Raw genomic sequence first — 255,586 nt, 5'->3', positions numbered from 1 at the left:
AAATGGCCCTATCGTGTAGAATATCTTCTGACATCCACGTCCAGCATCTGGCCAGTATGTTTGGATTAGACGCTTAGGTCTTGTTCAGCGAAACCGCTCTTACTGACTAGTGAATAGGTGAAGGTGAAGATCTGATTCCTTTAAAATATCCTTTTGGGAGGGGGAGGGGGGCAAACAGATCGTGTTAGTCTAAGTCAATGAATTCCTCTTAGAGTCATTAAAAGGGATCATTTTTAATTTCCAAAAGTTCACCGCTTTGATGTTACAAGCTTTAAGAAAATCCTGGTTCAGACGGCCCTGGCGGAGCCCCTTAAAACAGGCGTTGAGATTCTTTTTTTCCGGCACCACATGCAACTAACTTAGTGTCAGTTATAACTGCTAGCTTTCCCATTGAGGGGTGGGTGGCCGAGTGGTTAAGCGCTTGGCTTCCGAACCTGGGGTCCTGAGTTGGAATCTCGGTGAAGACTTGTATTTTGAATTTCGGGATTTTGAGGGCGTCCATGAGTACACCCAACTCTAATGGATACCCGACTTTAGTGGTTGTGCTGGCCACATGAAAGCCTTCTCGTTAATTATTGGCAAAGAACCCGATGACTGTAACATCGTCTGCCCTAAAGAGGTCTGAAAGGGTAACTTTACTTTTTTCTTGTAACCCAATGTATTACGCCAGTGTGGTCAAGAGATGGATGAATGGAAAACACATAGTTACTTTAGGAATGTCGCATCCCGACCAACAAACGATCTCTAGATACACCATAAATATTATAACAAACAACTTCAACATTTATTTTGTTTGGTATCTCGAACAGGGGAAAGAAATTGTTCTTGACTGAAGTAGTGGTATAAGTGGTCCCCTTTATAACAGGCTGCCGTCTCATTCTCAGTGAACACAAACATGAAATAGAAACATTAGATAACTATATAATCTTCCATGTTCATACGCTCTTCGCTAGCAGAGTGGTTAATGTGTTGGCTTGAAAAGCCCGAGAAGGCTTTACTCCACGAGTTCGAATTCTGGTCGTTCACTTTTTGTATGAATACATTTAAAAAGCGATCCCCTTTCTTTCTCCCTAACCCCTTTCCAACTGGTATAGGCAAGTGATACGATCATAGCGTATTGCGCTAATGAAAACAATTGGTAAAAAAAAAAATAGGCAATATTTATAATCGCACAGATTTATTATTGTTAGTCTACATCTATTACCAATTTAATTACATGACTAATCCAAACTAATTGATACAACTAGGCTTAAAATTGAAATTGTAGGCCTATAGTTAAAAGTGTTTTATGAACTTGTACGGTGCTATAAAGAAACAACTCCATGTACTTGCGCTTAACAGATCAAATTAAAATTTGCTATATTACTTCAATGTGTCAACTCGTATTTAAAATTCGAAAATTGTATTGTGAGATTAATTCTTGTTTTAATTATTTTTACGGGCCGGATTAAACCTTTCTTTGGCCCGCGGGCCGTAGTTAGCCAACACTGTCATTATAATAAAAATCTGTATAACGTAAAAGCTTGTTGATATTGAGTATCTTCTCTATTGTGCATTTGTATATGCGTGAACGGGTTGAATACTCCAATATCATTGATAAAATACTTCCAATGTAAGATAAAGGTCTGTGCAGAAAAGGATGCCAGGCATTACTTTAACCATGTTGGCTTAGGAGTTAATACCAACTTCAATTGCATTCTTTTAATCTTTACAATCGTTGTAATTTAAGGTGTTGTTGTTTGTTTGTTGTTTTTTTTTTGTTGTTGTTAAACGTTGTTTGTTTGTTTTTTTTTTCGTTGTTTTTTTTTTTTTTTTGTTAAAGTCTGGAGATTAAGAGTAGTGCAGTATTTCGGTGAATAGGCAGACCAATTTGTGACATGCATATTTTGCTACACTGGTGCAGACAAAGCCGTTGACAGTTTTATGCAGTCAATTATGCTGTCTATTTAAATAATTTTCATCGGAGCAACTTCTGTTGTTTTAATCTACCAAGTAAGGACCTGGCGTAAATGTAAAATTTAATAAAACACACACACACACAAACAAAAATTTCATCAATGGACACCTCATTCACCAATCGTAAACAAACATTTAGCCACGTTATAATATTGATAAAACAATGAAAAAAAAAGTATCACGTGACAGCCTTTATGTATTACGTAATTTGTATAGAAGAGATAGAGAACCACGTGGCTAAATGTTGTTTGTTTACGATTGGTGAATGAGTTCCATTTTAGAGTAGGCCTTTAAGGTTGCTAGTGTCACTCTTGTCAGATTTTTTTCTTTACAGCTTCGAAGGGAATAAAAATGTGGTCTTAAATTTGTTATAGACATTCTGAATTGGTCTTAGCACAATGCACATACCAGTGCTTATTATTGTTTAAGACCTACAGTTGCGTGTATACTGCATAAGGTTTATTGTTTGGGGTGTAAAAATTGAGAGACTATTTTATTAAAGGGCCCCCCACATATGTCTATGTTGGCAGAAAACAACAAGAATATTTCTTTTGTTATGCAAATGAATCTCCGAGATAAGAGAGGGCAAGGGGAACACAAACCTTCACAGAGAGAGAGAGAGAGAGAGAGAGAGAGCGAGAGAGAGAGAGAGAGCGAGAGAGAGAGAGAGAGAGAGAGAGAGAGCATATGGAGTTGATTGAACGAATAGGTGGCGGCCAAAAAAAAAGATTTTTATCTTAAACAAATGTCTACTTAAAAGAAAAGTTATTTAGCAAAGATTCTTAAAACAGATTAATGAGCTCAATAATGAATTTAAAAGATCAGTAGACACTACTACAAACTCAATAACAATAACATGATTACTGAATTTAGAAAAAGGTAAAACTACAACACTACATAACTATGATAATATTTTTCAGACTAGGCCTACATAAAAAAAAACGTGATGCAGCAGCTCATGAACTTTTGCACATCAGACGTTCTCCACGTACCCTACAGGCATGTCTTCCAGATGCTGCTGGCTTTGTTGAACTGTTTAATAACCTGACCTCCTCGGAGCCTCCGGCTAAATTGCAAAGCATTCACCGAGAGAGTCTGCTGAAGCAACGTGTAGAACCAGCGGCCTTGATGACCACCGCCATGACATCCACTGCCTCGCTTCCTGGCATAAGGCTGCCGTCGGTGGTGACTGAGAGAAAGGTCAGACAACGAAAACGACGTCTCCGTAACCAAAGGCAGATCAATAGGAGCAGAAGGAGAAAGAGACATACACAGACTACAACGCAGATGGCTCCATCGAAAGCCCATTGACGCTCCAATCGATAGACCTCCGCCTGCATCAACTAACCTCCACAGCCCATGTCGTGAGGTAGATTTTGTCCGGGACGGACAAATGTTGTAACTCCCCTCCCGAGCCACACTGATGGTGCGCATCATAGCGCCATTCAAACACAACTAGTAGAAGACATGTTTAGACAGGAAGAAGGACTGTTGTGGATCCGGCTAAAGTTATGGAAGTCCGGGCTGTCTTGACTCGAGAGGACGTCCTTTGTGCTATCTATGAACGGTGTTGAGGACCTGGGGCGTGTGATGTTGCTAGTTCAGGCTGTCTTGAAGTCAACCAATTACTCTGCAATCGTTTGGGTGTAATTGTTCGGGTGTATTACGTGTAGTTGACCAACAACACAAACAAGAACTGGCACATCGATTGTAACAGGTGAAGAGATGTAGTCAACGATGATGAACAAGTTAATATATATTTATTATGATAAAAGGCCACAGTAGAAGTCTCTGTCACTAAACACGTCGTTACCCTGGAATGTTCTAACGCTAACTGATTTTCCGGTCTCTAACCCAACATATCCCAAACGTCACTAGTCCCGTTCAATATGCGTCTACTATGGTGCGTCGCTAAATAACTAAAATAACTAACCTATATAAATAAGGTGTCTAACAGATTCCTCCCCCCCTTGAAAAAAAAATATGTCAATATTTTTCCACTACTGTCAAGTCTTACAAGGGCATTTTCAATTTAAGGGGAAGACCACAAACATAAAATCTTGACATCTTCATCTTGACATCTTCATCTTGACAGTTCCTCATATTCACGTCAATGTTCATAACAGTTCATAACATTCCAAAATCATCTTCATTAGTACACAGTTCATCATGGAGGAAAATGTGGCATCATATGGGCACGTCACACGTCACAAATGTTCTTCACTGGCAGTAATCTGATAAAATACAATATTTCAAAAAAACAATTATAAACTTTATTTACACATTCAATAAATTTTTTTTCTTACCACCCTTTTATACGCTTTTGTCCATTTTTCTTTTATACTCACCCTTTTCCATAGAACTAACTTTCGTCAATGATATATGAAATGATTCACATAAAAAAAATATCCATACTTACTTTTAAATGCTTAACATCAAATTTACTTATCTCCCTTTTCCATAACATATAAATGGTGTCAATATATTAATATATATTACATACTCAATATAATCATAGTTTATTTACAAAATTGTTTCACTTCAATGTCATTCTAGACAATAGATCAGCTACAATATTCACAGATCCACTAATAGCTTTCACTTCAAATTTATATTCCTGTAGTGCTAAGAACCATCTATAAACACGACTGTTTTTCATGCTCTTTTGCTGTATATACTGAATAGGTTTATGATCAGTTAATAATATGAATTTCCTTCCTATTAAATAGCTCTCTAGCTTAGTAATTACCCATATTACAGCTAAGGCTTCTCTTTCAATGACACTATATTTTTTCTCTGCCTCTGATAATTTTCTGCTTACATATAATATAGGATGTAAGTTATCATAGTTCTGCATTAAACAACCACCAATAGCATTACCAGATGCATCAGTTGTGACATAAAATATTTTGTCTTTATCAGGTAGTCTTAATATTAGTTCATGACTAAAAACATCTTTAATTCTGTCAATAGCTTTCACACATTCCTCATTACAAACTACTTTTTGAGGTTTTCCTTTTTTAAGTAAGTCATTTAGTGGATTCACTATTTCTGCTAAGTTTTTTATAAACTTTCTGTAATAATTTACTATTCCCAATATGCTTTTAATTTGTCTTTTTGTTGTAGGTATTTCAATATTAAGTACTTTCTTTATGTTATCTTCAATAGGGCTAATCATGTTGTTATTTATTTTATGTCCTAAGAAAATTATTTCCTCCAATCCTATTTCTACTTTTTCTGCTTGAATTGTAAGTCCACTTTCTTTTATTATTTTGAATACTTCTTTTACATCTACCAAATGTTCCTCCCAACTATTATTAAAAATACATATGTCATCCAAATAGCAAATAACATTTTCTTTGTTTCCAATTATCATGTTCATCATTCTATTAAATGTGGCAGGTGCATTTACTAATCCAAAACTCATATAATTCCATTGAAAAATACCATATGGTGTTACAAATGCTGTGTAAGGTTTTGCATTTTCTGTTAAAGGTATTTGCCAATAACCTTTAGTTAAATCCAATTTAGTAAAAAATTTTGCTCCATTTAATTTATGTAAAATATCCTCTATATTTGGCATTGGATATGGGTCAAATTCTGTGATGTTGTTAAGTTTCCTATAATCAATACATAACCTTATATCTCCATTCTTCTTTTTGGCTATCACAATTGGTGAAGCATAAGGAGATGTTGATGGCTCAATTATACCTGATTCTAGTAAATTGTCTATTTCTTTCTTTACTTTGTCTTGTAAATGTAACGGTATTCTATATGGCTTAAGCTTGATAGGTTTTGGATCTGTTACTTTAATGTCATGTTTAATAATATTAGTTTTTCCTGGTATACTGGAAAAAATTTCTTTGTATTCCTGTATTATTTTAGTTATATCTTTTGACATTTCCTTAGTTAAATTATTAAGATTAATCTTTTGCCAAGTTTGATTCTCTTTTGTTTCTATTACAAGTATTTCCTTAATATCATTTTCATTATGATTTTCATTTGTTATTATCATCAAGCATTCTTCTCTTTCTGAAAATTTATTTTCTATTTCCTCCTGAATGTTTTGTATCAACTCATCTTCTCTATCATGATACAGTTTCAAATTATTTATGTGATATGTTTTAATTTTCCCATTTATTTCAATTTGATAATTCACATCACTAATTTGTTTTATCACCTTAAATGGACCTTTCCATTGTTTACCAATTTTATTTTTCAGGTCATTTATCAATATTAATACATTGTTTCCTACTTCTAGTGTTTTCAATTGTCTTTTCTTATTTATATTCTCATGAGCACTTTGTTTGTACTTCTTATTGTTGTTATATGCTTGAGTCCATATTTCTTTCAATTCTGTTGTGATTGTTGTTTCACTGTCATTATTTAATTTATTCTCATTGCCTATTAGATTTTCTTTAAAAACATCTAATTCATCTCTGGGTTTTCTTCCATGTATTATTTCATATGGTGAAAATTGTGTTGCTTCATGGATGTTGTTTCTATGAGCAAATAGTACATAGTTAATGTAATGATCCCACTTGTTCTGATTATTCTGAATTATTTTTGTTAGTGATCTTTTTAATGATCCACCATATCGTTCACATAAACCGTTACTCTCCGGGTGGTAAACCGAAGAGTATATGTGTTGTATATTGTATTGTTTAGTCCATTTCTTAAATTGTTCTGACTTAAACTGAGATCCCTGATCACTCAATATAATTTTAGGTATACCATGTCTTGTAATTACTTTTTGAGTTATGGCATTAATGATATTTTCTGCACTTGTATTTGATAATGGGATTGCCTCTGGATATCTACTAAACATGTCTATTACTGTTAAAATGTATTTGTTATTATTTTCAGTTTGAATTAAAGGACCTATTAAATCAATAGATACTTTCTGAAATGGTGCTGTAGGTTCATCCATTTCTTGAATAGGTGCTTTATTCACTAGGCTTTTGTTAGATCTCTTTTGACATATGTCACATGAGTTTATGTATTTGTTGATTGTTGCTTTCATTTTGGGCCAAAATACTTGTTTTGACAAATTCCTATAACATTTCTTTACTCCCCTATGTGCTGCTAAATTATTATCATGTGTCATGATTAAAACATCTTTCCAATATTTCTGTGGTAAGACAAGTTGTTTTATTTTCTTGTTATCATTACTTGTTTGTCTAAATAATATTTTATTCTCTATACAAAATTTCTCCATTGGGTTATTATTGTTTTTATCTGATATTCTTGAATAAATTTTCCCAATAATATTGTCATTCATTTGTTCTAATGCAAATGTGGGTGTTGTTTCTTTTTCACTTTGAGATATTTGTGTTTCAAGACTATTTTGTGTTTCATTTTCTATCTCTCTTTCCTTAACATCTGTATTTTCTATTTGTATTACATTACTGGTTTCTTTTTCTTTATCATTACTTATTACATTTATTGTATTTTCCTGTTTCTCATCTTGTTTATCCATTGATCTTGTTATTATCATACTTGTTATATTTTGTGTTTCTATGTTTTCATGATTTTGTCTTATGTTTTTGTATTTGTTTTGCCAGTCTTCTAATTCTTTTCTTGAACATTCTTTAACTCCTTTTATGTTTCCTACTAACATATCATATCTCATTTCTGGTATTGCAATGCCATCACAATAACCAGTGAAAAATGGAGTTTCAATGTACACCCTTATAGCTTTAAATTCCCTTACAGTGCCATCTGCTAATTCTACTTTCTTAGTAAACCCTTTATACCAATGAGGTTTGACAAATTTAGTTTTTACTGCCAAAGTGTTACAACCTGAATCCCTGATTAGTTCCACCGGAATTCTATCTACAAACCCTGGGTACACTGCAAAATTGTTCCTATTTCCTTCCATGAAATATACCCTATCTGTACCTTTATTTTTGTATTCCCTACTGTAACTCCTATATCTATAATTTCCCTTGTCATTCCTATCTCTACTCCTATATCTATTGTTATTTTGTTCATTGTATCTATTTCTACTTCCAGACCTACTATTCCCTCTTCTACAGTTAGCTGCTATATGACCTTTTCCTTGACATTTAAAACAGGTTATTTCACTATATTTTCTATTTCCACTATTTGATCTGTTTCTATTTCTACTTCTATCAACATTTTCTTTGGTGTATCCTATTAAATCTACTTTGCTCTTATCCCTATCAGAAAATGGTTTATTTGGATAGGCATTTTTGTATATTCTCATTATTTCTGTTATTTCATCTATAGTTTTTGGGTTTCTTTCTCTAATAAAAGATTGTAACTGAGGATCACATTTATTTACAAAGTTGTCCACTAGAATAAAATTTTTTAATCCTTCATAAGAGTTATTCACTTTTTCTAATTTTACCCACTTATTGAAAAAATCCTTTTCCATATTAATGGTAGTTTGGGGTTCTATTCCTAATGATGGTATATTGTCAAAGTATTTCTTTCTAAAAGTTGTAGCATTATGACCATATGCATTTAATAACTCTCTTTTTAAAACCTGATAGCTATCATCAATATGATGGTCATGATTTTGGCATATTGTTAGAGCTTGACCATGAACAAAGTCTATCAGTATTTCAGACCATTCTTCTTCAGGCATATTAAATGTAGACATTTTTGCCTCATATCTTTTCAGGAAATCACCAATGTCATCCTTCTGTTCATCAAAACTTTGTATTTTTCTCTTTAGCCATGTCTGTGAATTAGGGTTGTCTCTTTGAGTGGTATAATTATTTGAGTTATTTGTGTTATTTCTTTGTTCAGTTTGGGCTCTGGCTTGTGCTGCGTCCAATCTCATCTTCTCCATTTTAGCTTCATGCTCTCTCTGCCTTTCTTGGTCTTCTTTTTGCTTTTCATATTCTTCCTTTCTGATCCTTTCTTGCCTCTCTATCTCTTGTCTTTGATGTTCTTCTTGTCTTTCTATCTCTTCTTTTTCCCTTCTTATTTTATCTTGACGTTCCATTTCTTCCCTCACAACTTGCTGTACATAAGCGGCTAAATCCTTTCCTTTTAACTCCATGGCCTTTCCATCCTGCATAGCGGTTTCCTTAACCTCCTTAAGGTCCACATATGATGATGTAGCCATTGTGTTTTATATTTTATATATATTTTTACTTAGCCTATATTGGTTATGGCTATACTTTAAACTTATTTTATATTTATGTTTTTCCACACTTTTATACAAATTTTAAATGTTATGTCTCTATCTATAGATTTAGTAAATGTGTAAATCTAGTCTGAGTTATTATGGTTATATTCAAATCTGTATATTAGGTCCAGTATTACACACAAATTTAAATCTAGTATATTATAGTATGTATAATAATACTATTTAGATCTATAGTTATCAAGAGCACTATGACTTTTAGATCTAGTATGAATAACTATGATCAATTTTAAAATCTGGTATGACTGAAGTCACAGTGAAGTGTTTAGAGTAAATTCAAAGACTGTCTAGAGTCTAGATCTAGATTAGATTATGGTTCTATTTAACCATACGAAACAAATATGTGTATACAATGTCAAATATATCTTCAACAAGATACATATATCTAGAATGTACTACCTTCATTCATTTTTCAATTAATAATATTTCAAATTAGAGTCTAGATGATTAAATTGTACCAAAGAGATGTACAACAATTTGCAGATCTAAATTTAGCCAGACGATAGTGTTTGACTACATAGCCAGTTTCGGCATTATTCTCATGGCAAAATCATATTTGATTTTAACCGCTCAAACTAAAATTATTTTAGTCTGATTCACAGTAAAAGAATCCTACCCGCACTTTCTATCATTAAGTGAAAAAAATTACAGATCTAATTAAATTAATAAAAATAAATAATTTAAAATAATATAAACAAATGAAATAATTAAATGAGACTATCACTATGGGTTGGGATGTGACAATATGGCACACAATGATAACGTCACGAAGTAACCAGGCAACAACGGATATGACGTTTACACAAACAAAACAAATTACAACTCTAAACGTATAATATAGCTTTTCATCTAAATTACGTCTTCTACCCCGACGGGTTTTAAGGCGCACCACCTGATTTTACTCAGGCTAACGTACCAAATTTAGACAAAATCTATTTCTAAGGGCAATCTAAACATATACTAATAAGAAAAATGGCACTTAGCTTTTGATAAGAAAGATCCCTTTGTTCGGACTCCCGAATATGCTAGATCACAACAAATTCCACTGCCTCTCTTCCAGTTCTGACTCTGTTCTCCGGTGCTACCAGTATCCCACGTAATGCCACAGATGTCCTGATATGCCACAGCAAAATGTTCCAGTTTCTTCGACGACTGTTGATGACCGTATGTGTAGTTCCGACGACTTTGTATACACAGTTACTGACGAATAGGTTAACGGTTCTTCTAGCGATGACTTGACTTGTGTAGATGACTACTGACAAATAACAGTCTCTTGACGGCAACTTGATCTGGACGACTGACGAATAACGAATTTCTTGACGATGACTTGATCTGGGCTGACGAATAACGGCTTTCTTGACGATGACTTGATCTGGGCTGACGAATAACGACTTTCTTGACGATGACTTGATCTGGGCTGACGAATAACGGTTCTCTAAAATAGTTCACTGCTTCTGCTGCTATTCCGGTAGTACGACGAAGTTTGCTGTTGTACTCTGCTTCAATAGACCAAACTGTCCAATGTAGACTAGGTGAAACCAAGGTCACCTCCGACGACGTTCCGTTACACGATTAACGGTTTTCAACGAAATTAAGTGGATGTAGCTGTTTCCACAACTTCACTGCTAACAAGTCTAGGTATGGTCTAGACCGACGAATACTAGATAGATCAATGTTCAGTACTGATAAAGATTACTTCACTAACCTTCCAAAGGTTAAACACAGTGACCGTTATAAACGTGGCAAGCAACCGGTTCAATGAGCAAACTGCTCCACAAGAATCTCTCCAAGGGTAAGACGACAGAGCGATTTCGATTTAGTTAGCTACCAAACTTGTAGTACTCACAATACTTCTGACAGCGGGCAAACTGTCCTTCTCGAACTGGCGAGGTAAAACTTGATACTCAATGTGGCTCCTATGACGAAGAAAAAATATGTCCAACAGGTTCACTAACGATCTCTCACCCGTTATGAATGAACGGTTTCTCTGGTTGTAGGTCGGTTCAGCATATGAAGATCAGGCGTTGCGATGATTACGGTCCTGACGAAGGTCACCCTGAGTTAACGGCTCGTTGAACGTGCGATCAAACAGGCGACGACTGCATGTAGATCTAAAACAAAGTCACTCTGCGATGCTGCTGTGTTCAGCCGTACTCCGATGAAATCTTATAACTTCGAGTGCACGACCCTCACCTGAGTAAACGTTCTGCTTCGAGGTCCGGTTCGATGTTCAGACTTCGGGCGTCGGGGTCGCCACTGTGATGTTGCTAGTTCAGGCTGTCTTGAAGTCAACCAATTACTCTGCAATCGTTTGGGTGTAATTGTTCGGGTGTATTACGTGTAGTTGACCAACAACACAAACAAGAACTGGCACATCGATTGTAACAGGTGAAGAGATGTAGTCAACGATGATGAACAAGTTAATATATATTTATTATGATAAAAGGCCACAGTAGAAGTCTCTGTCACTAAACACGTCGTTACCCTGGAATGTTCTAACGCTAACTGATTTTCCGGTCTCTAACCCAACATATCCCAAACGTCACTAGTCCCGTTCAATATGCGTCTACTATGGTGCGTCGCTAAATAACTAAAATAACTAACCTATATAAATAAGGTGTCTAACAGGCGGCACTGGGAAGTGTGTCGGTGGTCTGTATTGGTATTTAGATAGGAAAGGACTGGTGTCACTTGAGATCGGATATTCTGGGACTTGATGGCTGAACACCTGTTTGTACTGTAAATAAATACCTAGTTTATTGTTACCTCCTGCCTTTCGTTGAGTGCCTACCTTAGAGTTACAACAATATCTTATCTTATATATTACATACGTTATTCAAAGAAAAAATACAAGTAATTCATACGCATCTCATGTGTCAATCTAGTCATGCATGTTAATCAATGACTTAAACTCTGCTAAGTCGTTGTTTTTTTCATGGCTGATTCAGGCAACCTATTCCGTTCTCTAATAGCACTAGTGAAGAAGGAGCACTTGTACGAATTTGTTCTAGCGTAATGGTAAATTGCAACTACAACCAAATGCTGAATCCTGTCAACAATAACTTAAAAGATGTAGGCCTACCATAGTCCATGGTTATTTAAGGGGACGATATTATGTAAATTGTAATAAAAGTATTTTATTCTAGTTATCTCCCTTCAAAATATGTTACCAAATACATATTTTCAGATGATCCCACCAATTAGCATTTTGAAATGAAAGCCCTCTAAAGTTCGGTATTTACTTTTACTGTGATTAACATAACTATAAAAGATCTAGATTGAAATATTTTTTTTGCACCATCATCTACTGATTAACCTCATAAGCAATCTTTTGCAAGTATTTTAGGCATATTAGTCCTGATAAAAATAGATAGTCTTTTTACAACGCTGTCTAGTAAAAAGTTTGTACACGTTTTTTTCTCCAACACCCATTCTCGGATCAAGTTGAAACTTTGCGCAATTATTCATTGGCATAGTCAAGACATGAATCAATTAAAAGTTAGTTAATTAGTCAATTAATTACTGGAATCCGATCCCACCGGTCCTAGGCCCTATATATTTATAACTTCAAAACCCCCCGGAGGGTTGAATTTAAAACGCATCCCTCCTCTGGAGAGGAAGGGGTTCTAAACTAAAAAAAAAAAACACCCTTGGCTACGCTCATGAAATTAGGCGACTGATATTTGCTTTAGAGTGTTTTTTATGGAAGAAGGGATTTCATTAATATCTTCTCTCCAATGAAATAAAAAAAATAAAGCAAAACAACAGAATTCGACCCTACGCCTGCGGATGGAATTTCGTTTTATTGTGGTTTGAACCCCCCACCCCCTTCTCCCCTAATGCACCCATGGTCTTCAACTCTAAAGGAACATTCGAAACATGTAGAATATCTAAAACATAAAACAATCCTCACGAAACTTTTCACAGACCTATATAATATCGATATATAATCTAGGTCGGTGTTCTTATTATAAAAGAAAATTAACGAAGAGGAAGTAGGACAGTCAACATAACAGTCTGACATTGTCACATAGTGAGAGTGTCCACTCATTGGATTCTCGACAGTCGGCGATCATTTGGATAATATCAAAGATCTATCTAGTTGTGAAGTGATAATATGACTTATGACACTTAGAATCTAGAAAAATCTAGATCTATGTACTTCATACTTTAAATAAGATTTATATAGATCTAGAATTCTAGATTTTCAACTTCATTTTTGTATCAATCATTTTCAAGTTTAGATTTTGTGTGCACTGCCTGTGAACTGTGAGGCCTGTGTCTGTGACTGTTAGTCACTGTTAATAGTGTTAACTTCAACTGTAGACTAGACTCTACCTGTTGTCAAGTTTCAAGTTTTAAATTAGGTTTAGAATATCTCAAATTAAACTTATTGAGTCAAATATGATTTAATATCATATTTTTAAAATTATTATTATATTTATATAATATCTGATTTCTGAATCTGTAGACTGTAGCCACTGTACTTGACTGTAGTAGGTAGATCTAGTATCTAATGTAGAGTCTAGGTTAGTCAAATTAGTGATTAGCCGTAGTAGCGACATTGTGACTGTCTCAGATTTTTGTGTTAGAATCTTCAATGGAAAACATAATTAAAATAGTGGTATGCAATTACATTGTTATCATTATTTCATTGATTATTCAAGTGTCAGTGTCACAACAAACAGAAGCTGGTAAGTAATAAGTTTAATTAACTATTTAAAGTTTTAAAGTAGCCTTAAATTTGAAGGGAAACTCAGAATACTCAGATGGTTTTGACAATTTTTGTTATATATAATATATACATATATATATTTTTTATAGACTATATAATATACATATATATACTAATATACTCTAGATCTAGATTCTTAGAATCTATAGTCCACTCTAGAGATTCTAGATCTAGATTATCTAGATTCTAGATCTATCAAATCTATGTGTTTTGATATTTACAGAAAATGAAGAGATATTAACTAGACTAGATTCTTTTTATTTTATTTTCAAAAATACTTTAAATTATTATTTTTCTGTGCATCTAAAACTATTAATAAGATTTTCACTGGGTTTCTATGTGACGTCATACAAACATGAATTTAATTGACCTGTACTCTAATTAATAAAAAAACATACAGTAACGTTTACAATCTCATAAAAAAAAATAGATCTAGATTTATGCAGTTAGATCTAGATCTTGTAAGCAAAGAAAAAAATTTGTTTTAAGAGTAGATCTACAAGTTTGACTAACCATGTCATTGTGTATTTTCTTTCCTGACCACTCACCACACAACAAACACTATTATTGCTTAGTTGTCTTGTCATGACCGACTACACATAGCCTTTAGAAGCTGTAGCCTTACACTGAGTTACACTAACCAGTTTGTTAGATTGTCAGAAAAATAATCTATTTACTTTTTTGGACAGGGAGGGGTGTAGTTGAAAATGTAACTTTTTTTTTCTCCAGTTGCAGCTTTTCCTAATTTATGTATATAATATATATATATATATAAATATATAGCTCCTCTTTCGTGGCAGAAGATGAGCACATTTCTCATTTCCTATGGACTCGAAGATGACTGTAAATGGTATATGTATATATATAATTATATATATGTATGCTTTTTTTAAATTAATGTTTGTGAACTAATCCACATGGTCAGCATAAGAGATTTCAGACAGTATGGCTGAACACCCCCAAGTTCCCATTCCTTTGTGAACCCATAAATCCCTCTCCTCCTTCCCTTTGGAACTTTCAATCTGCATGCACAGAGTGCCAGTAAAATATAATATACCTTTTCACCTTAATATCACAAGTATATTGACACACCATGCACATTTGGCTACCTATTTACCAATCATTTGCCCTTCTTTATATTTATAATAATGTTTTCTCCCCCGCGTTGTGTCTGTGTCAAATGGAGGTAGCTAAATCAAAAACACACTAGGCAAAAGGCCAACAAGATAAATTTGTTGATGCTGATCAAAAAAGAAGTTTAATAATAGCGAAGGGAACTGTCGAATGTCGTCAAGTTTTTATTTTTATGAGTTGCGTCATTGTCTCTAAGTCAAAATTTTCCCTAATTACGAAAGAAAACAAATAGCTAATTTAATTTCTAATTAAATATATATATATATAATATAAAACTGTTCCTCTACAGTTATTCGAGGGGAAATATATATATATAATATATACAAATGCATGTGGGGGGAACGGAGTATGTCACATTAAATTAGAACAGCCCACTTAATAATGAAACTTTGACCTTCTCCCCACATATTATACATTTTGGGCCTGAATTCTAATATTTGAAAAGGTTCTATATACATGCTGCTTTTTAGTTAGAATTCCCCCCCCCCCCTTTTTTTTTTATCCTGCGTATCCCACATCCCAGTAATGCTTTCCTACATAGTATTTTAGATGTATCCCCCCTTGCTCTTTTTGGCATGGTCTGAATTTCAATACTTCTCACACACATACTTTTTAATACTGTAATATACTTCCTTGGCACACGCCATATTCATCAACAAATGAATCTTGCTAGGACAATGTTGATCATGAATCAACAAAAGTTTAATCCAATGAAATAGGTCCAATGTCTATGATGTGTGATGTTGCTAGTTCAGGCTGTCTTGAAGTCAACCAATTACTCTGCAATCGTTTGGGTGTAATTGTTCGGGTGTATTACGTGTAGTTGACCAACAACACAAACAAGAACTGGCACATCGATTGTAACAGGTGAAGAGATGTAGTCAACGATGATGAACAAGTTAATATATATTTATTATGATAAAGGGCCACAGTAGAAGTCTCTGTCACTAAACACGTCGTTACCCTGGAGTGTTCTATCGCTAACTGATTTTCCGGTCTCTAACCCAACATATCCCAATTGAAGTCAACCAATTACTCTGCAATCGTTTGGGTGTAATTGTTCGGGTGTATTACGTGTAGTTGACCAACAACACAAACAAGAACTGGCACATCGATTGTAACAGGTGAAGAGATGTAGTCAACGATGATGAACAAGTTAATATATATTTATTATGATAAAGGGCCACAGTAGAAGTCTCTGTCACTAAACACGTCGTTACCCTGGAGTGTTCTATCGCTAACTGATTTTCCGGTCTCTAACCCAACATATCCCAAACGTCACTAGTCCCGTTCAATATGCGTCTACTATGGTGCGTCGCTAAATAACTAAAATAACTAACCTATATAAATAAGGTGTCTAACAGATGCTATCCTGTAATAATTCCAGATATAATGAAAATACGTCCGTATACTTCAAAGTTCTTAACGTATCTGTCGTTATAAATCACATCACTAAGGATTTTCCTAATAACTTAACATCCAACCAATCTACTACAATACTTTTGACCTGTGAATTCTAGCATCACTTATCTATATTCTCAGAAAACATCCTACATACTATCACAGACTACTCTCCAATCCATGATATTCTTTTTTTTTTGCTTTTTGGGTAGAATGGCCTGCATTTCAATGCTACACCTACACATACTTTTGGCCTGTGAATTCTTGTATATGATATGTTACCTTGAATTGAAACAACCCACTTTATACCCTTCCACACACACTTATAATACATCTTTAATGTCTTCAACTTTTGTAAGATAAAATTTTTATTTAAAAAAAAAAAAGGGTTAATCATGTTTTAAAATGTTTTTATAGTTAGTAGAAACTAGTTCCAGTTGAAGATTATGTGTTATATATATTCTTGTGTAATTTAAAATGTCTCTTTTGAATCAAAATTTAAGCATAGGAAATATGGACTGGTGGGTACTCTTGATTTAAGCACTTAATTGTGTCCTTTTGAGGTATAAATCATTTGGGGATCATGGTGGTCTGTATTGAAGCTGTTTTACAGCATATATGATTCATGATTCAGTTAAATTATTATAACTGAATTTCAGATAAAAACTTAGCTTAAAAAAATAAAAATGACTTTTCACCCCCATTTTAGATTCTTATTATATGTTTTTGTAGTCTTATTCAAATTATTATTTAAAGTCAAGAATAACCCAGCCCCTTTTCTACTACACATACATTTTTCACTCTTAAAGTTAATAAGAAAAGTACCCCTTTCAGACCTTCAGATGGTTAGCGAGGGTGTCATGTGGCCAGCACAGCTACCTTTACTTTCCTTGATGTATGTCAGGTACCCATTATAGTTGGATGGACTTACGAACGCCCTGAAAAGTCAAAATCCTAGTATTTATCGAGATTTGAACCTGAGACCCCTCCAATTGGAAGCCAAGTGCCTTACTTCTCGACCACCACAACCACTTTAAAAGAAAAATTTATTTTAAAAAAAAAATTTTATCCTTTGTGTAGATTTTTTCAGATTTTACAAATACTTGTCAACATTCTTGAAATGTTATTATTTCAATAATATATCACATTTGAAGTACTAAAACAAGTGGCCCTCTGTGTAGTGTGATATATAAATGTATAGACTAAATGGCTATTTCCTAGACAGGCACTTGACCACATCACTTCACATTTAACTCCATCAACAAGGCAACTTCAAGCTTCAATATCTGTGATACACTCTCATCCACTACAATGTTAAACATATTCACATTTGCGTTCATTGAGCTGTAGTTTGAAGTAGAAATACAATTTTTTAAAAATCCATTGAGTTGTGTTTGCCGCTTCCGTTTATGTTTTGACATTCTAATAGCCCAAACTTTTCAAAGAAATAGATATTTGAATTAAAAAAAAAAAAGATTATTTATATAACTTCTTAGCTGTGTTGCTACCCTCCACCAACCCTCACACATATAAATTATATAAATCTTTTTTTTTTCTATTTGTAAATTTTTGTTCATGTTTACTTAAAGGAGAGTCATATTGCTTTTTTTTTTTTTTTTAAATATTTTTACTAGCGCTTGTTGTTTCTTGGAAGTGCCCCCTCTCAAGACGTTTTGTCAAACCTTGACTTTTTTTTTTTCATGCTGCTAAATTATGCGTATCAAACGAAAAAAAAAATGGCGTGGTCTTCTTTCAAGTTCTTTTCTAGAATTAAATGAGAAAATTGTGAACTGTCGCGCCTCTTGTGACTCCTTGAATGGATGCGCCTAGAATGGCCCAGATGAGTCACGTGTTGTCCTATATTGCGACTGTAGACACATCAAATTTTCCAAGGCGGTTTCGGTTTGTACTGTGGTTAGTAACAATTTCATTCATCGAGTTGGGATATCCCCGACTGTGTCTGTCCCTCACAGTCTGTCCCTCGCTTGTTTGTTTCTTTCTATAGGCTCGTCAATCCACTCCTTAGTCATTATTGATTTGTTTTGTTTTCTGCGATGACTCAGTGGCATACATGTGCAGTACTCTAAATAAGATTTGTGTTTTTAGCGTAAGTAAATTGCTAACTGGAGTCCTATGTAAACTACTTTGATATAATCTACGTGTTTATCTTCGTTTGGTGACCATGTCAAAGACATTTTTGAACACGATGGAGAGAGTAGCGGAAAAATTTAGAGACAAAATACCCCCGATTTGACGGACACATTAGGATTGTAAACTATGCCATCTAGATCTATTTTACACTCTAGATTCAATATGTATGATGTCTTAAAGAGCGCAGAGAAATGTTTTATTAAAGGAATCATGGGCGTAGCCACCCGCCCCCTCGAAATGAAGCTCCTAGCGCTCCCCCAGACCCCTTGCTGGCAATGACGGGGACTCTACAATTTTTCCACTTCCATGAAGAAATTCTAGGGCACAATAAACGTCTTCCAAAAGAATGAAGTGTCAGAATGTAATAAAGATTAAAAGATTATGCACCCACACACACATACATACATATAAATATATTTTTTGCGATGGGGGGGGGGGGAGAAAAAATCCTGGCAACGCCCATGATAGGAATGATATAGGTTTACTAGTGCCGACCCCACCCCTCCGTTTTTTTTATGTTCATTTTCTTTCATCACCCAGCTACCTACCAGTTTATGTGGCGGTGAGTTATTTAAAGATGTATTTATTGTCTGGTGTGATTATTCTATTATTCCTTTACTTTACGGACAAGAAGGTGGGGGAAAACAGCTCCATGTTTACATTTGCTTCAACATTAAATAGGGCTAGAACTAATGGCGTAGGTTTGCTGCACTATGGGAGATAAGAAGTAGAATGTAAGATTTATGGATCAGGGCCGGCTTAGATTATTGGAGACCCTAGGCGAAGTGAAAAAGAATAAATAAATAGCGAAAAAGTAAAATTACGCAAAAATTTTTTAAAATAAAAAATAAATAGGGAAAAAAAAATAAAACTAAGCAATATATTTAAAACCTAGTGTACTTCAACAATAACATTGGGCACAAGTTTCGCTATTTCTTCTTTAAATATTAGTTTAAAGTCTTGCGCGATGCCCCCACCAATAAGTATGGATGTGTGGAGGACTTTATAAAAACCGTTTGACTAATCTTAATGAAACTTGACATGAATGTTCCTTAGATAATATCGGTGATCTAAGGATATGTAAAGTTCCCCACAACAAGAAAGTTGTAGAATTACGTCAGTGAGGCGTCTTAACATAGATTTTATCAATTATTATTGCATAGATGCCAAATATAATAAAACAGAAACAGATCGAGAAAAGTACCCGAAGCATAGCCGGGTAAAAACATAGCTACTTTGATATATATAATCTTTGAAATAAATATAGTCTTTACACTATAGAGTCCTTGGTCTTGACCCTTTACAAAATGTACTTCAAGAAAAACAACTGAATGACACGTGGCCCTGAATCTAATTTAGTTGGGAGGTTGGTACAGAGTACTAGATTAGTGTTAACTCATTATCTGCTCTTGACCTACTTGAGCTCAGTAACAACACTCTCGCCACAGGAAGGACTTGCGTATTGTGTACAATTAAGTCTAAATTACTCTCGATCCCTCCCCCTTTCCTCCACAACTTTTTTCCACATGTTATCCGACATTTACATCAGGTCGTAGCTTCTATTATCAACTTGCATTGTTTCAAAAACGCTGTAATATTAATAAAGGGGGCGAACGCCTGTGGCTTAAACTGTGTCATCATTATTTTGTCAACAGCACTTCTCTTGCAGCTTGTTTTCGATGCATTATATTTGTTTTTACCCAACTCTGTCTGTGTTTCTGTCTGTCTATGTGTGTGTCTCGCTGTTTGGCCAAAAGTTTGTACACGTTATTTCTCCGATACCCAATCTCGCATCAAGATGAAATTTTGCCCAATTATTTCTTTTACCTGGCAACACAAGAATCATTTTTTTTTATATTGATCATTTAGTTAATTAACATTAAAGTTATCACCCAGATACCCCGTTCTTTCTCTCCCTTTTCAACTGGTCCAGACAAGTTATTATAACGGATTGAGAACGCTAAAAAAGCATTAAATTGCGCTAAACAAAAACAATTGGTAAAAAAAATATTTCTAATCGCACAGATTTATTATTGTTAGTATAGATGTATTACAAATTTAATTACATGACTGATTTAAACTAATTGATACACATTGATATAAAAAGCTTTTTTTTTTTTTAAAGTATTTTTTAAAATACATAGTTTACGTTTGCTTACGAATGGGGGGGGGGGGGTATAGAAAATAATGTTGCTATTCAAATCAGAAAAAAAAAACAAGACTCTAGCCAGATATGTATCGATTGTTAAACAATATCACCCTCAATGTAACACACTAGCTAGGGCCTTCATGATTATATAAATAGAGTGTTAAAAAGACATTAAAAAGCATCGCATTTATCAAGGGAAAATATTTTTGGTAAATTTATTGTTTTCTCTGACGCGTGAGCTGAGACGAAGCAGCTTTCTCTGTGCACTTTTTGATCTCGTCTATAGATCGGTCGTCTTGGATTGTGAATCCCTGTAGCAGAGCTAATGCACGAATTTACAAAATGATTAAAAAAAAATAATTTTCATTTGAGCAACCACAGTCATGAGAAGCGATGATTTACGCCATCTATTAATCAACTAGGGAGTACAGACCCAGACTATAGCCTTGTTATTCTACTTTCTTAATCAGTTAAAAATAACAACAGAAACCGAAAACAATAATGACCTTAAAACATGACCTTAAACGACTAGGAGACTAACTTCTGTTTGGATGTACTATTTGCTTTGAATGTTTCTTGAAACATTTGGCAGAATAGTAAAAGTAAAGTATTCCATTCAGACCTTCCGATCTTAAAGAAAGATGATGGCCTAAAGCTCATCTGTTTCTATGGCCGACGGTTAATGACCATCCGCATTTACTTTCCCCACCTATTGTCAGGTACTCATTAGAGTTGGGTGAACTAGGCGGCGTCCTAAAATCCCGAGTTTCAGAAATCCTAGCCTTCACCTAGATTCGAACATGAGAACCCTCGGTGCAGAAGCCAAGCGCTTTATTACTCAGCCACTGCCTACTTTATATTTTTCTTGCACCAATTCTTGTGTGTGCTGCCTATTAGAACGCACCCCAGTCACTCTTACACTATGAGGAATGTTGGTTCTTTGGCTTTGTAACGCTTCCTTGTAATGTTCTCCTTTCAGATCTTATGATCTGCAGGGCAGATGATGTAAAAGTCACCTGTTTCTGTGGCCCACGATTAACGAGGGTGTTATGTGGCTAGCACAACGACCAATCGCCTTTACTTTTCCACAACTAATGTTAGGTACCCATTAGAATTGGGTGGTCTCAGAGGCGCCCAAAAGATCCCAGATTAAAAATACCATTCTTCACCAGGATTCGAACCCGGGACCACCTGTTAGAAAGCCAAGCGCTTTACCACTTTTCCTTTTACTGTTGATTTATCCGTGTTTAGGATGGGTATTAAAACATTAAGTACGACTTCGCAGTTGTTTCACTGCGTTAGTTTTGAAGAGCAGCATTGCAAGGACTTTTTTTTTTTTTTTTTTTTCGTCTCTATATGTAACTAGGTCTAGAGCTAAAACTTAGTTGAGGCTTAGACTGCAGTTGTTTGTTAGCTATGGCTGAAGATCAAGAGATGCTCTTGTAGTTAGAGCTGTTAAACTATATTAGCCTATGTCACTGATACATATATATATATTATATATATATATATATATCCTTTATTTTTACATATTGCTGAACTATAATTAGAATGCTATTCATCATATGCAAATGATCACTAAATAAGTGCACGTTTCTACTGCGTATTTACGGACAATTCATCTGTTAGCTCTTGCTATTGTTTACTAATCTGTTATTGGAATGCCAGGGGCCAGGGCAAACGAGCCAAAGCCAAGGTTTAAAAGACAACCCTGACAGCCACCACGTCAGAATAGAACAACAAGAACTGGTTCTATTTCCCTCGCCTCTTCCTCTTTTTCACTCAACACACCTAATAGGCTATAAGTGCTTATGGCTATGCTATTAAAGATTTAGACGTCATGTCAGTACGGTCTACGGTGTAAACTCTCTATCCTGTTCACATTTGGTTTTAATATTTCTCATAGCAAAGTATTTGGTGCTGGATAGGACCGTGATGCGCTGGATATGGCCCCGCGGGCCGTAATTTGGGAATCACTCTCTTAGAGTATTTTGACTTTGTCATAGTATTAATTAATTAATTTTTTTTTATTGTTGTGACAAAAAAAAGGGGGGGGGTTGACCTGAAATACATTCCGCTAAGACTTGATTTAAATAAAATACACGAGAGAAGATTGCTGGGGGAGGGACTATAGAAATACAACTGCTCACAATACACTGCACTAATAAGTCAGAAAGAAATGTTCCAATGGGAAAGAGGATGTGCTCGTGCCGTCAATGTTTACGCCAATCGGTCCAGTGGGCCCATAACAGTTGCTTAACTGCCTGTGTGAAACGTACACATGTAGCATGTGAACACGTTCCGACACAGGTGCACATTTCCACCCACATGAAACAACCACAGCAATGGTGTTTTTTTTTTTTTGGAAGGGGAGGGACGCTGGTAGAACCGTGGGAACACTGTGACATTTAGATACAAAAACATCGGCCTGCCCCCCTCCCACCAGCTTTCCATGTCCCATCACTTGGTCTCTTGACAAGTAAATTGTGACACCGTTTGGACTTGTTTCTGGGTTTGTTATCTACATCTAAGTACTTATGTTGGTGTCAGGCTAACACTATCAGTGATTGTGGCTGATTTAGATGAGTCATTTTTTTCCCTTCTTTCTTTTTCCTCTTCATTGTCTTGCTCAGTAATTTTAATTTTGAATTATCCTCCCTTAATGTTGTTGACGTGAAATGGCTTTTAAACGTCCCCTAATGAGCAGAGTAGTTGTAAATTATTTTGTGTTGTCTATTTGTTTGTCTTTTTTAATTGTAATGAGTCTTTCACTCTTTTTCTTTTTCTACTGGTGACATTGAAATATGAAAAAAAGCAAAAAGAATAAATACCTTCTTTACTAATGAAAATTGGCATTTTAGAAAGTGTTGTATAGCGTAGACCTAATATTTTCAAGCTATATTACCTTTTTTTTTGTGTGTGTGTTGTTTTTAAAACAGAGTAAATAAACACATTTGCAACATGTTTTTATTTTTAATGAAAATTGTATCTATATGTATTGAAAAGTTATTTCACTATTGTCTCAAGATCAGTTTATGGTCCACCAAAAACTTATGTCAAGCTAACACAGCAGCTAGTGCACATCTCATTTTCAAAAACTTAACTGCCAATCTTGAGAATGATTTTAGGTATTCTGATAGAGTCCAGGTACATGAAGTTGATAGGTATCTAGATTATATAAAGCATGTAGTTAAAAGGCGCTCAGAGCTCTATTGGGTTTGGATTTCAGTTGAAGCACATGACGTTCTTTCAATACATAGTGTTTTTTAGCGGCCCCCGAAAGGGGAAAAGATGCTATTAGTTTTGTGCGAAATGTCTGTCCGTCCGTCCCGTTTAGATCTCGTAAACTAGAAAAGATATTTAAAATCCGACATCACAATATTTTAGACCATTGAAAGTTCTGATGCAAAGGCAACTTTTTTTTTTTCTGAAAGCGAAAAATCTAATTTTTAAAATCAGTTATGCAAGCATTTTTTTAAAGAGTAAAAGCTAATTATCATGCATTATAAGTTAGACCTCAATTAAAACGAATACTAATCTTGTAAACTTCATTTTCGTGAACTTTTTTTTTGAAAGTGTAAATGCTTTATTTGAATAAGAGTTTGAGCCTTTTCAAAACAATTACTTCAAATATAAGACTTCAGTTAGGCCAGGAGAGGCGCGGTAGCTGAGCGGTAACGCGTTTGGCTTCCAAACCGGGGGTCCCGGGTTCGAATCCTGATGAAGACTGGGATTTTCAACTTTGGAATCTTTGGGCGCCTCTGAGTCCACCCAGCTCTAATGGGTACCTAACATTGGTTGGGGAAAAGTAAAGGCGGTTGATTGTTGTGCTGGCTACATGACACCCTCCTTAACCGTAGGCCAAAAAAAAAAACAGATGAAATTTACATCATCTGCCCTATAGACCACAAGGTCTGAAAGGGGAACTAGTTAGGCCAGGTTCACATCTAACTTTGCATTCACTTGCACCTATCCTTTGATCTGCTGGACCGTTGGGGCACTACACAAGATCTGTCAACCTTCTTTCTCCATTCTTATCTCTCATTTGTCTTTGATATAATTTCATTTGGATGTTCTTTCTGAAAATATTGAAGCCTGCCTGGGTGGACCACTTCGGGGGCCGATTTTGAGTTTGTGTTTCCACACAAACTGTCTTTGTAACCTTGTTTTAAATATGTTATATACAGAAAAACTATTTTATCCTATATACATTCATATTATTCATTGTGTTTAAAGTGTGTTATAATTTTATGGACAAGTTCCGGTGTCTTCTTTCTCAAAACTGCATTGCATTCCAATGAGGAAACATTAAGTCTTTCTTTGCGGATTTTTTATGAAAGCTTAGTCTTTTGTTACTCATATGTTTCAAAATGAAATGTTCTATTTTATTGAAATGCATAATTTCCAATTTAAATGTAATGTGAAAAAGACAGTCCATGATTCACTCTGTCTATGCGTTGTGTACAAAATAGGATTTCACTATCATCTTCATTGATTGCACTATGTTTTCAAATGTTAACTACATCTACTTATATCTTATGATCTTCTGAAAGCATGTAATTTTTTTTTTTAATAAGCATGCGTAATATATGTAAAGCCCACCTCCCTTACCTCAAAAATATAGGGCATTTATGCGAATAGGTTTTCTTTTACGGTGACTAGAACAAGAATTATTCTTGTTGTTAATGTCATTATTATTTATGCCTTTAACATGCTCTTCACATTCTGGTCCGCTTTAGTGGACATTGTTTCACATGTGGAAGGGGTAGCTCTCTTAGGTACCAAAGAAAACAACCTCAGCTCAAGTTAAATTTTGAATTAAAAAATTTCTGCCACTTAGCTTTTTAATGCCATTATAGAAATCACTTCCCCCTGCCACAGTTATCCCAGTATTACATAAAACTTTGTTTACAGTAAGCCAGATGTGTTTGAGAGTCATGTTATAGTATTAATCTCCCTGCAATCAATATAAGTCTAACGAACTCTTTCATGCATTCTCATGCTTTTAGATGCATTTTTTTTAGCATGAAATTGTTTGAAATTATAGTTGTAGTTTTTCAATATTGTCAACATTTTGTGTGTGTGTGTGTGTGTTGCAGTTTTATCTAATCAAACATACCTTATCTCTTAACAGACTATACATACTTTGCAAGAAAAGTCCTATAATTTTAGATGAAAGGGATGTAGTTGTGTTTTGTTTTTTTGTTGTTTTTTTTCAATTTAGCATTAAGCTAAAAGTGGTTATGGGTGGTGAAGAAGCATAGTATTTCTTAAATAAACATGCATAGCCTCGTCTGTAAATTCCATTACTTTTAAACATCAAAGACTTCTTTTTGTAATTTTAATATGCATTCCCTATTCTCATGTATATAGAATTAATAAATAATATAAATAATGAAACATTTCTTTATGTGATCTTTAGATCTATTGAAGCGCTGTCCTCCTAACTTGCACAAAACATATTTGAGGGCAGCAGAATGGGAAATATGTTATGAATTCCACCTGGAAGAGAGAACATGGCCACAGGCCAACAATGTGTGTCGAAGAAATGGTGGCCACCTTGTTACTATAAGAGAGGAACGGATCCAAGTGAATAAATTTTTTTTTACTTTATTTTTGAAAATTAAAAGCAAAATTTAAAAATATTCTACCAGTATTGTAACAAAATTATTTATAGGCAATCTTCTTTTTCTATCAAAATTATATATATGAGTGCCAAAGTTTGCCTACAAGAACACACTATTTTTTAAGTTTATTGGATTATTAGGGTACTATAAGTGTTCTGTTAAACAGTGTCCTTTATGAGAGAACAATATTTATTTTTATAAAATCTGGAATTTTTATTGAGGCCTAGTAGTCTCTTTCAGTCTTGTTAAAAAAAAAATTTTAAATATAATTTTCTTAAGCATCTCCTCCCATGACTTGAACTTTTCTTTCCTAAACTCAGGCATATAACACTATTTCCACTACTTGGATATTTGTTTTGGGGATTAAATATTTATTATAAATTCTCTTTAGCTTGGTAAGTGCTGTATAATTTCAGCATTATATATCTAAAGCCATTTATTTTCAAAGTTTACAGAATTATATACTTTGTATATTTATTTTTTCAAGTAGAAAAAAAAAAGCTACATCAGAACAAATTGATAATAACTTTCTCTGTAAATAAGATATTTTATTTGTTTCAAAAATAATTAACTTATAGCATTGTTCCATTCACTTTTTATTTTTACTCTTTGTGCTGAAAGAGTTTTCTGTTCAGAGCTCTGGTAGTCTTTCAATGGAAGAGAAATGGAGTATGGATTGGTGCCACAGATAAAGAGAAAGAAATGGATTGGAAATGGATAACAGGTATGTTATGGACTTTATTTTATAACATTAGCCCTGCATTCCATCCAACACTTTATATAATTATACATTTACTTGTAATTCTCAACAACATAAATTCTAGAATTATTCTTGTAATTAAAATAATAATTAAAGAAACACATTAAAAACAGGATTATAGAGAGAGTTTGTCTCATCACACAAACTCAGAGGTGGTCCCCACTATATCCGCCATTGGACAAGGATTATTCAAGCAATAAATTTCAAAGAATCATTTGGCGTTGTGTTTGACAAATCAGATATTATTATGTCTCATGTTTACATGCTCAGAAGAAGAGCAAGAAAATGAGTATGGGACCCATTGTTCCACAGGTGTTGTATATTGTTACGTATTTGTGTATCTTCTGGCTAAATGTATTAGTAGGCACACAAATAAAAACACTGCAAAGAACTTGACGACTCAACTTTCAGTTTCATATAACTTTAATGACTATTAACTCTAACAATTCATCACTGTAACATGTAGCGTAGAAGACTGTACAATATCTCTCAGTTTACAGTTAGCTATACTTCGTTGCAATTCATCTCTTCACTTCGTTGCAATTCATCTGTTCTCAACTTGCATCGAGCCGTATTCCACAGAACAGACCAACGACACACTTCCCAGTGTCGCTCCAGGTCTCCCAAAACTGAACCAAGTCGTACTCAAGTCTATCGAATCAGAGCCGCACACGTCTTACATCGACTGTATCGACTGTAACGGCTCAAGTCCACTGTAGTTCGCTGTATAGACTTTAACGACAGTAGTCCACTCCAGTTAATTCTACCCTAGTTAACTTGCATCGAGTCATACACATTTCTCTTCCACTAGGGCCGCACATGTCTTACATAGTCTGTATCGACTGTAACGGCTCACTTCACGACTCCATACGACTGACTTTCACATTAACTCTCTGGCTTATATAGAGTCCCTAATCGCTCCTCCAAAGTTGCACAAACACTGCTAGTATCATCTGGAACAATACGTGTGGAAACTTTCACATCCTGTCTTTGTTTTTACATGTAGATTACAGAGAACACCTGCTGCAGTGTCATCAAGCCAGGTTCACACGTACTGACCTCTATTTGTCACTGTTCATTAATAACTGCCCCCTTCTTAGATCTGTTTTTCCCCTGGAACAACACTTGAGGACACGTCACATCCTGTCTTTGTTTATATGCGTAGATTCCAGAGAACACTCGCTGCTGTGTCATCTCGCCGGGGTCATACGTTGACCTCTACCTATCACTGTTCATTTGTTTTATATATATATTGTTACAAATGAACAGTGATAGGTAGAGGTCAACGTATGACCCCGGCGAGATGACACAGCAGCTAGTGTTCCCTGGAATCTACATGTACAAACAAAGACAGGATGTGACGTGTCCCCACGTGTTGTTCCAGGGGACGAATAGATCTAAGTAGAGGGACAGTTACTAATGAACAGTGACAGATAAAGGTCACAACTTGTGACCCCGGCAAGATGACACTGCATCGAGTGTTTTCTCGAATCTACGTGTATAAATAGAGACAGGATGTGACGTTTCCTCACGTGTTATTTCAGAGGATACTAGCCCTGTTTGTGCAACTTTGGACAAGCGATTAGGGACTCTATATAAGCCAGAGAGTTAATGTTAAAGTGAGTCGTATGGAGTCGTGAGTGAGCCGTTACAGTCGATACAGTCTATGTAAGACGTGTGCGGCTCTGTGGAAGAGAAATGTGTACGACTCGGTGCAAGTTAACTAGGGTAGAGTTAACTGGAGTGGACTACTGTCGTTAAAGTCTATACAGCGAACTACAGTGGACTTGAGCCGTTACAGTCGATACAGTCGATGTAAGACGTGTGCGGCTCTGATTCGGTAGACTTGAGTGCGACTTGGTTCAGCTTTAGGAGACCTGGAGCGACACTGGGAAGTGTGTCGTTGGTCTGTTCTGTGGAATACGGCTCGATGGAAGTTGAGAAGAGATGAATTGCAACTAAGTGAAGAGATGCAGTGCAACGAAGTATAGCTAACTGTAAACTGACAGATATTGTACAGTCTTCTACGCTACATGTTACAGTAATGTTAGAGTTAATAGTCATTAAAGTCATATGAAACTGAAAGTTTAGTCGTCAAGTTCTTTACAGTGTTTTTATTTGTGTGCCAACTAATACATCTAGCCAGAAGATTCAGAAATACGTAACAATTGGTGTCAGAAGTGGGATCTTTCTGGCTAGAATGTGTTCCATCAAACTTCTTATTGAACTTGACATGAAAGAACTTAGACAAGAGCTTCGAGAAAGAGGTCTACAGCTTAACGGAAATAAGGAAACGCTAACAGCACGTCTCAGACAAGCCCTGTTGGAGGAAGATGAGAATCCGGACACTTGCCAATTTGAAATCAAACCTAATACGATGGAGCTCCTGAGAACTTTGCAATACAAAATGAACTCGGTGAAAGAGAGCATTAAAGAGATAGAATCAGAAATCAACACTAGATTTTCCTCATTTAACCAGTTGATTAAAGTCATGAATGAGAATGAACAAATAGCTACCACGCCCAACAAGACTGAAGAACAAACAGATACAATAAAAGATCAAACGAGAATCATGATGAACGAGCTACTGAACACTCAGCAGTATCAGATTGAGTCAACAGATGAAAGAACTACACCATTGATGAACAGCGAACAATTGTCCAACCAAGAATGTGGCGATACAGACAATTACGATAGGGATGCTGGTGATGGCTGTGCTGTCTGTGACTGTGATAGTAAACCAAACGAATGTGGCTCACAAGAAATGAAAAGAGACGGTAGCTGTTACTATTTTAACGAAAAGCAGAATGAGACCGCTGAAGAAACAATAGAAGAGAACTATAGTTTGACCGAAGCTTTAGCCATAGATAAACTTGATATGAGTACCTCAACCAGCCAAACAGATCAAGACAACGTTAGGTCTGCGTCCAAGCCTGTTGCTGTGGGCCTTAAAGACTTCTGTCTTCTATCTGCCATTGTCTACGAGAGGAACTCGAAGCTGGATTATTGCACCCATGCGTTTGACAAGAACTGTACGTACGTAGCTATGCAAGAAGACTGTGAATGCCAAGAAATACACCAACAAGCTCTAGACTTAACAGAAGCTTGTACAGCTATCAAGGTAGGCGTGAGAAGCCCTGGTGATAGTCAAGGAATTACAATAGAAACTGATGCTGAAGTTGATGGACCTTTGCACGTTGAATGTTATCAACCTGCCCCACAGGCGAGTGCTCCAGACTCGGATGAAGGTGATGACGTGTTTGACACCTTGCCTTCAAGTGGACTTGCAGCTCATTCGCAAATCACCCATCGAAGAATAATGCTGAAGCAACTTGTTAGATCAACAGTCTTGATGACTACAGCTATGAAATGCAATGCCTTCCTATCTGCTAAGTCGCTGCCATCAGCATGGATCGACAAGAAAGCAAGACAACGACAACAACATCAACGCAACCAAAGAAATATCAAATTGAGGAGGCGGAGAAAGCGACATATGCAGAGTGCAACGTGGATGGCTCCAACAAGATCAAGATACAAACCCACCCCTTCTCCCACTGATAGACCCCCACCTGCATTTATGAAACTCCATAGCCCATGTTGTTAGAAAACAAGCCCACCACTTCTCCCACTGATAGACCCCCACCTGCACTGATGAAACTCCACAGCCCATGTTTTTAGAAAGATTCTGTCCGGAACCATCAGACCAAAGAAGAAAGCCTTACGAATCAGTTAAAAGTGTGAAGCCACTAATGAATAATCTAAGAACATTCCTCATGAGAATAGGTTGATGAAGTATAACAGAGGTTTTAGAAGAACGCTAATTAAGTCAGAAGCAAGAAGGACAGAAAAGAAGTAGTTTAAGATGTCAGAACTGTAGTGAGTAACCATCTGTGACAGAACTGTACAAGAAGATCAACCCAACAGGCATCGTACAAACCCAAAGTCAGTTGCTGTTGTAAGAAGAACATGTGAATATTGCTGTACTGTAATGAACCTGGTCATCTCTGAAGAAGCTCTGGAAAAAGCCTAACCCATCTGTAAAAAGATGCTTGAAAATGTAAAACTCAGCCAGTGAAGCACGAACTCGTTAGAATGCTGATGAATTTTCTCGACAAGAGTGCCCAATGTCGTCATCTGAAGGTCGATGTTTCCATACCAAGATTGATGAAAACATTTGTGAGGAACTGCTGAAAAATGAGGATTTGGCTCCCATTCTTCTATGGAAAGAAGATGGACAACTGCCAGATTGAAAGAACATCTCTGAGAAGGGGGCAACCACCAAAGCTTCCTACTTGATCGTCGATCGATTTCATCAGTATCGTGATGAAGTAGAATCTGTTCGGGACGAACAGATCTAAGAAGGGGGCAGTGTTACAAATGAACAGTGATAGGTAGAGGTCAACGTATGACCCCGGCGAGATGACACAGCAGCTAGTGTTCCCTGGAATCTACATGTACAAACAAAGACAGGATGTGACGTGTCCCCACGTGTTGTTCCAGGGGACGAATAGATCTAAGTAGAGGGACAGTTACTAATGAACAGTGACAGATAAAGGTCACAACTTGTGACCCCGGCAAGATGACACTGCATCGAGTGTTTTCTCGAATCTACGTGTATAAATAGAGACAGGATGTGACGTTTCCTCACGTGTTATTTCAGAGGATACTAGCCCTGTTTGTGCAACTTTGGACAAGCGATTAGGGACTCTATATAAGCCAGAGAGTTAATGTTAAAGTGAGTCGTATGGAGTCGTGAGTGAGCCGTTACAGTCGATACAGTCTATGTAAGACGTGTGCGGCTCTGTGGAAGAGAAATGTGTACGACTCGGTGCAAGTTAACTAGGGTAGAGTTAACTGGAGTGGACTACTGTCGTTAAAGTCTATACAGCGAACTACAGTGGACTTGAGCCGTTACAGTCGATACAGTCGATGTAAGACGTGTGCGGCTCTGATTCGGTAGACTTGAGTGCGACTTGGTTCAGCTTTAGGAGACCTGGAGCGACACTGGGAAGTGTGTCGTTGGTCTGTTCTGTGGAATACGGCTCGATGGAAGTTGAGAAGAGATGAATTGCAACTAAGTGAAGAGATGCAGTGCAACGAAGTATAGCTAACTGTAAACTGACAGATATTGTACAGTCTTCTACGCTACATGTTACAGTAATGTTAGAGTTAATAGTCATTAAAGTCATATGAAACTGAAAGTTTAGTCGTCAAGTTCTTTACAGTGTTTTTATTTGTGTGCCAACTAATACATCTAGCCAGAAGATTCAGAAATACGTAACAATATATATTTCTATATTTCGATTTTTTATTTCACCTGCTTTATCAATTATTTTATTTGTTTTGACAGGTCAGCGTGTAAGAGATGGTTATAGCAATTGGGCAAGAGGTCAACCAAACTGTGGGTTTTTTTGTATGGAAGATTGTGCTCTGATGAAATGGAAGGAAAGTGGAAAATGGGAAGACTATCACTGCACTCTTTTAGAAGAGTATTCATTTATTTGTGAATACGGTAAGAAGCTATTTCATATATACAGTAATACTTCTTTCTTTATTGTCATGTTTTCATCAAGAATTTTACAAGTGACATCTTTAATTGAGGATGACAAGTTTCTTATGAAAAAAGATTCAGTTAAAAGTACATATTATTATTGATGCCTAAATTTGTTGCCATAGAAATAGGAAAGATATTAATTATTTATGTTTATTCATGGTTGGTATGTAAAGTTCATCAGTTTATGTGGCCAGTAGTTTATTAGCTTTGTGTGTCAAACAATATTATCAATGAATAATTTTACTATCCTCCAGCTGGGTTTAAACCTTGTAGAGGACTATTTTTGATATTGCCAGGATTAAAAAAATATTGCATTTCCTTTTACTTTAGAAATATAACCTCTTTGTCTATTTCTTATTCAGTTACCATTTTTTATATATTGTTTGAAAAAGTTGTAACTTTGTGAAAAATGGCTTGCACAATACATTAAAAAAAAAATAAAATAAAAATCAAACCACAAAATATGATGATATTGTATTCTCAACATCTTTTCTATTTTTTGAGATCTAAACATGACAGATGGACATACTATTACAAAGGCCACCAAAAACAAAAAAAAAACATAACTTTTTTTAAAAACTGTTATCTCTTTAAAAGTATTCCGGGTCAAAATATTTTTTTTCTTAGCCTTCTTTCAACCAGCCATCAAAACACTTATCAAAATATTCAAATGAAATGTTTTATTTTCAGCAATGCTTCCAAAACCAACTACCACTACAACAACTACCAGCACTACAACAACATTGCCATCCACCACTACTGAGACAACCAGCACAGACACCGCCACTGTCACAGAAACTAGCACATTAGCTACGGAGGTGTCCAGCGCTCTTTCAGCCAACATGAAAGGAGAATATAGAATACATGTTGAAGATATGGACAACAGCTCCTCAGTTTTTCTAAGTTAGTTTTTCTCAAATGTTTACATAAGTCTTTCTGCCAAGATAACTGCTCACCAAACTATGATGTTAAATTATTAATAAATTATCTGAGTCATGTCCCTAACCCAATTAATACTTAGGCCCATACTCGTGCAGTATTCCTAGCTATAAACCGCATGGTCTGAAAGGGGATCTTTACTTTTTTTTTTACTTTATTCCTAGAAATACAAAGCTAAGGAGGATAACTGCAAATCACAAATATAGGGATATTACAAAATATATATATAAAACCTTAAACAACATCTAATTATAACAAAAATACTTTAAAAAAAAAAGATAAATAAATGACCTTAATAACCATATGTAATTTCATTAACTTTTACACAAATAAAATAATAAAAAGCAACACATAAAGAGAAAAATTTGTTCAAGTGCCTGATTTTTTACAAAGTTTGTTCCCTCTAACATTTATCCAAGACTATTAGTAGGAACCCTATAAGTCTATACAACATAAATTAAATATAAAAATATGTATATATCTTAAGCAACTTCTGGCTTGCACTTGGTGTCCTTGAGGCATATCTTCTAATCTCATTTACCATTAGTTCTATCATGGCAAAATAAAAGTAGTCTAGCCGCTTTCCTCACCAATATTATGTACACCCCCAACTAGATTTATTTCATCAAAAATTTCTATTTGGTCAACAAAACTGGTCAAAATATCAATCTATGCAGTTATAGATTCCATGACACAAGGTGTAGATTTAGATCCAGTGTTTACTTCATTATCCCTCTCATAAGCAGACTAGATCTAAGTCTTTACAGAAAAGGTTTTACACAACAAAAAAAATCACCCAACTTTGAACGCACATAGAAACTATAGTGAATGTAAGAAAAACATTCTTTTTTTTTTAAACAAGATGATCAATATATTTACTTTTAAAAAACCTCAACCAGCTCAAAATAAAACTATACGAGGCACAAGAATGTATGCTTACAAAGAAAATGTGTGTGTGTTTTTGAAAGAGAGAGAGATTAAGAAAGAATAAATGAGAGAAAATAGAGATAAAAAGAGAGTTATGGAAGAGTGAGAATGTGAGAGAGAGAGAGAGCAAATGAAAGAAAGGTTCTACACAAAATAAAATCATCCAGTTTTGAAAGCAGAGAAACTATAGCAAAAGTCAGGAAAACATACATTTTTTTACTGAAACAATCTATATTTCTACTTATTAAAATAAAACCATGAGGGGCAGGAAAATGAGGAAAACATTGTGGTGGGCGCCTTTTGGGCAATTTAGGTGCATTAGGTCACAATAGTAGCTATAAGGTTAAAAGAAATTTTACATTAACTTAATTCTATTAGTTGTTTTAAAAAAGTATTATATTTTTTAGGATTCAGTCTTCATATTAGAATTATCAAAACAAACACTTAGCTAAAAGGATGTTTTTTTTACATTCGCTATATTTCTATGCGCGTTCAAAGTTGGGTGATTTTTTTTTTGTGTAGGACCTTTTCTGCAAAGACTTTTCAATTTTTTAAACTCCCTAATGAAGATGAAATTAATATAGACAGTGATCATGAGAATCTAGCACTAGATCTTGACTTAGATCTAGTTTGCTTATGAGAGGGATAATGAAGTAAACACTGGATCTAAATCTACACCTTGTGTCATGGAATCTATAACTGCATAGATTGATGTTTTGACCAGTTTTGTTGACCAAATAGAAATTTTTGAGATAAATCTAGTTGTCTATAGTATTACACCCAAGCTTTAATCTATTTGTTGTTAAGTGTTCCTTTATGCCAGTGATGCCCAAAATACGGCCCGCGGGCCAGATGACGTGGTTCCATCCGGCCCGCCGAAATGTCGACACAAAGTGTAGACAACACCATCGAAAAAAAAAAGCGGACTTATGTATCTTTACCTACGTTAGGGCCCTTAATTTTTCTTTAATTGATTGGTACCATGACCTTTAACATTAGTGTGTTTATGAAATGAGAATCTACCAGAAAAACAGAACGGGTCTTACTTTTTTTTTGTGGATCATGATAATTAGCCTACATATGTGATCTATAAAAAAAAAAGATGGCTGTTTCCAAAAAGAACAAAATATAAACGTCATTATGAAAGAAATATTCTTGGTTTGAGCCGCGAATAAAAAGATTGTTAGACTACGCCTAGATATTGGAGGATTGTTGGAAATATTTACCAAAAAACGACAAGAAAATGAGTCGACGTCAAAGCTAGCTACAATGTTGTTCTTTTTTTAAGTACAGAAATTAAGCCATTTTCTGACGCGTGAAAAAAAATCACTTCAGATATCCAGTTCCTTAATGTAAGTACTAGATCCACAGTTTTTCTAATCTAATAGTTTCAAATTCAGGTAAATTTCATTTTTTTTATGTGTACATTTTCGTTCATGTGGCCCGCAACACGAGTGTCAGAAATTAAAATGGCCCGCAGGTCGAATTAGGTTGGGCATCACTGCTTTATGCGATTTTCTTTCTAAATCTTTTTTTTGTTTTATCTTAGGTTTTATATCAACCTGAATGTCTAAATCTATATATTAATTTTATTTAGTATAATATATAAGTGGAATCCGTCAGAAAACAAAAAAAACGTTCTGAGGTTTTTACATCTTTTTATGACCTGAAATTAGAGGTTTATGATTTCATCAGTATTTTTATATCTTAAAAGCAAAAGGATTATGAATTGAGAAAAGCAACAAATTACATCAAACTTAAGGAAAATATATTTAAGAAAACCTATAACAAGGTGATCTCATTTGGAAAAACACAAGTACATGGCATAGTAAAACTGGGATCATGTGGATTGCAATGTGCAAGAAATACTTGACTGGGATAATGTTTATAAGAAATTGTTTGAATTTATTTTGTAGCCACTTCACTCTCACTTCGGAAAAGTCACTAATTTTTCTTTGTTTCCTTGCAGGTTTCAATAGTGCTCATAGCCATCAGCTGGAGGAGAACTCTGTCAGTGATAACAAAGGTATATTGGATAACACACTGTAAAAAAAAATGTTATAAATGTATAGCTATTATAGTCTTAAGTGTTGTTGTGAGTGATCCTAGCATCATTCACTTTTAAAAAGAAAATGTTCTTCAGTCTCAATTGCTACCTGGTCGTGTTGTATGCATTCTGGGCAGTTGTCTTGAAATTCCTAGGTTCAAACCCCGCCTGCGCCATCCTCCATGTACTGTGGGAGGTTTGGGCTATGCTGTATTAATCTTCAATTTTGAAGAAACTCCTAAAATGTAAAACAAAGGCATTTGGTGGTTATGCTGTCCAAATGACATTGTAACAACTTGGACCTTGGCTTTGAAAAATAATTTTATTTCATTCTCTATGTTTATTTGGTCACTGAAAAAAAAAATCTCACTATATTTGTGAAACAAAGGTTGTTGTTATTTTAATTCATGAATTAAATCTTATGGGCCTTTAGATTACAATCTACAAATTATTTTATTGTGTACCCAGTCGTAAAAATAGGTCAGGGAAGGGGTGAGACCTAGAGGTCCTGATAGAGAGAGAAAGGCAGATTATGTCAAAAGGAATTTTTTGCTGTAAGGGACCCTGTAATAGTTGAATAAATGAATCTATTTTCAAAGATTGTGAAGTGTGGTCATCTTACTTATTTGATTATTTGTAGTAGTTATAAATTTTGAATAGCATCACACAAACTATACTTGATTTCTGCAGGTTTGCTGATAGCCCTTATAATATCAGTCCTTGCTGGAATTGTAATATGTCTCGCCATAATTGTACTCATCAAACGCAGGTAAGTGACGAGATTTATAATAGCCTATGTTTGTGTAGGTTAGTGTTATCTGCCGTCATTGTTATGGTAAAAAGAACAGTTAATGGCAGTTGAAGTAGAAATCTTTTTAAGAAAAAAAGATACACAGATTATTATTTTGTAAGTTGGCATGTTTTGTCAATTTTTGAATTACAAACCAAAATTAAATTCAAAGTATTTTTACAAAAATTTTCTAAAAATTATTTCAAATGAAACAACTTTTTTTGAGTCCTTCTAAATCATGAAAATAATGAAGCTCATGCAAATAGTCAACTCTAGGTTAAACTGAGCCACTTGTAGAACTTCACAACTTGTTCATTATGCACCTTCTTCCTGAGTGCCATTAGAACATGGAATGAGTTACCTTAATCAGCCAAGAAAGGTTATGACTAAAAAGAGTTGAAGTCTAATTTTCATGGATGACTAGATTAACACAAGGATATGCATAGGACCTAACAATCTTATCTTTGTAAGGAATGTCTATAATTTATAGAAACATAAAAATAATATCTTTAGTTATAATCAAACATTTCAATTTTAAATCAGTCGCCTTTTCACAATACATTCATTCATTTTTTTTAAAGCACAAGCAACATAAAATTAAAAATTTAAGATTTTTTAGTTTTATTTTGAATTGCTTTGTTTTCATTTTGTTAGGTGATTTTGGCCTTTAAAATCTTAAAAATATGATTTATTTGATTATCACTTCTTTTTCCCTTTAAGACAAAAGAAAAAGCAGACAGAAGCAGATGATGGTATAAGTTATGCTAATCCATATTATGGTGAGGCTAAACAGCCTCTAACAGCAGAAGCCAGTGGCATAACTAATACAGCCATTGCTAAAGAGGAGGAGGTCAAAAGCTTTGTTGTTGAAGAGCAGTCTGATGATGAACCTGCAGTAACTCTACCTAGAAGAGTGATGAACATCTATGACAAGCCACCAACACGTTCCGTCCCTCTGCAGAATAAGAGCAGACCTGAGAAAAGTGAGGAAGCAGATGCCAGCTTGGCTGAAAACTACTATGATGAAGTACGGAGTGCTGCTGGAAAAAGCCTCCCTAGCTATGATGTCCCTCGCTGTTTGAAGGAGACTGAGGATGCTGCATGTTTAGAGAACCAGTATTATAACTACACAGAAGAAAATATATACGAGTCACTGGAGAGCTTGCAAAGGAAATAAATTTTCCTTATTCCAATGAAAACTTATGAAGCAACGAAATATTTAATAATTTCATTCTTTGAGAAATTTGTAAAAAAAATTGTTGCTTGGTTTTATTGGATTATGACTCTAATTAATAAAAGTACACAAAATACAAAACATATTTCCATACAAATGATTAAAAAAAATATTGTTTGATACCTTGACAAAACATTTAGTTAACTTTTTTTTTTCTCTAATTTATGGAAATGAGCCAGTTTATTAATGAAACTTCTCCTTAAGCTTTTTAACATTATTTTATTTTAAACGTATTGTTATACCATTGAAATAGAATGCTTTTATTCTAATATAAATTAGGTACATAAAAAGAAAATTCTAAACTCTTAGCAATGTTTTCTTTAAATTTAAACATGTATACTTTATTTTTACTTCACCATGTAAAGTCTTGTAACCAATGAGTCTAAGAATCAAATCTTCAAACTATTTTGCAATAGTTTTACAAAAATTAACTTTGTAAAGTGATGTATGTGTTTCAAACATTGTTGTACATAAAACAAAGTGTAAGTAGTCGGTACTTGTCTGAAGTGGAAAACTTTCATTGCGTCTTTGTATGAAATAGCATGCAAACATATTTTATCTCACTTATTTTTACGACATGCAAAGAGCATATCTATTGTTTATATAACTTCATTTTCTAGACATAATATCTCTATATAACTTATTCTTTTTGTTCATATTGCTATATTACATTATGAATGTGAAGTTTTATTGTGGCACTTATTTATTCTACTCCTTAAGTTTCATTTTTTTTTAACATCTCAGTTGTTAAGAAATTTTTAGCACCTATATTTGATTAACATCCAACTTACCTATTGCATTGATATCTTAGGCTAAGGAGCCATACTTACATTGTTCACCTTTTTTTTTGAGTTATTTCTGTTACTTAGAACCCTAAGAGCATAATGAATTCTGTGCTGACACCATGCAATATTTTTACAATCTTTATTTATACTGGTGAGTTCAGTTTCTGCTATTTAAGTCTCATTTTTCATTCCTGCTTTCTGAGTTTCAGATGCTATCAATCATCTTCCAAACAGCATTTCTATATCATTCCGGCTCTACGTGTGATAATAACTTGTAGTTAAAACTTGTTGTTTACCACGAGTTTGCTTTGGTGTTAACCATGTACTTATACTCTTTCTCTTAACAAAAACAATATTGATCACTTGCCTGAATTCTTAGAAATTTGTTATTATGAACTGTTCATTTGTACCAGTACTAGCATTCATATCGTATTATTTTAAAAAAGTTAATAAATATACTATAGTTTGATTTTAAATCTTTTCCTATATACATAATTATATGAGGGCTGGGTGTCGAAGGGCCTGGTCTGCTTCAACACATCTTTCTATTATAATCTCCCTTGGGCTTATCGTCTCATGCCTGAAGTTAGAGTAGATCTGCCTCTCTACATCATCAATCCATCATATTTGTGGTCTGCCTTTGGGTTGCTTACCAGCAAACACACTGACAAAAGTTTGCACATCAGAGTATTTCTCATCACTTTTTGTTTCATATGAATAAAACTCTGTTTTGAAGTATAGAACTCGTTCAACACAGATCACTTTTCAAACTGCTGTTAAAGTGCAGCATTTTTGGTCAACATTTGATTTTATGAAGTATCACTTGTATAATTCATAACTAGATAAAATATTTTTCTTACGAATATACAATGATACAAATAATAATTTGGAATATATACATTTTAAACATTTTTAATAGATGTTATATTTTTTAGAATGTCTTTACAGGAGATGTTATAGGTGAAGTAGATGTAAACAAACTCATTTCTTTACCTAATAATTTAAAAACAACATTGACTCTTCTAAATGTACCATATTTTTAATTAATTGTACCAGTATTTGTTAATAATGTAAATATCTTTTATATGTGCATGTTAATTTTATTTTCTAGTTTGTAATTTGTTCTAAAACATTACACAAATCTTATTTGCTTAAATATGTAGGATCTTTTTGTTGACATTAAACAATGTCTTATCAAATATCATCACAGTGTATGGAGTATCTAAATCAGATTCTTTGTAGACTTTTGTTCATTATGGCTTATTTTTAATGTAGACTATTTGTATTGAACAATTCTTATGTAATCTTATTTTCTAAATTATATTACCCGGCTGTCATTTTAAGACTTCTCTTGCTTGCTTTTTTTAATTTTTGAATTCAGTACATGTAATTGTTAATTCTTTTTTTTTTTCTTTTTTTCTAGTCTCACTTTGATGTGTTTCATAAGTTTTATTTAGAGATATTCCATATTTGATTATGATCAATGAAATTGTGAACCTATAGTTTTGATACAATTTAACTTTCTTTAATTATTGTTTAAAAATCACTATGACTCTTTTACTCTTCTTTCAAATTTATATTCATTCATATCTTTGACTAGTATTTTGTTTATTAAAGGTAAAAGTGTTTTCTAAATTTAATACACAGCCAGACTTAAATTTTAGGTGTTTATATGGGAATTAATGCAATTTGACATCTATTTGTATATATCACTAAGAATGGGCATTACTTATAAACTACTAAATTTAGACCATTCCAAAACACTGAAATATTGTTATATATTTTTATTTTACTTTCAATTTCATTTGATACAATAATTCAAATTTTGTGTAGTGTTGTGATAAAAAAAAAAAAAAGGAAATCGGGTAAAATAGCTTTTTTTACTTTTAAAAGGGATAAGATTACAATATGAGGTTATATTGTCTCTGTTATTAAAATCTTAATTTATTTAAGTCTTCCGTTTTATTAAGCATGGGCAAATGTGAATATATTTGATATTCAAAATACTTTTTTGAAAATTACTTTTATGATTGATGTGGTTCTTATTTTACTAATAAAATATTCGTCAGGGAAGCAGATATATTCCTGATCTAGAAAAAAAAACATAATGCGCCCACGCTTAGCTAAAAATACCTATAAATGGAAGTTCCATGAGTATCCTATGGGCCTGTATGTAAAAAAATTATATAGATTTATATTTTTGGTAGATGTGTGTTATTATTTTTTCTCTTTTTTTTTTTTTTTCAATCCATCAGATTATTTATTTTTTATACATCTGTTTTTCTATCTATATATTGTTTCTATATATTTAAAAATGACATGTATAGAGCTTATCAAAACTGCATGTGATCAGTATAGGGTGAGCCATATAACAATGTATAATAACAATATATATTGGTTTAGAAATCCTTTATTTATTTTAAACATATAATATTTAGTTAGTGAATGAACTGTCTAGTCTGCCAAATAGCCAACACTGCTAATTTTTACATCACATTATTCACTGCAACTTTTTTTTAAACACAGTTCACGATTTGAAATATAATAATGACTTAGTAGAAACATTTATACTCCAATTATTAATGAGGAACAGAATGTGACATAGGCTAATGTCAACTTTGCTGAAATTTTTATTCCAAAGACATGTAGAAATGATGTAATTCTGTAACTACATGGTGTGATCTGTTTCATGTGTTATAATAAACTACTGGAAAAAAAAACTACTGTTTTAATTTGTGAATAAACTGTAATTAACACAATTCTCTCTGGATTGTCTTGGCAGTGGCGTCACTAGGGGGTGCGGGCCGCACCGACTGACACCCATCAGGGGGTGACACCCAAGTGATAAAAATACACTTTTTCATAATGCAATTTTTAAAAATAAAAATTACTGCCATAAATGTTTCTCACAGTTCAGTATCAATATGTCACAAGCTTTCTTAATTTAATTTATATGATTTGTTATCTTCCTACAATGAGAAAAATAATGCGTTGTAGACTCTCCCTTGTCATGTGTTGAATTTAAACATCCTTCAGAGGCAGCGCAAGTGGAATGAATTTAGTTTTCTCTCTTGCTTTGCATAGGTAGTCCATGACTCACTACCGTACAGTAGCGTGCTCAGAAGGCATGCCTTCTAGACCTCCAGTTAGGTCACTGTAGTGAGTACTAGTGAGCTTCTGGTTTTCTCAAACTCTTGGTCTGAGTTTAGCGAAGGCCGATGCAGCCTTCCATATACGGCATCCAGCTTGTTATTGTCAATGAGGATAGTGGTGGTGCTGTAGCGGGTGGTCCCATAACGTTTGTTTTTTTTTCGTGCTAATGGTTAGGCAATATACTCTTTACAGGCTTGAGAGAAGCGGGGCATTAGTGACTGAAGTTCCTCTTGTGAGTGTGCCACTACCGCTGCATCGTCATCGAATAGCATATCTCTTACGAGGGTGGTTCTGATTTTCGTTTTGGCCTTCAGTATGGCCATATTTTCAAAAGTTTGCCATCAAATCTGGAATGGAGATAGATGCCTTCGGTGGATTAGTCAAACTTGTGTCGAATTAGCGATGAAAAGAGTAGGTACTATTCCGAAGAGGGTTGGGTCCGGGCACATTCTTGTTTAACTCCGCTGTTTATGCTGAAACTTTCGGAGCAGGCGCCATTGAACTGCACAGTACCTGGTTAATTATATTTTGGTGGTAGGATTAGCAGCTTGGGTGGATAGCCTATTGTAAAATGTTTGTTTGTAAAATGTTTTACATGTTTCGGATGTTCCTTCAGAGTTGAAGATAGTTTACTTCCTAGTCCAAACCTCCCGCAGGACGACTATTTCAATAACTATTTGTAAAATTTTAAAGAGGCCATCTCTGCTGACTATATCGAAGGCCTTAGTCTATCAATGGATGCAATGTATAGGCTACAGAGGCATCCTTTGTTCTCTGCACTTTTCCCGAAATTGGCGGATGGAGCAAATCATGTCGATTGTCAATCTTCCTAAGCAAAAGCCGCACTGATCTCGACATGTTTCTAAATAGACCCGATCAGCCAGTTTTTGTAGTCTGAGAAGTATCACTCGATCAAAGACTTTGCCTACAATACTTTGGAGAGAAATTGCTGCAGTCGCTCGCTTCTGTCTCCTTTGCTCTTGTACCGGGTGAAGATCTTAGCACCCCGCAGGTCCTGTGGCACAGCACCTCCTTGCAAACATTTGCAAAGCAGCTCGTGTAGAAGTCTGCTTAATAACACACAAACACATTCAGACTATATATATATATATATATATATATATATATATATATATATATATATATATATATATATATGTATGTATAATGTATATATATATCATGGGCGTAGCCAGAATTTTTTTCGGGGAGGGTTTTGGGGGGGGGGGAATCCCCTCGCGAAAAAAAAAATATATATGTGTGTGTACATAATTAATCTTTATTACATTCTGACCCTTTCGGAAGACGTTTATTGTTTATTGTAGACTCCTCGCCCTTGCTAGCAAGGGAGTCTGGGGGAGTTCGCAGCGCTCCTCTAGCGCGGGCGAAGCCCCGCCGCCGAGCACTATTTCTGGTATTGAAAGCCAACAAAAGGCATATTCTGAGGTATCTACAGTGCATTATCTTGCTATTAAAAAGTATTATTTCAAAAACCTAATGTGCTATTCTTACGGACTTAGACCCTCTCGCGCCGTTCGGCGCATTTTCCGGCAAGCTGTTTCCGCAACTCTTATTTTGCGTAATTCATTTTGTCGGAAAACATGTCCCGCAAAACCTCATGCGACGCTCTGTCACAACCTACTAAGGATTCGACTCCCAGTTCGGCATATGATTTCTTTGATTTAGACCCGATCTCTATGGCTGACTCCTAAAATCTGTCTTAGCCATCTTTGTTGAGACACATTTAATGATTTTCAATTTCGGCAGAAGACTATTCACACTCTCCCACAGTTTGGTGTTTTCTACTTTGTCGTACCAGTGTATTTTTAGGATATTTCTCAGGCATCTGTTGATGAAGGTCTGTACTATTTTTGTTGTCGCTTCAGTTGTTCTCCATATTTCCGAACCATTCAATAGGACAGCCTTGACAATAGAGTTAAAGATTCTTAGTTTAGTATTGTTTGAGATGTGAGGAGATTTACAGTCAGGTTGGTTTTAGCTGTGTAAATCAGTAAATGTCTGACGCGCTAGATTTATACGACGTTTAATGTCTTCAGGGTTAGGGTTAGGGTTAGTATTTTTTTTGTTAGATTTATCTGAATTTGACAAATTCATCATTCTGTTCTGCCTTCCCTTCCACAAGCACATCTTAAAGGTAAGGTAGTTGGGGATAAGGCGATTATATTTATCGTCATCATACCCGATCCGACTCTGTATCTATCATCGGAATCTTTTGCTTTATCGTTTAGGGGTGGTGGGGGGGGGGGGCTGAAATGGTAAAATTCAATACTCTACCCTCAAACTTGACTTTGCATTTACTACTAACTTGGCTGAGTGACTGAATTTTACATTAGAGAGAGGTAGCGACATAATATATATTTAAAGAAATAATATTAACATTCAATCTAAAGGGTTGGTGGTGGATGTGAAGCATAAAGCGGGGAATCATCTCTACCTCCCCTCCACAGAATCCTTTGATGTGCAGGCCTAAATTATATAATGTGATTTTCCCCCGCATTCTTGTGATTGTCCTTTTTTTTTCCGTTTGTCAGCTTTTCTTTTGATTCATGAACATTCTGTTGAAAATTAGTTATTGTTGGTATTTTGGGAATAAAACATGCGCTAAAAAAAATCAATTATCTTCTAAATTAAGTCTCTATTGAAGAGTGCCTAATTTTCTGCCTTGTCAAAAAGTGCCCGATTTCCCGGTCCCTGGTACTTAAATTACTGGGAGCTTAAATATTTCCAGACACCAGTCGATTGTGAGTCAGAAAGAATCAAATCATATGTTAATAGCAGAGCTGAGTTTGTCACCCAGTCCATCTACTGTACATACACACACACCGTTTTCCATTCATAGGACCAAGGCAGACTCAGCCTCGGGTCACAGAGGTCGTTTAGCTTCCCTCCCCTTATCACTGTTAAAGCAAAAAGGGACACCCATGAGCCGCTAGCGGCAGTGTTTCTCAAACTGTGTGCCGCGGCACACTAGTGTGCCGCCGAAGATTTGCAGGTGTGCCGCGGGAGTTTTCAGAACGCCACACGTGCAGCGTTACGCAGGTCTGCCTACTATTAAATTTTTATTTTACCTTGCGATGACATCCCCACTTGCAACGACCAGTAATAGTAGTGGGTCGCTCCATATTGACGGAAAGGGGTGTTAGCTCTTTAGGTTATGAAATTGTCCACTATACATAATTATAATGACTCAAATGTAGGCCGCCTTAGCAGACGCAAAGCAGTTCTTGAATTGGTAACGATAATAATAAGCGATGTGTTTCGTGTAAATTGTTTAGGTGTAAGCTAATAATAACAAAACAAAAAAAAGTTACCCATGGAGAAATACGTTAGCAAAAATGAAACTGCGAAAGCATTAAATGAATAGCAAGGAACCAAACGAAGGTATGAAGAAGATTACATCGGATATAGTTTTATATCTTCTGGACCTGAAGATGCTCCATTGCTATTCTGTCTGATCTGCAATGCAACTCTGTCGAATGAGCCGCTTGTTCCAAGCAAATTGAAGAGACACTTGGAAACAAAACATCCAGCTGTAAAAGCGCAACCGAAGGAATACTTCGAAAACATCAGGGCTCAACAAAATAAACAAGCTAAGAAACTTATGATTACCTAACTCTGACAGAAAAGGGATTGATTGCAAGTCATAAGGTTGCTCAGTTATTAGCGAAACGCAAGAGGCTGCATCTGTCATTGCACCAGCTTTAGCAATAGTTGTTGAAACTATCCTTGGACCCGATACTGCCGAAAAAGTTAAGAAATTTCCTTTGTCCAATGATACTATCTCGCGCAGACTTATCGTCAGATTTACAAGATCAAATCTGCGAACACTTCGACTTGATTGACGATAAAGTTTCTCTGCTGTGGTCTCTTTCTTTAAGTTGATGAATCCACAGACGTTAGCGGCAAAGCCCAGCTGCTAGCTTTTATTCGGTTCATAAAGGATGAAAAATGTGTCAACAAATTCTTATTTTGCAAAGACTTACCAACTACGACCAAAGGTGAAGATATTTTCAAAGTGGTGAATGAAAACATTTTGCTATTTAAACTACAGTGGAAAAACTGTGTCAGCGTTTGCACCGATGGCTGTCCTTCAATGCAGGGAAATAGAAAGGGATTCGTCACTCTTTTGCGTCAAGAAAATCCAAATGTATTAGTTGTTCACTGCATGATCCACAGAGACGCTCTTGCCTTCAAGTCTTGGCCGAAAGATTTGATGTCTGTTCTGGATCAAGTGATTCAAGTTGTAAACTTCATCAAATCTAGACCGCTTGCATCCCGACTTTTCTCAGAGCTTTGTGAAGCAATGGATTCAGACTACAAATGTCTCATGTATCACACCAACGTTCGTTGGCTCTCCAGGGGAAATGTGTTAAAGCATGTCGTCCAACTCAAGGCTGAGCTGATTTCATTCTTGGAGGCTGAAAAAAAAAAGACTTTGGATTTTCTTTTCATGACGAGATCTGGTGGGTTAAGGTGACATTTCTCTTTGATTTATTTGACAAATTAAATTCATTGAATTTAAGTCTTAAAGGACCATCGGAAACCATCATCACTTCATCTCAAAACTGAAGTCATTTGGTGAAAAATTGTCGTTGATGCAAAGTAAGATCTCGAAAGGACTGCTTTCCTACTTACAATGAATGTGCTTCAAATAAAGAAATGAGCCCCGAAATTCTGGACACTTTGACACATCTGCAGTCAGCATTGCAGCATTACTTTCCAACAGTTGGAAGTAATGAGTATGGATGGGTCAGCTCTCCACTTGGAAACAATGAAGCTACAAATCTTACAAAATGAAGAAGAAGAGCAACTCATTGATTTAAAAAATGATGCAGTTCTAAAGTCAAATTTTTGGGGAAAACAGCCAGGACATGTTTTGGATTTCAATCAACAAGTTATATCCTGCAATCAGTTTAAAAGCAATCAAAATAATTCTTCCATTTGCATCTTTATGGTTTTGTGAGTTTGAATTTTCAGCACTGACTGAAATCAAGTCTAGGAAAAGAGAGAGACTTCTTACAATAGACGATGAAATGCGAGTTTGTTTGTCGACTCTGGAGACTTGATTAGATCGCATTTGCTCTCAAAAACAGGCATACCCTACACATTAAATGTAATACTTAAAAACAGGTAAAATCTTTTTTTTTCTTTTTATTATAAAACAACTGTTGCTCTTCGTGGTGTGCCGCGAAATTTTTGTAGTTTTTTTACTGTGCCGCCAGACAAAAAAGTTTGAGAAACACTGCCCGCTAGCCGAATACGCCATCGTCTGGATGTTATGTCATCCTGGATGTCTTGCTAACTTCTGCCCCCCCCCCAAAGTAAGACTTAGTTTTCTTTCGCCACTTTCTCTTCCCTCCCCTCTTCTTGACATTCTTTCATTTTCCATATATGACTCCCCTACCCTCTTGTGAATGGTAATTGGTGTGCGTGTGTGGCGTATTGTCTGAGTGTGACTTATATAACGCACCTGTGGTGTATTGCTCCAGTGGTCAAAAATGGGACGTTTAGTAAGTGAGGTATGTCTTTGATGGTTGTGAGATATGAACAATATGGGTATTTGGCGCTGTAAAAGTGGGCGCTGTTTTCTTGTTGAACTTCCAGACCGCCGAGCAGCAACTTTAGAACAGAATTAGAATACGACTAATTTCGTATTTATCACCAACTACAGGATCCACTTGTCCAGGTGCTACGTTATGTTGTAATTATCTTTGTCTCAACTCTTTTGCCACACAAAATAATCAGCTCTGCAAAGTTTATAGTGCTTTGTTAACAGCGCTTAATAAATTTAATTATTATTTTATAGTTATTTGCAGGAGCTTGCATACCTAGATAAACCAAACTCTATCCTAACCCTAACCTTATCGGTACCTAAACAGTTAATATGAACATTAGGCCTATATCTAGAGGGAAAATGTCGATTTTGCACATTAACGTAACCGGTAGCTAATCAATTAATGAGTAGATTAGCTAGCTTAAATATATAGCTCCTCCTTCGTAGCTGAAGATGAGATTATTTCCCATTTTCTATGACTTTGAAGATGGCTTTAAAGTCCATTTTTTCTTTAAAATAGCCGAACACATAGATGGCATGGGTTGCCTGCTTCTTTTCTCACCTTCCTTTTTTTTAAATCTTAGATCTACGTTCTTTGTTGATTACCAATCTCATTGCGTTATATCATGAAACACGACACTCACGGCCTCGGGCAATAAGAAAGGACCCAGAGCTATAGCGTTTCCCTCACACTCCTTGAGAGAACTCTTAAGGGTGTCTTTGTAACGTTTGTGTTGACCCTCCCACGCAATTGTTGCTGTTTATCTGTAACAACTCAAGGAGTTCAACGTCTGTTATGTGGTCAAGCCAATAAACCAAATGGATTATTCTCTAATGCAACTCTAATGTTTACTTATGCGCCAACTATGTCCAACCCAAACCAAAGACTAGCTAAGTAGGGTAACGTGGGGCAAAAAGCCCTTCGGGGTAAAAGGCCTTTCTTAATTTTTGTGCGAATGGCTTATTGGATGATTCAAATTAAGACTTCCTGAGATAGCTTACTTCCGTTCTTTTAATGCACATTGAGCTTGATGTAGTAGCTTTTCAATTTATCGTCACAGATCACTTTGAATTTTTCTACCCATCTCACTATAAGGTAAGGGCTCATTTTATTTGTCTGTATTTTTATTATGTGTTATTTTATCCTTAATTGTAAATATTCTTTGCAAAGGATTTTCAATTGAAATCCTTATAGATGTAGCTATACTCTAAAAGCGACATGGTGAAAGTTAATATATTGATCGTTTCAACATCACCTATGTTGGGGTAAAATGCCCATTAGAGTTGGGGGCAGGAAGCCTTTATCGAAATCTGGTCATAAAAGATCTAGATGTATAATGTATAAAATCTAGAAATCTCTATAAATTTTAGACTTCATTGTCGCTAGATTTAAGATTATTCTAGATTTATATTTAACTAGATCTATAATATAATTATAATAAAATAATAATTATAATCTACAAAATTCTAGACTGGAATCTAAGAATAAATTATATAAATACAAGTTCAATAGGTCTAAAATGTAAATAAGAAAAATATATCAAAATCTAGATCTATTATAAATAAATCTAATAAAATATATCTAGTCTAGATCTAGTAGATCTATTTCTATATATGTCTATATCATTATATTATTATATAAATCTATAATAATAGATTTTTATTCTGTACGCAATAGTGATTTGGGGTATTCTAGTCAATCCAGATGAGACAGCAATTAGTATGCGTATTTGTGATACTTAGATTAGAAAGTAATAGTAAGATCTAGTAGGGCTGTAGATCTAGTCTATAAATTATACCATATTAGTAAGTTTAACTATAGATTTATATTTTCTGTTTGTAAAATGTTTCAGATGTTCCTTCAGAGTTGAAGATTATTACTTATTAGTCCAAACCTCCCGCAGGACGACAGGGGATGGGAGCGGGCATGGTTTAAACCCTGGACCACTGACAAATCTGAACGACAGTCCAGCGCACAAACCGCACGACCAAAATATCTAGTCTAGATCTAGTGGATCTATTTCTATATGTCTGTATCATTATGTAAATCTATAATAATAGATTTTTATTCTGTACGCGATAGGGATTTGGGGTATTATAGTCAATCCAGATGAGACAGCAATTAGTATGCGTATTTGTGATACTTAGATTAGAAAGTAATAGTAAGATCTAGTAGGGCTGTAGATCTAGTCTATAAATACCATATTAGTAAGTTTAACTATAGATTTATATTTTCTGTTTGTAAAATGTTTCAGATGTTCCTTCAGAGTTGAAGATTATTACTTCCTAGTCCAAACCTCCCGCAGGACGACAGGGGATGGGAGCGGGCAGGGTTTAAACCCTGGACCACTGACAAATCTGAACGACAGTCCAGCGCGCAAACCGCACGACCAAGTAGCCATCCATTTTCTAGATCGTTATTATTTATTCTACTTTTGCCTGCTATGTTTGGAATTATATATATTTATCTTTTGAGATCCATAAGCTTTTAAAGTTTAAAATGTGCACAATTTAATTTTAAAAAAATTTTTTTTTTTAATTTTTTTTCATTTCAGAAAATGTTAAGAAATTACCAGAGAAAAACACAAGGCTCGTATGGTCAACATTCTTGACAGGAGATTTAAAAGCTATCGCTGATGGGATGCCACTTAACAATGTCTCCGAAAAAATTACATTTATAATTATTAAATATTTCACTTATACTTTTTAAATTTGTTTGTCAAAATTTATTATTTATGTTTGTGTATACCAAATATCGCAAGCTAAAATTATTTAAAAACAAATTCATGTGTTTATATAATACTGGTACACTAATACATACAACTAAGAGCTGAAAAACATAAAAATAATTTTTAAAGTTTTTAGTTTTCATTAATTTTGCTTCTGCATTTTAATCAATTTTCTTTTTTATCTTGTTTACAAACTAAAATTGAAAACAAAATTACCAGCCTAAATTTATACACAAAAACAAACATCTACGAAGAAAAGAAAATCCTTATTTGCTTGAACATAATTAATAATCAATTATCATTATTATTCTTGTGTGCAAGGATAAAAAAAAATTATTTGCAAACAAAATTACACATACAAATATATATACACAATAATATATGCACCTAAGAGATTTAAAAAGCAATTAAATTCTTTATTTACCACAATTTTTGCTTTGGGGGTAAGTGGCCCTTGGAAGGGCTTTTTGCCCCAAGTGTGGGGTAAAATGTCCCTTAAAATTTTTTTTTAATTTCATGCAATAATTTTTAGATGCATTGAAATAAATTTATTTTAAAAACTAATTTGTAAATTAGACATGTAACACTAAATGAAAACCAAATTTAAGATAAAATTATATTAATAAGCTAGCTTGTATAGGCCATAGAAGCTTAGGGGGGGCTTTTTGCCCCACGTTACCCTAATGTGCACATTGATGGATTTTAAGCTTTAGCGGTACTGTGTCAGCGTGCACTGTCTCCTCTACCGCCTTAAAATCGTTTTCAAAACTAAAATGTACTAAAATGCTGGTACTGGTAAATCTACCTTAGTTTAGTCACCTGTCTGGAATGAGAAAGTAGGGGGTGGTGGAATTAATATGTCTCATTAATTGTTTTGCCATTAATAAGATACCTGGTAAGCTAAGTATTTTTTAACTCTCAATAATTTCATATAAAACACACGCGCAAGCACGCAAGCACACACACACACACACATATATATATAAAAGAAAAACAACAACACTAGAACAGATTTTTAATATTTTAATAAAATTTGTCACATTCAATAGAACACAAAAACATGAATCCTTAACAAACTCAATCTACACCAACACACACAAAAAATAAAATATAATAGTATATTGAGAAATAATATAGATTCACACTAGTGAAAGGTACATCTATTTCCTATTTAAATAGGTCTACATTCCCTAACGCTATCTTAATATTTTAAATTTTATTTATGTAATAGTTGGCAGCACATTATAACTCATTATATTTATTTTAACCAACAAAATCCATCTGGCAACAATTGGCTGCCTAGGAGCTGTTGCTATCATCATTCAAACATGGCGGCCGTATGTAAATCCGCCAGCGAAAACATGATCATACCTAGTTTAGTCTGTAACTAACTGTATCATTAGATCTATTCTGTCATTTAATGACATAAATCTATAGTCTATAACAATATAACATTTTTCTGGGTAATTATGCAGGATTTCAAGGGGCAGCCATCTTTGTTACTATTTTTGTTATTGTTTATGTTCCAAAGAAATCCCAAGATAGTGTTTTAAAAAATACCAAGAATAATATTACTTCTGTGTTTTCAAAGCAATGCTATTGTTTCTTTTAATTTTGACTTGGTGTCAATACAATACGTTTCTTATTATTCTGTCTTCTTTTTAATTGTTAAATATTGTCTATATCTATTCTGAATTATTCTGATATAGAGAATCTAAATTAAACTAGGCCTACAATAAATATCAGCACAGTTTATTACCAAAAATTTATTGACCTTTATTGCCTTTAACTTTAAGAACCTTGTCATATTAATATAATATATTATATAGTAGGCCTTATTAGTCTAGTTCTGGCAGTTAGATTATGAGTCTAATTAATAGACTTATTAGGACTTGATGATACCGGTATAGCTAGATTTAGATCTAGCATATTGTTTAGCTTCAAAGTAAAAACAAACAAAAACCCAAATCGGAGAGAAAACCCAAGATACAAGATTACAGTCTAAACAATAACAAAGATGGCTGCCCCTTGAACTCCTGCAGAATTACCCATTTCTGACTCTATAATTTATAATTATAAGAATATAATAATTAATATATAGAATAGATCTATTACTATATTATATATAGAGAGAGATCTATATATGTATATATATATAAAATTATATAATAGGCCTATATATAATATTAAATTTAAAATTATATTACAGTCAGAGTCATAGCAGACGTTACTAATTTACTTCAAAAAAGAAGATAATTTATCATAATAATTAGATCTCTAGATTTAGACATCTAAATTAATTGTAGATCACTACTGATCTAGTCAGTGTAAGACTAGTGAATCATATTAATTAAATCTAGTCAACTGGCTAGAGTAGATCTAGAAATCTTGAGTAGACCTAGACTCTATGTCCTACATAAAATGTATTTTACATGACACGTGTCAATTTCTTTCTGTAGTTGAGTAGCTTAAAAAAAAAAAAACTACTAAAAAGACTTTAAGACGGAAACTGTATAACATTTTGCTGTGTTATTCAAACTTTTACTACCATCTAAAGGGGAAAATGTAAGTTTGACACTACCTTAGTCATCTATTTGTCTCGAAGAGCGTTTAATGATCATCTATCGAGGTCCGGGGCGAAGCCCCTTGCACCAAGCATTTTTCAGCATTTCTGAGCTTTAGAAACTCATTTTCCTTAAGTCTATCCTGTACAATTTCCAGTAGAAAGAAGTTTGCAGGTCAAATAAAATTCAATTAAGAAGAGGTGAATGGGTTGTTTCTGAAGTGTGAGAGACATTCGAGGCAGTGTTTCTCAAACATTTATGGTTGGGGCCAACGCCCACTAAACTTTTTTTTTCAGAAATATTGCTATATTTACATCATTTTAGACTGTTTTGTATAACCGAAAACATTCTATCTGGAGATAGAGATGCATCAGGTTCTGTATCCATCCATCCGTCTGTTGAAGCACCTTTAGCTTCTCCCAGCATTTTCCTTCATTCTCAGCATGTGTCATCTTCCCGTAGTAAGTAAGAGCCCATGTCAATGTAAAATTATAACGGAGTGGGACATTTGAATAAAGAAATTTTTTTTTGGAATCTGGGCACACTATTTATACTAGTTTTAAAAAAATTGCTAAAATTAAGTCTTTTAAAGAAGGAGGCAGCATTGACCAATATTATTATACGGGGATGTTCAAGGTACATATAGCGCACATATGTCTTAAGATCATCTTCATGATCAGTAAGAAGCCTTTAGTTTTTGTCACACAAAGATAGTCAACACTAGAGAGAATTTTGACCATTTTGACGATTCAAAAAGAACATCAGTGGAGACGTTTTGAAATGTCTTCTTCAAAAAGTTTTTAATCAATATTTTTGTAGACAAAAACACAAAAACGCTAAACATTTTAAAAGATCCTTATTAGTAGAAGATACAAAGACTTTATCTTACAATATTTTAACTTTTTAAACATTGATAATGTCATTTCATTGGGTTAATATTCAAAATTTGATTGATAACTACAATGAACAGACAACTTTTTAAATTATACCCCTGTAAAATAAATTGAATTAATTCACCCTCTCCCCTTTGGCCAGGGAGTCACGCCCTCATGAGAAAACGTCTGCCCCCTTCCCAAGGGGTGCCCCTCACCACAGCTTGAGGAAAGCTGCAGTAGTTCTTTTGATTTTGTAATGGGCTTGTTGTCCTAAGATCATCATCATCTTTAGAAAAGCGTCCTGTAGCGGGCCTGTTCTGTTTACGAAAAAAAAACATCCAAATTACGGAAGTATGTCAGTCAAGATAAATTGGTTTGTACTGTCGTAAAAACGGAGTTGACTCTAGAATCACGTTGTTGAAGAGGCATTAATATGTTTTCTTTAAAAGAATGATTTGAATCGATCTTGCTGCTAAAGTAGAAAAGTTCTACATTGACGATAAAAGGACGCCAAATAATTAACAATTAAATTTGTCTTAAAATTTAGTAATAAAGTCTCTTTCGCCAAATCAATACTAAAATATAAATAACTACAATGCAAATACAAACAATATTTGTTTTAAAAAAAAACATACAACAACCGCCTTTGAGTCTCCCCTTGTTATCATGTATCTTTTCAAACATTTTTACCAAAGTTAAAAATATATACAATAAGGCCTTAAATAAAATATATAGATCTAAATTAGTACAGTAGATATGCTTAGTCATATTGGGTATGTATCTTGAGATTTTTTTTTTTTTTTAATCTGCTAGTTTTTGCTATCAATTTTTCCATTCAGGCTTTTACTCTCTGTTTTTTGCCAATATTCATTTTTTTTTCCATTCGGGTGTCACCCCTAATGGGTTTCACCCGGTGCGGACCGCAAGCCCGCTAGTGACGCCACTGCATGCACCAGCTCCTGTAGCATGCCCAGTATAAGTAGATATCTATAGTCACTATAGACTAGAGTCTATATAGCATATAAGCATTCCAGGCTTAAATAAGCCTCCCCTGCCGTTTACAAAAGTACAGAATATTAATTTTTTACCAAGCCCAAATGTGAAGAGTATTTGTTATAATACAACCTTTTGAGTTGCTGTAAAATAAAATTTAATAATGCTTTTTTTTTTTTTTTTTTTTAGAACTATGGGTCTAGTGAAACTGAACAGGAAAGCAAGACAAGGTTATATTCTTGAATCATAATTTCATTTATGAATTATAATTGGTCATTTTGACAACAGTTTTACTACCCGTACAATGGAATTCGATCTTCCTTTTCCAAAACTGAGTACTGACTCTTCTGATTCATTTTTGCGTTATAAATTATTGAAGCAAAGATTCTTGTGTCATTTTAAGCAAAAAAATCAAGAAGATTATAGATACCTTGCTAAAGAATCAAGTGAAATATCCTTATTGCTTTTTCTCGGTGGTGAAAAAGTTTATCGTTTAGCAAAAAGCTACCTGTCATTGGTGAATCAGGGTGATGAGAACTTGAAAAACTCAGTCAACAAATTGCTGTTTGATCTAGAAAATCTTTGTTTGCCTTTATTTATCTTACTATATGAAAGATTTAAATTTTTTACATATCATCAGAGTGAAAGAGACAATATTATCAAATTCATCTTACTGTTAAACAGTTTTGCAAGTTATTGCGAACTATGTGACAATGCCAATGAGCAGTTTCTGAGTCAACTTCAGAATGGTGTTTTCAATGATGATCTCCGTAGTCAGTTACATCAGCAGAAACCAAAAAGCTTGAAAGAAATGCTCACTATTTGCCTGAAATTTGATGCATTAAAGCAAAGCAACTTAGATGAGTCAGCAAAGAAAAAAATGAAACTTGAGGATACAGTAAAACTGATTTCAGAGATGTGTAAGTTCAATACACTAGATCTCTGTTCAGAACATAATGAAAATGTCAAATCTACTTTAAAATCTAACATGGAACAGGAAAGAAACAAAGTAAGCAAAAGTGATAATAAAATTCCATTGTCATCACCATCTAACTATAATGAAGTGACAACAGGACAAACTAGAATCAAATTTAATCTTTTCAAGGCTGATAAATCATTGTCTGAAACTAACGTTCAGAAAAAAACAGCTAGAATCTCAAGTGAATCCTTTGTGGTTAAGAAAAGGAAAAGAGACAAAAAGAGTTTAGAAATGATAGTCAATAATGATCATAGTTCTCAAAACTTTGGTATTACCCATTCGTTAGCTACTGAGGCTACATCTCTCACAAGAAATATAACAAAGAAACAAGAAACTAATGATTCCAAGTTTTCTTTTATTTCAGTTGAAGAAGTTTTAACTGATATTGCTGATGACAAATATAACCAGAAAGATGAAAATCTAAAATTAAAATCATCAGAAGAAAAAGGTATTGAAATAAATAACAGTATTTGCATAAAAAAAGATGATATATATATGTGCACTGAGTTGTTAAAACATCAAGAAAAGAAGAAATGTTCTGTGAGTAATATGACATTTCAATCCTCTCCTAATCTTAACATTCACAAACACTCCCATCATGATCAGCAGCAATTCAAGTGTGACATTTGCCAAATTGTCTTTATACATTGGGACTCACATTCCATTCACATGCAAAGCACACATCCAGAGTTACTGACATTAAAATGTGAGCAGTGTGATCTGTGGTTTGATGTTCAAACTTCACTAGACTTTCACAAGAAGACGCATACAAAGAGCATCACTTGTACAGAGTGTGGTCAATTTTTTACAAAAACAAGAGAATACCATCAGCATCGCCAAAAAGAACATCCCAATTTTTGCTTCCCCTGCGATAAGTGTGAACTGACTTTTTTATTTCCTTCCAAATTAAAAATTCATCAAATGAGCAAGCACAATGCTTCTAAGCCTTACATTTGTGAGGTATGTGGTTCATCCTTTGCAGAATATAATATGCTAGTAAGTCATAAAAATTATCATTTTGGAAACAGGAAGTTCCAATGTGTGATGTGTGGTCGACGATTTGTTCTCAGGTCAACAATGAAAAGCCACATGCCTACTCATTTGGAAGAAAAACCTCACATTTGCATAATATGTGGTATGGGTTTTAAGGTTCAAAACTATTTAAAAACCCATATAAAAATACACAGCAACAACAGAATAAAAACACACGTTTGTTCCAAGTGTGGTGCTGCTTATTTTAAAGCATCTCATCTAAAAAATCATGAGCGTAAGCATACAGGAGAAAAACCATACAAATGTGATACATGTGGAGTAGCTTTCTTTCAAATGTCTAACTTAAAAAATCATGCTAAGTATGTGCATGAAGGCTATAGACCTAAAGACAAATTTTCTTGTGAGTACTGTGGTTTGTCGTTTTCATTTTCTAGCAAACTAAAACTTCATCTTATGAAGCATACAGGAGAGAAACCTTACTCTTGCAGCAACTGCAACTCAGCATATCGAGAGAAAAGCCAGCTTGTGTATCACATGAAGTCCCACAATGGCCAGAAAGATTATCAATGTCCGATATGTAATCAACTATTTCTACAGAAGGCCTATCTGGAAGGCCATATGAGAAAACATACTGGTGAGAAGCCATTTGCGTGTTTAATCTGTAGTGTTAGTTTCACTCACAAAAGCTATCTTAGAGATCATGAGAAAGTTCACAACCTTAATCGTGAGAGAAAACACAAGTGTCGAGTGTGTGGGAAAGCCTTTACATGTTCCTCTCATTTGAGGAGCCATGAGAGGCTTCATTCTGGTGATAAGCCTCACAGTTGTCCCATATGTGGGGACCAGTTCACAAAGCGCTTTTCTGTTAAAAAGCACTTAAGAAGGATCCATGGCATTCAGAATATTCTTGACGACATAAAGTTTTCACAGTTATCTCATGATAGGGCATCCCTAACACAACTTCATCATCATGATGATACCACTTCACCCATTATTCCTCAAGACATACACACTCCTCATTCAGATCCTCACCAGAAAATACATTTTACATCATGTACACAAGCCACACCATCTGACCCTGTGCTCAATAGAGTATTTTCTGATGACATTGGCACTGAACTACAACCACAACTTCAGCAGCCTAACACTCTACACCCAGCTGCTATCTCTCAAATGCAACAGCATAACATTGCTCGACCAGGTTTACTTCCGGCCCAGATGAGCGTCCAGTCTTAAACTTATACTTAGATTTCTAGTCAGATGTTTATAATTATAAAATGTCATGTTAGTTTACTTGTGTGTCTAACTAAATTTTTTTTTTTTTTTGCGAAAGTTACAAAGTTGCAAATCAAAAATTGAAAATAACCTACTACCAGTATGTTTAATATTATTGTTATAACTTTTGCTCTTGTTCTCCTGTTTATTTAAAAAGAATGCCGTAAATATAAATGATAATTTAAGCTTTTGTAAAACTTGACACAATTAATCTAATGACATTGTTAATTTTTTATAATTGTCAGAATTTGTTTGTTACCGCACCAAAAACATCTTATTAAAATGTTTATCTCTATATCTAACGATGTTTAATTATGTTTTATTTTCCATTTCACGATACATTCTCAGAGTTATCCTACCTTTTTTATTTAAACCTAGCTAAAGTTTTTAAGCAAATATCTAAAGGATACAATGCACGTAATGAAATAGGGGATGGAATTCTTTCATTATGTTTGTGTTCCAAAGTGTGACTCTTGAATACTTAGGAATTCATAACACTGTAGATTTATTATTGAACAGAATTAAGTTTTCTTAGCAAAGAGCTCACACCTTTTCTATTAACTTTGTTAAAAATCGTTACTAGTATTTAGAATCATTCAAATTCACTTTTAACGAAATGGTAACTTACATTTCTGGTCACTGAAATACAATATTCTTTTTATATTATAATATCACATTTAAAGCAATAATCTGTTTTGATTGTGTTCTAATTACCTTATTAAACTTGTGGTTTAGAAGTTTATTAAAAACTTTTATCTATAAAGTGTCTTCATTCATTTTGTTCATGTATTTTTGGTTGAACTGTTTTTATTCCACTGCATGCTATTGAGTGTTCCTGTTTTATCTGCCATTTCAGTTACTGGTACTTGAACTTACATGGCCTGTTATTATCTGAAGCAGTATCCGATTGTAGGAGTAGAGAGTGTTAAGAAATGTGGTAGTGACCAGGAAAGCATCAAGTGTAAGATTCTGTACAGAGTACAGATAATTATTTTTTTTTTTGGGGTGTGAGGAAGAGCATCAAACTTTTCCCCTTTTTTGTTAGTTGTTATGCAGTCTTTTTTTTTTTCCTTACCAGTACTTTGGGTTTTGGTCTGCTGTATTAACTGAAATGTATTCTTCCTTGGATTGAATGTTTCAAGAAATAATCACTGGAATTTAGCTATTTCACGATGTGGCAGAGAAATATGAATTTTAGTTGCCTTTCCAACTAATGAATCTTGAGATCAAATTCAATCTCTATTGACTGAAGCGAAAGGGCCGTCAACGGTTTGTTACAGTTTCCCCTCCATAGGGACGGAAATAAAAAGAAATAGAGTATGTTGAGCAGGTCACCTCGAAAAAATGTCAGAGAACAGGGGAAAGTTCAAAGACTCAAAAAAAAAAAAATTACTGCTGCAGGGGTAAACGACTGTATAGAAAATACGAAAAAACATGCATATATGTAATCCTGCCGGACCAAGTTAAACAAAGGACGTTTGGGCCACGAGGCCTTCGTCAGCTACAAAGCAAACAAATAGATGACAAACAAAATAGTCTTAAGTTTACTTATCTGTCCGATGTTGTTCTCTATCGAGGCAGAAAAGAAATGAGCTAAGCTGGTGTAAAAGCGCGGGAAATCGGAAGGGGGCGGAGATGTCAGGCAAAGATGAAAGGGGGGTAATGTTAGTGCCCATCGCATATTAAATAAAAGTGTGCTGGTTGTAGATCCCGTTAGGTTGGAGGGTGCCTGACATGTAAATAAGTTTGTTTTCTATCTGCAGACGGGTGTTTTTTTTATTGCATTGTTGTATAGCAGTGACGATGAGATAAGTGGTACCCCTAAGATGTGTGTCATGGGCGTAGCCAGGGGGGGGGGGTCTTGGGGTTCAACCCCCCCCCCCGAAATGAAATCCCCCCCCCCCTGGGACGGAATTAAGTGACTGATTTTTGCTTTCATTTTGTTTATTTTAGGTGAGATTTTAATACTAAATCATCACCTACCACAGTCGAGGCAGTTTTGAGTTAAAAACCCTCTACCAGGGGTTTTTGAGTTTAAATCCCCCTACCAGGGGGTTTTGAGATTTAAAAAAAAACCTATCAGGGGGTTTTGAGATACAAATCCCTCTACCAGGGGGCTTTGAGATTAAAACCCCCTGCAGGGGGTTTGAATTTTGAACCCCCTACCAGAGGTTTTTGCAGTTAAATCCCCCTCTTCTATAAAACAAAACCAAAAAAATGCAAACAACAATCCTCAAATTCCAACAGCACAGTTGAGGAAGATTTTGATTTTAAAACCCCCTCCAAAATTTACGATAAACCCCATCTTCAATATAAAAAAAAAGCAAATTACACACTCAAAATTCTATGAGCGTAGCCAAAGGGGTTTTGAGTTTAACCCCCCCCCCCTCCCTCCAGTTGGGGTTTGAAGCTAAAAAGTACCTCTTCAATATAAAAAAAAGCAAATTACACACTATAAAATCTATGAGCGTAGTCAAAGGGGTTTTGAGTTTAAATCCCCCTCCTCCAGATGGCTTTTTCTTTAAAGTTTAAAACCCCTCCAGATGGTTTTGAGTTTAAAATTCCCCTACAGAGCGTTTAGAGTTGAAAACCTCTCTCTTCAATATTATTTTAAAGCAAACTAAAGTCACCAAATTCAAAGATCGAATCCTTAGTAAGGTTGTGACAGAGCGTCGCATGAGGTTTTGCGGGACATGTTCTCACACAAAATGAATTACGCAAAATAAGAGTTGCGGAAACAGCTTGCCGGAAAATGCGCCGAACGGCGCGAGAGGGTCTAAGTCAATAAGAATAGCACATTAGGTTTTTGAAATAAAACTTTTTAATAGCAAGATAATGCACTGTAGATACCTCAGAATATGCATTTTGTTGGCTTTCAATACCAGAAATAGTGCTCGGCGGCGGGGCTGCGAACTCCCCCAGACCCCCTTGCTAGCAAGGGCGGGTAGTCTACAATAAACGTCTTCCGAAAGGGTCAGAATGTAATAAAGATTAATTATGTACACACACAGAGACATATATATATATATATAATTTTTTTTCTGCGGGGGGGGGGGGGGTCGGGAATCCCCCTAAAACCCTCCCCGAAAAAAAATCCTGGCTACGCCCATGATGTGTGTTATTAAAATGGATAGAGACGGGCTTAGTTGCGAAATTACGCATGTCTCTAAGGTGTTCTTGGAGTCGTGTTTGTGTTTTTAAGATCCTGCTTGTGTTTCCAATATAGATCATTTGACACCTTGAACATATTATAGCATATATGACTCCTCTACTATTACAGTTAAATTTGCCACTGATCTTGATGGTCATTTTAGGTGATGGTGGGGGTGGCGAGAGTGTGTTTGCAGGTCTGACAGTTACGCCGCTTAGGCCTACATGGCCAAGTGCCAGGTTCACTCGAGATGTTGTGGAGTTTAGTGTGTACTAATATGTCTTGTATAGGTTTTGGTCTCGCCTGAATACCACAAGAGGTGGGGATGAAAAGATGTCGCGAGTATGTTCATCGGCTAGGAAAATGTTCAGTTTTTTCAAAAAGATGTTTTTTGCTTTCACGTTGTGAGGGTGGTAGCTAGTTAATATCAATTTGGGCCTCTCGACATTGCCAGATTTCGTTTTTAGCGGCCCCCGTAAGGGGAAAAAGCCGCTATTACGTTTGTGCAAAATGTCCGTCTGTCCGTCTGTCCGTCTGTCACACTCAGATCTCGAAAACTAGAAGAGATATGAAAAATATTATTTCATCATTAAATCCGGCTTGAAAAGTTTAGGTGCAACGGCTACTTTTGGTTTTCTAAAAGCAAACCGTTTAATTTATAAAATTAATTATGCAAGCGATGTTTTCATAAAAATACACCAATTCTAAAACAATTACGTAAATGTAAGGGAGGCAATGTTACAATATGCTAACAAAGATGGACAATTTTTGTGTATTTTCAGTATCACTAAGTCAAATATATTTTTAAAATGTACAGGAAATGTTTACAACAAATACAAATAATAGTTAAAGACGTTTTTTCTGGTCAACTAGCTGCTAAAATTAAAAGAAAACATTTCTGTTTGTTTATAAAGGCTAATAATGCACTTTGTATGTAAATATCACGCACATTTTTTTAAATGGACTTTTTATGCAGCGATTTTCTTGCAGTAGCGTAACGTCGCAACATGATCAGGTGCTAAACCAATTCCTTAAACTTTTTTTAAAAATCAGATTTTATTTATTTTTTGTTTAGTGCCCCCATCCGAATAAAAGAAGCTTATTTTTGTGCGTTTTGTCTGTTGGTCGGTCTGTCCGTCACGATTAGATTTAAAAAACTAGAACTCTAAAAGCTATTGAAAATCTGATTTACCCTTTAATGTTCCTCCCATAACATCTCAATAGTTTTAAATATCTAAAATTGATTGTTCCGGATTTTTTGTGCAAAACTAATCAACCCCAACAAATGTTTGTTTGCTCTTCTAACTTATATTACATTCAATTTCCATGCTTAAACGTTGCAAAAACACATTATCAATAATATGTTGTTCCGTTTTTTATGTAAATAGCATATTAATGCTAAATCATAATCTCTATACTGACTTATATTTCATTAAGTGTAAAAATGTTCCGGATATTGTTTTATAAAACATGAATTATGCCTAATGATTGTTTGAAATCGCATAAGGCTTTTAAAAAAAGTAATTTACTAGAACTGATTACTGAAAATTACTTTTTAGACATTTAATTTTCTTGTAAAACATAACATAGAAGTTTTGTAATCGATAAAGAAAGTTCCGGATTTTGTTTCTTACAAATCGTCGCCAGAAATTTCCGAATTTATTTAAAAATCTACTAACGTCAAATAATTGTTTGAACTCCCTCTTCTAATTAATAAACAAATAATCTTCTCATTTACGAAATAATGTTTTTACGGATTTTTATGAAAAATATTTTAACTCACTACTCTCTTACAGTACATTTAACTTTCTACCTAAAACATTAAAAAATCTAATTATCGTTAATATTATGTTCCGATTTTTAAGGAAAACAGAATCCAAACACCAAAGTAAGGTATGAAAATCTCTCCACGTGGCTGTAGTACATCTAATTTTTATACGAGACCATCCAAAAAATTTAATTAACGGTATTACATTTATCTGAAATTCTCTTTTTCTTTTACTATTTATACAAACATCCGGAACAATCTATTATATAAATTTTTCAATTGTGTTCATACCTAAAAATTATTGCGATGTTTTGAAACGTAAAATAAAGGTTAATCAATTTTTAATAACTTTTAGTTGTTTTTTTTATATCAAGATAACGGACAGACCGACTGACAGACAAAACGCAAAAACAATGCGGCTTTGATCCTTTTTAAATAATATCTATTAGAACTCAGTGCACCAATGTCTATGAACCCTCGTTAAATATCTCGTGTAAATAAAGACATTTTTTTTTTATGGTACCGGTACTAGCCTATTGTGAGGTAATGGAATTTTTTTTCTTTGACGTCATATGAATGGACTCTTTAAATGTAATGTTAAAAGAACGCACTCGGTGCACCAATGTCTATTAACCCTCGAAAAAATTGCTTGTATTAATGAAAACATATTTTAGTCTAACTAAGCCGTGTGACGTAGTGTTTTTTTTTCCTTTGACGTCACATGGAATGAATTCTTTAAATGAAATGCTAAAAGAACGCACTCGGTGCACCAATGTCTATGAACACTCGAGAAATGGCTCGTGTTGATAAAGGTGATTTTTAGTCTAGCTAGGCCTTGTGACGTAGTGTTTTTTTTTTCCTTTGACGTCATATGGAATGAATTCTTTAAATGAAATGCTTAAAGAACGCACTCGGTGCACCAAAGTCTATGAACACTCGATAAATGGCTCTTATAGATGAAGGCTATTTTTAGTCTAGCTAGGCCGTGTGACGTAGTGTTTTTTTTTTCCCTCTGACGTGATATGGAATTAATTCTTCAAATGAAATGAAAAAAGAACTCGGTATAGTAATGTTTATTAAGCCTCGTTATGTGACTCGCGTTTAAAAAAGGAATGATATCTTGATTTAGATCTAATCTAGATTTTTTAAACTAGATCTAGATTTTTATTACAGTATATTCTAATTAAAATTATTTTAGAGTCTAGATCTAGAATTTCTAGATCTAGTTTAGACTAAAATAGACTAGATTAAGATGTAGAATTTCAATTTCTAAACTTAAAGTGTAAAAAAAAAAAAGTGTAGATTTTCATTTCCAAACGTTTTGATCAATATTGTAATGTTTTAATATACTAAAACTAATCTACTATTTTTTTTTATTAAATTTCAATTTAAATTTACGGCAAATGAATCTTTGAAACATTATTACTTTTGACCATCGGATGGCTGCCTGGTCGTGCGGTTTGCGCGCTGGACTGTCGTTCAGATTTATGGATTGCCCAGGGTTCAAACCCTGCCCGCTCCCATCCCCCGTCGTCCTGCGGGAGGTTTGGACTAGGAAGTAATTATCTTCAACTCTGAAGGAACATCCGAAACGTGTAAAACATTTTACATCAAAATTAAATCACCTCTTGAATATTATTTGCGAATATGCAGATCCGACAGGGATCCGACTTCGACGGGGGCCGCCTCTGAGTTTGTGTAACACAAACTCTCTTTGTAATCTTGTTTTCTTGAAAGCTTGTTCTCTTTTGAGATTTTCCACTCTCGATAAGGATTTGTCTAAAATAACCTGAGGGTAGACACGACGCAAGAAAAACTCTATCATTTCAGTGGCTTTTTCAGTGAAGTCATTGTCGTCTTGGCACAGGCGGCGGATACACAGAAGTTGTGAGTAGGGGATAGAATCTTTACATGATGGTGGATGGGATGACGAGCATAGAAGATAGCTATGGCTGTCAGTATCTTTGTAACGGGTGGATGTAGACAGAGAATTTTGGGTTATGTCTATTTGTATGTCTAAGAAGTTCACTCTAGTTCTGGAAATAGTATAAGTGAAACGAATGGCGGGATTCAAGTTATTACTGAACTCAATAAATTTGATTAGTTCATCCTCTGTCAGAGATGTTATGCCAAGCCCATCATCAATATATCTTCTATAAAATTCTACACGGGTCCCATGCCCGAATTTCGCCTTTGTTTTTCCTAGCTGATGCAATTAAGCTTCATTGGCACTAATTGGTAGATAGAGCATTTATATAGGAATTTGTCATAGCATATGAAATAAGAACTGTGCTTTTGTTTTTGTGAGAGCATATCATAAAAAAAAAAGAGCTGAGTCTAGGACACTTTATTATGCTCAGCAGTTTTGCAGAAGTTTCGAAGATCCTGATTATAGCCTAAACCTCATACCGGTATTGCACTGCATCATAGGGAACATAGTCTGTGCATCACTGTTATAGAGCAACATATATCAGGTCTTATTTTCATCGTGTCGAAAAAATGGAACCTGTATGAAAATGGCTCTCACAACTTTCTAGAAATTTGATAGTTTATGTATATTTTTGGAAAAAGAATTACTAATTGGCCTCACTGGGAAAATATCTGGTTTGGCCATTATGATTTTTCCAAATAAAATAATCTTTAAAATTAAATTTGGTCTGGAGGTCTAGACATTTGAATAATATCTTTAACACACGCACGTCAGCAGGTACTCCCGCATGTATTCATTAAAGAGTTAAATAGATAGACAGACATTCAGAAACATTTTGTCCACTGGCCGTCTTCTAAGTCTGGATCTAGACTCTATATTATAACCCCATCATTACAACCTTATATAATCTAAGTAGAATTAAGTAGATTTAGATCTATACATTTGCTTAACCAGAATTTATTTCGGGTTGGAAGGGGGGGGGGGATATTAGGTCGGGGTAAAACATTTTTTTTTAAATTCTATCATTCTTTAATTATTTAGAGCAAAATCATAGCTCTTAGAAAAAGTCTTCAAATCTTGAAGGAGGAATTTTTAAAAACAACAACAATTTTTTATGTTCCTTGTTTTTTTAATTAAATTAATTTGGTTCTATTAGAAGATTTAAACATTTCACATATTACATTTAGTGAAACTAATGTGAATGTATATTTTGTTTCTAATTTCCTCATGGAATGATTATTATTATATTATTATAATTATTTCTAAAAAAAATATTATGCCTACTTAGGGAAACTCCGATAGTTTTTTTTTATTTTAGTTATTGACATATTTAAATTCTGCGTAAAAAGTTGTAATAGTAAACATTATATCATTTTTTATTTAAATGCTCAGAAAATTTTATATTTAATAAATCTAAAAAAAAAAACCGGGTTCTGCGAGATGTTTATAGTTTTAAAAGACATGACGTCACAACTAGACCTATATAACCGAAAAAACTCTCTAACTCCAGCAGATCGCATTTATACTTACGCTTCACAGCCAGTCTCCACGTTGATTTATAATCTGTCTTGTTTATAAATAATATTCTAGATCTAGATCTAAACCTCTAGTTCTACTTGAAGACAATGAAATACTGTTCTTCAGCTTGTTGCAGTAGTTCCAATCACAAAGATAAAATCAGCAAGTATGCGGACACAGAAATTAATGTCTCTTTTCATTTGTTTCCAAGAGATGAAGTTTTGAAGGGAAAATGGGAAAAATTTATTCGGCTGAAGAGCAAATATTTTACAAAGGCATATGCAAATTCCTATTTATGCTCAAACCATTTTGAGAGAAGCTGTTTCAGCAACTTCATTGCTGTGGAAATGGGCTTTGAAAAAAAATTGAAGTTAATATCATGTGCAGTACCAACAATACATTGGATTTCCAGGCCAAAGGCAAAGAATTCAATAATTAATGATAGTGATAGATCTACTACTGAGACTTATTCTGGCTCAAAAAGAAAATCTAAGGCATTAGTGAAACGTAATGCACTGAAGGTAATTATTATTAGTTATTCTCTAGACTTATTAGAATGTACTAGATAGAGTGTCAATTAGTGAATTAGAAAATAATAAACTTTACATATCATTATAGCTAATAAAGCGGCAATAAAGCATAATATTCAGACTGAAATTCAGACATTTTTACTTTTAATAATCTTAGATCCACTATAAAAATTATTGCTCTGCCCAAGCCTAGATTAGATAGATCTATAACCAAAGATAAAATAGGATCTGGACTAGTTCACAATGATAATTATGGTCCATGTCAAATCTAGATATCTAGGTCTAGAGATGTAGCTAAGAGGAAAAACTTAACTTTAAATTGTAGTCTTTCTAGAACTTTTGTTGGAACCTTGCCAATTTTTTTTTTTTGTTTTACGTCCGAGTCATTTTAATCAAAATTTATTTCAGCGATTGAAAAGTCTAATCAACGATAATGCAACTGTAGTACTTGTACCTGAGACTACTGAGAGTGATTTAACTAGTGTCTCAGAGGTAGCTACTGTGGCTGATCCAGTGAAACTACCAGTATATCATATGTGTACATCTATACAGACAGACACATTTGAAACCGGAAACAAAAAAGTGCAGTGCAATATACAATCACATAAAAGAAGTAAATGTAAGTTTTTTTTTTCATTTTGTCACCAAAAAGAATTGTAGACTTTATTTAAATTCATTGCTTATATTATAATTGTTTTTAAATTTTACTCTCATTAATTGTTTAGATACACAATGTTGTATGACAATCATGAAAGATACTGGTACCCAGACAGAGATGTAGCTATGGACATTCTATAAAGATTGGTATGAGCCTGGTGAGTATTTTCTTGATCCACTATATTAAATTAAAGTTAAACAGGTTTCCCCAAGATAAGTTAAAATGTTTTCTCACCAACGGAAGGATGATCTTGAAATATTTTGACTTTTTTTTCTACATTAATGCTTTACAGGAATTGAGGATTATGAAAGTGTGTGCAAAATATCTCCAATACACCAAACAGCTGCTCTGGAATCATTCTACAGTCTTGTGATAAAATTTGCACCAAAGCACACTGCTTTTTCTTATTTAGGAATGCAAAGCAGGTAAATAATACTATACTGATACATATAATATTTCATCAACCTGTTTGTAATACTATTTTTGAGTTCCATATTTCTAAATTTCCTTTTCATTTATTTGTTAACTAGACTCCACATTGCAGCCATGCACTACAATGAAAATTATGGAGAGGAAACTGATTACACAGACAAGGAAGGAAATGTATGATATAGTATAATTTTTCCAAAATACAATAAAGAAGACTACAGCATCAAATAACAAAAGAAATCTCCAACACAAGGTTGAAATTTATGTATATCATTTCTTTTGAAACTAACGCAAAAGTCTTTTAACAACAACAAATACTTTTATCTTAATTACATAGCAAATGTCTGACAGCTAGGTTTATGGAACTGAAATTATATTTACACATTATGTTATGTTATGTTACATTGCTCGTACATTTATTTTAGGTATTTCCAAAATTTTTATTTATTTTTCAGTTTATGTTCATAGGCTTATGAACTATTTGTTCGATGTATTTCGCAAGGACCCAAAAGAATTGACAAAGAGCCTCACTGAATATGTGTATCACATACCAGAGCCATTATGTTCAAAATTTGAACGGCCATCTTGGGACAATATAAAGAGATTGACACTGTTTTAAATCTGTATAAATAACACTGTACCATAGACTGTAAATAAGATTTGCAACTTTTATTTAAACTTAAATATATTTTTTGTTCATGCTATATATACACATTTTATTTTCAAAACTTTTGTAGCCATTTTAGCATGGCTTGAAACCTGTTTTGTGTCTTCTGGAAATTCTTTTCTGATCTTGTTCACTACACAGGATGGAAGAGGAACTCTAATGCTTCTTCCCAGACAGTCTAAAATGGAAGTTACGCATGAATAATGTACAAAATTGTATCATTCTTAACATCTCGTCTAACATTGTGATATTTTTTTTTAGGTAGAGAAACATTATTTTAAAAGAATCGACTCTAAACTTATATATTACATTATATAGTTATGAATATAAATTATGTATGTTTAAATCAATATTGCTTTGTGAATGTATATTTTGGTTTTTATAAGTTGTTTTGTTTGGTGTAATGCATATTGTAAGACACATTTCCTTATATTATGGATAATAAAAATTATTATAATTGCTCATGTTTATCATCAAAAAGGTCTCCAAATGGTTCTCTGTAATTGTGATGTGCAGTTTGTAGACTGTCTTTGTCCAAACAAACAGGCCTGAATCCTGGATGATGGCTTATACATGGCAGGTTATTGGAAGACATTTTCAGTGATACTTTGTGAATTTTTGTACAGCATATATTTTCATTTTCTGTATTCATGTACTTACAGCATCCACATTTACAAACATATAAGGCTCAAACTCCTGCCATGTATTATCTAACAATGATTCAATTTAAATTAATTTAAAAAAAAAACAGGATAGAAAGTTGAAACTCAAAAATTAGACATAAATACAAGAAAATTTTTTTTAACTTTCTCTAGATATAACTCACAGATTTTTTTTCATTATAGATATAGTGATATAGATTCAAATATTTTATTATTTATTCTGTAAAGTCTAGATATAAAGATAGAAAATAATATATGACAATATAAGTTATAATACAACTATAACTGTCTAGATAACAAGAAGCTCAACTAGAAAAAATAAATATTACGTACATTGTAAATGATGTAAATTGTTAAGGCCTCCGCGCGGTGTTGATTCTTGGCAATCTGTCTAGACTAGTGTAGATCTGACTGGAAGTAACGCTGAACTCAACTACTTCAGTAACACCGGCGAAAGGCCGAAACAATCAAATATGTAGTCGACGCTGATATGTTGTTCTACAAATATGTTTAATACTCAAGAAGGGAATCGTCCGATGTCAATTATGTCGTACTCAAGTCTACTACTCTACAAGAAGCGTCTTCCTTTTAGCGTCACTTAGAGCGTTCTTATTTTTTAAAGATCTGTCACGTCACTTGTCGCTAATTAAAACTTTCCCCTTATTCCCAAAACAAATAACTAAATCCTAATCATGTCATAACAAAATATAGTTAATAATACTAATTTAAAGCTTAGATCTTTGCCTTGATTACTAAAATTGTTTACAAAGAAAGAAATATCTGATGTTTGGTTCGTAAAACACAATGATGAGAAGACAGTTCTATTACTATATGGCTCTATTATAGATCTGGTAGATGTAGTACTAATCAAGTAAATCTATCGTCAAGTGATGTAACTGCACAAGTCTAGTTCTAAATGATATCTTAACCCACTTAATTAATTTTAGATCTAGTCATTCTAGTAAAATTATTTTAAAAAATGCCTACACTACATCAGTACATCATCACATGATTTAGAGCTAGTCAGCTGCTAGTCTAGACTATAATAGATCTACCTCGGGTGCTTCACTGCTTGTTTTACAATAAATTCGCGGAAGACAAGCACCGGTGCTCGGATTAGTATAGGATTTGAGTAGCATATAATTACTAAGTTATTCTTGCAAATAAAAAAAAGAATAATATATTCATTATCTGTAAATCAAAACACATATATCAAAAAATGGTCAAAACCATCGGAGTTTCCCAGGATGGCTGCCTGGTCGTGAGGTTTGCGCGCTGGACTGTCGTTCGGATTTATCGATGGTCGAGGGTTCAAATCCTGCCCGCTCCCATCCCCCGTCGTCCTGCGGGAGGTTTGGACTAGGAAGTAAACTATCTTCAACTCTGAAGGAACATCCGAAACATGTAAAACATTTTACAAACAAATAAAATATATCTGAAGTATAGTTGACATCTAAAACTATAACCTATATAAATCTATCATTTGTTTTAAAACTGCTAAAGACTAAAGTAATAACAAGAATCACCTTGGCCATATGAAATTGACTAACTTTATGAGTAAAAAGTAGATAGATCTTTCTAGATCTAGATCTATAGACTACATATCTTTTAAGATATAGATCTAGATTTTCTAATTCTAGAATAAATCGAGTCTAGATCATCAAGGACAAGATACACAAATAAACATGGTTTTTCTTACACTTCGATTGTTTGTGCGAAAAACGAAAATGGTCACTAATGCAGACAGGGTTTGGAAACGTCAGATGTACAGGAGGCTGACTTGGGTAATTATTAAATTAATAATTAAATGAATTATAATGACATACAAAAATAATATAAGATTCTAGATCTAGAACGTTTAGTAGCCTACTATATCTACATTCAACTCTTTTGATTTGAATCATGTTGGTGGATGCCTTTATAATTATTATATTTATTATAATTTAAATGTGGTCAGTAGTAATAATATAAAAAAAAAAACTACTAGTATGAGTAGTCAGTCCTGTTTTACTAATAATATATATAGTAGATTCTTATATTAGGCACACCGTATTCGGGAACTAGGTCAAATTTTTATTTTATTTTTTTATTTGGTGACGATTTAACTTACAAAAAAACTGAAAGCAGTTTCTTATTCTGCAACTTATGGACTATAAAAATAGCTGTGTTTCTTTGAATTACCACTCATAGTCAAGATTTTATTTTAAAATAAATCAGGTCACTTCATGCCCCTATAATAAACGGCAATGCAGTTTTTGTGCTTTCTCCTTTAGCGCACATTGAGCACTGTTAAGAAACACCACTGTTATTGCTAATAAATTATATCTGCGTTAATTAAAAATTATTTAGATTGTATTAAAAGAAGTAGATTCACTTCTGCAATATGTATTTATAGTATATTGCCTTTCTCTCTGTCTATATATATATCGTTTATAGATTTATTTATTTATATATGCCTACCTATATTTATCTATGTGTAGAAACAGACAGAAATAAATCTATATAAATTATAGATCTATAAATTAATTATTATAATTTAATAAACATGATAATTTCAACTAGCCTAGATGTATTCTCTGTCTCTTTCTTTTAATTCCCATCCAAGGACCCTCTTTTCATAATTTTGATGTTCATTTTGTTACACCTTAACATCCCATCCCTCCCATAGATGCTTTTCTTTGTCTTTTCATGACTCTCTCCCCCTTCCCTCCACTGCCTGTATGATAGATTGTGACACTACACGTTTAGTGTATACCTCTCATCACCACCAGCGCTCGCCTGGCGTGATCACCTGCAGTGGGCATGTTCTCTGGCTTCAAATTAGCAGCCCGCACTTTTTCTTTCATTCATAAATTATATATTCTAGATATCTCGATCTAGGTCATGTTTATTCATTGAAAAACTCATAGATTTATTAATCCCAATAATATTTCTTATTACGATTTTGCCTTGTGCACTATAGGAGAATGTGTCAAATTCATTATTATCGTTGAAACACCTCCTTTTTTAATTTTATTTAACAGCTAACAGTATGAATGTGATTGGAATGTCTTTCTAAAGATGTTTGGAAGCTTATTTTGATATATCCACCAGCCTACGATCAAACAGGTTAATAATATAGCCTTCATCCCTTATATGAGTATGAATTGGCGGGGGAGGTTAAAACAATAGCTTTACATACTTGGTTATAGAGTATCTAAAAAACTGCCATCTGCTTTGGAAAAGCGGAACAAAAATACAGATTTATTTCTGTCTGTTTCTACACATAGATTACATAGGTATATAAATAAATAAACTATAAACGATATATATATATATTATAGATAGATTCTAGTTAGAAAGAAAGACAGAGAGAGAGTACGGTATATGAGGAAATAGACTATAAATATAAATACATATTGCAAAAGTGAATCTACTTCATTTAATACAATCTAAAAAAAATTTTAAGTAACACTGATATAATTTATTAGTAATTACATAGTGGTGTTCAATGACAGTGCTCACTTTCCAAGTGAGGAGAAAGCCCAAAAACTGTGTTCAATATAGGAGCATGAAGTGACCCAATTTATTTTAAAATAAAATCTTGACTATGGGTGGTAATACAAAGGAACACAGCTATTTTTATTGTCCTTTAGTTGAAGAATAAGAATCTGCTTTCACTTTTTTTTTGTAAGTTAAACCTTCACCAAATAAAAAATAAAATACAAATTTGACCTAGTTCCCGAAAGTCTGTGTTCAGATATAAGAATCTACTATAGAAGATACTTAGACATCTTAGATAGTCACATAAATCTAGAGAGTAGAGTAAATAAAGTTTGAACATTGACCACCCTACCTACATAAACCAATTCCCAGCCATTTTTTACATTTCAATTTTTATAGCTATATAATGGACTGACACAAAAAAAAAAATCAATGACTTTGTCATCCTTTTGTAGATAGATAAAAATGTAATGTACTTTATGAAAGAGGGGTAGGGTGGGTATGGTCATGCATAAAAATCTTTGACATGATTCTTCTTTCTAGAAAAGTGGTCAGCAACATCAAAGATTCATCAGACCCATCAAAGGATCTAAGACATGCTTTTTAAAAAATTCATACTACTTGAAATCATTTTCTTTTTACATCAACACAAGCTGTTTTCCATTTTTTCCTAATTCCACATTTTCTTTCTCGGCTTGCAAATAACCTCATATCAAGGTCATTTAAGTTTTACCTGTAGGGCCTAACCTTGCTCATCATGCTAAGGGAAAAACCTTGCAAGGGAGAAGAGGAGGAGTCATTTCAGTTAGTCTTCTCTCTACCGTATCTTATTGTTGCTACTGGGTCATTTTTCCCCTGTAATGCAACTTCATTAGCTCAGTGTGTGGGTCTGTCACAACTTAGCCATTTTGGTACCAGTACCAGTTCGATCTGTGATTGCTTACTGCTCTCTCTCTTTGACTAGTTTTTTGTTTTTTTTAGCATCTCCGCTCTTCTAGAATGCTTAGTGGACATGGGTGGGGGGGGGGTGGGGGGTGGGGGCTCACTATCCCTTCTGATTTTGACAATCTTGTAGACCATACTTAGTATAGCACATATACACTTCTCACAAGCTCAGTACATGTAAAAACTGTTTCACACCAAGGCCTTAAGCGCACCTGGTCGATCAATAATTGTAGGCTATAGGGCTACATTGTTATTGCTTTGATGACATTTTTTTTTAGCCATTCATCAATTTTTTTATACCATTGTAAATAATTGTTCATTTTAAAAAGTATAAAACATTTGTACTAATTTGATGCAGGCTGCCTATTAAATGGTTTTAAAGAAAATTTAAATACTTTTTGCATATACATACATTTTTATAGCTTTTAAAAAAATATTTTTTAGCATTTTTTTTTCAGTGAAACATGTAATTAACACACAGAAGAACACATGCATAAATATAACTTAATTACATTTAGTACAACATTATTTTGACAAAAAACAAAATTTTATATAAACGTTTAAAATAAAATGTTACAATTAAAAGTGTTATTCTTCAAGGGAACTAGAAATAAAAAATTTTCTATTGTAACCCATTGTATGAATTTTAGAGTTTAAAAAGTATTATTGTGTTATAAACTTCTTTTAAAATATTAACATGCAATTCTTTCTTTATTAAGCCTTTCCGCAATAGATTGTGGAATTGTTATAGAATCGGAAGAAGAGAGGGTCGCCACTATCTTTACTTTGCCACAAAATTCAGATCAGTGAGACGAAAGCAAATTAACTATGTGAGTAAACAGTGCAGTTTTTGACATGTGGTGAAACATAACATTGGCTATGTGTTGCTAATTAAACTAATGAAACATAAATGTAGTTTGATGTTTTTAGTGCTGAAACTAATCATGAAACATATAATAGGAGGCCAGATAACAATTTTTTATATTGACTTATATTGACAAAGTATGTTGGATTTAAATGGTTGCTTGGGAGTCCTAATATGACTTCCATAAAAAATGGGATGCGTGGTGGAGAGGCTAAGTGTGCTTGAACTTGGCTTGTCTTGGCTACCTAGAAGGGGGCTCGAGGTTCGACACCCGACTCGGGCAGAGTTGTGTTTACTGAGCACCTAAAGGCAGCACGGAAAACCAACTCCTATATAACCCCCCCCCCCCCCCCCCACTGGTCCACAAATGAGATTGGACCAAAAGCGCTCTGAGCATGCTATAAGCATGAAAGTAGCGCTATATAAAAGCTATAATAATATAATAATAATAATAAAATGATTAACATTGTTTACTATCAACCTGAAGAGTTTAAATTTGGCATTGTTTTTAATAATCAACACATTTTTACCCATAATTTTCTTATTAGTTTTTAATTAATAGTTTATATGTTTGAGATGTTTCATAAAATGTTTTTGAGCTCATAATTATAATAATGTTAACATCCTGAATATTTTGTACACCATTCAGATATTTACATTTAGAATAGCCGCAGGATGTGCACAACATGGTGTTCAGTATTCTTCATTTATGAAATCACTCTATGAGGTATTCTTTTTAGATGTTCTTTAGGACTCTTTTTACTTTAAATTTTAATGTTTTAACTGGTTTTAAACATTTATGAGTTTTTAAAAGTTTGGTGTTTTAATGCAAATGACTTAATTTTTACTTTGTGTTTTTTGCAGTCCAACATTGCACTAAATCGTAAGATGTTAGCATTCTTGTCACTTTATGAGCCAAGAACCTTCCAGGTAATACTGGTTTAGCTTTAAATAGAAAAAAAATTATGCTGTTTTCAGATTATTAATGAAAAATGTAGTAATGAACTTTGTGTATAAAAAAATAAAAAAAAAAAATTAATCAAGAATAATTATCACAGTACAGTGTACTTTAAATTCAAACCAATTTTTTTTTTTAAAGAAGCCTTTCTGTTTTAACTTCAGAGTTTGTGTGAATTTGTCAAGAAAAAACACAGTGAAGCAGTCAGTCAAGGTTTGGCATCAGCTATGGCTCCAACACCAAGTGGAGTGATCACAAGGGACATGATTCAGAAAGTGTCTAAAACATAAGATTTATTTTGTTTACGTGTGTGTATTTGAAGAAGTAACATGGAGTGAATGCAAAGTGTGATTTAGAAGATAGAGCAAAGTTGCCATTAATCTAAAAATAAACTGGCTAATTCGGAGACTATTTTTTGCTTGTCTTAAGCTAGTTTTTTTTTTCATACATTCTATGGTAATTAAAATTACTTCATTTTAAGTGTTTAATTAAAAGTATTATAACAGTGATCATCTTATCCCTTAAATGTTAAAAGGAATTCTTTTTTCATGCTAACACTTCACAAAGAGTAAGGCAATTGGTATACCTTCAGACCTGACACAGATCACTAGTACTTTTCAAATCTATTAGGTATAAAAATGTACACATGTACTTTTTAACAACAATAATCATACTTTTTTTTTATATCATTGCTGTAATTTATATTCTGACACATTCATTCTTTATGTTGCTGTTGCATAAAGTGACTGGCATTACTATATGTAAAATAATATTTGTTTTCAGATTAAGTTTTGCTGCAGCATTGATTTCTTATGTTGTGAATGTGTTTCCAATTTGCTTTATTTAGGCTTAGAAATGTTTTCTTGAACTATACCATGTCAAGTTTGAATTTGTAAGAAATTATTAAGAATTGTAATATTCAAAATTTTGTCTGAAGTAAATCAACTTCTATTTTAGACCTACGAATCAAAGAGGCTTGCAAATAAAGCTAATGGTTTTATTTGGCTAGCATAATGACAGACTCAACAATTCTGGGGTGGATTTGGGGGTGTTCTTGATAACTAATCTTTCACTGGATTTGCTGCTTTATTTTTCTTTCATTGTTTATGAGGAAAAAACAACAACGCATTTCTACTGCATTATTAGACATTTAAGCCAGGAACATGTCATTTAATTGTTGTAAACCACTGTATTTGATGTCTCATTAAATGATAGGGACATTATGCGCTTGGCAAAGAAGCATCAAAGGCAACTTGGACTTTTTGTAAACCTTCTAGAATGTGATCATTATCTGAAAATTAAAAACATTTCTATTTAATTATGTACTGTAAACATAACACCGTTCGTTTCAAAATATTTTTTAAAGTGATTCTAACGTAATGTATATTGATTGTTTCCTCTTGAAAAAGTACCGTATACTTTTGAATACCAGTTACAGATTTTGATGGTTGCTATAAATCTAGAGAATTCTAATTTGGGCTTTGGGCACTCCAGATCGCATACGTTCCTTCAAAAGTGAAGATATCTACACATATCCGTTAGTATTGCCGTACTTTGAGATTTAAGCTCTTTCTAAGTCATGTCGGGCTAAGGGACCATCAAGGAAACTATGATTTTCATTTTGATGAAACTCATTCAATTAGTTCGATATGTCCGGTTCAAAAGATACATCTGTGTAGGTCTAATCAGAATATGGTACTTTCAACTTGTGCATGCACTTACATATTTGACCTCAGCATAATTGTAGAGCTTCAGAAAACGTAAATGTTTGTCAAATGTTTCAGATGTTCCATCAGAGTTGATAATTTACCTCCTAGTCCAAACCTCCAACAGGACGACGGGGTATGGGAGCGAGCATGATTGAACCCGGGACCATCTATAAGTCCGATCGACAGTCCAGCGCACAAACCACACGACCTGGCAGCCATTAAGCATGTTGGTAACTAAATCTAGGGCAATGTGAAGCCTTCTCATTCACATTTGCTACAAAAATATTAATAGTCGCGTCGTTACAAAATAATCAACATTAACTATTAGATATCATTTAATAAATGAATTTTGCTACCTTGGATCCACATTTCAAGGTGACTTGTCTCTAGAAGAGGAGATACAAAAAAAAAACACATAAGGAAGGTCGCATCAATCTTCGCTAGACTCTGCCCAAGAGTTTGGGAAAACCAGCTCACCACAACGACCAAAATGGAGGTCTACAAGGCATGCGTTCTTAGCACGCTACTGTATGGTAGTGAGTCGTGGACTACCTACACAAAGCAAGAGAGAAAACTAAACTCATTCCACTTGCGCTTCCTTCAAATGATCTTAAAAATAACATGGAAAGAACGAGTGTGTAATAATGAGAACCGGCCCTCCCAGCATCTTAACAGTCCTCAGGCAACGCCGCCTGCGCTGGCTCGGACATGTTCACCAGATGGAGGACAATCGCATCCCGAAAATCATTCTGTAACGGGCAACTTGAGTCAGGCTCGAGAAAAACTGCTCGCCCCCATCTCCGTTACGTGGATGTGATAAAACGGGATTTAAAACCAGTGAAAATTAATACTGACCATTGGGAAGACATAGCTTTAGACCGCACTGGTTGGAGAGAGACGGTGACCAAGAAAGCTATGGATAGCGAGAAAACATGGGCCTCAACTCTTGAAGAAAAGCGTGCCACACGGAAAATGGTCAGCTCCTCTACCACCAAAGCTAAAGCCACTTTGACCTGCAATATATGTGGACGGGAGTGTCTCTCCAAAATAGGGCTCCACAGCCATATGAAAAAGTGTTCGAGATGAACCACAGTCGTTCTACGACTGAAGGGGGCCAATATTTATGCTAGTACAATTCTTTACCAATCTTCAAACAATCTGGCGCTTCAAACCACTTTCTTTTACAGAACAAGATTCGAATCTTTAACACGTCAGTCTATGCGATTCCAAGACACCGAAAATCACCAAAACAAATAGGGAAATGTATGTATGGAATACCGGTATAGAAAAACTCTAGACCCGATCGCTAACTTTTGTCTACGTCATCTATTGAGAAATAAGTGTCCCTAAAATATGTTAGCTATTAACTTATTGGAGAGAATCAATTAAAAAAGTGGTCGGTCAGCGTAGCTGAGGATACTGGAATGACATGGGAGCAGAAGAAGAAAATTGCTCAGAATCGAGTTCGGTGGACAGGTGTGGCTGCGGCTCTATGCTCCCCTGCGGGAGTTCACAGGAATAAGTAAACTATTCTATCTAATTTGACTTTGAAGACATTTTATTGTTCAACTTTAGTCTTTCAAACTGACGATTGTGAATAAGAAAAGCAAGGGAAGGAGGTAGGCCTATCCCTTTTAGGGATGCGCCGTATTTTAGTTTGCTGCTCCTCTTAGAACTCATCAGATATAGGCCTATATGCATTGAAGGGAATCGGGCTATGCACCTATTTAAACTTTGATTAAAAACTGTAACATTATTTTCAATGCACGGGCTCGTATACAGGATGGGTGCCTGGTCGCGCCTTTATATGCGCTTTAATGGACTTGTCAAAATGGTTCGAGCACCGCACACTGTCATCCACCCTCCGTAATGATCAGTATTATTATTTCTGAATAAACGTCCAACCTTTGTTTTTTTAACGTACAGGTTATTATACCACACTGATAGTATAGATATGGCGTAGACTATGTGTGTGCTAGTGTGTAGGCCTATGTATATATGCTTTTTTTTTGTGACGGTACGCACCGGTACGGCGTACCGGCACCTTTTCAATGTGGGTAAAAATATTAGACCTACTTTTCTTGTATTTTAACGTTTATAATTAATTTATTAGTAGTTAAAGGTTAGGCAATCCATCACTGAGAACCGGCACCTATTTTTTTTTTACAACAAAAAAAAAAGCACTGTATATATAAATACATATTGTTATAAACCTGGTGGTGGCACAGATGGGGGTGGTGGTGTGTGTGTGTAGTCAGCCGACGCAAATCGCCCCAGGCCAGCGCTAGATGAGCGGTCAACCGTGACGAGTTACGACGATCGGCCGAGACGAGTATCAACATGATGGTTCGGGAAGGATCGACATCGTGAACCGAGCTCAGGAGTGTCACGAGGGATGTAGTCATCTGACCACCCAGAATGGTCGAGCGACGTTCTGTTCGGTTCTAGAAGGCCAGCAGGGACCCTATATAAAGAGCGAAGGTATCAGAGACCAGTGACAACATCCCGATCTACAGTTCGTTACAACGGCTCAGTACAAGTCCGAGACGAGACAGAGAGACCAGTGCAAGAGTTGATACAGCGGAGAGATATTTGTACAGTCTTGTGTTACGTGCTGCCAATTGTACAGTATTGGCTGTTATTTATTGACATTAAACTATTACGTTATTTTCAAGCCCTGAGTTGTCAAGTTCTTACAGTTGGTGGTGTCGTTTGGTGCCATTTGCAGCGAGCCTGGATAGGGAGATTCGTAACAATATAAATATATGTAAATATAAATTATTTATTTACTTAAGTCTTTTCACCATAGCCTACCTATCCTGGGTATCATATCCTCAAGCACCTGACCATTGGCAGCCGTCATGCGAACTTTGATGGGACCATCGGCTATAGCTCCTCCGCCGCTCAAAAGCCAATAGCCATCGATGCTGTGTGTTAGCGTCTGCCATGCTCCATTTTTTTCAATTTGGACTCCGGTGATGGGTATTCTAATAGAAAATGTTAGATCATGTCATCAGATTGCAAGAGTTGAGAGGTAGAGGGTGGGGAAATTTTTTTTTTCACAATAATATAAAAACGAAAACGTGAGTGTGGAGTGCTATGCAGAGACACCTGGTTGACGTCAGTATAAAGTGTAACTTTGTCACGTGACAAAAAGACATCTTTGTCAGGCCATGTCATGGTGACATTAAGTATTGTTGTTGTTTTGTTTTTGTTGTTGTATATTGCTTACGTCTTTTGTTGTTGTTGTTGTATTTATAATTATGGAATTCTGCATAGCTCATGGCTATAATACAAGTTAGATAACATTAATAATCGGTAATAGAAAGATAATCGGTCAGAGTGTTATAAGATCAGCTGTCTTCATCGAGAAGTAGGCCTACATAGAAGTAAAACTCACAAAGCGCTGGTTGTGAATGTGTATGTGTTTCGTGAGTGAATGTTGTTCGAATTTTTCATCCATATTGTTTTTGTAAAGTAGTTACGCTGAGGTTCTCAATTGTAGTCAAACTGAATTTCCATTTGATTGGATCAATAAAATTATCTTATCTTATGGACACATCTCTCTTTCAACCAATGAAGCCGGGGACATTTCCCAAATGTTTCCTCTGACTCCATACATTGGCGTAACTGTGAAACAATTTGGTAGGACACACCCCGGGCAAATACCCTGCCCCGCCGTGGCGCCCGGTTGGAAACGATCGTGAGAGGGGACGATTATGCCAAAGGGTAGCAGAACCAAACTCCCGCGGGGGTGCCTAAGGGGTGCGAGAGCCTCTCCATTGCACTGTGCGGGGTTGTAAAAGAACTCCCACAGCCTTTGTCAACGTCCAGGCGCCGTCCCTCTTGGCGCCGTTTCTTAAATGGCGAGCCCCACATAGTCAACCTAGTAGGTAAAAGGAAAATAGCGAAGGCCCCGGTGTAGCGGCCTCCGGCCGCGTCTCTAGTCCGTGAGTGTCCGTGTCACTGGAAGTGAACGTCGATTAAAACACGAGTTTAACTCAAGTCTGACCCCCTGCCAGACAGAATGGTGTATACGAGGTGTAGCCTACACCGTTCATTCAGGTCGGTGAAAGGGAGCTCTTGTTCGCACTTGCTGGCCTTAGGGTTCCAGGTGAAATGCACAACTCTACACGACAATTTCAGATGGTAGGAAACACGCCAAATGTAGGCCTACACCGTGCAGGTAGAAAAAAAACTTAATGTTGAAATATTTGAATTCAACTTGCGTTTCTAATCTGCAACTTAATGTTGAAATATTTTAATTCATCTTGCGTTTCTAATCTGCAACTTAATGTTGAAATATTTGAATTCACCTTGCGTTTCTAATCTGCAACTTAATGTTGAAATATTTGAATTCACCTTGCGTTTCTAATCTGCAACTTGATGTACCAAGCATTGCTGCCTTGAAATGCATATTGAATAGTGCTAGATCCAACAGGGCATTGGACGGCTTGCATTGTGATATCCCAGCGGCCATCACCATCTAGAGCGAAGTCAACATCCCCTAGAAAACAAAAACACGTTAATTTAAAATTAAGTAAAAAAAAAAAATACTTCTTTAAAAAGCTCGATCGTTTATATTGAGTCAAATTTCATATTATTTTTAGTCAATCATTTACTTTATTTATATATTTTTTATAAATATAGGCTAACACTAATACATTTGTGCGATTGGAAGTATTTTTATGCTTATAGCATGCTTAGTGCGCTTTAGTCCAATTACTTTTTTAGACAAATATGGGGGGGGGGGGGAATCTGGTAGAAGGCTTCCGTGCTGGCAGATTTCAAAAGCAATTTTTTTTTAAAGTTGCTCGAGTCTGTCGAATTCCAACTCGAGCTTCCATGATGGAAGGCCGACGTGTTTAGCGACTGATCTTTTCAAATACTTTTAAAAATAGGTTTTATTAGTCTATTATAAGTTTAAAACTTTTAACAAACGACCTAATTCTATACTTTATTATGATTATTGTTACGGGTCGCCCGTTTCCAATAAAGTAGGCCTACATTTTCCATATAAAACAAAATTAATTAATTACAAAGTATTGATTAACTAATTTTTTTTCATTGATTCATGTGTTGTCATCGACAATGAGTAATTGTACAAAGTTTCAGCTTGATCCGAGATAGGGAGGTAGCAGAAATAACGTGTAAAAGATTTTGACCAAACAGCTAGGTAAAAAAGTGAACTAGATTTATAAAGTATTAATGTGATGTTTTTTTATTATTATTATTTTTCTTGCATCAACGGAACAATGTCACGTAAGGGCGGAGCTGTAAAGACATTAATAGGCATTTTAGTAGACTATCCTATATAGTTTTTGTTTTTAGATTATTTGAAAAGAAATTGTAATACAAGTCCCATCTCTTTCCCATAACCACGTCATTATGTATTTCCCCCACTATATTTGTAAATGCTAGCTCACACTATTTTTATTTTTAGTATAATTAGGTCTTGAGAAGAATTTCTCATTCTGTTTAGATTTCATATTTGCAAACAATATATGTTTTGAACCAAGAATAAATTACGTAAACAAAAACGAACAGTGTGATCTTAAGGAGACAGACAAGTTAGTTACCTTCATGACAAACTGGACACATATCTTTAACATAAACAATATGTTCCCCAACTATAGGATTGTTTCCAAGACCATGACCTGATCCAACAACCTTCAAATAAATATTTCTTGAACATGTTAGCTCAAATAAGAGAAAGTATTAAAATAGCATGTATAGGCCTACATAATATACCTAAGGCGATATACTTTAAAGTTCCACAATGAGCTCATTAGTATATCCTTTCTGTGTTTTTTGTTGCTTCATGTCTTGAAGGCCTGTCATAACACTACTTTGTAGTTTATAAAATGACGAATAAAATAAATGGTAGTTAAATGTTGTCTTTAAATAAATTGAATAAAATAAAACCTTTATACACATGCCACATGTCATAGAATTTAAAAATTGTGGTCTGTTAAGAGCAACTAGTGCGGAGATTTTCGGATCTGAAGCAGCCATCGGCAGAGGTCTTGCTATTTGGCAAGTTCCGTCCACTGTTTCTCCATAATAGGTGCCCTGTGTATAAAACAAAAGGTATCAGAGGAAACTTTCTAAAGAAAGAGGAAAAATTGTCAATGTTAACATTAACATGTTAGTGCGATGTGCGATTCCGACTGCCGTCACTTAAGTCAGGAGTTCGAACCCTTACCGCTGTCATCCTTTGCTTTCGTGCAGGATGTTTGAACTAGGACGCAATACTCTTCATTGCTGAAGAAACGTTTCTGACAAAACAAGTTGAATACATGACAAATGGGACACCTGAGATGAACTCCTATTGAAAAATCAGAGCAGGAAGGACTAGTCCTCCCGTAGTGCTCTGGCAAGAAACTTAGCCGTCCGGCGTAGTGCCTCATAGCTACCATACAAGTCGAGTGACTGCACAGGCAAGTCCCCCCTTAGCTCGCGGAGCTGGGGACACTCGTACAAGACATGCGACACTGTTTCGACGCTCTCTCCACAGTGACGGCATCGGGAGTCAAAGTTAGTGCGGAACCGGGCAAAGTATGCCCCAATAGGACAGTGTTCCGTCCTGCACTGCGCAACTATTGACTGCTCTGACCTCCTCAGTCGCCACCATGGATCGTCGCGATTTGGGTGACGCATGCGCTGCCAGACACCACGTGCTCTGTCGGATTCCTCCCAGGACTTTAACCACTTCTCATGAATGAGTGCTCGGATTTGTGCCGTTGCTTGTAAGTACGTGCTTGGTGCTTCGAGGTGTGTGGCTGCCATTGCACCCTCCCTTGCGAGGGCGTCTGCCGTTTCATTGCCCTTCACGCCGCAATGTGAAGGCGCCCACTGCATATAAACGACAGCTCCAATAGCTCGGCGGATGTTATCTGCGGCGCCGATTGCCTCTTCTATTACGGGCGACCCTCCCCCGCCGCCACCCATAACTAGGAGACTGGAGCGAGAGTCAGTGACCAACACCACCGTAGTGGCGCTAGTCTCGCGTTCGAGCATTCGGGCCCTAATGGCCTCGAACGCCCTAGTTATCCCTGTCAGTTCGGCATCCATGGAGCATGCAGCGTAGCCGCATGGACCAGAGAGCCTATCAGGTTCAGTCCGGTCGGGGTAGACAATAAGGGCCCCATACCCCGATCTATCGGGGTCCCTCATTACCGACCCATCGGTATAACAGAATATGGCATCTGATGGGTAGGACTTTATTGTAATGGATGCCAAATTTTGGAGAATGGCAGGTGTTAGTCGCCTCTTGGTGGCTCCCTCTTGCCCTAACAGGGACAGGTTTATTTGTGGGGCCGGCAATCTCCTCCACGGAGGGCACGTACTGATTCTCCTAATGGGAATTCTATCAGTGGAGAGTCCAGCTGTATTTGTCAAATTGGCCGCTATGTGTAGGAACGATCGCATTTTGATGCGGTTCCTCTCTCTCCACTGTCGCACTAAAATTGAGGTGGGTAGCCTAGAGTCGCCCCTTTTATAGCGCTCGTAGGCCGTAAGTACTGCCCTCTCCCTCCTAAGATATAAGGGTGCCACGTTTGTAAAAATTTCAGCAGCGTTTGTTGGGCTTGTCCTAAAGGTGCCACAAATGAACCGTAGAGCCTGTGCTTGTACCCGGTCGAGTGATTCGAGGGCAGTTTTACTAGCATATACTTGAACTGTATAGCTGTATTCGATTTGTGATCTGACTGCCCCTAGATACAATGTGCGTAGCATGTCAGCTTTGGCACCCCACTTTGTGCTGGCCAGCTTTCTTAATAACGCTAACTTCTCCGAGGCTTTTCGTTCAACTTCCTGGACGTGCTGGAGCATTGACAGTTTTCTATCCAGGGTCACCCCTAGATATTTTGGCGTATTTTCACGCTGGAGTCGCAGCCCACCGAGTTGAAGCTCGAATGGAGCCTTAAGGATGTCGATTCCTAGGCTGAACAGGGACCAGGTCGTTTTGGCAACGTTTATCTGAATCTGCCATTTGTCGCAATACGAGGAGATGGTATGGAGGTCTGCTTGAAGTGCCGCCTGAATTTGGTCGGCTTTCTTCCCGGTTGACCAGAGGACAATATCGTCAGCATATAGCAGTTTTTTGGACCGTAGTGAGCTGGGCAAATCATTAAGAAAGGCTATGAAAAGTGTACAGGACAGGGCGGAGCCCTGAGGCAGGCCATTAAGTTGTTGTTTTGGCTTGCTAAGGGAGTGCTGGTATTTTGTACGTGTGCTCCTCCCTGACAGAAAGGATTGTATCCAATTGTATATCTTGCCCCGCACACCCATAGCTCTTAGCTTAAGATAGAGGCCTTGCTTCCACACACGATCGTAGGCCTGTTTTAGGTCTATGAACACCGCGTATGTGCTCTCGGACCTCTGGAACCCGTCGGCCACCTCCTGTGCGAATGTCGTGACCTGATCGATCGGGCTCAAGCCTGCCCTAAAGCCGGCCTGTTCTGGCGCCAGGATACCGGCACTCTCAAAGCACCAAACTAGCCGCTCGTTAACCATTCGCTCAGCAACTTTGCCAAGGGTTGAGGTTAGTGAAATGGGTCTGTAGGACTCCACGTTAGTCGCGTCTTTTCCCTTCTTAAGGACTGGCACAATGACAGCACTCTTCCAGGCCCCGGGCAGTCTGGACTCTGCCCAGGTTCGATTCATAAACTCCAGGAGTTTATCTCTCGCAATGCCCCCAAGGTGTTTTACCATCTCGGGGGTAACCTTGTCTGGCCCCGGAGCTTTTCGATTTTTGCACTTAGCAATCGCTCTGTCCAGCTCAGCACGACAGAAGGGCGCGTTGCACGTTGCTTGGCTTTCCGGCTCATCAGGCTCCCTCTCGAGCCTCTTACGTTCTTTGTTGAGGGCTTTGGACGTGGCAGACTTCTTTTCGGGCTTGCTGATTTTAGCAAAATGTCGATTCAACAAGCCGGCCATTTTGGTTACCGTCGAGACCGGCCCTCCGGGTGACAATAGAGGGGCAGCCGTTCGCGCTGTGTCTTTGGCCTCTAGGTTTCGCAGAAGACGCCAGGCTTTCGAGGTATCCCGAAGATCCATCCCGGCGCAGGCAGCGTTCCAATGGTCCGACCGGACGCGTCGGGCCAGTTCACTCGTGGCTCTGCAGAGCCGATTGTACTCCCGCCGGATTTCAGGGGTACCCTTCCGTTCAGCAAGCCTCCGGGCTCGCTTACGTCTCAGGACCAGCTTATTCAATTCCTGAGACCACACGCGTTTCTGCCTTACGCCAGGATAAGTCCGCGGGACAAACCTCTTGGCCGCACCCAACATAGCTGCTGTTATTTCGCCGTATATGATGTCAACGTCCCTATCCTCCACTGCAATATTCATAAGGGCAGTGTTGACTGCTGCCTCGTAGGCTGGCCAGTTCGCCTTGGTGTAACTCCATCTACGCGGGGCTTTTGGGGTTACACCACTGGCCTCTGAGAGGGCAATTGTGACTAATATGGGTCTATGGTCACTTCCAATGTCATCTAGGACTTGAAATTGAGTATGTGATTCTAGGTTAGCTGTAATTAGAGTAAGGTCTGGTCTAGATTGGCTGCCATTTCCGGTATGGTATAGAGTTGGGGGAGTATGTTTATTTTGCAGACAGAACAAATTAGAATTATTTAGCAGTTCATGAATTTTATGTCCCGATGAGTCGGTTGAATCATAGCCCCACTGCTGAGACTTAGCATTAAAGTCTCCTGCGATGACGTTGTGAGTATTGATATTAGTACAGTCATATTCGAGACTAATTTCATGCTTAGGGGGGTTATACAAATTAGTTATCGTGAGTTTGCGCCCTAATTTATGTATCTCGAGGGTGATGGCGTCGGTACGCCCATGCACTCGTGGACCGGGGACTTGTGTAGCAACCAGATTGTTGCGTACATAAGTGATGAGCCCCCGGCAGTCTGTGCATTTGCACTTAAATGCGGTATAACCGGTGATACTGGCATTACGTTTGCCAGTTAGTGTCTCTTGTAGTAAGGCCACATCTATTGCCCTCTCGTGGAGGAGTTTTGAGAGCTCTAACACCTTTGGGATGACCCCGCAGATGTTAATTTGTAAGATCAGGAGGGACCTAGTGTTTATGGGCTTAGTCCCTGGAGTGGGTTGAATCCCACTAGTGTCAATTTGGGTTGTTTGGGGGCCGGAGGCTCCCGTCACTATTTCGCTTCCAGTCATATTTGCCTGCGGTGTATCTAGGTCCGCAGGAGGTTGTGGCAGACTTCCATCAACCTTCTTCGAATCGGACCTCCGAAGGAGGTACGAATGCAGTGTTCGTTGAGAAGAGGACTTAGGTGGAGGAATTTTAGCTGACTTTTCACGACCTGACAAATTCCCCCTCATCGAGGTCGCGGGGCGACTAGTAGCTGACTTTTCGTGTCCAGGCCTGACGCCCACTACCCGGCGCACGGAGCCTGTTCGGGTCTGCTCGTGCCCGCTTTTTACTGTGTCTGTGTCAATCATGGTTGTATGGTTAAGGCCGTTGGCGGCCTTAGTTACTGCTCTAATGCAGCAGCGTGCATGGCCTATACTTGTGTCGCCACTAAGGGCAAGGCAGAGACCTGCCCAAGCAATCACCGCCACAGATTGGCATATAAGTTTCCTGCAGGGCAGGAGTGGGGTGGCACGCGTTTCTCGATATTCCCAGTGTCAGAGTCGCCATTGGTCGCGGCGGATTCCTCCACTAGCGCGCCAGGGAACGGGCTAGATAGAGCCTAGCTCGTGGACGCCAACCGGTCCGCCCGACGCAGCCCGCTAAGGCCGCGCCAGTCAGTCCAGTCTTTGCCCAAAGAGAGACCCGCGAATCAGCCGAGCCCCAGGAGAACCCGACCAACCCTCGAGTTGGTGTCCAGCGCTATCCGCTTTTCGGAGAACCCGTGGTCTCTTACTAACCGTTGCCCCGGGGCCCCACAGGGGGGGGCTGGACATAACCCCTTTGAGTTCCTTTTACACTTGCCGGCTGCTCATTCATCAGCGGCAAGCAACCAGTACCCTTGGCCACTCCCAAAGAGCGGAGTGTTCACGCGGCGACCACGATGAGGTGGTACTGGAACGCCGCGAAAAAATGGGACACCAGGAACGATCTCTTTTCAACATGACATGTGAATACAATTCATTTTAATGGTCTTTTTATGATTGGCATAGTTTGACTGTTTCACATCTTAACCAACTTACAGCACAAATATAAGTATATAATATATACTTATCTTTTTGTTCAATAAAAATTCTACTAGAATGCTATAATAGCTGACATGTAGGCCTAGTATTGTTTCTCTAGTGAACCGTAACATTCACTATTTGATTTTGTTTAAAATTAGGGCCTAATTAAAATAAAAATACCAATAATGAAATAAAAGACCATAGATAAAATATTTACGTCATCTCCTAGATCATTGATGCCCAAAGTACGTGGTTCCATTCGGCCCGCCGAAATGTCGGCACAAAAAGTAGAAAATCGTCCCCCCTTAAAAAAAGATGAAAATGTATCTTTACCTTCGTTAGGGCCCTCACCTTTTCTCTGGTCGATTGGTACCATGACCTTTAACGAGTGTGCGTTTATGAGTTTATGAAATGAAACTTTGAATGTAGAATCTACCCGGAAAAGTTAATGGATTTTTTTTGTGGAACATGAAAATAAACCAACATGTTTGTTTTGTAAAGAAAGTCTCCAGGGCTGTTTCAAAGTCAACAACAACATATACAGCGACATTATAAAACAAATATGAAGGCCTTCTTCATTTAAGCCGCGTATAAAAGATAGGTTAAACAATGCTTAGAGATTGGAGGATCGATTAGAAATTTACCAAAAAGAGACAAGAAAATAAGTTGGTGGTAAATGTATCTACAATGTTGCTCACATTTTAAGTAGAGAAATGAAGCCATTTTTAGACGCGTAAAAATGATAGACTTTAAATAATCCATTAGTTAATGCATGGAACTATGGTTAATGTGACTACTTGATCCAATAATTTTAAATAGTTTCAGGTGAATTTTGATTTCATTTTTTGTGTACCTTGTTGTTGATGTGGCCCGCGACACACGTGTCGAAAGTTAAAATGGCCTGCAGGTCGAATTAGGTTGAGCATCACTGTCCTAGATAAATTGCCTTATTAAGCGACGAGCTCTATCTGCTTGAAGCTCCCGTTTCTAGATTCTAGAGGGGCCAAGTATCTGCCTTCACCATTTCACATCCGTAACAGCTGTTTCGTCGGGCTTAGCATCTATGGCACACGAGCAGACCAGGTGCTATCATTTGGTTGACAACAGAGCTGTTTGAGACTCTTGCTGTTTATGAGTGTTTTTTTACTTTTACTATATTCGAATAGCCAAATTATTTCAATCATAAAAAGGCCATTAAATAATTGTTTATTCTACGTATCACATTAGCAATAGTTGGGATCTTTGCTAATGTCCCATTAGTTATATATATTCTTTTTTTTTTTGGGGGGGGGGGGAAAGGCGTAAATAGGCCTATGTCCAATGGCAACCTGGCTTAACAAAATTTTGAACCTGTATTACTATTACTTTGATAACAACATGAAGGAAATGGGGACCAAGGTTACTTGTGGAAGCTTATAAAAACGGACTCGGTCCAAAAAAAATAAATGACTAACCTCGTTTTAAAATCGAGGTTAGCTTGAATCAATCGGTGGTAGCCTTACATCAAGTGTTAAGTGTAGGCAGGGCCGGCCTTAGCCATAGGCAATAATGGGCAGCCGCATAGGGCCCCCGACTGGTGGGAACCTCGCACAGGAAAAAATAGCAGAACCCTTTGGGTATATGTGGCTGTGCCTACTAGCCTAAATCTAGGTCTCTACTATGATTCAAGGTTTATTCGCAAATGTTTATATCTACTTGTTAGACCTACGTATGTTTGAAGACCATTGTTTCTTCCTTCTGGTGAAATGTTGGATCGTTATTTCTACTCTGGGGATCATGAATCTTACATGAAGCACTTTAGTGCACAGTCGGCGTTATAGGAATTAACTTATTTGTTGATTTGGATACAGGACGGTTTATAATTCATTGGGTATTTTTAGGTCTTTATTTTTGGCTTTTCTATTTCAGTTGGGGCCTCCCTCTTCACTGCGACTATAATAGGGTCTTCAATTACCTGCCTGCACCGTGGACAGGCACACTATAGTTGGTATTTACTCACATCTCCTTTGTAGCTTTTAGTAAACAAATCCAAAATTGCTTGATTTTTAACTCCTGGTTGTGCTGAAACGAATTTAAGATAAAGACTCGACTAAAAGTAAAAATGATAACTTATGTAGTTTACTACACCAATAATCATTATTTTTCAACACTTATTAAAGTGTAAATCCTGGTTTAATTTTCTACAGAGGACATCGAAGGCCTACTCACTAGTGGCCTAAGGATAAAGTAGGAGAGACTTGGATTTTTAGGACTCCCCGAAGTCTACTTAACTCTATTGGATAGGTATCTGATATTTGTTGGGGCAGTCTTAATGCTTGCTCATTGGTTTGTAGCTCCAATTAAACCGCTAGAGGGGAGCGACTTAATATAAAAATAAGATTATACAGATATTCAACTAATTTTGTTTACAAACTATGATTTCTACATAAAAATTGGACCTTCCCCCCCACTCAAATGGTTTGGGTGAGGATATGTAATCGCCCCCCCCCCAACCGAATCGGTCAACATACCAGAAGGGGAACAATATATTATAAAGATTGGTGAAAATATCAATGAGTAGCTTTTATAAACATGTAACTTATTATATTAACAAACTCTGATTTCTGTAAAAAAAATTGCCCCCCCCCCGACTCGAAAGTTTAGAGTTGGGTATTTGTGAAATGTTTTTTATGGTAGGGTTGAACCGCAAATGTCTGTAGTTTTCTTGAGCTTTTTTAATCTGACTGAAGAGGGCCATATAGATATTTAAACAATATTATATAATCTGGCTAAACTAGCCCAGATGATAAATACAATTATCTATCACTAAAATGAATGTCAACAATAATGTGTTTATTTAACGTATGCAGGATATATTAAAAGGCTAAACTTACATTGTGTGAATGTCAAAAATCCAAGTAAATGGGAGACGAAAATGATTTTCAACATTTTAACATTTCAAGTCAGCTGTTTAACCTTACTTTAACTATTTATTTTCTTATCAGCATCTTGATCTATATTTTTTTCATGATTCATTTTGATTTTTTTTTCTATATTTAAAGATTACATTTCACCTTCACCTTCATCTGCCCCTTATGTTGAACCTTTGGGGCGTTACACATGATCTGTTGACCATCTTTCTCCATTCATTTTTGTCTTTTGATTTAAATAAGATCTCTTAGACTGTTAAATTCTAATTGAGGAGTGGCTATAGCCCTTGTGCAACAAATGGCGCATTTTACGGTTACAAGTGGCGCACAATTATGTTTACCCGTAAAAAGAAAAACCCTTTCTCTGACGATATAGAAATGGTTAAGCCATATTTTCAAAAATGTTCGAATGGTGTTGGTGATAAAATAAATAAATAAGGGAAATAAAAATCGCTCTCTTTCACTTCAGATGATTGAAGGATGCATGGAATGACCGTGTCAATGCATGTTTCTTTTATCCTTAGCCTTTGACGAATCTGCTGACATTTGTGATGTTGTCAGGTGAAGCATTTTTATAAGAGTAATTGATGATATTTTAACAGGGTCAATCCTATTTGAGAAAATCATGTCTAGAAAATTTGCAAACAGTTCTAGAAAACACCTCTGAGTCTGTACTGATGAAGCACTGTCCATGACTGGTAGAGTGACATTTTAGAGTTGGTAGAACTGTAACCTTGCCCGTAATGTGTTTAGCTAGTTCTCTTCTAAATAATTCCATATTCTAAGAGCCTCTACAATGAAAACTTTGAATACGCTGCATGATATTAATTGAAAATTGTGTGAACGAAATTAAAGCAAGCGATTTGTAACAATTTAGATAAATTAGAGTACATCGGAACTCTTAGAAATATGGCAATGTTATCCTTCGCTGTAAAGTGTGTTTGCTGTTTAAAAAACAAGTTCTTAGACGATTCAAGAAATTGACAAATATTGTACATGATTTTCAAGAAGAGAAATATTTTCCAGAACAAAGAAACTTTAACCAGAGTTATGCCTGTCACTTCGGCTCAACATACAGATGCGAATTAGCAAAGTCAAAATCACATTAAAGCTATTTACGATGATCGTGTTTGTAAGTAAAATTATGTAAAAAAAAAATTGACAACGAATAAATTGAAGGAAATAGTTTGGTGGTAGGCTACTATAAATTTGAACTTTCCACAGGATTCATACAATTGTCAAACTTGTCTTTTGCATGGTCACAACCAGGAGGAAAACAAAAGGAATCTTCATGTCTATTTCAAACATAACATTCGTAAAGAGGAATTATAATAATACTTTAAGTCTCTAAAAAATGAGAATCGTTACAAAAATATATTTATTTTGTTATTAGAAGTAATTAATCTACCAAAGCGTAGGCCTAATTGTATTTTAAAGCAAAAGGTTATCACCCCCGAATTCTTTCCGCTGTCATTATTATTAATATTTTATTTTAAATGTTATTCTTTAAATACATTGTAGGGCCTATATGGATCAAGCTTAGATAAGATGGGATAGACCATCTGTGTCTGCGTATGTTTATGTTTACGAGAAATAGATATATAAATTAAAGCTTAAAAAAACGTAGAGCGTTCACATTTAACACTTCCTTAGATTATAGCTAGGAGTTTATCCATGGTTTATTCAATAAAATTGAAATGTAGACTATTCGTAGGCCTACTAAGTCCTTAACATTACATTTATTACTGTCTGTTTACCTGACAGTAGCCTATATAATAATAGCAAGATTTGTCTACACTCACACTCTTCACTTAGAGATTCGATCTTGGACTAATTTGTTCCCAAATTTAATTTTTGTAAATTCCACATTCTTTTGGGGGCACAGTTTTGTTCTTAGTTTTTAACACACTATGACGCTTTCGTTGCATTATACATATATAAGACATAGACCTAACTCCCCGTAGAATAGTCGTTACGAAATCGACTATTAGCTATTTTACGAAGTCGACTAACTGCTTTTTAAAGAAAGTTTAGGCGTAACCTTGCTTTAACTGACATAGAAGAGAGCTCCTGGTTGCAGGCGGCTTCGGAACGAGACAGCTGGAGATCTTGTACAAAAGCCGCGGATACACAAATCAAAAGAAATTCCAATACCGAGGACGAACAGACCTAGACGGCGAAAAGAGAATATAATTTGACCACCGGCAGACAGTGGTTATGTCAGCGCTTGATGTAAAATATTAGCTTGCTGCTGGGGTTGCATAGCGTTATGGAGTGTGTGTGTGTGTGTGTTTGTGCGTTTCTAATGTGACGGCTGCAGAAAAGAGTGTGGGACAATAGGGCCTACCTTGCTGGCTAACTATACCAAAGCCTTAATCTACCGGACATGTGTTATGAGCACTCTGCTATATGGAAGTGAAACATGGTCAACCTACTCATGGCAGGAAAAAAGCTAAATATCTTCCACCTCCGATGCCTAAGGCGGATTTTTAAAATAAAGTGACAAGATAAAATAACCAATGAGGAAGTACTACGATTTAAGAGCAGGAAGCCAAGACATCCACTCCGCTATCAGCAGAAGACACCTTGGCTGGCTTGGTCACGTTCATGGAATGACACCAGGTTTACTTCCACAAGACATCCTGTATGGGATCTAACAGAAGGCAGGAGTGTCACTGGTCGTCCACTTTTAAGGTATACTGACGTATGCAAACGCGACATGAAGCTCTTCAGAGTCGACAGCTGGGAAAAAGTGGCACTGGATAGATCCACATGGAGAGCGTGCATAAAGGAAGGGTCCAAGATTGCAGATGCCATATACAACAGTAGTAGAAAGAAGGGTGAAAATGAAACGGCGCCTGGTGATTACATATGCCCAACCTGTGACCGCTGCTGTGCATCAAGGATTAGCCTCTTTAGTCACACAAGAAGTTGCAAAGGGAAAGGATCGTCTCTCGAGACGTAAAATGCCACGGAGGTGGGAAGAGGTTAGTGATTGGTTGTAAATGATACAAAATAAGTGACGTTGTAGTCATTTGGTCTTAATTAGGACAGACGACTTCAGAACGCGAGACTAAAAGGTTGTGTCATTGCAGTGAGTAAGATTTTGTTAAGAAATATTATTACTAAAGTCTAGTACATTTAGTTTTTTCTATATCAACTTGATTTTTTTTTCCTATATAATAAATAAAGTTAAAATGAGTCTTGTTCACAAGGAAGCTATTCAAGATATTTGAAGTTTTATTAGTTAAGATATATTACTCCTACAACGGTTTAGTCGTCTACCAGCAGTTTGGTGCTACAAGTCAACGACCGGTAGCATCACGTGAGATACTGCACTCCTCATTCATCTTCTGAATCGAAGACAAACCTTACAATCTCCTATACAAAGTCCAGCTCACGGACGTTCTTTATCCAGTGACGTAGCAATCGTTGCGAAGGGATTCATTACGCCATGGTCCGTGGCTAATAGGGGTCCACAGGGACCATGGAAAGATTGTCGTTTATTACTTTTGAGAAGACGAATAAGTTTCATGGCACAATTACTTGTTTAAAAAAAGTGGTGTATGCATAGAGTCTACATTGGAATATGTTTTTGTAAATGTTCTGATACAGACAGGATTAATCTTCTATGGTGAAAGGTTAATGGCATTATCCATATTCTTGAAACCGGGTCAACGGATGAGACACATCTTAGTCTATATGCAAGGACAACGTCGTAAAAGTGCTCCTTTTTTCCTTAGTACCATTGGAACGGGTTGCTTGAATCAGCCAGGAAAGTCTAATTTAAGTCTATATTATAAAAACATGCATGGCTAGATTAACACATAGATACGCTTGGGACGGGGTTATCTTCTTTTTCAATGAACATATTTAACAATTTGTAAGAATTAATTTTGATTTTTCATTGTTACTAATGGAACACCAATCCTGTATCCCTTAATTGCCATCCACCAAGTTATTGCTGGGCCGGCCTTAGGCCATTCAACCTATGCGGCCGCAGCGGGCCCCGCACTTTCATAGGCCCCGCGGTAATACTAGGAGTAAATTATTAAATTAAACAATTTTTAATTTATAACCGGGTTCCCGAGCTCCCTGAATTTCCAGGAGCTCCTGGAAATTTTCTGAAATTATTAAAATCTGAAAATCCATAAAAGTCTCCTGAAAATAAACAGAATTGCTATCTTTAAGGTATATTCTACCAAAATACATGTGGGGGGGGGGCGATCGATATATATATATATATATATATATATATATATATATATATATATATATATATATATATATATATATATATATATATATATATATATATGCTTAGGGTTACGGTTTAATGGGCTTTAGGGTTTGTAAAAAAATCGACCTCCCCCACTCCAAAGTTCTGGACCCTCTAGTGGCCCCGCAATCCGTTTCGCAAAAGGCCCCGCACTTGTTAAGGCCGGCCCTGAATGTAAGTATCAGGATTTACTGCACTATCCATTTTTTTTTCTAAGTCGACTTTTTAACGTCTTCAGGCGTTGATTCAGAATTGAAGATGTTATACGCCCGGGACCATTTTTATTAAAGCTCATGCAAAGTGCAGGGCGCAGGCTAGGGGATGGCATGTGCCGCCTCAATCGCATTGGATGAACGCTGGCAGGATTTTAAAATTTTATTTTCTTGAAAACTGAAATCCCTTATGTTTCTCATTTAGTGTGTTAGTAAAGAACGTAAAATATTACAACGTTTATTAAAAGTACACCATTTCATGCTTTTGTTTATTTAGGCCTACTAAATAACATAATTATGGATATTTCAATTATATTAGGTATATTAATTACCTCTTCCTAGTCTTCGACTCCTAAACAAGTCTCACATAGTTAAATTATAATATTACCCCTCCCCTTTTTAAAATCAAGGTGGCTGCATTAATTTTGCTGTATGAGCGTGTATGTCACGCCCACCATAAACATGTGCCACACGTGGTTCAATGTGTTGTGAAAATCGGTAGTTCTATTATTAGACTGAAAGTTCAAAGGTAACGAACTTGCTGCCATGCAACGGCGAAAGAAGCGTAGTGCGGGTCTGTAAAGATTGAAGTATAGTTCCTATCAAAGTTTATTAGCTTTGAAAAAAATCAAAATAGCATGCAATAATATGTCTAGAAGTGATAAATTGTTTTAAATGCATACATTAAAAGCCATTAATATTCATTTCACAGTTTTAACAATAATTTAGGAAATAACAATAAAAGAATGTATTAATGCACATATAGTATACTGTAGCAGGACCTAACAAGATGGCGGATCTAGGATCTAGTTTGACTAAAATGGATTGGCTTCATCGACTAAAAGTCGGTGGGCCTATGGGTGGACCTGGATTTAACGGTTCGCAGGGAGCAACAGATGCGCTGGGTAGAATAACAGGTCAGTTTGGGACTAGAGGTTCTCCTGACCCTTCCGGACACTTCGACAATAATGGACAGACAACACAGAATCAAAGAGATGGGAAACCACCGTACAGCTATGCCAATCTTATCATGCATGCCATAAATAGCACAAGTAAAAAAAGAATGACTCTAAGTGAAATTTATGCTTGGATATGTGACAATTTTCCTTATTATAAAGATGTGGGAAATGGTTGGAAGGTAAATATTTTCATGTCATCTGACTTTTATTTTTTTTTTTAATTTAGTTCAGTCTCAGTACCCCACCTTGAACTTCTGTACTGTAAGTGTAAGTAGAGGGGTCTACTAAGTTAAGTCAAATTAAGTAGTTAAGTTACTTACTGAAACTCAGTAATCTACTTATCTAGTCTAAATCTCGGTCTGCACATATTGTAATTTCTTTCTTTTTCAAATATTTCTACTATAAGGGTCTATAATGAAATGATATTATTTTGACATTATTAAATAATTTTAATTATAATACATCTACTCTAGAATCTAGAGTTAAGAAATGTATGTAGAGTAGACTAGATCTAGATCTAGATCTAGTAGATCTAGATATTCTAGATAGAATAGGTTTAATAGCCGATCTACATTATAATCTAATTATAATCTATATATCTAGAATCTAGTCAATCAAGATTTTTTTACATGTAGAGTCTAAAATAAAGATTTGTCATCTTTATTATCTTAATAGTCAGTAGTCTAGATTTTAGTTTTATAGTATAGATTTATGTAGTATACTGATCTCCTGCAGGACAGAAAGGAAAGACAGTGGTTTGAATTCAGAGTTCAACTGAGATGTCAATCAGTCAATCTATTTCTGACACAGCATTTTCTAAATATCATTGTAGAAAAATAATCTGCTCTCAAATAAATGAATTAGCAAATTGAAAAAACTGGATTTGGAGTTTAAGATGTAGAATTCAAGGAACATTAAAAAATAAATACTTGAATAATTATTAGGTTGGAATTAATATATATATATTTATATATTATATATATTCTATTTTTTTTAAATTGAATTCTTGAAATCTTCACTAAGAAGTTTCCTCAAGTTATCCTCATAATTTCTAAGCTTGTCTTTTTTCATAACAGTAATTGAATTAAACCTGGTGAAATGATGCACTAGTAATCATTTTCAGCTAGCTGATTGGCAAATCAAACATGTGTATGCTGTTTGATACCTTTAAGGTGACCTGAGATATAAATATAATTTTTATATATATAAATCTTTTTTCTTAATTGTTTTTTGTGGCAACCAACTCATATAAAAAATTTTAAGTATACATGATCTGCCAGATTGGACCTTTCACTGGTTTGTAGCTACTCACATGCTAAATGATGAAATAGATGTAAATTATTTTATCATGAAGGGAAATTTTTGTTTTGTCTTCTTTTTGTCACATTTTGTGTGACTGTGTTTATTGAACAAAATGTAATCTCTTCTAAATTAAAATTATTTTTGTTATTATTTTATTTTCATCATATAAAGTCGGTATTACAAATATTTTGTTTTAGACTTGGGTTTAAAATCAAACTAGCTAAAGGCTATATGGGTTGCATGTGTTGTTGAAGACTGCACTGCACACAAAGGTTTTCTAAATTAGGAGAACTAAAGATATTGTTTTAAGCTATTAAATAAAATATTATAATTAATATATCTTGCACTAGACTGACAACATTTAAGATCATTTTGACCTTTTATTTTTATTATCAACTTATAGACTACAATATATATCTATTTAACCTTTTATTTTAATAATCAAATATAGACTACAATCGTTATATGTTCTGTAATTGCTAGAGATGATTTCATGATCCTTTAATTTTTTTTAGATTTTGTTTGCCCATTTTCCTCAATATTTGATGATATATTATATGCTCTCAAGACTGGTTAATTGGTTGGCATTCTCAATAGAGGTCCAAATACATTAATTTATTTTTGTGCTGAAAATGTGCTTAGACGTTTTATGGCATAACATGTCTCCCTGAGATCATTTCTTGTGAGATCTGATTGATATACTTATTAGATGTCTCATTTTATAATTTTTGTTTTCTACCCCAGTTAAAGATAGAAGGATGTTATTAATCTAATTGTATAAACTGAATCTGTTCTAAACTCTACTTTCACCTTTGTTCTCACTCTCCTATTTTTTTAATTTAATTATTAACTATTTTGAAGTAGATTATATAAGAAATGAGCATTAGAATTCAGGAAATTGAAGTTAATGTGTTATAATTCGCTATATAAATAATGCCTTTTCTAGGTATAGACCATTTTTGTTTAATGAGTGAAAAACATAATTTTCTGCTTTATTATAAAGTTTTTGAATGTTATATAAAGTTTTAAATTTCTATTTCAAATAGTAAAACTTTAACTCCCTTCCTTTTATCAGATTGATTATTTATGACTGCCATTCTATGTCTAGCCATATGACATGCAGACTGGTGCGGTTGTTTGTCTGCAGCATTGCTGGTACATGGATGCTGTCAATCGGCTGATTAGTAGTATATAAATATCAGTTGCTTTTTTTATGGTAAATTCAAACTATATCTACTTTTAATAATTCTAAATTTGTTCATCATTGGAGAAAAACTGAACAGGGCAGCTATTTCAAGAAAATATGAAAATGCTTGTGTCTCTATACAAGTCAAGAGCATGTGTCTTCTCAGACTTTTTGAAAAATAGAATTCTGCAAATCTAGGAGAGTAAAAAACAATAATATGCTTACTTTCCTCTTTTAGCCCTCCGTGGGGGCACTGTAAGTCAAATTTGGGCCTGAACCATGAAAAACAAAATCAGCAAAATATTGGGCTATGCTGTTTATTATAAATAGCTTTTTATAAGCCCTTTAAAGACTCCACCGCTGTTCAGGGGGGAATCTGTGGGATTCTTTGGTTTTGTCCCAACACTCAAACCATATTTCTTCTATCTTTTGAATGTTGCTAAAGCAAAATGAAAGGCTCAAAGCCTGCTTGATGGATTGTGTTAGCTCTTTCTGGTGAACCTAAGTGTCTGCAACGATATTAGTAGTCACATCTATCTGACTTTGTATATTTACGCTGCCAGCTAGACACAGTGTTGGCCCATATTGTGCTAAGTTATGATGATAGTGTTGGTATTGGTGGTTACAATCCGAGTCTTTTATAATATTGATTTCAAATCATTGATTATGACAGTCAGTGTCACTATCAAGCACCTGTCATGGAGTCAACGTCATGTGAACATATAAATATATAAAAGATATGTAAAATACATTTCACAACAATTTAACAGTTTGCATAATTTTAATGCATTTGTCATAGTAAAAATGGGGAAAAGTATCTCATCCAAAGTTTTTTGCATTATTTTTTATTTGACTATATATATATATCTATATCTATATATATATCTATATATATATCTATATATATCTATATATATATATCTATATCTATATAGATGAAAGTGAACTAAGGAATGTGCTCAAAAGAGTCCCTTGACTCTTGCAATTCTGACTTTCACGGAAGGGCTATACCATCAGGTTATCAAAAAATATTAATTGTAAAAATACTCTTTTTTTTTTACCACCAATGGTTTACCCCTGTAAAAAAACTGAACATGTCATGGCCAAACGTGCCTGATGCTGACTGACCAAAAAACTATTTAGCACATCAATTGGTTGAATACGTGCTTCCTTTCATTACTTATATTTAGTTAAAAATGTGCATACATTATTATAAATAACTTGTTATAATTTTTGTCTTATGGTTAGGAAATAATTAAAATAGAATGCTGTAATTTCAATTATTTATTGATTTTAGGAAATTAGCAGTAGTTTTTGTAGAAGATGTAGAAATAAAATTTATGTTGCCCCTCTACACAACACTTTTTTCTTAAAAAGCAAAGATCCTAGTTTGCAGCCCTTGCAACAACACAATGTAATTTGATATGGCTGTTAGGTGGGGTTGTCTCAATTTAACATGACTAGTATACCTTTTTTCTTTCTATTTCATGTTAACCTTTTTTTTTTCTAATTAAGCAGGGAGGGAGAGGGGTTTTAGTTCTTTCTCTTAACAAATCAAATGTCTTGCTTTTCACAATATGCTTTTGTTAAGCTGGAAGGATGTGGGGACGGTGTAAGATTCCATTATCTAAAATCTAACATATTCTTTTCCATACCTTAGAAGTCATTTTTTTTTTTTTTTTAACCTATATCCTGTTTTATTACTTTACATTGTAAATTTGTGTGTTAAATCTTTTTGTTGTTAGTCTGTCCTAGTGGCTTACCTCCATTCGTCAGCACGACATGGCCTAAATTGTGCCGATGTGCCTAAAATCACAATCCCATTCGTCAGTGATCCATCTATTGCAAGCTACAATCACAAAAAATCCAGTTATTAAAAAAAAATTAAATATGACAACTGAAATATATTTTTTTCTCTCTCTCTCAATTTTTAAGAATTGATTTCTTGTATTAAGTTTTAAACATTGATATTGATGTTTTCTCCTTTTTATATATTTTTTTTTTTAGTTTAACTTTGCCATGAATATAAATGCCTCATTCCTTCAATTTTAACATTACAGAATTCTATTCGACACAATTTGTCCTTGAACAAATGTTTTCAAAAAGTTCCCAGGTCAAAGGATGATCCTGGAAAGGTAAAATCAACAAAACATAAACTTGTTATTTTTATAAAAAATTGTAAAGGTGATTAGTGAGATCCTGTATTGGGATTTTTGTTTTTTCTTAAGTCTTATTTTATTTTTTTCTTAGGTCTTAACAATTTTACCCTTAAATGATTTTTATTTTTGTTAGATCCACAACTAATTAATTTTTATGGACAAATAGTAAAGTACAATAATTCTTTATTTCATCTATTTAAATGACTTTGTATTGAAAGTTTATCAATTTAAATCTTAGTAAATTTATAATAAGTTTAATGTTGATATATTTAGGGCTCATACTGGGCTATTCAGACACCTCCAGTTGATGACCCACTTCCACCAACACGGCACAGAAAAAAACGTCCCAATGATCGGGTAAGCTACTTTTATTTTATTTTTTTTATGACCATTTATAAAAAAATAATAATTATTGAAAGTGACCACATTAAATTTCAATTAAAAGATAATTGAACAAACTTTGGGATTACTATTGAGATAATACAGACTACTTTTGACAACCTTAGAAAGAGGCAGTTTTTATGGATATAGAGATTTAGCTTGACGACATTCGAGGGTTCCCATCGTTATTATTAAACTTCTTATTCAACATTCTCTATGAGTGTTGACTAACCTATATTTTTGGCCTTTCACCTGTGCTATTTGATTTCATTGTTTGACTTACCTCCTTTTGACTTATTTGCATAAGACAGTGCCAAAGCGCTTAACAGTCTTTAATAAGATTCTTTGTAAAAAATTGTTTGATAACCAGTTATTTACACATTGTTTTATAAAATCTCTTGACAGCATTCTCCATACAGCCCAGAGAGTGGATTAAGTCCTGGACAGCATACTGTGCTAGCAAGTGTTATTATGCAGCCAATTCATATCAAGTCAGAATCTAATCAGGTTAGTCTGTTGCCCCTACAACCCAACATTGTTTAACTTCCTCTGATAAATACATCTGACTAATGTTTAATAGAGTCAAGGCGTCTGTTCCAAATGCTCAGTTCACCATAAGGGTATTTCATAGATATACATCATTTTCCATGTGCACATAGCTGCTAGATGTATCATGATGTATCATACATTGGCCTTCTAAAAATAGAACTGGTTTTAAATGTGTGAATTTTTATTTTGTCTGTGTCTCATAAAATGAAAAAAAAAAAGCTCCAGAAAAACACTTTGAAAACAAATATTTCTTATCTCAAGATTTTGGGTTTCTTTTTCTTTGTTTTTATAATGTTCACTTGTAATTTTGTCTACGTAACAAGAGAAGCTAAATTTTAGAGGGTTTCATCTACAGTCATCTCCTTTCAACCCTAGTTGTATGGGAATGAGCCCATTGTCCAGTCATCAGCAGTCTCCTCATTCTGTTCCATCACCCAACAACAACAGCAACCACAACAACCCTTTGTTCTCTGGCAACAAACTGTCCCATGATTTAGAAGCATCTCCAGCATGCACACCAGATGCAGTAAGTCAATTTCCATCTAAAATAGCCTAGCGAAACATTTTGTTTTGTAGCTGTTTTGTAACTAATTTGTATTTCTGTTTTCAGTCATCAAGGCTGTCAGCTATGACAGGAACATCTGAAGCACACATTAGCCATGAAGAACTTGGAAATTCATTTTGCTCATTCTATAAAACTATTTTTGAAAACTCCACAGGTTAGTTTAATACTGTTCTTTTTTAATATTAACATTTTCAAGTATACATAGAGTCTGATGGCAGATTTATATTTTAAAATCAACTTTGTACCATTTAGAAAAAAAATTCTTCACAATCAAATTATCACTCTGAATGGCAAGACTAATTCACTTAATAAGACTAGTTAAAAGATGGCTGTCTGGTCGTGCAGTATGCTCACTGGACTGTCGCTCGGACTTTTCGATGGTCCAGGGTTCATACCCTGCCCACTGTCATCCCTTGTCAACCTGTGGGAGGTTTGAACTAAGAAGTAAATTATCTCCAACTCTAAATGAGCATCCAAAACATTTCAAACATTTTTATTTTTACTAATTAGAGACATCTTATATAAAACATAGCAACTTTCCTTTTCTTATTTTAACATTTATTCCACTTATATTCTGGACATATTTTTGTACAGTTTTCCTATGGTACATCTCTTTGTTTTAACTGCAAAATTTCCAACTCATTAAAGTTCTTATCATAGAGAATCTGATTGTAAGACTATGTGCCAACAATAATTTTTGTAGCACACTTTATACAGTTTTGTTTTACTAATGCCATTTCAGGAGTTGTTTTTTTTACATTTTGAGCCCATTCCTTAGTTCACTTTCATTTATTTATCTACAATTCTCTAAGCTATGTTAAATTTATTTGAAACTTTGTCAGAAGTATTTTTTTTTTTTACACAAAATCCTTAGAACTTAAAAGTTCTGTACTAACAATAATAATAATATTAACTCATGCCAGGACAAATTTAGAACACTTTACATGCACTACAATAATGCAACAATTAGATAGCCTCTTTGTAGAGATAAAAATCTTTCATTATTATTAATTCAGTCTTATCATTTGAAAAACAGGATGAAAAAAGTTCTGCTTGATGTCTTAACAGATCATGAAATATTGAAGTGATATTCCTCATTAATTAAATTGGGCATATCTTTAAATTAAACAATTAGGATTATATGTTCAACATCTTTGTGACATTAATAATTAAATCTTGAATAAATGAAACATCTTAATGAAATGAATGAAGTAAATAGTTAAATAACTTGAGCAGACTAAAGCAAACAGCTTTTTGATCTAAAATAAAACTGCAAGCTCTAAAGCATTGCACAACCTGATTATATTTAGAACATTTATTGATTTCAAATTAATCAGGTCACCTACTGCTGGAGGAGAGATAGAACATAAAATTGATTGAGTTATACAGAGTCATGGTCTGAAATATTATGCTCTTAAAACATGGGTTCTATTAACATTTGTTTTTTCAATAGAGCTACTGCTCTTTATTCACAGTGACCTATATATTATGGGTCTAATAATGTCAGTTTAATGCAAGAGCTATGATCAGTTCTGCATGATTAGTTCCAGAAAACAGGTGGGACCAAGGAATTTCCCCAAACAAGGAGGCCATGGTACTCATATTGACTTCTATACATAGCAGAAAAAGAGGGGGTAGAGTAAGGAAGGACTCTCTGTGCACTCAACTTTTATTTGATTTATGTCATCAGAAATAAAATGGGCCACACTTTTGTTGAGTTTTTTTTTCTTAAAATGCTTTATATGAATTTACCCTCTCTATAACTAAGATTCAATCTTAGTATTACAAGTGATAAGTAGAAACATAAATATGGTCTAAACCATGTAGTTGTCTCAAGAAATACTTATACACAAAGAATATTTCTGTATACATCTAATTACACAACAAAATGTTACTTATTTGTCTGCCCTCCTAATTGTCTGCTTTGCAAAGGCATGCAATATCATTGTCACATGTGTATCATTGTGACATGCATATCATTGTCACATGTCTATAATTGACACATGCATATCAATGTCACAGACATATCCTTGTCACCAAGGCACATTCATTTTGAATCTAAAGTATTTGTGTTTTTGTTTACAACAGTTATCTTCCCAATTTAAGTTTACATTCAAAAATCTTTTATTAAAAAAAATATTACAGTACATTATTTAAACTGTATAATCTTGACTCTTCCATCAAGTTGTTAACATTTGAAGTTGTGCTTTCCAAAGAAAAAAGGACCTTAACTATAACCTTATAAACTTGTAAAGATTTCTTGGCACTGAAGATGTATATAAACATTTTTATAATCCTAATTTATATGTTGTTTTTTTTTGGTCTAATTGCAAAAGTCACATTTCAAAATGAAACTAAACAGTGACAATGTGTTATTATATTTTCAAACATTAAATACATAGATTGCATGGTTTTTATCCAAGGCTTTTAAAAAAGATGATTTGAGTTTGTTGACGAGGATGAAAATGCATAAATGTTAATCTAATATTTAAATAAAACATTCATAAAAGTTTACATTTTGTCTGTTTTATGAAGAAAAATATCTTGTAAAACTTATCTAAGTCTGATAGAATACTTTATTAATGTAATACTTATAGTCTGAATGCTTTCCTTTTTAGAAGAACAAAAAACAAGATATAAATACATTCTAAAAGATTTATTCATGACCAGTATTCATCTTAATATGGAACTATTACATGACTGTACAATTAGTATTACATGTAAAATTTTTAGTGTATGAAATACATTATATGCTATATGTGTAAACATTTATCTTAGCTCTTGATCCATTAAATTTAAATCTGTATTCAGGTGTTCCTAATTTGAATTTGTCAGCATCAGATTGGCTCCAAAATCTGGACACATTAAAAGAAAGTATGAGATCTAGTGGGAACGATTGGCAGAACATTGACATGTCCCAATTTCAAGGTAACATTAATGCAGATATCATATGTCATTTTTAGAGATGCCATATATCATGAGTGATTTAACTTCACAGAGTGCTGGCATTTATTTGATCTGCAGTCACACCTAGCTTTGATTAAATATTGTCTTGAAGAATTAACTATAAACTACATAGATTAGATGTTTTACCATCTAGTAATCTAAGGCAAAATTTATTTGTTGTGTAATTTAACTACCAATTAATGAATATACCTTGTGGTATCATAGGTATAATTGATAATAACAAAACCACTGAGCGTCAAGGTTAGTTGAAACATTTTCTTGAAAACTTGTATCCTCCCAAAAGCCTTAAATATTTAATGTATGTTATTTGTGCTTAAAATAATATTTTATCCATTTTATGTGTTATTTTATACATCGAGGCATTGTTGCCAAACTTAAAATCAAACTTAAAAAAATATAGCAAACATCATGATTCCTTAAACTGTTAAAGATATATTAAATATTTGAATCATGCAGTATTAAGAAAAAGAAACTAAATCTAAATCATGCAGTATTAAGTGAAAGAAACTAAATCCCGGGATTTTGTTAATCTATTGGGCTGCATCCTGTTGAGCTTTGGTCATTGTTTTTAGCCTAATTGTGCTTTTGTGTGGTGTTTAAGCCTGTATTTTGTTTTATTCTTCCTTAGATGTACAATATTTGTATGTTGGTGTCTGTATAATATATATATAATATTTGTGTATTTTGTAGATGATGACACTAAAATGTTAATTCTTTAATCTATTTATTATAAATTTGTTCATCATGTTAACAGTTGAAAATTTTTAAATGTAACTAAACCACATAGATGATGCCAAGCTTCCCATTACAATCAAAATTTGATTTTTTGTTGCCGATAACACCTTTTGTCAATAATGTAAAAGAGGAAGAACATCTTTTTCAAATTCATTGAAGATGCAACTAATGTATATTTGTAAACATGTGTATAATACTTTTTTTTGCATGATTTAGATACAATGAATCAGTTTCCAAAAATATGTAGAAAGTTTTCTAGTAGGAGACTGTTACCATAAATGTGGATTCAAAGGTTTTGCATTGATATACTTAGCCATGGTCTTTCCTAGTGATAACAGGGATTTTTAATTGTTGTTGGCACTAAGTTTACCTGTTTTTTATAACCTCTGATTTGGATGGATGTAATTTAGTTAGTACAAAACCAAATAGTGGAAACTAATTATGTCAAATTTTGTCTATCCTTACTTTGCCCCCTAAACTTCCAGTTTATCTCCCAGGACTGAAAACCATTGTAAAAGTAAAGTACCCCTTTAAGACCTTGCAATCTAAAGGCCAGATTATGTAAAGGTAATCTGTTTCTATGGCCGTCTCTTTATGAGGGTGTCATGTGGCCCTCCTAAGAATACCAAAATTCAGAATACCAGACCCCCCCCCCCCCCCCTTGTTAGAAAGCAAAGTGGTTTACCACTCAGCCACCATGCCCCCTGAAATTCATTTTGGTGCTACATAATGTTCTTATTTATATTACAACATGGAATAGTATGATTCCACTTTACCTCCCATGTAGACCACTAAATCTTGAAGGAAAATTTACAAAGTTCAAATCTTACCTAGGCCCTAAATGTAGTCTTCCACAATTAGTAACGTTGTTATATTGCCTGAATCCACATAAAATAGAAAAATCCAACTAAAAACTATTATTCTGGAGATTATACATAAAATGGTTAGGTACTCATGAAAAATCACTTCTCAAATATATTTTTTCTCTTTGAATTCAAATTGTATTAACGTCTATCAGCTTTTTAAAATTAAATACAAGCCTTGTCAGTTTTAGGGACGCGTAAACTTAAAATCTATTTTACAGTTCAACATAAAGACCTAAAATCTTTGTTTTTTTTTTGGTTGTGGTATTTTTTTTTCATTACCCTAATTAATTTAAATAATTAATTGATTGATTTTAGTCAGGTCAGTTTAAATCCATATATTTTTAATCCATACAGTTTATATCCTTGGCCATATTTGTGACCTTTCACTCCAAAGTGAGCCAATCTGCATCTTGGCAAATTTTGAGTTAAAGTTAAAATTATGTAAAACTGGTTTCAAATTATTTAATTTTACTAAAAGAAAATCTTAGTGCTAATTTTAAAAAAAATGTTATCATGACACTATAATTGTAAACATATTTTTTTTTTGCATGCTTCCCCTTATGTAATTAATTGTTACACAGTGCATATTTTATGTTTTAAAACTAACATAGATAGCTTTAATTCTGTTCTAAATTTTAAACTAATTCAGACTTTGTAACAAAACATTTGCTTTCTTAAAACTGCATTTCAATTTTGAAATTTGTGGAATTAAAGATTATTTTAATCTCTATTTGGTTTTACCAATGAATCAACAAGTTTTTATTGTAAATACTGTAGTTACTCATGGCTGGGATGATATGGCTCTAAAATAATAACATTTATTTGTCATCAGTGGATCAAATTTAGTTTTGATTTGAACAAAACATTTCTGACCTTTTGAAAAATTAGTTAACATTAATATTTAAAAAAAAAAAAACTTAACATTTACTAGTACTAATAACTTCTTAACTGCCCAACATTGATTCTACAGAGAATGTAAGAAGTCAAGCTCATTCCTGTGTTACACTGTTACATTGAGGTCTTCACATTCATTAAAATCACTAAATCATTCTTAGAAGTAAAACAAAATCTGATTGCATTTTCTTTTTTATGTATTTTTTTTTAAGTTTATACTTTTGTTTTTGCTGAGTGCTGGGATTTGGATAACATAATTAGCTATTGGAAGTTACACCTAAAATCTAATTGATTTAGTCTTACAGTGCATGGTGCTTCTAAAACATCATGATGTATACATATTATACTGTATATTTTATTATATATAAATCTTAACCAGTTTAGGATGTAATTTTCAGTTATAATAACACTGATAACTCAACCTGTTTCTATTGATAGGTCTTTTAGAAACAGTGAAACAGTCTGAAACAACCAGTTGGTCTATAAACCCTGACAGTTTTGGTGACTTGGCCTCATCTTTAAACAACTACTTCAACCAGGCAGCGTTGAACCAGAGCCGGGGGGGTGAGACTGGTATGTAGAAGTTGTTTTTTTTTAATTGTGTGAAATAGCACTTTACTATAGATCCAGGTTTCTGGTGTTATGCTCTTCTGCGGTGTCTACTACTTGAAAATGTAACTAAGTCCAACTGGAGGTAATACTGAACTCAATACTGGAACAGATAACACAGACGAAAGGCCAACAATCGATAAATAGAGTCGACGCTGGTGTTGAAACAACAAACACTTTTAATACTTAATACGGGAACCGTCCAATGTCCTCTATTACTAGACTGACTTGACTTAATCCTGTGCACTCCCAGGGGAGCATAGGGCCGCAACCACACCTCTCCGCCGAACTCGGTTCTGAGCAGCTTTCTTCATCTGCTCCCATGTCATTCCAGTACCCTCAGCTTCGCAGATGACTGACCTCTTCCAGGTTTGCTTGGGCTTGCCCACTTTCCTCTTTCCTTGTGGGTTCCAGTCAAGTGCCTGCCTTGCAACATTGGTTTTCGCAGGGTGTGTCCTATCCAGCTCCATTTTCGTTTTGTGATGTCTTGGGCTTTGGGCTTTTGTCTAGTTCTCTCCCACAAATCGATAGTAGTTATCTTTTCTGGCCACCTAATTCCTAATATCCGGCGTAGGCATCTGTTAACAAAGGTCTGGAGCTTTCCCATATTTGTTTTAGTGACTCTCCAAGTTTCTGAACCACATAGAAGGACAGACTTAACGTTTGTATTATAGATTCGTATCTTGTTGTGTAGAGATAATGCCTTAGAGCTCCAGATAGTTTGAAGAGTTGAAAAGGCAAACCTAGCTTTATTGATCAGAATTAGTAATCATCATCAGCTCCGCTGTCTTTACCAACTCTACTTCCCAGATATGTGAAGTGGTCCGTATCAAAGATATTCTCTCCCTGTAGCATGATTGGGTTCTCTTGTCTGTTGTTCATCCTCATAACTTCATTTTTCTTCTTGTTGATTAGAAGTCCAGTCTTTTTCGCTATTTCTGAGAGTCTGGTCAGTTTAGTCTGTGCATTTTGTTGTGTATGGGAGAGGAGGCAGATGTCATCAGCGAAATCCAGGTCCTCTAAATGTTGTGTTAGTGTCCATTGTATGCCACTTTTATTATTTAAGACTGTCTGTCTCATGACCTAATCGATCACCAGCAAAAATATCAAGGGCGAAAGCATACATCCCTGTCTTACTCCTGTTTTTACTTGAAAAGGGTTGGTCAGCTTACCATTGTGTATTACTTGGCATGATGAGTCATCATATAACTGTTTAATGATATTGGTGAATTTTGTTGGAATTCTGTAGTGATTCATCAGTCTCCAGATTACGTCTCTGTCAATACTGTCGAAAGCTTTCTCAAAATCAACAAAGGTCATGTACAGAGGAGATTGCCACTCGATAGATTGTTCTATGATAATACGTAGTGTAGCAATGTGGTCAGTGCATGATTTCTCTTTACGGAATCCAGCCTGTTCTGGTCTTAGTCTTTTACTAGCCGTCTATCTAAATCTTCTTATTCTTACTATAAATAAGAAACGTCTTGATTCTAAAGTGTCTCCTAGAGAGTTAGTGTTTTTTAAAGATCTGTCACGTCACTTGTCAATGAGTAAAACTTTCCCCTTATACAAATACTAAATTCTAATCATGTCATAACACTGGCCATACATTAATCAGGATCAATAATATCCATATCTTTGTTTTAGATTAGAATTAAAACAATATCTGTCATAAAGTCAGTAAATGAAAATAATAGTTCTGCATTGATTCTCCATATCGAAAAAATGGCAGTGTTTTTTTTATGTGTTTTAAAATTCATTATCAACTTCTAATTAAATAAACTAATTGTTTGATTAAATTTATACTTGCTTGTTTCTTTCTTGTACCAGTACTGAAATCATTGCAGAGGCTTTAGCTGGAAGAAATCTTTTGAGTTCATTTAGCTCAAATGCATAGATAAAAATAGTTAAAGACACTGAGTCATTCTGCTTGCCACATAACACCTTTAGACTGCATTGGCCTCAAAAGCCCTCAAAATTGTAAAAGGGTATTTTAATTTTTTAAAAATTTACTTTCAGGTGGCTTTATATCACCTGTCAATGGTACCACTCCATCTCCTGGACCACCTGTTACTGTAAGTTGATTACATTTTAATATGGTAATTTTTTGCTGACAGTGCAGAAAATGCTAACAGTTGACTGCTTTTTAAAATTATGTACCTAAAGTGAACAATTTTTTAGCGTTTACTGTGCACAACATCATAGTAAAATAATTTTCTTTTAGGCTAAGATGATTTTTCCAGTTTAAAAATCAATTTAAATTTTTCTTTTTAAATGTGCCGATTGTGCTGTGATTACAAATGTATTTTAGGCAACTTTCATGTCAAGTATAAACTCACTCTTTGCTATGTTTATGCAAAGGCTTGTTGCTTGATTATGTGGCATGTGAATTAGATGGTCCTGATTTCATGCCTTGCCATCTTATAGGAAGTTTGGACTTAGATATAAAAAAAGCTTATTTCTGGAGGAACTAAATGAAAAAAAAAAATAAAGTTATGATTCTAGATGCATGTTTATCTTTTTATACAATGTAAATGCTTAACAATAAAGTAAATATAAACCATTTGAACCTCATTGACAACAATAATTGGTAGTAATTTTATTTATGTTTTTTTCTTAGGTTTATTTTTATAAATTTAATATCTTTGATATATTTCTATTTTGAAGCTGTTTAACTTGCTTAGGCAGTTTCACTCCATGCAAGCCAACACATTCACAGACAGCCTCTCTAAATTTAATCGTAAATGTGAGATAACCAATCAGAATGGGCTATTTCAAGTGGTTGGGAGAAAAGAAGCTTGTAAATTTTAAAATTAAGCCAATTTGCAACAAGAATTTTTTTCTTTACAATTTTCTTCACTTATTGCTGTTTACATTTTGTTGTTAAGATTGTTCCTTTGTTGTACTGTTTCATTTCAATAAATCCCTTTTGCCGTAAATGTTTTCATACTTTTATATTCATTTCTATCGTCACACCTGCTAAGAGTGATTATTTCATTGAAAGTATTTGTCTTGATTCCTGCAGGTTGAGAGGATCCATCACAGATTGCCAGATAATCCAAACTTTCTTCAGTCTGATGAGCTTGATGATGACTTTGAGTGGGACAAGCTTCTCTGATCTGTGATGAAACACTGTGTGAAAGGATCCAGCTTGGTGATACTTAGTAATGCAGCAAGTTTCTTGATTCTGTGAATGAACTATGTGTGATAGGAACCAGCTGGGGCATGAATATCAATGCAGTGTGCTACTCTTTTTGTGAATGAAATGTGATATGATCCTGGGTATCAGCTATTACTATTCAAATCATATTATAAAATAAAGAAAAATGTAATGTTCATTGTGAAATGTCAGTAACTTTGTTAAGAAATTATCTTGTAAGCCTTTTTTTATGGAGCTTTTAAAACTATTTTTACAACATTAGTTGAGCATATAAAACCAAAATAAACCAACTTGTAAATTTAAAATAATAGTTTTCTTTCAATGTATATATGATAACTAGTATTTAGATTTGAATAATTTCAGAATTTTTTTCTTTGATGCAAATTGTTAATTTATCTAGACACATTATAGGCAAGTAGAGTATTTTGTATTGTAATCATGCTTGTTTTGTTATTTTAGTTTTCAGTTTAAAGAGTTTTGCATTTATTCATAACAATAATGGATTATGAAAAGAAAAGTGACTAAGTCCCATGAAAAATTATTAGGAATGATTGTTTACAAAATTATTTTTCAGAATGTTAATTATTTGAAGATTAAAGAATAGTTTTTAGCTTTTTTTTTTGAACTAGTAAAGTTATTGTATGGCCAGTGTTCAATGTGCAAGGATTTGAATGTATACCTTTGTGTTATGCATTTGTGAGCTCTATGGCATGGCCATCACATTATATTTATTACTTAAAAAAACAACAACTTTCACCTTTGAGACTCCTTGGTGTACATGGCAAGTAAAGCAAGTTTCACTAGTTCAGTTTACCAATGGTTTTTTGGATTGTTATGTGACAAGCACAATAATTAGGTCCCTTTACAAGAACTCTAGACAGAGGTTATAACACTACTTGGTTAAACTAGGATTTGAATTTGTGCATTCTACTGGCTGTGCCTGGCTCCTTACTTTACTTGTTTTTAGATAGAATCAGTCACAATCTAACATTTAGTTTGAGCACATCTTTTCGTCACACCAATCTTCTCATGAAAGTTTGCACTGTTTATAAAACACATCATGCCCTGTCATAAATGAAAATGTATGTACATATTTATATTTATTTACATATATCACATATCCCCTGTAAGCTCATGCAGGTATAACAGTATATATATATATATAAATTGCTTCAGTGGTTAGCAGACGAAATACTTCTTTGATTTGTATTGAGCATGTGTTTGTAAATATTTTGACGAGCACTTCTGTGGTTAATTTTTGGGTTATGGGGAAGTTTGTTGAACCTATTATTGTATGCATAATTATGTTTTCTTACATTTTTATATTTTGTAATCTTTACCTGATGTGCAATGTTCACACTTATGAAATACAAATCTTTCTCATGCATAAAGAAGCAAATGTAATGGATGAAAGTGTTGATTAAACTATAACAATACTGTATTGAAACAATGTTTTATTTTCCCAATATAGAAGTTGTACATTTTACTATTAGTGCTGACATAGTCTGTACATAGATTGTTGAAGTGTCCATGAAAAAAAATTATTATAAAGGAGATGTTTTCTTTGTCCAGATTGTCTGATAATATTAAAGGCATGATTTTAAGCCCTTCTAGTTGTTGTTTACTGTGAGAACCCTTCTAGTGATAAGATTGACCAAATAGTGATTCATCATTCCGTCTCATTTGTCCCTTCTGGTGCCTTGTAATGTTCTTTACATATTCATTGACTAAATCTAGCTGTTATTGTCTAAACACACATCCATTTTTATAAAATATCAATTTTTATGTGAATATTTTAAATGAGTATTTTAGAGGTCAAAATTGACATGCTTCTTTCTTTTGCTTTTGTCTGAGTTTTATTTAACTAGGTTTATTTATATACTGAAAAACAGTAAAACCTAGGTAATTTTTGTTTTCAGTTTGAATTTGACTTATGAAATGCTTTGATGTTGCATTAAATCTTATAGACTTTAAACACTAAACTAGATCTATAAAATAAAAAAGCTTTTTTTCTAAACATTACAATTAATAAACTATGCTCATGTTTTCAGGTAATGATAATCTTTTATTTATGTTTTTTTTAAGAATATTTAGTAACAATTTTTTGTTGCAATTTTCTTTTCATTTCTAGTAGAATTCTTTCATTTTATTGCTTTGAATGTTGTTGTTTTTTAATGTGGCATGTTTGTACACTTTTCTTTGACTAGAGAAGATAAAGAGTTCAATATGCCATTGAAAGAAAGTGCTCACAGAGCTTAAGATTATGGCAGCTTGTTATATTAGCACTGTAAGGGCCATCAACTAGTTCAAAATTAGTTATAGCTTACTTTAGTTGGGGATGCTATACCAATGCAGCTTAGGAGACTGGCATTTAGTATTACTTTAATTTTTGAATAGATGGAATTTTCAAGCTAGTCTGTATATGAAGAGTTTCTTAGTCATAAATGCAGTAAATTTTTTGGGAAATGTTCAGAGGCATACCAAATATTTTATTAATAAAATGTTTTTTTTTTGACAAAAAAAAAAAAAGGGTTACAAAATCTATTGCACATAATTACAAACAAAGCTTCAATGTATCTTACAAAAACTCCAATGAAATAGGGTTATTATCTAGGTGTTTTTTAATGCCAGATAACATATTTTTTATATATGCTCTTTATAAGATATAGAAATTCTAGACAGCATACAAGTAATTGTCATGGTTGCTCTGCATATGCTTAGGATTGTTGAAAGAATAATGAAGGGTTCAAATTCTGGAGTCTGTAATGCTGTATTACCTTGACGAAGGTTTGGACTGTGGTACTTTTTTTACAAGAACTAGTAGATGTATTAATAATAAGTCTGTGCTTTAAACTATATTCCTGGCTTGTATTTTCATTAGAAGTTTCCAATCCCAGCCTTGTCAGTCAAAGCTTATATTTGTAGTTCATTAAGTAACATTTTTACGTTTCACTCACCTTTTTAAATAAAGACAATTTTTTTTTTGTTTTCTTTTTTGTTTTTCTATTTATGTATCCATTTCTTCCTTTCTTGGCCTTTATTTATACATAACTATTGCAAGTGTGTACATTATTTCTACATTTCCGTCCGAGCTATTTCAGTTCAGCTTTTTATATGCACTCTGTGTCTTTTTAAATTTTATTTACTGAGTCATATATTTATTGAAACTGTCTGCAGTGATTGGATGAAAATTGTTTACTGCCATTGGCGGCACTAACGCGCACAAATTCAGACAGTGAGTGGATTCAGCATTTTTTTCAAACAATTTTGTAAAATCCTCTTTTTTTTTCTCTGCTTTTTTATTTTTGTAAGTGCCAATCTTTGACTTGTCACTTGTATCAGAATGTTCAGATATGTTTTCTTTAGCATGCACCATTCCAATGTATTGCTGATACTATATTTTCTGTACTTAATCTTGTGATTCATCCATTCTTTTTCCTCTTGACTGAAGTCATTATTTTTGTTTCTCCATTCCAGAATTAGGCAAATAAAAACAAACAAAACCTACACAAAAAAAAAGATTTATTAAAGTTTATCTTTCTATAAATAAATAATTTTATATCATATATTTTATATATTCATTGTGTGATATGATTATGTGATTTGATGTAGAAAGAAATTGTGATTGTTAAATTATCAATTCATTCCTGTGTTTCACTAGAAAAGACAAGATATCCTTTGCAAGGGAGATAACCTTTTGCTCTCTGTTATTACTAGAAGGGGAAACAACTATTTTACTTTTTTTTGACCAGTTACCTGTTCTTTTGGGCAGAATAAAAATCAATACTATGTGATGTTTCTTTGTTGTTGAAGTGTTTGATACTTTGATGTTTGCATCAAATCTTATGGAAACATTGGATATGAAGGAAATCAAGGAGTTTTCCTTCAATGTTTTACCACAGTGTTGTCTTTTTTTAAGCATTGTAACACACAAGTTAGATGATACTATCATTGCTGTTCAACAATGCAGTGTTTGTTGGTTTTGTTTTCATTGTAAAATTGTCTGAAATGAAACTAGTTTTTTTTTTCTTTTAGATTCTTCAATGTCATTTTAAAATCTTAAATTTAAATTTGAAATGCTTTTTTCAATACTGTAGTATCTTTTTTTAATTCGTCAGTCTAATAAAAAAAATGTTGACTGTAAAAGGAAGTCCTATTTAACAAAAATAACATTCCATTTCAGGTCTGTGGATAGAGTTTTGCTATATCAGTAGATGAAAATCACATCTGCAATGCTGAAAGTACTGGGTTTGCTAATGAAATTTACTCATAGCTATAGATAGTTGATTGGTTACAGAGCCTGTTAAACTGTCTTCAGAAATGGAGCTTAATGGATGCTGGGTGATGTTATCAGTTCTGAAAGCTCATGTCAAATGTAGATTTTAATTTAGATTCATTAACTTGGCATGGACGTACTCCATTTTGCAGAAACCCCATTTTCCAGATCTCCAAAAATATTAGTTAATTTAACTTTAAAAATAGTTTAATCTATGCTTAGTCAAATCAGTAGTTTGATATAAATAATTAAATTAAATTTAAAATAACTTGTTTTTTATATCTTCTATCAGCTGATTGCTAAATTAAATATATACGCTGTTAATGGTTGAACCTTTTGTTTTGGGATGAAATTATCTTCTTCAATGTCTTCATGTAGACCAATGTATACATCTCAATATTGTTCTGAGATGACATTCTATTGTTCACTCTTAGACCAATGTATTCATTTCCTATGTTTCACAATGTTTTCGACAACGTTTATTTTTTTTATTCATCATTACCATTTTATTTTCAGAAAATGTGTTCACATGCCATTGTGGAAGTCTAGAAATAAATATATATTTATTTCTTTGTGTTAGTCTTTGTGTCTTTTGTTAACATTTTAAAAGAGTTTGGAAACTGGATTTTTTAAAGTGACAAAATGAGCTCAAAAAGAAGAACAGAATTCACAGCGGGAGAAGAAAAAAAATGTCACTAGGAAATCAATAGGCGATGTGTTCACTTACACCAGCAACAATATAAGTCAAACCATTCTCGTCTTTACTTCGTCTACTTCTCCCTTTGATGTATCCAGTTCGAAGAGAAGCTTCAATATTAGACAAGATGAAGCTGCAATATGGAAATATAGTTGATTGAAGAACTGACCAAACTAATTTATGAGTTCAAATGGATAGCTTTGTTCATAGTTAGTTGCCTATTTGGGATTTAATGCTCAAGTAGCTTATCTATTGTGAACAAAGTGTAGACTGTTCCTCAACTATATGAGTTATACTTTTTCAACGGAATTCTATTACGTCAAATGTAACAAGGTAACGTATAATCAGTCTGTCTTTTCCGCATATCAGGACTAAGTAAGAATACTGAATGTTTGTAAAACTGTTTAATTTCAATGAATTTCTCTAAACCCGGTACAAGACTGAAGTTTTTTGTTTTAGCTTGTAGATGATGTAAAGGTCATCTGTTTCTGTGGCCTGCGGTTAACGAGGGTGTCATGTGGCCAGCACAACGACCAACCGCCTTTACTTTTCCCCAACTAATGTCACGTACCCATTAGAGCTGGGTGGACTCAGAGGCGCCAAAAGATCCCGAAATGAACTCTTAAGGATTCTTGAGTTTTCCCCCTTTTATTTATTGTTTTTAAGGTACGTAATAAAATGATTTTTCTAAAATAAAAACAATACAAATATTTGCAAGTTATATATCATTTTATTCAGAATTGTATCAACTGTAAAGGAGGTTGTTTGGATATCCAATATCCAATATTAGTTGAATGAAATAGTTTTGACGAAAAAAAAAAAAAAAGCTTTCTCTAATTAGAAAATAAAACACGAAATATCTAAATAGAAAACAATGTTTACTATATCGCTAAAGAGCATATTTAAAAAAAAAATGCAAAGTCAGTTTGTATTTTCACAAACTCGTCGTCCGCTGTTGGTAAGTAAAGCAGATAAAAAAAAGGAAAGTTTTGATATTTTTAACACTATGATTACAAGGATTTTTGTCGAGGGTATTATGAATCAATCAATAAAGTGGTTAAGTATTTTTAATCTCCATTAGCTATCGCGTTTAGATTTTAAACGAGCATAGGAACTATTAAGCTTGATCGTATATGATTTGCTTTATGTAATTTCTCAAAATAAAGTTATTTATATTGTTGCAAATCTAAGGCAGGCAACTCAACGAAGTTCCACACTAAATAAATACGTATGTTTATTCACCAGGACAAACACATAACCACCTTCTACATTCAAAGAGTCTTGTTCCTAATTCTAACAATCCTTTCTCTCCGCCAAACCTGAATACGGACGTTGGTCGTTGGACAGCCTTCCCTGCTTCGCTTCAGGTCCTTATTACAGTCTTCAGGCAGCACAAAAGACGGTTCCCTAGTTCCCAACACTTCAGACTCTCCCTAAACACTTGATACATTGTTCTTTCCTCTATCCTAGCGTCTTCCTGGTCTTGTTCTAAAGTGCTCTCGTATGCACCACAAGCACCTGTGAAAGGCAGGGTAACAACAATATATTTGCTTATATCATGGTTTATTTCAGTAAAATATATTTTTTGTTGTATTTTGTATGAACCAATAGTAATTAACTTATTACTTTTATTTCTGTTTTTAAAAAGAAAGAATACGAATACTTTGCATCTATAATATAAGCACAAAATACCACTGACTGACTGACTGACTGACTGACTGCTTATTGTATGGATTGGCATGACATTTCGCAAACTAGCTCCTTTTACCTCCAGGCGCTCATTAAGAAACGACTTTGATAGATTCACAACCCGACGACCGCAATTCGCGGACAAATCGCAGCCTTTCTATCACACCTTTGTATTTTTTTTTTATATTTGCCCCAAAAGGCCGCATCCTATATTTAGAGCTTAAATAAAACTAGCACACAGTCCGTATTTTCATAGCAAATTTTGTCTTTTTCCCTAAGTCAAATTAGTTTTAAGTAGTCGCCCCGCGGCGTAGCATAATATTTAGTCAGAACGTCAGCCTAACAAACAATACCCCCCCCCCCCCCCCCCAAAACATCTATTTGGGATGGAGGTAGGTAGGACTGGAATTGTCAACAGTTTGTACTCCATAGCTTTTAATATTCATTCTAAAGATTTTGAAACCTGTCCCTCTACCGGCTTTGCTTACCAAAGAGATAACCCAGAGGCTCTTACGGGTCCTAAGAGTTGAGTCGAAGACTTTTGGAACTCTAGGCCTGTCTGAACAACTGCTCTGTCTGGGAGGGATCCAAGTAAATGTAATTTATTACATTCCTGATACTGACGCTCCTATCCCGCGATGCTCGGGCTAGGGGTGAGGCCGAATGCCGAGAAAACTGGGAAACTCCCATATATTCCCTCTATGTACCAGTTCAGCCGTGAGCGTGTCAGCCATAAAGCGGATCATCGAGAAAGGTGTATGGATAGTGACATGGCTGAGGTTCTATTCCATTCCCCGCAAGTCCAGGCTCTGTCCTTAGGGTCCCCACCGGCTTTGCTTCCTCATAGATCTCTAACTATCGTTTCCATTCGGTCGCTACATTAGGGATGTGATACACTGCCTCAATTTACTTTACACAAACTCTCTTTGTAATTTTGTTCAAGTATTGCTCTATAAATCTATTTTTCTTACCAGGACTAAAAAAAATGGTTCGCTCTCCTCATAAGTTGAACATGATCTTGATTTTAACTTGGCTACAATGCCGTCATCTAAATGGCTCCAGAGACACTCAATTCCAAAATTTTACTAACCTTACTTTCCCCAAAGTTTTCAACTACGAGGACCCTGTAACAGTGCTTCTCAATCTAACCAACAGTAATTACACATGTGACGAAAAATTTCTTGGCGTGACTATAGGGATCAGTGAATTAAAACACACTGAAGCGACTATTGATTTGAGGTAATACTTTCTTCTTTTTTGTTATTGGCAACTGTAAACTTGTCTTTTGAGTAATATTTTTTAGTTTTGAAAGGCATCTTGCTAGTAATAATGTGGGGAAAGAATGTATCGGCAATTCTGCAAAACACGTCGTCCCATCATGGAGGTTCAAGTTGGAATTCAGACTGGACTCGAACAACTTTTTTTTTAACCTTGCTTATGTCAAAGCGCGAAAGGGAATCTTGTTAGCATGCAAGTTAGGAAGAGCAAGGCAGTAACTTAACAAACAAAGTATAAAAAATCCTTAAAAAAAAACAATGCCTATCTAAGGGTAAGAACTCCGCTCATGGAACAATATCTCTCAATAATTTAGAAGTTATTTCCCTTATTTAATATCAAACAAATTAATTAATTACCAATATATGACTTACTTAAGTCGCGAACCTACCATGGGTAATGAGATGGATGCCTGGCATTAGCTATGGTCGGAGCGATGTTGCCCACACAGCAGTGCCTACTTCTTCATGCAACCGATGTATTCAAAGGGACGTCAAGTGCCGATATAGTTTCAACTTGATTGGAGAAAGAGGTGTGGGAGAAATAGCATGTACAAATATTTAAGGAGACCGAACCCTACATATTTGTCAATAATGAAGGATTGATTTCCCTTGATGGTATTAAACAAAAAAATTAATTACCAGTAATAAATCTAAATATTTAAAAAGATTGATTCATGTCTTGTGCAATCCTTCTCCCAGATACCCCCTAACCCCACTGGTTCACACCATAGCGCTCTGAGCATGCTTATAAGCATGAAAGTAGCGCTATAGAAAAGCCATAATTAATTATTAATCAAGTCAAGAAGCCATAATTAATTATTAATCAAGTCAAGAAGCCATAATTAATTATTAATCAAGTCAAGAAGCCATAATTAATTATTAATCAAGTCAAGCATGTTAATCAATAACTTTAAGTCGTTTGTTTTCCTGGATTATTCAGGCAACCAATTCCATGCTGAAACGGCATTTGGGAAGAACTTATTTTACCATGTGGAATAAGTATATGTGTTTCTCAAACTGAACATAATATATTTGAGGACACACACGAACGGAGTCCCATCATAAGGCACAAATTTATGGGCCAGATTTAATATTAAATGTTAGGGCCAATTTGACACCCAGTCCGCCCTTGAAACTCACATTATGCTCATTTTAATTTGTAAAAATAAACTTGCTAACTAAATGTTAATGACATCTTGTTGAGTCTTGCCAATAACTCAAAACGCGCTAATTGATGTGTTTATTGTTGATAGAAAAAAATATTTCCATTAAAAATAATATTTTTTGTTTTTGTTATTTATGGAGTATTTATATTCTTTGCTATTTGTTTATTTGTAAAGCCCTGTTGTAACATTCCAACAGTTCACCCAAAGTACAGATCATGGCTCAAGCCTTATCACCAACATTTGTTCGGCTTGGAGGAACGCTTGCTAACTTCCTCATCTTTGATCCCAATGGGACTGAACAGGTTGCAGGTTTAGGTTCACAACCCCAAGATATAATTGCAAGTTCGTTGAACCTAAAAACATTTAATTTGACAGGTAAAATAAAAAAAAATGGATTTAATATTGAAAATGTGTATTGAGTATTGAACCCTGTATTATAAAAACAATGGACAAAGTGGTGCATTATTGTTCAATTTTTAATTATGTTAATAAATTAAAACCTACAACAAACGTTGCTGCAAAACATCGCATCTAAAGAATGACCATATAGTGTGGAGGTCCTAAACAGTTGAGGAAAAGCGCCTTAACAAACAGTATGATGGCAGTATCTTGTTGAGCAGTTTTTCTATAGGCCAAGAAAATTGACTATTTCTACGCCCTCCATCTGTAAATTAATTAAAGCATTATGAGAAAATGATTATAGAATTCATGAGCCAAAAATGTGTAAGTAAGGTGGCGTTATAAAGTGGGTTGATCAAATTCCGAATGATACTAGAATTCAAGAACTGCAGTTTTGTTCGGAGGTGGGTAAAATGTGGGCCATTCTACTGACAGAGTGGGTGTGTTTGTACTCTCGAGAGTTTTTAAATACAAGTAAAAGTAAATCTTTTCGGTAAACCGTTAGTAGTTGATACTTCAAGTCAATACTCTGGCGGGCTAAAAGGTTTTACTCCTCTATACTGTGAAGAGACCAAAGCTGAGCTGGTTCGATCAAATTGTAAGACATGACTTTCCGTCAGAGTCATCCTTCAAGGTACAGTGGAACTAGATAACACAATAGCATAGACCGGCCTCTCTTTTGATATTCTGCTAAGAACAGCTGAATATCGGGATGAGTGGAGGGATGTGGCTACGGCCGGTTACGCGAACTGTCGCAGCACGTCATGAAAGTCAAGGGACAGATGAGATAGATGAGGCATCATGAGGGATATGCCTTTAAGCAATTCTGTATAGGCATAGATCTACATTTGTCTTAAAAGACTTCTTTGAATAGGTCTAGCTATGTTTTTAAAATTCATTTATGCACAAAGTTAAACGCATTACTGGTTCAAAACTGATTATATCGAGGCCTACTTTTTTTTAAAACTCAATAAAATGTAACTCAGCCAAGTTATTACATTTTTTTTTGTATGCTTGCGGGTTTAAAAAGATGCACTTTTCTCTGGACAGGAGAGAGATGGCTCAACTTCACAGCATTCTTCAAGCTTGTTGGATGGGATCTTATTTTTAATTTCAACCAGTTCCTCAGAAAAGCAGATCAGTGGGATCCTACCAATGCCGCTTTGCTGTTGAAGTTTTCTCAGACCAATAAGGTTAACATTTCAGGTTTTCAGATAGGCAACGGTATGTTTATTTCTTCTGTATTTAAAGGCCTATCATTTACTAGTAGGCCTATCTATTATATTGCAAGAGGGAGGATTCTCTCTCTCTCTCCTCTCCCCTCTCTCTCTCTCCCTCTCTCTCTCTCTCTCTCTCTCTCTCTCTCTCTCTCTCTATATATATATATATATATATATATATATATACATAAATAACTTAAATACTTGATCGTTGCTTCTGTATGAAAAAAAGATAAATGAATGTGACCATATAATCAAGTCACTGGTGTAGATTTCTTCCACTCAGTCGGATCAGGAATCTGTGTATACTTTCAGATATTTGGCTTTCTTTTACTTGTAATTTATATGATTCGTTAATTTTTATGTAATCCATATCATGTGGTCAACTTTCCGGTTTATTGAAACGATCGTTGGATCTAATCGTCGCAGCGACAAGTTTTATGTCTTAGCGGTCTGGGCACAGTTTTAGATCTAAGACTACTGATTATAACATATCTCATTGTATGTAAAGTTTTGATCAAATCACACTTGTGCCTACCCTACATAAATGCCTTCTTGCCATAAACTTACACGCGCTATGGGTTAAGGGTATCCAATTAGAATGTATTATTAATGTTTTTTCAAATAGATGTGTTTATTGTTGATAGAATATGAATTTAAAATAATGCTGTAATGAAATATTTTCTATTTCAGAGCCTAGTGCATATGAACACGATTATAATGTGACCATTCCGCCAGCAGCTCTTTACAATGAATTCATAACTTTGAGGAACATCCTGAACGGTCTTCCTCGATATTGGGCTTCAAAATTGTTTGGCCCAGATGTCACACGTTTTTATAATGGCTCAAAGTCTACTATCTATTTACAAGAGTAAGACTCTTTAGTTTACTGAAATAAAGGAAAATCTTAAAAACATGTAGCCGTGTCTTCTAAACTTATTGATTGAGTTTTGTAAATTGATTAACACTAAACCAAATGATTGTTTTCATAGGGCATATTTCAAGGTACATTAACAATCGAAACGACAGGTAGATGAGTAGGCTACTACAATTTACTTACCTGGAGGATTATAATCATTTCTAAGCTGTCCTTTATGGTATACGCACAACGATTTACTTCCATATAACCCACATAGCCTACGGATATGTACAAAAGATAAACAAAAAATAATAATAATATGACAAGAAACTTTTAAAATTTACACACAAATAACAATTTGGTGTGAAACTTTCAACGGCCATAGTTTCGTATGCCTGTTTTTTTTTTCTTTTCTGATTCCTAGATCTACTATTGTGTCAGGTGATCTTACGATCGTATTACGACGTGATCGTACCGTACGTGTTTATGCTCTTGACAGAAGTGAGAAGGTCCAATCAGCTTTTCGCGCCTGTCACGTGCTTTAGGATTTCAAATGCCGCTCTTCATTGCGAAGTCTGAATTTTTTTCCCCTAAGATTAACCTAAATAAATATATATATATATTAATAGTTCGAAGAGTGTTACCGTCATCCATCACTGCTTTCTTCCTTCAGCGTGTCCACAACACTGGATGAGGGCTAACATTTTTTTATTTTGGGAGAAATGAATATTTTAATGAAACATCATACTTGGTAATTGTTTACTTTTTAATAAGGATATATCAAACAATGACAGCATATTCAGTTTAATCGTATGTATGTACTATACTACCGTATAACATTAGCCTACTGTTTGGCAACCAGAGCCAGATTTAGACTTGATAACACCCTAAGCTATGTGAGAGATGATGCCTCGTGGAATCAAAATAATGCAATTTATTCCTTTGCTCTTTTTTCGAAACGCTTTCTTAGGCGTGGAGACTCTAAGCTAGAGCTATGTGTCCTTAAGTAAATTTAGCAATGGTAGCGATCATAGCTTGAAGGGGTTCGGACCTATGACCACTTGGGACTTACATGAGCCCACATAAGAAAAATAAACGAAAAAAACAAGCTAAATAAAAACAGAATACTTTTTCTAAAGGCAAAGCTTATATTAAGTGAAGGAGAGCACCGTCCAATTACTGCCATATATCTTAATATTGCAAGGTTTTTCTCAACTATTTTGATTTAAAAAAAAAACAAAAGTAATTAATTAATTAATTAATACTGATTGATTTAACTATTTTTTTTTATTGATTCCTGTGATGTTTTCAACATTGAATAGTTGTGCAAAACATAAAAGAATCAACCCAAACAGACAGACAGACAGACTGACGGAGTAGGCGTTGTAAAAATGTTGACTACGTCAAAATATCTCCAATTGGTATCATGTGTTACTAGTTAGAGGTCACTGAGTGTAATGACACTAAAACTTATTACCTGCATTGGGATACAGGATAATGGATTTTGTCTTTACTGCTCTCATCTAGTCTCAACTTACGCTACGGGGTGCTGAAGCCACAGGCCGGGCTCAATTACAACTTGTTAAGCTACTGAATAGGATTGGGTAGATACGTTTTAGTTCACGTTCAAATCCTACTTCTTCGTAATAGGCCAACTAGTTGAAACTTTACTTTGACCTATTTTGTTATAACTAAAAATTATATTAAAAACTTCCTAAAGTTTGTAACTGAAATGTTTCTGAATGTTTCACTTTTGTTTTTCAAACACTTGTTAGGTTTCTGAAGGCTGGAGCTTGTGATGCTATGGATTATATTACCTTTCACCAGTGAGTTGACTTTAGTTGCTTACATTTTACCAGTGAGTGGATTTTATTTAATTTTGTTAATTTTTTTCACCTTAATTTTTTTTAAGCTTTAGAACATTTTTTGTAAATTCACTGCTTTATTTGAATGAAACTAATCAATAATAATAGATTTTGGGATATCACACTGGTATTATAGACGCAGGTAAGCTAAATATTGAAAAAGTAAGTTTATTTAGGATGAAACGTGGATATTAAGTGTCATTAGACGACATCGAATGATAGTAGGACTAGCTTGAAATTAAAGTAAAATAAAAGCATTACTTCAAATGAAGATATAGAAAAAGACTTAGGCGATTTCAATAACATAAAGAAACTTCTCCCAGCGCACCCTAAAAACAAAAATCATTGCAGTTAAATTGACTCATTGGCAGGCAAAAATATTTTTAAAGTATGTTCCTTCTAGTTATTATATGAACAGTGATGTTGCCACGCTAGATCATTTTATCAGCATCGAAGTGTTAGACTCACTGAAAGAATGCTTGGGGATAGCTAAAGACATAATGCTTGAGTCTTCGTGTTCACTTCCACTGGCGTTGTCGGAGACGTCTTCGTTTTCAGGAGGTGGTGCTCCGGAATTGTCTGACAGATATGTAGCCGGTTTTATGTAAGTACACCATTCTATTTTAGTTATATTACATATATATATATATATATACATTTTTCACCCTTTGCATCGTAACGCTCAACCACATAGACTTTGGAGCCTTGATTTTTTCATATATATATATATAATGACTTTCTTTGGATTCTAATTTGCATTTAAAGCGACTTGCATTACAACGCTACCCCACAGATGACACCATTTTATAGCCCTTAAATTCTATAAGCCCCCTTTATTTTTGTCTCTTTCATCCTTCAATCGAAGGGCCCTCAAGCCCCTTTTATGGAGCATGCAGAGGATCTTCTTATCCTCATCAGTTGTAGCGATAATATTTGCATCTAAGTGTCATGTAAGTTCTTGTAAAATGCTTTACATGTTTAGGATGTTCCTTCAGAGTTGAAGATAGTTTGCTTCCTAGTCCAAACCTTCCGCAGGACGACGGGGGATGGGAGCGGGCAGGGTTTGAACCCGGGACCATCGATAAATCCAATCGACAGTCCAGCACGCAAACCGCACGACCAGGCAGTTCTTTGTTGAATTAAGTTCTTGGAGAACAATTTCAAATTTTATTTTGGCTCGCAATATAATCTTGTTGAAAATTAAATATTGCTAGACTATTATTCAACATTACTACTCACGTAAACATATTATTGAGTCTTATAGACAATTTGGTTTTAATTAAAATGCGCTTTTATTGTTATAAACCATGTTTGTTTTTAGGTGGCTAGATAAACTAGGCTTGTCAGCACAGTATGGACTTGCTAGAGTTTTCAGACAAACATTCTTTGCAGCTAATTACGCTCTGATATCAAGCAAAATTGAGCCCAACCCAGTAAGTGACACACAAAGTGTTGCTTTTTAGAAACATTAGATAGGGAAAAGCTTCTATCAACTCACTCTGTCTGTCTGGTACACATTTTGGACCCTAACATATTCTCAGATCAAGTTGAAACTTTGCACAATTATTCATGGTTCCTAACAAAACAAATTAAATAATTAGTGGCAATCAATTAATTTTGTTTGATATGGAAAAGGGGAAATAAATCTTACAGTATTGAAAGATATGTCATATGTACAGTTCTTTCCCTTTGTTGTTGTTAAAAGTATTTTTGTAGTTTGCTTGTTATGATTATTTTCAGGACTTTTACTTGACAGTGCTATTTAAAAGGCTAGTACAAGGCCCAGTTCTTACAGTTTTGAAACAGCCAGACCTGATTAGAGTTTATGCTAATTGTGCTAGCACAGTTTTGTAGGTATCTATTTTTTAAAAATATTTTGAATCATTGATTTAAGTGATATTTTATGTGTTCCATTTGTCACTTTATTTGCGATTAATTATGCTATTTTTTTTTCTCTTCAGTATATAAAATATTTTTTTCAGATATCCATCTGGTGCCATTGTGATTTATTTTTTAAATCTAAGAAACAGTTCAGTCAATATGACTTTCCCACAGTTTGCCAACTTGACGACCGATATTTATCTCCTGACACCGGGTGATTCCAATGGTCTAAGATCAAGGTAGCCAATACATTTTTTGAAAAAAAAAAAACAAAACAAAAAAAAACAACAACAGTTCCTATGTCCATGTTAAGATCACCTAGTTCTGGGCTAAAAGTTAATGACGACGTAATGTGGAAAATAAAAACACATATTGACCTACATTAGGCAGAGCAGAGCTTTGTTAATTTCAATATTTTGGACCAAGTCCTCATGCAGCGATGCATTTTCAAAACCAAGACCGAAAAAAAAAGTATTTTCTCTTCATTACCAATAGCTTTCATCGCTCATTAGAAGTTCGTTAATAATGTACAAGTTTATTTCATGAGATCCAAGTATTGTCACGACTTTCTGACCAAAGTTCAGAAAGCTCTGATGAGATGTAAGCTGTAACACAAATCTTGTGAACTAGCTTGGACAAATGAATTTACGTGTTTATTAATTATTGTTATTAAATTTTTGATTTAGTAATGGCAAGTAATAGTATGATACATTTAAAAGTATCATGAGGGTTTCAGAGTAGATAGGTGACTTGTGATTTAGGAATATTGACCTCATCTAAATAATACCCATGTGGCAAAAAAACACATAACCAGGACCAATTTTAATGACATTTCATTCCTTTCTCATTTGTCTTCATCACTCTGTCAACAAGTTCTTTTAGTTTTATGTTACCTTGGTATCAATGATGGGGAAAGTTTACCGCACACAGTCTGAATGAACTAAAAAAAAATAATTATCGCTTTTATATATCGCTACTTTCATGCTTATAGCATGCTCAGAGCGCTATGGTCTAATCTCATTAGTGGACCAGTGGGGGTATCTGGGAGGTTTTCCGTGCTGCCTTTAGGTGCTCATTAAACAAATCTGCTCAAGTCGGGTGTTGAACCTTGAGCCCTATTTATAGGTAGCCAAGCCAAGTTCAAGTGTACTTAGCCTCTCGACCACGCGTCCCACTATAACTAAATATGGTGTTAATTATTTTATAGGAAAGTCAAGACAATTTACTTTTATTAGGATTTACTAGACCTATTTTTTGTGTTTTTGAACACTTTAAAATCATACTTATTTTGATAGTTTAAAAAGACATTAAATAATTTCACTTATTCACTATTCCAATAATTTCTGTTTCACAGCTATGTTAAACTAAATGGCAAAATATTGGTCATGACTGGATTAGAACTACCTTCCTTATTGCCCAGAACTGTTAACGGGGCCATCCCCCTGGAGCCTTATAGCTTTGGATTTCTAGTGGTGCCTAACGCTAACGTGTCTGTTTGCCTAAAAGGCTTGAATACAACTTTAAATAAACGCTTATAACAACCTTGCGAGCAGTTATCAAATGCATACGCTTATGGAGTAAGCATTTAAAGATGATGTAAACGTGAGACTGTGGAAAAACAATGTAGGAAAAATCCTAAAAGTCTTGCACATTGAGGGAAAGCTCTGATTTTGTTTCACCTTTTCCCGATTTTCAAAACGAGAAAAATCTCTTATTTTTTCTTACGGCAGAATCGTTAAGTTTTGCTTATTCTGAATCAATTTATGCCTTTTTATGCTGCTGTTTAAGGCTTATGAAGACTAAACAAAGTTTAAACTACACTCTAAGCAAGAAATGGTCTCGATAGCTTGTACATTGACTGCACTACGGAGACACGTTCTTACCTATTAGCCTACTTCTTTGTGGTACTTGAAATTTTCTTTACAGAGTCAATGCAATGCTCCAGAAATCCCGCGCTTCTGACTGAAGTCTCCAAAACTGGCAATATTAAAGACATTAAAGATCTTTTTAGAGTAGGCCTATCCAGTATTCTTTGATCTTTTTTTCTTCTTTTAGATGTCAAGAAAATAACTTGATGATAAAGAAATTAGATAGAAACATGTACTAAAACAATAAGGAGACAAATAATACAAATTGTGTTTTTTTTAATCATTTCTTCTTTCTTTCTTTTTTTTTTTACAAACAATTTCCTACTCACCTAAATTACCTCATCAATTTCCTACTCACCTCAATTACCTCATCAATTTCCTACTCACCTCAATTACCTCATCAATTTCCTACTCGCCTCAATTACCTCATCAATTTCCTACTCACCTCAATTACCTCATCAATTTCCTACTCACCTCAATTACCTCATCAATTTCCTACTCACCTCAATTACCTCATCAATTTCCTACTCACCTCAATTACCTCATCAATTTCCTACTCACCTCAATTACCTCATCAATTTCCTACTCACCTCAATTACCTCATCAATTTCCTACTCACCTCAATTACCTCATCAATTTCCTACTCACCTCAATTACCTCACCAATTTCCTACTCACCTCAATTACCTCATCAATTTCCTACTCGCCTCAATTAACTCATCAATTTCCTACTCACCTCAATTACCTCATCAATTTCCTACTCGCCTCAATTAACTCTTCAATTTCCTACTCACCTCAATTACCTCATCAATTTCCTACTCGCCTCAATTACCTCATCAATTTCCTACTCGCCTCAATTACCTCATCAATTTCCTACTCGCCTCAATTACCTCATGAATTTCCTACTCACCTCAATTACCTCATCAATTTCCTACTCACCTCAATTACCTCATCAATTTCCTACTCGCCTCAATTACCTCATCAATTTCCTACTCACCTCAATTACCTCATCAATTTCCTACTCACCTCAATTACCTCACCAATTTCCTACTCACCTCAATTACCTCATCAATTTCCTACTCGACTCAATTAACTCATCAATTTCCTACTCACCTCAATTACCTCATCAATTTCCTACTCGCCTCAATTACCTCATCAATTTCCTACTCGCCTCAATTACCTCATCAATTTCCTACTCACCTCAATTACCTCATCAATTTCCTACTCGCCTCAATTACCTCATCAATTTCCTACTCGCCTCAATTACCTCATCAATTTCCTACTCACCTCAATTACCTCATCAATTTCCTACTCACCTCAATTACCTCATCAATTTCCTACTCGCCTCAATTACCTCATCAATTTCCTACTCACCTCAATTACCTCAACAATTTCCTACTCACCTCAATTACCTCATCAATTTCCTACTCACCTCAATTACCTCATCAATTTCCTACTCACCTCAATTACCTCATCAATTTCCTACTCATCTCAATTACCTCATCAATTTCCTACTCGCCTCAATTACCTCACCAATTTCCTACTCACCTCAATTACCTCATCAATTTCCTACTCGCCTCAATTACCTCATCAATTTCCTACTCACCTCAATTACCTCATCAATTTCCTACTCGCCTCAATTACCTCATCAATTCCCTACTCATCTCAATTACCTCATCAATTTCCTACTCACCTCAATTACCTCATCAATTTCCTACTCACCTCAATTACCTACTCACCTCAATTACCTCATCAATTTCCTACTCACCTCAATTACCTCATCAATTTCCTACTCACCTCAATTACCTCACCAATTTCCTACTCGCCTCAATTACCTCACCAATTTCCTACTCACCTCAATTACCTCATCAATTTCCTACTCGCCTCAATTACCTCATCAATTTCCTACTCGCCTCAATTACCTCATCAATTTCCTACTCGCCTCAATTACCTCATCAATTTCCTACTCGCCTCAATTACCTCATCAATTTCCTACTCACCTCAATTACCTCATCAATTTCCTACTCGCCTCAATTACCTCATCAATTTCCTACTCACCTCAATTACCTCATCAATTTCCTACTCACCTCAATTACCTCATCAATTTCCTACTCACCTCAATTACCTCATCAATTTCCTACTCACCTCAATTACCTCACCAATTTCCTACTCACCTCAATTACCTCATTAATTTCCTACTCGCCTCAATTACCTCATCAATTTCCTACTCGCCTCAATTACCTCATCAATTTCCTAATCACCTCAATTACCTCATCAATTTCCTACTCGCCTCAATTACCTCATCAATTTCCTACTCACCTCAATTACCTCATCAATTTCCTACTCACCTCAATTACCTCATCAATTTCCTACTCACCTCAATTACCTCATCAATTTCCTACTCACCTCAATTACCTCATCAATTTCCTACTCACCTCAATTACCTCATCAATTTCCTACTCGCCTCAATTACCTCATCGATTTCCTACTCTTCTCACGTCTCCCTTAGCTTGTTGAACGGTCGGGGCACTACGCAGGATCTGTCGACCGTCTTTCTCCATTCCTCTCTGTCTTTTAAATTAAATAGAATCTTGTCCAATGGTAGGTCTCTCCATTCTTTAATGCTGTCTTCCCATCGCTTTTTCTGTCTGCCTCTTCTTATTTTTCCTCGTACTGTTTTAGCGAGCCTAGAGGACCTCGTGACATTTATTATTTATAAATATATAATTCTCTTCATGGCTCAAGAGTTTGGACACCACGTAATGGAAAGATCAGTCTTTTATTTTGCAAGTCGGACGGACTAGAGTTACCCCACGTAATTTAAAAGTCGCACAAAAAGAGGGGGGGGGGGAGAGAACAAGTAGTAATCACCCGTCACTAAATACCAGGGCCGGACTTAACCATGTGACCAAGAAGTCATGGAAAGAGAGCAAATAATCTACTCTGTATTCACCCGTCACTAAATAGCAGGGCCGGACTTAACCATTGTGGGGCCCTATGCTAAACGGATTTCGCGGGGCCAAATTAGGGTAGGGATATGGATAATAATTGAAAATTAAGAGTTTATATTATTTGCATTTTATTCATTCTTTACTACGTACAGAATTACTTTACGAGCCTAGCGTGAAGCGAAGTCATACAGTATATAATAAAAATTCTATTTCCTACATAGATCACGCTCAATAGAAAGAATTACCAAATGTTTCAATCTATCTACGAGCATTGTTGACCTCAAGTAATTCTTCATTAGTTTGAGGTGCGAGAAGCTTCTTTCACTAGATTCCATAGTTACGAGTAGTCCTATTGCATAATGCCGATTTTTTTTTTATCGCGCGTAGGATTGGCGTTTTTCATACTTAATGACATTCCAAAATGACAATTTTGTCTCTATATTTCAGGAGATTTGTATGAGTTTTAAAAAGATTTTAATAATTTCCGGATATTTGCAGGACTTTTTTCCGTATATTTTGCAATTTCAGGAGATTTCCAGGAGCTCCTGGTAAATCGACAGGAGGCCGCGGGAAATCTGTTATAAGTTATAAAATGGTTTAATTTAATAATTTATACACCTAGAATTAGCGCGGGTCCCATGAAAGTGTGGGGTCCTCTGCGGTCGCATAGGTTGCAGTGGCCTAAGGCCGGCCGTATGGTACGACGCTTTTCGACTAGTTTCTTGTACTTAACAAAACATGAATCAATAAAAAAAAATAACCGATAAGTAAATTCATTTTGTATACAAATAGGGGAAACAACTTCTACAATCTCGAGTGATATAGTTGTAAATGCGGAGCTCTTCCCCTTCATAATTTATTATTATTATTATTTTTAGTTATTTTTTTATATTCTGCTGGTACTTCATCTCTCTTGTTTATTGTTACACCATCTCTCTTGTTTATTGTTACACCATCTCTCTTGTTTATTGTTACATCATCTCTCTTGTTTATTGTTACATCATCTCTCTTGTTTATTGTTACATCATCTCTCTTGTTTATTGGTACACCATCTCTCTTGTTTATTGTTACACCATCTCTCTTGTTTATTGTTACATCATCTCTTTTGTTTATTGTTACATCATCTCTCTTGTTTATTGTTACACCATCTCTCTTGTTTATTGTTACACCATCTCTCTTGTTTATTGTTACATCATCTCTCTTGTTTATTGTTACACCATCTCTCTTGTTTATTGTTACACCATCTCTCTTGTTTATTGTTACATCATCTCTCTTGTTTATTGTTACACCATCTCTCTTGTTTATTGTTACATCATCTCTCTTGTTTATTGTTACATCATCTCTCTTGTTTATTGTTACACCATCTCTCTTGTTTATTGTTACACCATCTCTCTTGTTTATTGTTACACCATCTCTCTTGTTTATTGTTACATCATCTCTCTTGTTTATTGTTACACCATCTCTCTTGTTTATTGTTACATCATCTCTCTTGTTTATTGTTACACCATCTCTCTTGTTTATTGTTACACCATCTCTCTTGTTTATTGTTACATCATCTCTCTTGTTTATTGTTACACCATCTCTCTTGTTTATTGTTACACCATCTCTCTTGTTTATTGTTACATCATCTCTTTTGTTTATTGTTACATCATCTCTCTTGTTTATTGTTACACCATCTCTCTTGTTTATTGTTACATCATCTCTCTTGTTTTATTGTTACACCATCTCTCTTGTTTTATTGGTACATCATCTCACCTGTGTGCTGCTGAATCATCTCTCCTGTTTCAACAAGCGCTGGTTTTAGCACTAAACTTTAACAAATTATTTATATATTCGGTACATTAATATCATTTCAGTTCACACTTACATGAAGACACGAGCGCAGTCACGCGCATTCGATCTCAATAGCTTACGCACGTGCGTGGTCATGGACAAAAACATCCACGTGCTTTGAACATATGGGAAATCTTCAATCTGGAATATTAACAATAAAGTAATGTTATATTAGTTCTGTGACGAGCATTCAATCATCTAGTATTTCAACTATATACATATAATATCAAATATGTAAAGATGATATCCATCAGGTGTTACTGTATTTACTGTCCGCTACATTTGTTTTGGTGACATTTTTTTTTTAAGTTGGTAAAGGACAATTTTATATTTTCTAAGCCCTTCTGGCCTTTTTCTCTTAGTAAGAAGAGATAATTTTTAAGGCTAATATTGAAGTGTTTACTTTCAGAATGCACTATTCATCCTAATAAAAAAAAGTCGATGGCCATATTAAATATAATAATAAAGAGGCAGCCCTGGCCAATAGTATTATGCGAGGGACATTCTAGTTAGGCCTACATATTGTGTACGTACGTCTGTAATGGGCGTGAGCTTTTTAACAATAATCTTCGTGTTAAGTAAGACGTCCCTGTCGCGGAGGTTTTTTGTCACACAAAAGTCGTCACTATTATAAAGTGCAATAGGCGGAAGAAATTCGACTATTCTGAGACAAAAAAAAATCCAGAAGAATCGCACTAGCGGAGACGTTTTAAAATGTTTTCCTGAAAACGTTTTGACCCATATTGTTGCACAAGAGCATCGTAAAAGCGGTCTACATTTAAAACGATCTTATTAGAAGATAAAACGCCGTCTTTTTAATTTTTGAACATGTAATGTTACTAATATACAAACAAATTACACTGAAAATAAAACATTTTTTCGTCGCCCCCTTTCCTTGTTGTTAGATGGTCGTTGACTTGTCGCTACAGACAGCTAGTACAACTGAACCAATGAAGGTGTTTTATATTTGTACTAAATAAGCTTTAAATAACTTGAACAAACTTCTTATGTGAACAAAACAACAATATAATTGTAATTACAATTTTCACAGATTTAATTTGAGGTAGAGATATTAATGAAATTTACTGATATTTAAACGAAATCTAGCTCATCACAAAATAACGTCTATACTCTTTCATGTCTCAAGATTGTCTGACGTTTTACATTTGCATTATGCTAATTTCATCATCTTAAATGCATAAAAGCATAGGATGGCTGCCTGGTCGTGCGGTTTGCACGCTGGACTGTCGTTCAGATTTATCGATGGTCCCGGGTTCAAACCCTGCCCGCTCCCATCCCCCGTCGTCCTGCGGGAGGTTTGGACTAGGAAGTAATTATCTTCAACTCTGAAGGAACATCCGAAAACATGTAAAACAAAACCACCAATCAATCGCTTAACCTCTTCTTACCGCCGCCTAGGAAACATACACATTACATAACACCCCCCCCCAATTCGAGATACAATGTGACAATGTTTTAAAATTGACATTCTAATTACTAGATCTATTTACAGGATGGGCTATTCGACTCGAAACAAATATCACAAACAACCCGAGAAAATTCAAGGTCAGGAAAGAGTCGGCGCTTATGGAAAAACCCTCGCGTGTCGCTTTTGTTTTTCTTCTTAAGTTTCCAAAATCACTTCTTAGTGTACAAATATCGTCTCTTCCCCCACTCCGCCCTCCAGTTTTCAAAGGATAATGGAATCAGTAGAATTTAAATAAAATATATTTTTTTTAAATTACTAAACCAAAAATTTAAAGAAAAATGATTCTTGGAAATAATTTGGCCGCCCCTTACATTCGGCCGCCTGCGTGCAATGCACACATTACACAATAGGTAGCGGCGGCCCTGTGTAGGCCTGCTAGTTAATTATTTAGTTGTTCTTGGAACACATGGTCAGGCCTCGTGGAACACAAGGGTTCGCCGGAACTTAGTTTGGCAAACACTGGCCTACAAGAAACGAGCTCTTTGGTCGAGCCTATACGATGTTGTAATTGGAAAACACTAAACGAAATAGTTGACTGACTAGTAACTTGAAAGCAGGGGAAACAACTCATGTACATTTATGTCATTAAAATATCAGTGAGAGATTGCGTCATCAAGTACAACGTTTCTTTTAATTTTGTTTAAAAGATTTTGGAGTTTTCTTCAGAAATGAAGATCATTACGTCCTTGGCTAAATCTCCAGCAGTGAATGGCAGAGGGTAGGGTTCAAATCCGGAACAACGTGATGATGGTCCGAATAGCATGCCACACGGCGTGGAAGTGAATCAGTTGTCTGTAAATGTCCACGACATAAGAGCAATTTACCAGTTTAACATTTCTAATTGTTCTCTGTTGTCTTTATTGCATATTCTCTACAAAGCTTTTATCATTTGACTATGTCAATCTATCTGTCACCTCACTATGCCTATCTATCTTTCAGCTTACTATGTCTATCTATCTGCCATCTCACTATGTCTATCTGTCAACTCACTATGTCAATCTATCTGTCACCTCACTATGCCTATCTATCTGTCAGCTCACTATGTCTATCTATCAGCCAGCTCACAATTGTCTATTTGTCACCTCACTATGCCTATCTATCTGTCACCTCACTATGCCTATCTATCTGTCCGCTCACTATGTCTATCTATCTGCCAGCTCACTATGTCTATCTATCTGTCAGCTCACTATGTCTATCTATCTGTCAGCTCACTATGTCTATCTATCTTTCAGCTTACTATGTCTATCTATCTGTCAGCTCACGATGTCTATCTCTCAGCTCACTATGTCTATCTATCTGCCATCTCACTATGTCTATCTGTCACCTCACTTTGTCAGTCTGTCAGCTCACTATGTCTATCTATCTGTCAGCTCACTATGTCTATCTATCTGTCAGCTACCTATGTCTATCTATCTTTCAGTTTACTATGTCTATCTATCTGTCAGCTCACTATGTCTATCAGTCTGTCAGCTCATTATGTCTAACTATCTGTCAGCTCACTATGTCTATCTATCTTTCAGCTCACTATGTTTATCTATCTATCAGCTCACTATGTCTATCTATCTGCCATCTCACTATATCTATCTGTCAACTCACTATGTCAGTCTGTCAGCTCACTATGTCTATCTATCTGTCAGCTTACTATGTCTATCTATCTGTCAGTTCACTATGTCTATCTATCTCTCAGCTCACTATGTCTATCTATCTGCCATCTCACTATATCTATCCATCTGTCAGCTCACTATGTCTATCTATCTGCCATCTCACTATATCTATCCATCTGTCAGCTCACTATGTCTATCTATCTGTCAGCTTACTATGTCTATCTATCTGCCATCTCACTATATCTATCCATCTGTCAGCTCACTATGTCTATCTATCTAATATCAGCTCACTATGTCTATCTATCTGCCATCTCACTATATCTATCCATCTGTCAGCTCACTATGTCTATCTATCTGTCAGCTTACTATGTCTATCTATCTGTCAGCTCACATGTCTATCTATCTGTCAGCTCACAATGTCTATCTATCTGTCAACTCACTATGTCTATCTATCTGTCAAATCACTATGTCTGTCTGTCAGCTCACTATGTCAATCTATCTGTCACCTCACTATGCCTATCTATGTTTAAGCTTACTATGTCTATCTATCTGTCAGCTCACTATGTCTATCAGTCTGTCAGCTCACTATGTCTAACTATCTCTCAGCTCACTATGTCTATCTATCTCTCAGCTCACTATGTCTATCTATCTGCTATCTCACTATGTCTATCTGTCAACTCACTATGTCAGTCTGTCATCTCATTATGTCTATCTATTTGTCAGCTCACTATGTATATCTATCTCTCAGCTCACTATGTCTATCCATCTGTCAGCTCACTATGTCTATCTATCTGTCAGCTTACTATGTCCATCTATCTGTCAGCTCACTATGTCTATCTATCTGTCAGCTCACTATATCTATCTGTCAGCTCACTATATCTATTTGTAAGCTCACTATGTCTATTTATCTGACAACTCACTATGTCTATCTATATGTCTGGTACAAGTTCCGTACACGTTATTTCTCCCACACTCATATCGGATCAAATTGAAGTTTCGCACAATTATTTTTTGTACCTAATAAAAACAAATCGATAAAAACAAATTTAGCCAGTTAATAAATTAATTATTGGTAATTAATTATTTTCTTTGGTATCGAACACGGGAAATTAATTATACTTGACAGATGTGGCGGTAAAAGTTTAATTACTCATCTTTATACTTTCTGTAGAGAAATAAATCGTCGCTTAAAAGTTTGAAACTAACAATAGATATCTATGAAACCGAAAATTTTCATAAGCACTTGGGTTGCGCACTGTTTAGTGTATTGGCTTGAAGAGTCTTGAGCCCTAGAGTTCAAATTCAAAAGGTTCTTAAAAATTAGACATTTTGCTGTCAAAACGGTCGAATATCCAAATAGCGTTTAACAATCATTCTTTTGACGTCTTATGTTTACCAATAAAAGAGGTCTCGCTTAACATGAAGATAATATTACGATAAATACGCCTAATAATACTTTTGCTACTCTATTTAGTTTGACCCGCCTTTTTTTTAAATAGGATAAATAATGATATATAAATATCATGCGAATGCGATTCTGCTGTTTAGGAATGCATGAAAACGCTTGGCGTTGGGGCTTCGCCCCGAACCCCAGACCCCTAGCTGTCAAGAGAAGGGCCATTAACATAAGTGTTTTTCTTTCTTTCTTTTTTTTTTCTTTTGCCAAAGGTTCAGAAATTCTGCTATAATTGTAAGACCACTTTTTGTATTTCTTATATGTGCTGTGTATATGCGTTTTTACATAGTGTTAGGGTTTTCTTTGTGTTCGGATTAGGGTTTTAAAAAAATCCCCCCCCCCTCAAAAGTTTTGGATCTGGTAATGATACAATTACAATAACTATAAGCTTTGTTTTTTTTAAAAAGGTATTTTTAAAAATTGACTCGATGAGAGTAAAAGATTAGTTTGCAGGTCTACCCAAAACGTTATAAACTTTTTTTCTAGGAACTGGCGGATAATGTATGCGTACGTGTGGAGAGATATAACCGTTTATTTTAATAGATGCAGACGTATTTCTCATTAAGTTAATATTATTCATAACAGGTGGTCTTATCCAGCATAAATAATTTTGTTTACGTTTAGTGCGCAGGCAATTTTGTTTTTCTCTATTATAAGCATTGTTGAGTCTGCTTTGTTGGTTTACTTGTATGCATCTAATGTGATCTAGTCTAATTCTTGTCTTGAGAGAGGCTTTCCGTTCAGATAAGTGCCTACTGTAAAAAGTACGATAGGCCCACATATTATAAGCTAAAGATTACCTAAGGCTAACTGTTTGGTCACGGACTACAAAGTCAACGCCTGCTCTAAGGAAGAAAAGCCAAATGTCTATTTGGGCTAAAACAATTTTGGTGACAGGGGCGTCTCGAGGGCTTGGTCTCGAGTTCGTCAGGCAACTGTTAGAACTACCCACTCCTCCAGAGGTTTTGATTGCTGCATGTCGAGATCCTGAGAAAGCTGAAAACTTACAGAGACTCGCCAAGTCCAACAGAGCTGTTAAAATTGTGAAGCTAGACGTAGAGAAAGATGATGAGATAGACAAAACTGTGGAGGTAAATATCGGTTCAGAGAACTGCATAATGCTTTTCTTTTTCCCGTTTATTTTAAATTGCCAAATTAATCGTTTGATTTATATTTCTACTTCAGAAATCATGTTTAACCCTTGAGACGCGAATTGTAATTCCATTTTGTATGTATTCATTCTAAAAAAGCTCAGCACCGTAAGGGTTAATGATAACAATAAGGTAATTAGCATATTGACTCTTCTTTTCAAAGAGTAGTTTTACAATTTTCTTACCTAAAAAAATACATTGGACTTGATGACGTTCTTGATACTGTTAAATACAATTATTATAGATTCATTAAAAAGTTCAGACTGACCTGAATTTTAACCCACAGGTTGTGTCCAACTATGTCGGTGAGAGGGGCTTGAACCTGCTCATTAATAATGCTGGCATTCTATACAAACAATTGCCAGGGAATATTGCAGACGTGACGAGAGAAATCATGCAGAAGCACTTTAGTGTGAACGTTACAAGTAAGCACAAAAAAATATATTTTGATAAGTTTTACTTGAGTATATTCTGGCTAGATCAGGCAAGGGAGGGAAATATGTGTTAGCACTTAACTCCCTTGCAGAACAAACACTCAACTTTAATCTGTAACATGTGATGATGGCGTGTCCCGCACAGTTAGCCTGGTATAGAATAGGAAAATGGCGGGGGTCTTAGTGTACGCGGTCGCTTGCCGCGAGTCTGACCCAGCCGTCAGACAGGTGAGAGGGAGCTCTTGTTCATTTTTGCTGGCCTAGAGTTCCAAGAGCCGAAGGCTCAACTCTACCTGACAGTTTAAGAAGAAGAAGAATAAGCTTATTAGATCAAGCATGGGTTTAAGACAAATCACAAACAAATATTAATAATAGTAAGAAGAAACACGCATAAAATATTGTATCTTTGTATACTGTCCAGGCGACCTAATTAAGTTAAGTGGCAATGCGCCTGGCTGCTGAATCTGCTGTCTCTTTGTATCATTGTAAATACGGAACAATTAGCAACTGGATATTTACACAAATGAAACAAGTATAACGTTAATACCAGTACCTTTGTTTTAAAAACATAAAGTAGAAAACCATTGTCTTTTAATCGTTAAGTGAAAAAAAAGTAAACAGTCAAATATTCTTTTTATACTAAGCCTAATCGGAATAGAAGTTAACTACACATTTCTTTTTTTTCTACATTTATAGAGCACATTACACATTCATTTGTGTGTGTTTAATTTCAGTATTTTCTGTAGCCAATCAACAGCCCTATTGATCTGTGTTTTCTATCTTTGCTGCTCATTGTTATAAATCATTTTCCCTATCATCATCATCATCATCATCATCATCATCATCAAACTCCATTAGAGTGAGGGCTTGAGAGGCTCAAATCCTCTCTTGCAAAAGCCCTGTGACAGAAACCCTGCTGTCTTGCGTAGTGCATAAATGTCACCATACAAGTCGAGAATTTTGGGTTTCCCAGACCTGTCGAGACGGAGATCTGCAACAAAATATGAGACACAGTTTCTTCTTGATCATTATAGAGAAAAATTACATTAATCTTTTTGAATTAAGTTTATAAAGATTTATAAATTTAGTTGCAGTAACAATGTACATGTTTAATAAATTAGGCACCAACTAGAGCAGGTAGATAAAGCAGATAGATTTAGTACAGCGGAAACATTAATAACCTTTCACCTCGAGGCTCATTAACAACCATCCATTAAAAAAATGCCGTCTAGTTTTTGCACTCCTCAAGTGTGTATTAACATTTGAAGGTCAGGTTATGATGTCCCAGAAATGTCTGCCTCTGCTCCTAAAAGCATCATCACTGTCAGGGAGCAATGAGTTAAGCACAAGCAAAGCTGCTGTCATAATGATATCCGCCATACGTGGTTCTCAAACATTGATCAATGCTGAGGGTCCGCTGGGATTCATACACTACAAGTAAGTCTAAACATCAAACTGTAAACGCTCTGTTTTGTAGAAAAAAAAATGTGATTAATAAAATAATGTTCAAAGACAATAGACAACTAACTGCTTGTTCGTCAAGATTTAACCCAAGGCGTAACATTTATTACCTTACATATAGACAACGGATGGTCACAAAATAGCAAGTATTATGTTTGAGTTCTTAAAGTTATCGTTGAAATATGGGGGGTCAATACCCGAAGACTCCATAAGAGGGGCTCCTATAATTGCGATAAATAAACATCACAATTTCGACGGGTCAGCAAATTAGACAATTTTTAAAAAACTACACTGTCGTTGCTAAGAAGTGTCCGTTTGTAAGGTGCTCATAATATATAAATAAAGCTCCAGATTAACGGCAGATTAACACAGGGCCTATATAAGGTAATTATAAAATTAACTTGAAAAAAAAAACAAGCTTAGAAGTGTTATATTATTAATTAGTTAGGATCAGTTATGTAACAATAATAGCAACAATAAATGTGTGCGATTAGAATTATGTTTACCTTTTATTATTTTGTTTAGCGCTATTTCATGTTTTTAACTGTTTCACTACGCTTTGATCCTATCACTTCTCTGGACTAGTTGAGAAAATGGGGGAGAGGGGAAAGAAAGGGATATCTGGGTGAATTTTACCGTAGTCACTTTTTAAATGCATTTATTAAAAAATAAATAAACAAAAGTGAGAACGACCTGAGTTCGAACTAATGGCTCTTGTCTCCGTAAGCCGAAGTACTAACCACTGCTATTAATGTGATTATGAAAATAAAAGATTGTATAGTTATCTATTGTTTGTTTGAAACTTACTTTAAAACGGCGACCTATAAAGGGGACTAACTCTGCTTATACACCACTCCAGTGAAGTGTGAGCAGGTCAGGCAGGCGCGAGTGTGTTAGGCCTATTCTCTTCTGCTGCTCAACATTAAATTCATTTGTAACAGTAGGCTGGTGGTAGCTCTACTGGGTGGTGGGCCCAATCTGTGCACCTCGGTCTGCGACCAAGGGGCTAGAGTCGCCTAAGCAACCAGACAGCACAATTAAACTAAGCTAAACTAATCTAGCTAACTAAAAGAAAGCAATAACGAAACTTTTACTTTAGGATAAATAAAACAAAAAGAAACTTTATTTACATACACAAATAAATCAATAATAAAATATAACATATAGAGCTACACTAACACTACAACTGAACTCAGCAACTAACTAAAACCCTCTAAATTAGTCTAAATCTACACCACTACAAACACTAACAAACTAACCAAACCAACTATCTAACTACATCACGACAATTACTACCCTAGACCTAAGCTTAGAATTAACAAAATATAACAAAAAAAGGTACATGGAGGCGATGGCAGACTAATGGCAGTAGACTAACAACAGCCTACAGGCAGTAGACTAACAACAGCCTACAGGCAGTAGACTAACAACAGCCTACAGGCAGTAGACTAACAACAGCGGTACTGCAGTAAGGATAGCCTGCAAAAATCAATACATAAAAACGTTAAAAAATAGTAAAAAGTTAAAAAAAGCTAGACTAGACCTAGTCTAGTACACAAACCGACCTAGAGACATGAGGTAATTACATATTAGTAATTAGCCTCCATGTAGCTAATAAAAGCCACAGAATTTTAGGTCAAGTCTACGCCACAACCCACACAGGCTGGGTAGACAATAAACAGATCTAGATAACATCAGATAAAAGTCACAACAATACACATAAGATCTAGGTTAATGAGCCGGCTTATGCCAGCCGCCATCTTGTACATAAAAGTACAACAAAATTAAAAATAATATTATCTGCCAACTACGCTTCAGAAACTACCAAAAAGAATCACTAATAAAATAAAAATACATAAGAATATAAGATAATAAAATATTTACAAATAGACATAGTATAGAAAAACAATAAGGGGATTATTAGGGATAGCTGGGGGGGGGGGGGGGGAAGGAAGGGGTGACGCTATCCAGCTTAATGGACCTTCCGGTTCCATCATAGACAATCATGGCTAATTAACTAGCCAGTGATGCCACTACACTAATCAGTCCACATCTAGACTATAACAGTAGATGTAGGAATAACTAATACAAATACAAACTAAAGAAATAAAATAAAAACATTTTCCAACTTACAGGCGGTCCCAGCTGAAATTACACTACACACAATTAGCTCTACACCGGCACCACTGTCAGCACTGACCACTGGTCAAGACAAAAGAGGGCTCAACGTGGTTCTGGAGCTAGCTATAACTGGTCAGCGCGAACATATCGGAGAGCATGACGTCACGCTAATTACCTAAAACTAAACTGGACTACTGATACGCCTAATTTGTACCTAGCCGTACGCTATAATAAAATCTAGAAAATTACTAAAGACACGGACTACACAACATTATATACCAAATTAAACAGCATAAAAAAGAGAATCTTAAAAATTAAATCTTACAAAAATACAAAAAGGAAGAAGAAAGATATTTATGTTCTAAACTCGTACAGGGACCCTATACAGCTTCTAGACTTGCACTTAAACTGAAATTAGAAAATAACTACTAACCTAACCTAAGCGCTAAAGACAAAAATACGTAGAACTAATCAGGGACAAAGAAATGGAAACAGTGCCAACAACTCTAAGGCTAGTTAACTATTTTTAAAACTACTTTTCCTCTACAAGTAAAACACAAATAACAGAAAAAGACTAAAACTAGCAGAAGTTATAAATAGCGGAAACTACAAACACACAGCACTGACCGATGCAAGAAGAAAAGACACTAAATTAAATTATTCTAGCCTGGCCTATATAAAGTAAATAGATTGAAATACAGATAAAAATAGATAACAAATAGACCTAGGATAGCACGCTCACATTCACCCCCGCTCAAGACTTTTGCGTCCCCGCAAAACGAAATACAGACTAAAACGTCAAAATATATACAGCAGAAAAATAAAAATTCACACAAAATACAAATCATAAAACAGATACTGCAGGAATAAAATAAAAATAAATTCATTCAAAAGAACAGAGAACTATAACCATAGCCCTCGGTACTACCTATACATTAATAGTAATAAATGACTTCACAAGTGGCAAAGCTTACAACAGAAAACTGAAAATACAGGTAATACAAAACATAAAACATACAAAAATAGAGATAATATAACACATAAGGCATAACATCTTAAAAAAGGGAATGATAAACAAAAAATAATATAAGGAAAACTACACGGTTAAAGTCATTAAGCAAATGACGCCCTAGCCCAACATGCTAAGATTAGTCACACAGACCAACAGGAACTCTATGAGGCTTAACTCAGTTCCTTAGCCACACAGGCTAAAACAAAGTCACACAGACTTATACAAAGCCACCCAGGCTTCAAACAGGTCCATAGTCACACAGACTTATGGACAGCCACTGAAGGCTCACAATGGTCACAAAGACCAAAACATTAAAAAATAAAACACCACATAGCTGACATGTTCAGCCAAATGGCAAAACACAAAAAAACTGGTACAAGTGTCATAACACAACCTGAAGCTACAGTGCTATAACCTATGCAAACAGGGCATCTAACAGTGGTTGTAATACATGAAAAAAAATACATACAAAACAAAAGTACCACTGTCAGACAAATCAACTTAATATGACATTAATGAGCACCTTAAGTACTCCAAAAAAAGTCAAACTACTAAAAAAACATTACATGGCCTTCCAAAGGCAAGAACAAAAACCATTATATGCCTTCCAAAGGCAACTACCGAGTGCTGCAATGTGCCATTTATCTATGTCATGGCCTCCAAGGCAAAACAACATTAACGAGTACCTTGACGATACATCACAACTTTCATGACTAGAAGAATGCACACCAGCGACCAACAACCTAAGCTCAATATTGGCTATTGAAAGCCCAATAAAGACTTTAAAAAAATATCTACTAGGTTGCAAAACCATTAGTAGAGCAAGCATGAAATATACAAAAATAAAAAAATCATTATACAAAATACATCAAAGCATAAATACAAATTAAAAATAATATGCATAAATACATTAAAACAAGTCAAAGTATAAAAGGAGCCACACAATGAACAGTGTGATAAGAACATATAAAAAACATTTAATAAAAGGGAAAAAGACACGACAGGTTTGCTCTGCTCTTGACGACTTCTACATCTCTGGCCGGTCCACCACCGCTGTCCAGTAGAGATGACCAGCGGCTGACACAGGACACCCAGTAAGTGAGGAGCGAAATCCATGTGGTTTACAGAAAGATGACGTGGAAGGCTTTCTTCAGTGGCGACCTCAAGATGTGAGGGCCATTAAACCATACGTTGCAACTGGGCGGACAGTCGTCCTAATGGACAAACTGGTCCAGTTGTTTATAACACAGAGGTGGAAGTGGGGCACCTCTGTCAGTCCAGTACATGGCTACTTGCAAAAAAACCCGTGCTGGAACTGTCTAAGTTTTGGTAGTATCGCTTAACACATTCAATAACAAAGTTTGGCGATGACACATCAGTCCAGACTTCAACTGTCATCTCGCCATCCGTTAACATTGGGCTGACATCTCTCCGAAGGCATGGGAGAGCTGCAGACTTGTCCTCGGATCATGCCATTCCGAGGCCCCTCAACTTCAGCCTGGGACCGCTGCATCCTTCCTGCCGCTGCTGCCATTCTGCCAACCTAACCTAACCTAGCAACCCTAACACTAACCCATAACAACAAATACTAACTACCTCACAATGCACTACAACAACTTCCTAGAACTACATCCTACCAACTTCTAGGCCTAGCTCTTCAACGACAATAAAAAACTTTACCGACTATGGAAACCACAACATAAAACAAAACAACAAACTAGACTATCCATATCCTAAACACTTCCTATCAACCTACAACAAAATAAACACTGCTGCCATTCTGCCAACCTAATAAATCCTAACACTGCGCCAACGAAGCCTAACCAAAACCTAAATCAACCTAACAAAAGTCTCAAAAAAAACCTAACAACAACCTAATCCCTAAGAAAACAATGTGTGTCTGATCACTTAAGCACAGATCCCACTTCTGACACCAAAAAATGTGAGCAGGTCAGGCAGGCGCGAGTGTGTTAGGCCTATTCTCTTCTGCTGCTCAACATTAAATTCATTTGTAACAGTAGGCTGGTGGTAGCTCTACTGGGTGGTGGGCCCAATCTGTGCACCTCGGTCTGCGACCAAGGGGCTAGAGTCGCCTAAGCAACCAGACAGCACAATTAAACTAAGCTAAACTAATCTAGCTAACTAAAAGAAAGCAATAACGAAACCTTTACTTTAGGATAAATAAAACAAAAAGAAACTTTATTTACATACACAAATAAATCAATAATAAAATATAACATATAGAGCTACACTAACACTACAACTGAACTCAGCAACTAACTAAAACCCTCTAAATTAGTCTAAATCTACACCACTACAAACACTAACAAACTAACCAAACCAACTATCTAACTACATCACGACAATTACTACCCTAGACCTAAGCTTAGAATTAACAAAATATAACAAAAAAAGGTACATGGAGGCGATGGCAGACTAATGGCAGTAGACTAACAACAGCCTACAGGCAGTAGACTAACAACAGCCTACAGGCAGTAGACTAACAACAGCCTACAGGCAGTAGACTAACAACAGCGGTACTGCAGTAAGGATAGCCTGCAAAAATCAATACATAAAAACGTTAAAAAATAGTAAAAAGTTAAAAAAAGCTAGACTAGACCTAGTCTAGTACACAAACCGACCTAGAGACATGAGGTAATTACATATTAGTAATTAGCCTCCATGTAGCTAATAAAAGCCACAGAATTTTAGGTCAAGTCTACGCCACAACCCACACAGGCTGGGTAGACAATAAACAGATCTAGATAACATCAGATAAAAGTCACAACAATACACATAAGATCTAGGTTAATGAGCCGGCTTATGCCAGCCGCCATCTTGTACATAAAAGTACAACAAAATTAAAAATAATATTATCTGCCAACTACGCTTCAGAAACTACCAAAAAGAATCACTAATAAAATAAAAATACATAAGAATATAAGATAATAAAATATTTACAAATAGACATAGTATAGAAAAACAATAAGGGGATTATTAGGGATAGCTGGGGGGGGGGGGGGAAGGAAGGGGTGACGCTATCCAGCTTAATGGACCTTCCGGTTCCATCATAGACAATCATGGCTAATTAACTAGCCAGTGATGCCACTACACTAATCAGTCCACATCTAGACTATAACAGTAGATGTAGGAATAACTAATACAAATACAAACTAAAGAAATAAAATAAAAACATTTTCCAACTTACAGGCGGTCCCAGCTGAAATTACACTACACACAATTAGCTCTACACCGGCACCACTGTCAGCACTGACCACTGGTCAAGACAAAAGAGGGCTCAACGTGGTTCTGGAGCTAGCTATAACTGGTCAGCGCGAACATATCGGAGAGCATGACGTCACGCTAATTACCTAAAACTAAACTGGACTACTGATACGCCTAATTTGTACCTAGCCGTACGCTATAATAAAATCTAGAAAATTACTAAAGACACGGACTACACAACATTATATACCAAATTAAACAGCATAAAAAAGAGAATCTTAAAAATTAAATCTTACAAAAATACAAAAAGGAAGAAGAAAGATATTTATGTTCTAAACTCGTACAGGGACCCTATACAGCTTCTAGACTTGCACTTAAACTGAAATTAGAAAATAACTACTAACCTAACCTAAGCGCTAAAGACAAAAATACGTAGAACTAATCAGGGACAAAGAAATGGAAACAGTGCCAACAACTCTAAGGCTAGTTAACTATTTTTAAAACTACTTTTCCTCTACAAGTAAAACACAAATAACAGAAAAAGACTAAAACTAGCAGAAGTTATAAATAGCGGAAACTACAAACACACAGCACTGACCGATGCAAGAAGAAAAGACACTAAATTAAATTATTCTAGCCTGGCCTATATAAAGTAAATAGATTGAAATACAGATAAAAATAGATAACAAATAGACCTAGGATAGCACGCTCACAGAAGTATAATTACTTTCCCTTGCTCCAGATACTAAAAAGATTAATTAATAGAATAGTTAATAAACTAATTGTTGTTGTTTTTTTCTTATTGATTCTTGCGTTGTCAGATAAAAGAAATGAATGTGCAAATTTTCAGCTTGATCCGAAACAGGGTGTCGGATAAATTACTTTTTACCAGACAGATAGACAAAGTGAGTCGATATAAGCTTTTAAAAAAATATATACTTCTTTTTTTACTACAATATGCATATTAAATATATTTTTACAAAACATAAAATAAGATTACATGTACAAGAACTCTAAAATATGGCATTCTTTTAGATATATGTATTGTAAAGGGGATTTTTATTAAAACTTTAGAAAAAAAGTGAGGGAGCCTCCACAAAAATTCTGCATAGGGTCTCCAACTACTTAAATCCGGCCTAGGCGGCCATGCCTAGTGGACTAACAAGTTTGATGTTTGCATTAGATTTTCTTCTGTCAGTCCTTTGCTATCTAAGGAACTAGATCTATGCATCACGCCCACTATTTCCACGGAGCCACTATACTATTCCTAATAGTAAACCACTGCTGACTTTGATAAAGTCTGCGATCTACAGTGTATAAATATATACCCTTAGTTTTTGTTTATTTAATGGGGTGGGGTGTATATTTTCTCTGGGTATTAAAAAAACATCCCATGTAGCCTTTAGCATGGATGGCTGCCTGGTCGTGCGGTAGGTGTGCATGACTGTCGTTTCTGTGTCTTGATGGTCTCGGGTTCATACCCTGCCTGCTGCAATTCATCGTCTTCCTGCGGGAGGTTTGGGCTAGGATGTAGATTACCTTCACATCTGAAGCAACGACAACATTGAACAAACATTCAATTTAAAAGAGAATAGTTGACGTGTACGATACGTGCGACAATTTACCTCCCTTTTGGCCAAACTAAAATTGTTATGTGATAATTATGTGATAATTAGATTGTGTCTCGATAGTTATTTTCAGCGAACAATATGTTGTTGTTTATTTGCTTCCCGACTGTCTGTCACGCTTAGATTTAAATAAATTAATAAATACAAAGGTTATTGCACCTCCGATTTTTCTAAACATTCATCGTGTTTGATATAAATCTGATTGCAACGGCAGCCTTTGATCTTTCGTAGCGTTCTCGTTTTTCAAAAATTAAATGACTGATATTGCATTCATGTAGGTCTAAACTTATTTTTTAAATATAATTTGAAAGACAGTTCCTGTTACAGTGAACGTATGTAGAATATAAACACAGACGCGAATGCGATTTAGTTTTGAGTCTGTGTAATTATATGTAAGTGTAAGTCCAACTGACTCTCAAATGACATCATTTTTTTTTAATTTTTGCTGCAAACTTCTTGTTGATAAATAAATATCAGTAAGACCAGATATAAACTAAAGTTCTGAGCTTTTTTTTTTTTTTTTCCATTTCAGATGTTCCAAAACTGCACTGGACATGGCTACGGTCCTTCTTGCTAGAGAGTTGAGAGATGTTGGCATCTTGGTGACTGCATTGCACCCTGGCTGGGTAAAGACAGATATGGGCTCCAGTGAGGCCCCTTTGGGCATTGAAGAAAGCATCCGAGATTGTCTTCAAACCATTGGAAGAGCCGGCGAAGAGAGCAATGGGAAATTGATTGACCTCAAAGGAAATATTTTACCTTACTAAATTTCAGATCCGAATTTGGCAGCTAGCTAATGTTATGTTCTAGTAAATAAAAAAAACAGGTTTTATAAAGTAATAATTTTATATTTCATGTAAGATCAGTATTTATTTTTATACGTTATAGTTTCTAAAAGCACTACTGTACATCAAAATATGTGAAACTATTCAGATTGAAAACATATTTTGAAATTAATGGCAAGCAGAGAAGAAATTAAAACCTTAAAATTTGAACACAAACGTATTCATCTTCTTTATATTATAAAGTAAAAAGTAAGGCGTATGTATGTAGGCCTATGTATGTATGTCCCGCATGGAAAACAAATCCGTTTGACCAATCTTGATAAAACTTGGCAGAAATGTTCCTCGGGTGCTAACTGGAACCGTAACGTATGTATAGTAGCCCTAAAATAAACTCAAGACCCTCAAAAAAAAAAGGTTGCCCAACTCTATGAAAATGATAATATTTTATGGATCTAGGTCATGTTTACAGAGACATGATCGAAAGGATCTAGATCTAATTTTTAAAACTACACTTCGTACAGATAGTTTTTTTTACTTTGACGCATGGAAATACAAACTATAGTCTATTGATTTCATTATTTACCTTCAAATTTGTGTTTCAAAAGCATTTTTACATGTTTCGTTCCTGTGAATTTAGACATCCTGACGCACTTTATAATCTCATTCATCTCGCTCTCTTTTCTTTTTTTAATAGATATGAATGTATCGGCTTCACGAGTAAACCCATTTTCGCAAAACTTCTTTTATTTTCGTGGCGAAAGAGAGAAACATGAAAGGATCATTAGCTAAGTTTAACATACATCTAAATCCAATCTACTTGATTAGTAAACACAAACTTAGGCCCGCAGGCTGCGGGTAATGTCCGGCTAGAAGGATATATAATAACACAACTTTTATGATAATGAAAATCTAACCCCAACTATAACATATATAAAATAGCAATCCTAAATTTATTACTAATTCAAGACCAGCCTAATGTAAACTAGGCTCAAAACGTTAGAATTTAATAATTGTTTCACTAGACAATGAGCCTAACCACAAATGGGACTTAAAAATACAGAGGTACCTACAAACATATCAACGTATTTAGAATTCTGGAAACATTTGTAAAATGTGTCATTCAATAGTTGTCATACTATAGGCATACTTTAAATGTATAATATAAATGTAATGTTAAATGAATCATAATTAAAGTAAAAAAAAAAAAAAGTTAATTTCCCATATCAAACCCTGCGGTCTATGGGGCAGATGTTCCTGTGACCCTCGGTTGATGCGCGAGACATGTGGCACGCTCAACGACCAACCGCCTTTACTTTTCCCAAACTAAAGTCAGGTATCTATATATATATAATTCTCTTCGTGGCTCAACAGTTAGGACACCTAGAAGTAAAGGAAAGATGACTCTTTTATTTCTGCAAGTCGGACTAGAGTTACTAAAGGGGGGGGGGGGGGGGAAACAAGTAGGCTAATCTACTCTAATCACCAGTCACTAAATAGCAGGGCCGGACTTAACCAATGTGGGGCTCTATACAAAACTGATTTCGCGGGGCCAAGTTAACGTAGGGATACGGATAATAAGTGAAAATTAAGTAGCGGCAAGACGTGGTACTTGTCCCTAGTGACACCTCATTGTTCACAAAATGAGGACATTGTACCTATCTCAAATCAGGTCAGCGTACCCACGCTTAAATGCCAAGAAGACGCCAATTAAAACTTAGTTCAAGACTACAGCAAGGAAACAAAATTAACATAGGTTAAATTACAAAAACAGTTCCTAGTGACACCTCATTGTTCACAACATGAGGACATTGTACCTATCTCAAATAAGGTCAGCGCACTCACGCTTTAATGACAGAAAGACTCCGATTAAAACTTAGTTCTAGGCTACAAAACATAATTAACGTAGGTTAAATTACAAAAACAATTAAAAGGAAAATTAAATGTAAACGGGTCAAGGAGTCAAGGATGGGTATTGAGATGTCACGGTTCTTTATTCTAAAGAAAGATATAAAAGGAGGAGTGTTAGCTTGAGGCGCAGAGAGAGAGAGAGCTAGAAAGTTAGGCTTAGAAGTCGCTAAGTTTTAAAGTAAATATTCACTCATTTTATTGTACATTTTCACTGAATCCTGTATCTGTTTTATATATCTTTGTACATACATTTATTGTTTCAAGTTCAAGTTTTAAATAATTAAAACTCAAGAAAACATATCAGCACTTTGTTACTTCATTGATTATTAAAGTGTTTGAACTATAATCAAGGCACCTCCGAACCCACATATGTCACAAGTTTATAGCATCAAGATCTTCAAGTCAAATAAACATAATAAACACGTGACATAAATTGACACCTCCGACGGCTGTATGTACAACGAATTTATTCATCAACGTGATACTACAGGATCAATACTTTCATCTGGCAACCTTTGACGTTTGTCACGATAACCAACCTGCAACCATCGAAACAACTCTTTGACAGTTGTGTTGCATCAAACTAGAACTACAGACGATAGTTCTACGTCACTACTCAGCCTATCACTACGAAGAAAACTTCACGTTCTATTACATGTCTATTACATGTCTTTATGTCTTTATGACAAGGTCAGTACAACCTTACGTTATTTTACAGGCTTGATCTGTCAACTTAGATAGCCTTGTATATGTACTTACTAGCGACAAGTAATTGTTCTCAAATTGCCTAATCAAGCGGCAACTACTATTTACTATCACTTACAAGTGATCACAATAATCATCTTATAATGACGATTTATAAGGTGAAACATTGAACTATTGTGTATAAAAATAACCCTAGAACATTTTAATTGAAGTATATTCAAGTCTTCTTTTGAGTAGCGACAATCATTTATATTCAACTATCAATTTCACAAGTACAAGACTATTTGCTACTGAATTACCATGGCAGCCAAAATGTTAACACTACAAGATTTTCTTGAGATGGCCAATGAATTAGCTATGCCTAAACCAGAAAGACTACAATGGGCAAAGCAAGAGCTTGAAGAACATGAAAAGAAACTATTAGCACAACGAAAATAAGAGATGGAACATGAACGCCTAATGAAAGAAAAAGAACGCCTTATCAAAGAAAAAGACATACAATTAGCTGAGGCACAAAAAGAAGCAGCGAATGCCCAACAAAAGTCTGCAAGTTTTGACAAATATAAACAAATGTCAAAAATGGCCAATTTCCAAGAATCTAAAGACAATATTGATTCTTATCTGATGCGTTTCGAAGAACTAGCCAAAGCATCAGGTCTACCTGAAGAACAATTCTCTAGAACTCTCATGAGCCTTCTTACAGGTAAAGCCATAGACATTTGCATTCAACTTCCAGGGCACGAACTAGACAACTATAGCAATGTCAAAGAAGCACTCCTGAGACAGTATGGTGCTACACAAGATGCATACAGAAAAAATTTCTATACAGAAAGGCCTCGACAAGAAGATGATCCATTAATATTTGTATCAAACATGACCATGTGGTTTGATAGGTGGATCTCCTTGTCAAAAATAGAAAATTCATACGAAAATCTGAGAGAGCATGTCATCATAGATGCCATCACACATGCACACTCAGAAGATATTCAATCCTTTATCATTGAAAGACAACCAAAAGACATTCAAACTTTGACTCAAATAGTACGACAATACAGGGCAGCATATCCAAACAAATTTATTAAACAGTCTGCAGAAGAAAATTTCATCTGTTATACCAAAGAAACCAGAACACCACGATTCTCGAGACCAGAAAAAATGCCAATATGTACAAACTGTAATTTCAAAGGACATTACGCTTCACAATGTAAAGCCAGAGACATAGAATGCAGTTACTGTCATCTTAAGGGTCACTACGCAAACGAATGTAGAAAGAAACAAAACAACTCAAGTGACAGATCAAAGGAAAACAAGCATCCAGATACCAGCCACAATCTACAAGAAATCAAAACTATGGTAATCAAAACAAATTCTACAACAGAAAACCTAGATCTGACCACACAACAATGACTATATTTACAAAGTCTAAAGGTCTAGAATACTATCCAGGTTTAGTTGGAAACCAGAAAATGGAAGTGATTCGAGACACAGGTTCGATATAGTTTGGTCCATAAATCGCTTTACCAAGTATCTGTTAGGCAAACCATTCAACCTACTTACAGACCATTTTCCTCTCCTATTTCTAAACACTAGAAAACTGGATAACAGCAGATTAACACGATGGAGTTTAATGTTAACAAACTACCAGTTTACTGTAAAAACAATACCAGGGAAGATGAACGTCTTAGCAGAGACCCTGTAAAGATGTACTTAGATTACAGCTACCAGTAACATAACTTGTACATTTTTGTTTTGATTTAAATTTGATTCATACATTACACTAGATTTATATTCTAATTAAAATCATTGTAGATTCTGTTGATGTATGATGTAATGTTGCGTGAGAGTTAGTTCCCTTAGCGGATTAGGAAGTGTGGGGTTAGGGTTAGGGTTAGGGTGTTTTGTAAACCGGCCTTGTTGTTTATCTATTTCTACTTGTATTTATGAGTATATTAACAGATTCTAGATCTAGAATTTCTAGGTCTAGTTAGAATTATATAGACTAGACCAAGATCTAGAATTTCAATTTCTAGATTTAAATCTTGACTTAAAGTTTAGATTTTGATTTTCAAGCCAAATGTCAAGACCTTTACTTTAAAATTTATTGCAATGTTGTAAAATATTTAAACTAATCTACTATTTTTAAATTTAATGTTGCTTTCAGTCTATTGATAGACTATCTAAGCTTTTTTTTAACGTAAATCTTATCTAAATTACATCCAAATTATTCCAAATTTAGATTTTAGATCTAGTAGATATAGATCTGAAGAGTGCTAAATTAGAAGTTTAGATTAGGTTAATCGACATCCTTTTTCTAGTTCCGTTTAAATGAAAATGCAAAATGCCAATAGCTCTGTTGGTAACTGTGCTGGGACATCGAGCAGACGTTGCTAAGTACAAGCTCGATACCTGTTTTTCTATATATTTTTTTCAATTACAAACAATGCCAAAAGATTATAAAAAATCGCTCGTCTGACATATTGTACATAGTTGTCATGCCGAAATTTGTACTAGATCTATATCTCTTTATCAATAATAGGCAATTAGTTTGTTATTACGTTAACAGCAATGCCTGGTCGTGCGGTTAGCATCTAGAATCTAGACTGATTATCTCGACTGTCCCGGGCTCATCGCTGTTTGCTGCCATGCACCGTCGTCTAGCGGGAGGTTTGGACAACAAAGTAGATTATCTTTAACTTTGAAGGAACATCCAAAACATGTAAAATATTTTACTGAAAAAAAAAAAAACTTTTTTACAACGCCAAATAAGTTTTTAAAACATTATTACTTTTAACAATCGAAGCGAAATCACGCCTTGAATATTCATTGCAAATAGGCGAATCCGATATGGATCTGACGGGGGCCGCCTCTTACGAGCCTTGCGTGTAGCGAAGTCACACAATATATAATAAAAATTCTATTTCCTGCATCAATCACGCTCAATAGCAAAAATTAAGAAATATTTTAATCTATCTACGACAATTGTTGACCTCAAGTAATTCTTCATTAGTTTGAAGCGCGAGAAGCTTCTTTCACCAAATTTCACATTATTGTATAATGCCTTTTTTTGGGCTTAGGATTGGCGTTTTCCATATTGAGTTTTCAAAAGATTTTAATAATTTCCGGAGATTTCCAGAACTGTTTCGTATATTTCGCAATTTCATGAGATTTCTAGGAGCTCCTTGTAAACCAGGAGGCCGCGGGAAATCTGTTATAAGTTATAAAATGGTTTAATTTAATAATTTACATTTAGCGCGGGTGCTATGAAAGTGTGGGACCCATTGCGGTCGCATATGTTGCAGTGGCCTAAGGCCGGCCCTGCAAAATCACGCGTATGCTACGCCGTGGGTCGACTAATAATGAATAATGTTTCGCGCCAAAACGGCTGCGCCAAGACGTCCTGCTTCAGACTTTCAAAGTCTCTTACGAGCTGGTGCTCATGGATTCTAGACATATTGGTTCCTCTTATTCTGAATCAGCATCTGAGAACTGTAATTTGTGTACGATTATCTCCGTACAATATCAAACATGTATCGAATTCGCTGATTTGTTAGCACATCTTAAAAAAAAATGACTTTTAAAAAAAGTTAGTTAAATAATGATATGCCATCAGTTTAGCTACCGTATAATCTACACATCTTGACGCGCAGAACTGCGATGGAGTGCCTCATAGATACCTTAGCCTGTGAAAAAAAATAATTAAGACATCTACATTGACGATTAAGAACAGATTGCTTGTGTGTGTGTGCGTATGCTATGACGGTGTTTAAGATTTGTTTGGTAAAGTATTGCATTATCAGGTGTTTGTGTGTGTGTGTGTGTGCTTTTAGATTATCGAGACAGCATTAATGTGTGCGTATATGACTGAGTTTTTGCACTTTATATCACAAAATCACTTCTATATTTATATGTGTTTATATGTTGATAATGATTGTAACTGTGTGTGAGTGAATTGTAACTCATGTGTGTTTAGTGAAAATGGGGGGGGGGGGGGGTAGGGGGTTTAACTGTGGATGTAAGAGAGAGAGAGAGAGAGGCTTATCAAAGTAATGAAGATTTCTGTTTTCTCACCCAGTCACTGTTGAATGTTTTACATTGTTGGCAGTAACTTGGTACACAAAATTCGCTTAGTCATTCGACTTTAAAACTTTCATAAAAGTGAACAGCGCGTTTCGATCACTTTAAATTTTCAAATGTCTCTTTCGGCCAAAACGGTTTTGGTGACAGGGGCGTCTCGAGGTCTTGGTCTCGAGTTCGTCAGGCAACTGTTAGCGCTGCCCAAGCCTCCAGAGGTTTTGATAGCTGCATGTCGAGATCCTGAGAAAGCTGAAGACTTACAGAGCCTCGCCAAGTCCAACAGAGCTGTGAGAGTGGTCAAGTTGGACGTGGAGAAAGATGAGGACATCGAGAAAGCTGTGAAGGTAAAAGAGTTTCATTTTCAAGGAAATATTAGGAATTATGCCAAATCATTAATAATATGTCATCTGTAAGCCTCATTTCCAGAACGAGGTTGAAGATCTATTTAAGCAGATGACAAAAATGGTCACGCACTATACTTCAATTTGACGACATGCAACTTTTTCATGTTTTTAAGTATTTTTAAAAATTTTGTATTGTAAAAAAAAAAAGAAATTTACAATTCCTAGAACAAATTACTCTTGAGCTGCGTCTGCAAAGGGCTGCTGAGACAAACGTTAAACTATGGAAAACAAGCTTAGTTTTTTTAATATGCATGAAAAAACACAATTTATAGTTTATAATATAGTTATATCATTAGCGGATTCAGAACTTTGGAGTGGGGGGGGGGGGATGATTTTTTTCTAACCCATAACCGTAACACCCGGTAAGCCCTGACCCTCTAACCCTAAGCATAAATGAGCGCACAGTATATAATATATATATATATGTATAACAAAGCAGTGTTTCTTAACCTTCGGTGAAAAAACGAAACACACACACACAAACAGCTATGTTGATGCCTTTTTCTTTTCAGCTAGGGGGTCTATTGGAGCGCTGTAAGCGGAGCCCCGACTAAAAGCGTTTTCTTGCATTCTTCACTGCAGAAACGCATTCTCCTGAAATCTACAGCTCAATATTCCTCCTATTTAAAAAAAAAGACCTCTTGAAAAATGTTTTACTTGAAAAATTTTCTAATATGAATTTACAGGCCCTTACTACATTGCAAATACAACCGATTTTTTCCTTAAAAAGGTATTATACACCACATCTTCAGATTAAGGCTTTGATGATCGACACTGAAAAAAAAAGTACTCGAAAATAATATTAAAAAGAAAGCACATTTGTAAGGGATACATTTCGTTCAGTAGGCATGTTTGTAATTTTGTTTTGTTACAGAAGTATAATTCAAAGCTCTAAACAAAAAAGTAAAAGTGGGAGGAGAAATTAAGTGGACCAATTAGATTCTAATTTATTTATTTTTTTTGCATTTTTAGGATTCAAGTATAAATTGTAAGTTATGAACCTAAATTTATTCATACGGTGACCGGTCATTTCATCCCCTGGTCACTTCATCCCCAGTCACTTCATCCCCTGGTCATTTCATCCCCCGGTCATTTCATCCCCCGGTCATATCATCCGCAATTAAATACTTTTCTTTTTTTCATTGTTTAAGCCCTCATTTCATCTAATATATAAATATGATTATGTAGAAAGCTTTTTAATATTTTTGACTTGTTACTAATGCGTTTATAGTGTTTCCTCTTTCACTTTGCATTCTTGATGAGAAATCTTATAGTATATTGTAAATCTGGGTGTGTACTTAGCTATTGGATGTGGGGAATGTAATATTATAATATTATCCTGCGCATGACGTAATGATCAAAAGCCAAGGTTTGGTGGAAGTAGTGAAAATCATTTGAGAAATAGAAGAGCGATTAGAAAAATTATGACCGTGCCGCTGATAACTTATCATCAAAGGCCAAGGTGTGGTGAAAGTACGACCATGTTTCACTTTATTTTATTTTTCAATCGCTCTTTCTTGGAATTGGGCTCGTCATTTTTAGACTTTATTATTTTTTTCTAATAAAGGCTGACTTCACCCATATCAGCATAACACTTTTTTACATTACCTCTATATTTATACATGTTATATTTTTGTAATTTATAATGGCATTTAATTTTAAATTTATTCTTATCTAATTTTGACATTTAAATAAAAAATGAATATATTAAATATTGCTCATTTCATGATTTTTACATTTACTATTTGTTAGATAAAATGATCAGATGACGAAAATAACAAGGAATGAAATGACCGTGGGATGAAATGACCGGGGGATGAAGTGACCGGGGATGAAGTGACCGGGGGATGCAATGACCGGGAACCTATTTATACAATAGTAAAATATCAGTATGATTAAAAGTTGGAAAAAGGTGACTAGGAAAATGATATTTGTGTTCAGAACTCATCTCAATTGTTACTCTTGTAATAACAAAATTCTTATGAATTCTAAATTTTCTAAACAAAGTATTTCTTAAGATAAAATAACTATGATAAATTTGTGTGCAATTACATAAACTCTTTCGCCATATTAGACTATTATAGACAATAAACTAAATTTTACTGCTAATACTGATTATATCAGCAAAAAATGGCAGCAAAGATTACGATTACTAAGAAAACTGTCCTCGTTTAATGTTAGCGAAAAGGCCTTGGCTATGTTTTATCACGCTCACATCTGCAATATTTTAAGTTTCAATATCACTGCCTGGTATGGCAATCTGAGCATTAAAAATAGAAATAAACTTTATAGAATCCTAAACGCTGCTGGTAAAAAAATCATTGGCAAAAAACAAAACCCATTTGGTCAGTTGTTTGAGACAAACATCTATAAAAAAGCTAACAAGATCCTCGAAATAAAGAATCACCCTTTGTGTAAGGATTTTGTGATTTTACCATCACAAAAGAGATACAAGACACCGATAGCACAGACAAACAGACACAAACACTCTTTTGTTCCCCTGGCAATCAAATCATTAAATAAGAACAATCTGGTATAAACTTTGTCACATGTAAATTATGAGTGAGTCTGGTGTGAATGTACACTTTGGTTTCTTATAGTTATAATGTTTTTTGTTTGGTGTAATGCACAAATTGTAAGACAAATTTCCATACGGACAATAAAGATTATTATTATTATGTTAGAAATGAACGAGTAGTCATTCTCTGGCGCTGCCAGGGTCGAGTTTCGCTAAAGAGAAACAAAATTCATCGTAGTCCCTTTAACAGTTTCCACTGAGGAATTTTCTGGTGATGTGGCAGGTCTGCAGCAGTACCGCCCTCTGACAGGCAACGAAGATGTTCCTAGGAATGTTAAGGGCCTTGAAGGTGTCTGTGAGGTCAGTTGTTGTTATCCCCTCGGTTGATATAACAATGGGGTATATTGTTATTTTGGACAATTTCCATAGACGCTTAATCTCCAAGCCTAGGTTCCCATATTTTCTTTGTTTTTCTATCTCAGTTTTTCTTAAATTATGAGACAGTGGTACGGCGATATCGATAATGATAGCGGTTTTTTCTTTTTTATCGATGAACAGCAGATCCGGGCGATTGAAATCTACCGTTTTGTCGGTCAGAATAGGCCTATCCCAGTACAGCAGATATTCAGTAGACTCGAGAACCTCTTGCGGAGAGTATTTATAATAAGGGGGAGTGTCCTTATCGATCAATTTGTACGTCAAAGCCAGGTGTTGGTGTATTAACTTTGCAACTTGGTTATGGCGACCTAGGTAGGCTGATTCTGATAGGGCTGGACATCCTGCCATAATGTGTTCAATCGACTCGCCCACATTTCCACATTTTCGGCATTTGTCGACAACATTGAGTTTCAGGATATGCTTCTCGTAATTTTTTGTCCTGATTACTCTGTCCTGTATTGCTGTAACAAAGCCTTCTGTTTCAGGGTAGAGATGACCTGCTTTGAGCCATGTTAAGGAAGCAGCCTTGTCGATGTTGTCCCCATGTAATTATTATTATTATTATTATTATGTTCTAAAACGTCATGTCTTCCCTGGAAAGGGGGAAAGGAGGGTAGAGTGAAAACGTTAACCCTCGCTCCTTTTTATAATTTCTTTTAGGAGGGCAGTAGAAACAATAGCCCCCACCCCACCTCACCGAATAGACTAAGATACCAGAAATGTAACGACATAATATATAAATTATATAGTAATTCAACTAATTTTGTTCCCAAACCATGATTTCTAAATAAAAGTAGGACCGCTTCCCCCCCCCCACACACACACTTAAAGGGCTTAGGTGGTAAGGGCATTAGATGTATTCGCTTCCCCCATCCCACCCAATCGGCCAACAGGAGAACAACATAATATAAAGATCGGTTAAAATATCAATTACAAGTTTTAAATATATAGATATTTGATTCTGCTAACAAGCTATGATTGGAACGCCCCCCAAGTTAATGGTTGGGGGGGGTGATTGATGCCATCGCCACCTCTCCACCCCACCAAATCGGCCAACATACTAGAGGGGCGAAATAATCTAAAAATAGTTGAAATATACATAATTAGTATATATTATTAGCATAACTAATAAATTCGTATACAAATTGTGTGATTCCTTTAATAAAATTCGTCCGACCTCCTCCTTCGGAGGGGTCGGCCGAGGGGGGGGGGGGCGAGCGAACGCCCCTACCGCCCCCCCCCCCCCCATCCGGATCCGCGAGTGACTGGTTTGTACTTAATACATTCCGTTGTTAAGACTGGGGGTTTGAAGTTCCAATTGACCCAGATACCAAATATTTGTTGGGGTGTGAAGAAAGTTTGTGGATGAATAAGTACAATCATGTATTTACCATTGAAACGCTACTATGACTTATCAGGACTTACGAGGTCTTAAAGGTCACGACGTTATGCACCAGTAGTTGCACCTACAACACCATAAGAGTAGCTTTATTTTACTTGAATATAGATTCGCCAGATTAGTAACTCGCTAAAATAAAAGCTTCGGCGCTTGAAGGGCCCTGTCTAATTCCCCCTTGATCTCCCATCAGGGCCGCTGCTTGGGTTGTAGCCGCTTGCGTGCGATAAGAAAAAAAAATGCCTCCCCTTGTTTCTATTTCTTAAAATAAAAATATAACTGTTTCAGTTGTTTTTTTTCTTTAAGTTTCTGCTAAATGTGTGCACATATGGTATGTAAAGGTGCATGGGTATTCAACTTACTGTTAATAATTTATTTAGTTATTCCAAAAATAGGTTTTCAAAGTATACATTTCTAATAAAAACACACATTTTCAATATAAGTTCTTAAAAGAAAAAAGACAACTATTAAGTAAATAATTACTCTTAAGTATATCAAAGAATTCAAAACACTTCTTCCTTGATTTCAATGCTAGCGCCGATAGTCTTTCTTGTGACATTTTTAAGCTTGGGTAACTTTAAATAGTTTTATTCAGCTGCCAGCCATTGACACTGGTTGAGTTACAAACATTGCCAGTACTAAGTCGACTAAGTTGGGGATCATTGTCACAGATACATACCCGCACTTCATGTTTCCAATACAGTTCTATTAGTCTTCCGTAGCATTAGTTCATTTTAACTGTACAATTTGAATATTCGTCGGCGCAACTTTGTTATTCATTATTTAAACGCTACCTATTTTGTATAAAATTCCAAAAATGCCCAAAAGTTATTTATTCTTGTATCAAGTATAGGATAGAAAAAGATTTTAAGAAAATATATTTAGGGTCATTAATATAAATAGTATAATTACAATAAGGTATTGTCTTTGATTCATTTTCCTTTTATGGTCTTCAGAAAAGACTTTTCTAGATAATTACTATGTTCTCGACCCTTCTTTGGAACATTCTTTAAAATATATTTTACATGTTGATCCGCACTTGTGTTACAGACACAATTAAAGGTTGTCCAGATGTTTCTTGACCAACAACCGTTCAACTTGACTTGGCCCAAAACGCTAAATAAATTAATTAAAGGTTGTCCAGAAGTTTCTTGACCAACAACCGTTCAACTTGACTTGGCCCAAAACGCTAAATAGCTTCGATGTGCAGTAGAGCATGACACACTCTTAGTATTTGCATGTTCGCATCATTTTTAAAATCGACGATTAAGAAAATGGGTTCATTGAATGGAGGTATTGTCTTTTGATAAGAAGAGTCTTATTTTCGGATAACAGATATTATTATCAACTGTGAAATGAGGAGGTGAATAAAATCGCAATTCACCTTCACCTATCTCTTAGTCTTATCTTCCCACCATTATCTCTGTCTTTTGATTTAAGTAGAATATCTTTCAGGGACTTGCAATTTGATGTAGTCTTCCATCGCTTTCTCTGTCTGCCTCTTTTTTATTCTTTCTACTTTTCTCAGAAAGAAGGTCTTTGCGAGCCCTAGGGGCGTGTGATGTGGCCATAAAGTTTTAGTTTTGGTGTTTTTTGGCACAAATTCACAAATAACAAGACCTTAAACTCAATTTCAACTATTTTAAAAATGTTTGTTTTTGATATAATAATTACAATTAACTTTCATTTATTTAATGCAGGTAATATCAGGTTATGTTGGTGAGAAAGGCTTAAACCTACTCATCAATAATGCTGCTATTTTATCCAGGCAAATACAAGGAGTTCTAACAGACGTGACGAGAACAATCCTGCAGGAACATTTTAACGTCAATGTCAGCAGTAAGTTTGGAATTATTCTCTCTCTCACACACACACACACGCGCGCAATTAGTTACATGGCAAAATATGTTTTACTAGTCAGTGTGACCCTTTAGAATACTGAACATCAGTTTCATCAGTCGTAGTGTAGTGCAAGATATATTTGTGCCTGGAATCAACTTGGGAACTAGAGACCTCCACCCACACAACACTTTAATTAAACCAATTGTTAATAGCTAGGCTGCTAGATGATCAAAGACTCAACAAACACTTTGAGTGATCAACTAAAACGATGGGTACTTTAATAGTTAACACTTGCATTTCAGGCTGCCGCCATCTTGCATGGAGATCATAACAAAACATAAAAGTCAAGGGGGACTACTCCAACAAATAAGCATCATTTTAAGCATTAGACTTAATGTTCTTAACTAACACCAATAATCAAATCATGACTTTCCAATGCGAATGACACGTAATGTTTATGTATAGAGGCTGGAGATGTGGCGCCCTAAATGTAACTATAAAAGAAGAAAGAAAAAAATGAAAGGTAGTCCCGAAAAAAGAAAAAAAAAAGCCCACCAAAAAGAGGCATAAAACCCAAATGTGATAATGGAAAGCTCACATTCTAAGGGTTCAAAAAGAAGAGCTCATCTCGTTGTATTATCTCAAATGACTCAAAGTAATGGACATCATTTTAAATTAACCCTTTCAAAGGCATTTAAAATAATCTCGTAGGACAGTGTTTCCCAGGGGTACGGGATGTTGCACCTCATTTACTATGCATTTTTTTAAATACCCAGTTATCATGTTCTGTTAATAAATTTAAGTGTGGTTGGGGGGGAGGGGGGGGAGGAAGTTACTCAGTATTACAAAAATTATAAAAGGGGTACACATATGTCAAAAGTTTTGGAAACACTGTCATAGGAAAACATAAAAAGATTTCGTTTGACTCATTTCATTTCGATGAAATCCAATATCCGACAATAAAACGTAATATGTATGTTATATACAATATCCCAATAAATTATCACTATCCAAAATAACATAAGAAGGAATGCCTCTGTCAATAATTTGTCAATTCTTAGAAAGAAAAAAATGTGATTCAGACCTTATAATGAGGGCCGCTCTGTTAAAAAAAAATCTTTGAGTGTTACGTTGTGTATACATGTGAGATTACTTATTTTTTGTTGTGCTACTTCATTTTTCACTGATTTTGAGTACACGTTAATTTGATTTTTCTCGTATAAACAATTTTACCATGATTTATCATAAAAAAGAGGAAAGGCAACTTTGTCATTGAAACTTAGAAAGGGAGGTAAGAGATATTACATCTACCTCTTAATAAAAGCGAAATTCTATATTTTAGTTTGTTACTTTAAATTAAATTGAAAATATCTTATTATATTGTTAGTATTAATATTTTGCAATTTATATTAAATTTAGTTTTATTAAATGTAAATGCTATAATACTTTCCAAATGTAATTTCAATGATTAATACATTTATTTATATACCTATACCACAATTATTAAATATCATTTGAAATAATTTTCACTGTATATATCTTAAGATCAACGATCCAGAGTATTATCTATACAGGATTGTGCAGATGTAGGTACATAATGAATAACATGTACAATTCGCACAAATTCAAGAAGCACAATTAAACTACTGAGCAGAGAGTCAAAACGATGTATTTAATTTACAAATAAGTCATTAGATATCAAACTGCTATCAAATTGATAGTTTAGATAATTTGTCCTTGTTTTAATTTTCTCTTTGTTTAAGCTATGTATTTCGTTTTTTAAATCGTTTGTACTTAAAGTAGTAATATATCATGTATAGTGCAACTTATAACGATAAAATGCTTTGGCAACCTTTATGTACCTACTCTCATTTCCATGTATGATCACGTTGTACTTAATTTATTTTAAATTGTAACTATTTAAATGGTATCTTTTTTTTTTACTAATAAATAAATATTGACATTGGAAGCAAGTTTAATCTGTAACAAAAGAAGTTGATTCTCATACACTATAATCTAATGACGTTTTTAAGGGAGACGCATCTCAAATCCAATACTGCAGAACATAATGCTGAAGATTCAAAGAAAAGAAATATGACATCTGTGTATTGACATTTCTGTGGCATTTTACGTCTCGAGAGACGATCTTTTCCATTCAGTATTGTCCTATATATTATAGATTCCATGCAGATTGAAGCCTTTATCTGAATAGTAATAAAAGTAAACTTTTAAGTTTTGTATATCTACATTTTACTATTCTTTGCCTAATCCATAAATTATTATAACTTCACACTTTGACAAGAACGCCCATGTCTGTCTATGGTGTCGCCCTTTAAAATTATAATAATGACGTTTTCATAGAGGGAAAAGCTGGCTAGATGGAAAAGAAGAATTTATATTTATAATCAACCTTTATAATCAACAGTCTTAAATAAATACAATTAAAAAAAACAACATATTGATAATAAATACAATAAAAAAAAAACAACATATTGATAAGCCTAAGTAGAAGTGAACGCTAATGTCTACATTGACACTGTCCATGGCTGCTGCGAATGTTGTTTATTAAATTGGTCCTCTATTAGATAAAACGCTCAATTTATTTACGATACTGTGTTAATCGTTAGATATTTGGCTATAAAGTGACTCTGCGGCACACGGTTTTTAAAAGAAGTAATAACAGGTTTTTGTTGTGTTAGTTAGTTGTTTTTTTTTTTGCCACCTTACCTTCACAGCATTTTTATCAACGGCTCTCCCTAGTGTTGTTAGTGTCATATAGTTGTAATTGTCAAGAGTTGAGTCATAGACTCAAGAAACTCTAGGCCAACAAAATCTGCCTTCCGATGGCCTGTAAGAATAGTTGTTCAGTCTGGGAGGGATCCAGGTAGATGTCAGTATATCACATTTCTATCTCCAGTGGTTCAAATTCCGGCTCTTGGGACTAGATGCGAGGTCGTAGGCCGAACACACCGGTAACTTCACATCATTTTTCTTTAATGTACTACCGTGGCTGTGCAGTTATCTACAATAAAACTGTTCCTAGAGGAACTACGTATGGATAGTTGTTGGGGCTCTCTATAACATCCTAGACCAATGTAATAAACAAAGTTCTTAAGAATCCCAACGGGAGTCTTGTTTTGCTACCCTATTGCCTAAGCGTCTCCTCTAACGACCGTTTCCATCAGAGCTGGGTAGCGTAGCTCTGGGCGAGTGTCGTACCGGTATAAGACTTTGACGAAGTGGAAACATATCAATTTCCGACACTTAAATCACATGCACCGAGAAAAAAATAATTTGTTTGGCCACATAGAATTGATCGTCTGAAGCTTCATCGTATACAATGTGCAGACGTTTCGAGTGGCCAGATATGAACCGTATTCTGTGGTTTGGGAATCACTGCTTCAAAAGTTTGAAGTGTAAACTTAGCCACATTTCTTGTGACGTTTGTGCACACCTGTTCCAAGATAGAAGGACATATATTTGACACCTAACATGGTGAAATAGTAATGAGCAAAATAAAGGATTCCTTCAAAACACGGCAAAATAATTACGGAGAGAAAGAGTTAACTAGATTGTATCTTTAGATTTGTATTTTTTTTTATTATGCATTTATGTAGCCTTTTTAATTAAGGGTCCGTGGGCACATTTTGACTATATATATATATTATATAGGGGTTCCCGGGTCCAAAAGGTTTGAGAACCACTGGTCTACATTAATATTGCCTTGAATTACTTTCGATATCTTTAGTGTGTAGTGAGATGGATTGTCTTCAGCATGAAACTAATCCAACGATTATCTTTGCATTCACATTTTTTATACGGTACTGAGCTTCATGTTTATTTCTATATTTTGTTAAAATAATTCCTAGGCCCAGTCATATTGACCCAGAAGTTCCTACCTCTTCTACGGAAAGCTGCATCGCTTTCTGGCACCAAAGAACTGAGCACAAGCAAAGCTGCTGTGGTTATGATCTCCTCTATTATTAGTTCTCAAGGTTCTCAGGATACGATCCCCCCTGAACACAGTTTTATGCATTACAAGTAGGTAGAGTTATGCATGAACGTTCGTTTTTACTTAATTTTTGAAGAATCTGTTAAATTATACACTTTTTTTTTCTTTTTCAAACGGCATGCCTAATGCAATATTTTTTGACGACCTCGAAGGTGGACGGCGCTATAAAGATCAACTCAGTCTGAAAGTGTCACTTTACTGACCTAAGAGAGGAAAAAAATTAACGTCACGGGAAGGCTTGAAATTTTAGCTTATAACTTGAAACGCTCTAGCCATAAGAAAATTTTTCTCTAAAAAAAATATTTACATTGTAAGCTTAGTTTTAAAGTATTGAACTTTCATAAATATTGACTGTTAACAATGTCCAAGTAGTTTCATCTCGTTTCTCTCTTTCTCTTTTTTTCTTTTCTATAGGCTATCTAAAACTGCATTAAACATGGCGACCATTCTCGCTGCGAGAGAGTTGAGGTCTGATGGCATCCTTGTTACTGCTCTGCACCCTGGCTGGGTGAAGACAGACATGGGCACAAGCGCGGCCCCTTTGACTGCAGAAGAGAGCATCAAAGATTGTCTTCAAGCGATCGCTAAAGCCGGGGAGGAGAGTAACGGAAAACTGATCGATTTCAAAGGAAACATTTTGCCCTATTAAATATTTCATTGATTCCTCTCATACTGGGTGTATTTTTTAAGATGGTTATATCGCATAAATAAAAACTTTTAAAACTCAAATGTAAATATATGTATCGTTGATGACTTTCGTTTAGTTTTTACAAAATTTAACAATATATATATATATATATTATTTACTTAAAGACAAAAAAATGGAGAAAAAAAAATTATCATTTGTCCCATAATCGAAATGTCTTTGTCAAAGTGAATAATAACTACAACCAGGGCCGGATTTAAGGGAGGGCAGGCAGGGCTGCAGCACCGTCGACTCCAAAAGAAAAGAGCCTCAAAAAAAGATATCAAGCTAAAAAAAAAACTTAAAAAAAAACAAACAAACAACAAAGCTCATATTCTATTTCTAAGTTATGGTTTAGTGTTTTATGTAGCCACTTTACTTTGTATTCTTCTGTGCTGAAGTGTCTCTAAGTTTAGTAAATTTACTAATGGTGTTACTCTAATCTTTTCCAAGTGTGAGCAGGTCAGGGCAGGCGCGAGCTGTGGTGGCCTATTCTCTTCTGCTGCTCAACATTAAATTCATTAACAGTAGGCAGATGTTAGCGCTACTGGGTGGGCCCAATCTGTGCACCTCGGTCTGCGACCAAGGGGCTAGAGTCGCCTAAGCAACCAGACAGCACAATTGAACTAAGCTAAACTATTCTAGCTAACTAAAAGAAAGCAATAACGAAACTTTTACTTTAGGATAAATAAAACAAAAAGAAACTTTATTTACATACACAAATAAATCAATAATAAAATATAACATATAGAGCTACACTAACACTACAACTGAACTCAGCATCTGACTAAAACCCTCTAAATCTACAAACACTAACAGACTAACCAAACCAACTATCTAACTATTACTACCCTAGACCTAAGCTTAGAATTAATAAAATATAACACAAAAAGGTACTACAAGGAGACGATGGCAGACTAATGGCAGTAGACTAACAACAGCCTACAGGCAGTAGACTAACAACAGCCTACAGGCAGTAGACTAACAACAGCAGTACTGCAGTAAGGATAGCCTGCAAAAATCAATACATAAAAACGTTAAAAAATAGTAAAAAGTTTAAAAAAGCTAGACTAGACCTAGTCTAGTACACAAACCGACCTAGAGACATGAGGTAATTACATATTAGTAATTAGCCTCCATGTAGCTAATAAAAGCCACAAAATTTTAGGTCAAGTCTACGCCACAACCCACACAGGCTGGGTAGACAATAAACAGATCTAGATAACATCAGATAAAAGTCACAACAATACACATTAGATCTAGGTTAATGAGCCGGCTTATGCCAGCCGCCATCTTGTACATAAAAGTACAACAAAATTAAAAATAATATTATCTGCCAACTACACTTCAGAAACTACCAAAAAGAATCACTAATAAAAATAAACATACATAAGAGTATAAGATAATAAAATATTTACAAATAGACATAGTATAGAAAAACAATAAGGGGATTATTAGGGATAGCTTGGGGGGGGGGGGGGGGGGGAAAGGAAGGGGTGACGCTATCCAGCTTAATGGACCTTCCGGTTCCATCATAGACAATCATGGCTAATTAACTAGCCAGTGATGCCACTACACTAATCAGTCCACATCTAGACTATAACAGTAGATGTAGGAATAACTAATACAAATACAAACTAAAGAAATAAAATAAAAACATTTTCCAACTTACAGGCGGTCCCAGCTGAATACAAGCGCAACAATTAAATACTTATTTCTTCTACATGGTTGCACTGACCGACGGTCAACACCGGAAAAAAAAAAGAAAGAACTGACCGCACCTGTTCTATTTATAGAGCCAGGTCATGACTCGTACAAACTAACTTCTAAAGTAAAAGAGCTGGCGGGAACCATGCACGCACTCAGCACTAGCCTAGATAGTTAAACTTAAAATACAGATAAAAATAGATAAAAATTAAATCTAGGATCGCCAGCTCACATTCACCCCCGCTCAAAACTTTTGCGTCCCCGCAAAATAAAAATACACAAAATACAGAGATAAAAAGTCAAAATATATACAGCAGAAATAAAATAAAAATGAATTCATACAAGAGAACGGAGAACTATAACCATAGCTCTCAGTACTAAATGGCTTCACAAGTGGCAAAGCTTTCAACAGAAAACAATAAAAATACAGGTAATACAAAATATAGTGCATGACATCTTTAAAAAAATGGAACGACAAAAAAAGTAATTAACGAAAACTACATGGTTAGAGCAAATGACGCCCTAGCCAAACATGCTAAGATTAGTCACACAGACCAACAGGAACTCTATGAGGCTTAACTCAGTTCCTTAGCCACACAGGCTAAAACAAAGTCACACAGACTTATACAAAGCCACCAAGGCTTCAAACGGGTCCATAGTCACACAGACTTATGGCCCATAGTCACACAGACTTATACAAAGCCACCAAGGCTTCAACAGGCCCATAGTCACACAGACTTATGGCCAGCCACTGAAGGCTCACAATGGTCACAAAGACCAAAACATTAAAAAATGGTACACCCAAAGTGTCATAACACAACCTGAAGTTATAGTGCCATAACAAAAACACAGGGCATCCAACAGTGGTGATGAGACATAGAAAATAAAAAAATAAAAGGACCACTGTCAGCCAATTCAACCTAACATGACATTAATGAGTACCTTAAGTACTTCAAAAAGTAAAAAAACTTCCTACCTCACAAAGCAAAAAAAAGTCGAAACTACTCACAAAAAGACATTACATGGCCTTCCAAAGGCAACAACAAAATACTGCAATAAAATGTATTACATTTATCTACGTCATGGCCTCCAAGACAAATAACATAACGAGTACCTTGACGGCAACATCGAAAATTAACATGACTAGAAAAATCGTACATACAGCATATTACTACAGCAACTACAACATTCCAGCACAATATTGGCTTTTGAGAGCCCAATAAAGACTAAAAAAATATCTACTAGGTTGCAAAACCATTAGTAGAGCAAGCATGGAATATACAAAAATAAAAAAAAAATCATTATACAAAATACATCATTAATACCACACAACAAAATAATATTAAACATGCAAAAACATAGCCATACAAAGAAAAGCTTACAACAAACAAAAAAGGACTAAAACTAAATATCCAGTCGGGTAGGTTGTCTTCTCGTCCTGGAGGACCTTCTTGGGCCTACCGGTGCAGGAGCAGGGATTGACTGTGGCTGGCTGGGTGCATCTGGCAAGGTAATCTTGTAGACAGAGTAGCTGACCCCCGGACTTGGGGACCTTTCAAGGTGTGGCAATGGCCACAAAACTGAACGTTGCAACTGGGCTGACAGTCGTCCTAAATGGAAGGACAAACTGGCCCAGTTGTTTAAAACACAGAGGTGGCGGTGGGGCACCTCTGTCAGGCCGGTACATGGCTATTTGTAAAAAAAAACCCATGCTGGAACTGCCTAAGTCTTGGTAGTGTCGCTTCACACATTCAGGCCACCAGCAACTGCGAATCTATCCATATTTAGTCAATTCACCACAGGAAGATAAGGACTATAAGGCAAGCCTTCCTCTTACTGATAAAGTCGATAACACCTGCTTGTTGGGATTCATTGCCGTAAATCCATACATAGCTATTTCCAACATTGAGAGGATCGTCCTCTGGTGCTGACATGGCTGGTGAAAGTCGAACACTCTCACCTAATGGATGGCTGGTACATGTCATCCGCTGGCTCTAGCCATGACATCTCTCGTCTGTTGATGCTGGGCAGACATCTCTCTGCAGGCATGGGGGTAGCTGCAGACTTCTCTCCTCCTCTCGGATCACTCTTCCGAGGCACCTCCACATCAGCCTGGGACCGCTGCATCCTTCCTGCCGCTGCTGCCATTCTGCCACCCTAACCTAACACTTCAACTCTAACCCTAACCCACAACAACAAATACTAACTACCTCACAACGCACTACAACAACTTCCTAGAACTACATCCTACTAAACTTCTAGACCTAGCACTTCAACGACAATAAAAAACTTTACCGACTATAAGGAAACCACAACATAAAACAAAACTCAAAACAACAAACTAGACTATCCATATGATCCATATCCTAAACACTTCCCATCAACCTACAACAAAATAAACACTGCTGCCAAGTCCTAAAACTAATGCTACCATATTCAATCCTAACACAAGCCCTAAAAAAGCCTAGCAAAACCTAAATCCACCTAACAAAAGCCTAATCCCTAAAAAACAATGTGTGTCTGATTACTTAAGCACAGATCCCACTTCTGACACCAAAAAATGTGAGCAGGTCAGGCAGGCGCGAGCTGTGGTGGCCTATTCTCTTCTGCTGCTCAACATTAAATTCATTAACAGTAGGCAGATGTTAGCGCTACTGGGTGGGCCCAATCTGTGCACCTCGGTCTGCGACCAAGGGGCTAGAGTCGCCTAAGCAACCAGACAGCACAATTGAACTAAGCTAAACTATTCTAGCTAACTAAAAGAAAGCAATAACGAAACTTTTACTTTAGGATAAATAAAACAAAAAGAAACTTTATTTACATACACAAATAAATCAATAATAAAATATAACATATAGAGCTACACTAACACTACAACTGAACTCAGCATCTGACTAAAACCCTCTAAATCTACAAACACTAACAGACTAACCAAACCAACTATCTAACTATTACTACCCTAGACCTAATCCATAACAACAATACTAACTATTACTACCCTAGACCTAAGCTTAGAATTAATAAAATATAACACAAAAAGGTACTACAAGGAGACGATGGCAGACTAATGGCAGTAGACTAACAACAGCCTACAGGCAGTAGACTAACAACAGCCTACAGGCAGTAGACTAACAACAGCAGTACTGCAGTAAGGATAGCCTGCAAAAATCAATACATAAAAACGTTAAAAAATAGTAAAAAGTTTAAAAAAGCTAGACTAGACCTAGTCTAGTACACAAACCGACCTAGAGACATGAGGTAATTACATATTAGTAATTAGCCTCCATGTAGCTAATAAAAGCCACAAAATTTTAGGTCAAGTCTACGCCACAACCCACACAGGCTGGGTAGACAATAAACAGATCTAGATAACATCAGATAAAAGTCACAACAATACACATTAGATCTAGGTTAATGAGCCGGCTTATGCCAGCCGCCATCTTGTACATAAAAGTACAACAAAATTAAAAATAATATTATCTGCCAACTACACTTCAGAAACTACCAAAAAGAATCACTAATAAAAATAAACATACATAAGAGTATAAGATAATAAAATATTTACAAATAGACATAGTATAGAAAAACAATAAGGGGATTATTAGGGATAGCTGGGGGGGGGGGGAAAGGAAGGGGTGACGCTATCCAGCTTAATGGACCTTCCGGTTCCATCATAGACAATCATGGCTAATTAACTAGCCAGTGATGCCACTACACTAATCAGTCCACATCTAGACTATAACAGTAGATGTAGGAATAACTAATACAAATACAAACTAAAGAAATAAAATAAAAACATTTTCCAACTTACAGGCGGTCCCAGCTGAATACAAGCGCAACAATTAAATACTTATTTCTTCTACATGGTTGCACTGACCGACGGTCAACACCGGAAAAAAAAAAGAAAGAACTGACCGCACCTGTTCTATTTATAGAGCCAGGTCATGACTCGTACAAACTAACTTCTAAAGTAAAAGAGCTGGCGGGAACCATGCACGCACTCAGCACTAGCCTAGATAGTTAAACTTAAAATACAGATAAAAATAGATAAAAATTAAATCTAGGATCGCCAGCTCACACAAGTTTATGCGAAGGCCTCTCTATCTAGGCTCCCCGTCATTACTTGTATGCATTTATTTGTAGCCCCGAGTAGTGCAATGTCATCAGCAAAGTACAAGTCAGTCATTCGGTTTTGTTCACGCCATGGAATACCAAAGGCAGTCAAGTTCATTGCTCTCCTCATTATGTAGTCGATGGCTAGGAGGAAAAGGAAGGGAGATAAGATGCACTCCTGTCTCACACCTGTCTCGGTGCTAAAAAAAACTCGGTTGTTCCTTCTTTTGTTTTAATGCAGCAACTAGACTGACTGTATAGGTGTCGTAGGATCTGGACGAATTTTTCTGGGATGCCGTATTCTCTAACTATTTTCCATAGTGATTCTCGGTGGACACTATCAAACGCTTTCTTAAAGTCTACGAAACTGATCGTTAGCCATTGTTGGTAAAAAAAAAATTGTTCTATGATATTTCGTTGAACGAAGATCTGCTCTGTACATGATCTGCCTCTTCGGAAACCTGCTTGTTCTTCTCTGAGCCTCTCATCTACAGACTGTTGAAGCCGTCTCAACATAACAGTGCTGAAAACTTTGCCCGGGACAGAGAGGAGAGTAATACCCCTCCTGTTGTAGCAGTCTGCGGAGTTGTCCTTGTTTAGAAGCTTTATAATCACTCCTTTTTGCCAGTGGGTTATAAGGCAAAGGGTACCTCCGTCAGACTTGGCGAGTCGAAGCTTAAAGAACTGGACAAGTTCACGTACCTTGCCAGCATCATAACAATTGATGGGGATGCCTTTTTTATGTAGCGTGCCGAATAGGAAAGGCAGGGAGCATTTGCAAAAGGCTGCAGCCTAATTGGACAAGCCAAGTTATTGGACTCGAGACAAAAATAAACCTTTTTAACACAATCGTCATTTCAACTGCAACATATGCATGTGAGACATGGAAGTCAACTGTCAAAATTGAGAAAAGACTAAATGTGGCTCAATGAAAATGACTGAGATGGATTTTAGGAGTCAGTTACACAGATTGGGTCTGAAACAAGGAAATCCTATGCCGAACTGGAAGACAAACACTTAGTGAGGTTGTGACAGAGCGTCGCATGAGGTTTGCGGGACATGTTCTATGACAAAATGAATTAAGCATACCAAGACTTGCGATGACATGGAGGCCATTACGAGGAAAGCACAAATAGGGACATCTTAGTACAACTTGGCGCGACACTTTCATGGAGGTCATTAGAGCATGTCTGAAGAGGCTTCAGACATTGACAGTGACAGATTTTTGTGGAAACAGCTTTCCGTCCAATGCGCCGAACAGTGCGGGAGGATCTAAGTCAGTAAGAATAGCACATTAGGTTTTTGAAATAAAACTTTTTAATAGCAGGATAATGCACTGTAGATACCTAGGAATATGCAGACCCCCTTGCTGGCTGGGAGTCTACAATTTTCCAACTAACTGTAGGAAGAACCGATTCTAGGGTACAAAATAATACAATAAACTTCTTCCGAAAGAATGAAGGCTCAGAATGTAATAAAGATTCATCATGCACACACACACACAGACGCATATATATATAAATATATCATGGGCGTAGCCAGGGGGGGGGGTTCTTGGGGTTCAAACCCCCCCCCCCCCGAAATGAAATCCCCCCCGCAGGGGGGTGGGGACGGAATTAAGTGACTGATTTTTGTTTCATTTTGTTTATTTTAGGTGAGATTTTAATACTAAATCATCACTTACCACAGCACAGCCGAGGCAGTTTTGAGTTAAAAACCCTCTACCAGGGGGTTTTGAGTTTAAATCCCCCTACCAGGGGGTTTTGAGATTTTAAAAACCCCTATCAGGGGGTTTTGAGTTTAAAATCCCCTACAGGGGGTTTTGAATTTTAAACCCCCTACCAGAGGTTTTTGCAGTTAAATCCCCCTCTTCTATAAAACAAAACAAAAAAAATGCAAACAACAATCCCCAAATTCCAACAGCACAGTTGAGGAAGGTTTTGATTTTAAAACCCCATCCAAAATTTACGATAAACCCCATCTTCAATATAAAAAAAGCAAATTACACACTTAAAATTCTATGAGCGTAGCCAAAGGGGTTTTGAGTTTAACCCCCCCCCCCTTTTTCCAGTTGAGGTTTGAAGCTAAAAAGTACCTCTTCAATATAAAAAAAAAAAAAGCAAATTACACACTATAAAATCTATGAGCATAGCCAAAGGGGTTTTGAGTTTAAATTCCCCTCCTCCAGATGGCTTTTTCTTTAAAGTTTAAAACCCCTCCAGATAGTTTTGAGTTTAAAATTCCCCTACAGAGCGTTTAGAGTTGAAAACCTCTCTCTTCAATATTATTTTAAAGCAAACTACAGTCACCAAATTCTATGATCGTAGCTAAATGGGGTTTTGAATTAAAAACAAAAAACAAAAAAAACAGAGATTTTTTAGTTTAAAACCCCTCAACAGATGATTTGACGAAAAAACTTTCCTTTTCGATATAAAATCTATAGCGAAATACAAGCATGTAATTCCTAGAGCGTAGTCAAGAAATGTTACACATTTCTACCAGTGGCTTTGGCTCCATTAATAAAGTGTGAATAGTCTTCTGCCGAAATTGAAAATCATTAAATGTGTCTCAACAAAGATGGCTAAGACAGATTTTAGGAGTCAGTCATAGAGATCGGGTCTAAATCAAAGAAATCATATGCCGAACTGGGAGTCGAATCCTTAGTAAGGTTGTGACACAGCGTCGCATGAGGTTTTGCGGGACATATTTTCCGACAAAATGAATTACGCAAAATAAGAGTTTGCGGAAACAGTTTGCCGGAAAATGCGCCGAACGGCGCGAGAGGGTCTAAGTCAGTAAGAATAGCACATTAGGTTTTTGAAATAAAACTTTTTAATAGCAAGATAATGCACTGTAGATACCTCAGAATATGCATTTTGTTGGCTTTCAATACCAGAAATAGTGCTCGGCGGCGGGGCTTCGCCCCGCGCCGGGGGAGCGCTGCGAACTCCCCCAGACCTCCTTGCTAGCAAGGGCGGGGAGTCTACAATAAACAATAAACGTCAGAATGTAATAAAGATTAATTATGTACACACATATATATATATATATATATATATATATATATATATATATATATATATATATATATATATATAATTTTTTTCCGCGCCCCCCCCCCCCAAAAACCCTCCCCGAAAAAAAATCCTGGCTACGCCCATGATATATATATATATATATCATGGGCTTAGCCAGGATTATTTTCGTTTTTTTTTTCAAAGGAAGGGGGGGGGGAATCCCTACCCCGGCAAAAAAAAATGTGTGTGTGTGCGTGCGTGTGTGTACATAATTAATACACACTAATGACATACTTTAAAAAAAAACGTAAACACTTGAACATACTGAACAGTAGAATAAGGGAGACAACAATAAAACAAACACACATACATAAACATAAATACACATAGAAATATAACCTCACGAAGGCACGGGACAAACATTTAAAAGCCTTACTAGAATAAAGGCGCATAAGAGGTAAAAAAAACAACAACTCAAAATAGACCCAACGGGTTTGTCTGCACTGGATGCAGGTCTTAACAGATTAAAAAGAAATATCTACATAGATAAAGACTTTCTAAACTAGTTCTCGATAAGAGATAAGATATAGGCAGTGGCGTAGCAAGGTACCCGTGGGCCCGGGTTCAAGAATATGTTGTTGGGCCCCCTCCCCCGCCTCGAAATATGACACATATTTTGTGTGATAAAGAAATCCAGTAGTTTGTATGTATCAGTACATTTACTAAAAGACATTCCAATACAAGTTCATGAGCACAGCTGACAGAATCATTGAAGACCTTGTTGAAGTACTGTTTAGCTAAGTGCGCAAGTGGCTGCTTTTGTTGTCCTTTCTATATTTAACTATTACTCCTTTATCTAATGTCATGATGTCGAATGTCGAAAGGAAGGGGCCCCTAAAGAGGTCAAGCCTGACGGGCTCCCAAATCCCTAGCTACGTCACTGAGGCTATTGTACTGGTCGCTCATATTTAAAAAAAAAACAAAACATCATTGCCTTGGCATCGTATGTAATTTGTATGAGGCCGAACAAGCCTCCGAGTTTTGCCGATAAGGATATCCAATAGTTTAGTTTTGAAGGCTGATAAAGTCATGAAATCCAGACTTGACTCAGGTGGCAAGTAGCATAATTGAAAACATAACAGCCCTTGAAGCTTTTTATTTGGTGGCTCTCAGAATAGCTAGAGCTATGAAACCTCACACTATTACCAAATTATTAATATTGCCAGTGGCCAAAGACAGACATTGAGTTATGATTGGAGGCGAAATCTTTACTAAATTTAGTGCAATTTTATTATCTAATAAGTAATAGTAATGACGTAGTAAGACAGACTAATGATGTGGTAGACTAGGCGAACAGGAGACCAACATGGCGTTCATCTAGAAGTAGGCTGTTTTGAATAGTAGTTAGAGATAGCGACGTTTTAGGAAGACTGGACGGATTTCCCAGTGAGAAATAAAGTGTCATTGTATACAAGTGAACTTAGTTTTTGAGTATATTTCTATTTTGTAATGCTATGTGGCTAATGTACAGTAATAATTAGTAAGAAGTAAGATGATATTAGCCCACAACATTATCTTACGAATAGAAATCAAAACCGTTTGAATAATCTTGATAAAACTTGGCATAAATGTTCCTTGGGTACTAACTTGGACCTTAGTGTATGTATTGCAGCCCTAAAACAAACTTAAGACCCTCAAAATAAAAAGTTGTCCAACTCTATTCAACTATTAGTATTTAATAAATCTAGGTCATGGTTGTCATGGTTACATGCATTTTCTTGCCTCCTTTTTTTAAATTACGGAAATATTTTGTTTTTTTTTCTTGAGGATTCGAACAAGCGATTTAGCATTTTGAAAAAAATTACATCAATTATAAGATTTCAGTTAGGTCAGGGGAGGCGCGGTAGCTGAGCGGTAAAGCGCTTGGCTTCCGAACCGAGGGTCCCGGGTTCGAATACTGGTGAAGACTGATTTTCAGCTTCGGAATCTTTGGGCGCCTCTGAGTCCACCCAGCTCTAATGGGTACCTGACATTAGTTGGGGAAAAGTAAAGTCGGTTGGTCGTTTTGCTGGCTACATGACACCCTCGTTAACCGTAGGCCACAAAAACAGATGAACTTTACATCATCTGCCCTATAGACCACAAGGTCTGAAGAGAAACTAGTTAGGCCAGGTTCACATCTAACTTTACATTCACTTTCACTTATCCTTTGATCTGCTGGACCGTTGGGGCACTACACAAGATCTGTCAACCTTCTTTCTCCATTCTTATCCGTCATTTGTCTTTGATAGAATTTCATTCGGATGTTCTTTCTGAAAATATTGAAGCCTGCCTGGGTGAACCACTTCGGGGGCCGATTTTGAGTTTGTGTTTCCACACAAACTGTCTTTGTAACCTTGTTTATTTAAAATCTATGTTTTCATGCAAAAGAAATAATTGTGCAGCTTGGTCCTAGATTGGGTGTACAATAACGTGTACAAGACCTTTTTACCAGACAGACGGACAGATTGAGTTCATATTAGAGTTGTAAAAATACACATTTATTTCTTACTATAATATGCATATAAAAATATGTTTTTACAAACAGTAAAATGGGATTACAAGTACTCTGTTTTTTTTCTTCTAAAATATTGCATGCTTTCAGTTATATGTATTGTTATTAATAGGTGTATCCTGCCGAGATTCTCCAACTACCTAAATCCGACCCAGGCGGCCATGCCTAGTGGATTAACAAGTTTGTTGTTTGCACTAGATTTTCTTCTTTTCATTAGCTGTCAGTCCTGTGATGTCTATCCTTTACATTTGTTTCTATCCAGGAAACTAGATCTTAAGCCAGGCGTCATGTCCAGTCTTCCCGCTCAGCCAGTTTGCTGTAATAATAAACCATTGCTGACTTCAGAAAAAAAATTGAGATTTAAAGTCGCTGAGTCATTGGTGTATAAACTACTATAAACATATCCACCTAGTTTTTTCTTAAAGTAGTGTGGGGAATTAAAGAAAAAAACATCCCATGTAGCATTTAGCATGGATGGCTGCCTGATCGTGCGGTATGTGTGCATGACTGTCGATCGATGGTCTCGGGTTCATACCCTGCCAGCTGCAATCCCCCGTCTTCCAGCAGGAGGTTTGGGCTATGGTGTAGATTATTTTCACATGTGAAGGAACATCCAAAACATGTAAGACATTTTAATAAACATTCAATTTAAAAGAGAAACTCTGCAGTTTACGAAAAGTACCGCTATTTTACTCTCTTTCAGTCAAACTAAAATTGCTTCTGTTAAAATGCGATAAATAGATTGTGTCTCGGTAGTTATTTACAGCGATCTCTGTAAGAAAAATCTATTGTACCTAAGAATTCTCTAAACATTCGTGTTTGATATATATCTGAGTGCAACGGCTACCTTTAATTTTCTAAAGCGTTCTTTTTGTTGAAAAAATTAAATGACTGATATTGCATTCGTGTAGGTATAAACTCATTTTTAAAATAAAATTTGAAAGTCAGTTCGTGTTATAGTAGTGCACGTATGTAAAATATAAACACAATCGCGAATGAGATGTAGTTTTGAGTCTCTGTGTAATTATATGTAAATTGGCTCTAAAATGACGTCATTTTTTTGGCATCAAACTTCTTATTAATTTTCTAGTGGGTAAATAAATATCAGTAAGACCAGCTATAAACTAAAGTTCTAAACGAGCGTGTCATGTGGCAAGCACAATGACCAACTGCCTTTATTGTCCCCCAACGTCAGGTATGCTGCGCCAAAACATCCTACTTTGGACTTTCACAGTCTTTCCAGCTGGTGCCCATAGATTCTAGGCGTAATTTGTTAATTATTGGTTCCTCTTTTTCTGAATCAGCATCTGAGACCTGTAATTTGTGTACGATTATCTCCGTACAACATCAAACAGTTGCCAAGTTCCGCTGATGATTTAGCACATAAAAATTGATTACAAAATGTGTCGGTTCAATAATCCGATGCCATCAGTTTTGCTACTATATAATCTACACATCTTGACGTGCAGAAATGCGATGTAGAGCGCCATATATATTTTAGCCTGTGTAAAAAAAATACTTAGTAATTATGACATCTGCCATGACGATTCAGAACAGACTGTTTATATGTGCGCGTGTGTGTAATGATGGTGTTTAAGATTTGTGTGGTATCAGTAGTCTGTGTGTTTGTGCTTTTAGATTATCGAGACAGCATTAGCATGTGCGTACGTGACTGTGTTGTTGTTACATCACGAAACCACGTTTTTATTTATGTGTGTTTATATGTTGATAATGATTGTGTGTGTGTGAGTGAATTGTAACTCATGTGTGTTTAGTGAAATTTGGGGGGGGGGGGAGAAGGGGTTAGACAGTGCGTGTAAAAGAGAGAGAGAGAAGGAGAGAGGGTGTGGAGGGATAAACAAAGTAATGAAGATGTCTGTATTCTCACCCAGTCGCTGTTGAATGTTTTACATTGTTGGCAGTAACTTGGCACACAAAATTCGCTTAGTCATTCAACTTTAAAACTTTCATAAAAGTGAACAGCGCGTTTCGATCACTTTAAATTTTCAAATGTCTCTTTCGGCCAAAACGGTATTGGTGACAGGGGCGTCTCGAGGGCTTGGTCTCGAGTTCGTCAGGCAACTTTTAGCGCTGCCCAAGCCTCCAGAGGTTTTGATAGCTGCATGTCGAGATCCTGAGAAAGCTGAAGACTTACAGAGCCTCGCCAAGTCCAACAGAGCTGTGAGAGTGGTCAAGTTGGACGTGGAGAAAGATGAGGACATCGAGAAGGCTGTGAAGGTAAAAGAGTTTCATTTTCAAAAAAAATATTAGGAATTATGCCAAATCATTAATAATATGTCATCTGTAAGCCTCATTTACAGAACGAGGTTGAAGATCTATTTAAGCAGATGACGGAGTTAATGATGCAATAAAGTTACATTTGACGACATGCAACGTTTTCATGCTTATTAAACTTTTTATATTCTGTTGTATTGTAAAAAAAAAAAAGAAATTCAAAATCCATTGAGCAAATTACTCTTGAGCTGCGTCTGTAAAGTTTGCTATGCACAAGGCGGCCTAGACAAACGTTAAAATATATGGAAAATAAAGCTTTTGTATTTTTTAATATGCATGTAAAACCACAATGTAGCGTATAGTTAATACTTTATACATTCCGCTGTTAAGACTGGGGGTTTGAAGTTCGAGTTGACCCAGATACCACACATGTGTGGGTGTGTGAAGAAAGTTTGTGGCTGTATAAGTGTAGTTATGTATTTACCATTGAAAAACTATGACGTTATCTAGACTTGCGAGGTCTTGAAGGTCACGAGGTTAAGCGCCAGTAGGCACACCTATTGCATTCTATATACATCGTAGTGGTCTTCCAAAGTAGTCCTTAAAATAGGTGTACTGTTATCATAGAAAGGTTTACAAACTCTTTACTTTATAGTGGGACGCCACCCGCATATCCCTATTAAAAAAAAGGCGACACGTCTGACTGTTCTTATAGCCTTGGCATATATGCATGCTTTTACAAACATTCAAGCTTGTTTCTAATTGTAGATCTACAACTTTTTAAATATTGTTTGAAAATTTATATGTTAAAAAAAACTTTGCATAAGTTCCAAAATAGCCATTTCGCCTATTTGGAGCACCGTACAGGTGATTGCAAAATAGGATTTATTATTAGCGCTTTTAGTTTTTAAGTTCTAAACTGTCTCACAGACAGACCACACTAAACGAGGATGTTTAAAACATTTCCCTCTGTGGCGAGAATGTTTTTATTTAAATTTGAGTGTTACAATATTTACTTAGCTGTCTCTCAATTCACATACATATTCTGTAGGCACATGGGAACACATTGATGAAACGCAGTGTAAATATTAATGTTATTAGAGTTTAATATCTTCCAACTCATTCGAATGGAATAGATATGTCAACGCTGAAGACAAAATGTACATCAAACATGTATACATCGTAAAAGTAGACCTACTAAGTTGCTGACTAACACAAAAGCAATCAAAAAGCAATCTAAATGTATCAATATTTTAAAAAATTAACAGTGAACAAAGAATAATGACTGATAACTACTGACGGAGTACTTATCAATGACCAACGACCCCGATAACTTGCCTCATGTTAATTTTATGTTCGAATTTTTCATCTATAAAGTAGTTTCGCTGTGGTTGTCAATTGTAGTCAAACCGAATTTCCATTTGATTGGATCAATACAAATGATCTCATCTTATCTTATTGTCTTCAAAAAAGACTTTTCTAGTTAATTTCAATGTTCTCGACCCTTCTTTGGAACATTCTTCGAAATATATTTTCCATGTTGATCCGCACTTGTGACTCTCAGTATAATGTTGTCCAGATGTTTCTTGACCAACAACCGTTCAACTTGACTTGGCCCCAAACGCTAAATAGCTTCGATATGCAGTAGAGCATGACACACTCTTAGTGTTTGCATGTTCGCATCATTTTTAAAATCGACGATTAAGAAAATGGGTTCATTGAATGGAGGTATTGTCTTTTGATAAGAAGAATCGTATTTTCGGATAACAGATATTATTATCAACTGTGAAATGAGGAGGTGAATAAAATCGCAATTCACCTTCACCTTCGACTATCTCTTAGTCTTATCTTCCCACCATTATCTCTTTCTTTTGATTTAAGTAGAATATCTTTCAGGGACTTGCAATTTGATGTTGTCTTCCCATCGCTTTCTCTGTCTGCCTCTTTTTTATTCTTTCACTTTTCCCTGAAATAAGTTTTAGCGAGCCCTATGGGCGTGACGATCTTGTGATATGACAATAAGGTTTTAGTTTTAGTGGGGGGTTTTTTGGACACAAATTCACAAATAACAAGACCAAAAACTCTATTTCAACCACTTTAAAAATAGTTGTTTCCGATATTATCATAACAATTAACTTTCATATATTTAATGCAGGTAATATCAGGTTATGTTGGTGAGAAAGGCTTAAACCTACTCATCAATAATGCTGCTATTTTATCCAGGCAAATACAAGGAGTTCTAACAGACGTGACGAGAACAATCCTGCAGGAACATTTTAATGTCAATGTCAGCAGTAAGTTTTGGAATTATTCTCTCTCTCTCTCTTATACACACACACACACGTGCGCGCGCAATTTGTTACATGGCAAAATATGTTTTACTAGTCAGTGTGACCCTTTAGAATACTGAACATCAGTTTCATCAGTCGTAGTGAAGTTCAAAGATATATTTGTGCCTGGAATCAATTTGGGAACTAGAGACCTCCACCCCCACAACACTTTATTTAAATCAATAATGACACGTAATGTTTATGTAAAGAGGCTGCAGATGTGGCGCACCCCAAAATGTAACTTAAAAAGCAAAAGGAGAAAAATGACAAAAAGAGGCAAAAAAAGGCCCATCACAAAGAGCCATATAATAAAACCCAAATTTTGGTCTGTTTTTTTTTTTTTTTTTGCCACCTTACCTTCACAGCATGTTTTCAATGGCTCACCCTAGTGTTGTTAGTGTCGTATAGTTGTAATTGTCAAGAGATGAGTCACAGACTCAAGTAACTCTAGGAAAAAACAAAATCTGCCTTTCGTTGGCCTGTAAGAATAGTTGTTCCATGCACCAAGTTTAGACACAGTAAATGAGTAATTAGCGGTGCATTGCAATTAATTGCAAAACAGAAAATTGTGTGTTCAAGAATAATATGTGTTAACATCTGCAGTACATTGATGTGTTGGTTGAGATCACATCCAAATCTGAAGTACAATGATGAGTTAGGATCACATCAACATCTGTAGCACTATGATGTGCTGGGTCTTCTAAATATTTTTTTTATTCAGTAGAAGAGATGACATTGCCAACAACACATAAGACACTAACATAAGTTTACGGTTTGCACAACAGTTCACGTTAAAATTGTTGATAAACTGTCCAAACCTGGCGATCACTGGGTTGTCCATCGTCCTGTTTTGTAGACGAACGAAGTTATTTTTTTTTTAAAAGAAAACCTCAGAATTAGCAATAACTCTATTTCAATCAACGGTCTCGGTGTTTGGTAATATTTATAAAAATAATTTATTTTGTTTTTTAATCCTTTAAATCTTACATTAAAATGAAGTAATTATTTATTGAAATTACATTTGGAAAGTATTAGAGCATTTAAAATCAATAAAACTAAACTAAATTTAATATAAATTACTAAATTTTAATACTAACAATATAATAAGATATTTTCAATAGACAAACAAAACATAGAGGCAGGTGTAATTTATTTCTTAATATCAGGTGACCGAGCCTCGCTCGGATGAATAATTTGTTAAGGAAGGATATATACCCGAAGTCATTTTGAGAATATTTTTGTACCAGGTGGCCGAACCTCGCTCTGTTAAATAATTTCGGAAGGTTATATACCCGAAGTCATTTTGGGAATATTCTTGTAATTACGAAAATGAACGATCGGATAAAGACTACTAATCTGAAGAGTTGTTTTAGTGTTCTGTTAGTTCTAATTGTAGGCCTAATTGTACATGTCGATTAAATTTAAAGTCTTTTAAGTCCTCCTACAGTCTAGACAAACTACAGCTCACGTCCGTCTTATAGTTTTACAATCCATCTTTTGCGTAAAACTATTGTAGGCTTACTATTATTGGCTTGGAAGAAAGTCTTTGCAGTGTAACTTCTCTACGTTATAGGGTAAAACATGCACTTAGTGACAAAGTAAAATGGCGCATTTTTTCTTATTAGACTTAAATCATGGCATTAGTTTTCTAAAGAAACGTTTCCGTGGGGCACCTCTGTTACGCCAAACAATGTGCTCGTTACCCATACGGGATACGTGCCCTGCCCAGCCTGACTGTCGGACTATAAGAAGGTCATACCGGCTTTTGCCATCCATCCATCCTAGTGGTGCTATGGCCTGCTTTTACACATCCATCCATTCAGATCTCTCCTGGCCCTAACTCCAAGCTTTTTACCGAGGTTTATAGTTAAATCAAAAGAGGCTGCAGCGTACGCAAACTCGTTGACCGCTAGATGGATATCATGTTTAGTGTGAGCAAGTAAGGCGTAGAGAAGCTGTGTTACGACCATTTCCTTTTTTTTGGTACAGGAGAGGTAGACACTGAAGCATGAACACATGGTAATAATTCACCAGCAAAATAATAATAATAATAAGGCTTGTCTTAGAGTCCGAAAATTAATGAGGATTGCAGCTGTGACCTACATATCTTGCCACATCCAGGGCAAGCATAACCATTGTCCGCGGTGATCGATTAAGATTTTCTTTTAGCGTCTGCGTCTGTCCTCGGCAGCAGATTTGTATAGAGGGAATTCTTTAAGTCCGACAGTTACGCTGGACAGAGCAGTATCCTGTATGGGAGACGAATCTCAGACGAACGCATGCCAAAGGAAGTATTTTTTGGTGAGCTAAAAAGTGGACGACGTAACACCAGCTAAGGCGCCAACTTGTCTTAGCTGACATAGAAGAGAGCACCTGGTAGCATGCGGCCTCAGAACGAGACAGCTGGAGGTCACCAGCAAAATAAACAACAAAGTAAAAGGTATCTACACTGCTCTACGCAATTAAAGTGTAAACAACTTATTAAGCACTTAAAACACAATAACTAATCATATATCGGCACATTTAATTTCATTACTTTTCTTTCATAGTTCTATAATAAATCAATCTACAGTAAGATGGTGCGCAAATGTTTAATTAGGTCTAATGGTTCTTTAAAACTCGTTATTGTTTGCAAAGAAATATTTTAGTGTACTGCGGTAAGCCTAGTGACGTAAGCAGCGTTTTTCCCGTTTACGTCATGGAAAATTTTCATTCATAAAACATTCTAGCCAAAATTAATTTTTCGATAATGAGGCATTTTCAAACCGATATAACGGTCGACCTCGAGTTTTCCCAATGTGGCCAATGAGTTGAGAATTTTTTTCTCACTATTATGCACTTACCGTGAACTTTGAAAGAAAATCGTTAGAGCCGTTTTCGAAATAAAATTTATAAATATATATACATACATACAAGAATTGCTCGCTTAAGAGTATAGGAATATCAGGTGACCGAGCCTCGCTCGGATGAATAATTTGTTAAGGAAGGATATTTACCCGAAGTTATTTTGGGAATATTGTTGTAATTACGAAAATGAACTATCGGGTAAAGACTATCAATCCGAAGAGTTGCTTTTTAGTTCTTTCAGTTCTCAATGTAAGTGTACATGGCGATTAGAATAGAAAGTCACCCCAACAGTAGGCCTATAGAAAACCACAGCTCACGTCTTAACGTTTTACATTGCTTCTTTCATGTAGAACTATTGGGCTATTATAGGCTTGTAAGAAAGTCTTTGCAGTGTAACTTCTAAAATTGTTACTTTCTGACATTTAATATTGCAATTAATATATTCATTATGGCTCTGAGACATGGACACTTTACAGAAAAAACTAAGACTTCTTGAGTGCTTTCACCAAAGATGCTTGCGCTCCATCATGGACATACGGTGGCAGGACCGCACTACAAACAGCGATGTCCTTGCCAACGCCGGTATGGACAGTATAGAAGGACTTCTTATGGTCCAACAGTTGCACTGGGTAGGGCACGTATCCCGTATGGGAGACGAACGAATGCCAAGGCAGTCTTTTTTTGTGAGCTAAAAGGTGGTCGACGTGACAGAAGCGCTCCACGGAAATTCTTCAAAGACCAGCTTAGTCGTCAACTTTCCTTGGCTAACATAGAAGAGAGCACCTGGTTGCATGCGGCCTCCGAACGAGACAGCTGGAGGTCTCTCACGAAGGCCGCGGGATACACATTTGAGACAAAAAGAAAATCTGCAGCCGAGAACAAACGCAGACGGCGAAAAGAAAATCTAAATCGGCCACCTGCGGACAATGGTTATGCTTGCTCTGGATGTGGCAAAATATGTAGATCACAGTTGGGGCTGCACAGCAAAGGGAAATACTGCATTCCTCACTTATCTTCGGACTCGAATTTCATACCATTTTGCAAGAATATCGCTGTTTGTATTGTGGTCTTTGGTGAAGTCGTTCAAGAAGTCTTAGTTGCTTTCTATAAAGTACTCATGTCTCAGATCCACATAGATGGGTTGAGAGAATACTGGTTGAAACTGATTTTTGTAGACAGGCGAGCGATTTATTTCGCCACACTCTCGCTTGAAGGCGTCCAAAAGCACGACTATCCATAATCACATATCAAACTCTCTTTAAAACAATGCGTCAATTGATACAATGCTTCCCAGATAATGTGAAGTTATCTACCACTTTAAGGGATGTCTATGGCAGTGATCTTTGGGCTGAGTAGGTTTTATTGAGTGACTTTTGGAACATGACTTCTGTTTTACCGAGGTTTATAGGTTAACAAATAAAAAAAAAGGGCAGCAGCGTGATGAAAATTCGTTGACCGCGAGCTGGATATCATCAGGGCCAGCCCTAGGCCTATGTTGTCACCGTGGTGGACCCCGAAGGTTCAAAAGCTCCGCGCTAATTCTAGGTGTAAATTATTAAATTAAACCATTATAATTTATAATAGGGTTCCCGTGGTCTCCTTGTTTTCAAGGAGCTCCTGGAAATCTCCTCCTGAAACACATAAAAATGTCCTTAAAAAGACAAAATTGTCATTTTGGGGTGTCAATCAATATGGTAAACGCCAGTCCTACGCGTGATATAAAAAAACGGCATCGTCAGCTTTCATTTAATAAAAATGTAATGCAAATACGAATTTATTTTCTAATACAAAATCTTTATTTTCACTTATTATCCTTATCAATACCCTTACTGGTCCACGCGCAATCCTCATTTTTTTCACATAGGGCCCCGCAAATGTTAGGGCCGGCCCTGATTGTGCAAGTAAGGCATAGATAAGCTGTGTTATGACCATTTCCTACGTTTTGGTATTGGACGGCAGACTTCGAAGCTTAAACACATTGAAATAATTCACCAGCAAAATAATAACAAAGTAAAAGCTACCTACGGGTGTACGCAATTCAAGTGTAAACAATTTATAAAGCCTTTAAAACACAATAACTAATTATACATAAAGATATTTCATTATTTTTCTTCCATAGTTTCATAATGGATCAATGTAAATTAAGATGGTGCGCAAATGTTTAATTACGCCAATTGAATCATTAAAACTTTTTCTTGTTTGCGAAGAAATGTCTTAGTGTACTGCTGTGAGCCTAGTGACGTAAGCGGTGTCAAGTTTTTTTTCCCATTGACGTCATATAGAAAATTTCATTCATAAAACATTCTAGCCAAAATAAATTTTTCGATAATGAGCCATTTTCAAACCGATATAACGGTCGACCTCGAGTTTTCCTGAAGTGGCCAATGAGTTGAGAATTTTTTTCTCACTATTATGCACATACCGTGAACTTTTAAAGAAAATCGTTAGAGCCGTTTTCGAAATAAAATTTATATATATATATAAATATAAATATATATACATACATACATACATACATACAAGAATTGCTCGCTTAAGAGTATAGGATATGTTGCCTTTCCTCTTTTTAATGGTAAATCATGGGAAAATTATGTCAACTAGCACAATCAAACTAGCGTGTTATTTTGGATAGTGATTATTTATTGAGATATTGTATAAAACATCATTTTTATTGTAGGTAATTTGATTTCATCGAAATGAAATGAGCCAAACAAAATCTTTTTATCTCTTCCTACGAGATTATTTTTCATGCCTAGGAGCCTCCTCTAACGACCGTTTCCATCAGGGCTGGGTAGCGTAGCTCCGGGTAAGTCTCGTAAAAGACTTTGACGTAGTGGTGTCCAACTTTTGTCGGCCCCGGAACCATATCAATTTCCAACACTTAGATCACATGCAACATCGTATACTATGGGCAGAATTTTCGAGGGGTCAAATATGGACCGCGTTCTGTAGTTTGGGAATCACCGCTTGAACAGTTTGAAATGTAACATTGCTCACATTTCTCATGATGTTTGTTCACACCGAGACCTGATCAAATAAAAATGGACATACATTTGACATATTCCCATTCACTACTAAAGATGTGCTTATATGAAGATAGTGCACAAATAATGTATGATGCGCATGGTATTGATCGGGAGATAATTCGTGATCAAGATATTATTACTGTCTAAAAGTTATTTTTGTGTTAATTTCTGCATTGTACACCATTGGTTCTCAAACTGTGGTACTTGGAATCCTGATGGTTTGCAAGACGATCGTAGGGGGCTCGACGAGAATAGAAAATTGTTTACAAATAGAATAATTTCGTCGCTAAAATAAAAATCAACTTGCCCCTTACTACTGTTTAATTGTTTAATATTTCTATTGCAAACTTTTCTATAACGACCTAAACCAAAGATTTGAAGACAATCTTTCTATGGATATTTACGACTTGATATTGAGCCCTTTTGCGCGTAGACAAACTCAGAGCCCAGTCACAGATGAATCTATTCTAATACAGGTGCAGCGTATTGTTTGAACAAGGAAAACACCAATTCTGGTTTCAACAACAGATCCCAATTTTAGGTTTTGCATTACGGGTCCTCGTAAAAAAGTGATTAGATTCTTTTCCGTCTTTTTATTTGGTACCGGTATTCTTATTTGGTTATGCTGGACATAATCTAAATACACCACTGGTCTACATCATATTTTGAAGTAACGTCTGTATTATATAAGATAAGATAATGCTCATCCCATAATTGAAACTAATCCAATGCCATTTTTGCATTCACAATTTCTTTACTTTCATTTTTTAAAAATAATTCCTAGGCCCAGTCATATTGACCCAGAAGTTCCTACCTCTTCTACGGAAAGCTGCATCGTTTTCTGGCACGAAAGAACTGAGCGCAAGCAAAGCTGCTGTCGTTATGATCTCCGCTATTCTTGGTTCTCAAAGTTCTCAAGATACTCTCCACCCTGGACATAGTTTTATGCCCTACAAGTAGGTAGAGTTAGGCATAAAACTAATTTTTACTTAATTCTTTAAAGAATCTGTTGAATTAAACACAATTTTTTTACGACCTTGGAGGAGAACGACCGTAACAGAGGAGTATCCCCCCCCCCCCGGAAGCGCTGTAAAGTTCAACTCATAACTGTTCACCATAAAAACAGATAAAGGTCTGAAAGGGGGAAAGGGGGAAAGATCATTTATCCTAATAAACTTCGATTCAAATTTCTTAGTCAAAGTGAATATTGTCTACAACTACAGTTTAGTTTAAAACAAAACGTATATTTCGTCTTGAAAACTAAAGAACACACATATTAATTTACAGTGTTTATACCATAACCATAGATGTTTTTAAAATGTTGTATATGTTTCGAATGCTCCTTCAGAGTTGAAGGGTACCTTACTGACATCAGAGAAGGGGTAAATTTAACGTCTTAAACAGGAAGGCTAGAAATTTTAGTTCATGACTTTAGACGCCTTCAGAACAGAAGACTCAAAAGTAAAGTAGCAATTATACATAAAACACTGAACCATAATCTTCAAATACAAAAACAAAATTTAATCAAATACTCTGAAAGACACAAAGATAAAGGCACATTCCTCATCCCATATGCTAGGACTAATTTGTACAAATGCTCCTTCTTCCCTAGTGCTATTAGAGCATGGAATGGGTTGCCTGAGCTAGCCAGGAAAACCAGTGACTTGGCATAATTTAAGTGATTGGTTAATATGCATGACTAAATGCATGACGCGTAGGACGTAATCATCTTCTTTTTTGAAGTAACGTCTGTATTATATAAGATAAGAAGAAGACGCTCTAGCCATATGAAGGTTTTTGGAATTTTAAGCTTACATAATTCGTCGCAGTTAAAAATATTGAACTTAAATAAATATTTACGACTAGTCGACCCACGCCGTAGCATACGCCGCCATTTTGCAGGAAATCTCCGGAAATTATTAAAATCTTTTGAAAACTCATAAAAATCTCCTGAAATATTGACAATATTGTTATTTTGGGGTTTCATTCAATATGGAAAACGTCAAACCTACGCGCAAAAAAAAAAAAAACGGTATTATTCAAAACCCGTAATTGTGGAATCTGGTGAAAGAAGCTTCTCGCGCTTCAAACTAATAAAGAATTACTTGAGGTCAACAATTCTCAAAAATAGATTCAACCATTTGGTAATTCTTGCTACTGAGCGTGATCTATGTAGGAAACAGAATTTTTATGATGTACTGACTTCGTTTCACGCAAGGCTCGTAAAGTAATTCTGTACGTAGTAAAGAATGCAAAGACGAAATTATTTTCTAATACAAACTTTTAATTTCCACTTATTTTCAGTATCCCTACCCAAACTGGGCCTCGTGTAAATCCGTTTCGCATAGAGCCCCACAATTATTAAGTCCGGCCCTTCTATTTAGTGACGGGTGAATACAACTTGTTCGACCCCCCTCCTTTTTTTCCCTCCTCTGAATGTTTAAGTTGCATGGGGTAAATCTAGTCTGACTTGCAGAAAAAAAAAAGAGTGATCTTTCCATGACTCCTTGGTGGTGTCAGGAATAGTTTAATTTTATTTAAATTTAATTTCGGTTTTGTTTCTCTCTTCTTTTTTTTTAATAGGTTATCTAAAACTGCATTAAACATGGCAACCGTTCTCGCTGCGAGAGAGTTGAGGTCTGATGGCATCCTTGTTACTGCTCTGCACCCTGGCTGGGTGAAGACAGACATGGGCACAAGCGCGGCCCCTTTGACTGCAGAAGAGAGCATCAAAGATTGTCTTCAAGCGATCGCTAAAGCCGGGGAGGAGAGTAACGGAAAATTGATTGATTTCAAAGGAAACATTTTGCCCTATTAAATATTTCATTGATTCTTCTTCTCATACTGGGTGTATTTTTTTAAGATGGTTTTATCGCAGAAATAAAAACTTTTAAAATTAAAATGTAAATGTATGTGTTGCGGATTACTTTCGTTTATTTTATACAAAATTTAACTATATATGTTTCTTTTTTTGCTTAAAGTGGAGAAAAAAAAAAGATCATGTGTCCTTTCCCATTAACTACTATCCAAATTTCTTTGTTAAAGTGAATAATAACCACAACCATGAGTGGATTTCAAGGAGGGCAGGCGACTCCAGAAAAAAAGGCCCCCACAAAAGAAGAAGCAAAAAACAAATACTTAAAAAACAACAAAGCTTATATTAAGTGTAGTAGTTGTATTAATCAGCTTGAATCAGTCATGTAAATAACTTAGTAATAGATCTCGACAGACCCTAATAAATCTGTGTGATTAGAAATATCTTTAATCATGGGCTTAGCCGGGGAAGTGTTAGTGTTCAAATCCCCCCACCCCAAAATGAACCCTCCCCGGGGGATTATGTGATTGATTTTGCTTTAATTTTGTTTATTTTAGGTCAGATTTTAATGTTAACCCATCGCTTGCTCCAAAAGATATTGAAAATCAGACATCGTGATATTTTAGACCATTCAAAATTCTGATGCAATAGCTACTTTTTTTCTTTTCTTAAAGTGAAAATTTTAATTTTTAATATAAACTATGCAAGCATTTTTTTTCATAAAATTACACCATTTTTACAACAATTCACTATTAATAGTAATTGTCACTCATTTTACAACTATCAAAGAAAGTAGATAATCAGCTCTTTTTATTGGTTTATTTAACAAAGAGGAGAAACTAACGATAATGGTGAAAGTTATTTCATGGGGGAGGGAAGGTGGCACCATATATATATATATATGAATTAACCGCACCGGGTAACTCCGACCCTAGTGACGCCACTATCTAATAGTTCTTGAATAAGTAGGTCAGGTTCGAAACAATTGTCTTGTAGACGTATTCCTTGCCATGTTTTCTAGTATTCAGCAGATCCCCTGCTAAATTAAATATGCAGTTTTGAAAAGTCATTAACTTTTATTTTTATAGGCCTATATATAATTAAAACGATGAAAATATATATGCACGAATTAGCCTACATACATAAAAAATAAATGCCTTTTAGTGAGTTACTTTGATAATAAGTTTTCAATATTAAGTTATAATTTAGTAAGCCTAAGTTTAATATTTATAATATAGGCCTAATTCTCTCATTTAGTGAAAAGCCCTATTCTGTTTTTATTACAATTTATTAGAAGATTCCAAAAATATGGTAACCATACTGAAACCTTTTTTTTTTTTTTAGCAAGAAAAGAAAATGGAAAAACAATTACAAATTTTCTGGTGATATTCCAAAATATCTTATAGTTATAAGTAGGCCTATCAGGTAGGCCTATAAACTTTGTGAAGCCAGAAGAGCTGATCGATATCTCTATAGACTATAGACGCAAAGTGAACGCTGTTTTCCGGAATTTCGCTATAATTAAGTAGAGATATTGAAAGACTCTCGCAAACTTCTCTTTGTGATGATAAAGCAGAAATTGTGTACACTGAGTTTCTATTCTGAACTTTATCTTTGATTGTTAGAAAAGTATTTCAAATCTCTTATCTATTCTATCAGGGTGTCATATCTTCTCAAATGGTCCTCCAGTTTAGTTGGTTTCATGAAATTCATGGCGAGTCGAGATCATATTGAATATTGAAATTTTATTGCATCAAAGCCAAGGCAAATGAAGGAATACAATTTTCAAATAATCAACACTGCAGCCTCTCGGCCGTGTTTAATATGAGTTTCACGTAGACACAATTCATTTAAGATATTTAAATAAGATGAAAACATTAAAATTAATAATATTAAAATATTTGAATGCCGGTAGTGGCGGTAGCATGGTTATTTTTGTGAAAGGATTAACTAAGGTACAAATCATTTGCGTGTGTTCAACTACTTCCATTGATTTAATGGGAAAGAAAATCTTAAGTCTATAGATACTGCTTAAATTAGATCTAGATTCTACTAGAATTCTAGATCGACTTTCATAGACCCCTGTATGGCCCCTTGGAAGTCCACTTATTGGGAATCCCTGGCCCCGATCTAAAAGTACTTTTTTTTAAAACTGTCACAGCAAACGTATAACTTTACGGCAAATGAATAAGCACTTTTCTGCCCTTTGTTATTGTCACATTCAGCAAGACAGGATTACAGGTCACAGGGTCCAACGCCGTTTTCCTCTGAAAGAACTTTTCACGGCACAATGCCTTTAACAGCGCGAACAATTTTAATAACAGGAGCTTCCCGTGGCTTGGGCTTAGAATTTGTTAAACAAATTGTGAAATCGTCGACACCTCCAGAAGTTGTGATCGCAACTTGTAGAAATCCGGAGAAAGCGGTAGATTTGCAAAATATTGCACAAGGCAATCCAATATTGAAAGTGATAAAATTAGACGTAGAGACAGACGATGATTTAGAATCAGCATTTCAGGTAGGACGATCTAGTCCTAGACTGAGACTAGACTCTATCTACATCTAGATCTAGATGTATATAATATATTAATATTCAAATTCTTGAATAATTAGAATTTATAGATCTATTATCTAGTCAATCTAGAGACTAGAGAGAGTGTCTCTAGAGTCTAGATCTGGATCTAGATCTAGCTATGTCATGTCTACAGTAGATTCTTATATTTGATCAAAATAGACCTAGACAAATACTATGTAGATCTAGGTCTAGACGTCTATCTCTATATATACTTATCTATATAGAGTTTATTCTGTTTATGATCAAAATAGAGCAGTGAGATTCATAACAAACAGTTACAAATGAATATTCACATTTGACTACAGAACTACAGATAGAGGCTAGAGGGAACCTAACCTTTAGAATCTAGTAAAATCACTAAAAATAATCAAGACAGAAGACTCAAAAGTAAAGACTAAAGTAGCAATTATACACAAAACACTGAACCATAATCTTCAAATACAAAAACAAAATTTAATTAAATACTCAGTAAGACACAAAGATAAAGGCACATTCCTCATCCTATATGCCCATATGCTAGTAGTAGGACAAATTGGTACAAATACTCCTTCTTCCCTCTAGTGCTTTTAGAGCTTGGAAAGGGTTGCCTGAGCTAGTTAGTGACTTGGCAGAATTTAAGTCATTGGTTAATATTCATGACTAAATGCATGACGCGTAGCGCCATAGGACGTAATCATCCTCTTTTTTGAAGTAACATCTGTATTATATAAGATAAGATAAGATGAACACCGTCTTTCGGGAACTAGATTTCTTTTAATTCCCATCCATGATCCATGGACCCTCTTCTTGTTTTCATATTTTGGATGTTCGTTTTCTTACACCTTACTTAACACCTCCCTCCCTCCCATAGATGCTTATAATTCTTTTCATGACTCCCCCCCCCCTCCCTCCACTGCCACTTAGCTAGCTAATAATGTGTATCTAGATTATTTCTAGATCTATATCTATATATATATATATATATACTATATAGTCAATAAAATATTTATATATATATTCTATAGACAATAGATCTAGATCTAGACATTTAGATTGTAGATCTTATATAATATAGAGATCTATTATATAAATATAGGTGCCTATAGATCTATATATATCTATCTAATCTATCTATATATTATATGCCTGAGTCTGAGAAACTGATATTAAACCTACTCAAAGAATATTTTACTTATAGATATCTAGATCTACCTGTTTTAAAAACATAATCATTCAAAGGGTTTGTCAAATTCTGCCACATTAATCTTTTTTATATTAACCTTTATCCATCTTTTGCTCTATTTTCCAAATTTAATCAACCTATTATGAAAAAAAAAGAGTTAATATTAAATATTTTATTACAAAACACTAACATACAAAGCATAGTGGCTTACTTATTTCTTTTTCTTGTATACAATACATTTTATATTGTAATAACCCTAACCCTGCCCTACAGTGGGTCTATCATTGTAGGCCAGCGCATTAGAAAGAATACTAGTGAATGGATGAGAAAAGGCGGAAGAGAACTGTGTGTTATTGTGGATGGTTAATATTTGCCTTGTTCTGTAATCTACTTATTAAACCTGTATTGTCATTGTTCCCTTGGCGATTAGTTACCTCTATTAGATTTATTACAATATATATATACTGGTACTGTAATATTTCAGGAAACCAAAGCTGCTGTTGGAGATCTGGGTTTAAATCTGCTTATTAATAATGCTGGCATCTATGATAAAGGGAAACCTGGAACTCTGGCTGACATTTCAAGAGAGTCCATGCAGAATCATTTCAATATCAATGTATCAGGTAAAGAAAAGCTATCGTTACATAACTAGTTCTTATTACATCAATATCAGTTTACTAACCTTCATACATTTTCACTATTCAGGTTCTCTGCAAACTGCACCACACAACACAACTAATTCAAAGTAATGTAACACTTAATGTCCTACAAATCACAGCCAATACTGTGCAATACTGTACAATTAGCAACAACGTAACGCTGACTGTACAAAAAATTCACCACAACTCAGTAATGCTGTATCCAGACTACACTGGCTCTCGCCCACTTCCTGGACTTGTACTAGATTCTCTGTTCCGGACCAACTTCACACTGGACTGGTTCTTAACTCTGACTTTGACTTGTGCGAGCTAACATCACTTGACCATTCTGGTTGATCACATGACTACATCCAATGTGACTGGCCTGAGTAGTGTTCACTGTAGATAGATGTTTCTTGAAACTTCAACAGTCATCGCTGTTGACCGTTGCCATTGTCACCGTTGACTGCTTTTCTAGCGCTGGCCTGGAGCAATTTGCATCAGCCGACTACACACACACTACTACCCTTATCCACATCACTACCAGGATTATAACACTATATTGTGATTTTTTTTTTCATATTTCAGGTCCCATAGCTGTAGCACAAAAGTTCCTTCCTCTTATTAAACAAGCTGCTTCTCAAAGTAATGTTAAAAAAATCACACCTAACAAAGCAGGAATAATCATGGTTTCTTCTATAATGGGGTCACAACAATTGACTTACAAGGATGGTAATGGAGCATGTTTGCATTACAAGTACGGTTTGCCACATTCCTTTTTTTTTTAATGCATTGTAATTTACCATGTCAATCTTTTTATCAAAGTTTATGGACTTTTCTTATTTACTATTTGTATAGAGATTTTATTGTATGGTAACATTAACATGCACTTTAAATTTAAAATACATGTATGTTTATTTTACAGATGATTATTGATAAAACATTTGAAGTGGCAAGCCTTATTCATTACACAGATTAGTTCAATAGATTTTATTCAATTAATAACTGTGACATTTGTTTGGGAAAGTAAAGTCTGGGCAGACAACACCATTGTAATACATTAACCATAGAAAAGAAATATTACTTTACCAGCTCTAAAATGTAAAAAAAACATTGTCATAGCCAGAAATGTTTTTCATTCAAAATTCTTCTTTCACCAACTTACCAATACTTTCAAGTATAAGCTTTAATGTATATAATAGAACCTTTTTCTTATTAAAAATCCTATTTTTGTGTAGCAAAGATGGTCAACAATAATTAGTAGTGATGCACTACAAATGTTCTTTAAAGAGCTAATTTATAGGACTTCCTGCTGGATGACAGATGCAATAATTTTCCTTGTTTTTATTAATATGTACTTCCTTTTTATCAAAAAATTGTTCTCTCCCAATAAATAGCAATGGAAATGAAAGAAAATAATTAACAAGAGCTCCTAATGAAGAGGAAAAAAATTTAAAAAAAACCTTTATGGGGGATTAATTAAAACATCAGCCATGGTAGCTAAATGTTTCATTTGATGTCAAAGTAGAGACGACTCTATTGCAGATGCCCATAGAGAAGTCTGCCTCAAAACTGCTTCTTCACCTATCCCTTAGCTTGTTGGGCCATCGGGGCACCATACAGATTTTTTTACAGTCTTTCTCCATCATTCTGTTTTTTTGCCTTGGATAGAACTTCTTTTAATGGCTGGCCCGTTCATTTTTTTATGTGTCTTTTTATCACTTTCTCTTTCTGCCTCTTCTTCTTTTTCCTGATACTGTTCCCTGAAGTAAGGTCTCTGTGAGCCATGAAGACCTTGTAATATGGCCATAGAGTTTTAGCTAGCATTTTTTTTACAATAGTTAGCAGGTGTAATGACACAAGATGCGTAGAAGTTGAGGTTAATCGGGTTTTTCCATAGTGACGTGACGAGTAATTAAAAAGTAGGAGAATGGAACAAGAAGAGTAACGGACAAGACGCCTTAGAGGACGAGGCTAGGCTAGCGACGACAGAGGACTGTGCCCTTTTATTGTTCATTGAAGTTATCAGCCTGCGTTATTAAGTATATTCTTTATTCAAGTTGTGTCTTCTATGAACTCGCATGTACCATTGACATATATAATCATCAACAAAATAGACCATCATTCAACAAAATAGACCATCAACACAGGTCATTGTGGGGTCCAATCACTGAAGTAACCTTCTCTCAAATCTCTTTGTTTGTGATGCTCTCTTTAAATGTGATACCTAGGAGCCTTCTGTAGCTTCTTAATTCCATTGCTAGGATCCTCCTCTCTAGCTCTGCAATCAGGGTCTAAGACTCACAAGCATATAAGAATGTGGCCATGACCAGGGAGTGCTTGAGTTTGATTTTGATATTGAGGGCTATGCCTTTATCTTTCCATATTGTTTTGAGTTTTGTTAGTGCTGCTGTGGACTGAGCAATTCAGGCCAGTAGTTAAGGATTGGTTTCCTCATCTGAGACAATAGCTCCAAGGTATTTAAAACTACTGACGCTTGTCAGCTTTTCACCTCTAATGATGATGCTCCTTTAAAACCCTGTTGGCTAATGGTCATTTTTTTTCAGCATTTATTTGCATACTTTATGCTGCGGAAGTCTTGTCTATGCGCATCACCAAGTCAGCTAGTTCTTCTGTCCCTGCTATAGGCCATCTATGTCATCAGCGAAGCACAGCTAGTAATTCTTCTTCCACTAATGCTTATAGTGGCTTCATAGTCCTCAAGAGCATCTTCAATTATCCTTTCAAGGAAGATAATGAAAAGAGTTGGTGAGAGTAGGCGTTATTGAGGGACCCCGATAGATCTGGGTATGGGGCCCTTATAGTCTACCCAGACCAGACAGAACCAGATCGGCTGTCTGGCCCATGCGGCTTCACTGCATGCTCCATGGACGCTGAATTAACAGGAATAACTCGGGCATTTGAGGCTATTAAAGCCCGAATGACTCAACACGAAACTAGTGCTACTACTGTGGTGCTAGTCACCAACTCTCACTCCAGTCTCCTAGCTATAGTTGGCAGCTTGCCTGTAATAGAAGAGGCAGTCAGTGCCGCAGATAACATCCGATGAGTCATTGGAGCTGTTGTTTTTATGCAGTGGGCGCCCTCACATTGCGGCGTGAGGGGCAATGAAATGGCAGACACCCTTGCATAAGAGGGAGCTTTGGCAGCCACAAACCTCAAATCAACAAGCTTGTTTCTACAAGCAACAGCAAAAATCCGAGCACTCATTCATGAGAAGTAGTTAATGTCCTGGGAGGAATCCGACAGAGCACGTAGTGTCTGGCAGCGTATGCGTCACCCAGATCGTGACGATCCGTGGTGGCGGTTGAGGAGGTCAGAACAAGCGATCATTGCACAGTGTAGGACGGAACACTGTCCTGTTGGGGCATATTTTGCCCGGTTCTGCATCGAAACATTGACATATATCTTGTACGAGCGTCCCCAGCTCCGAGCGCTACGGGGGGGGACGTGTCTGAGCAGTCAGTCGACATGTATGGTAGTTACAAGACATTATGCCGAACAGGCCAGTTTCTTGTCAGAGCACTACGGGAGGATTGAGTCCTTCCTGCTCTAATTTCTCAATAGGAGTTCATCTCAGGTGAAAGTAGGCAGCCTTGTCTTACTCCAACTGTGGTTTTTAAACCATGAGTTATTGTTGAAGTACACGGCACAAATGAACTCCTTGTAGAGGTTCTGGATTACTTTTATTGTTTTGCTGATGACATTTGAAAGTACATGTTGAGGATTATGGAAGAAAAAAAAAATTAGGGAATTGGAAAGAACATCTAAACTTAAAAGCTACTTACCTATTTGGAACTGATTTTAATGGGGAAAAAAAAGAAACTTTTCCCATCATTGCCTCAAATGGCCTAAGGAATGCAGATTGACATATCGCTGACCCTGAAACAAATCAGTCCATGGTGTGGTCAAAGAGTTGGCTCTCCATTTTAGTCACTTGATGTCATTTGTTGAAATCATTTACATCATTTTGTTCTGATATATTGTGGATATTGTACCATTAATCTCTAATTAAGATGAATAGTCAATGCTGAACAGTAAACATGTTTTTTCCTATGTTGCCCTAAGAAGGAGAGTTAGCATCTTGCCTTGTGATATTGTATCAGTGTACATTTCATTGAAGATTCTGGCTTTTATTAGCTTATTTTCTCTTAGGATTCTTATGACTTTGCTCTCTCTGTGACTTTGGCTTATTTAAAAATCTAATGGGATCACTGCATGGATAAGTATTTCAGAGTAGACAAAAACTAGACTTTTTGTAGCTTTTACTCCTAAATGCTATGGTGTTTAGTATTATTTTGATTGTTTAATTCATCTTTAAAAAAATAATGAATGATAGATGGTTATAAGATAGAAAGGATCTGAAAAAAAATATTTTTAAAATTTATAAAAAAAAAGACAACAGCTACTTTCATTTTACATGAGTTTTAAGTATTTTAAAGCACTACTTAAAACAATTACCTTTTAAACAATTAAAAAAAAAACAACTACTTAGCCTAGATCTAGAACTAATTTTTCCTCCTTGCTTTTATTATTGTTATTATTTTAAGTGAGTTGAAGAAAAGTTGAATTAAAAAGTTTTTTTTTTGTTTTTTTTTAGATGCTCAAAAACAGCAATAACTATGGCCAGTATATTGATGGCCAGAGAACTAAAGGTAGCTGGTATTTTTGTGGCTGCTTTGCATCCTGGTTGGGTCAGGACTGACATGGGCACCTCTCAAGCTCCATTGAGCCCAGAAGAGAGTATTGAAGCTTGTCTTAATGTTATAGGAAATGCTGGAGAGGATGTGAATGGAAAATTGATTTCATTCACAGGGGATATTCTTCCCTACTGATTACTGGGTATTCAAAAAAAAAATTGACAAATGATTTATGTATTTTTGTTTTGGTTTAAAGTTATTTAAAAAAGATTATTTTTAAAAATCTTTCTTATATTTGTTTAAAAATTATAGCATATTTTAAAGCCAAAACTTTGTATCTAAATGTGTAAACAAATTGTGTCTAGTGGTGTTTTTTCATTTAGAAGAGCTTGATACTATGTTGTGATTATAATGTCAGTAGAATAAAAAGATTAGTTTAAGGTGAAGCAATTACCATTTAGCTTGGTAAAAACATTCTCAAATTTTAAAACTAAGTCACAACTTATGCCTAGTCATGTCGTATGCACCATCTTGATGTTCCCATATCAAAATCTACCAGTCGCCATACCTCGCTGTCCTGTTGGAGGTTTGGGCTAGGAGAGAATAATCTTCAACTTGTTAAAAAACACAAACTATTTTGCACAACATGTCAGTCATGTTGTATCACCTAATGCTAGACTCTGGACTCAGGAAATTGATCTGTTGTAAATTTAAACAAATGAAACCTATACTTTCTCAGTGATAATTTTTTTTATTCTCAATATGAGGAAACTTTTTTGTTAATAAGCTAATTAGAATTCACCCTTGTTTTCTTTGCGTTCTAAAGGCCAAGTATTTGTTTATGGTACTATGCAAGTTGTGATTATAGCATTGTTTATTAGCTATTTTTACACTAAAATATTTAAAATGTTATTGAATATCATATAATGTCCACTGATCTTATGACTTTATTTGTATAAAGTTATTTTTAGTTGGTCACTTGCTTGTCCTGCTATTTATATTATATTATTATGAATCTCACTATCCAGGCTCTCTGCAAACTGCACCTTACACCACCAACTTAAAGAACTTGACAACTCAGGGCTCCAAAGTAACGTAACACTTTAATAGTTGAATAAATAACAGCCAATACTGTACAATTGGCAACACGTACACTGTACAAATATCTCTCCGATAACACCGTTCCGCTCTATCAACTCTTGCACTGGCGTCTCGTTCCGGGCTTGCACTGGGTTTAACAGTTCAGGACTGACTTCACACACTAGGCTCGTTGTGTCGGACTCGATCGCAGACCAAGATCAAGACGCCAGTCGTCTCAACTGTACTTGACAGTACTCTGCACTGAACCGTCGTAATGCTCCGTACAGAACCACACCGCTGAACTGTGCTGTAGTCGACCGGACTGTAGTGAACCGGGCTCTGAACCGTCTTGACTGCGTCACCTCCGCTCTTATATAGGGTCCCTACTGGCCTTCTCGAACCGGACAGAACGCCGCTCGACGTTTCTAGGTGGTCAGATGACTATAACTCTCGTGACGCTCCTGAGCTCTGTTCACGACGGCGATCCTTCCCGAACTGTCCTGTTGACACTCGACTCGGCTGACAGTCGTAACTCGTCACGGTTGACCGCTCGTCTAGCGCTGGCCTGGGGCGATTTGCATCGGCTGACTACACACACACCACTACCCCTCTCTGTGCCACCACCAAGTTTATAACAATATTATATTCATGATAAAGTAATATAGTTATCCAGTTTTCAGCTGCTTTCTATGCAATGGCATATCAAGATTTTGGTGATGAGTAATTCTGTAGCTAATATAGTTTTCTGTGCTGTTACTTGAGACTGCTTGTTGAATATTAATTTTGTGTCTAAATGGATTCACACCTTATCATTCAAGACAATTCTATCTTCGTTCTATTTTTAGGGCTATAAGGTGCCCATTAGTCAGGGGCTGCCTTTATGATACTGTGTTCATTGTGTCCTTGGAACTTAAGTTAGGTACTTATGAATGTGAAATTGGTACAATTGTTTTAAGGGGAATGCATCTAAAATTGTACACAATGCTAGTGATGCAAGTCCAATTTTTCCAAACCCAATTTTTTACATTTTGTGTTGCTGTAATATGGGCATATACTTTCTTTTGTAAACCACTTCCTCTTGACAATTTAGTGTTCTTTAGTTGCATAGCCTGTCTTGTGATGTTATAGTTTCATGGAATTAATTTTTTTTATGCAGTTTTTTTTTTTTAAATAACATGTTTGGAAAGTTATGTGCATGGTCATGGCAACTAGTAAACCTTTGTATTATTAATGAATTGCCAGTTGAAATTTAAATGCTGTTTAACTTTTCATGAACATATAATTGTGTGAATTCACAATCTATATCCACATGTTCTTGTTGCATATTTTTTTTTCTGAATTTCATAAAGGTTGTGCTAGTAATTGAAACATAAGTATTAACATTATAAAGCATTATATTTGTAAGTATTCTTCTTGAACATATAGTATTGTTTTTGTGTATTTAATCCGCATTATAATTTACATATAATCATTCTGCTACCATACCTTTATGAAAAAAAAAATCTATACATACATTACAAAAGTAAATGTTCGTTGTTTTTTTTTTTTGTGTGTGTTTGTTTTGTTCCATATATTAAGTAAATAAAAAAAAAACTAACCATCTCCTAGAATCTGCTATAGTCTGTTTTAAAATGGTGTGGAACTTGTCAGTAAGCATATATGGTGGATTTCAAAGTATTCTTTTGTAATATTTAGGTATGAAAAAGTTACCTTTCTTTGTTAATATTTTGCCAGGGTGTGAACTCCTTGTGTTTATATGACAAGCGGAGTTGTTTTCTGGCATTGGAAAATCAGATGGTTTTTCTGTCACTCGAATTAAAAAAAAAATGATATATAAAACTTCATCTTTTCTGGATAGCTGGAAATTTCGTGGATCTATTTAATAAAATTGTTTTATGTTAATTAGTGTCTCTTATCTATCAGTTGTGAAGTCTTAGATTTTCTAAGTATTCCTGAGCCGTAGAGTTGGATAGAAAGTCTTTTAATATAGCTTTGTGTGCATTCGCTCTTGTATACGCCCTTTCATTTCACTGTACCCAGTTTAAGTTATTAAAGTTTATATCTTAGTTTTACATTAAAGATTGGAGCATAAAGCACACATTTTTGTTAAAGATCCATTTGATCACAATTTATGCCAAGAAGTACGCCATTGAGATAAATTTCTCTAGGCTTATCCATTGTATGCTGGAATTAGAGTAATACTAATAGCAGCTGTGAACTTAAATGATCTAGTACGGACGATTTTGTTTTATGCACATAGGAAACATTGAAAGTATGCAGATCGTTAATGTGATTTAAGCAACAAAAAAAAAAAGTCATGATATTAACTGAAATGTTTAGGGAAGAAAAAAAAAAAAGAGTCGGTTGAAAGGCGACTTTCTAAAATGTGTTGGTTTTCTATTATACTAGTTACTTTACATTGCGTCGGGCAGTCAGCTTTCTTTATAAGTATTTAGTCTATTGCAATTTGCTTGAATAGCCTACTCTATATTCTACAATTGTTTTATATTTATTATATCTATTTATTTATTTATTTTAGGCCCATGTAGATCTTATAGCTGAGCTTCCAAAACTTTTGGTCATGACAATAAGCAGAAAACGTATCGAAAGTTTCAAATTTTTAAATAAATGATACATATAAAAAAAGATAAGACGAAGGGTTGGAGAGAAACGCCCAGAACTGAGGCGCTGTGGAGGAAGCTGGTTGGTGCACTCCTTGGCCCTAATCTGAAATGATCCAGTAATCCAGAACCTCTACAAGGAGTTCATTTGTGCGGTGTACTTCAACAATAACTCTGGTTTAAAACCACAGTTGGAGTAAGACAAGGCTGTCTACTCTCACCTGAGATGAACTCCTATTGAAAAATTAGAGAAGGAAGGACTCAATCCTCCCGTAGTGCTCTGGCAAGAAACTGGGCCGTTCGGCGTAATGCCTCGTAGCTACCATACATGTCGACTGACTGCTCAGACACGTCCCCCCGTATCGCTATGAGCTGGGGACACTCATACAAGATATGCGACAATGTTTCGACGCTCTATCCACAGTGATGGCATCGGGAGTGTAGTTCGGGCGGAACCGGGCAAAGTATGCCCCAACAGGACAGTGTTCCGTCCTACATTGTGCAATGATTGTTTGTTCTGACCTCCTTAACCGCCACCACGGATCGTGGCGATCTGGGTGACGCATATGCTGCCAGACACTACGTGCTCTGTCGGATTCCTCCCAGGACTTTAACCACTTCTCATGAATGAGTGCTCGGATTTCTGCCGTTGCTTGGTGCTTCGAGGTATCTGGCTGCCAAAGCTCCCTCTCGTGCAAGGGTGTCTGCCATTTCAGTGCCCCTCACGCAGCAATGTGAGGGGCCCAGTGCATGAAAACTACAGCTGCATTGGCTCGGCGGATGTTATCTGCGGCGACCCTCCCCCGCCGCCACCCATAGCTAGGAGACCGTAGCGAGAGTAGGTGACTAGCACAACAGTAGTTGCGCGAGTTTCATTTTGGGTCATTCTGGCTCTAATAGCCTCGAATGCCCGAGTTATCCCTGTTAATTGAGCGTCCATTGAACATGCAGCGAAGCCGCATGGACCAGAGAGCCGATCTGGTTCTGTCCGGTCTGGGTAGACTATAAGAGCCCCATACCCAGATCTTTCGGGGTGGGTCCCTCAATTCCGACCCATCGGTATAACAGAAAATGGCATCTGATGGGTAGGACTTTAATGTTGCTGACGTATGGCAGGTGTTAATCGCCTCTTGATGGCTCCCTCCTGCCCTATAAGGGACAGGTTAATTTGTGGGGTTGGCATTATCCTCCACGGGGGCAAGTACTTATCCTTTGAATGGGAATTCTTTCAGTGGAGAGCCCTGCTGATTAAGACAAATTGGCCGCAATATGTAGGAACGAGCGCATTTTAATGCGGTTCCTCTATCTCCACTGGTTTACTAAAATTGTGGTGGATAGCTTAGAGTCGCCCCTTTTATAACGCTCGTAAGCCGTGAGTACCGCCCTTTTCCTCGTATAGTTTAATGGGTTGGCCCAAACCAGACGGGACCACAAGCAAATATGAACTAATAAGATGAAGAAGTTTGCACTTTTTGTTATTGTGAAGTTCTTTAAACACTTGATCGTACAAATCAAATAGAGAAGGTGCTTGACCATTGCCACCTGACTTCAGTTAGGGTTTTTCTTTGGGTCTCAAATATGCGTTCAGCGCACTGGGCAGCAAGCTGCCTCCAGAAAAAATCTGTCACTGGCAATGTCTGAAGCCTCTTCCCACCTGGTGTCCATTGCTCTGAGGTCCTCCATGAAAGTGTGGCGCCAAGTTGAACTAGGATGTCCTTGTTTGCGCTTTCCTCGTAATGGCCTCAATGTTATCGCAACTCTTAGTGTGCGTAATTCATTTTGTCGGTGAACATGTCCCGCAAACCCCATGCAACGCTTTGTCACAGCTTCAATAAGAGGTCGACTCCCAGTTCGGTATAGGATTTCCTTGATTGAGACACGATCTCTATAACTGACTCCTAAAATCCGTCTTAGCCATTTTTGTTGAGCCACAATTAGTCTTTTTCAATTTAGGCAGATGACTATTCACTGCAATTTAATAATGAAGCCCAGCGAGTGGTAGAAATTTGTAACAGCAAAAAAAAAAAAAAAAAAAATACACAAATTTTTTTTTTTAAATGGATACCAGCTAGAGATGGGAATCGAACCGAACTTTTAAAGTTCGGGTTCGGTTCGGTCACATTTAAGTTCGAGCTTCGAATTCGGTTTGGTTCGATGGCGAGTATAGTTCGGTTTCAGTTCGGTCAGGTCTAAAGTTCGGGTTTGGTTCCATGTTATGAAATTAGTTAATAGCACAAACTAGATATTTGTAATAATGTTTAATTCAATTATTAATTTGATAAAACACCGAGGTGAAACCTTATTCGCTAGGTGGACTATTTTAATTTCCAACACTCGTGTCGCGGGCCACATAACAGAAAAGAAATAGAAAAACAACTATTACATAAAAAAAACAAAGCACTTAAATTGTATTTATTAAAAACCTGTGGATATACTTTTTTTTTAAAGTTTCCCTTTTAGACCTTACGATCTCTCTCTCTATATATATATAGGGCAGATGATGTAAGGTCATCTATTTCTGTGGTCCACGGTTAACGCGGGTGTCATTTAACAATCATAATGACCATTCACCTTTACTTTTCCCCAACTAACGTCATGTAACCATTAGATTTGGGTGGACTCACGAAATTAAAAATCTCTGTCTTCACCACGATTCAAACCTGGGACCTCCAGTTCGAAAGCCAAACGCATAATTACTTACCCACCGCGCCTCCCACGTAAATATAATATTTACACTAATTCATGCGATGTAAGAAGTTTATCCAAAACTAACTTCTGAAGATCCCACTGCATTGATAAGACACAAAGATGAAGCACTGAATTTAGATGCTCGTCTGTGAAACGATTACGCACAACGGTTTCGTCCCTTTCCACCTGCTAAATGAAGAGTTGCAATTTCGATTAGAAAGAGGTTTCGTTTGACTTGACAATTTTTCTCTTGCTGCCAGTTCGCTATGTCATCCAGCTATACTTCTGGCGATATCAGTAGTCAATCTCACTAATTTCTCCAAACGGAAAGAAGCATCCTCCATGATGTCTGAAACTTCTTTAAACAGGTCTTTGCCAGTGACATGGGCGTAGCCAGGGGGGGGGGGGTCTTGGGGTTCAAACCCCCCCCCCCCCCCGAAATGAAATCCCCCCCAGCAAGGGAGGGGGCGGAATTAAGTGACTGATTTTGCTTTCATTTTGTTTATTTTAGGTGAGATTTTAATACTAAATCATCACTTACCACAGCACAGCCGAGGGGGTTTTGAGTTAAAAACCCTCTACCAGGGGGTTTTGGGTTTAAAACCCCCTACCAGGGGGTTTTGAAATAAAAAAAAAACCCTATCAGGGGGTTTTGAGATACAAATCCCTCTACCAGGGGGTTTTGAGTTAAAAAAAACCCTACCAGGGGCTTTGAGTTTAAAACCCCCTACAGGGGGTTTTGAGTTTTAAACCCCCTATCAGAGGTTTTTGCAGTTAAATCCCCCTCTTCTATAAAACAAAACAAAAAAAAAATGCAAACAACAATCCCCAAATTCCAACAGCACAGTTAAGGAAGATTTTGATTTTAAAACCCCCTCCAAAATTTACGATAAACCCCCTTTTCAATATAAAAAAGCAAATTACACATTCAAAATTCTATGAGCGTAGCCAAAGGGGTTTTGAGTTTAACCTCCCCCCCCCCTCCAGTTGAGGTTTGAAGCTAAAAAGTACCTCTTCAATATAAAAAAAAAGCAAATTACACACTATAAAATCTATGAGCGTAGCCAAAGGTGTTTTGAGTTGATGGCTTTTTTTTTAAAGTTTAAAACCCCTCCAGATGATTTTGAGTTTAAAATTCCCCTACAGAGCGTTTAGAGTTGAAAACCTCTCTCTTCAATATTATTTTAAAGCAAACTACCGTCACCAAATTCTATGATCGTAGCTAAATGGGGTTTTGAATTTAAAAAAAAACAACGAAAAAACTCGAGATTTTTTAGTTTAAAACCCCTCAACAGATGATTTGACGAAAAAACTTTCCTTTTCGATATAAAATCTAAAGCAAAATACAGGCATGTAATTCCAAGAGCGTAGTCAAGAAAGGTTACAAATTTTTACCAGTGGCTTTTGCTCCATTAATAGGCCTAAAGTGTGAATAGTCTTCTGCCGAAATTGAAAAACATTAAATGTGGCTCAACAAAGATGGCTAAGACAGATTTTAGGAGTCAGTCATAGAGATCGAGTCTAAATCAAAGAAATCATATGCCGAACTGTGAGTTGAATCCTTAGTAAGGTTGTGACAGAGCGTCGCATGAGGTTTTGCGGGACATGTTCTCCGACAAAATGAATTACGCAAAATAAAAATTGCGGAAACAGCTTGCCGGAAAATGCGCCGAACGGTGCGAGAGGGTCTAAGTCAGTAAGAATAGCACATTAGGTTTTTGAAATAAAACTTTTTAATAGCAAGATAATGCATTGTAGATACCTCAGAATATGCATTTTGTTGGCTTTCAATACCAGAAATAGTGCTCAGCGGCGGGGCTTCGCCCCGCGCTGGGGGAGCGCTGCGAGCTCCCCCAGACCCCCATGCTGGCAAGGGCGGGGAGTCTACAATAAACAATAAACGTCTTCCGAAAGGGTCAGAATGTAATAAAGATTAATTATGTAGCCTACACACACACATATATTTTTTTTTCGCGGGGGGGGGGGGAGGGTAAGCGGGGCGAATCCCCCCCCCCCCCAAAACCCTTCCCGAAAAAAAATCCTGGCTACGCCCATGGCCAGTGGTGATCCCAATACATGTTCCTCATAGCAGATAACTTTTCTGTGATTTTAAAATTGCTTTTCGTACTGCGAATAAGTAGCAAGAGTTGATCGATTTCAGATATGTCGACGCTAATGGTAGACCTAAACATGTCATCTAGCTCTGCTGCTCTATCTCTTAGTTTTAAATTGAGATTTCTGATTGTCATGCGAAAAAAAGAGTGGCGGCTTCAACTGCATTCTTATTTTCATGACACATTTCTTACATCACTGATAGTAAAAAGTAAAGTTACCAATTCAGACCATGAGGTTTATAGGGCAGATGATGTTAAGATCATCTGTTTCATTAGCCAACGGTTAACGAGCAGGGTGTCGTGTGGCCAGCACAACGCCCTAAAATACAGAAGCTCAAAATCCCATTCTTCACCTAGATACGAACCCAGAAGCCAAGCTCTAAACACTCAGTCACTGCGCCCCCATCACTGATGCACCTCTTTCTAAAGCTTTACCGGATTCATTTCACTACTTCAAATGTGAGCGAATCTGTACCATGCCCTTACAGCCGACTCTTGTCCCTTCCTGGTAAATATTCTCGTCAATTCTCTCATCTCTGGACATTTCTTAGCAATCTTGTCTTGGTGGCTCAAACTAAGAATGACGCCATTGTTTATATTTTTTATTTCATAAAGCTGTTTAAAGTTACATTCTTTAAAAACAGTCACAAACATCTCAATACCACTAAAAAAAAAATAAAGGGTTGTTTTCGTGCTCCATAAAAAAAGGCAAAGATCTGTTCACTTTTCCTGATAGTTTCTACATCCAGAGTCTATTTTTCGTTTCTTGTCCCATTTATTAACGCACAAGTATTAAATTTTACGGTAGCCTACCATACGCGGCGAATCAGAAGAAGACGACCCAAAATGATCCAGCTATGTTTCGAAAATTAAAAAAATAACTGTCAAATCATTTCTCTTAAACTAAGTTTTTTTTTGTTTGTTTTTTTTAGTAAAAAAATATTGCAAAATCTTTTTGATTCAGTTTGGTCAAAGTAAGGACATCAGTTCGTTCGGTTCGTACCGATCAGTTTTAAAGTTCAGGTTCGGTTCGGTTCGGTCGTAAGTGAGGCTCGAGTTTGGTTCGTTTCTCATCTCTAATACCAGCACATACTGAACTACAAGGAATTATGAGAAGCCGGAGTCACACTTGCCAAGTGTGGGAGAACAAACACTCAGTTGAACACTGCACTCTATCCAGAACAAATGAAGAAGCTGAGCTAATATAAATATCGATTAAAATATCAATAACAAGTTTTAATTATAAGATAATTTATTATCTTAACAAGCTGTGATTTCTACAAATAAATTGGACCGTCCCCCCACTTGAAAGTTTATTGGGGGGGGGGGGGGGAGGGGCGGGATTGATGCCATCGCCACCTCCCCATACCACCAAATCGGCTAACATATCCTACTAGGGGGGGGGGGGCGAAATAATTTAGCAATAGGTTGAAATATAAATAATTAGTAGGCCTATATATTATTAACAAAACTAATAAATAAACTGGTATTTGAATTCCATTAACCATAATTATAGACAGTTACATTAAAAAGTATATCTAAATTTGTGCCAAAACAAACACAATTCGAAAGTGGATCTTCATCTAGAATACATCTAGCCAACTAATTAAGCTAGTCTCAAGAGTTTTAAAATCTAGATCTAGGTCTAGATATTTTGATTAGATCAACTAGAGTCTAGATCTATATTCCTAGAGCTAGAATAGATCTAGATTTATTTTATATAGCCATAGTCATAGACTGACTGATACCGACTTATCATCTTATATTTTTATTATAATTTTAATAGTCTTATTATTCTTAGTCTTATGATTATGACTAGAATTATTAAGAAAAGATTTAACTTAAATTTAAGATTGACACTGATGACTGACTAGTCACGGACTTACTATAGACTAGACTATAGACTGACTAGACTCACTCAGTACAGCGTAGTCTGCATACTGAGCATAGCTCTAGACTCTAGTCTAGATTTTAGATTATAAGTCTAGATTGTGTAGATTTATTAATTATAATTGATTCTAGTCCTGTTACTCACTGTGTGTTAGTGTACTGTTAGTTACCTGTTGACAGTGTTGAAGGTTACAACAGTTACGTGGTTACCAGGTACCTGTAGCAAACTATGATGACACTTAAAGCTCAAACAGTATTAGTAACAGGTGCTTCAAGAGGACTAGGATTAGAATATGTAAAACAATTATTAATGTTTGATAGTGTTGAATTGTTAATAGCCACATGTCGTAACCCGGAAAGCGAAAGTGCTATCGAACTTCTGTCTATTGCGAAACTTAACCCTGTGGTTAAGATAGTGAAACTTGATGTTGAAAATGATGAAAGTTTGGAATCAGCTTTTCAGGTAGATCTAAATCTTTAGAATCTATGATATCTAGATCTCAAGAGTTGATACTAAAGTGTCTAAAGATAGATCTAGATCTAAAGACTAAGTGTAAGATAGATCTCTGGACATAACAGAGACAATCTATGACAACTAGACTAGATCTAGAAGACTAGATAATGATATATTATAATATTATAATCTAGACACTACTCACTAGACTCTCTAGTCAATTCTAGATACTGCCTGGGGGGGGGGGGGGAATTTTGTGACTTAAAATTATTATTTTTTATTGGAAAGGAAAATCCAATGTTAAACTATCACTTGTTCCAGCGTTGTCAAAGAGGTTAGAGGTTAAATCCCCCCTCTTCAATATAAAACTAAAACAAACTACAGTCACCAAATTCTAAGAGAATAGCCAATGGGGTTTGAGTTTAACCCCCCTCCCTTTCTAGAGAGTTTTGATTTAACAAATTTAAAGCAAACTTAAGTCACAAAATTCCATATATTTAGCATAGCCATTAAGGGAGGTGTTGAGTTTAAAACTAATAAAACCCTCCCCCAATAAAAACCTAAAGGAAAACTTAAAGTCTTTACATTTAATAAATTTAGCCAATGGGTTATGGGTTTTTTGCTTCCAATGAAAAGCAAAGCTTAAGTCATTAAATTACATTATAAGAATAGCGAAAAAGAGTTTTTGTGGTTCACCTCTCCTCTTCAATAATAAACTAAAGCAAAACTATAGTTACAGTACCGATTTCTACCAGTGGCTGGGCTCCATTAATAAAGTGCAGTGAATAGCAGTGATGTTTGACCTTCAATTTTTAATAGAAAAGTAGCTCTAAGAAACCTCAGAATATGCATTTTTTTTAGTTTCAAATGCTCAAAGCACTCCCCTAGCTGGCAAGGGAGGTTTTTTACTGTTGTTCCACTAACTCCGGTAAGAACCTATTCTAGGGTACAAAAAAAGTCTGAAACAATGAAGGAACTGAAAGTAATGAATATATAGGCCTACATATATAATATAATATATGCTGCAAGGAAATACCCCCCTCCCCCTCCTGAAAAAAAATCCTGGCTATGCCCATGTAGAATCTATACTACACAACAAACATCTAATCATCTAGATCTAGAGATTTAAATTGTTGAATTTGAATAAATAGATGAATAAATCTAGAGCTACCTTAATTTTGAGAATTGACCATAAAAGAGGGTTGAAGAAATTTAATAAAAGTCTAGAATGTCTTAGATCCATTACTTGATCTCTATTAATCATCTAGTCATTTTTTCACCTTTGCACAAAGAAAATCTGAATATTGTTTTCTTAAATATAGCATCTGCTGGAAGCCAAGTCAATAAGTTCAAGAAATAAAGGATAATACCAGTATTTTAATACATTACTATATACTCCTCTTTCTCATACAGTATGTATGATCAAAGCACGCTCACTGCAATATTGTTTTGCTTAACATGATTATTACCATACAAGTTAAAGCTCATTACAGATGCACATAAGCTATCTGTGACTAGCCATGTCTTTAATGCTTTAAATATATGAATGGCCTTTCTGCCCCTCCTTATCTTGCTGCTTTTTACTATGATGAAGTGTGCACTGAAGATGCCTGGAGAATGCATTTTTACAGAGCTGACAATGAAGGACAATGCTTGGTGTCAGACCTCATTTAATTTGCGATTACCCTTTGGTTTAAAAATGTTTCCTACAATTAAAATGTTTTTATTATTTTAACACTTGTACTGGTATACTGATTTTTGGTTTTCACAGTACAAGTAATAGAGTTGATGGTATCACAACAGTTTTGATCACTTTAGATATTAAGGTCTATTTTACTTGTAGCTAGAACTAAAATTTGTATTTATTGCATATATATATATAATATATGTTTACTTTTAGGAAGTGAGACATGCAGTTGGAGAATCAGGGCTTAATTTATTAATCAGTAATGCTGCAATTTATGATCGATCAGACAGTGGCGGTATCTTAGTGCAGTCACGAGAGAAAATGCAAACACACTTTAATGTCAATGTGACAGGTAGGTGAGTAACTGTTTTTGCTTGGTCTGTTAGCATTTTCTACCTGATCTATTAAGTATAGAAAAATGTATTAAAAATAAAAAGATTATGCTGCTCACAGAGAAGAGGAATAAATATCTTGAGACAATGATATCAAAATAGTACTCAGAGCTACTATCAGTATAAAAGGCCATTCTATTGGTCTATATACGTTAGCTAAGTTGTCAAGCTGCTCAAAACTTAGTTTTAAGCTTTAGAGATGAAATAATGGTCTTTAAACTTTTTCAGTTTTGCATTTCCAATATTAGTTTCAAATTTTCTCTAAACACACAATTCCGAGGTTTTAATTACCGGTACTTGGACCGTTCAATTGGAGGAAGCAAAGCAAAGGTATTTGATCATAGAAAGCTATATAGACTAATATCTATGATCTCCTCCAGCCGCAATTGACTATGGTTCAGGGGAAGACAGTGGGCAGGGTTGGCCATGGACCAGAGCACCTATCACATGACCATGCAGAGCTATTTATAGTAAAAATATCACGGTAAAAATTATCAAATGATTAAAAAGATATGTACACACAAATAAAAAAAATACCTTACTGCCATTTTGAACCTTCATTTTAAGATCTAATTTCTCTAACCATTCAGCATCTTAAGAGTTGCAGTTTAATTTTAAGCAATATATTTTAAAATACGGTCAAAAATCTGTTACCGGTAATAAGATATTTTAGAATTATATCTGATCTGCCTTTAGCAATGTGTCTTTTTTTTTTGCGGCCCCCAAAAGGGGAAAAGGCGCTATTAATTTTGTTTGGCCTGTCTGTCTGTCTGTCCCGTTTAGATCTCAGAAACTAGAAGAGAAAATGAAAATTGGACATCATGATATTTTAGATCATTCAAAGTTCTGATGCAACGGCTACTTTTTTCTTTTCCAAAAGTGAACCATCTAATTTTTTAAATTATATATTCAAGCAGATTTTTCAAAAAAATTACACCACTTTTCAATGAAAAAAATCAGGGGAGGTAACTTTTTTTTAAAAAGGTCATGGACTTCTTCGTTAATAAATCAAGCTTCATTCATAGATTCACACATTGGTACAAAACATTTGCATCCAAGGTCACAATGGTAAAAGTGTCAAAGGATCATTATAAAATATATTTTCCATTTATTAACTAACTTAACTTATTGAATAGAATACTGATTCAAAAATTATTTTTAAAAAAGAATTTTGATACGAACTTAGTTGTAGTTATAAGTTTAAAAAATAATGAACTACTTTTATAGCGCACAGTTTTGACATATCCTCATTATAGGGGCCTACACTTTACAGTGACAGTCTAAATAAGACTAATTAGAGCCCAGATCTACATAATTATATAATACGGGTTCTAGTCTAGATATAGTAGATTCTATATCAAGTTCTAAATCTAGATCTAGACTTAGATCTAACTCTTGATGTTGATCTAGACTTAGAGACTTAGACTTGAGTTAGACCTAGATCTAGCTAGACCTAGACTTAGAGCTTGAATCTAGATTTAGAACTAAAACTAGGTCTAGCTCAACTAGGTCTAGATCTAGCTAGACCTATGTCTAGAGGCTAGTTTGTATGACAAATGACAATGGAGATATTAATTTTTATTTGCGAGGGGAAGATCTTGTTGTCATTTGTACAAAATTGTAGCTTAAATTAAAGTAGGTCAAGAATTATTTTTTTTTTGTGTTGCCAATTTATCTAATTTTGTTAGAAGAATAAAGCTTTTTTGGTTTCTCTTTATTAGAATGTAACAGGCTATTAATTTTGAATGTATGGATAAATTAAGGTTAATAATTATTATTTAAAAAATATAAGTGTAGGCTAAATGAATGGCTGCCTGGTCGTGCGGTTTGTGCGCTGGACTGTCGTTCGGATTTATCAACAGTCAAGGGATCAAACCCTGCCCGCTCCCATCCCCTGTCATCCTGCGGGAGGTTTGGACTAGGAAGTAAACTATCTTCAACTCTGAAGGAATATCCAAAACATTAAACAAATATATGGAATGCTGTGGCTGAGGGGTAAAGCACTTGGAACGGGAAGTCCATTGTTCAAATCCTGGTGAAGAATCTAGGTGGACCACTTCGGGGGCCGATTTTGAGTTTGTGTTTCACACAGACTGTCTTTGTAACCTTGTTTTAAGATTAAAAATTCCTTTATTGCTAAGTTTATTGTTATTACTAAAATATTTTATGATTGTTGAATATGGAACATATAACATTGATGTCAGTAAATAAGATTTCATTTGTAAACACAACATTTGAATCAACTACCTCAGTGTGTGTTGTACTGATTTATACAAGACAAATTAAGCAAACTTGTATGAATACATTTTGTTTTATATCTGAAGAAGTCTCACGCCACAAGTGTAGCAATAATAATTTATAAAACTTGATCAGTACCTTATTCAACTTCACAAAAAAAAGCAAACTTGTATGAATAATTTATTTTTTTTTATATCTGAAGAAGTCTTATGGCACAAGTGTATCAATAATAATTATACAACTTGATCAATACCTTACTTCAAATTCAAGAAATAAGATTATTTTGTGATCATGCTAATGTTGTTAGACTAACTTTTTTTTTTCAAATCTTGGCCTCTCAGTGATACACCTCACCAGTTTTAATTTTATTATCTGTTTAATACTTTGACTTCTTCCTGACTGAGTCTAAATTACTTTTGACTCTTCAACAGGTCCCATTTTGTTGGTTCAGAAATTCCTGCCACTGTTACAGCAGGCTTCAAAAAGTAAAAGTAAAGATCCATTGAGTTGCAGCAGATCTGGTATTGTCATGATGTCATCTAGAGTGGGTTCTCAGAACATAGCCTTCAATGATGGTCCTGAGGCTTCATTGTCACTGCATTACAAGTGAGTGGTCCAAACATCATACTTTGAATTGTAATGATGCTCACCTGCAAGCAGTTTAAACTGGAAAAAATTCATCTTTCAGCTGACTGTCACACTCTCACTCCCCCCTTCAACTCCCACAGTTACACACGCCAGATATTAGTGCATTACACCCAATTATTTGGGGTTTGTACAATTTTCTGTGGTTCTATTGCACATCTCTTTCTTAGTGACTGAGCATGTTGACTGTGCTCGCTAAACTTAATACTGGGTAAATCAGACTACCATTTTTCTGTTTACTTTGAGACAATGCAGTCACAATCACTTGCTATATCTCTATTTTCCAAAGATACAAATCTCAAACATAAAATAGCAAACCCCTCACATTTAAGAGCTTTAATAAAAATGAAGATAACTTTATAGAATATCCATATTACTCAGTGATTTCCCTTGTTAAATTGTATATACAAAATTCAAAGACATTTTTTTTGTTTTCTTCCATTTTTAATAATTTATCTTTCATGAAAAGTAAATATAATTTCAAAGAAAGAAAAGAAATCAGAAAATCTTTAAATAAAAAACATTTGAATTATTGTCTGCATCTCAGTTGAAATGATAAATTAACACTTGTAAACACAAGAGATTTGTCAAAGACTACCAGAATAAAGTGTCAATAGGCCTACTAATGAATAAGAATTATTATTACTTTAAACTGCAAAATAGTATGTTTCTATATTTTGTATTCTTAAGGTGTTCCAAAACAGCATTGAACATGGCCACCATTCTGATTTCAAGAGAAGTTAAGAAAGATGGAATATTGGCTTTTGCTCTGCATCCAGGCTGGGTGAAAACAAAAATGGGGACAGACAGAGCGCCAATGTATCCCTGTGAAAGTATAGAAAAGTGTCTCAAAGTGATAGCTGGTGTTGGAGAAGAGATACATGGAAAATTGATTGATTTGAATGGTGAAATTATTCCATTTTGAATGCTTGAAATAGTTTGACATTGAATGGTGAAATTATTCCATTTTGAATGCTTGAAATAGTTTGACAGTCTAAAATGTATGGTTCAAACTACAGTGCAATAAAATATGCATGATACAACTATACTTCAGTGTTATTTACTGATTGCATGATTTTAAAACTAAATTCATCTTTTAACCTTGTACTACAATTTAATGTTTAAATGCAACAGTTGAAACAGCCTTATCAACATGAATTATGCTGTTTAAAACAATAAATGGAAGGCTTGTATTGGGATTTTGAAATGATCTGAAGAAAGTCATGTGCCAAAGTGTTAATCAGCCTTTTTTTAATTTTCAACAAAATCTTGCTTCTCTAGAGATAAGACTGAAAAATTATTTGTAGTAAAATATGCACATTAGTTGATACTATTATCTCTTCCTGTGGTAATGTCTGGGGGCATCGGCCACAAAACTGCTTTCCCCAGGTGTTGTCAGTGCCATGTATTTCTGGACGACCATCACTTCTTTTTTTTGGCGGGGGTGGGGTGAGGGGCTTGCAAAGGGTGTGACCTATCCATCGCTAGTCTCTGAAGAATATTTTCTTTAATGATTCCATTATGCAGCAGTATTATTATTTGCATGATTAGTTTTTATACATTCTATATTTAATGTATGTATAAGTGGAAAATAATTTGTTTCTAGAATTATTTAATGTTTAAAAAATATTTATAGAATTATTTAATATTAATAATAATATTTTAACTTTTTTTGAATTTGTGTCATTGGGATTCAAAGAATAGCAATGTGTGATGGCAGTCAAACTGGTTTCAAATAATGAGTTGTTCTTTTTTTTTTATGAAATAAAAGAAACACACAAAACAAGACCATTATTGTATTCTAAGGTAAATATTTTAATGCATCACTGTACATACATCTAGTTCATTGCTTTTAAGACACACACAATTGTCTTAATCTTATTAAGTTGATTTTAATAGATGTGTATTTAAAGTATTTTTCTTAATTAAAAAACACAACAGAGAAGAAAAGGTTTTTTTTTTTACAAGAAATTTTTTTTTAGTCTCCGAAATATCTATTTCTTTCTTCCTTGAGTGCTTTCTGAGAATCCACAATACTTTTGTCAGCATTAACCCAGTACCAGCCTTTATAATCAAGTCGGTTTTCCATCAGTTGTTTCACTTTTCTATCTAGTTTGCTTTAAAAGAGAGATTAATTTTTTTTATTAAGCTAAATAAAACAACAACAAAAAAATATAAATTATGTTCTATTTGAAAAATCTAATACTGTAAGTATTTTTTTCTTTTTATCTAACAGTTTTATTGTGGAAGATTTAGTGAGAAAAAAAATAATTTGAGAAAAATAATTTAAAGGTGATTTTAAATAATTGTTTTCTCACTGTTTAAATAGATAAATTTGAAATACCTTTAGCATTTTTTTAGATTATTATTTTTTATTAAATAATTTAATAAAAAAAAAATATTAAGATTTTTTTATTATTGATTCATGTTTTGTAAGGGACAATAAATAATTGTGCAAAGTTTCAACTTGATCAGAAAATGTGAAATGGGAGAAATAATGCTAACAAAATTTGTACCAGATAGACAGATTGAGTGAGTTAATACAAATTTGTAAAAATAACTTACTTCCAGTATTTTTTCTCTGACCAATAGTGAATCCAGTACAGTGTTTTCTCATACTCCTTCTGTGGCTCCTCGTAGATATATTTTGCAAACCATCTTTTTATTGGAGACTGATTGGAATACAACAATTAAGGAAATTTAAGAAAAGCTAAAAATAAATGCAAAGTAAAACAACAATTCTAATTTATGACATTGTACAACTAAAACTTTATTTAAATCACAATAAGCTATTTCTATAACATACCCTGTGATATTCCCATTCTTTCGGTTCATAACCTTCAGGGATATCTGATAATTCTGCTGGGCCTGAGGATATCAGAGATAAGATTTTTTAAATGTTACTTTTCTTTACCATGGCTTGATTTCATGTTAAGTTATGGAAAGATTGAATGAAGATTTACATCTCTCAAGTACATGTATTTAACTCGGATTTAAAAGAATTAAAAAAATAAATACTTACCAACAAATATGTTAACATATGTAATCAAAGCAGCCATTGGCAGCAAACCTAGCATCAAATAGAAATGCTGAAAAAAAAAAAAATGTATTCTATAATAAACAACAAGAAGACAAACTGTAAAATATGAATTGGCACTCATATATATCTACAATGCTGTCCAAAAAGCTGTTCACATTCATGGCTGAAAAACACTAACTCATGATTGTTCCACAAGGTGAGTGTAGGTGTATCATGCTCTGAACACAAAAAACTTCATATGGCAGAGAATATTATAATGAATAATTTTGGAGCCAGAACACAGGCTGACTTCACACCACTTTTAAGGGGAGGTTTCACTTTTAAACCAAAGTATGTCTTAAAATAGTACCACAGCCTTGAAAGTTTCCAAATAACTTGATAGACACATAAAATGAGTTTTTAAAAAATCAAATGTCAATTTTGACATTTGGTATGATGTCACTGCTTCTTGTTACTATAAATAGTAACACAAATTTGTGAACAGATTTCTCAAAAAGTATAAAAGATTTTGAGCTTAACTTTGCAAATATGTTTATACACATATTATCAAAATGCCCTACTAAAATTATTATATTCTGAAGTGTATTACCCTTTGAAATTTTTTTGTAAGCAAAAACATCAAAATAAAATTTTCTAAATGACCATAACTTTAAAACTTTTATTTCAATTAAAGCCAAAGTAGTAGGGGGTGCTCGAAACATATCATTCTAGATATGTGCCAAGTTTCATAAAGATATATATATATACAACTTTAAAAAAAATTTGAATCCAAGTCAGGAAATTAGTCAAAACAATTAAAATGGAGAAAAATGAAATTTAAAAGGAAAAAGTCATATTTTTCAAATAGATACTAACTAAGTAGCCTCCACAGAGATATGAATCATCAGCCATGGCCTGCTCTTCTACTTGTATTCTTTTTTCTTGCTTTTCTGCTGTTACTTTGTCTTTTTCTATGTTTTTGGAACCCATAATCCATCTTTCATCAATGAGAGAAATCCGCTTTTACAGTAATGTCCAAAATTAAGCCCTAATTTTACAAATACTGAAACTCTACCAAGTTCTCCATCATTATAAACAATTGCATCATCCATGGCAGCAATGTTGACTCTATCTCTTCCAACAAAAACAGACTTTGGAAACCTATTCCAGATTAAGTTGTGGGAAGATTCATTACCATTCTGCGTACCACCATGAAGGCATTTTTCTAGCAATGAGTCTACAGACAAGTCTTCAAACACAGGTTTTATTTCATTTAAAACAAATTGGGGCAACTTATTTTTGTCTTTCAATTCTATATCTTTAGGACACCATTTACCACTGTCTTCATGAAAGCCACCCCTATGTTTCTATATTGCCATGATACTCTTATTCATTTTAGACACGGCACTAAAATTCTTCCTGATTGCTCCCCAATAAGGGCCCTGAATCCTTTTGATTGCATGGGTAGTTAGCTGCCCTGCACTGCCAATCCCTTTATATTTCTTTCCATTTTCTTCATAAACCTTTCCTTTGCATTCAGCATCTTTATTCATCAATCTTTTACCCATTCTCTTCTGTATATGGCCGCAACACTCTAGCTTTTTAATTTCAATACCATCATAAACTGGTGGTGTGACTTCAGTAACAGTTTTAAAACTTTTGGAGTCTCCATCTCCACATATTTTAGACCATTATGAATTGCTGATCTATTTAATATTGCTAGCATGCCAGATGGTTCCATTTGACCAGATGGACCTTCATGCCAAAACCTTTACAGAAAACGTGTTTTAGTCAGAGCCATGAATATGGTGTAGAAATTTTCTTGAGCTATCTGTATATTTCCTGCAATTGACGGAGTGCGAAAATCATATTTACTGCTCCTCTACCCTGCCAAAAGTCCTACTGCCTTTCTGGAAGAAGGCCTGCTTCTAATTAGAGTAGCAGTCTATTGAGAAACAGTGGGGGTGGCCACATTTTGAAATGATCTGCCAAAACCTTTACAGAAAACATGTGTTTTAGTCAGAGCCATGAATAAAGAGTAGAAATTTTCTTGAGCTATCTTTATATTTCCTGCAATTGACGGAGTGCAAAAAATCATATTTACTGTTCCTCGACCCTGCCTAAAGCCCCACTGCCTTTCTGGAAGAAGGCCTGCTTCTAATTAGAGTAGCAGTCTATTTAGAAGCAGTGGGGGTGGTGGCAGAGTGGTAAAGCGCATTGCTTTCAAACTTAGGGGTTCTGGGTTTGAATCTCAGTGAAGACTAGAATTAAAAAATAAATAAAAAATTAAACTTTTGTTGTATACATATTTTTAATTGATGTTAGAAGCTTCACGTAGGAAACTACATATTGATTTAAAATAAAAATTTAAATTACATTAATTATGTAAGCAGCTTTTAGGAAGCCTCACACCCTCAAGTCTACTTACTAAATCATCTTTCATTCTAGTCCACTCAAATGTTGATGGAATAATAGGCATTTTTTTGTCATGGCCATTTCGCACAGATACTGTTTAAGAATAAAAAGAATATTATTGTTATATAGTATAGTAATAGATCTATAGCGGATATATATATATCATCAATAGACACTTATCCACATTTTTATTCATAACTTTTTTTCTTTAGATGTTTAAAAAGCTAATACTATATAGGTTGCACTTAGGTTACATTTGTTTACAAACAAGAAACAGTTTTGTTTTTTCTCTATAACAATAAATATCAGCTGATGTATGGAGATTTCCATTTTTCTACCTCAAAGTAGAGAAGTGCAGTGGGTCACGGCTTAGTGCTATTATTAAGGCTTATTACCAATGAACCACACAAGACTCATATTGTCCAAAAGGATTTTTCCTATATTTTAATTCTTTTCTAGGTGTACCATTATTGAGCTAAAACGGAAATTGTAACATCCCTATCCATTTCCTTATCTTCAGTAGAAATTCTTCTTAAAATCTAAAATGGCACCGTATTTGAGTTTGTAAAAACTGAAAATAAATTAATAAAAAGGATTTAAAACTTACATTTTATTCTTATTTATAAACTACATGGGTATTTAAAAAAATCAACATAGTTAACTATGTGCAAAGCGTACACCAAATAATCTAATGTAATGATCTAGATTTAAGAACATTTACTTCACTAGACATTATATTATATAAAATATATATTATTTAATCTATTCCACCACACTCACATGAAAACATTTGAAAGAACTACTGGCCTTGGCCAGATGGTTATCAACTTCTCATAAAAGCAATGAATGAGTCATTTGATACTATGCTTCCCAGGTATGTGAAGTTGTCTGCTACGTTAAGGATGTGTCCATTTACGGTGATCTTTGGGACTGAATAGATTTTATTGGGTGACCCCTGGAACATGTCTTCTTTTTTTCTGCAAATTCATTGGCCCCGAGCTGGAGATCATGTTCAGTGTGAGCAAGTAAGGTGCAATCATTGAGTTTTGACAAGCTGTTACAAAAATCAGTGTCTACCAAGCAGTGGTTATCTCAAACTTCTATAGTATGGATCTGAGACATGGGTACTAGATACAGAAAGCAACTAAGACTTCTTGAATGCTTTCACCAAAGATACTTGCGCTCCATCAAGTAGAAACGGTGGTAAGACTGCACTACAAACAGTGATGTAGTTGTGAATGCCAGCATGGACAGTATTTGAGAAAAACACTGCTATTATTATTATTATTAGAGGGACTTCTTAAAGTCTGACAGTTACCCTGGGTAGGGCTTGTATCCTGTATGGCAGTCTTTTAGGTGAGCTAAAAAGCGGTGGGCATAACAAATGTGCCCACATAAATGCTTTAAAGACCAACTTATGTGCCAACTTACGTTAACTGACATGACGAGAGAACCTGACTGCAGGCCACAGGATACACATTTGAGATGAAAAGAAACTCCACTGATAGGACAGACATAGATGTCAAAAAGAAAATCTAAATCAACCACTGGTTGACAATAGTTGTATATAATTATATATGGCGGAAAACAGATTGAGCTCTCAACATTCTACTTTAAGGACCATTTTTTTGACCAATTTCAAAATTACTTCTATTGACATATTATATATCAAATTTATTGCCCAAGAATAGAGGAATTCAAAAAAAATAAAATCAGAAGCAACAGACAATTATTTAACTTGAAAAAATGAGGTCAAACACACTTACCCCTAATAATGAAAAATTCATCACTCACAGAAAATATGTCCCATAATCCATGAATTTCACAAATTCACAATATTATTAATAGAAAAATATATCCCAAAGTAAAGTATATTTATAGAACATTTGAAAAAAATATAAAAACAAGTTTTTTAAGTCATTTATGCAAATTAATTGAGCCACCCCAGACCCCACCCCCTCCGTAAAAAAAATTAGGTTGCAAATTATACTTTATCATTATCCTAAATAACAAAAACATAATCAGTTTAGACATATTATGTATCAATTTTAATGCCCAAGAAGAGAGGAATCCAAAAAAAGTAAATTCATTATCATCAGACAAGTATTTAACATAAAAAAATGAGGTCAAACACACTTACCCCTAATAACGAAAAATCCATAATTCACAGAAAATATGTCCAATAATCCATGAATTTCACAAATTCACAATATTATTTGCTTAAAACTGTGTCACAAAGTAAAGTATATTTATATAACATTTGAAAAAAAAAAAAAAAAACAACCTTAAAAAGTATTTATAATTAATAAATAAGCCCTCTCTTCGGCCCACCCTACCAATAAAAAGTCTTTTTTTTTTCCTCTTATCTTCATGTTTAAACAAGGTTATAGATATGTATAATTTTAGACTAGAAAAGATCTAATATTAAATGAAATATTATCAAGATTTAGATCTATTCTAGTTCTTGATCACTTTTTAGATCTAAATCTAGGTCTAGAGTACTCTACTTAGACCTAATAAAGCTTAACCTGCATGGTGCATGATCTATATCTATTGACTATTCTGTTTATTATCTCAAATAATCTCAATCTTTGTATCTGTAGTAACTGTTGCTGAGAAAAGAAATAAAAACAACTTTTATAATTTGGTTAATATGTGTTTGTTGTTATTTTTAACTATGTCACTATGTCTATTGAATCTCTTCTACTCTTGTTTATAATTGACTAGATCTAGATTTTTTCCACTTTAACTTTAAGTAATTTAAGATGTAGATCTAGAGATCAGATCTAATTTAACCCTACTGAGTTTATAAGATCCTATGAATTAGATTTAGATATATAAAATCTTAGATCTAATCTACATTTAGATTCCTAGATCCACACGTGTACATCGCTAATTGACTATCTACTAGTAGTACTAGTTACTAGATCTAGAAATGACTAGATCTAGATAGTAGATTTAGATCTCAGATTTTTTTCCATGTTAAAATCTTGTCCTAAGTCTTACTATGAATTATATTTAGACGTAGATATAAGGCTATATAAATTATATAGATCTAAGACCTAGAGTCTACATTTAGACTTAGACTAGGTCACTAGGGTCTTGATTCTTGATCCACGTGTGTACATCGCTACTTGACTATCTACTAGAAATGACTATATAGGCCTACTATATATAAATATAGACCTAAATCATCTAGTTCTAGATCTAATCTATCTTGACAAGAGAATTTAGATCTAGATCAGTAAATATTTAAATAATTTCACGCTTATTAACTCTAATGACTAGATCTAGACTAATCTAATCTTAGAGTCTAAGTCCAGTGACCTATATCTAGTCCTAGACCTAGAGATCGATCTATGTCTAACTAATCTAAAAGCATTTCGCTATATTGATTTTAAAATATGGTTAAGATCTAGTCTTTATAGATATAGATCTGTAGAAACTATTATAGATCTAGAGATAGATTAATTTAGATCTAAAATCTAAGTTCAAAATGTGCCCCCCCCCTCCCCCCTCGCGCTGAAACATCGCATTGCCGGGCCAATTTTATGACGCATGCAATGCACCAGTATTAAAGTAAAATAATTGCCGTAATAGTCGATATTAATTTAAAAATTATAGGTTTTTAGCTTTTACAGACTAAGATCTCAATTCAGAGGTGCGCCTTCAGGTTGACTAAGTCAAAACGTGTGTTTGTTTTTTTTTATCGCGCGCGCCTGGCTAAAGATAGATACCCGTGTTCCCGTCCTTGAAGTTAATTATTGAAGAAAACGACATCCTATTATTAAAGCAGAATAATTAACTAAGCAGTTGATATTATGAACTGAATTTATCTGTAATAGATTCTGTCTATAATTACCTTTGCTAGAATTATCGCTTCGAATATTTCTGAGCGAATGACACAAAAAAAAAGCACTTTGAACGGGAGGTCATGAAGTCAATTCCGGCGACCTCCATTCTGATTGGTGTTTAAAAAAACGAGATTTTATAAATATTTTTTTATTTTAAATAACCAAAAAATAAAAAAAATAATTAATTATGATGATAGAAATACAAAAATAAGTGTTTTGCAACGAAAATCGGCAAAATGTAAATTATATTTAAAAAAAAATGTACACATTGTTTGGCGACATCACAACTTCAAAAATTGCATCGAGGCTATTTTTTTTCAAATTTAAGACAAAAGAAGCATTTTATTTACTTTTTTTTTTCTTTATGGTGTGTAACAATCATTTTTAAATACTAAGTGTATGTATTTTATACATGAGTTATATTTCTAAAATATGTTTCTTACCTTTTGAAATGGGATCACATAAATCCAGAAGTAAATGTTGTCTGTCTTTTTGGCAATACTTCATGATATTCACAAATGCACAAATTCCATATAAAAACGAATTTCAAAAAAATTTTGCTAATGAAGCTTCCAGAAACATAGATCTATCCATCAGTAAAAGCAAATATACCACAGATGGTCTATATTCAGAGATAATGAATATTGAACTCGAAAAATGCATTTTCAATAGAGAATCTGTTTTCCGCCATATATGTGTAGTGTTGTTTGTGGTAAAATATGTAGGTAGGAGCTGGAGCTGCATTGACACATGAAATACAACACTACCCACTTCTCAAGGCTCATTAACCAAAGGTTTGGACTTAAAGAAAGGCCTTATTATTAGAGATTTAGATTAATAGTTAATAGAGACTAGCCATACTCAAGTCATAGATATCTTAGTCACTAATGTGAAAACTCTCTACTTGTCAATAATTTAAAATCAAATTAATGATTTATGATTAATTCTGGTAAATCTATTTCTACTATAGATTAGATCTAGATTCTACATAGATCTACTAGATTCTAATCTATATTCAAGATTTAACTACTTAGACTACTACTACTAGAATATAAACTTATGTCTTATAAACTATTCAGAATAGTAGCACTAACTGTGACTAACTGTCACTAACACAGAAAGTAAAGTTAAAACTAAAAGTAAAAGTGTAAAAATAATTTTAAAATACAATACAAGAGTACAAGACGTAACAAGCAAGACTATTACAAGACTACAAGACGTAACAAGACCAACAAGATTTGATTAAAAATAGATCTACATGATGGTAGTACATGAACAAGTTACAAGTCAGTCACTCAAGTCTCAAGTGTTACCGATTAGTAAATCATACTTGAGACATTTGTGTGAAAGCCTAGATCTAATTATTATTTACCTTGGCCTTGCAACTGCAATTGTTTCTGTAAAGGATGCCTAACTGCTTTACTATTTAATAAAGCTATACGGAGGCCTTGAACAACAGAAGGCCTCAGTAAGCTCATCCCAGCCATGTTTACTAACCTTGACAATACTTCATTTAGATACTCTATAGACACAAAAGGTGTTCTACTAGGCACACTACTTGTGTTATTAGTGTTAATTCTAGGGATCATCCATTTAAAAAAATCTCTCTCTCTCTCTCTCTCTCTCTCTCTATTTATAATGTTCTACAATGGTTCTACTATGATACCATTTTTTTTATATAATCACTATCGCATTAAAAAAAACAAAAACTATCGTAATGTTAGAGTGGTTGCTCCCTATCCGATTATTTTATTTTTTAAGATTAATAATTACAAAAATCTTAATTTCTATACTACTATAGAATAGCAGAGGCGTCACGCGATTGGCTTTACATGGTGCGATAAAAGTCAAAAAAACTCTTTCAGATCTTGCGATTGATCTATGGGGAAGATTTTTTTTTTTGGCCAACTGGTAACGACGAGTCATATGGCAAGCACAGTGACCAACCGCCCCTACTTTCCCCGGCTAAAGTCAGGTATAGGCTTACTTTAGAGCTGGATGGACTCGATCCCTAAGACTATTAAAAATCCCGAAATTTAAAATGACAGACGAATTAAATTAAAATAAAATTTGTCTTTGAAACTTACTACAAAGTGCTTAATCTTTGATTGGTACAAATTGTAATTGTTTTTGTTTCGTCTTTTATTATATATTTTTTTTATATATTAGCACTTTGCTGTCACCCAGAGGTGTTACTATTAAGTGTGTGCTTGAGTGACACCAAAGTGAAGAATATATATATATTAGGCTACCTAAGGCTACTTAAAAAAAATGACGCTAGCAAATTACCAAATATAACTTGCTTTTCTAGTTGCTTTTTTTTTTCAAGGATGAAATTTTGTTATAGTTGCAGCATTATGATCACATAACCATATATATTTGATTAAAAATACATCAAATAAAAATTGACATAATTCCGATTGATTAAAAAATTTGTAAAAATAAAGTGTCAATGATTGATCTCGTAAGTAGGGCTTAAATTACTGTTTTTGAAAAAGGTCTACAACAAGATGGAAACCTATATTTTTTATTTTTTTTAAATCCATTTTAGAGCCGACTTCCATTATCCTGCTGAGTCTTTTGTGTGAATAAAACAGGCGGACGTCTTGCTAAGCACAATTGAGTTTATATGTTAGACTATTTCACGAAAAGAACACACAAGACAGCAGCGTGCACAAGAACGAAGTACTCTGACCAAATCAGTGAATATAGTTAAAGTTACTCTTAGTCGTCAAAATGTTTGGAGTCTCATAACACTATAAGTTGTTGTAATGTGTATGCATTATATTGTATGAAGTTGTGATCTTTGTGTAATGTGATTGTTTGTTCTTCGTCGCATTTAAAGAAGAGTCATGATTTATATAAGTAGATGGAAAGCGTTCACTTTTCCGAAGTCAATCTCAGTGTAGGCCTATATTAAATCCAGGGAAATGTGTCCATCATGGGCGTAGCCAGGATTTTTTTTTTTGGGGGGGGGGCTGGTTGGGGAGGATGTTTTTCTCTTTATTACATTCTGACCTTTCATTCTTTCGGAAGACATTTATTGTGCCCTAGAATAGGTTCTTCCTGGAGTAAGTTGAAAAATTGTAGACTCCCCGCCATTGCCAGCAAGGGGGTCTAGGGGAGCGCTAGGAGCTCCCCTAGCGCGGGGCGGAGACCGCCGCCAAGCACTATTTCTGGTATTGAAAGCCAACAAAATGCATATTCTGAGGTATCTACAGTGCATTTTCCTGCTATTAAAATGTTTTATTTCAAAAACCTAATGTGCTATTCTTACTGACTTAGACCCTCCCGCGCCGTTCGGCGCATTTACCGTTAAACTGTTTCCACAAAAATCTGTCACTGGTAATGTTTGAAGCCTCTTCTCATCTGCTCTAAGGACATCCATGAAAGTGTGGCGCCAAGTTGTAGTCATCGCAACTCTAATTATGCGTAATTCATTTTGTCGGAGAACATGTCCCGCAAACATCATGCGACACTCTTTCACAACCTTACTATGGGGTCAACTCCCAGTTTGGCATAGGATTTCCTTGATTTAGACCCGATCTCTATAACTGACTCCTAAAATCTGTCTTAGCCATCTTTGTTGAGCCACATTTAGTGTTTTTCAATTTCGGCAGATGACTATTCACTGCACTCTATTAATGGAGCCCAGCCACTGGTAGAAATGTGTAACCTCTCTTGACTACGTTCTTGGAATTAGGTGACTGTAGTTTGCTTTAGTTTTTATATCGATAAGGGAAGTTTTATCGTCAAAATCATCTGTTTGGGGGGGGGGGGGGGGTTAAAACTAAAAAAAAATCTCTGGAGTTTTTTTTTTTTAAATTCAAACCCCCATTTAGCTACGGTCATAGAATTTGGTGAGGGGGATTTAACTGCAAAACCCCCTGGTAGGAGGTTTTAAACTCAAAACTCTGAGCTGTGCTGGGGCAAGTAATGGTTTAGTATTAAAATCTCACCAAAAATATACATAATCAAAGCAAAAATCAGTCACTAAATTCCGACACCACCCCCCTGAGGGGGGGATTTCATTTCGGGGGGGGGGGTGTCCGCACGGCTACGCCCATGGAACCAAATAAAGTAAGAGTTGATATACTTGTTTTTCTTTTAAACTGACCATTTTTGTGCACATTTTAGGACCGCGGAAACAAATTTTCTAAGCACTTCCGTGTGTAGCTCTTTTTTTTTTAATTTGTCAACGTTGAAATTCCATTTGGCGTCCTTGACATTGTTTAGTCTAGAGCAGTGGTTCCCAAACTTTTTTGTCTCGTTGACCCCTTGTCATGTTTTCTGGTTTTCAGTAGACCCCCTGCTTAACTTGTATTGCATCAACTCCATTTTTTAAAACTAATTTCTAACTGTAGTGACTTGAGTTAAAAAAGTAATTTAAAGCTTCATTATAAGTTAGAGATATCTATCTTAATTTTATTGGTAAATTCAAATTTAAATCCATTAAAATAACAATTAATATGTTATGCTGGAATCACCAAACACACTGGAAATGTTTGTTTGTTTTTTGCAGGTTTTTCATCCGTTGCTACGGATATTATGTTTTATATAAGAATTTGTTGTTCTATGAAGTAGTTCTTCAAGCATTAAATATTAATTAATTAATGAATTAATTGCCATTAAGTGTCATAGTAAACGTTTTCGTCAAGAGTTTCTCGTATATTTCGTGATCTTTCATGTGTGGCTCAAATATTGGGTCCGCGAGACTATTGTCACTTTCAGGAGAAACGGCGAAGGCGAGTAAATGACGTCTAAACAGTAAGCTTTGGGCAGGAGGGACTCATTAGCCTTTCTACCCACCTAGCAGAAGGGAAACTGAATTAAAAACTCTGCTGCCTTGCAGCTATACCCAAAATGGGAAAAGTTCCGTGGGTCAACACCGAGCGTAGCCAAGCATTTTTGAATTAATATTAAATAAACGTTAATCCACTTGTGTGTCGAATCGAATGATTCTGAATTTACTTTTTTGGGCCTCGACTCAGAATAGCTTACTTCTACAGATATCCGAATTCGTAGTTGATATTTTAAGTCAGTATTGAGAGTAACACGCAGGACAGGCACACAACGGAAAAAAAAAACACACCATTTCAATGTGCTATCAAATGAGTTAGTTTGTGGAATTTCATAACTAAATCAATATAGGCCTACTTTTATGTTTAAATCTTGGACAAAATACGTAAGTTTCAAATCAACAAATGTGTGACACTAAATTTCAAGCTTTATTCTAAGGATACGAATACAATGAAATCAGACTATTCAATTTCTAAAATTGTCGAAAGTTTTTTCCAAAGAAGTTTCTTTAGGCTTTCTATACTGTAGGTTTTTAAGTAAAATCAAGAATTGTTTATCATCATTATTTTAGCCATTAAAGTCAACAGAAGTGGGTACGCTGTTAACACAGCAGGCAGTGAGGCTCTGGTGGCAGAGCTGTCGGCTATGAGGAACTCTTGGGCGGGTGAGTCACAGATGCTGTAGATAGTGTCACCGTGAGTCTTCTGGCACTGTTTGTGGACGAGGCTGCAATGCAGTTTGCGTTTAAAGTTGACTATTCTCATGTCACACTTGTCGTCCTTGTACTGGGCCCAGGCCTCCAGATCACATTCTATGTGTTTGACGATGACTCTGTTTTAGAGAAAGAAAAAAAAACTGTGACTCTAAGAAGCATTGACTGAAATGAATGTGACTTCTATTAAGTAATTTTGAGCATTTTACAGGAGAATTATTTTGGCAACATTCTGAGAGTTTTCTTCTCAAAGCCATCAGCATAAGAATGCGTAACAACTTTCTAATAACTTTTAATGTTGCATAAATTAAAGTAAAAGTTCCCCCATCTATAGATCTATAGAGCAGATGATGTAAATATCATTTGTTTCTGTGGCCCGCGATTAACGAGAGTGTCACGTGGCCATCGCAACGACCAACCGCTTTTACTTTCCCCCAACTAATGTTGCAGTGCTGCTTCTATTTCTCGTTTAAATTTATTTAGTTTTTATTTTAAAGCGATGTATTTGTGACTTGTGTGTTTGTATTCTTTCTAAAATAAATATCCTTTTTTTTGGCTGTTTCACTGTGCATGTTATAATTGTGTAAATATTTTTTTTACAGACCCGCAGACTTCTTGGAAGTATTTTTCTGAGGACCATTTTAGCTCGGTGGCTTTCTGTGCCGTTTTCAGCACTCCTCTGTACTTGACAGAGTGACATACCCCTACTTGATGTGGATGGTTCTCAAAGCATTGAAGTCCTTTCAAATAAACTGCAAAATAGAATTAAACAAGTGAATGTAATGCTAAAAAAAAACATTAGCTTTTAATTCTTTGTAAAAAAAAATCAGTTACAGTCAAAAGCAGTGCCTGATTTAGACTTAAAAAGACTCCAAGCTATTTTAAATATGGGGCCTTTTGGGGTACTTTATAAGTTATGTGTCAATGCAAAATATTTCTTGGGGGCACTTAGCTATAGCAGCCTGGCCGTGAGGTATGCGCAATGGACTGTCGTTCACTCGTCTCGATGGTGCCGGGTTCATATCCTGCTCGCTGCCATCCCCCGTCGTCCTGCGGGAGGTTTGGATTAGGAAGTAGATTATCTTCAGCTCTGAAAGAACACCCGAAACATGTACAACCTTTTACAAACAAACATTTTTTATAGCTTTTGTCGCCTGACGTAGATCCGGCACTGGTCAAAAGATAGAGATGTCAAATGTATTATATTTGTTGTGTAGCCTAAACGAGATATGTATAAAAATATTAAATTATAAAAATATATAATTAAAATCATCCTAGCAGATGCTTGTCTGATACATCACACGACTACTGGTGGACCTAATACTTTAAAGCTGAGTTAGTGTATTTCAGTTTCTACACTGCTATTGTAATTACTATAAAATACCAAATTTTAACGAGTTGAGCAGCTGCATCATAGTGACAAGGATACCCCATCTCGATTTCATGTTATAACCATAAAGCCCCATCTATCAAGATATCAGCGTCTGACCCCTAAATGTCATAAAAAGTATGGGCATTAATTAAGGAAAATGGTCAACAGTGACTTCGTCGACAAACCCTGGGGGGGGGGGGGCATGTTGAACTGAGATGCACCCGATGTGAAATTCACCCCGAGACTAAGGTCAATATGAACTATTGCTGACTGACACTTACCGTCTGTGTTGGAGCATAAAACGTCAAATCCCTTAGCGGTGGTGTCAAGGTCAAGAGCAAGCGCAGAAAGCACTTTATCTGACTCCGGACATTGGTCACGTGTCGACTTCAAACATGCTGTTAGCTCCTGACGGTTTCTGCGAAGTACAAACATTATTGGGAATTATTTTACTGCTGTTACTGGCATGGGACGTGTTTAAATTCTTATTAAATGTCTCGCTTTTCAGTATTATTATATCTAATAACTCTAGAAATGGCTTATTTTTTTAATCAGCTTTCATTTCAAAACGCTTGTGGATCATTGAAGGCCTATTTTATTTACGGAGCTGAACCAGGTAAGTGTGGGTAGCCATTTAGACCACTGAAAATTACAGTTTATAAAAATGGATATAATAAAATGAAATCTACACGTAATAAGGTCAAACATACTAATAAAATTAGATCAATTTCAGGCACCACTTTACAATAGAAGTACACACATTGTCACCAGAAATAGAATACAGCACCTTAACACGAACCCGCCAGTCAGTTTTACAATGACATTTTAAACATATACTGGTTTTGTGTTATCTGTCCGTTCCTGCATCAGTCTGAATGTCTTAAAACTAAAAGCGCTTGAATAATCTCATTTCTTTCAAAACCGTGAACATTTAAAAACTATAAATGCGTATTGTAATAATAATAGCCTACACATATATATTGTTTACAGACTCATTAAATTGTGAAAGTAGAAATAACGTATTGTGAATACGATTGAAACACAGGAACCTCATGTAAAAATGTATTACCAAACTTATTTTATTATCTTGTTGGCTTTAGCCGACAACGTACAGTTATTTGACAGTCATTCACTGTATTTCACAATTACTTGAAAGTGTCTTGTAACTTACAATGTAGGCCTACAGGACAAGCAAGAAAACTATAAGTTTACTCTTGTCGTAGTTTGAAGTAAAAAAGCAACAACAACTAACAAGTTAAAGTACCCTTTTCAGACCTTGCGATCTTTAAGGCAGATGATATAGAGGTCATACTTTCACTGTTTCTATAGCCGACGGCAAACGAGGGTGTAATGTGGCCAGCACAACAACCATCCGCCTTTACTTTCCCCAACTGATGTCAGGCACCAATAGAACTGGGTAGACTCAAAGGTGCCCTAAAAATCCCAAAAATAAACCCCCCAGGATTCACCAGGATTCGAACTGGAGAGCTTCGGTTTGGAAGCCAAGAGCCTTACCACTTAGATTGAAGTAAATTAAGCAAATATACAATACATCATTGAATTGGTCCCTTTGTTTCATTTTGAATTATACTATACGTTTTTTTTCCCATGTAATTTCATAAAATCTTTTTTAAAAGACACTTGGTGTGACAGGTTTTAAGTAATCAATGTTTGGTGGTAGTAGTCTTCCTGAATTAACTTCCATTCTAGGCATTTAATCTGTTCAATTTAAAAACAACAACTTCAAAACTAAGTCTTCATGTTTAATATACAGTTAATTGTAAACAGTTTATCAATTTGATTCTAGGTCCTTAAGGTGCCTCTCATATAAACAGCTATCTGACAGATTTAAATCTCCATTTTGTTAGAAACTCAGCTTTAGTAAAATCACTAAATTTAGAAAGCCTTCAGGATAAAAAATTTAAAAGGGAAGTAGAAATTAAACATAATACACTGAACCATAATCTTCAAATACAAAAACAAAATCTAATAACATACCCAGAAAGACACAAAGATAAAGGCACATACCTCGTTCCAAATGCTACGACAAACTTGTACTAATGCTCCTTCTTCACTAGTGCTATTAAGTATGGAATGGGTTGCCTGAGCCAGCCAGGAAAATCAGTGACTTGGCAGAATTTAGGTCATTGGTTAACATGCATAACTAGATGCATGACGCGTAGTCATCTTCTTTTTTTGAAGTAACGTCTGTATTTTATAAGATAAGATTTGTTACTTACTTGCAGAACGTGTCCACTTCCCAGCTGTCCGACCCAATGACCGGACCACTTGCTTTAGTAGGTAGAAAGAGGGACGTATCCAAACCGAACTTTTTGTAGCAAGATCTCATGTCTTCCAAAAGTGTCAGCCTGCAAGCTAAAGTATGAAGAAGACACGTTTTAATATTTAAATGAATGTATGATAGTAAGAAGATATGTTATTAATAGCACTTGGAATTATTTAATATAACGAAAAGGTAATAGATTTTGCTATCGGTGTCTTGTATCTCTTTTGTGATGGTAAAATCACAAAATCCAGATTTTTCATTTCTAATTTTTTATTTTTGCTTTTCTTATGAATGTTTTTTCTCAAACAGCTGTCTAAATGGATTTTCTTTAACCAATGACTTTACCAGCAGCATTTAGGATTTCTTGAAGTTTTTTTTTTTTTTTTGATGTTCAGATTGCCATAATAATAGTAGATGGATAATAAGGGATATTCTAAATGGATGACAAACTAACGGAAATAGTTAATGAATGACAAATAACGGAAATAGTAAATGAATGACCGAATAACGGAAATGGTCAATGGGTGACCAAATAAAGGAAATAGTAAATGGATGACAAAATAGCTATTTACAACAAAATGGTTACGTTGAGCACAGAAGGTGTCGTACTGGCCGAGGATGGCCTCCATCTGCTCTTTAATCAGGTACCTCTGGTCATTCAGCCTCGGTTGTTCCCTGGACAACTTGCCAGAAAGTGTCTTGGTACCGCTGAAACAGGCTGGCGTAACCATCAATGCCTGGGCAGCTTGGAATATGCATTGCATTACTTCTTTTTGTGCTCTGTTAGAGAAAATAGTTAGTTTTACCAACATCATTTTTATTAACAACAAGGAAATTTCTTTTACAATAGTGAATTACACACACAAAAATCTTTACAATGATGCTAAGGAAATGTAGGCTACAAAGATGTGATTGTTTCACTTAAATATTACATTATATTATTTAAACATCCAACAAATAATCATTATCTAACTTTGACTGTAATAATGATAAATACATGTGCATTATCAATTACTTATCTAAGGAATTAGTATTCATATTAGCCTACTTTATGTTTTTGTTGAGGCGTTAGTTTAATAGAATAATTTGTTTTACCCTCCTTTTACTTGTTTTGAATTTACTACTAGCACTACCAGTCGTGGACCTCTTTAGAGAGGGGCGAGTCGGGAAATGTTTTATTATAACACTTCCTATTCTTTCATCAAACTATTTTTTCTTAAACCTTTTTTTTTAAACAACCAAATCTATCGATAAACCTTAAAGCTACTGAGAAAGCTTATGTAATTGAAGAAGGTTAATTAAGCTTGCTAGTACCTCTTGCAAAAAAAAATATAATAGTATAAAATAAACAAACAACAACACCTGCAAACATTTCCTCGAAACTTAGTCATGTTGACTCCCTCAATAATATCCGGCTGGGTAACATTAGCTCCCTCTTTCAGAGTGGACACTGCCATCAGGAGGAAATGGTTGAAATCAATATCGTGTTTGGAAACGCAGACGTAAGCCTCTTCCAGTAGCCTCTGCTCGCAGTCCATTTTGGCGGGAAACCTGTGCTGATCGAGAGCTGCTGGTGTGGAAACTGTTGTGGTGATGTTCACTTGTTGCTCTCCGGAGGTTGTGGTATCATTTGGCTGCAGATGAACTGCCACAAAGCCAGGGTCACGGCCATAACAGGCGCTAAAGAATAGTAGTCCAAGAAGAGCTGAGGAAGTAATTGTTACAAAATATATTACATCAGTTTTTAACGGCTGGTGGAAAAAACAACAGATTTCACTGAAACACTATATCCGTCCAAAATGATGTAAACAATATAAGGAAATAACATAAAATATATATACGTTAAAAATTGATTACTCAGACTTGAATGGATGTATCTACCCATTAGGAACCAATTAATTTAAAATTGACTAGTTCTATTTCCTCTATCCAACCCCTTTGCACTATCAATGTCAAATATGCTTGAAAGAAAAACAAGCAAAATAAAAAAAAATACTTTAAAAAAAAAACACAAAAAAGAAACACAAAAAAAAACAACAAGGTTTATATTAAGTGTATCAATAGTTTGGATCAGTCATGTCAGTAAATTAGTTATAAGCCCTCAGACGACAATATATAAAGGGGACTAATTCAGCTTATACCACCACTTCAGTCAAGTACTATTTCTTACCCTTGTTTGAGATAACAGACAAAGTAATTTATTACCAATAGTTCATTAACTAATTAGTTAATTTTTTAAAAAGGGATTCATTTGTTGTCAGGCAAAAGAAATAGTTGTGCAAATTTCAGCTTAATCCGAGATTAGGTGACGGAGAAATAGCGTGTACAAACGTTTGGCCAGACGGAAAGCCAGACAGAGTGAGTTGATATAAGCTTTGTAAAAATACAGTGGTATTAGTATTAGAGCAGACATTTTTGCTTTTCTTTTATAATTATTCTTGGACGTCACCAGGGCATAAGGTGTCCTGTTTAAGATGTAGAATGATGTAGGCTTGCTTCACGTAAACTAGATGTCTTGTTGTCTGGTTGTGTAGAATGCGCTTCGGACTCTCATCAAGATTGTCCTGAGGTCGAATCCTGCCCTCTATCAATGATGATCATTCCATGCAGCCCTGAAGGAGGTTTGAGCTAGGATGTAATATTTGCTATTTCTGAGGGAATCCCCAAAACAAAATGACAAATGCATTCAGACTGGCAAGCTCGAACAGAAGCACAACACAAATTTAATATGCTTGAGAAACTGCCTTGTCAATTTCATGACAATGTTTTTATGCATACTGTTATAACCCTCCTCCCGCGCCGACACTGACGGTGCGCACCAGCACACCGTTCAACGTCCTTCGTGCTACCTGTGAACTGTATTGAGGACCTGGAGCGACACTGGGAAGTGTGTCGGTGGTCTGTAGAAAAGGACATGTGGAACCTAAGACAAGACTCCCTGTGACTTGATAGCTGAAGTCCATGTCTCACTGTGTATTTTATAACTGTCTATTATGACCTCCTTTTGTTGAGTGTTTAGTGTTTACCATAGATTTACAGCAATACACATACGAAGGGATGAGTGTTTCGCCTAAGTCAATAGCTTCCGTATCACTATAGTTGACTTCAACACAAACTGGTAGTCAGTACTCTTAAATTTATATTACGTTGCTTTCTTCACAGAAATTTAGAGCATAATGCGTTCTACCGTGGGAAATTTAGAAAATAGCTCGTTGCAATGTCACAGGTTGCGACGTCGCAGTTCAGTGTTGAGGCCTTCTATAACATTGGTCTCGGTCTACCATTTACGTCATATTACTGTGTGTCACGTCACTGTTTCTAATGTTTCTAAGCTGAAGTGCATTTCTACGTTTAAACTTTTTAAAAATACTTGCCACTTATTCTCTAAATTCCAACAAGATTCATCCTATATCTTTTCAACACTTTGCTTATCTTCTATTATATGAGTTAGTGCTAATAGTTGTGGAAATATTGTGAAAGAACCTACTAAAGAATTAAAACTTTAAAATGAAATTTAAGGTGAAAACCATTTAATTTGTAATATATTATAACTTTTAAATTAAGTTAAATTATCCTTCCTATTGTTTTATTTTTAGTTTGAAAGGTACATGTTTGTAAGTAATTCATTTGTTACGAGGATTGAGTTTTCTAACTACTTACTTACAACTCATTCCTTGTAACGAATGAATTACTTACTGATTTTTACTGATTGGTTTTGGTATTGAACGGCTTTTTAATTGATATAAACCAATGAAAGCAAACATTGCTATTAAGGTTCAATGATGCAAATTTCTTTTTTTTTAATCTTAACATATTCCAATATTATTCTCTTTTCCTATTACATGTCATGCTCACGGAGTCTAGTTCTTTCCTATTATCAATTATTACATAAATCCATTACAATTTAAATATAAATAATTGTTTCTTAGGTTATTAGTAGACCGATAATTGTTTATGTTAATGTGAGCTTGAGTAGTTTTGTTGTTGTAGTTGGTATAGTAACACTCTCCCTAAAGACTAGACGCGTTCAAGAAACACATTTACCAGCTTACGTTTTAAAGAATAATCATGTGTGTTAGACTGTTGTCGTCTGCTATGTTAGATACTTAATGACAAGAATAAGGCAATTTGTGTGTGTGTGACTGTGTGTGTGTGATTTGTTATCTATATAAAGACGTTTGCCCTACAGGTTCTGCATTTTGAATAGGCATATATGAAGATAAAAATCTCTAATATTTTTTTTGTTTTAATTTTGGTCAGCAGGAATTAACGTTTTTTTTTTATGTTTCTACCTATTTTTAGTAGTTTCACAATTTAAAAATAAGGCCAGTTTTATTTAACACACAATCACTTTATTTAGTTTTTTAACAATAAAAACTTAAAAATAAAGTGAAGACACTTTACCTATCTATGCAAATGTAAAGTAAAAATAAAATAGTAGAGCTGCCCTTTCAGAACTTGCGATCTATGATGATGATGTCTGGCTAATAGGCCTATAGTTGGCTTTTGTACACCTATATCTTTTAGACATGTAATTATATATATAATTATTATATGTTTAGTTCTGTAGCCAGTAATTAAACACTGTTGAAACAGAATAAGAAGACAATTAATTAATAAATTAACATTATGGAACCCTACTTACTGTGATATAAAATACAATTGAATAATCCAAACATCCTATAGAATTATTCGTCCCCCAAGGCTATATAAGTCACGCATCAGTGCTTGTAATATATCCAATAATTGATTTTCTTTATCTTAGATCTAGTTTAGGAACTTAATTGATATCCCCAAAATGTGACGGATTTCCAACAAACTGCGCAACCTGAATGCGCCTTTGCCCACTAAAACCTCAGAGACACGTTCAGTCGGTGTATATATGTAAGGTAATAGGACGACAGCTCATTGGCTACCTTACAAAAAATGCTCAGCCTCGGGCTGTGATCACTTCCTGATGTTAAAATCAAATTGTCAGTTCATATACCAGGCCTCGATTATAGGGAAAAAGTTCATGTCACCTTTTTCTGTGGCCCACGGTTAACGAGGGTGCCATGTGGCCAGCACAACTATCAACCGCCTTTACTTTTCCCCAACTAATGTCAGGTACCCATGAGAGCTGGGTGGACTCGGAGGCTTCCTGAAGATCCCGACATTCATAATCTCAGTCTTCACCAAGATTCGAACCAGGGACCCCCGGTTCGGAAACCAAGCGTTTTACCACTCAGCCACTCCGCACGGCCTCGATTAGGAGTATATATCACATATGCCATAAAACTTAGGCCTCCATCTTTACTGGTTCCACCTTAGACTTTTTAACTAAATACAGTCAGAAAAATATATTACGATTTCTTTATTACATAGAAGGGAAGTATCCTTGTGGTTTAAGCGTGGCCTCTAGTTTCTTTCAAACCATTCCACATCGTCTCTACGTACTGGCTTTCGTTACAATTCTCTAAGCGTCTTGTATTTGACTTCTTTGAAACAACAAACAACATTGAGTCACGTGATTCTCTATCTCTACTATACAAATTACGATAAAATTTTATTCAACAATGGCAGTTTTTCTTTCAACAAACATAGTGAGCGCTTTTAGTTGTGGAGATAAAATAAACATTTCTTGCACACCAACACACACACACGAACACACACACACAATATGAGGCTAAAACTGATGCTGGCCATGAGGCTAAAACTGATGCTGGCCATGAGGCTAAAACTGATGCTGGCCATGAGGCTAAAACTGATGCTGGCCATGAGTCTAAAACTGATGCTGGCCATGAAGCTAAAACTGATGCTGGCCATGAGGCTAAAACTGATACTGGCCATGAGGCTAAAACTGATGCTGGCCATGAGGCTAAAACTGATGCTAGCCATGAGGCTAAAACTGATGCTGGCCATGAGTCTAAAACTGATGCTGGCCATGAGGCTAAAACTGATGCTGGCCATGAGTCTAAAACTGATGCTGGCCATGAGTCTAAAACTGATGCTGGCCATGAGGCTAAAACTGATGCTGGCCATGAGGCTAAAACTGATGCTGGCCATGAGGCTAAAACTGATGCTGGCCATGAGGCTAAAACTGATGCTGGCCATGAGGCTAAAACTGATGCTGGCCATGAGTCTAAAACTGATGCTGGCCATGAGGCTAAAACTGATGCTGGCCATGAGTCTAAAACTGATGCTGGCCATGAGTCTAAAACTGATGCTGGCCATGAGGCTAAAACTGATGCTGGCCATGAGGCTAAAACTGATGCTGGCCATGAGGCTAAAACTGATGCTGGCCATGAGGCTAAAACTGATGCTGGCCATGAGGCTAAAACTGATGCTGGCCATGAGGCTAAAACTTATGCTGGCCATGAGGCTAAAACTGATGCTGGCCATGAGGCTAAAACTGATGCTGGCCATGAGGCTAAAACTGATGCTGGCCATGAGGCTAAAACTGATGCTGGCCATGAGGCTAAAACTGATGCTGGCCATGAAGCTAAAACTGATGCTGGCCATGAGGCTAAAACTGATGCTGGCCATGAGGCTAAAACTGATGCTGGCCATGAGGCTAAAACTGATGCTGGCAATGAGTCTAGAAAATTGTTTTCGATGTGGAAAGTGTGGTGGAGAGGCTAAGTACGCTTGAAGGGGGCTCGAGGTTCGACAGGTTTTTTTTTCGTTGTTTTATCAATATCATCACGTAACTATTCGTTTTGGTGAATGTGGTCCATTAGGAATGGATTTGAGAACTTTAATATACGTGAGAGATTATGTCGTAGTTGGAGATGTTCATACAAGGAAGCAAATGTTTTTAATAGCCAGCTTTTTTTTTTCTTTATTTTTTTTTCAAATTCGGTGCACAGAAGTATTGATGAGAGCAGCATTTTAATTAATAGTGCGTGTGCTTTTTTAGTATGCAGAAAAGCGTTTCTTAAACTGTGGGGTGGGAGTGATGTCCTGAGAAAAAAAAAAGGGGATGGTCGTTTTCTTTTTCAGGGTGCAAAGTGGTATTTTTATTGTAGGTATCAGTCCATGTTAACCAAGTAGAATAACATTATAATGATGTTTAATAGATTGAAATAGGTTAAACGTCGTTTCATCTAGTAATAAGGACGCGAGAAGGGTCTGCAAAAATATGGACTCAAAAACGTTTGGAATAAGGATTTCAAAACGTCTCCGCTAACGTGATTCTTATTGACTCACTTAAGTTCGAATAGTCGAAATTCTCCAGACTGTTGTACATCGTTATATTGACGACATTTATATGACAAAAATTGAAAAAAGTCCGGGTCTTACTTAACACAACAAGACGACTTAGTTAACACGAAGATAAGCGTACGACGATCACGTACATTACTGACGTAGGTATGCTAAATTAAACTGGAATATTCTCAAATACTTGTATTGGCCAATGCTGTCTTCTTCTATATTTAGACTTAATTTGATCTACGACTTTTAATTTGACTACATTGATAAGTGTGATCTAGTGCAAGAATACACTTCAATATCGGCATCTCCTCTTACTTTGAGAAAAAGAGAATTCAGAAGTTCAGAACGCATGAAAACGCTTGGCGCAGGGGCTCCTCCACAGACACCGCTGGGGGTACCTTGCAGCTCCCGTTGCTGGATGGAGGGAAAACCGATGCCTCTCCAAATATCTCCAAAAGAACCTTTTCTGGTATACAAAACACTTAAACATATCTACGAAACAATAGTTCAGGGGAAAAAAAGGACTCAATGGGTTGGCTTTAATACAAATTTTATATGAACAGTTTATAAACATATTGTAAATATTTATGCAAAATAAAACCTAAGATTGTGTTATAATTATGTCTTTAAGTTTCCTTTCTTTTTCCTTTCATTCTAAAATCCCTCCAGAGTCCACGATGATAGTCTTTAGAGCTGCCCAAGCCACGGTTTTAAGTGAATTACCCGCTTTTCTTTTTCTAAGTCGTAACAAAGAATCGTTTAGCCACTGTAGCACTAAGCCAATGAATCACTCAGTCTTGGCAGAACTCAGCCAATGAATCACTCAGTCAGTGAAGAATGAATCAGTAATTGAAACACTATACATATATAAAGTTGATGTGCTTGTGTGCGCTGTATTTGCGAATGTATAATAAACTTCAACACTTTAAAGTAACTGAATCCAATATTTTTTTATTATTTAGAATTTTAGTTATTTCACTAACACCATGAAACGAGGTAGAGAATCAAAGCTGTTTTTACTTCATTAAGTTACAAAAGTATGGGTTAGGGTTAGTATTAACAGGCACAATAAAAAATAGTATTTATGTTTGAAAACATACAACTTTGATTTATTTGATTAGTTGATATATTGAACAATTTGAATGTAATACAAATAACAACACAAGTTAGAAATGTTTAGTGGCGGAGCTGCCTTTTGTTAGGGAGAAAGAACATAATAGAACCTATCAGATCTTATTCTAACCTACAGAGATGTCAGACTACAGCTCTTGGTACCCGGGCTTCTCAAAAGTTCTGTTCAAATTGCGTAATAAATCCGCAGTGGATCAGTTCCATTGGACTCACACAACTATTGCGGTAAAGCATGCTGGAAAGTGCTTTCAAGCCGGAAAAGGTTGGGGTACCTCTGGCCTGCAACATATATCTTCCTAACCTTTGAATCTTAAAAAAAAATTCTTACACTCAAATCACACAAATAAAATTGCTTCTAATAACTTTTGTTATTTATTGTGATTGCTTTTTATTTAGTCTATCGTTGGCCGCCTATGACCAACTATGATTCACTCTCATAGTGATGAGATGTAGACCTAGGTAGTAGTTATGTACAACTAAAAACACTGTTTCAATTAGTTTCCACGCCCTTTTGTTCTTTCAAATTTTATTGTATTTCTATAATTGTTATAGTTAAAAAAATGAATGAGTACATTGTAGGTCTATGTTGCTAAAAAAAAATTATAGCTTGTAGCGTTACTTTCATGCTTCTAGCATGCTCAGAGCGTTATGGTCCAATTTGTGGACCAGTGGGGGAGGGAAGGGGTATCTGGGAGAAGCTTTTCCGTGCTGCCATTAGGCTCTCAGTAAACACAAATCTGCTGGAGTCGGGTGTCGAACCTCGAGCCCCCTTCAAGCGTACTTAGCCTCTCGACCACACTTTCCACATCTGGATCATCGAAAACAATTTTCTAGCCTCATGGCCAGCATCAGTTTTAGCCTCATGGCTAGCATCAGTTTTAGCCTCATGGCCAGCATCCGTTTTAGCCTCATGGCCAGCATCAGTTTTAGCCTCATGGCCAGCATCAGTTTTAGCCTCATGGCCAGCATCAGTTTTAGCCTCATGGCCAGCATCAGATTTAGCCTCATGGCCAGCATCAGTTTTAGCCTCATGGCCAGCATCAGTTTTAGCCTCATATTGTGTGTGTGTTCGTGTGCATGTGTGTGTGCAAGAAATGTATATTTTATCTCCACAACGAAAAGCGCTCACTATGTTGGTTGAAAGAATTAAAAATAAAACGATATAAAATCCTTGATACACAAAAGGACGAAATGATTATGTTTTTTTTTATACAAAACATTTCTTAGTATTAGAAATGACAAATTGTGTGTTTACAGACATTAGTTACTTTACAGTAAAAGAGTATGATATATATATATAGAAAATATGAACAGTATATTTGATTGGAAATGCGTAGATCCGTCTGCAAATGAATATTAGAACATGTAAGACATAAACAAAGAAAATTAAAAAAAAGTTTCCTATACAAAACACACGTGTGATTATTTATAATGATTTCTCTATGTCTATCAACACTATCTGTTTGATACAATGTAAGGGAATAGAAAGTAACAAATTTGAAACGCCACAGTTCAAGGGAAATTATGTAGCATTATATTTTTATCCATTAATTATGCAGAGATTTCGAGGTAGACAAGTTATTAGAGTCTTTGGGAGTTTACTGAGAATGCTTATGTTTGAGCAGAATGCTTGCATACATTTCCATTTCATTATCAATTTGAATTTTCCTGTTTATATTAACAAGAATCAGTCCATTTTGAATTGCTACGCTGAAGTAAAACTATATTACTTTGTGTAAGATATAGATGCAAGTTGTAACAAAGTCATGGAAGATCCCAGTAGATGTCAAGGCTAAGTGCGTTTGCTGAGCGGGCTTTCTTTAAACTAATATTGTGTGCTAAATTATGTAATCCATGCAATCTTAATGTAGGGACTTGGGCAGCAGCATGTGGTTTGAATAAAGGAAAACCAGAGAATACATTTCGAAGTGGATTGAACAAGATTCTACTGCTATTCATTTACAATCATCAGTGGGTAAGTTGAACATAAAATTAATCCCATAGTTATATAAAAGGACTAGTATTACCCACAACTAAGTCCGTTGAATTGTTCTCAAATTTGTCCCCCCCAAATGTCCCTAAATTTAAATATTTTAAGATTAGAACATTATCCCATCAATCATGCTTTGCTGAAAGGTAAAGAGAAGAAGGTTGACCTAATTAAGACCTATATATTACACTTCTTAACACATAATCTCGGCCCATGAATTCTAGTTTCCTAAATACTTTTAAAAGGAATGAATTCTACCATATCTTATACCATAACTTAGTAATGACACCAACAATAAACGCGGGTGTAAAGACATCGCACAGCATAATGAAGGTATATTTTTGACTGGTGACAGAATGTGGGAAATTAGTTGATCTAAAAGTGACAGCCGTGACAATGATGCAGAGCTTCAACTTTCTATTTTATGTAGGCCATAGTTATATAGAATGGTCACAGAAACCTGTGTATTATTTCGTTTTGCAAATACATATAAAATATCAATTAAAAAACTCAGGACAAAGCAAAGAAATAGTGTTCTGATAAAGCATGCACACACTTGATAGAATAAATCAATAAAACCAATGTAAAACACTTTACAAAATGTCAATAAAAATACAAATACGATTCACAGAAGTGTAACATTTACTAGTTTTTGATTTTACCAATTTACACAAAATGTAAAGCTTTGCCTAATATCACTGATGCTAAGCCCATGGTCAGTACTATGATTAGCACAGAAGGTCCAACCGAATGACCACCATTATAAGGCCTTCTGTCCTCGTAGTAAAAGTTCATTTTGCTGCATAGACTTCCGTAGAGACTTGGTAATGCCTGGGAATAAAAGAGTAATAATAATGGTAGTGATTCCCTTTCAGACCTTGCGATCCATATGGCAGATGATGTAAAGGCCATCAGTTTTTATGGCCCACAGTTAACCAGGGTGTCATGTGGCCAGCAGAACAACCAACTGCCTTTACTTTCCTAGGTACCCATGAGAGTTAATGAGGTCATCTTAAAAAGACCGAAATTCAAAATCCCAGCCTTCTCCAAGATTCGAACCAAAGAACCCTAGGTTTGGAAGCCATTCACATTGCCACTCAGCCACCACACACCATAATAATAATTGTAAGAAAGAAGAAAGAAGAACAGAAGCGCTTACTTCCGAACCGAGGTGTCTCGGGATCGAACATGAAGAACGGGTCTTTTGAATTTCGTGATATAGGACGACCACGAGTCCAGGCAACTCTAAAGGGTACCTGACATTAGTTGTGCTGGTGACATATTCCCTTCGTTAACCTGTGGCTATAGAAACAGTGGAACAGTATCTGCCCTATAGACCGCAAGGTCTGAAAGTGAAGATCTTCAATTTATATTTTTTAGGACGTTCTCGTAGTCTATTTTTTTTACTTACTCAAACAATAACAGCAAACACGTGACCTGTCATTTTATCTTTTGACATTAAAACTAGCCACACTTTTAGAACATAGGCTTACTCATTTTATCTTTGGAGAGTTTCAGCATGAAGTGCTAACTTGAACACATTTAACCTCATTAATGTTTTCGTAAAATTCCTTGATGGTATTAGATCAAGATACCCTTTGAATTTTAATATTCAAGATTATGAAGTCAAAGACGTCGTTCGGAGCGTTGTCTTTGTTTTAAGATCACTAGCTTGACTATACAAGTTTACTTAATTACTGCATTAAAAAAATAAACTTTACAAAAGCTCATTTTGAACCAGCTGACTCTACATTAATACAAAGTTTGATGATGCTATAAATGTTATCAAGGGCTCCAGGACCCATATTTACAGTTAGGTAAACCACGTTATAATATATATATATATATATATATATATATATATATATATATATATATATATATATATATATATATGTGTGTGTGTGTAAGGTGTACGGTGCGAGTTTAACGCTAAATGTGAAAATAAATATCATTATGACTATGCCATCTCCTGCATAGTATCTGAAATGTGTGAGATTATCTTTGCTGAACCTACACAATATGTGAGACTATCTTTGCTGAACCTACACACTATAATCTCAAAGAAAACGGGGAGACACAAGAGAGTAAGTGGAGAGAGTAAACGTGGCTGCTGGTACCTACTTGCATGCACTGCTTCGGTATCAGCTCACACAGCAGCTCTGTTCTCATGCCGCTCACGGTCCTAGTACACGTTTGGTACTGATGTTTGGCCCAGGCTTGCATCTCACAGTTCACATGCTCCAGACGGAAACTAAAACCATTGTAAATAAATCTTAAATTGAACAACAAAAACTTTATGCGGAAATAAAGACTAAAAAGTATAAAAACAAAATAACAACAACATATAAAAATATACATAAACCGTTGACACTGTGGAAGCACACGTAGATCTTTAAAACAAAGGAAACACATATGCACCATTGAAACTCTAGAAGCAATAAAAGTTTGATCAGCTTTTTCCAAGATGGCAATTAAATGTTAAAGAGTAATGATGTTACTTTACTTGCAAAACTGTAAGAGGGAAATTTGATCTGCTGTAGGTTGAGGTGCCACCATCATCAATGCCTGCATGTTGTTCTCCAGTGTCTGAAAGCACATCCTCACTTCCGGAATGGGGTTTCGGAAACAGTGTAGACCAGAGAGATACACTGGAACAGGTTCAAGCAAAGCAATCTAAGATCATGGTGTTTTTAACTTTGTAATATTTGAATGCTTAAGAAAATGAATTCGCGGTGAAAGTCCTTATTAAAAGGAAGCTCATTTACCTCCTTTATTTCTGCACAATATGTCAGCTCCTAAGTCAAAAGAGCCGAGTTCGATGCCCAGTTCAGCCAAAACTCGGGAGGCATCAGGGCAGGCTAGAGCTTTTTGTCTGATGCATTGAGCCAGTGAATCTCTGTTTCTGATTGTAGACATAGCAAAGAAAATATAAGCAAGTTGAAATACATTACTGTGAACCGAACGTTGTCAAATGATGAAATAGGCTGAAATGTTTTTAAAACTATTCTATTGGGCCTGTAAGTTATGCAGACTTAGTGACAGAACTATTATAAATTACAAATATTGTGCAAGATATCTTACAAACAGAACTGGTAGACTTGGTCAGCGTTTTCTCCGATGGCTGTAGTCCTGGCCAATGCAAGATCTGAGAGTTGACTTGGGCTTAAGTTGACGTAGTTATAACATTGGCGGATGTCTTTCTCCAGCGTTGTCCGGCACGCTATAAATGAAGGAGAACAGGAGAATGTCATAGTGCAAAAATGATAACTGTAGACATGATTGAGTTATTAGAAGCAAGCTAGAGAGAGAGAGAGAGAGACATAGAGAGAGAGACAGAGAGAGAGCAAGAGAGGGGCAAGGAAACAAAGACCGAGAGAGAAGAGGCATGGAAGCGTGAACATTTCTCAACTAGGTAGTAAAACCAATGACTTTGTTCAGTTTAGATTAATACCACTAGATTAACACAGTACTATGATAAAGACGACTTTAATTATCTATTGAAGGAGCTTAATTATAAGCCAAGGGAAATTAAGGCTCTAGGTGAATATCTAGTTTAAAAATAAATAAATATTACATTTTAATATTGTCATACACCAGACGTTTCTATAGTCTAAGCCTTCACAAAATGTCATACCCATGTCATTCTATTCTACAGACAAAATTTTTATACCCCTCAGCAAAAGTGAAAAAGATTGCATAAAATCACTTACGAAAAGAGCAGGAGTCATAAAAGGCGCCAAACAGCGCCTGACTCTGGGACAATATCGTCTGTCTCTCTACTTGTGTGACGCACAGTGTGCTGTTGTAGAGACGCTGTGTAATTGCTTGACCGCAGACGTCAATCTGAGGCCGAACCCTGTTGTTGAAGAATGATTAAAATATGTGTGTCTTGGGTATTACTATGATAAGACTATGATGTCGAATATATAATCTCATTATTATTCTGATGACAATGCGGACAGAAGGGCAGCCCATATAACTGAATGCTAGAGGGGATAGCACCAATCTAACCCTCTCGTTGTTCCACATTTTTTTCCTGCGGTATTCTATTATGCCATTATTATGCTATAGCTTCTCGTGGATATATTTCTATAATATAATGTGTAATAAAGTAATGCTGCTGCATGTGAACCATAGACTTAATTTGTGTCTTATTGACTTATAGTAGAAATTAGCCTATAGTTAATTAGGACAGTTAAGACACTCAAACAAATCATGAAACATCAAATACACACATGCGCCTACTTGTGCTTACTTTTTTGTATACACTCAATCACACATAACAACATCCGATAAACACACACAAAAACATTGTGGGGTTGCACTTACACGCAAGCTCTGGCCTTGAAAGTAGCCACCCCTTCCATGGGCATCTGTCCTTCTGTCCCGTTGCTTGCGATGTACCGAAGGTTGTTGATGTTGATGCTGGAGTTCTGGACACATGCGGCCGCTGATCTGGACCAGGCCTGCTGGCATTGGCTACCGACCACTATCTGACCGCTAGTCAGAGCCATGAAACCGATCAGAAAAGCAGCCAATATAACTGATAAAATTTAAAAAATAGTGTTATGATAATAATATAATATTAAGTTAAAGATAATACAACAATACTTTTTTAAAACATTATATAATATAACTATACTTTTTTAAAACATTATACTTTAAGTTCATGGTACACTGGAGCCAACGCAGAATGCGTTTTTTTTCTCAATTGCATTATATGTGATTCATTACTATGTATATTCATTCTCAGATGCCAGGCACATCAAAGAATTTAAATATTGAGTATCAAGCAATATACTGATGTTTTGAAAACATTCAAAATAAACGTTTATTAATTATTGTCATAACACAGACAAGCTCAAGGCATTCTCCAACAAATGCGTGGACATATAATGGGTGTTAGATGGCTGAACATTATGTCCGTAGGGAAACAAATCAGCCAACACAAATAAAACAAAAAATCAAAAGAAGCTAATCAGCCTAATGGGGCAGGACTGGGAATACAATGTGAAGAAAAAGGGAAAATATTGCTAAGCAGGCTCTAGACCAGTGGTTCCCAAACTTTTTTGTCTCGTAGACCCCCTGCCATGTTTTCTGGTTTTCGGTGGACCCCCTACTCAACTTGCAAATTTTTGCAAATTCATCAACATTATTTTTAAACAAATTTCTAACTGTAGTGCGTTGAAGAGTGAAATAGTAATTTAAAACTACACAACTACGGATATAATGTTTTATACACAAATCTGTTTTTCTATTAATTAGTCTTTCTAACATTAAATAATTAATTAATTAATGAATATGCTTTAAGTATCATTGTAAAAGGTTTCGCAAAGAGCAGTTTCTCGTGTCTTTCTTGATCTTTCACGTGTGGCTCAAATATTAAATCTGCGGAGGGGCAAAGGCGAGTAACTGGAGCCTAAACCAGGTCTCGTCGGTCAACCTTAAGAAAATATAAGGAGACGGCAACATTACCGCCATGTATCCCTGGGCCGTCCCCTCTTCTTCTTTCCTTGTGGGTTCCAGGCTAGGGCTTGCCATGTTATGCTGGATGCAGGCTGGCAAAGGGTGTGACCTATCCATTTCCAGCGTCTCTGAAGGATATCTACTTCAATGGGCTGCTGCTTTGTTCTTTGCCACTGTTCATCATTCGAGATCTTGTCTGGCCAGCGGATTATAAGAATCTTCCTCAGGCAGCTATTGATGAATACCTGGATTTTTTTCATGGTGGTGATGGTGGTTCTTCAGGTCTCTTCTCCATAAAGTAGTATCGGCTTAACAATGGTGTTACATAGCCTAATCTTGGTGGTGGTGCTTTTTCCCTAGATCCCCAGGTGTTCTTCACCTAATGGAAGGCTGCTTGAGCTTTACAATAGCACCGCGATTTGGAAGCAGATGCCAAGCAGATGGGCAAGACGTGGAGACAGTTGGAGAGTCTCGCCCAGAACCGAGATGCCTGGAAAAAGCTGGTTGGTGGCCTATGCCCAGAAAGGACCACAGGCATAGATGAGATGAGATAAGATGGTGACCATTAGACAGTTTGTAGCACACAGCACTACACCTTGTCTGACCAAACTGTATTAATATCTTTTGCAAAGATTTACATAAGAAGGTTTTAATTTTCAACTCAGGCCACCGAAGCGACCTTAAACTGTATTGTCGCTTAAAGAAATTCTTTTAATAGTAACAGATGTAGGTTTGTGTAAAAAGGTAATAACAATTATCGACCTTTGTTTTTTTTTCCGTATTTTGCTATAAGTAAAGAAATCTTGTAAGACGCTCACAAAACAAAATCTTCTCTATATGAAGTCGAACAGAGATTTTGTGGGTCTATTCTGAACTTTGAGTGTTTGAAAGTTGTTCAAATCTTAATTTTTGTCAGGGTGGCATTGTCTCAGATGATCCTCCAGCGTAACTGGTTTCATATCGTCATAAAAGTCACTTAGGCAACTGTTGTTTGACAAGGAAGGAAGGAATCCCAATTTTAAATAATTAACGCTGTACAGTCTACATTCTTTTTTTTTAAAATATTAGTTACATGTAGACAAAATTAAGCTATTTAAATAAGTATTGAAATTGAATACAAGAATGTTTCGTTTCAATAGCAGGATAAATATTGAAAGGATTAACTCGGGTACAAATCATATTTTAGTGTATGAAATAATTACACTAATGGAATGTGAAAATTAAGTTACGACCTGCTTAAATGAAATCTATTACCGTAGACCCCCGTGGACATCTCATAGACCCCCAATTTATTTTTTTACTTTCGTAGACCCCTTGGAGGTCTTCGTAGACCCCTGGGGGTCTATATGGACCACTTTGGGAATCACTGCTCTAGACTGAAGCCCACAGGGAAAGAGAAATGCTGGGAGACCTCTGCTCTACTGAAATTCAAAAGAATTAAGTAAGTCGAGTCTCTGTCATCGAATATATGTCCAGAATAATACATGTAACATGTTGAACGAATGTTATATAGGCCTACCCTGAGAGGTCAATTGGACCAAACTTTCATGGTTTACAAGTAAAATATAAAGTTTCGACCTTCTCTGTTTAGTGACTATTGAAGTGTGTTGTGATTTTCGTTATGTATAAACCTAGGCTATCACTTTTTCTACTTCGATATAGTCAATAGTTAGTTGTGCCAGATTTGTTTCTCACAAGAAAAATTGTGAAGTGCAAGATATGAGAGATGGCTTGAGCTTAAATTGACGTAGTCATTTATTTAGATTAGTCTATACAAGTAAAGTAAATAACTAAAGTTTTTCCTTTCAGGCCTTGCGATCTAAGGGGCAGACAATGTAAAGCTCATCTGTTTTGATGTTCGGTTGTTAACGAGGGTGTCAATGTCCAGCACAACGACCAACCACCTTCACCCCCCCCCCCCCCATCGTACCTATTAGAGTTATGTTTGACTCAGGAACGTTCAAAGAATCCCAAAAATACAAATCACATGATTCACTGTGATTCGAACTAGAGACTCACTTGGTTCGGAAGCTAAGAACTTTATCACTCAGCCTCCCCCCCCCCTCCATTGGTTATATAAATTCTCATTAATGTAACGAAATCTCGTGGAACTGTGTGTTACATTCAAACTCAATGACCTCCATTTCATTCAATCTAATACTAGTCTCATACATTATTCGTGGTTAAACATTCAGACGCTCGTCAAAGCTAAATAGTGTATGTCATTATGCTACCAACACAATACCCTCTCAGTCATTTGGCAACATCAGGAGACTTCTACTTCCTCAATCTCAAAGATTTTTCACAGAAAGCTTTTTTTTTTTTACTCATGTAATATAATCTAGATCTACAATAATTATTTCACCAAAGTCTAACAGGCTCTAGTGTTAAGGTATAAACTAAGAAAAACATAATGAAATGCAGCTCTTGCTGTGTTAACCAAAGGCCTACTTACCTAAGCACCAAAATCTCTCCATTTCGGATAACAACCTGGCACTTCAACAACTGATCAAAGGTCGACAAAGTCTCCAAAATTTCTTTTTATACTGGGCGTCCGACGGCCCTGATGATCGATATGGCAGTCCTGATTTAATTACTGTAGCATCGCGCAGAATGAGTAGCGTCAAATTCGTGTTTCATACGTTACATGCAATCACTCCATTTTTAACACACCAACTTCTTAAAATTAGCATGCTTACAGTAAAAATATGAGTTATCGATGCTACATACAAGAATTCGTTTACGTCTGAAGTTAAGAACTTTTACGCAGTTTAATTTGAATATGGCCTCTCCCGTTTCTTATTTTGACCAGTACTGAACATTTTATATGGCGTTCAAAGT

General features: G+C 35.4%; 16 protein-coding genes and 4 long non-coding RNA genes across 30 annotated transcripts; 13 read left to right on the top strand and 7 right to left on the bottom strand.

Moving 5' to 3' along the window:
- Positions 1 to 3,699: 3,699 nt before the first annotated feature.
- On the bottom strand, positions 3,700 to 11,765 carry LOC129922455 (uncharacterized). The gene is made up of 2 exons (XR_008774443.1): positions 9,536 to 11,765; positions 3,700 to 4,190 (listed from the first exon to the last, which is right to left on the bottom strand). It is a non-coding gene; the product is annotated as an uncharacterized LOC129922455 (long non-coding RNA).
- A 1,380-nt stretch (positions 11,766 to 13,145) lies between these two features.
- LOC106057418 (uncharacterized) lies at positions 13,146 to 42,128 on the top strand. Its single transcript, XM_056007801.1, has 8 exons — positions 13,146 to 13,830; positions 26,129 to 26,295; positions 26,955 to 27,057; positions 32,444 to 32,605; positions 33,338 to 33,550; positions 36,483 to 36,539; positions 37,251 to 37,329; positions 38,071 to 42,128. The coding sequence occupies exons 1-8, from the start codon at positions 13,737 to 13,739 to the stop codon at positions 38,525 to 38,527; spliced, it is 1,332 nt and encodes a 443-aa protein (XP_055863776.1). The 5' UTR covers positions 13,146 to 13,736; the 3' UTR covers positions 38,528 to 42,128.
- A 6,867-nt stretch (positions 42,129 to 48,995) lies between these two features.
- Positions 48,996 to 50,808, top strand: LOC129922506 (uncharacterized). The gene is made up of 2 exons (XR_008774512.1): positions 48,996 to 49,193; positions 50,653 to 50,808. It is a non-coding gene; the product is annotated as an uncharacterized LOC129922506 (long non-coding RNA).
- A 1,953-nt stretch (positions 50,809 to 52,761) lies between these two features.
- On the top strand, positions 52,762 to 59,268 carry LOC106057414 (zinc finger protein 502-like). 8 transcript variants are annotated; one of them, XM_056007634.1, is made up of 3 exons: positions 52,762 to 53,153; positions 53,286 to 53,391; positions 55,448 to 59,268. In XM_056007634.1, exon 3 carries the CDS (start codon positions 55,563 to 55,565, stop codon positions 58,464 to 58,466), a length of 2,904 nt encoding a protein of 967 aa, XP_055863609.1. In that variant the 5' UTR covers positions 52,762 to 53,153; positions 53,286 to 53,391; positions 55,448 to 55,562; the 3' UTR covers positions 58,467 to 59,268. The 8 variants fall into 8 exon arrangements, with proteins under 8 accessions (XP_055863609.1, XP_055863611.1, XP_055863610.1 ...); XM_056007636.1 differs by adding an exon at positions 54,426 to 54,616 and having other exon boundaries at positions 52,762 to 53,391; XM_056007635.1 differs by adding an exon at positions 54,426 to 54,638 and having other exon boundaries at positions 52,762 to 53,391.
- A 7,574-nt stretch (positions 59,269 to 66,842) lies between these two features.
- LOC106057423 (uncharacterized) lies at positions 66,843 to 68,485 on the top strand. The gene is made up of 4 exons (XM_013214598.2): positions 66,843 to 67,393; positions 67,811 to 68,021; positions 68,128 to 68,217; positions 68,353 to 68,485. The coding sequence occupies exons 1-3, from the start codon at positions 66,980 to 66,982 to the stop codon at positions 68,181 to 68,183; spliced, it is 681 nt and encodes a 226-aa protein (XP_013070052.2). The 5' UTR covers positions 66,843 to 66,979; the 3' UTR covers positions 68,184 to 68,217; positions 68,353 to 68,485.
- Positions 68,486 to 71,300: 2,815 nt separating this feature from the next.
- LOC106057421 (39S ribosomal protein L20, mitochondrial-like) lies at positions 71,301 to 76,482 on the top strand. Its single transcript, XM_013214594.2, has 5 exons — positions 71,301 to 71,602; positions 74,966 to 75,076; positions 75,761 to 75,838; positions 75,976 to 76,041; positions 76,234 to 76,482. Exons 1-5 carry the CDS (start codon positions 71,504 to 71,506, stop codon positions 76,357 to 76,359), a joined length of 480 nt encoding a protein of 159 aa, XP_013070048.1. The 5' UTR covers positions 71,301 to 71,503; the 3' UTR covers positions 76,360 to 76,482.
- Positions 76,483 to 77,206: 724 nt separating this feature from the next.
- Positions 77,207 to 91,966, bottom strand: LOC106057420 (expansin-YoaJ-like). Its single transcript, XM_013214592.2, has 7 exons — positions 91,827 to 91,966; positions 90,953 to 91,014; positions 83,704 to 83,850; positions 83,358 to 83,448; positions 82,141 to 82,285; positions 80,593 to 80,765; positions 77,207 to 77,360 (listed from the first exon to the last, which is right to left on the bottom strand). The coding sequence occupies exons 1-7, from the start codon at positions 91,879 to 91,881 to the stop codon at positions 77,290 to 77,292; spliced, it is 744 nt and encodes a 247-aa protein (XP_013070046.2). The 5' UTR covers positions 91,882 to 91,966; the 3' UTR covers positions 77,207 to 77,289.
- A 4,995-nt stretch (positions 91,967 to 96,961) lies between these two features.
- Positions 96,962 to 117,533, top strand: LOC106057422 (forkhead box protein J2-like). 2 transcript variants are annotated; one of them, XM_013214595.2, is made up of 11 exons: positions 96,962 to 97,491; positions 101,861 to 101,935; positions 102,233 to 102,316; positions 102,746 to 102,847; positions 103,245 to 103,415; positions 103,500 to 103,608; positions 106,266 to 106,382; positions 106,626 to 106,661; positions 109,355 to 109,489; positions 111,545 to 111,600; positions 112,551 to 117,533. In XM_013214595.2, exons 1-11 carry the CDS (start codon positions 97,144 to 97,146, stop codon positions 112,641 to 112,643), a joined length of 1,326 nt encoding a protein of 441 aa, XP_013070049.1. In that variant the 5' UTR covers positions 96,962 to 97,143; the 3' UTR covers positions 112,644 to 117,533. The 2 variants fall into 2 exon arrangements, with proteins under 2 accessions (XP_013070049.1, XP_013070051.1); XM_013214597.2 differs by lacking the exon at positions 106,626 to 106,661 and having other exon boundaries at positions 96,968 to 97,491.
- Positions 117,534 to 117,609: 76 nt separating this feature from the next.
- On the top strand, positions 117,610 to 134,859 carry LOC106057424 (heparanase-like). Of its 2 annotated transcripts, XM_056008183.1 has the most exons (12): positions 117,610 to 117,991; positions 120,322 to 120,586; positions 121,987 to 122,165; positions 123,240 to 123,413; positions 124,103 to 124,280; positions 126,044 to 126,094; positions 126,537 to 126,737; positions 127,455 to 127,566; positions 127,874 to 127,983; positions 128,116 to 128,253; positions 129,369 to 129,591; positions 134,689 to 134,859. In XM_056008183.1, exons 2-11 carry the CDS (start codon positions 120,333 to 120,335, stop codon positions 129,550 to 129,552), a joined length of 1,581 nt encoding a protein of 526 aa, XP_055864158.1. In that variant the 5' UTR covers positions 117,610 to 117,991; positions 120,322 to 120,332; the 3' UTR covers positions 129,553 to 129,591; positions 134,689 to 134,859. The 2 variants fall into 2 exon arrangements, with proteins under 2 accessions (XP_055864158.1, XP_055864159.1); XM_056008184.1 differs by lacking the exons at positions 129,369 to 129,591; positions 134,689 to 134,859 and having other exon boundaries at positions 127,874 to 127,987; positions 128,116 to 128,228.
- A 4,811-nt stretch (positions 134,860 to 139,670) lies between these two features.
- On the top strand, positions 139,671 to 151,229 carry LOC106057479 (C-factor-like). The gene is made up of 4 exons (XM_056008191.1): positions 139,671 to 140,305; positions 140,652 to 140,790; positions 142,068 to 142,236; positions 150,779 to 151,229. Exons 1-4 carry the CDS (start codon positions 140,078 to 140,080, stop codon positions 151,011 to 151,013), a joined length of 771 nt encoding a protein of 256 aa, XP_055864166.1. The 5' UTR covers positions 139,671 to 140,077; the 3' UTR covers positions 151,014 to 151,229.
- LOC129922361 (uncharacterized) lies at positions 146,102 to 174,346 on the bottom strand. The gene is made up of 3 exons (XR_008774372.1): positions 173,726 to 174,346; positions 173,106 to 173,685; positions 146,102 to 147,145 (listed from the first exon to the last, which is right to left on the bottom strand). It is a non-coding gene; the product is annotated as an uncharacterized LOC129922361 (long non-coding RNA).
- Positions 157,688 to 169,063, top strand: LOC106076232 (C-factor-like). Its single transcript, XM_056008190.1, has 4 exons — positions 157,688 to 158,062; positions 164,175 to 164,313; positions 168,186 to 168,357; positions 168,743 to 169,063. Exons 1-4 carry the CDS (start codon positions 157,835 to 157,837, stop codon positions 168,975 to 168,977), a joined length of 774 nt encoding a protein of 257 aa, XP_055864165.1. The 5' UTR covers positions 157,688 to 157,834; the 3' UTR covers positions 168,978 to 169,063.
- Positions 169,686 to 170,493, bottom strand: LOC129922362 (uncharacterized). Of its 2 annotated transcripts, none has more exons than XR_008774374.1 (2): positions 170,112 to 170,493; positions 169,686 to 170,025 (listed from the first exon to the last, which is right to left on the bottom strand). It is a non-coding gene; the product is annotated as an uncharacterized LOC129922362 (long non-coding RNA). The 2 variants fall into 2 exon arrangements; XR_008774373.1 differs by having other exon boundaries at positions 170,205 to 170,493.
- A 7,888-nt stretch (positions 174,347 to 182,234) lies between the features above and the next one.
- LOC129922453 (C-factor-like) lies at positions 182,235 to 193,750 on the top strand. The gene is made up of 4 exons (XM_056008570.1): positions 182,235 to 182,642; positions 184,795 to 184,933; positions 191,627 to 191,798; positions 193,426 to 193,750. The coding sequence occupies exons 1-4, from the start codon at positions 182,415 to 182,417 to the stop codon at positions 193,658 to 193,660; spliced, it is 774 nt and encodes a 257-aa protein (XP_055864545.1). The 5' UTR covers positions 182,235 to 182,414; the 3' UTR covers positions 193,661 to 193,750.
- Positions 193,751 to 195,812: 2,062 nt separating this feature from the next.
- Positions 195,813 to 205,197, top strand: LOC106050719 (C-factor-like). The gene is made up of 4 exons (XM_013205746.2): positions 195,813 to 196,175; positions 197,879 to 198,017; positions 198,621 to 198,789; positions 202,654 to 205,197. Exons 1-4 carry the CDS (start codon positions 195,948 to 195,950, stop codon positions 202,886 to 202,888), a joined length of 771 nt encoding a protein of 256 aa, XP_013061200.2. The 5' UTR covers positions 195,813 to 195,947; the 3' UTR covers positions 202,889 to 205,197.
- Positions 205,198 to 213,161: 7,964 nt separating this feature from the next.
- On the top strand, positions 213,162 to 219,550 carry LOC106050720 (C-factor-like). Its single transcript, XM_013205747.2, has 4 exons — positions 213,162 to 213,549; positions 215,441 to 215,579; positions 218,289 to 218,463; positions 219,193 to 219,550. Exons 1-4 carry the CDS (start codon positions 213,316 to 213,318, stop codon positions 219,425 to 219,427), a joined length of 783 nt encoding a protein of 260 aa, XP_013061201.2. The 5' UTR covers positions 213,162 to 213,315; the 3' UTR covers positions 219,428 to 219,550.
- A 743-nt stretch (positions 219,551 to 220,293) lies between these two features.
- LOC106050721 (NADH dehydrogenase [ubiquinone] 1 beta subcomplex subunit 5, mitochondrial-like) lies at positions 220,294 to 229,328 on the bottom strand. Its single transcript, XM_013205751.2, has 6 exons — positions 229,163 to 229,328; positions 223,950 to 224,029; positions 221,525 to 221,591; positions 221,309 to 221,370; positions 221,068 to 221,174; positions 220,294 to 220,619 (listed from the first exon to the last, which is right to left on the bottom strand). Exons 1-6 carry the CDS (start codon positions 229,275 to 229,277, stop codon positions 220,481 to 220,483), a joined length of 570 nt encoding a protein of 189 aa, XP_013061205.1. The 5' UTR covers positions 229,278 to 229,328; the 3' UTR covers positions 220,294 to 220,480.
- A 3,671-nt stretch (positions 229,329 to 232,999) lies between these two features.
- LOC106050712 (uncharacterized) lies at positions 233,000 to 241,834 on the bottom strand. Its single transcript, XM_056008980.1, has 7 exons — positions 241,607 to 241,834; positions 238,324 to 238,666; positions 237,548 to 237,741; positions 236,915 to 237,050; positions 234,956 to 235,092; positions 233,907 to 234,054; positions 233,000 to 233,421 (listed from the first exon to the last, which is right to left on the bottom strand). The coding sequence occupies exons 1-7, from the start codon at positions 241,638 to 241,640 to the stop codon at positions 233,133 to 233,135; spliced, it is 1,281 nt and encodes a 426-aa protein (XP_055864955.1). The 5' UTR covers positions 241,641 to 241,834; the 3' UTR covers positions 233,000 to 233,132.
- Positions 241,835 to 242,516: 682 nt separating this feature from the next.
- On the top strand, positions 242,517 to 243,582 carry LOC129922437 (ice nucleation protein-like). The gene is made up of 2 exons (XM_056008462.1): positions 242,517 to 242,543; positions 242,650 to 243,582. Exons 1-2 carry the CDS (start codon positions 242,517 to 242,519, stop codon positions 243,580 to 243,582), a joined length of 960 nt encoding a protein of 319 aa, XP_055864437.1.
- Positions 243,583 to 247,900: 4,318 nt separating this feature from the next.
- On the bottom strand, positions 247,901 to 255,355 carry LOC106050718 (uncharacterized). The gene is made up of 8 exons (XM_013205745.2): positions 255,201 to 255,355; positions 251,609 to 251,822; positions 250,990 to 251,135; positions 250,361 to 250,499; positions 250,045 to 250,181; positions 249,783 to 249,927; positions 249,401 to 249,530; positions 247,901 to 248,107 (listed from the first exon to the last, which is right to left on the bottom strand). The coding sequence occupies exons 1-8, from the start codon at positions 255,220 to 255,222 to the stop codon at positions 247,943 to 247,945; spliced, it is 1,098 nt and encodes a 365-aa protein (XP_013061199.2). The 5' UTR covers positions 255,223 to 255,355; the 3' UTR covers positions 247,901 to 247,942.
- Positions 255,356 to 255,586: the final 231 nt, after the last annotated feature.

Source organism: Biomphalaria glabrata, chromosome 13, assembly GCF_947242115.1.
Source record: "Biomphalaria glabrata chromosome 13, xgBioGlab47.1, whole genome shotgun sequence".
Taxonomy (NCBI): domain Eukaryota; kingdom Metazoa; phylum Mollusca; class Gastropoda; family Planorbidae; genus Biomphalaria; species Biomphalaria glabrata.
This window is presented reverse-complemented; position numbering and strand designations above follow the sequence as displayed.

Coding starts and splice junctions, on each gene's coding strand:
- LOC106057422 (XM_013214595.2), top strand. CDS start 97,144: ATGGCGGATCTAGGATCTAGTTTGACTAAAATGGATTGGCTTCATCGA. Junction 101,936..102,232: donor CAAAGGATGATCCTGGAAAG/GTAAAATCAACA, acceptor TGATATATTTAG/GGCTCATACTGGGCTATTCA. Junction 103,609..106,265: donor TATTTTTGAAAACTCCACAG/GTTAGTTTAATA, acceptor ATCTGTATTCAG/GTGTTCCTAATTTGAATTTG.
- LOC129922437 (XM_056008462.1), top strand. CDS start 242,517: ATGGCAGTTTTTCTTTCAACAAACATA. Junction 242,544..242,649: donor TTTTTCTTTCAACAAACATA/GTGAGCGCTTTT, acceptor GCTGGCCATGAG/GCTAAAACTGATGCTGGCCA.
- LOC106050721 (XM_013205751.2), bottom strand. CDS start 229,277: ATGGCTGGGATGAGCTTACTGAGGCCTTCTGTTGTTCAAGGCCTCCGT. Junction 221,592..223,949: donor CTAGAATGAAAGATGATTTA/GTAAGTAGACTT, acceptor TTTTTTTTTCAG/CATTTCTATTTGATGCTAGG. Junction 221,371..221,524: donor ATATGTTAACATATTTGTTG/GTAAGTATTTAT, acceptor TGATATCCTCAG/GCCCAGCAGAATTATCAGAT.
- LOC129922453 (XM_056008570.1), top strand. CDS start 182,415: ATGTCTCTTTCGGCCAAAACGGTATTGGTGACAGGGGCGTCTCGAGGG. Junction 182,643..184,794: donor ACATCGAGAAGGCTGTGAAG/GTAAAAGAGTTT, acceptor TATTTAATGCAG/GTAATATCAGGTTATGTTGG. Junction 184,934..191,626: donor TTTTAATGTCAATGTCAGCA/GTAAGTTTTGGA, acceptor AATAATTCCTAG/GCCCAGTCATATTGACCCAG.
- LOC106050718 (XM_013205745.2), bottom strand. CDS start 255,222: ATGGAGAGATTTTGGTGCTTAG. Junction 250,500..250,989: donor TTATGACTCCTGCTCTTTTC/GTAAGTGATTTT, acceptor CTTCATTTATAG/CGTGCCGGACAACGCTGGAG. Junction 248,108..249,400: donor TACCGAAGCAGTGCATGCAA/GTAGGTACCAGC, acceptor TTTTATTCCCAG/GCATTACCAAGTCTCTACGG.
- LOC106050712 (XM_056008980.1), bottom strand. CDS start 241,640: ATGTTTGGATTATTCAATTGTATTTTATATCACA. Junction 237,742..238,323: donor TTTCGAGGAAATGTTTGCAG/GTGTTGTTGTTT, acceptor TTTCTCTAACAG/AGCACAAAAAGAAGTAATGC. Junction 237,051..237,547: donor CGACACCTTCTGTGCTCAAC/GTAACCATTTTG, acceptor TTCATACTTTAG/CTTGCAGGCTGACACTTTTG.
- LOC106057424 (XM_056008183.1), top strand. CDS start 120,333: ATGGTTCGCTCTCCTCATAAGTTGAACATGATCTTGATTTTAACTTGG. Junction 126,738..127,454: donor AGATATGTAGCCGGTTTTAT/GTAAGTACACCA, acceptor GTTTGTTTTTAG/GTGGCTAGATAAACTAGGCT. Junction 127,567..127,873: donor GCAAAATTGAGCCCAACCCA/GTAAGTGACACA, acceptor GATTATTTTCAG/GACTTTTACTTGACAGTGCT.
- LOC106057420 (XM_013214592.2), bottom strand. CDS start 91,881: ATGTTGAAAATCATTTTCGTCTCCCATTTACTTGGATTTTTGACATTC. Junction 82,286..83,357: donor GTGTCCAGTTTGTCATGAAG/GTAACTAACTTG, acceptor TTTGTTTTCTAG/GGGATGTTGACTTCGCTCTA. Junction 80,766..82,140: donor TTGCAGATTAGAAACGCAAG/GTGAATTCAAAT, acceptor ATTTTCTATTAG/AATACCCATCACCGGAGTCC.
- LOC106057423 (XM_013214598.2), top strand. CDS start 66,980: ATGAAATACTGTTCTTCAGCTTGTTGCAGTAGTTCCAATCACAAAGAT. Junction 67,394..67,810: donor TGAAACGTAATGCACTGAAG/GTAATTATTATT, acceptor AATTTATTTCAG/CGATTGAAAAGTCTAATCAA. Junction 68,022..68,127: donor ATCACATAAAAGAAGTAAAT/GTAAGTTTTTTT, acceptor TTAATTGTTTAG/ATACACAATGTTGTATGACA.
- LOC106057418 (XM_056007801.1), top strand. CDS start 13,737: ATGGAAAACATAATTAAAATAGTGGTATGCAATTACATTGTTATCATT. Junction 26,296..26,954: donor TAAGAGAGGAACGGATCCAA/GTGAATAAATTT, acceptor TTGTGCTGAAAG/AGTTTTCTGTTCAGAGCTCT. Junction 32,606..33,337: donor TTCATTTATTTGTGAATACG/GTAAGAAGCTAT, acceptor TTTTATTTTCAG/CAATGCTTCCAAAACCAACT.
- LOC106057479 (XM_056008191.1), top strand. CDS start 140,078: ATGTCTATTTGGGCTAAAACAATTTTGGTGACAGGGGCGTCTCGAGGG. Junction 140,306..140,651: donor AGATAGACAAAACTGTGGAG/GTAAATATCGGT, acceptor TTTAACCCACAG/GTTGTGTCCAACTATGTCGG. Junction 142,237..150,778: donor CTGGGATTCATACACTACAA/GTAAGTCTAAAC, acceptor TTTCCATTTCAG/ATGTTCCAAAACTGCACTGG.
- LOC106050719 (XM_013205746.2), top strand. CDS start 195,948: ATGCCTTTAACAGCGCGAACAATTTTAATAACAGGAGCTTCCCGTGGC. Junction 198,018..198,620: donor TTTCAATATCAATGTATCAG/GTAAAGAAAAGC, acceptor TTCATATTTCAG/GTCCCATAGCTGTAGCACAA. Junction 198,790..202,653: donor GGAGCATGTTTGCATTACAA/GTACGGTTTGCC, acceptor GTTTTTTTTTAG/ATGCTCAAAAACAGCAATAA.
- LOC106050720 (XM_013205747.2), top strand. CDS start 213,316: ATGATGACACTTAAAGCTCAAACAGTATTAGTAACAGGTGCTTCAAGA. Junction 213,550..215,440: donor GTTTGGAATCAGCTTTTCAG/GTAGATCTAAAT, acceptor GTTTACTTTTAG/GAAGTGAGACATGCAGTTGG. Junction 215,580..218,288: donor CTTTAATGTCAATGTGACAG/GTAGGTGAGTAA, acceptor ACTCTTCAACAG/GTCCCATTTTGTTGGTTCAG.
- LOC106057414 (XM_056007634.1), top strand. CDS start 55,563: ATGGAATTCGATCTTCCTTTTCCAAAACTGAGTACTGACTCTTCTGAT.
- LOC106057421 (XM_013214594.2), top strand. CDS start 71,504: ATGGTTTTTCTTACACTTCGATTGTTTGTGCGAAAAACGAAAATGGTC. Junction 75,077..75,760: donor GACGAAAGCAAATTAACTAT/GTGAGTAAACAG, acceptor TACACCATTCAG/ATATTTACATTTAGAATAGC. Junction 75,839..75,975: donor TTATGAAATCACTCTATGAG/GTATTCTTTTTA, acceptor TGTTTTTTGCAG/TCCAACATTGCACTAAATCG.
- LOC106076232 (XM_056008190.1), top strand. CDS start 157,835: ATGTCTCTTTCGGCCAAAACGGTTTTGGTGACAGGGGCGTCTCGAGGT. Junction 158,063..164,174: donor ACATCGAGAAAGCTGTGAAG/GTAAAAGAGTTT, acceptor TATTTAATGCAG/GTAATATCAGGTTATGTTGG. Junction 168,358..168,742: donor CACAGTTTTATGCATTACAA/GTAGGTAGAGTT, acceptor TCTTTTCTATAG/GCTATCTAAAACTGCATTAA.